At 47.7% G+C, this 274,263-nt stretch overlaps 3 protein-coding genes across 4 annotated transcripts; 1 reads left to right on the top strand and 2 right to left on the bottom strand.

Annotated features, from left to right (window-relative positions):
• The first annotated feature begins 48,403 nt into the window (after positions 1–48,403).
• Positions 48,404–57,195, top strand: RASD2 (RASD family member 2). 2 transcript variants are annotated; one of them, XM_013180811.3, is made up of 4 exons: positions 48,404–48,550; positions 48,661–49,136; positions 53,049–53,328; positions 54,876–57,195. In XM_013180811.3, the coding sequence occupies exons 3-4, from the start codon at positions 53,058–53,060 to the stop codon at positions 55,403–55,405; spliced, it is 801 nt and encodes a 266-aa protein (XP_013036265.1). In that variant the 5' UTR covers positions 48,404–48,550; positions 48,661–49,136; positions 53,049–53,057; the 3' UTR covers positions 55,406–57,195. The 2 variants fall into 2 exon arrangements, with proteins under 2 accessions (XP_013036265.1, XP_066852897.1); XM_066996796.1 differs by having other exon boundaries at positions 48,419–49,136.
• Positions 57,196–84,505: 27,310 nt separating this feature from the next.
• MB (myoglobin) lies at positions 84,506–90,058 on the bottom strand. Its single transcript, XM_013180849.3, has 3 exons — positions 89,874–90,058; positions 86,080–86,302; positions 84,506–85,381 (listed from the first exon to the last, which is right to left on the bottom strand). Exons 1-3 carry the CDS (start codon positions 89,966–89,968, stop codon positions 85,235–85,237), a joined length of 465 nt encoding a protein of 154 aa, XP_013036303.1. The 5' UTR covers positions 89,969–90,058; the 3' UTR covers positions 84,506–85,234.
• Positions 90,059–105,005: 14,947 nt separating this feature from the next.
• On the bottom strand, positions 105,006–273,408 carry RBFOX2 (RNA binding fox-1 homolog 2). The gene is given in 15 exon segments (XM_066996780.1): positions 105,006–110,896; positions 112,069–112,141; positions 113,093–113,181; positions 120,740–120,779; positions 126,183–126,315; positions 127,448–127,540; positions 127,683–127,736; positions 130,161–130,221; positions 132,976–133,068; positions 142,379–142,432; positions 154,932–155,078; positions 164,791–165,015; positions 238,535–238,585; positions 273,191–273,345; positions 273,348–273,408. Coding segments are annotated over 15 exon segments (1,359 nt in total). The 5' UTR covers positions 273,394–273,408; the 3' UTR covers positions 105,006–110,851.
• Between the last annotated feature and the right edge of the window lie 855 nt (positions 273,409–274,263).

Below are 274,263 nucleotides of genomic sequence, written 5' to 3'. Positions count from 1 at the left end.
GGGCTGCACCCTTCAGGGGCTTGACAGCAGCCTTGTGCTCTAGTGTGTGTGCTGGGAGAGGCACATTGTGTGCTCGGGATGGGGCCAGAGCTGGCTGTGGAGCCAGGTGTCCCTTCCAAGGCTGTAGTGGCCTTTGTGGGGCTGGCTGTGCCCTGGAGCAACAGTCTGCTGCTGCTCTCTGTCCTCTGTTTTTTCAGATGGGTCTGACTCTTGCAGGGGATGGGATGGGATGGGATGGGATGGGATGGGATGGGATGGGAGAGGAGAGTGTCCCAAAGGCTCCATGCAGTGATGGGCCTAGGGAAAGCTTATCCAGGCTGTCCCAATTCCTCGCTGTAGGGCCAAGGGGGGCACAATGCTCCCAGCCACCTATGTTTTACCTTGCTTTTGAATCCAAGCACAGCTCACGTGGAAGAAATCCTGAGCTTCAATCCCTCATGGAGGAGGGAGCTGGAAGTGGGAATAACGGCTGCATCCTCCCCTGGAGGGAGCTGGAAGTGGGAATAAGCATCCTCCCCTGGAGCCCAACGTTCCCCAAACTGCCACTGTCTAGTTGAAAGCGTTCTGCCTCCCTCACAAGCTCCCATGCCCTTTTTAAGCAATGTCTCCCCTCAAATAGCCAACGCAGCCCTAAAACAACGTAGTGTCATGGTTATTTTCCAGCTGTGTGCTCTATGTAGCCCATGCAGCACCGTAGCAGGTGTGTCCTACACATCCTGCAGCCCCTGCCACCCCTCCCCAGTACCACCACCACTTCGTTGGTGTTGGCAGGTGCGGAGGTTGATTATATATAAATCTTTTTTTTGGTTTTTTTTTTTTTGTTGTTTTCAGACATGATATGGAGCGGGAGAGTATTTCTGTGATGGGGATCAGAATGATTGATCTCTTCGTGCTACGAAATGTGTTGATTATATGGTACGAGGTTATGTAAGTGTACATACAGCTCGAAACAACACTATTTAGCAATTAATGTATGCAGCTCCATCACAAGAAGTGGAGCTGGGCTACGCACAACTTTGGCATTATCTTCAAACTCAGGATTGCTGATTAGTAAAGGCTTGTTTTGAATTCATGCTGCAGATGGAAATTTTGGGGGTGGGGGGGAGGAATACCAGTTCTCATTTAGGTAGAGTGGTAATTCTTGGGAGTATCTACCTTGATAAGGGATCGGTGGTCCCCCTGGTGAAGAAGACCAGACCTTTCCTCAACTGTTAGCTACTTGATAAAGGACTAGTCATGCTCCTGGTGAAAGTGATTCTTCTTGGTCATCCCTGATGTTCTGGTGCACCGAGACTTGGGACAAAGTCATTGGGTGTCCTTGGATGACCAAAATCCCTGTCCTCTACTCCAAGGCCAACAGAGCGAGTGAAACCAGACAAACTTAGCCACCTCATGTCTCAGCAGTGCAGCGTTCCTTCACCTAGCCTACAGAGCTGACTTTGTCCCCTCTGTCCCCCTCTTCGGGCCAGAGGAGCTGTGCCCTAGCAGCATGTTTCCTCTCTGCTGACTATGAGAGGAGGCCGGGGCAACCAGCTCGGGTGGGTGTTTCTGCATCATAGGCACCAAACAGGAGGTGTGCAGATCCTCCCTCTCCTGTGCTGCAATGCGGTATCAGAGGAGAAGGGCTTTGCTGAAGGCTTGCTTTGGGCTCCTGGCTCTGGGGCAGCCTCGCTAGGCTTGATTCCCTTTTGTCTTGCACTAAGCTAATCAGAACATTTCTGGGGAAATGGTTGAGCTCCACTACTGTAAAATCCAGCACAGCTGAGTCATCACATCTGCACCACTCAGATCTGCTCCATCTCCGCGTGAGATGAGAGCTGTTGCAATGCAGCCACGTAGCCTCTGAGCACGTTGTGAGTGTCACTTCCTCCACAAAATAAAACAAAACCCAACTGCAGAGTCCTAGGGGCCATTGCTCAGGGATGTGAGATAAACAGTGGCAAGCACAATATGCTGATATGGGCAACATGAGAAGCAACCTGACCTGGTCTACCAGGCACTGACCTCAGACAAGCAAAGACCCCATGGAAAGGCACAGGCGTGTTGTAGCTTGGGGTGCCTGCAATGAGGTCTGATGGGGAGTGTATCGTGCTAAGTCTCAGTCCCTTTTGGAGGTCTGAGTAAGTCTGTGATCCCCTAATGCTGGGCTGGGTTCCCTCAAAATCCCAAACCATTGTCCCACAGCCACAATGCACAAGTGCCTGCTACTGCGCTTCATCCCATTTTGCCTATCCATTTGCAACATTCCCCACTCCCTACTGCACACCTCTGCTCCGAGTCTCCCAGCAATGCCAGTTACTCCATTTTCTCCTCCTCCACCCCACCTCATGCCTCATGCTTGCTCCCACTTTTCTTCTCCATGGCCATCCCCCCATTCACCTTTCTGGCCATTGTAATCTGTCTCGGGCCACCTTGCAGAGCTCCCAGTGTGTCTCCTGCTTCTGTTTTCAGGTCTGCCAGCTTCAAAGGCAGGCAGGACACTGGGGTAATAATGTCCTGGATCAGCTCTCAGGGCGTTCTGGTAGAAATGGGACACCAAGGGACATGCATCAGAGAATGTCCCCTGGACCATCTGCTGCTTCTTGGCCATTGCTTTCCTCCTGCCCTTCAGCTTTCATCTGGCCAAACTGTTCCATGTCCTCTCCCTGGTCATGATCTTTACCTCACTTCACCAGCCCTATTTGCAAGTAATTTTTTTTTTCTTTTCTTTGACTGCTGCGTGGGAAATTTGGCAAGAAAGCGCACAAATCTCTGGGCAGAAAGGCCAGGAAATACCTGATTTATGTGCCTTTTGCACCACAATTTTGAGCTCTCAGAATTATCTGCCTGTCTTGATCAAAGTACCCGTGAAATACTTGCTCAGTGGAAAGCAGGTCTATCCACAGCTGGCCACATGCTGTGCGCTCATCAGCAACCAGTACCTCTGCGGTATAAATAGACACCTATAAATAGATGTGTAGGCATCTTTCCTGTCTGGAAACCTTCACCTGATGGAATCTGTCAAGTCTCAAGCTGCACCTGGTACTTTGTGGGCTTCAACTGATCTTGAAGTTGAACTTCATAGAATAAAGTTCTATTGACTAAAGAGTTCTCAGTCAATATTCTCTCTATTGACTCCTTAGTCAATAGAAATAAGCAGTTAAATGCACACTGCTCGAGATATTTTTCATTTTTTTAGAGCAACTGTTGATAGGTCATCTAGCATACAGGCAATATCACCATCCTAGACCGTCATGTCAGAATAAGGAGCACAATCAAGATTCAGTTACCACCTACTTGTGTTTCGTGTTGAGGAGGTGTCTGATGGTCTGACCAGGATGCCATACCCAAATGCAGTGCAAGAGGCTGTCACCAGTCTGGAGGTTTGCTTTGCCATCTGTATGGGCCCAGATGGCAAAGGGTGATGGGCTGGGGAGAAATGAAGGGTATGAAGGGGGAACAGCTTGCCCAGTGCCGCACAGCTCTCACAGACTGGTCTGTGGCAGAGTCCTGCATGCCAGACCTTTTGGCAGCAGAGCTGTTGTTACGGGGGAAACACAATGCCCGAATACCTGGCTTCTCCTGAATCAGGCAATTAAAATATCATGGTTTCCACAGCAACATTGCTACCGCCACGCTGCACCAACATTTTACTGCACTGTGTTCAGGTGCAGATGCAACTTACAGTAATAGGCGTATCACAGGGAAAGAGGGTGCAGCTTTCCCGGTACTGAGATGAACTGAAACTTGAGGTGTTGGGGGTAAAAAGCTTCTTTAGGCCCAGCTCACCTGACCTCCTGCAAGACACGGGCCCCAGAGGTCTGGCCAAGGAGTCCAGCAACTTCAGGGCACCCCATGGGCAAATGCAAATCCTCACTGGCTGCCTTCATCTAATGTACAGCCCTCTCAGTTTGCTTTCCAAGAGGGTGAAAAATAAAGACTCTGAAATGGCCAATAAAGGTTGATGACAACAGAGCTTGGAGTTTTTCCTGATGAACATCACCAGTTGGCAGGGAGGCGAAGTAGCAGAAGTCTGCCTATTTGTGGACAGGTCACCACAACACGGCCGTGTGTGGTCCTGCAGAATCAGACAAGGCAGATCCACATCTGTATTGCATGTGACCTGGCAGGCATGTTGCCACTGTGACTCTCCATGGCATGCTATCCAATCTCAGTGGGGAAACCAGGACGTCTGCTCTTTTGTCTTTTGCACTGGACAAAAGATTAGGTCAGAAGACCAGCTCAGAGGGAGAAGCCCAGCATTTAAGTCCCTGCTCTATGAGAGAAAAACAGAAAACCTATTTGTTTGTAGCTCTTGCTGCATGCCCCAAACCCAGAAACACATGATTTACAGTTGTGACCCCTTCACCTTTCTTGCTCCTCAGAGGATAAAATGGTTTCCTGTTTATTCCAATGGGCAGCTGTTGTATCCACAAGGGAGAGCAGCATTCATGGTTAACATGGCTTAGGTCCAGATACATTTTACAGAATTTGCTTTTTTTTTTTTTTTTCTGGGCCATCCAACAGCTGAAAGTCATGCCTTTGAGAGCAGGAGACTCCCAGGCAATTCTCAGATGCCTGAACATGGGAGAGGACTCGATCTCCCCATACTGGCATGGGCAAGCAGGGAAGAGGTCCTGAGGGTTTCCTCAGCCCCTGCAGCAAATGTCGTGTGCTACCGTGTGTCAGGAGCTATAGGGTCTCCCTCTCCTTCTGCACCTGGTGCAGCTGTGCTCCAGGGATGTTCTGCATCTCCCAGGGGAGAACACAGTGCACTGTCCCAGGATCTCGTAACCTTGTCCAAAGCTGCTAGTAATGAGCTGAGATGCCCAAAGCAGTGGGACATCCAGGACTGGTGAGGAAAACCTCCTGTAGTCAAGTTCTCTTGTGCCTGGGCAAAAGAAATCTGTGGACATAAGCAATCCCTGGAAATCATCAGAGAAATATTATCACCATGGGAGTCCCTCCGCAGGCTGCTTTTGCGGTCACTTGGAAGAAGAAAGTGTCCCAGGATGCAGAGGATACAGCCCCTGGGGAGATCCTTGCCAGACGTACGATTGCCATAGGCCATTTCTGGTCTTCTCCATCAACATGGAAGGGGCAATTAAATTTCAGTGCCCTTGGGCAAGCAGCATCAAAGACAAATGCAGGAGAAAGACAAAGCCTGCTGCCTCCTGCGTCCGTATGTTTCACTTTTGACATCAAGAGTACTTCTCATCTTTGCTTACCATTTTTGCTTCTGCCTGGCAGGGCTGTGTTGGCTGTTTGTATTTTTAAATGCTACAATGACCCAGATTTGAAACAGGCAGGTGGTGATCCAGGCAGCAGGTTTCTATTTGATTCTGCTCATGCAGTCAGCTATGAATTGCTGAAATGGATAGAAATCAAAACCTAATCTCCAGTGACCCATACACGGGCATCAGAGCCATCATTAGTCTGGAAATGGGGCACTGAGACATGGGCTGCAAAGTGGAGACATGGTGAGAGAGCCCAATGAATCAGCCATGCCCTCTGGAAAAGCCATAACCGCTACCAACCCTGACTGTACTCGCTGGCTTTGCTTTTCAGCAGCACCTACAGTGTGAATCTGCAGGTCAGGGAAGATGCTGGCTCACAGGCCATGAATGAACTGAGGGCCTGGGAGAAACCCTATTGAAGCGATAATTTGTTTTTAGCATGTAAGCCAGCTGCTGTTGAGTAAGAAAGGATGAAAAGGGTTCTGTTCTGGGCCCCACAGCAAGAGGTAGGTGAATTCTGTACGGCAAAGATTACTCGTAAGGTCTTCTCTCTTAAAGATGCTCTGAAGAGTTTTGCCTGGCTGATCTGCATTTGCTGTTGCTTCACTTATGTCTTCTGAGCAGCTTTAATGAAATTAAAGCTACTTCTCCTGCTTGTGCCATTGATACCGGTTTGTGACAGCGTGGTGTCCCAGGTCCCACTTTCAGTCCCTGTATCAGCCATGCACACCTCCCATGCTGTTCTCCTATTGCCATCTCTTGTCTGTTTTCATCACTTCTTGTACCCCGTATGCTGCCTCCATTCCCGTGGTACATGCATGGCCTTATCCTGTACATTTCCTCATCATTCACCTTGCCACCCCCTTTGGGGCCTCCTCCACTACTTGTTTTTCAGTTTCAGGAAGAGTGTGGATCAGGGCCCTGCTGCCTGGAAAGAAAGGAGTCCCTGCTTCGGTGCATTTCAGGCCAAATACGTTGACAAATAGCAGAGGTGAGGACTGTAATGTGTTAGCTAGAGAAAAAGTGATTGCAGTGCTTCTCTGCAGAAGGTAAATGGGTTTCTATTTAAGCGTAAGTTAAATATCAGAGGAATGATGATCTTACAAATGAAACACAACACCTCCAGGGGCTTATTCCTATATGAGCCACTAATTTACTGTGTGACCTTCAACAGTTCATCCAAACTCTCTCTGCCTCAGTCTCTTCTTGTGTCAAACCATCCCAGTGACAGATTCCTTCCTTGGGGAGGTCTCGTGAGGACTATGCATCTCCACAAGATCCTCGAGAGATACATCAGAGACAAAGCGTTACTTCACCAGGACCGCATTTAATATTCCCCCTGATGTAATGCGGCACATCAGCTCGCCTGTGCTAAGCCTGGAGCCTCCCACTCGGAGCCTGTCCCACCTGCTTTGTGCGAAGGCGTGTGTTGCCCCTCTGTAGCCACTTCTCAGCACTGTTACTTCCTCTCGCCCTGCTTTTCCTGGAATCTTTTTAGCCTCCCTAACACCTCCTCTCTTTCTGTAGCCTGCCGGTCTTCAAAGAACAGCCCTTGCCTTGGCACAGAGGGGCACAGCCTATCACTTCCCTTCAAAAAGAGATGTTGCCTCAGCAACCAAAGTTTTGAAGTCAGGCAAAGTTTTGGAAAAAAAAAATACACCAAAAAACAACAATTGCGATGGGAAATGACACTCAGGAACAAATGTACGACGTTGCCATGGCAGCCTGAATACTTGCATGGAACTTGGTGTTTTGAAAATATAAAAAGACTGTGCTTCAAGTGAGTCCAAGTAACTTAATGCCTTTGTCAGGTAGCTGCACAATGCCAAGTGTCTGGTGTTTATATTTTATACCTGGCGTGCGAATGACTCTATTGCTTCTGAAATGGGAGTGACTTCTGCTCTCAATTCGTTGGAGGACTATTTCAGACTGCAGGCTTTGCTGGGTTGCCTGGCCTGGTATTGATCTTTTGGGGTTATTTCTGTCGTTTGAAGTCCATCGGTTCTTGGTTGTCTTGGTTTCCATGTCTGTGTTTTATCTGTTATTTCATTTGATGCACTTATCCGACAACGTCTGGGCAAAAGAATCAGCAGGTGAATTGTTCAAAAACATGGATCTTTTTCCTAGTCCTGCAATAATCCATGCCTTGCCTCTGAGCCATGAGGTGCGTGAGAGGCTTTCAGGGGCCACAATCTGCTTCATCCAGCTCCTAGAGAAGAACCAGAAGTGATTTTTCTCTGTTGGATAGGTTTCTTCCCCTATCTGCAGGGAGGCAGAGGAGTAAGTAGCCTAGACTGTATTCCAGTGCCTGTTGGATGGACGGTCTTTGTAAACCCAAAGGGGGGAACCAAGGCCACCTGAAGTTCTGCAAGTCTGGAGGACCATCTGGATCTGGAGCTCATCACCTATCTCTAGATAGGCTTGAATCTTCTGGCATTTGACATCTATTTGGTAGGGCTCCCTGTGACCTGGGAAGAGCAGAAAGAGAGAGGGAAAATGTGTTTTAGTGATCTCTTGCTATTGTTCTTCACCATCTTAGGGAGGCAGCCCTCAGGTAAAAGCAGTGCAGGTAAGAAAAGGTCTGTGTGATGCAGAAAGCAGAACCAGAAAAGGGCTGATATTATGTGCACCAGCATCCAGCGCTGAAAAGTTTAAATCCTAAATGATCAACAGGAAAGGGAGGGGTTCTCAGCACCTAACTGAGAAACAACCTGGGACCCTGACACCTCAGTTTGCTCCTTGCTGGTAGACTTACTGAGAGTTGGGCATGGGGACAGATCTCCCAGCAGGACAGATGCCTGTGTCAGAGTCAACCCTCTGCTGTTGGCTGGAAAACAGCCCGGCTGAGGGCTCACCATGCTGCGGGTACCAAGAGGCCAGTGATGGACCACTGCGTGCCATCCCAGGTTGGGTACGTGCACAGAGAACCGTGCCATGGGGACTTCCCACTCCAGGCTGGACCACAGCTCAGAGGTCACATTCCACCATCATCAGTGAGGTCTTTTTGTTTTCTTTCTTGCCTACTGGAGAGTATGTTTCTATTGCCCAATCCGTCCTCGCCTTGCATCATCTCTGGTTCTGCTTTATCTGTGCTAGCCTCCTCCCCGTTGCCCTGGGTGGTCCGGTGTTGGCTGCTCTCACTTGCAGGCTGTGCAGGAGGGGTCTAATTTGGAGAGGCTGTGTAAGGAGCATCGGGAGGCCCATAAGAGAGCAGGGGTTTCTGTGCAACTTGGCAGGAGCTCAAGCCATGTGCCCAACGCCTGCATCTCCTGGGCTCTCTTCCCCAGGCCACCACGCTGAAATTCCCACTCCCCTGGTCCACACGCATATCTCACCCCGCGCTGCTCCTCTCCAATTAGAGCATTAAGGAGATAGTTTATGTCAAGCACTTTGGAGAGGACGTCTCTGTTCTTAACTTAATTATTTGGCGCTACAAAGGTTTCTAGTCTCTCTTTCCCCCTTGACAGTTTTATTATGGAAATATTTTTTACTCTGGGCTCTCTCCTTTTTGTTTCTCTATGGCGTTTACAATAGGGGCTTCTCAGTGCTTGTTTTCAAGTAGCTCAAATGAGAGATCGGTTTCAGACAAAACACGCAGCTGGCTCTGAGGAGAGGAACGGAGAAATGCCGACTGTTTCATAGAGACATGTTGTGCTCAGCTCCAGCACCCCAGCATTCAGTGCCCACACCTTCCTTTTCTTCTCTTGGCCCTGATGCCGGCAGCAGACTCAAGGGAAAGGACCAATCCTGCGCCCTGTGCCAGGTCTCTCTTCACAGCCGTGCCCTCCCCAGGCTATTTGGGACCGTGGGGCTATGAGCTTCATCCCTCGTGGGAATGCCCTGTGGCTATGAGTCTGGATCTGAGCCCTAAGGGCTTCTCCAGAGCCATACCCACCAGCACCGCAGTACGCTGAGCCTCCTCCTAGCAATGCCTGGCTGCTGGCAGGGAGGGCATGTCAGCTTGCAGAGCTGTGCTAATTTCTGCTTCTTACCTACTGTTTGTGCAGAGCCATGCAAATGGCCGGAAAGACATGGTAGTGAATGGGCAGATGAAGATGGGCTCCAGGCAAGGGTAGGAGGAGAAATGGAAAATGGGGTCACTTTAAATATTTACTTGAAATGGAGCCCTTGATCTGAGCTTGTTTGATGTCCGTGGCAGTTTTCCTGGAGATTAATTCCACAGTTATACCATAAAAACTGTATAAAATCCATAATCACCAGCACATTTGGGATTGTGCCACTTTACAAGAAGAGCACTCACTTATGCTCAGAGCCTACAGTAATTCCATTCAGGAGGCTTATTTTGTGCCATAAGGGTGAAATATGTTTCTGAGACCCATACTGTACAGATTTAGAGGGACAGAAACCACTTCTCAATCTACAGAAGAAAAAAGGAAAAACCTACTTTTGGCAAACATCATTTACTGAAATTAAAGTATCACCCTGCCCATGATTTTTCCCACTGATTTTTGTTATTTTACATACAACAGGTTTGTATAAGAGCATCACAGTTTGAAGGACAGTATGAAGGACAGGGCATTAAAAGTAGATGGTGTAGACCATGGCCTGAGTAGGTCACCCTGCCCCAGCAGTGGAAGCTTGCAGGGAGCAGAATTCATGCAGGGCTTTCAGATAAGGAGTGAAGGTCAATTTCATGTTGGTGTTTTTCCTGAGGTTGTAGTTTCTCTCTGGATTAAAAGGGATGTGTAAATCTGAATTGGTGGGAATGAAGCAGAAACGGTTTCCTAGAAAAGTCCCAGTGGATCCATGGTGGTTACTTTGCTAATATTTTATTGCTCAGAGTTGACTCATTCTGTCCAGAGTGGACCTGATCAGCAGTAGCAGAGTTTGCCTTGCAGGACAGAGCCTGGTGACGTGTTTTTTTTTCTGGGATGATGGAGATGGCCATGTGCCATTGCCTTCGACAGCTCCTCACAGGACCTGGAAGCAAGGCTTTTACAGGTAGGAGGTGTTGTGTTCCTAAGCAGTTGCCTGCAGTTTTGGTGCAATGTTTCATTGGCTGTGGTTTGATACATCTAGCATGTGCAAGAGTGCGTGCATGTGCATGCTTGCACTGATATTTAAGTCATAAATCACCATGCCCCTCAGCCAAAGGAAACTGTAACTCCTCGTTCCCAAATACCCCTGAGATCTGCCAGCTGAAAACACTACCAGCATAAATAACCATGACTTTCAGTTTCCCACATCCCAACATAGGAATATGGCTACAATTTCTCACCATCCTTAATTTTAATTTTAAATTTTATTTTTTTTTAAAGTGCCCATGGCTGAATGAAACCCTGCTTTCTGGTCTCAGCAGCTGGCACAAACCTTTATTTATAGTGTGTGTACAGATGTGCAGAACCAGCTGTCAGCCAGCCCACAGGCTCTTGCAACTCCTGGACTGCTGCTAAGCTGGAGCTGTAGAAATTAATTGTAAAGTCAGGGAAGGCAGAGAGGGAGGCTGAAGGTCACACCAGATTTTGGCACCTGTGGGACAGAGGGGAGAGTGGCATCGCTGATAATGCCAAAAAGAAGGAAGGGCAGATTCAAACATTAGGTGTTAGTGGTTGCCAAAAATTATGCAGGAGGAAATATGAGAAAGGTCATAAGAAACCTAAGTCAAGAAGGAAGATCAGGAAAAGGACATTGCAGAGATGTCAGAGCAAAAGGTGGTAGATAAGGGAACAAGACCAGGGTTGTAGTGGAGGAAGCAGCCAGTGCAGGTTTTGGATGAGGGGTGAGGCAGGTCCAGCAGACTAAGGCAGGGGTCATTACCATGTGCCAGTGGGCTACTGCAGGGTTATCCCAGCTGTGGACACTCCAGCAGTCCTAGGACAGATGTCAGGACATAGGGCCAGTGCAGGCAGACATATATTTGGAGCCACGAGTCACGGGCCGCCTTGGAGCAGCAGGAGGTATCTGGTAGGGCTTGGTGTCCAGGCTGGGGAGGTAGAACTAGAAGACAGAAACAGTGGCAGAGCAGTGTGAGCAGGGCTGGGTTGGGGCCAAACACAGCTTGCAACCATTATAAGAAATGCAGCTGCACACTCCACTAAACAGATGCCAATTTTGGCCAGCCGCATGGATGGCTGAGTTAGAAAAAATGCCAGCATGCACTATAATAAGCACACCACTGAACAGCATGCCTAGTCCCTGGCCTCCTCTACATCACTGGGTTCATTAGTCCTTAAACACAGGCACCCTCTGGCTGCCAGGATATATGGGATCCCACTGGACATTTGCTCTCCACCCAAAATGTATCTATGCTCCAGCAAGGCAGGATGCAATGCCATGAGGTAGTAGGGCTACATACAGAACAGCTCCTTGCATCTAGGGCACAGCCTTTATGGGTTGGACCAGATGATCTTGGAAGTCTTTTCCAGCCTTACTGATTCTATGATTTCTGCTGCTTGCTTATGTTCCTGAGGGCCTCTCATTTGGCACTGCACTGATCTGTGCTTCATTTGCAACCATGTGCTAAAGGCCAGTGTGAGATGCAGTGATTAAAGTGGGGTTTCCAGCAACCACTTCCTCAAGAGCTCTCATCCCAGAAGAGAGGTCAGCATCTCCTCTTGGGACTGGTTTGCATCCAACACTGAGCCCAAAAACACAGTGCAGAGATGGTGGCACCATAGCTCTCCACATCCAGGAGAACTTGCAGAACATGGCAGGAAAAGACCGAGGCGTGCTGATGAAGTTAACCCGCAGGAAGACCTGAAATCAGACAGGAGGAGGGAAGCATTATTGCTAAGTACCTGAGCCATCAGGATGGACCTGGAGTACAGCAGAGTGGAACAAGTTACGGCAGGTATACTAAAATAAATGACTCAGAAAAAGGTCAGTCATACTTGATTTGCCAGAGCCAATTTGTAGGCTGTGACACGCAGCAGTGACCACTTTCAGATGATTCGTTTTGAGGCAACTGTGAATTTATTGTCTTGGGAACCATTGCCCTGAGAGCCTTTCAGGCAGTGACGTCTAACTGTGAGGAGAGTGAATTTCAGTACAAATGGGGTGGAGGGAGCACAGGCAGAAGCCTTTGCCTTGTTGGTAGGTGACCCTGGTCAGCAAATGAAAAATTTCACTGAATGTAAAAAGAGTTTTTTTTTCCCCCAAACCTTCACATTCCTAATCTTCGCTTTGTAACAGAGAAGAGAAAAATGCTAGGACTTCAGAAAACAAAAGAAAACAAAACAAAACAAAAAACAACAACCCTTTGTAATTTTCAACATCACATTTTCCACCAAAACCAGGAATGAAAATTGGTGAAGATGGCTATCCATCTTGGCAGGAAGAAAACAGCTCATCTCTAAGCATTTTAAAGGAAAACTCAGGTGGCTTTTCACAACAGTGTTTTACCATGCCAAGTCCCAGGTCTCTCAGCTTGCACAAAGGGTCATTCTGTGAAGACCCACTTAGGACACCCTTTGGTAACAACATCCTCTCAGTAGGATCTTCCCAGGACAGCCCAGATAACAGAACAAAACATTTCTTCTAAAAACAGCTCTCAGACAGTCTCTGGGCACTCTCAGCCTGGTTATATAAGTGGCTTTTGAGTACAAAATGTGGTTTGGTCATTGCAAACTCCCATCCTTAAAAAAAAAAAAATTTACGTTGGTGCTTCATGGGGAGTGTTTACTCCTGCTTCCCTGAGTTCCAGCCGTCAAACAAATGGGTTTTGCTTAATGAAAAGCACTCCGCAGAACAGCTCCCTTAGCTGGGAGATGGGGGGTGAGGAAAGGAAATAAATAGAGAAAGAAGAGATGTATTTCTTCTTCTCTTTGAACTGCAGATTTGTAGCAGCATCCCCCATTCCGCAAATTTGTTATACATGGAGTTGTTTGACTGCAGAGTTAAAATCCATAAAACAAACTAATTCATTTTACGCTTCCCACATGGATCTCGAAAAGAACAAGATATTCCTTGTGCACTGCAGCACAATGGGGAGCCTTTTGTTATTTTTACTTATTTATTTATTTATTTATTTATTTATTCTTACCCTAGCTGTGTGGGATGCATTCTGAAGTTTACTGTACCCCTTTCTTGTCTGATCAGGACTGTTTCATTGTAGAGAGTAAGTCCAGTTGGGTGGATCTGGGACCTTTAGGGAAAAGGGTTGTGTTACCAGAGAGCAGAAAACCCAGACTTAGCAGAGGGATGGTTAACATCAGAACTGACCGTCTAAATGAACGTTCTCAAATATAAATATCAAAGATTTTAAAAAACACAGGTCTTGACTATTAAATGGAGTCAGACTGTTTAGGAACTGTTCTGAAGATTGATGCTGGTGTTGTAGCAGCCTCCAGACAATGGTTTCCAGCTATTTTTGCTGGTCCACTGTGTTTGCTCTGGCTCTATGAATGGTACGGCTCACGCAACAGTCTCAGCACAGCCATACTCACAGAACAGTGTTCTCCGAGATCCTACATACTGAAGACATGAGAGCAATTAATGATTAAAACTACATAAACTGATAAAGAGTGGTTGCATTCAAAGAAGTGAGCTTCAAGATGAAAAGAACACCTTTTAGCAGACCCATTCTTCTCTCTCTGTGCATCCGGTGTGGTGACAGAAGTCAGAGCTAGGATTTCCAAAGTAAGTTAATGTTATTTGTATTAGAAGAGTTGATGTGAATGTAAGATTGCACCAACATCTGTAGTGGTGCAAACCGAAGACCCAACTTTCCTTCGTCTTTACCATTGGGCAGTTTTACATGCACATTTACATCCTGAGCTGAGAGGTGCTTCTGGGTGGCCACATTTAATAATCACTGGAGAACCCTATAGCTTCCACAACACCTCAGCAAGAAGTTCCACTGTGAAATAGTGAGCATTTTTTGCCAAGACTCAGAAAATTCTTGCTGACGTCATTTTAACTATGATTTTATACTTGACAGTCTTGAAAACATTGTAAAACTATAGGAGAGCAAACTGGAAGCTGTTCTGCATGTGTTGGATTGTGAACTGAAATCAGGGTTCCAGCTTAGACACTTTATTGCTAGAGACAAAAATATGCCAGGCTGAATTGCCACCCAGAAGCCTGGTGATGAGCAAAAAAGCCTCCCAAACATCAAGGAAACAGAGAAAGCAAATAACTTCAAATCCTGTTATTGTTACTCATAAATTAGAATATTTTCTAAGATAGAAATAGAATATTAGAATATTTCTAAGAAAAAACATGCAAAGATATTTTCATAGGGTGGTTTTGCTTAGCACATCAGTCCTTAAGTTTGTTACCAAAAAAGGTGTTTCTTGGTGCTTCTGAAGTGCTTTTCCCAAATCCAGGTAACACAGGATTTTCAAGTGGTCATAAACATTTATTTGGCCAGTAAGTGCATGGGATGCCAGTGTTATGGAGCCATATGACATTCCTACAGCTTTGCCTGGTACTGAGCTTAGCCATGATTGCCCATGAAGGCAGCTGTGGAGCTTTCATCTTAGAAAATGTTCCTAGAGAGATGGAAAAAGGAGAGCTTTAAACAGTGTTGAGGAAAGAGGGTCATGTGGGAATGAACTGTTTCACACGATAAGCAAAATCAAAATAATAAACCAAACATTAGAAATGAACAAAGCAACAGAAAGAAAAACAAGAAATATTTTGAAACAAATAAGTGCATCCTCATGGAGATGCCCTTTATACAACATAGTGCCATTGGTTTTGCTCTTCGGTCACCATTTAAGGAGCTCTTTGCATTATCTGTGCATCATTGCAACGTTGATCCTAGTATGCAATGAGTAATTTTGTTTGCTTTCAGTGAAAACCTCCAGCCCCCTAGCTTGGTTACTACAGCCTTGTTCTTGTAACCACTCTTGAGATGGTGCCTGATATTGTTCCACTTATTCATTAATAACATGTGTTGTGGCTTCTTATGATGTAAACATTAGCAAAGCTTTCATGAAGTTTTTAATAAACTTATCCACCACTGCATGCATTAAAATGAAAAATTATCGATGACCCCTTTTGCAAGCCTTTAATGATGACATACAATTTGGCTGATGAATCACAAGTTTGCTGTAGATTTAGGCTATGTTTGTGTCCGTCTCAGTGGAGTCTGTCCCCTACTTCTCCATGGTAACTGTGCTGTCTTTGACATCACTAGCCAAAATAGAGCATGGAGGTTATAAAATCCTGAGGGGGTGTGGGAAGGGGAATGGTAGAGACAGAATGAAAATACAATTCAATAAAGGAAACTTCTTAACACTTAAGGCACTGGACAATGTCAGGCAAGGGATGTCTGAAATCTGAGAAATGGGGACATCAGCATTACAGAGCCAGAAGTTTGAGTATGGTTATTGAAACTAATGTGGAAAGCAAAACAATCTGTGACTCCATTTCAAGCAAGTCATGATGCATTCGATCCATATGATTTTCTTTTTTGGCATCAGAAATCCTCTCCATCACAATGAGGGTAGAGGGCCCCATGTTGGGAGTCAAGAAAGCTCTTTGGCAGCTCAAGAAAAGACAAGCTGAAAAATCTTAGAATAAGTGCCCTAAAGCAGATACCAGTACTGCTCGATCATTATCATGAATCTTGTGGTCTGGGATGCTGCTTTTCTAAAATTTATACCCCCAGAAACCAGGAGCTAGATGACCATCTCAACTTCAATTAAAAAAAAAATAAGAAAAACAGATTGTGTTAGATAGGAGAGACAAATCTGACAAAGACCAACTTACTTGGCAGTTCAAAGTCAGAAAGAGAAGAAAATGAACCCACAGTTGGTTTGGTTCACAGTTGGTACTGCAATTTGGATGCTGTTGGGCAGCAAACGAGCTTAGAAGGTGTAATGTGGGGTGGAGGAGACAGTGGGCATGGGAAAGGGCTGAGAGGATGGGAGGATGTTTAGGCTCATCTCTGTTCACTTTAACAAGGCTGTCAGTCTGGGGAGGGTTAAATGTTTCCAGGGGAATGGAAACTCAGCTCCAGCCTTGTCAGACCTCTGACGTGTCAACACATATAAAATAAACAGACATGGAGCGCTAAGATAATGCACATGCACCAGGTCTGTGCAATGTCGGGATCATTTTGGTTCACTTCACAAAACTATTATCCCTTTTTGACTTGCACAGTAAGCCAATTTTAAATGTCCTGTGGACTGTTTCATTTAGGAGAAAAAAAGCTGATAATTGAGCCCTGTATTTCCTTACTGCAGCCCTGCTTTATTTACAACGAAGGTACATGAAACCCTGTGTCCTTGGACAAGGCAGGAATGAAACAGCAGGAAACAACTCCTTTGTTCACAATTCTGAGTTAGCATTTAGTCCGAAATCTTTTTCTCTTATGTTCTTTCATTCTTGTGTTTTCCCTTAGCACTATCCGTTTTTTCATAAACCAGATAAAAGTAGAAGTTTTGTTTACTTTTACTTAAAAACAAAAACATCTTCCAGGAAATTTAGGAAGCAAGCTGTCCTATGAACAGCAGAAGGAATGTAATGAGAGTTCCTATAAATTTGTACCTACTGTCCCCGTAGTTTTTTCCACTCAGAGCCCAGACAACACAGACACTGAACATCCGCTCGCTGTTTGATGTGATGGTATACCAAACTGGAAAAAAATCTGTTAAATGCACACTGTGGCATTTTCCTCAGCAAGTTCCTAGCTTGGATGCCTTTGTTTGGTCACTGACTTTCATGAAACTTGGAAGAATTTGTTGTCTCTGTGACTTTCACTGTATAAAGTAGAGACTTCTGGACAGACAGCTTTGTCTCACGCGTTATTTCCTTAGGACAGCTAGATGAAAACAGATGAATAAAAAATAAAACCACCTTTCTTTTTTTATTATTACTATTTAAATTAGCTAAAGAAACAAAGAAACAATGGAGGGAGGAAGAGAGAAAGGGAGGCACAAATACAGGAAATGAAGGAAAAACTACATTTGATGCCAACATGAGAAGAGAGAAAAAATCAACTGAGGAGAAATTGAGATGAAGAATCAAAAATAATCTACAGATATAAATTAGGTAAAAGAATTTTACTCTGCTTATTTTATAAAATGAATTAAAGCTGCCTTGCAAATAGCGGTGCAATTAAATCACATTTTTCTGTTGAAGTCAAACATAAAAGAATAATAAAATTTAGTTGTGCCATCTGCAGAAACAGCTGTCAAATGTCTGCTATCTCTGTTTATTTTGGTAAAAATGAGCGAGTTGGGGCCATTGTCTGTAAGCACAGCATATATATAATCAGATTAAGAGGAAAGGTGTAATGATGCCATCCTTTCTGGAGCCTGTTTTTGCCAGGTGCTTAAATGTTCGTGTTCCAAAAGGGTTTTGGCTGAAAGGATGCATCTCTTGCTGTGGTCAAAGACCCAGTGTCAAGGTTTGCAGCAGGGCCCAGGGCACTGGCTTTGCCAGGAGCTGTCAGAGAGAGGCATCGGGTCCAGCACAGGTTCTCAGGTCAGCCCCAGCCTGATGGGCTGCGAGGCCAAGGGATCTCCAACCACCTCCATGGCCCATCTTACTTCTCCGAGACCAGGGCCTGCAAGGTCCTCCAGGGTATCTGCTGCCACAGGGCTTTGGATTCAAGAGAGGGAGTGCCACAGCTGCTCCGTGGGGTCACAGAAAGCAGCACCTAACAGAGTAAGTGGCACGCCAGTACCTGAAAACCAGGTAGACTTCTAGACCGATCATTGAATGTCGCTGCCCATCTCAAAGGAGAACAGAAGGCTTGTAGCTCATTGGGGTCAGATGTCTTGTTTCTCTTCAGTGTGGGCTTGACGTAAAGCTCTCTTGAAGACACCTGGTTTCTTGCTGATGTGGCTGGTGCACTCACTGCCCAGAGATCTGACCAGCTTCATCAGGTCCCCACGTCCCATAGCAGCCTGAGGAGAAGGAGCTTCCAACTGCTGCTGCCTAAAGTGGCAGAGTCCTCCTTGTCCTGGGTGAAGATGCAGTTATCTCAAGTGATGAACGTGGGTGTGCTCCTGTCATGTGATGGTGAATAAACCCTGGCTGTATGATTCACATCGCTCAGATGCCGTGCGATGAGCGCTGGGATGCAGGGGCTGCTGCGTAGGTCAGAAGAAAGTGGGAGAACCTGCAAACTGGTATCCTCCCTGTCAGGTCAGGACAAGGGTGCTGATTAAAAGACGGTTGGTTTCTCAAGCCCAGTGGCTTCTTCCCTTCTCACTGCCTGTGCCCCCAGGTTTGTGTTCTGCTTCATGAGACACGAGGTGATCCAGGTTTCACAGCATTATCACTCGATTTCGTCAGTGAGTGCCAGGCATGTCCTGGTGAGGAAGGTGTGGTGGGATTTGACCTAGTCCTACGTGAACAGCAGAGTTAGACATAAAAAAGGAAATGACAAAGAAGACAGTGAAATGATCTTAACTGCGGCGGTTACGGATTCCCTGGTGATTTTTGTCATCTGTGCTCAATATTCCCCTGAGGCAAAAGCCACATTTCTGAGCAAGGGGTAGAAACACTGCTGCTGCCTGGCTGGGAGGAAGGCTCTGCGGCTGCTGAGGGCCAGATGTTGCAACTTGGTTGTGGAGAAGGTGCTTTGGGAGGCAGGATGCCCACGAGCTGGTAGGCAGAGGATGTGATATAATAGCGTTGCTCTCCGCCATTGGACACAAGTTGTAGCAATTACTGAAGATAATTACAGGTGTTGCAATTTTATCAGTATGCTTCTTCCAGAACTGTATCTTAGCACATTTCAGAAGAAGCAAGCAACCCACAATCAGCATGCTAATTAGCAAGGAGTGCTGATAAGAAACACTGAAGAGAAGCTGCAGAAAAAAAAATGCTGCAAATATCTCACAGGACTGGGCATTGCTGTTCTCAGCCAAACCCAGGCACTGCGGTTGGTCTGCAGGCTTTGTGGGGTGAGGTTGCTAGCCTTCAAAGTAACATTTTCTCTTGACATCCTTGTGTGCTTGTGGATGCACCCATGCTGCAATCTCTGATGTGGCAGAAATGGCTGCAGATGGGCTCACACGAACCATACCTGTGGCAGAGCAGAGCAGAGCCTCGCAGTGCTGCTGTGGCTGTGCTGCTGGCCTTTCAGAGTAGCTTTGAGCAAGGATGTCCTTGGGCAAGCCAGGACAGGCACACACGACAGGTCCCCGTTGGAAACCTGGCTCCTGGGAATGCCAGGAAGCTCCTGGCTGGTGGACAGGGAACCTGGCTTTGGAAATGATTCACAATTCATGTTCCCATAAACCACACAAAACTTGCTCCTTCTTTTAATTTCTTCTGTTTTCTGGGCTCTCTCCCAAATGCTTCCTCAGAATTTCCATGAAAACTAACTCACAGCATAATGGAAACAGAAATTAAAAAGTACATTATATCTTTCACCTCTCCCCCCCTCAGAATCTAGAGGATTATTTTTTTTTTGCTCGCTGCATTTTTTAAGGTAAGGATGTCATGATGAATGAACGGGGAAGCTCATTTTCTTTTTAATATTAAACTGCAATGGAGTGGGGCTCCCACTTTTTTCTCTGAATGAGCCACCATTTGCTGAAAGCTGTTGTCTGTAGTTTTGCCTGTACTAAGAAGTGCATTGAACTAACTTCGAATCTATTCATGATATAACTAAACTTCTACCAATCTCTAAGTGTGCCTACTGGGTGGATTTGCAAAGTCTAATGTCAGACTAGCAAAGACAATCCCTCACAAAGAACTGCCCTTATAGCCAAAGGACAAAAGCTCTGTTTAAAATGGTGGAAATCAAGGCTCTGACAGAGACAGGGTGAAAGAACATCCTTCTTAGTGTACGCTTTCAGTGAGATAAGTGCTGACTTTTCACAGTATTAAGGAGGAGGAGAAGTAAAGAGAATTGTCCGGGCCAAACTGAAGGAGAAAGTTTTACATACATTTTTCTTAACAAACAAGATGTAGGAAGATTAAAAATGGTGTTTCAGATCATTCTGCAGACTTTCTGCTGAGCCCTGGAGGAAACACTTCACTTCTGTGTTGTGTCTCCTGAAACTCTTCCTTTCTTTTTTATTTCTTCTTCATTTTCTTTTTTTTTTTTTTTATTTATTTTTGTAATTGACAGAGAAGCAAGTCAACAATTCAATCAAAAACAGCTTTGAAATTCAATGGCTGGAATGCTGTTTGAATGTCTGAAGTCAGTCTGAAAAATGTTGATGCAATTTAGACTTTTCCAAAATGGAACATCTCATTTTTCACATATCTAAGTGACATCGCCTGACATTTTCAAAATTCCTCCTTCTCTTCACGCTTCTCCTTTCCCAGCCAAACTTATTTGCTGGATTTGACCCAAATTTGCAAGCAGTTCCATTTAGTATTTGCCAGAATTTTTCCAGATGATCTGGTTGTTCCGGGGACCAGAAGATGCCATGGGTTGGAACAACAAGGGCTGTGTGATAAAGGGTGAGCAGCCTGGGTGGTTGACCAAGGGTTGACCATTGCTAAGGGCCCTGGCCACCATCCTCACTGTGGGTGCTCAAGTTCAGCCAAAGGTGTGTCACAGCACGGACACCTCTTGGGGACAAAGAACTAGGAGGAGAACCTGGAGGGCAGAAGGTGCCTGGGGAAGAAATGAGGGAAAAGAGTGAGTTAACTGGGAACAACCAAAACAAACAGTGAGTGTATTCTCCAGTGACAGTAAAGCTGTGATAATTTGTCCCAGCTCAGCAAAGAACTGAATGCAGCAGAACTGATCTAAAGCAGACTCAGGGTCTATTAAGATGGTTCACACAAAGGGTTAGGCTCAGCCTGTGGAACAGTATCTTCACCTGAGCTAGCCCAAATGGGAAGGGGGACAGGGTGAAGTCAGAATTGCAGGCTCAGGGATGCTCAGGGATGCAGGCAATGAGAAAAGCTGTGCCCTCCTTGTGGTGCCAGAAGAAGGCATGCAGACGGCACCACTCAAATCTTCCTCCCCTCGGGTAACACCGTGCTTCCTGAAGGTAAAGTCCCTGTATTCAGAGACCAGCTGGGTTTCTTCTGACCCTGGGTCTTGGGCCAGCCTTCTGCAGTGAGGAGGCAGTGCCAGCCCCATGGCATGCAGCAGAGGAGGCTCGGGGAGGACAAGAACAGCTGTCTTCGATGGTGGTAAATGAAAGAGGGGCAGGACATCTGAAAAACATAAGGAGTAGAAAATCTAGTAAAGAGTTCCAGGAAAAGGTATCTTAAAAAACAGGCAATGAGTTTCACCCTCTTCCTTTTTTTCTGGCCACTCATCCATCTAAGCCTGCTGTCGAGCTGAAGGGTCAGGATGGGAGCATCTGCTGAGACTACATGGTGCTGGGATGTCACAGCAGCTAGAGACGGGTAAGTCCTCCAGGCCCTTGGGACCTGTCGTCCCTCCTCTTATTTATGCATTGGGCTGGCTTCCATGGTAAATGACCGAATCTGTTTCTCTTCACATCTGTGTTGTTCTGTGATATTTAAGCAGAAGAGATTTATCCATGGGAAAAAGGACTCAGCCACAGGGCAGGGGGAAGCCCACATATTTTAAGTATTCTTCAAGGATACAGAAGATATCCAGGGATAAAGAAAGCCTGGCAGCTTTGGATTTGTAAGAGAAGAGGTGGAGAAAAGCAGGTCACCGAAGTCCTGAAACCAACATAAAATTCACAGTTGCCTCACTTTCCCTTGCTGCAGGACAGGTATCCCATGTACCATGCATAGCTCATGACACTCTGACTTCTCCTTCATCACATCCCTCTTTGTGCCGGGTGGAGCTGGACATCCTGGGTTGCTTCTGGTCCATGGTGCTTAGGATGGGAGAGGCACTGCAGTGCAGCACTGCTGCAGGGAGTACAGCATCTTCACAGCCCCCTCCTCATCCTCCCCAACACACCGGATATGTGCCTAATCACGTAACGTGATCCATCAAGCATTACACAGGACGATGCTCGAGAGATCTGGGCAAGGAAGATAGAGCTTTTACTGAAAGGAGGGGAAAAATGCTATTTGTCTCTTCAGGGTTAATTGGAGAGCGTTTTTGCAAGCTACAGTTTCCTCTCTGTATAGAGGAATAATGGGGCAGATCCTCAGCTGGAGTGAATCAGCATTGCCACACAGCCAAATGAGCATCCCGCGCCATGTGCGGTGAGTTGTTTTCATGCAGAGCCTCCTCTGCCAGTAAACCCAAAGCACCCTTCTTGGTTCAACATACAATTAAATCTTTAAATCCCCAATGGTGCCATTGCTCCAGCTCCATATGGTATCCATATGTCCTATGTACAATGTCCTCATTTCCCTGGTCCTCACAGGTCACTTTTCATTATATGAAAGCCTTTCCAGTGAAAACAACAAAACAAGTAAACAAGGAGCTCTCGGGAATGCTCAGAAGGGAAGAATGACCCTATGGTGAGGGCTACAGTTTGGCCACACCACACTTAAGTTTCTGCTGTAAACTCCCCAGGCAAAGCTTTTATTCCAAGAAAATAACCTCCTGAAAAACAGCAGCTGGAAGCACAAAAGCCCAGTGCTATGGTACACTGGAGAGTCTCAGCATCTTCACTGAGTTGCCACCTCATCCTACAAGTATTTAAGTGCTGTTCTGCCCTGGCTGCATGGTGCTTCATGCACAGGTAAAAGCAGTGCACCTTTTGGAGACTCTCACCATCACCAGATGGAATAAGGAGCTAGGCTGTGCAGAGATTCATGTTGCACAATGCTCATCTCTTAAGGAGGAGACGCTTGGCCATATGCTTGGCTTAGGGTGAGCACAGAACACGATGGCCTCAGTAGGAGAAAGAGACGGTAGGGAGCCCAACCTGAACTACAATTGTCTGGAAATGTAGAATTGAAGAAAAACTAAATCATGCTGCATTCTGTATTTATGAGTAGGGAACACCAGGAAAAAAAATAATAAAAAGACTGGTAGAAGCATGTCAAGGTTAAAATGAAATATCTGAGTGATGTGTTTGTAAACAAAGTACAGAGATCTGGTAAAAAAAAGGTAGAAAAGTTTTGTTTCTGAAAAAGCAATGCTGAAATCCAAGCTAGCTAATTGCCTGGGCTAATCCCTTTGGTCAAATTCACAAAAGAGTTTTCTGTCATGACAGCAGCTACAGGCAGACAAGCCCAGCATTGTGGTGTGGTGTATGCTGGGAATGCCTTCCACTGAGGGGGAAGTCATGATCCTCTGCAGCCTGTCCCATACAGTTCTGGCATGCATTGAACTTCCTGGTTTGCTAATCTGACTCAATAAATTGGCAGAAAATTGTTTCAGCCACAAAATAAAAATGGTCAGTCTGCTGCTGAGGTTCCATACAGGACCTTCATCTGTATGAAGGACATATATTTAATGCTCCCTTCCCGTTCAGCACAAGACCACTGCTGTCCTTCACACATGCCTTCCTCCTCAGGCTGCAGTGCTTGACTTCATGCTATTCTGCTTGGCTTGGTCATGTCCCCTCCTTGTCATGCCCCCTCCTTGTCATGCTGGGGTTTTTTCTGCCAATAAGGTTACTGGCAAGCATTAAGCTCTATTCTCTCTGGCAGACTGGGAGGATTTTTCTGTCAGCCCCAAACTGCCCACGTGCAGTTGACTGGAGACCTTGACGTGGTGCTTCCCATTCATCCTGCTCGTGCATCTCCTTGACAGTCTCACTTTCCCTGGAGTAACAAAGAGGTGCTTCTCCCCCGCCTATTGCATAGAGACACCAGGACAAAGCTGCTCAAACAGAAATGCCCTTAGAGCAATTACACAAGCTTTTAAACCCAAGGACCACCTTTCCTTTCTGAAAGGGCTCCAAGGACATCTTATGCTGTGTGCCGCCAGTGGTTTTCAGTCACGATCCAGGAACAATCAAACCATTACAATTGCTTCTGTTAGCTTTGTTTAGTCCAGCTCTGTGTGTATTTTCCAGCTCCTACAGCGGGAGAATGGTGAGTGGGAGGAGGTTAAAAAGTAAGGTGTTTTGCAGTCATTTCCCTGGCTACAGTCTGGTCTTTCTCAAGTACTATCTGAGGATACCATTCTGTGTTTCTCCCTTTCTCTCCACCAACAGCTACCGTCTCCTCTCCCCTCCTTCCCAGTGGGACTGGGGCTCATCTGATCCTTCAGTATGCTGGATTAGAGACCAAAAGCTGTGAAGAACTAATATATATATATATATAATTATTTTTTTTTTCCAAAATGCTGAACTGCTAGTCTCGCCTGTTTGCCAGAAACTGCTGAGGTTCCCTGACATCTTTCTTCCCTCTCTATAGATATTCAGCAAAAATAGTCATATTAAAACTGAAGATCTGTCTTTTGAGAACAGTAATAATCAAACCCTCAACAATGCAAGAGATTACAGGTTTAAGAGATCCCTTACGAAAAAAAAAGGATTGAATTTGGAGACTGCTAATACTTTCCTCTGCCAGCCACTCCTTCAAACCCAGCCTTGGTCATTAGCAACTGGAACTGGTTCCTGTTTGAGGGATTTTTCATCGAGCTACATGAAAAGAGGTGGAATGGAGAGGATCCTTAGCCCGATGGCCAGATGCCAGCATCACAGCCCCTGATGCCGTTTTCAGCAAAGCTGAATAGATCAAATGGATTATGAACAACACCTTTTCCACTCGGTCTAAATATTTTCCTCCAGGGTCCTCTCCTGGTGGTGAGTAGCTTGCCTCACTGCTACTGCAGCTGTAGCTTTTTTTGTGGATAAATGGAGGATTTCACTCTTCTGGGCTGCCAATTAGGTGGTTTTCGCTAACAGCTAGAGCCAGAGGAATGCTTAAAATGAAGTGCAGCCTTTTGTCCTGTTCTTTGCAAAAGGAACAAGCAGCCGTTCAATGTGAGACTAGAGACTTCTCCCTCTTCCTGCAAACTGAACGACGGAATAGAATAACTTTCAAAATGTTAGAGATATATATTGATTTTTCACAATTCTTTTCTCCCATTTAAAGAAACTGCTTCTGTTTTTTGTATGACCTCTGGCATTTTTATTTGACTGTTTTCCCTTCTTCCTGTACCTCCACTCACAGTATTAGCACAGTTTTAGCCTAGTTCTAACCCACAAAACAGCCATTTCTTTTCCTGTTACTCATTGTAACTGTACAATTTTCTGTTCTCAGAAATGCAATGATATCTTAAATTGGAAACTGACGTACAGGTATCAAAAGACCTTCTAAATTCTGACCAAACAAAAAAAAAAAATAAAAAAAGTATTTATGGTCATTTACAAACAAAAAGCACTTTCTCAAAGAGTAGCTGCCTGCTCATATCCTGACCAGATCCCAGTCTGGTAAACTTGAATTACAGCTTGGGCTGGAATATTCTTTTTCACTCCCAACCCTAAAGCTTTCTGCAGGCTGTGAAGCAGATGCCACATTTCATACCAGATGTGAATTGCCTCAAGTAGTTCCTGCTGTATACAGAGAAGCTGAATCTAAAGCCTTTGAAGTAAATAGTAAGACCTGCTGTTGACTTTGGATCACATAACTATGGGCTGTAATAAGAAGACCACATAGATGCTGAACATTGCCACAGGCCTGTAGAAGAGTCTGTGATTCATTTAAAATAAGAATCTCCTGCCTGGTCTCTTCAATGGGAGATATATTTCAGACTAAATCTGGAGAGTACGTGTAGTTTTCCACCCTGAAAAGTTTTTGGAGTTGTGAATGTTCTTCTCCTGCGCTGATATAAATCAAAGGTGTTTCAAAAGCTTCTGAGGAGAACGTGTATGTCCCAATGTGAGGGACAGCCGAACAGGAGCCCCTTTGCCAACACGCAGGCTTTTCTGCCTTTCTTTTCCTGATAAATGTGGTGCCAGAGCCAGCAGGACATAGTGTCAACAACAAATATTCAGCGAGGTGCTGGACGACAGCTAACCGACCCCAAGGACAGTTTCATCCCAAACAGCATATTCCTGCAACAATTCCCTCATTTCGGTGAATGGACAAGGCAAGATAAAAAGACAAATGCTTTTTTGGAAAATTCCTGACCAGAAGTTTTGTTTACAGACAGTTCTGAGTAGAAGTGACTACTGAGAAGGAGACTCAGAGGTATTTGGCTCCTGCTAGGCATTGTTTCTCGGTTTGATTAAGCTCTTAATCTTGTATTTCCTCCGTGGGTATCAAGCTCCAGGAAACTGCCTTATGATAAAGGATTCAGATGCCTAAAGGGAAATAAAATTCAACTTCAAACAAACAATAATCACCACTCCATTTTTGATCGTAATCTGGGGGGAAATGTATCATGAAGCACTGCGGTTCAATACCTCCAAAAATCAACTTTGGGAGTCAGAATTTAAGAATCTGTCAAAGCTAATCACTTCAAATAATGCTGCAATAGAAAATCGGACTCGCCACAAGAAGCAATTGCAGCAGGAGATAAAAAGATTACATGCTGAATGATCTGATGTGAATAGGAAAGATGCTATTCTTAAAGCCCCGAGCTCCCATGATGCATTATTTCAGCTTTGGGCTGAAATGGTAAAGCTAAAGTAGAGCTGTGCACTGATAACGTCAGAGCAATCAGCCGCTGGGATGGGAGGAGAATTCCTACTTCGAAAGCATTTTTTGTTGAATTGGGATTATTAGTATTTAAAACACGGCAGCAACTGGAGTCACTGAATCCAAGCTACATTGTGCTAGGCTTTATTCCATACATTATAATGCACAGCAATCACCCCAAGGATGGATGTGTAAACAGAGAAAGCAGACATATGGTTGGAGGGGACACAGAGAAGAGATGATCTGCCTAATGCTTCATAACAAATCAGTGTCAGGGCCAAAAATGCAATACCGGGTCCTAGTGTTCCACCTGCTCCAGCCAAGCCTCTCCCAAAGCTGTCTCCCACCGAGCATTCACATTTTACATTAAAGAGATCTCGTCATGATGAGACTTAACCTTGGCAGAAAAGGGGAGGGAAATGGCAGCCACCGTGATAAGGTAAATCCCCTGGATTAATTACATGTGAGGCTTTCACCTCTGAAATGAAAAGCCTTTTGGAACAAAAGGCATTCCTAAGGGAATAGGGTTTGAGTCCAAGCCATCCTAGCATATATGTGGGCATCTCTTCAGGAAATTAAAATTGTGCTGCAGATGCTCAAACAGCTGAAGGACGGTGGGTATCAGCTGTGGTGAAACCGGAGCTGGCAGGCTGCATGCAACCCTAGTCAAGCCATGTTCAGGGAAGATGAATTCAACGTGTATAGAGAGGAGTTTTGGGGGAAGGTTAGGGAAATGGAAATCCTGTCATGTCAGAAGAGAGCAGAAGAGCCTATCTGCTTAGCCTGGCTCCAGCTAAACACAGCAGGAGGAAAGAACCGGGTTGGGAGAGCAGCTGTTAAAGCTGAAGGATAATGTTAACAAAGCAGCAAATGAGTAGAAGTTTTCCACTAATGAGTTTAACCTTATAGGCATACCCACTGATAGGACTAGTAGGGCCAAAGTTACTACTGCTTTTAAAAATGGAGCTAGGACAGCTTGTGAAATGGGTATTTGATGTGCTTTCTATGGAAAAGGAAATGGAGCTAGCTGGCCCTCCCAGGCTTTGTTTCTTAGAAGATGCTCCCTTTCTTCGAAAGGTGTGTCTGATATATCTGGGAGTATCTGATAAAGTCTTTGAGAGGCTCTTGTTATCATGAAGACAGTCTTTCTTTTTTTTTTCTTCAGCCAGACCTTTCACATTTTCAAGAGTTATACTTTTAAATCCTGAATCCTTTTGGCCAAAAAACACACCACCAACTTTTCCCCAAGTGCAGGAAGCTGAAAGAACAACTATCCCCAACTGAAAAGCAAGCCGGTGAACCACAGTTATCCCAGAGTTTGTAATAGACATATTTATAGCAATCTTTTGACCCCCCCTCAAGATGATTCATTTTTTTTTTGAGAAAGTTTGAAGCCTGCCTTTAAAGGATATTTTCACTACCGCATACACCCATATCTGTTGCCTCTCGAAGAAAAAAACACACCTCTATAATACAATGTGTTATATTGGTGTATTAATCACACGTATGTGATGATTATTCTTGATAATACAGCTCAACAATACAATGCAGCATTAAGGTAGGGGTCTGATTACTTGTCATTCAGCAAGGGCTGAGCCACTATATTTAGATGCTGACTAATTTGCGTGTATCTATGTTTCTGAGGGATTTCTGTAGCTCCCCTTTCTGAGGCATCTGAAGACTTGACGGTCTCCTGGGGGTTTCGCTCCCAGTGCTCCTGCACAGACGGGAGATGCTGACCTCCCCAGCCTCACACCTGCCTCCCAGGGCTCCCTGCCTCCACAGCTTGCAGGTATCACCCCTTTTCCTGACTTTCCCAGGGGTGACAAAGCCCTGGATGCTTTGCCCTCGCTCACAGGTGTCATCCGGATGCTGCTCTGAGGGCTGAACTGAACGGCACATCCAAGAAAGCTGTGTCTGTGATACTGCAGATCTGATTTCCCTGCTAGGGCATCGCCCAGAGGTATGCTTGTACCGTATCTTCTAAAATACTGGTTTGACTTAACTAAGTCTGATTCTCGGCACTTTACTTTTCTCCAGCAGCGTGTGTAGGAGGGGAGGACTAGAGAGCTCTTGCGTGGGTGTAAATGCTTCCATTTACATTCCCTTCACAGTGCCCCAAAGAGTATTTCCAGCCCAGGGCTCTGTGTCTATCAGCATGGCAGCTCTAAGGAGGCAACCTTACAGATCATGAGGTCCCCATGTCCACACTGCTGCTGAGATAGGTTTGCTGGGGGCTGCCAAAACCACTGGTCACATCTGAGATGAGGAGCCAGGGCTGCAAAGCCCTCGGGGACGGGAGAATTCAACTCAAGCAGTCGCTTCCTCAGCCTAAAATATCTCTGTGCTTGGGACAGGCCCAGGGACTTGTAGCCAAGGCCTTTTTAGGAGCCCGTGAGCTGACCATGCAGGCAGATCCATCAGCAGCCAAAGCTGGAGGAGGCAGCAAGAGGTCAGCAAGCAGGTTGACACGGAGAGGCTGTGGGAGGGGAGCTAGACCAGGAGAGCCAGGATCCGCTCATCACTCAGCCCAGAGCTATAGCAACGCGAAGAGACAAGACAATCAATCTTTCTAACTTACTTGGCTACACGATCGAGGAACATTAAGCACCACATCATAAGGTTGCTGTACTTGGAAAGGTATTTCAAGTCCACAGTGTACTGAGCAAGGCTGGGTGGGAGATTATTGAGTGCTTCTTACAGAGACGGCTACCTCTTCTGTGCAGCAAGAAAGGACCACACATAAAGATCACGCACACGACCTATGCAGCTCTTATATGCCCGTTTAATCATGCCCCAGGCAGTGAAACACATCTGAATTTCTCTGGCAAGAACGCAACACCACAGAGCCCAAAGACCGCTTGGTGCACACGAGGTTAGAGATGGCTGAGCCAGAGGACATGGGAACTCAATCTCGCTTCAGCACAAGGACATGTCTGTCCCTGCTTTGTAACAGGTGGAAGACCAAATAACAGGATCATATTTGACAGCTACCCACAGAAATGTCAGGTCGCCACTCACAAGGGCAACTGGGTGAAATGAACGTGATTTTCAAATCACCACCTTTAGCTGGGATTAAGGCTAGCAAACAAAAATATGTAATTTATTATTATTACTATTAGTCGTGGGGTTTTTTGCTTTTTTACTGTTAAATTGCTTCTCTGGAAAAAAAAAAGAAGTTCCTTCCCTTTGGCTACTAGACAGTCAGATTTGCAGCTCATTACAACCAGGAGAATAAACAAGATATTTACTTTTGCTAATCAAGAGAATAACCTGTATGCATGTTTAAACATGTTAATATATTGGAACTGCCATTCATAATTGTCTGAATAGTTACTTTTTTATTATTATTATTCATAATCTATATAAAGATCATTTTGGATACAGATTAAGAAACAGCTGAGAATCCAGAAAACAAACATTTAAATTGATATTATTAGCTAAGTCAAACGGCATTGCATGGACTACATAAAAGTCACTTATCAAAATATTTTACATTAAAACATACGGTTTGTTCTGCAAAGGAAACATGCTAATGAGAATCAGCTTCCTCTTGGGTTTCACCAGGGCTGTAGAGTTAGTAGATTGCAGTCTGGTTGTTGGTCCTAGCTTGGAAGAAAAAGCAAACTCCCTTTTTCTGATGTCTATTCTGTCTCTTACCTTCAAAAGCACTGACTGCTGGACTGAAGTAAACTGGAAACAAAATAGAGAAAATGTTAGTCAGCTGCAAAGGGGATCTCAGTTGTTAAAGTGATCCACCACTTTGGTAAATTCTCATTCCTGGCAGTTAGCCAGTTCAGCTTTTCTTTCCTTTTTTTTTTTTTTTTTTTAAAAGTTATTGCTGCTCATATCCCTTGACAACTACCATTTTTAAACCTTGGCCCTTCACCCCTCTTAGCCCCCAGAGGAAACAGCCCAGGTCTCCCAGGCCAACAGCAGCCTTCGCAGCCCATCCCATCTGCATCCCCCACGTATTGCTGGCACCTCTTGTGCATGCAGAGGGGAGGGGAAGGAGGCAGAAGATGCTATGGGTAGATGCTGTAGGAGAGGAGGGGACAGCTGCCCAGCTGGCCCACCCTGAGGGTGATTCCCAAGCAATTCATTGGGAGAATTAGGGTTTGCAACTGGTTTCCTCATACACTGAGCAAGATCGTGCCTGAACTAGCCCATACGTGCCTGAAAATTGAGGTACAGATAAATCCAACCCTTGTTAGATGCTTTGCTGACAAAGGGGCTGGTGAAAGACTGCAAAGATCAAGGTGCTCAAATACCACTGCAAGAAGCAGACGTGGCCTCACTGCATTCTAAAGCGTGTACGTAACCATGACTTATTTTTGTTCTGAAAGCAACTTATGTTCTTCCCATATGGGTGTTTTTGAACACAGCCCCAAAATAACAACCTCCAGTTGGTTGGAAGTGAGAGTATGAGCAGAACAAGCAGAGATGCAAACAGCCAAATTCTCCAGGAAAGTAAGTAGCAGTTAGGAGGTCCTACTCAGAGGCTACTTCAGGTCTTTACAGGCACTATTAAACTCCTACAGGAGGAAGTTTGGCTTGGGAACTCCCCATCTCTCTGATTTCCTCTGGCAAGTAAATCTTAAGTGCAAATTACATGGTGTCTCACTACCAAATGTCAGATGCTGGGAAAGCACTGACTGTCAGCTGCTGAGGACATTGGATCAAAAGCAGCTCCTGCAGATTTGGAAGATGGATAAAACTGCTATGGGGACTGGCAAGAGTGCCCAGGGATCACCCCCAGGCTCATAGCAAACGTTCAACTCTCTGGCCAGAGAAAGGGAGCTGCCCATATGAGAGTGGCCAGGCTGCATCTACATGGCATGGCGCTTGGCCTTGAGCATCCTCAGGCACCCATGTGCATTAAAGACTCATTTATTACTCCTCTTGTGTTCTTTGGAGTCTGAAATTATACAAGAGCTGTGCTGCGTCCCACCACAGTTTTTTCTTTTTTTTATAGATCCATGCTGGGTGCATATGTTGCATGCCTTGGAAATTAGGATAAGGGACATGTAAGCACGTAGCGCCTGTGGGGACAATGCCCTTGAGGAAGCCAAGTATGGTGCAGACTCCACCACGCTGCCTGAAGGGCAGAGCTAAATGTCCTTAGAAGGACACCCAGCTTTTGCCTCAGAAGCAGCTGGTTTATCCATTGCAAAAGAGAGGCCAGGAGCGAGCTAACGTACGTGCGGTGTGGAGGATCCCATGGCCAGGACTCTGAAGCAAAGCTGGGAGCTGAGTTACTGCCAGTGCAGACACGCTCTCTGATGTCCTGTCCTGCGGGGTGGAGGGACCTGACCCAGAATCACACCAGCCCTGTCCCACAGCTGCTCTGTGCTGCAAAAGGGTTGATGGCCAAAGCAGCAGACAGTTCCTCTGCTCAGATCTTGCAGCTTCCTGAAATGCAGCTTAATATTAAATCTTAAATCTTAATATTAAATCTCTCCCAGGAAAGCTGCACATTGAAGCACCCTCCGCACAACGCTGACTGGGAGATGCCGAGTCCTGTCTCCCCGCACACACACAGGCAGCGCTCAGAACCACGCCAGCGCCGAGCAGAGCTGTTCCATCCGTCAGCCCCATGTATTTATTTTCATCTGTCAAAAACCATATCCGAGCCTGAAGGCTCCCAGGAAGATCCTGGAATCCGGATCCAGGGTGTGATCAGAAGGAGTAGAACTCACAGGTATTTATATTAACATGCACAGTTTTGTGCATGTGGAAAACATTTTAAGGAAGCCAGAAGTATCAAACATCCAGCAGTTTTTTACTGTATCTTCAGTGTTTAACTCTGCATTTGTGTTCAAGTTCAGGCTATTTAATGTGCTTTGCTTTTTTTTTTTTTTTTTTGGTCCTGGTGTTAGAAAAGGCCCTTTCAGTAAAAAAAAAAAAAAAAAAAAAAAAAAAAAAAACAGTCCTGAAAGAATAGTCTGGTCTATTAGTGATGAGCACAGAGAGAAGGAATTACAGCTAACAGGCTTTACCAGTGAGGAAGAGATACAAACTGGGGAGGACTGCCTGATCCCCATGTCCTGTTTAGGACTGGTGGCAGGATTCAATCACCTCCAAATTCAAAGTGTAAAAGATAGCCTACCAGAAAGGACTATAAGAAGTGTTCCATGTATCCGTGATATGTCTCTTCCCGATAGCTTTTGCTTAAACCCTCCCTTTTGCAGAATATTGTATAGCATTTTCCTGGACTGTACCAATGCACAGACCACTTATGAGCCAGGCCCTGGCAGTGGTGCCAGGCTGCAAGGTTCATACAAGGCTTGGGTCATGGACATTGCTTGTCCTGATGGAAACCACAGCAATCTTTCACCAGTGGGTAGCTAATTCCCCACAGTATATTGGGATGTTTCACAGGTACTTTTGAGGTCAGAACTGGCTTCTGTACATAAACTGTGTCAGTCTGTCCATACGTCCTGCATCCTGACTCTAAGAGTAGAATGAAAGCCTCTTAGTCCTTTGCAATTAACATCTAGTGTAAACTGTGAATTACAAGACTGCATATGTCTTCCAGGGTAGATTAGCAGGCTCTGACTCTACCTTCTTCTAATTCAGATGGGGATTTGCAGCTGTGTAAATGAAATGAGAACTGCATCCATATCTGTGCCAAGAAAATGTGCTAAATATACAAATAGGCTGAATTGAATATGATTTAATCTTCAAAGCAGACACATTTTGAAGGATTTGATTTCCTTTCCTTTCTAAAAGTCAAACTCTTGCTCTGAGCCTGTATCTATAGAAAGAGGCTGTTTGCAGGCATCCATTAGCCCTTCCTTTAGCCCTTCCTTTGGCTTAGGGAGTACCACGACCCATACCAGCCAGAGAACAGAGCAGTCTCTGTCTCAAGGACCTAATAAAGAATGGGAGGATCTCAGAGGAGATTGTTGGGCAATTTTATTCCATATCTCACTAAATATCTACCCAGGACCAGGAGCATAAACCAGACTCGCCTCCAGCTAAGGAAAGACACTTAGCAGTAGCCTGTAATGATGTTCCCTCTTGCTGGTCATGACGGGAAAAACTATGGCATTGCAGTAGTACATGTGCTGTGTTAACAGATGAGCATGTACAGATTTATTTTTTAATAAAATTCAGCTGGCCCTATTGACCCCCTGTGGATCATAGAGGCAGTATTGGCCCATCAGCTGTCAGACAAACTCTCACAGAGAATGGAAGAACCAGCAGGAAGACTTCAAGACCCAGACCCTGGACCTGAGCTAGAGCTGGAGGTAAAAGGAATAATATTACTGGGTTGAGTATAATGCAGAGCAGACTGTGATTATTTAAAACACAGTTCTCCTTGGCCACAGACAGTGATGCCTCTCTACATTCTGTGGTGCCTCTATATGTCCAGTTTGGTTTTGTGCCTTGGTCCTTTAAAGGAGCAGAGAGAGAAAGTCTGTGAGACCTTATACAATGCCTGCATAAGTGGAACCTCCTTTTCTTTAGTGGATGTTACCCTGAAAACTGGTACCAGGAGCCCTGTGGTCATTCAGAGACCTGACATCTTCGAGCAGCTTGCAAAGGAGCAACCTACTCGGCTATGCTCTCCAGCCTGCTGTACCAGACAACCTGCCAGTGCCTACTCCAACAGTGATGGAGGAAAGTCAGAGGGAGATGGTATCAGAGGAGGAAAAGGAAGAGGCCTGAGACTGTTCATAAGAAGATGCATACCCAGGGGTAAATTGACAGCTGCCTGCTATCAAATACCAATCTGTGACTTTCCAGTAACATAAAAATCCACCTGGGTTGGATGAGAGACGAAAATCCTTTCAGCAGGTAGCAGAGTGCAAAGGGATGTTGCCAGTTCGGATGTGAACCTGTGACCCAAAGCTCGCAAGATATTATTTCTCAGATGAATCACACAGAGGGAGGCTTAGGACAGGCGTCGCATGCCTGGCCTGGATTAGCTCTGGTACAAGGATGCCTGTTTCTCTGTATTACGGTGTTTCACTTTCTAGAAGCCGAGGAGGCCGTGGCTCAGTCAGCCATGCTCTCATGCCCTTTCTAGAGACACATCGGAGCTGGGCTTGCGGTCATTCTGGCAGTGTTGGTGGCTTGAGTTAAATCTGCCTCTTTATTAAGGTGGCATTTGCCTAAACATCCTCCAGAGTTCTGCCACCCCTGTCTGCATGGGCGGTCTCTTAGCATTTCTTAATTTTTGCTAACAAAGATTTTTGTTTGAGGATGTCCGCGTTTGGTTGGAGAAGTGGATGGGTGGGCAGGAGAGGGCTGTCACCCACCCACCAAAGTGGATAGGAGGCATTTAGGGGAGCTTCTGCTGCGTCTGTGTTAACGCTGCTTATGCCTGATAAAGCTTTTAGCTGTGAAATGTCACATTTCTCAAAGCCCAATCAGCCAGTCATGCTCTAGGCTTTAACAGCTGTAACTCTAATTGGACCATGAAAATTAATTGATCCGCAGCACAAAAACACAAGACAGCAAAAAAAAAAAAAAAAAAAAAAAAAGAAAGAAAGAAAACAGACCAACCCTAACTGAGTTTGTATGGTGGGATGGTGAGTGCCATGTGGGTGCTGTCTGTCCCCACTTCATTGCCAGTGTGGCCTCGCCAGCCTCCCCAGCTGACAGCCCACTCTGCCTCCAAAATACTCCAGCCCCTGGGATGCAGCAGGAACACCAAGCTTCCCCATAAATATTTGCAGTTTGAATTGCTTCCATCAGCCAGCCAGTGAGCAGCAGGACAGCCAGCTTGGCCAGGATGATTCGCCTTCCTGCTGCTGGAAGGGCATGAGGTCAGTGTCATCGAGGGACACAAACGTTGGCTGACTCCTTCCCACCCTCACCTGGCTGCTGCCTCCTTCCCGGGCAGAAGGGCATGCACCCCTGTGTCCATGCTGACAGCTTCGCACGTCATCGCTCAGCAAAACTCATCCTCCTGCAATATTCACCTCATGACACCAACGAGAATAGCTCCAGACCTCAGAGCGGGGAAGGAGATGCACAGGGTCAGGTTTTAGAAGCAAAGAAAATTCTTTCAAGAGACAGTCAGATGGGCAGCCTTCCATTTTGAGCTGCACATTCCTTATTTATTTATCCTCGCCACCAGGGACCAAGCCTGGAAACCTGTACTGGAGATCCACCCGCAGTGCTGCGTCTGTGGGCTGAGGTGTGCTGCAGGCTGCCCTGGGAGATCTGCTGGGTCCCCATCGTGGGGCTGTCCATCAGAGGCAGAGCTGTGCACGCTCCCTGGTTGTTTAGGGGTCAGGAATGAGTTCATGGCGATGGCATGTTCTTTCAGAGTCCTAGAGATGGAAGAGGTGCTGAGATGGTAACTCCATGCCAGAAGAGGACTGTATGTCCCAGCATCTCAGTCAGTCAAGATGCAAAAGTGACAAAAAGCGATTTGTCTCTCGCCACTTCCTCTGGAGATTAGTCTGAAGCCAGCCAGCTCCCAGCTCCCAGAGACTGTCATAACATCAGACTAAATGTCCTGCTTTCAGATTCATGGCAAACAGTTCTCATTTTTCCCTGATGTCTGCATTCTTGGGGTGTTTTTGGACTGTGATTATATCCTCTATTAATCTGTTTCTCTCAGACACGTCCCATGTGTGAAGGTCTTGCCACTTACAAAGGGACAGATTTAGAGCTGTTATGTCTTTTTGAACCAAAGGGGCTGGTTAATCTGGCATCAGGCAAAGAAGTTGTTAATGTAGTCGAGGCCTTTTGACACAGTCCTGTATGTTTACCAACAAGGTATGAAATCCTGCTTCTACACCCACAGCAGGCATTATCAGATGGGTGAGGAGAGCTTCTTTCCTCCTGGGTCCAAAAAATCTTTTAAAGAGCATGTAACACAGGAGCCTCTTTCTCCAGGCTTTCTTCAGGGCCATTCTCCCCTCCATTTGTTTAGGCTAATGCCTTCAAATATTGCTGCCTGTTTTTCACTGGCACGCAGACTTGCACTAAACAGTAACAGTCAAAAGCCTCCCTGCTGGCATCTGTCTTTGATTTGGACAGAAGCACCTATCTGTATCTGAGGTAGTGGATGCTATTTTTTTAATTACTGACTTCATAAAGGAGCTTATCTACTATCTTATAGGCTTTATGGGTGCCTCATATATAAAGCTGCATAATTCCTTGATTTGCTGAGGTATCACAAAGACCTTCATTGGATCCACGTGAGCAGCTCAAGAGCTGGCCAGAGAGAAAAAGCAAAAGGAATTGTTCCAGGGTCTGCTGAAGAGCTGCACTGCTCTCAGCAGTACCAGATTTTTCAGAGGAGTAGCCTCAGCGGGACCTGGTGGTCTTCAACTCTTGAATTGTCAGGGATGTGAAAGTCAGGTCACAGTCAGAGGTTTGGGTTCAGTCCGTGCTCTAAACAGGGCAAAATGGGGATCTCAAATGGGGGTTTCTCCCTTTGCAGCTTCTTGTGGTGGATTCTGGCAGGGTGTAGCTGAGAGGACAAGGAGATGTGGCCCTCTGTGAGCAGAGGGTGATCTCAGCTGGGCTCCAGGCAAGGAGTCACAAGGCACTCCATCATTCCCCAGGACCTTTTTGGTAAGGGAAAGACCACACATGAGCTCATTTTTCCAACGGATGGCTGGCCAGAGTCATGTAAAGAGAAGGTATTGCCTTTCAAGGCCGTGACAGAAACCAATGTAGGCCAAATTGCTTGTGTTTTGTTTTCTGGCTGACATACATGGCCTGCATAGCCAAGATCAATTTGCTGCCCTTTATTTCTCTCAAGTGGCTCTTTAGCCACTGATGCCTTGCATTTCTCTCTCCCAGGGCTCATCTATGCTTTTTGCTGTTTCCAACAGCTAACATTTTACACAATGTGATCTTACTGTCCTCTCTTACACATACGTCCCCTCTCTAGGCTGCTGATGTAACCGTGGCTGATGCTTTCGAACCTGGATCAGTGTGCACATCTCGGGGCTACTTGTGACTGCAGGCTGGGCTTTGGAATCAAGTGCTTTGTTGGGGTCCTTTCTGAGAACTGGAGAAGGGCCAGGTGTGTCCACTTCACCGTGCAGCCATCCATCTCCCCGGAGTTTCATAATAATACCCATCTGTTCTTCAGCTTGCTTACAAGAAAGGATCGTGGGGTTACAGTGGTACCAATTAGCACATCTTGTTGAGACTGTGTTTAAAAATATTCGCTGCCCATCTGTGTGGAGACAAAAATCCATTTCTGTTAATGAGGTTGTTTTTCTTCTGACGCTTGCTGTCTGCAGTACCCAAGTTGGTACAATGAGTCTTGGGAGAAAAGGGGAGCCTTGCACCAAGCGAACCAGTGCCTGACTTTGAACGAGACTGGCCGGAGCCAGCTCTGGGGCATGAGAGGAAAGTTTAGGGAGAAGGAAAGTGGCAGAAGATCATGAATTAGGGCAAGTATTTGTAATTTTCCCACTCCTCACCCCCAAATCCCACAGGAGACAAACCTACAAAGGTACGGTGCTGTGCTCGGGGTGTACTATCAAACTGTTAAGTGCACGCTCACTCGCATCCCGCTGACAAAAGAGGGACCATGAAGAGTGGTTTAGTGGTTTTCCAGAACCCAAATGCTACACAGACCACGGATTAGGATCTGCTTGTCTTACAGAGGCCCTTAAAGTTCTCATGGCAAGAATGCCAGCCATTCCCCACATCCACTGACTCCAGCTCTGTTGTGCTTGGGCGCTGAATGTATGACCGTCTTTTACTCCCCCTGACAATGGCAGGCTACAGAAAGCAGCAGAGATGTGAAGGAATTTGGCCGTCCTCTCATCTGAGGGCAGCCTTGGCAATCAGGCTAGGCTCAAGAAAATGGCTGGCACGGAGTGCTTGTAAACCGCAGCGTGAGCAGAGAGGCCTCGGGGAGGCAGCTGGTGGGGAGCAGAACAATGCCTCCGGTGCCTTCCCCCCCTTCAGGAGCTATTCATCCCTTTTTTAGATATATCCACCGATGGCTTCTTCCTCAGGACTGGAGCTCTCTCCAGCAGCAATGAAGCACCGTGAAGGCACCGACAGGGCCTCCTGTAACTCCTCTGAATGCCTGGGATTTGGCTTCCTAGTCACAAACCAGGCTTGGCTGTGCGGTCCATGTCTGCCAGCCAGAAAACAAAATGTAAACTTGGCCTACGCTATGCATCAGTGCCTGTCACAGCCCCGTGAAAAGCCACACCTCCTCTTTACAAGAGTCTGTCCTGGATATCTTCATCGCCATACAGGTGATGTTCCAGTGGGACAGTTAGAGAATGCAAAATGTGTAGCTTAAGCAAGAGTTAAAAACTGGGTTGCTACATATTTCTTGGCTATTTATGACTTGTGTGATCTCAGGGGAGTTGGGAGTGACGTGCTTCAGCCTTCGGTCTGCTTAGCTTCCTTCAGCAACAAGCAGAGGGGAGGTGACAGTGCCTGCCATCTCACTCCTATGGCTATCCGCAGTTTTCATCTTTGTGTCGTAACACAGGCTTGATCGAAAAAGCGAGCTGAATGAAGCTTACAGACCCAAACTACTGAATCTGAGGACCTTTTGGTGCAGGCTGGCCTGCAGGAGCAGGTTGCCTCACCCAGATCCCTTTTTAGGAGTCCTGTGTGCCCCATGCAGGCTGGCCGTGAGACAGGAGATGGGCAGAGCATGTCCCAGGGCCTGGAGCATCTTGCTTTTGTGAGACAAGAGATTGGCTCCAGCCCATCGCAGCAACCTATTTGTGATAGTATTCCTTGCATTGCATCTCAAGAGCCTCTTCAGCTGAAATCTCTGCTGGATTCGTGGTCTGCATTTCTGACAGCTGTTAAAGGACATCCAAGGTAGCTTGTGTAACCGTTCCCCTTCCACAGGCTCATATGGATTTATACTGTCAGAATAGCTGGGATGAGCTTGCCGACTCCTTCTGTCACCTCTCCCTACTTCCTCCTCTCCAAAGGATGAGAAATGCCTAGACATACCACACAAAACAAGTGTATGCATTAGCTTTACACCACCGACTATATAACATATGCCCTGAAGCTCAGTGTCTGGAGTGCTAGAAAACTGCATGCTAGCTGCAGGTAATTTTCATAATGAAAAAAAGCTGTCCAGCCAGAGAGGAGGTAGAGAACAGGCTAAGCTTGGCCCAGCCAAACGCTCCTCATGCCCTCTGATGATCCACTGCTTAAAGAAGCTCATCTAGGTTCATTGCAAAACATAGCAGGGCATGTTTGGCAGGTGAAGGCACCGAGGGATAGCAAAACAGTACTATCTGAGCAGCCAAGTCTTTATGCTTATGCGGTGGCTACGTAGGAAGTCCTAGCACCTCTGACTAGGTGCTAATGGGACACGGAGGGTGTCTGCAGCCACGTTGGTACTGCCTTGCCAAGCATTTTGAAGCATGAGTCACCTCTCCCAGAATCACGAGACCGGCTTGCAAGTTATTAATATTTATTTTCCAGTTGAAAATTAGAAGAACCTATCTTTAATTCCAAATGTTCGAGTTTGTAGGGTTAACTTAAACGACACTTACAGAGTGATGTTTCTGTAAGCACGGAGACTTTGGTTTGTTGTCTTTCTGTTTCTTTTCCTGCTTTAAATGAAAGCTGAGATTTCTCTTTCTCATCACATGGACACAAATCTGGGAGGACTTGCATCCCATCAGCTGTTAGGAGATTTACCATAAAATCACAGGGATTTGCACTGGTTATTGAGCAGCCATATGCTAGGCTCAGAGCAGTGTCCTTTTGCACCTCTGGCCAAGCTGCCTATCCGTCCACTTTAAGCCTCTCCCTGCTGGCAAGGGTTTACACTAGTTCAGACAGAGAGAGGACATCAAATTTATTCTGCATGTGCCTTTTTCAGCATTCTCAAATAAGCATGATAGATACAGTTGCTAGTGGTGTCTGAAAAACTCATAACTGAGGATGCGATGAGCAAAGGCAGCTGATGAAAGAAGATCTCCAATCAACCCCAGGAACAGCTATATGATGGAAGAGCCACTCGGCAATTCATTCCACAAATAAAAGCCCTGGCTTCCTGCCACCTTTCGTACATGGGAGGAGAGAAAAGGTTTTTAGCTCTTCACCTGCAAATGCTTAGTGCCTAAAACCTCCATGCTTCCTAACGGCCACAGGAGCAAAAAGCTGTCATGCACACTCTTTGTCTTTGCACATACGCCCTTGGAGCTGCAAAATTGAATTTTTTGGGGGAAAATTGGACTGCTGGGATTTATAAGGGTGGGTGTGCCATGGCCCACCAAGTGCTGCAGCAGAGCAGTTGGGGTCCTGTCATAAATCCTATTTAGGAGTGCCCTGTGCATCTGAAGCACCCTCGGTGGGCTGCTGGAAGTGGGCAAGAACACAAAGCTGGTAACAAAGGTTTCCCAGGTCTGGCTGGACTCTGATGGGCGATAGATGGGCTGAAGGGGGCTTTGGAGGTTCCTGATGTTGCCCAAAGGCTTGTGAAGCCCCCAGAAGAAAACACACAGCAAGGGCAAGACTTTTGGGGAAGCACGAAGCCCTGGCAGGTTGCTGATACCCACTTAGCTGCCCAGGATGTGAAGCACTGGCTGATGAAGCTCACCTTCCCAACCTGCACGCGGTTGCATAAGGCTGAAACCACAGAGCCTGAGGTTGCCATGCCAACTGGCGTCCCGAATTCCTCCCATCCACCTCCCCACCTGAAGGAGCAGGTGCCCACCCTCGAACGATCCAGACACCTTGCCCCATCGGTGGGACAGGACCTGGGAGGTGTGTGTCCCTGTCGAGGCCAGCTGGCAGCAGTTCTGCTTCCTTATCCCAAGCGTCTCACCTGTGCTGCCGAACTGAGTTTGCCGTCCTCGCCGGCAGCACTGTGCTGTCGCTCACCAAAGGAATCACAAGCATGGCATGAATCTGTGTGCCTGGTTTCCTTTCTGCAGCATTAAAATAGTGTAAAGTGTCTATCAGAGACAACAAGGAGGGACTGCTATTTTGGGGTGCTTATGTAAACTGTCTTCAAGTGCGAAAATGAAAAAAAAAGCAAGCTCCTTATGTTCTTCCCATGCCCCCTCCCTTACAAGGGGAACTATACAGAATTTTACTGTATGTTAAAAGGGTCAAACCCTCAAGGCAGAACAAAAACGCAAGGTGGCTTAGGTCTGTACTGCACGGAAGAAGCTGGCAAATGAAGCAGCTCTGAGGTTTTGCATCTGATCCTAATTAGCAGTGATTTCCAGCAGTGAACGAATTCTTGTAGTTATCCCCTTCCCTTCCCTGCCTTTGTTCAACCTGCCACATAAATCACAAGCCATTTTCTTTGCACTCCGGCACGATCAGGAGTGGGAATCCTGATGGGTGAGTTTGCCAGTAATTAAATTTGTCCCTTCTGTTCGTTTCACAGATGTAGTTGCCCTCTGCTTTGAAGCAAAGTGCAGGTCAGAGCCAATGGGAGCCTTTAATAATCTGGTCGTCTCATCCGGTGCTGAAGGCGGAAAGTTTTCTTGCTAATTGGATTGTTGTGCGATTATGTGAGGAGGAACAAGCTCCTCTCGACAGAGGAAGGCTGGGAGCATACAGAGTTGTGGTGAAGGTAATGGGCATATTTATACTCCTGCACACGTCCTCGGAGCCCTCAGCCAGAACAAACACATAGAAAATGCCTTGGGCCTGATTTCCTATGCCTCAGCAGCTTGCTTAGTCATTTGCACCGGAGTAAAAGCGACTTTGATAGGCTTCCATGTCAAAAGGATAGCTTTTTACATCACTAAAAGTGGCGTGCCAGGCTCATATAGTCTGCAGCCTGAGCGTGCTTGCGGCAGGGCCAGGCTGGTGCCGCCCCACAGCACCCACGGGGCAGGGCATCGCCCTGGCCTCAAGACCCCCGTGAAAATACACAAGTTTAGTCCAAGCTCTGATTTTTTTAGTTAACAGGTAAGATACCGCTCCTTTCTGCTGCAGAGAAAAACCTGACCCTGCAGCACCCCGAGGGCTTCGTTCCTTTTTCTTATTTTGTTTTAATCTTGCAGTTTTTCAGTCCGTTTCCTGGCTTTGAGGACCTGATATCCATTCACGGCAAGATTGCAGCAGGCAACACCACCTTCTAAAAGCCATGCCAAAGCAGCTTTTGCTCTGGTTCCCTCCAAGGGCACGGACGAGGTTATCAACGTACCCATTAACTACACTTCCCGGGGAGGTTTTGGTGCTCCGCAGCCAGCGCTGGCTATGCACACGTCCATGTGTGCCATGCCACCTCCCAGCCCTCCCGCTGGTGCCCGGGAGGAGGAGATGAGGGCTCTATTTCTAGCCTGGAGGCTGTTATCTGCATGGCCCTTTGTAGACAGCTACAACTCATTCTGCTCATGCTCCGGGCTGGCCCAAAGCCATGCGGTCTCTCAGCAGAGCTGATTAGGCTCAGCAGCTCATTAACGGTGGCTGCTCCGTTTCCAGCTCGTTCGGAGTGTGGGCAGAGGGAGCTCACGTCTGGAGATGCTCACCTGGGTCACCTGGGACTCGTTGCTAAAATCCTGCGTGCACGTTCAGTTTTCTCATCTGTAAACTGCTGAAATATTTATGCTCCTGCTCCATGGGAGGGACAGAGCCTCGCTTCCTTGGTATTTGCAGAGTGTGCGGAGGTATTAGCAGAACTTACACCAAGAGTACATAGTATTAGCATTATTATTATTATAATGGATTTCACTTAGGATCTTGAGTACATGATTGCAGTCCTCTGAGAGAGGAAAACTGAACAAGAACAAAAAGAAATATAAAAGAACAACCTGTCATTCTCACCTGTTCTTCACTATGGAATTATTCTCATTCACTGGCTTCCTTTGATTATAAATAAAGGTGTATGATATCTCTTAGATCAAACGAATAAGACATTTTTCAATCCCCCAAACTTCCTTTTTTTTTTTTTTTTTTTTTTTTAATGAAAGCTGTAGTAAAAAAAGAACGACTACTGTAATTGCTCAGGCTCTAGCACAGGACTGGCCTGCTAGATAGAGGAGGGCAGAGCAACAATTAATCCTGTTCAGGGGACACAGTGCCCGAATTCATACTGGTCATAAGCAGGTTGCTGTTGTTCTTCTGAAAGTAACCCCAGTGAAGCCTAGAGCCAAACAAAACCTGCAGAGAAGATATAAAGCTGCTTCCACCATGAAGCTCCAGGGGAGGAGACTAAATAAGACGTCTTCGTACTTGCACAGTTCGGAAGCACATCCCTGTAGTTCCTCAAGGGGCAGGTGTAGATGGAGGGTATGGTACAATATGAAAAGAAGTGAGGAACCAGATCCTTAGAGAAATGATTTTTGCATGCCACAGATTGCAAAGCGAGGAGGGCTTCTGAATTGGAGTGTTTATATGGACCCAGTTGATCCCAGGTACAGGGGCCAGAGCCAGACTTGTAACTGCCATTTCTGAATGGAGACCAAAACAGAATAACTGGTGACAGGTAGCATCACGTGTGCTGCAGAGGGCTCAGGCTTGTCGGTCTCCATTTCATGCATTTTTCATGCATCTCCTCTTGTTCCTGTGCCATTTGTTTTGTCCTTGTTTTCAGCTGTATCTAATAAGCCTTCGCTGTGCTTCTGATCAGAGGGTTTGCTGTGAAGGCATGCAGGGCTCTCCTCCCCGGGCCTCTTCATCTTCCCCAACTCCTCCTCCCCCTCTGCTCTCTTTTGTATTTTGTATTCCCACCACAGGTAAAAGTCTTCTGGAGACAATCATCAACCCTGGTAAGAGGGTCAGGACAGACGAGGGAGAAATAAGGGTATTTCTCGGGGTGCCAAATAGCAGCAGTGAGGGCACAGCCATAGAAAAGTCCCCCAGAGGGTCCTTTCTCTATATATTTTGGAAGCACGGTGATGGTGTCATCCAGAGGAGAGCCTTGGGGTCCTGCTGAATGACCCCTTCCTACTAGCATCATTCAGCGGGAGAGACGTGAGCGGGCTGGCTCCCAGCTGTGCTGTTACCTGCCCGGACACAGGGTCCAGCAGCACCCGGTGAGACAGGGTGCTGAACGGGGACTGACATCGTGATTTCTCCCTACGCCCACTGCTTCCCAGAAGGCTGACACGGCACCCTGTAGTCATCGTCAGGTGAGTGCATGACTTGTCCTCCAGCACGGGCAGGTGTTGTGGGGTGGCTCTTCCTCCAGCTGGGCCTGGGAGACTGCACACCAACCCCCTTGGTACTTGCTGAGCATACAGAAATTAATTATTACACTCATCATTATTTTTCCCTGTGTTACAAGCAATACTGAATCTTGTTTTGTTGTTTGTTTTTGTTTTTTCCCACCCCTAATCTTGCTTTTTTAAAAGCACATTTCTTAAAGATGGGGAAAGTTTTAAAAAGTTTCAATGGCAGAATGAAATTGAAAGGGTGTGTGCATGTCTGGTGAGCAAATCTGGACGTGCTGGGTCCTTAGTGGCAAAAGGAAAGAAGGAAGCCCAGAAGTCTTTTCTGAAAAATATTTCATTAAAATGTAATTAAAAAAATGATTCATAGCAAATGCAGAAAATAAGAGGTGACTTGGATGTCACCAGCTAAGCAATGCTTTTCCATTTTGCAGGGATCTCCGTAAATATTATTAACCCATTTTGCACCCTGGGATGCTGAGAAACTACAGAGTCAAACACAGATGCTGTGAAGGGAACAATAATACTAGCCAGACCACCATTTTCTCAAATGCGTGCCTCCTCCAGCTGTATTCTCCTAAGTGTTACTGCTCTCACTCACAACTGATGATCATTACTTATTTTCCTTGTCCCCATAATTCCCCCGGAGAGCACTTCGCTGAGTTTAAATGCCCAGGGGGTACAGGTAATGCAGGGGCAGTAATATTTGTGTCTGCCCATCTACGTGCTGTTCAGAATATGACTTGGTACCTGCAGCTTACAGGCTCCTGAACACTAACTTTCCAGCATCTCTTGAAGGGAGGGGCACCACGCAGGAGAAATGAATGTGGGAGGGAGGGAGGGAAGGTGAGGGGGTGGAAAAATGAGCCTGCTTTACTGAATAATGAGCAGAGTGAAAATGAATGGGAAAAGAGAGAGAAAAGCTGGTTTAAATATTTAATCTCTGTTGCATTTGCTTTTGAAGAGGAGACAAAAGCCGGAGAACATCTTTTGTCTTGAACTAATTCTGACCAGAGCCGAACGGCATGTGATTGTCACTTCTGTCATTTTCCTTAAGGTGGAGAGAAACAGATTGGTCCTGCTGCATCAGCCCATCACAGCAATCTCCACCGCCAGCTGCGGCCAGCACCTGGAGCTGCAGAAGTTGTAAATGACTCTGGATGGTGACATCTCAGCCCCAGGAGCCGACGCTGCCCCAGATCCTGGTGCTGGGTGGTCAGCGTGTGTGCCCCCAGGAGCTCACTTCTCATCAGAGGGGAGGGAGCTGTAGCTGCACCAGCAAGGCCATTTGCTTTGAGTTATTTCTTGATATCCAGTTGACATAACTCATCTGCTACACTTTCTGCTTCTCTTGCCCATCACACAGATGGGAGGACCACACCACTGCCATGCCCCATGCCACCCACCCAGGCAGATGCAGCCCCCAGTAGTCGAGATGGTTCTCCACAGCCACAGCCTGCAACTCTCTGAGATGGCATTAGCCGCATAAAAAAACTCATCTAGGCTTTCTTTATGTACTGGAGGTGTAGGAGGGAGAAATGCCTCCAGAGCATAATTCATTGTGTGCCTGACTTTTAAATTGGTAAATATCTGTAAGCCCTAAGAAAGGCTGATGGTCCCTGACTAACCAGAGAAAACCGCTGAGATTGGGAAATTTTTCTCTTGTTTTGGCAATGGCTTTGACACTGATTCGTCTCCTTTACAACCCTAGAAGCAATGATTTGCTGCCATCCCTGCTTCTCCAGTGGGGGCAGGTACAGAGAATTAGCCTGACTTCTCCACCAGGGACCCTCAGGAAGTCATGGGAAAAGCGTGGATTTTTGAGCCCCAAAGGAAGTCCTGGCCTTTTGTCAGTTCCTGAGCACAGCAGGAAGAAAAAATACCCAACAAGAAAGCTACAGCAACATCTCAAGCCTCTGAAGGCTCATAGTAAGCAATTATCTTTCAAAGGCTTACTTCAAAAGTAATTTATTATTTTACTAGCCGATTGCTGAGAGATCAAATAAAGCCAAGGTGCCGAGGTAAGAATGTTCCCATTCTTTTTTGATACAATTTGAGGAAATCCATTGGCTAGTTTAAATGCTGGAGAAGACAGCTGAGTGGGCGTATGGGCTTGGTGAAGCCAGCTAGGCAAGAGTTTTGCATTTGGTTTACAAAAGAGCTTGAGTAGGCTGAGATTCCAGGCTGATGAGATGGTCTCTAGGATGACTACTCTTCTTTCTTTTTGGCAGAGAACTGATACATTTGTGTAAGCTATAGGGATGAAAGAGTTTATTTTCTGTAACACTATGGGATTTGACTTCTATGCTAATTTTGCCAGCAGCAATTCCTCCCATGGCAAAGATACCAGCATGCTGATCATTTTGTTTGGATCTAAGCTACACAAACTGTTGACCGGCCACCAGAGATGACAGCTTTTGGTCCAGGTTTGATGTGAACAAATGATTTAGGGATGAAAAGCATCATATTTTACTTTAAAAATTTTGTCTGAGCCATAAAAATTCTCCTCTACTTTGTGCCAAAAAGAAAAGACTCAGGAGCTGACTAAAGAGTCCTGGTGCTGTGGTCTAAAAGGAGCTGAGTTCAGGTCATGCCCCGTTACCAGTTCACTGGCTCTTGGAAGAAGCTGGCAGTATTTCAGCCATGCTGTGCCAAGAAGTGCTCTTCCTTCCCAAATTTAAAGCTGTCTATACAAGAAGGAAGCCAGGAGCTGCTGTTTCCCAGAAGTAAAGAATCTAAAGAATTCCACCAAAACTGCAGGAATTCTTGTGGTGGGGGGTCTTAAGAAAAAATAGACAATGTAGTTGGAGATTTTTTTTCTTCAAAGAGCAAATATGCTTAAAGAAAAAGTGAGAGCGAATTTTGAGAGACTTGAAACTATATTCAGGTTTGGGAGATCATGCATCCCTTCTGATTTTTTTTTTAATTGTCAAAATATCTCGAAAATCTTAGTGTGTTTTTCTTTTTTTTTTTTCTGATTAGGAGTTTTAAGTGGGCAATGCAAAACTACTTCATTTCAAATCTTTCTGAAATCTTTTGAAATAGACTTGTAGATCTAAACTATTACTTAAGCTCAAAAAAGGAGAAAAATTAGAGTCAATGAAAGATCAAATAAATTGCAAACACCATTTTTCACTGAGGGTAGAGCAAACTGCCTGAATTCAACCTATCTTCTCTTCGTTTCTCTTGTTTGTCTGCCTCAGTCCCCCACACTTTCAGTGTGCTTGACCTTTTTTTTTTTTTTACATTTTTATTAGCCATAGCTTATTTAAATATTAATGAAACAGCAGCAGTTGCACATTGTCCCTATTTCTTAATCAAACCAGCAATCCCAACACAACGTCATCAAGGTTGAGGGAAAAGGGGACTGTATTCCATACAGCAAAATAATTACAGGAATGCTGGACAGAAAGCCCCTACTTGGGAAATGAGTCAGTCCACTTCTGCCTAGCAGAAAATATCAGCTCTGGAGTACAGAAGCAGCCTTTAGAAACAGCTTATGAATTTACAGCTTGCAAAGTAACTGAAGTCTGTGCCTCTCGTACACGTACACTAACTTGCTCCCCACACATGCATACGTACAGGTCTCTGGTGGGAAGAAGGGGAATGTGCAGTCTGGAATGCATGCGAACTTTCTGCTGAAAGAAGGAAAAAAAAAAAACGATTTTTTCAATAGGCACAAAATCCCACCCCCTCAGCACCCCTCCTTCCCCTGTGTCTGACACTGACTTCAAGGGAGGAGTTGAGCCAATTATCTGTGAGTCCTACAGAAGGAAAATCTGCAATTTGCCAGTAGTTGCGAGAGCCAGGGAGAGAAAGGCAGGGAGGGAAGAGGGAAGACTTTAATTGGCAAACGTAAAGAAAAGCCCCTTCCATCCTGGCAAGAGAACGTTGTAAAACCGATCTCAGGTCAGAAGAAAAGAAGCTCCTGGGGGGGAGAGGGGTTGTGCCAGGCAAGACCTGGGGAAACGTAGGCTCGCCATAGACAACTTCCCTGTGCTCATTCATTTTCCCCATAGGGTCAGAGGTGGCACTGCAGCAGGGTGAGCCAGGTGGATGCCCCCACACCCCTGCACGACCAAGTGTCTCTCCAGAGAACCCCTGCCCCCAGCAGAGCCTGCGAAGCACACCTGGCCAGAAGAGCCGGTGGGAGAGGGAGAGACCCTGCCTTTCCTTTTCTTCAACTGAGGCTGGGAGGAGAAGAGCTCATCTCAGCAAGGGGAAAAGCTGCCACTGGTTTGGAGACTCTTCTTTAGTCCTCGTCGGTCGCCTGATCTAGTCATTGCCATCCATGGGGGGACGTCCTCTGGAGCCCTGCGGTCCCTCCCATTCCTGCTAAGTTCCTAGGAAATACTGGTGAAGAAGTGAGCTCTGAGCAAGAGACGTGGGATCCAGAGAACCGCAGCCTTTTTACAGCAGCAGCCGCCTCTGATTAAAACTATCAACTTCACTGGACTTCACCAAGACCCAGGACTGCTCCTCCAAGGAAAGAGAGGTAAGAAAGCAGCAAAGAGTTTGGGATGAAAGTAGGAAACAAACATCCCGCAGGAGTGATTTTGGTGTGCATGAGAACTGAGGGGGTACTAGCAGTGACTAAGAAGTGACAGGTCTGTTATGCACGATACAGCTTGCATCTGCCTGTGTTCTTTTTAGCTGGATGCAGTGAATTATATTTGGATGGCAAACAGAAACACAGACCGTAGCTAAAGACCGCGGAGTGCAAGAGAGGTACTTGGGAAGTCTGTTCATGGATGGGGAGTTGTAGGAAGGATAGCCAGATGTCATGCATCCCCTGATGGGAGGCTGGAGAGCTAAGGTGGAAAAGCTGTAGGCAGGTTGAACGAAGACTGTCTTCCTCAGATAGCCCTCTCCGGGTGCTCAGGACCAAATCTGTCAGCACCTCGCTGGAATTCAGACAAGCGCTCTTCTGAGCGTGCAAAAGCAGGTGCCTTGTCATTTGTTCCGATGTGTGCCCACGAAATAGGCAGCAGTGGTGAGCAGTTAGAAGAAGATATAGGGAATCCAAAGAAATGGGGTTTAATGCTGATATTGGACAGCTGTTTCAGCTCTCTATGGGCGTATGAGCCTTTCCCTTTATTAAGTGGAGATAACGCTGCCTGCATTTCTATGACGTTTTGAAATCCCTATGCTCTGTACCACTATAAAATACTAATGCAAAGTTTCTGCCATCGAGCCAGTGCATAAAGCAAAAGGTACCACTGGGAATTGATCTATGCTTAAGCATTTAATAAACTGGAAGGAAAAGATGTAGATTAAAGCCAGCTGGAGGTTGTTTGTCTCTTCATGCTCTTCTGATTGATTTTGCTTTATTTAGTACATGAACATGTGGTCCCTTTCTATTTCTTTTCTTGTGTCTTTAATCTTTTTTCAATGTATGAGTGCCTGTGCTGGGAGTGAGGGCTGAAGTTTCTTTCCTTTCCTGAGGAGGAAAGAAGAAAAATTGCACTGAACCAGGGTCAAAGTGGAGTGGGGGGATAAGAAGAGAGCACGAAACACAAACATAAGCTCCCGGCTCAACAGCATGCTCTGAGTCAGATTTGCAGCAGAGGGGCTGAGATGAGTAGAAACTCCAAGAATCAAAGTGTTGAAAAGCATCTTTAGACTCTTTGTCAAATAAAAGGCAGCCAGGAAAGCACAGGAGTCCTCTTGACCGAATGCCTTGACAGGCAGAGCGAGGACAGCATAGAGTGACTATTTAATCATTAAAATTTGCATGTTCTTACACCCCTTCCTCCTCCTCAGTGCATACACATCCTTGGGGCAGAGCGTCCTGAAATGAGAGTGTCTGCAGTTAGGGTTTTGCCTTTGATGTGGGAGGGAGGCAGTGTGATTTAGGGACCAGAGATGCCATGGTGACAATCCCTCCTCCAAGGCATTTGGGGTCCAGTGGCATTAGCTGAGGTCCAAGGCAGTAGCGTTCATTTCCAAGAGGCAGACAGAAGTGTCTTTTGCCCTCAAAGTGCCAAACCAGCCCTCCAAGTAGCTGCAGGGACCCAGTCCCGCTCCCTTGCTGCACGATGGGAGTTTCTCCGATTACCAGCAGCTCGGTGGTTACCTGTCAGACAGGAGGGATTCAGACAGGATCGGGTCCCCCGGCGTGCACGTCTGGATGTGGAAGGCACTTGCTTAAAAGGCAAGACCATGCTCACCCCTGATGCTGCCTCACAATGCCGGGCGAGACATCTCTCCAGCAGGTGCGACCCACCACAGCCTGCCTGCCCACCACACCAGTTCACCCCAGTCCAAGGAGCTGACTCCTAAGTCCTGAACCCGGGCTGTAGAGAGCTTTGTGGTTTTTCCCAAAAAATCCATCTCTTTGCTTTTCTCTGTCAGCTAAATATAGCCTGAGAGGGTGAAAGGGATTGCCCCAGGGCAGCTCTGTTTCCGTTTGTCTGGCCCATGGATGCAGGACAGCGTTGGAGTGCTATGGAGGAGAGGACAGAGCCACTCTATGTGGCACTGTTATTTCAGAGATGAAAATTGGCATTCCTGCAATATTGGAGATGGGTCCCGTTCTAAAGAAAAGTCTGGTCCAAAACAGTGTGCTCCTTGCTGTCACTCGTGCCACAGCGATCCCAACAGCACCGTACCTCTATGTGTGTGTATGTGTGCCCATCCAAAGTTATAATCTGACATTACTGTCTGCCTCTAACATTGTCCATCCCTGCCCTCTGTATATAATTCAGCCTAAGACACTCTGAGGAAAGCACTGTGTTTTCCTCCATGCTTTATATAGGGATGAATGTGCTGTTAGCGTGCAGCAAATGAGAGCAATAATAATAAATAGCCATGTTTTGCTGTTGCCTCGGGCTATAACACAGAGCTTGTAATGATGCTGGATCTGAATTCCAGAGACTTCTTTATTTAGCAGTGGCCGTATCTTCACTTCTGCTTTGGTGCTTAGTGCATGTTAAACAAAGTAAAAGATTTTAAGCTCTTGACTGAGATAAGTGTCAGCTGCATAAAAGCTTGGGAGATAAAATTCACTCAAGGGAAAGATAGGAATCCAGATCTGGACCCAGAAATGATCTTTCAGTGTACATAAAGTACTCGAATTTTAATATTAAATAAACAACACCTAAGTTAAATAAACGGCACAGTGGGAACTTGATTATTCTTTAATAAGATCCTAGTAACCAAAATAAACTCTGTCCAAAATGTGCTTTCTTTGTTTTAATGGCTAGCTTTCCCCACACTGGGGTTGTATTTTTCCTTTCAGCGCACAATGTATTTGAACCGGTACGTGTAAAATGTCTGTGCAACCCTCTTTTTTTTTTTTTTTTTTTTCCTATCAAAGTTTCTTGCATCTGGGTGCTATGTCAAAATGGGATCGCCAAGGTCTTAAGACTCATTTTACCTGTCAGGGGTTGGAAATCCTGTCAGATAGTTATTTAAGATGGCTGTCCTTCGTCCTTTTCCCAGCCTGTACTTACATCCTCAATGACTGTGATACCCATAACAGCTGTGTATGTGCAAAACTCCCACGAAATCTACATTTCTGCAACTCTGTCCATTGCTGGCCATGCTGCTGCAAGGCAGTGATAACTGCAATGCTGATAGCTTGTTGGTAGGGAGTTCACAAGCCACCAGTCCAACTAGCTAGAATAAATTCTGGTTTCTAAAAGGTCACCGAAGGCACAGATCTTAGAATTTATCACTACTCGATGCAATTTTGTAGCACAAACTCCCTGCATCAGCACTGTAGGCTGTATGGGACCAGCTATTTAAAATTACTGAGATGTCTACCTTCCACGGGTGTCAAGCACGGTTCCTATTTCTCTCTGACTTTCAGTTGATGTCAGAAAATGAATACTGTGAGATGCTCCTATTTAGGCAACCAAATGAAGTGGTCTAGATCCTAACTGGCAGCTGCAGTGGATACAGTATATTGGGAAATCTGATGGTAGCCTCAGTGGGTGCAGTATATTGGGAAATCTGACCCCTGATCTCTATGTTTATGCATCTGACAGAGAACCAAGCTCTGCTGAAAAATCTGGTAATGTGTAAGTGACGCAGATGGTGGGAAGGAACCTGGTGTCCAAGTTGAAGTACAGCTGACAAAATTAGCCCTTAATGTTTAAGTGAAATAGCAAATTACAGTTCTAAAATATGCTATCTGCAGTATAAATGCCTTCATTTTGATATGACTTTAAAAGAAAAAAATTAAATAAAAATCACTCCCTGGAAATGAGACTAAAGAAATGAAGCCATTTCCAGTGAGAAGATTTCTGTTAAGGCTGTTGATCTGCTAGCCAGGACCAGATATTCTGCTTTACATCACAGACTCATCCAGAGCACTCTGACCAACTTGTGGCACAGAGCTGTGCTTCAACGTCCTTCATCTAGTTTCTGGTCTTTCCTCCAACTTTGCCATTCCCTCCTCCAGGTCCAAGCAATGATGAAGACTATGTCCACTGGAAACTGCAACCTAAATGTGCCAGCCAAGAACTCGTACCGCATGGTAGTGCTGGGAGCCTCCAGGGTGGGGAAAAGCTCCATCGTCTCACGCTTTCTCAATGGCCGGTTTGAGGACCAGTACACTCCCACCATAGAGGATTTTCACCGCAAGGTCTACAACATCCGGGGAGATATGTACCAGCTGGACATCCTGGACACCTCAGGGAATCACCCTTTCCCTGCTATGAGGAGGCTTTCCATCCTGACAGGTGAGAAAGTGGGGGGGGGAAGTTTGCAGAGAGGGAACAGTGGATGAAAGACTATCATGACAGGCAGTAGCTTGAAAACGGTAGCCTGGATTTGACAGTTTCTTGGGGATAAGATGCATTTGGGAGGTAGCTAAATGGACTGCGGGGTTTTATTGCAAGATGCACTTCTCTAGGGAGATATTTCCTGGATGGTATGCTTCTTACGCTATAGGGAGTGCATTAGCCACAGAGGAGAAGTCCACTGGGTGAAGGTCTGAAATCAAGATTTCCCCCTAGTTTATTTCTCTCCTCTGCTACCTCCCCCTCCTACAACATATTTTCTTACTGCAGTCACAAATGAATGGTTGAATAAAACCTCGTGGGCAATAAAGAGCAGCAAGGGACAAAACAAGCGTGTCATTATAAGACACAAGCGGTGAAAAGCAAATGTAAAATGTATAGGCAGGGAATTCAAACCAAGAAAAGCTCTTTTTTTTTCCCCTAAAAGTTCCAACCTGATTTTCTTGATTTGATATTCCAGTAAAAAATCTCTCTTACCCTTTCTCCTAAGTCTATGGTTAATCAAATGAGTTAAAGAGAGAAAATGGTGGACTCATTTTATACGTCCTCATTGTCAAGCAGTTCCATTTGTGAGCTAAGATGTGTTCTTAACCTATGAAAGTGACAGTTCAGCCACAGCTCACAATAAACCTACCTCCTGGATCTGCTATCTCACCTTCTAGCTAGCCAGTGAAACATGATGTTCACATCAGACCATGTTAGCATTTGCATTCGCTGAGGTCCTAGGGCCAGTTTCAGGGGTGCAGATGTGAGCTTTTGTCCCTGAAATCTCTCTTAGCACTTTTGACATGACTGTCATTCAACAGGCAATGATTTGTGTTATTTTATATTTTGCAAAAGAAATTTTAAGTCAGGAAATATCAAAAGGAAATGCCAGGGGATCTGTGTCATTTATATATTTCCTTTTTTTCCATGGTCTATTTCTCTTGTGCAAATGAAATGGCAGTAGAGTAGTGAACATTGGGAAACTTCTCATTCCTCTCTTAGTCATTTGGGACTGAGTAGCTATAAGTCTTCTGTTCAGGTGTTGCTTCTGTATTGTATAATCAAAAGGCCAAGGTTGAGTGGTTACTAGTTCTCCACTCTTCCTGGTGTCAGAAAAGGCTGTGTTTTACACATATAGATGAAAGGAAGAAAAAGGAAAGCAATGCAGCAGAGTTGGATAGAAACTTGTTTACAAAAGAGAGTACAAATGGGCAATAACCTGCAAGTCCAGTGGAACCAAGGAGCACATAATCAGATATGGCTGAAGTAACATCAAAGCCATAAGCCTTTTCCATAGCACTACAGAAAGGAGTGGGGAGTTGGATTAGAAGAACTGGAACTGAAGTACAGCAGAGCGAACAGATTCAGAAGGACTGCACCAAAAAAAAAAAAAAAAAAATTCAGGGAGGAGATGGCAAATAAATCTACTGCTTTTTTAAAATTTTCTCCTCCAACACAGGTTGTGATGAACAAACATTTACATTTTCATTTTTCAATTGCAGGGGACGTTTTCATCCTGGTATTCAGCTTGGATAACAGGGAATCCTTTGATGAGGTCAAGAGACTCCAGAAACAGATCCTGGAGGTGAAATCCTGCCTGAAGAACAAGACTAAGGAATCAGCTGACCTCCCCATGGTGATCTGTGGCAACAAAAATGACCACAGTGAAATCTACCGCAAAGTGCGCTCGGATGAAGGCGAGAACCTTGTCTCCAGCGATGAAAACTGTGCTTACTTTGAAGTTTCAGCCAAGAAGAACACCAACGTGGATGAGATGTTCTATGTTCTCTTCAGCATGGCCAAGCTACCTCATGAGATGAGCCCTGCCCTGCACAGGAAAATCTCCATCCAGTATGGTGACACCTTCCAACAGAAGTCCTTCCGGATGCGACGAGTCAAGGACATGGATGCCTACGGTATGATCTCTCCTTTTGCTCGCCGGCCAAGTGTCAACAGCGATCTGAAGTACATCAAATCGAAAGTTCTCAGGGAAGGTCAGTCAAGGGAGAGGGAGAAATGCACTATCCAGTGAAGAAGGTTTGCCCCTTCTGGCAGAAGTCATCATCCGCATGCAGTGCCTTAAAGAAAATGGTCTGTGGAAGCACAGGATGGGCTCACGAGGCTCGTGGAGAACACCCAACACAGAACAAGGACAACTTTTCCTGTGGATTCTGCTGAGTCATGAATGTAAATAACATCGTCCTTGTAAACAACTGGGGAAAAAACATATGTCTGAGAGTGCATTTCTCTGTCTTTGTGAGGTAGTTCATCTGCATTCCCCTTTTTGTCTAAAGAACAGAGACTTGAAAAGTAAAGAAATTTCAACCTCATCTTCACAAAGGAAATAGGTCAAAAATGCACAGAAGGCATTAGCAGTTACCCCGTGTGCAGCACTTGCTAAGAGAAAGGAGGTTACGTCTGTGTGTGTGTGTTTTTGTGCGTGTGTCTGTGTGCATGCATGTGAGGAGCACTCCTTTAAAAAAATGGGACTTGCATTTCAAAGGGCAACAGTCTTACCGAGGTTTCCCAGATTGGGAGCAGACTCTATGTATGGACACTTGACTCTACCGTGCTTCTGAGGGGACCTGCATTAAGAGAGTCTTGATTTTACGTTTGCTGGGACAGCTACCATTTGACATTGACATGAATGTTGTTTTTGTATTATAGATTTTATTTGGGATTTGCTTTTTTTATTGTCTGGGGGTGGGTTCTTAGCAAAATCAGGTGGCAAGTGTGCTTGATATCAAAACAGTGTCTACTTTTTAAAGTGAAAGTTGTTTCCCATCTGTAAAGCTATGTAATCTGTACATTGATTGAAAGTGAAATTGTTCTGCAAAAAGCCAATACATTTGAATGCTTTGCAAGCCTGGTGTGATAGTTTCTCAAGGCAGCCACACCGACTCCGAATATCGTAGTACAGATGGCACCCTTTGCCTGCTGGCCACCAGAGCAATGGCTCCTTCCCTCTGCCTCTATCAGCCAAGAGTGACCAGATCCATACGTTGGCTTATACCACTTTAAAGGCAGGACTTGGTTTTCCTCCAGAATTAGGAACTGAATTGTAGGCTCTTGGTCTGGGACCAGCTCCATCACATTTCTTCTGTTAACATACCTCTAATCATTTTGTTCATTGTTTTTCCCTGTTGTCTGATAAAGGTTGCTTTGATGGAAACCTTTGCACTGCAGAAGTCCTCCAGAAGTGAAGCTTTGTGCTGGCTGTCCAAACAGAGCTGAACTGGATAAATCTGAGGCCATCATTCACTTCTTCCCTTCCTCAGCCCAGTCCAGGCTTCCATGTCTTCAGCTCTCTCCCTGTCCTGCTTCTGGCTTTGTTGTTTGACATGTTTCTGTATGCCCTCATAGCCACGTGTATTCCTTAGATGTAAGCCTGCCACTCTCTCTGACTGGAACAAGAGGTGTGCATGCATTACTGTGGGCAAACACGGCCCCAGGAGTGTACACAACAGCAGTGTATGTATGGTTTGTATACCTCAGAATCGCTTTCAGGTACCTTGTCGTTCCCTCCCCCTCAAATTCTGTTTTTGGCTGTGTCTGCCTTGCCGTGCCCTGGTCAGAGCTGTGAGCTAGTTCATGCTGTAATTTGACAGGAAACCAGGAATGATGGTTGTCTGTGAAAATTAGCCGCTGGGACTCAAAATCCCATATTCATTTATCAGCTCCACCCTTCACTGGTACTGTATATCAAGTGGTAAAATACACTGTTCTTTTATCCCCATTGCCAGGACAGCAACTTTCTGACCATGTCTCCCCTCCATCTCTAAATATGTACAATGTTTATGATTAAACCTGTTTTATTTATTAGTTGTGTCCAAGTCCATTTTTACTTTCACCAAGAACGAGGAAGGCCATATTCTTTTCTTGTGCAGGTGCAGCTGAGCAAGTGAGGAGTGGGTTGAGAGCCCTGATGAACTCCAGTAAGTTCTGGAGAAGCCTTTTACATCCTCCACCTCCACCACCAGGGGAATGACACTAGTCTGTCCGGAACAGATGTGTATCTATATCTATTTTCTTTTTTTATCTTCTTTCCTTCTTTCTCTTTCTTTCTTTCTTTCTTTCTTTCTTTCTTTCTTTCTTTCTTTCTTTCTTTCTTTCTTTCTTTCTTTCTTTCTTTCTTTCTTTCTTTTTCTTTTTCTTTCTTTCTTACTCTTTTTCTTTTCTTTCTTTCTTTTTCTTCTTTCTTCTTCTCTCTTCTCTATTCTCTCTTCTTTCTTTCTTCCTTCTCTTTCTCTCATTCTCACCAACACCTATACAGATATCCCCTCAAGCAAAAGCAGACAGTCTTCTCAGTGTAGCACTAGAGCACAAACACTCTTTTTCATGCATGGAGTTGGCATGCTCATCCCTGGTGTGATTTAATGTGGTCTCTGCAGAGACATCACCTTTTCTCCCAGCAGTTTCCCCATCTCACCATCTGCATCTCTGCACTGTATGAGTCTCAGGCCCCCTGAGCACTTGCCTGCCTCCCTACAGTCTCTCCACCCAAGGGCATGACTACTGAACATGCCAGTGATCAAGCTCTGGGACTGATGTGCTGCAGGGACATGGGGGAAGGGTTGAAGATGGAGTGAGAAAGGCATGAGCACTGGAAACTGTCTGGGACTCCAGGGAACTAGAGGAGAACTCATTGAACTATAGCCCATGTGCCGTGTTACTGAGCCTACGTCTGTTCTCCCTCACCTGCTGGATAAAGCTGAGTTTTGTAAGAGCCTTCATAATCATCGTCTCTATCCCTGTCTTACTATTACTTTCCTTACTGTCCTTCCACCTTCACAAAGACTCCTGCTTTTCTAACTCTTCCATGTCTTCCCATTCCTGTCTTTTCTGGCATATTTATGAAGCCACTGGGCATGAAAAAAAATTTGTGGGGACAGCAAAAGCACAAGAGTAAGGGAGGCAAAGGCCAAGGAGAGGCAACTGACAGAGATATGCTGGATCCCACAGGATGGCTAGTGAGCCCCAGCTTCAATGTCCAGCTCGGTCCACCAATGCTCAGAGTGAGAATCACCTCTGAAACTCATTGGGAATGAAGGTGAAACTGCATTACACTCACCAACAGAAACGAATGACAAAAATCAGGTAATCTCATTAAAGTAATCCCAGTCTTCCCTCTGCATTTTGTTACTGATGGTAATTGCTTTTGAAGTTAGATTATCATGCTCCTGAGGACATTTATTGTTTTGCTTTTATTATATCATTACAGTCATTCTATTAATATTCATATATTATTTGGGCTCTAGAAGTGCTTACTGCCCCTAAGACAGGCAGAATGTGTCTCAGTTGTTTATTCACAGTTAGCAGCCATTATGTTCTGTGAAAAGGGCTGGGGCTGGAAGCAGGGCTACCTGTGCACAGAGGGCACAAGTAAAGGACGAAGAGGAAAGGCAAATTGTTTCATCTGTGCTAGCTGTTTGTACCTGGCTGTAAGATACATATGGGGAGCTCTATTAAGTATGTGCAGAGACTGTGAGAGCCAGGAATTAGCAGAGAGCAGACCCACAGCCAGGCCGTGAAGGCATTTAAAAGACAGATGATTTTTTTCCCCCTTGGGATTCAGGAAACCTGCACAGAACTTAGAGTAACCCAAGAAGTCACCAAATGCACTGGACTAAGGGCAACTCTGGAGGAAGAGGTTCATCCTGCAAAGATGCTGCAAGCAGGTGGAGAAGTTTGTTCATAAACCATCTACCCTTAATTGGTCTCACCTAGCATAACTCAGTTGCTTTATTTCAATGCCTACCTTGTTCTACATTGCTGTCTATAAAAAACAGCATAAGTGATCCAAAGCCTCGCTGATAATTTTTTTCGTGTGCTCACTTTCAGGGCAGGGAGCAGGGACATATACCTGACTTAGGATCAGTCACAGCCCTAGAACGAGACAGGACTGAGATTTATTTTGTACATTGCTCTACACAGCAAGAAAGTCCTTGTCCTGAAGAAATTACAACGCAACACATTATAGGAGCTCCCATAAATAATGAGGAAAATCTAATTAAGCCACAGGGTCAGCACAAATCAGGAAGGAAATAGTGGCCATGGTGAATTAAGTAAAAAATAAATTGAGGGTTGGAAGGGCAGAGTGAAAGCCTGTTTTGACATCCAGAGGACTAAATTAGGCTTCTGTTCTGAAGGATCCCCAGGAGGACTGCTGCCACCAGGCCAGCCTGATGCTAGAGAAAGGCTTTCAGGGTGCAGTCTCACAAACAGCATAATGTTCTCGAGACCCCAGGATGGAAATAGGAGGTTGGGTAAGTAAGAAGAGAAAAGTTAGGCTGTATGCTACGAAATGTAGCTTTTACCCTTATTTCATCTTTCTCTGCACATAAATGAAATCTGAAGACATTTTACTTAGAGTTTTGTCCTTCAGTGTCATGTAGGACACACAGCCCCACCTCCCATCACACCTTTTGCTGCCTTAGGTTCATCCTCCTGCTATGTTCCATACCTCAGACAATCTTGCTAGCTCTGTTCCAGTGTCTTGGCTAGGGTAGAGGGTTATGGGCAGAAGTGTTTTTGAAATAAGTGATGATGATTGCATTTTATTTCATATCATTGCTACTGCTTTTAGGGTTTTTATTAGCATTATTGTTTCTGTAAAAATACACGGTGGCAGGCTCAGATTAAAGGGTCTCCTTGGAACAAGATATAAAACGTGATAAAATGTACATTTTCCCCACTGGTTTCTATAGCAACAGTCTTCTCTCTGCACTCAGAAAGATCAGAGAATTTGCAGGGGGGAGATGAGTAGCAGCGGAGCTGCCCTAGATCCTTCTCTCCTCCACCTCTGAGTCCCCACAGGAAGTTCTCCTCCCTTCAGTTTCTGTGATGTGGAGAAACAAAAACCACCAGCCAGACCCACACTGTAGGCCACTCGTCATGCCTGGTAAAGCTGGGGGATGGATATGCTACCACATTTAAGTAATTTCCATGATATTATTGCAAACTGGAGCATTGCTTACAGTACAGTACCTGACGTGGGGAATACACATCACAAACCGCTATAAACCCACCTTCTGCACTCAGGTTTGCTGACTATGAGCCTTGCTCAACTTTTCTCTTTCCTGTGTCTTTACAGACTGCCATCTGGTAGAATCAGAGCCTGAGACTTTCCAGAGAAATATTTCTTTTTGCTCTCACGACAACGTCAGCCAAAGACCTTTCCCTGCCCTGACCATCATCAGCCATCCTCAGCATGCAGAGCTGCCCTGAGTCCCAGGCACCACGTTCCTAGAAAGTTATCAACTGTTTGGCAGGAGGCCAAGGACCAGAAAGAAAAAGCGTTTTATGAGCCTAGGGGGATCGACTTGAGTAAGCCTTAAGGATAAGTCTGAAATTCTGTGCCACGTAGGTAAACAAAGTCTGAGAGAAGCTGGCTGGAGACCCGGAGATGTGCTGGAAAGGTGGAGATGGCAACTGAGACAGCACTATGTTTAGAGTTGGACAGTGGGATATCTCAGTGGGAACGAGAGTATTAAGTGGGAAGTCACAGGCGAAAGAGCAGGGCAGACTTTAGAGCAGAGGAATCTGTTGGCAAATTTTCTAAGGGATGTCATGGAAGTCCCATTAGGAAAACACTAGGAGAAAGAACACTGAAATCTACATAGCCAATGTGGGCAGCTCGGTGTTGTCAGTGGGGTGGACTGGCTGAGACAGGAGGCTATTTTGACCCCCCACAATTCACTTCTGTAATGGAGACAGATCCAAAGTCTCCTTCAAAGCAATTTCCCCAGCCTGCCCATCCTCACTGCACTCTCCCTACCCCCCAGGTGGAGGGTGGGTAGGTCGCTGGTCCCCGCCAGACAGACCACTGACAATAGACACAGGGCTTCTTACGTCAGACCCGGCTTTTTAGACCATTTCCACAAAGATCCCGAGCTGCTTGCAGCAAAGAGCTCCTTCGGCAAATTATCCCTGAACAGTTTCTCGTGCGCTTGTTTATTGTTCAGATGTGTTTGATGAATGATTTATGCAAACGTGTGCCGTGCTGTGGCTGGGATGGATAACTGAGATTAGTTCAGATTAAACACGGAAGCAAGGAGGAATGAGGTCACTGTGTTTCAGGACATTTTGTAGCAAAGTAAAAGAAAAAATGAAAAAAAAAATCCAACTGGAATATGTGTCCTCACATCACTTTGACCTAGAGGGAAGCAAGCTTCCTTTCTAACCCATTCTTCCTCCCTTTCAGGCTCTTGAAGGAGGGATTTCACATAGAGCATAATTATTCAAGAGTGTCCTCTCACACGCTTTTGACTTTCAGCAGTTAATATAAAACAGCTCACAGCTGAGAGCACTGAATATTTTAGATTGATTTCAGTAATATGTCAAGCCCATACTTTTATATTACATTAAAAAGGAAAGAAAAGAAAAAAAAAAGAAAGAAAAATAAGCTCTACAGTTGTGGTGAATAAAATGAAAAGAAAAAAAAAGAAGAAAAAAAAAAAAGGAAATTTCTGGCTCCAAGAAACAACTCCTTCACACACTGAGTGCTTATCTGGAATACCACACAATTGTATTGAACTGGGACTGGTGGTCTTTCTGGGTTAGACTAGGAACCAAAGCAACACAGAAAAATAAGATACACGCTCCCAGCAGTGCGGCCAGAGCTTGCATTTCAGATCCCATTACAGTCAGGGCTGTGACAGATCCCACCTAGTTCTTCAACGTCTTTGCAAAGCTCTCAAAAGCTCAAGTGTTAAATAAGCTCAAGTTGCTAAAATACCTGGGTGTTAGGTACCGAGGGTTTGTGTTCTGCTCTTTTGGCCAGAGACCTAACAGCCCAGGGGAACAGCCCTACCGATTTCCAATCTCTTTACACAGTTCAGCATCTTGGTTTCCCATCCCTGACACGGGGCCAACAGCACTCGTGGGAGAGCTGAGAGAGGATAAACACCTTCTAGATTGCGAGGCACTTGGGTACTGCAGTGGTGGATAAACACGTTAAAGGCTGAAGAGGCAGACCAGAAACAAATATCACCTCAATCAGGAGCTGAGCCGTGGCAGTGCCAGCTACACAGGGGAGCAATTACGTTTTGCATAATCCCTGATTTCTGCACTACCTACGGTCTTGTTCTACTCAGCATCCACTGAGCCGGTGAGTCCCGGGAGCCCCAGGATTAAAATCACACGCTGGCCACCCTCTGCTCTTCAATCACTTCCCACCTGTGTGCTAAACAGTAGCATGCTGCAGAAACACTTTGGCTGGGGGAGCCTCGGATGGATGCATGGCATAAGCTCCCCTTTCACCCTCTCGCTGCTGGAGAAATGAGTGCCTCAGGGACACGCAGCCTTGTTAAATACAGCCTGGGGGGTTAGAGGGCAGCACAGGGAAGATCAGTGGCATTGCTTTTGGCTGGTCCAGGGCAGAATGTCTCATCTTTTCTGCCACAAAACAGTTTGTTCCTTGCCGGGTGGCTTGCTGCCAAGGTAATAAATACAAGATTCTAAAAAGAAATAAAATAAAAAGGAAAAATAAACACAGAGCAACGACTTGTTCTGCAAATTGACAGGAGACCTGCCTGAGGCAATGGATAAGGGGTGACAGGGACGAACAGCTCTCTTGCGGAGCCTTATTAGAGAGCCGACCAGAGCTCTTCACAGATACTCTTTATGAGATGTTGCCATCTGGGAGAAATCCAGATTGGCAATTATCAGAGAGAACAATTCCAGCTGGTCACAACACTGCCAAAGCAGAAATTATCCCCTTACACAATGGCACTGACTCAGACTGCTTGCAACTTTCATCAAGTCTGGGGCAGTTACACAAGGTCTGTCATTAGTCATGGTGGTATTTATTGGTGTTACGGAGCCCTGCCCACAGGACAGGACCCAATTATGCCAGACAACATACAAACACACAACAAAAAGAAAGTCCTGATGTACACAAAAGCAAGGGCAGAATCTTAGTCATTACCTGCATCTGTCATATCCATCCCGTACTTCATAGCATCTGTCTTATCATGACTATCTACCTGCATCCTACCAGTAAGCCAAAGTGAAAAGGAGCTGCTGTATGGACTGCTAACCCATCACTTTCTTGATTACCATCTGAGAGCTAACTATCTCTGTAGAGACCTTGTAACTACTACTTTGTGGTAGTAGAAGCACCAAGACCTAGTATAAGTTAGCTGTGCTCTTCCTTCAGCTGGATGCCGTGAAACAAAAAGCAGATGTAAGGGTTATGCACCGTTTCCAAAATGTTCTTCAAGGGATGGGAACATTCTTCATTATTCTTGCACTAAGAGGTGATTCTTTGTCATCCCGGTGAGGAGAGATGTCTTAGGTAGAGGCAGATTCTTTGTGCCGTGTAGGTGGTCCTGTGGTTGTTCAAGCTCCAAGCCAGCCATGGCTCATGGGCAGTTGAGACCTGGCTCCAAGTTGTGTCCTGTGACAGTCAGTGGTGCTGCCTGAAACACTGCTGTAATGAAATTTGGATCTGGGCAGGGTGAGGTAGTGAGGTAGCTGTGCTGGCATTGCCAAGTCATGGCAAAGGCCTACTGAATGCCCTGTCCTTTAGTGACCAGGTGATGCTCCACAGAACTTCTGTTTCTCTCCTGTCTGTGAGCTACTGTAGGACTTCTGATAACTCTCAGAACAAATAAATGGGTCATATACTCCTAGGAGCAGGGTATCTACCCACCTCTGAAATACAAATTGATCTATATAGCCTGTAGAACAGGAGGCATTTTGCCACCCATGAGTTTTAAAGCTGAAAGCAATGAAAAAGCCTGGAGAGGATGGAGACTTTCCTCAGTGAGCCCTTTCTACTGCTGTAGCCCATGCAAGAACATTTACTTGCCCTTCATCTCTAAGAGAGCAATAACTCTGGCACAGGCTTTGGCAAAACATTTTGCAGTATCCTAAAACATCCTTTCCTCCCTCCGTAACATGGTGGCTGGAGAAAGATTTACTCTCAAAAGGATGGTAAAACCCTTCCAAAAGATACAAAGCCATGCTGATGCAGAGGACCCCCTGCTGTAGCAGGACACTTCACTGTACTAGACAGTGAGCAGATGAAAAGAAGTGAACACCCTTAATAGTGGGAACAGCCTTAAGGATGGTTTTATCCCTTCTTCATGGGACTGGAGACATCTTCCACACTGCATTTTCTCTTGTCAGACAAGAATTCTGCCAAAGAGGAAGATTTATGAAAGCACCTCATTAATTAAGGAGTCTTGAGTTTTGCTGAATTTTCATGAGACTTTAGACTCTGAATTGACTGTTAAAAAGGAGATAAGCTTAGGCTCACTTAAGCACTTTCTCAACTTTATCCAAATTGGTTGCCTGAAGAGGGATCATTTAAGGACTGAGATTTATCAGGAGGAAGCGTTGTTCTGAACCAAAATGCCACTGAAAGAAAACTGAAAAGATAAGTAATTTTGTATGAGAGGTGCTTGAATTGGGAAGGTTTCCTAAGTAAAACAAGAACTGTCTGAGAGGCCCTCCTGCTTTCCCACTAATTTGCATTAGAAAAAAGAGGAATTTGATGTTTCTTAAAAGAACTGAGAAAAGGAACATATTCCAGTGATGTACTGCCACATAGTGAAATGTTTTTGCAGTTTATTTCCCATACAGAATCACAGAATGGCTGAGGTCAGAAGGAACCTCTGGAGGCCACCTGGTCCAACCCACCTGCTCAAGCAGGGACACCCAGAGCAGGCTGTCCAAGTCCATGTTCAGGCGAATTTTGAAGATCTCCAAGGAGGGAGACTTCATATGCTCTTTGGGCAACCTGGGCCAGTGCTCAGTCACCTGCACAGTAAGAAAGTGTTCAAGTTTATGCCCTTTGCCTCTTGTCCTGGCACTGGGCACCAACAAGAAGAGCCTGGCTCTGTCCTCTCTGCATCCTCTGTCTTTTCCCTCACTGGCTAAATGCAATTTTGAAGCAAAAACAGATAAAAGAGCTGGTTTGTTTTAGGCTAAAGGCATGTGGTGGGCTCCAAGACTTCCAGGCAGTAGGAAGAACAGCATTACTAACTGGGTGGCAAAAATTGTCCAAGCTCTAAGTCTTTGGTCAGCTGCTATTCTCCTCTAGAAAAGGTCCTGTTGTCTTCTGCCCTCCTCCTGCCTTTCACAGAAAGTCCAAACAGGGAGAGAGAGCATCTGCTATTTCTAGCCCTCCAAAACTTCAGATGAAAACTTGCTGTTCCTTGCCTTTACCAAGAGTCACCAAAAAAAAAAAAAAACCTCTTTTGAGTTGTGTCAATACTGCCAGATATTCCCCATGTTGCACATCAGCCCTCATCCTCTGACTGTTGCCGAAACCTGCAAAAATGCAGTGCCACATTGGTGCCTTCTTGATGGCTTTTAGCACGTCTCGTTCAAGGCTTCTACCAGAGGCTGCATGGATGTAGTTTCCAGAGCCTATTCCCTTCTGGCACTTCTAGGGATGTGGCTGTGGTGACAAAGACTTTTTGTCTCCACAAGTAGGGCTCAGTGACTCCTATTGTCACTCTCGCTCTTCTCTGCAACCTATTGTGTCCCATCTCACAATGCCATCAAATGTCATTTCACTCCACGACAGCAACACACAGAATGACAAAAGATTGCCAGAACTGAGTTTCTTGCCCTGGTTTTCCTCCTTGTAAGTACCAGTGACTGGCAAAGCATTAGAAACTGTACTGTAAAGATGTAAATTGAGATTACAGGATTTTTTCTGAATTTCCATGCCAAGGTGCTTCTCCTATCCGTGTCCAATCTCCACATCAGGCATGTGCCAGTCATCCAAACTGTTTTGGTCTGCAGAGACAGCAGACCTATGAGAATACCCTAAAAGGGATTTGTAGTATGCTTCAAGGGATGCTTGCTGTGTCCAACAAGTGTGTTATGAGCCACAGCCACAGCCCATCCCATAAATACATGTACAACCATACAGAATGACCTCACTTTCAGAAACAAGAAGTCAAAATGAGAGCAACGTGGAAGCTTTGCGGTGCTATGCCAGGTCTGTTATGCAAGGCTCACTGAATAAATTGTGCCGCATTCAAACAGCTTGATCCCGGGGTACTTACAGAAAAGCCCATCTGAATCCAGAGGTTGGGGTCAGTAGCCTCAGAGACAACACAGCGTGTTGGCACCACGCTATGAAGCTAGCAAGGTGACTTTAAGGACACGCTGCTGTCTGCGTTGGCCCGCTGGAGGGAGACATCCAGTGACCTCGCACAGTCCCGTTCTTTGACATCACGCCAGCAAGCCAGCAACCTCAAAAAGGCCCGACGCTTGATAACCCGTCCAACAGATGTCTGCCGTGACAGGAGACATCGAAGTGGCCTATGGCTTGACATGACTCCAGCTGAACATGGGCACATGGCCAGAAGCTGCTCTGCAGTGGGACGCGCTGCTTGCCTGCTTGCCAGGAGGGCCAGAGGGGGAGCGGAGGATTATATTAAACAAGGTAAAGCCAAGGGATGGCAGGAGTCAGTCTCTAGGTTCCCCCAAAACACATAGAGTCCATATATATTCTGGAGCCTGGAAGGGGCAGAGAAGAGATATTTGAAGGAACAAGCAAAAACAAAAAAAGACAGAGCCGTCACTGGGTGAAGTCTGTCCTGTGGACAGGAAATGTTCCTTTGAGATTGTTTTAAAAGTTTCATTTTCTGCCTCTGCTCCAGAGGCCAGAGACAAGGAGCTTGACTATTTTTAAAGATAAGCCTGACGCACTAGGAAAGAGCTTGTGTGACATGATAGGCTGCTATAGTCAGGAAATGGACACCCTGACCCAGGGGAGGCATTCCAGTGCTGTGCTCCTGAGCTTGGACTCTAGCCGTCTGCAGGCTTCACTGCTTTTTTTCAGGAGGAAACAGGAAAAAAGAAAATAAAGCCTTTAGTTTCAACCCAGCCTCACTCCTGAGGAAACCAGGAGGCCTGGGGAAGCAAACCCAGATTAACAAAGTGTTAGAAGAGATGAGGATGTCAGACGTCTCCTTTAACAGACTGACTGGTATTGCTATTCCTGAGGCTTGGGAGTTGACACCCCGCCAGCAGTAGTAGTTGGGCACCCGTGACTTATGACTTGTTGGGTTGACATGAAAGCAACAGCCCATGCTAAGTATCACAGAAGCCTGTGCCTCCAAACTAACTGTAAGAACATGTTGACAAGGTGAGCCCATACTAGCATGTAATATGATGCAAGCCCAAAAAGCTGGAGGTAGATCTTTGAGTGTCAGCCAAAAACACTGGAAACTAACACTCCAAAGAATAGCTCTTGTATATCTGATCAAAAATTAAAATAAAATAAATAAAAATTAAAAAATAAAGGGAGTAATGGTTAAAGTGACACATTAACTGTTTGAAGTACAGGTCTCAGCATTGGCTAGATATATTGACTTCTCCCCTTAGCCTGGAGAGCACAGCTTCCCAGCTCCTACCTCCCCACAGAAACAGTAAATGCCCCTTCACACAGGAGGAGACTAAGAAAGAGAAGCCACAAAGAAAGCTGGAGAGGTTCCCACATGGGCAGTTGCAGTCTCTTGAGTGTCCTCCTGCAAGGAGGTGAAGCAACACAAGCCTCAGACTGGCAGACAGAGACAGACTGTTTGGGAAACTCCTGGCTGCTGATGGTTTTTGCTGCCCTCCAGCAGGGCATATCCTACCTCTATCTTCCTTCTTCCCTGGTCCACTGTCACCTCTCACCCCAACACAGGGCTTTGAGGTAGAGATTGTGTTAGAGGGTTTACAAAATCAAATGCTCAAAGGCAAGAGGCATCTTGGACATGACTATATTAATAAATTAAATGGTTCCTAGGTTCTGGAACTGAATCACCCATTCTGTTAAACTGCAAATTCACTGTCACAGTTTTGGCCCACACCAAGAGGGTTCCCCCAGACAATTCCCTCAAGCCATCTGGAGTTTAGCCCAGGCAAGGAACAATTCTTTATAAGGAGCTTACAGGCAGCCACCCACTTCTGGAGGGTAATGAGGTTTAATAGAGAGTCTGCAGACCTTCCCATTCCACTTGGTTTCACTGCCAGAGAAAGAGCAAGTCTGTAAATAACTCTGCTTTAATCTGCTCATCATGTGAAACACCATCTTCCTTCACACCTCTTCAACAAACAGAGCTGTGGATGCTTTCTTCAGCTCTACCTCTCTTTACAAAATGGTCCACTGGCAAATTCACAGGAAAAAAAAAAAGACAAAAACAAAAACAACGGAAAAGAAAAAAAACATACTAGAATAGGCATGAAACTCATACTTTTGGAAGGGACTGCGGAGAAACAGCAAGTACATTTCTACATCTAGCTCTCTTGACTGGGAAAAGAAAAGTGGTAGGGAGGACGGAAGGAAGAATGCTTAAAAAGAAAACGAGGAGTGAAGGACTAGGCTGCTGACTCTAACCATGCTTCAAGGGTCTCATGCCAACTCACATTACCCTGCTGACGCTACCCAAGAAGACTAAATGTAGTTGAACAAGTCAAGTTACAAACTTTCAGCTCCATTCATCTTTTGCCTCAGAAGTACTTGAAGCACAACAGCAATAAATTAGTGCCAGCCCTCCTGCTGAGATAATTCAAAGTATCTTTCCCTGCCCAGCAGGGCCTGATATTTCATGTCGATTACATATTGTTAATAATACAGAGGCATTTGCTTGGGGGGGGGGGGGGAGCTGACACAACTAAAACCCTCACCAAATAGGGCTTTGGGGGAAAATTTTTCCTTGTTTACTCCTCTCCACTCAGTGAACCACTAATTTCAATGAAGAACTGCAGCCAGCAATAGGCAGTGATACAAAGAGATTGATAGAACCACTTTATTTCACCCTCACATACCTATTGGGGTACGTGTAAATTCTGAGTGAGGCTTGTCAATCCCCTCAGTGCTTGATATTGTCCCTACCTCCCACACCGCTGATTAGTGTCACTCACCAAATGAGCAGGAAGGGCGCGGAGGCAGATTCTGCCAGCAGCAAGAAACTTGCTTCAAATCAAGTCTGCGAAATACAGCCTGAGAATTCGTGCCATGTAGGTGGAGGTGGGGGCAGGAGACGAAAACATCTTAGACTCATAGCTGCTTATAGTGCTTGTAAAAAAGAAATGGTCTAATTTACTAAAGGGAAAGAGAGAACATAGGATGACTTTAGGAGCGCTGTGTGATGTCTTGGCAATGAAATAGTTCGGGGTCAGGGGGTGGGGATATATACTGGGAAATTATGTTACTTGGGGGGGGTCCCTGTGAAGGCAGGTGATCAATATCAGTGTGGCAGAGAGAGCTTGATTGTCTTTATGGGATTAGCTCCACGTGGAAGGAGTCCAAGAGACTCTGCAGTAGAACAGTGAGGCAGGGAAGGAAGGAGAAGGGAGGGGGGAGGCTGATTTTCATGTCTGCGTGTTGACAGCCAACATCTCGGAAACTCAATGCAAGAGAATTTTGCTGAAAGTTGGTCTAAGGAGAGGTGACATCCCATGGCTAGAAACGGTGCTGAGCTGCAAAGATCTGAACTAGAATCTCTCCAAAGCTTGAGTATGCCTGGGAATAGGAGCTGTGGTCACCATCCTGTGAAAGGGCTTATTTAGTTATTGTAGAGGTGGGCTGTGGGGAGCTCCAAAAGAAACCTGGTTGAAGACAAAAAACAGAATTTTATGCCTCAGACTGGGGTGTGTCAGAAACGTCTGTGTTGCTTAGTGGTTATTCAGTGTACTTGAGACAGGACGTTTGCAGCAAGAATGGGAACGTCCTGTCTGCAACGGGACAGAGATCAATTGTATGGTATGAGTTCCATCTTCTGCAAAACTAGGCTATTAATATTGCTGAGATAGTCACTGGAAGGCTTAGAAATGTTTACAAAAGGGTACAGGGGACCCCAAACACCAGCCCCAAGAGATACCTAGATGTCAGACAACAGGGGTTATGCCTGGTGTTAAGAACCCTAGTGTTTGTGTTGGCCATGACTTTTAAAAGATCCCTGTCACTTGAGCCTCCTGAACTTTGTCATCTGTGGGATGGGGAGCCTGGACAGGTCAATTTCACTGTGGAAAGGGAAGAGTTAAGGAGAGAGGCTGTGAAATGAGAAGGAAGGTTGGGAGAGAGAGCTCTTAAGGGTCGGGGTAGATGCTCCTGCAGTCAGTCAGGGAAAAAAAAAAAAAAAAAAGAAAGAAAGAAAAACAAAAGCAGTAGGGGCAGGAGCTGCTCTTCCTACCATTAGTCATCACCCCCCACACCAAACTCTGGGGGAGCCCCAGCCAGCCTCACCCTCACGGTCAGCAGCAGAGGTGGTGCTGCCTGACATCTCTCCATCAGACTGCTGCTCAAGGCAGCTCTGTTATGCCTGTACCCAGATCCACCTCAGCTTGACTTTCCTGTAACACCTGTAAAAACAACAGATCCTCTGCTATAGATCCCTTTGCAGCACCTAGCACATGGGAGTCCAGCCTCTCCTTGGGGCTCTCACTACAACCCACAAAACCTCTGCTACCATTAAAAGGCTATTATCTGATGATATAAAATTAAGCATTACAACAGAGATTATATCTTCACATTCTGAAATTGCTGACAAAGCCTTGCTAGGGCAGGAGTCCTTTTCAAAGCTGTGATGAGGCTCTCCCACGTGAGATTCACACTTCGAGGAACTGATCATTTCACTGTCAAACAAAAGCCATACGGCTGGATTCTGTACATAAATGATTCCATGCAGAAATAGATGTCCAATTAAGGGAAAATATGTTTCCAAAATCATTTTGTCTCCTGCAGTTTATAAACTTTTTATTATTATTATTCTATTGACTTCTTCTGTCAGTCAATTGTTTTATTCTTAACTGAGTTAGTAAACTCCTATACACCAAAGCCTCTACTTAGAAAGAGCAGTCTCCACTATTTGGTTTTGTAGCTTTTAGTAACAGAAAAGGTACCATTTTTTTTCTACTCTCCTCTTGCCCAAAAGCCTTTCATGCTATTGTAATTCAGTGGACGTGAGATCTATTTTTAAGGAAACCTGCAGAGGTTCAGAAAACCTCAAAAGCAGGCCCTGCAAGCTTTCCAGTGCTGTTAAGGATGCTAAAGATAAGCCAAAAGATGAGATAAGCAAAAATTTTAAGATAGGAGGAGATAGTGCAATGATGTCATTTATACCACTTAGAAAGTACAGTCCCTGCATCAAATTTAAATGACTTCTAATGAGGAAAAAAAGCTGAGTTCGCAAAGCAGATCTTTTTTCCCAGCAGAGATACCCGTATACCTCACACATGAGCATTACTTGGAGGTGGTAAAGGCAACAGGATGCACGGAGAGAGAAAGGCAAAGGTGCTGGGAGCAGATGTGTGCTGGGCAGGTCTGGATGGCTGGGGTGTTCAGGTGTCACATCTTTCTTCTGGGCTTGTCCATCCCAAATACCTGCGTTACTATTCTGCAGTGAGTGCTGAAGTGATGATCCCCATCCTTTCTAGCCCTCGAGCATGACATGCCACATTTAGGCAGCTGCAGCTGACTAGGGTGAGAGGGGCACGGACTTTAGCTCATTTTCTTCCAAACACCATGTCCTGTTGCACAAGGAAATGTGACATTATTTCACTACATGACATCACACAGTCGAGACAGCTTTACACTGCACAGAAGCACCACCAGTGCTGCAAAAGACCAGGAAGAGACCCAGCCACAGGGCAAGTGTGTGGCAGGACGGGAGATTCAGCGCAGCTTCACCAAGCCGAATATCGGCGTAGCGGCTCAGATGACATCTCTCACAATCTGCCTCTGGAAAAAAATAAAAAAAAAGTAATAAATAAAATAAAATAAAAAATGTGATGACAGGCCGTGAAGCCCGCTGGGTGCTGCGGGTCGAGGTCTTGCCTGGGCCTGCTGCAGGCCCCCCCGAGGCTGCCATGGCTCCCCCCCCTCAGCGGCTGAGGCCGTGGCGGGCGGCGAGGCGGCAGGACGCCATCTTGCGGCGCCTCCCCACCTCGGGCGGCGGGCGGGCTCTGTCCGTCTCGTCCCTCTCTCTCCTCGTGAAAATGAACTCTCAGGCTTTGTTCTAAACAGTCCTGAAGTGCAGGAGCAGAACTGAAAGATAGGTCCAGTACATTCATTTCTGAATGAATTGTTCTTGACGATCTTAGCCACTGGACTCGGCGCAATGAATCAAGGCTGAGAGTGGGACTGCCTGTGTTTGAAAGTTTTTCTTCCTAGGGAGTGGTTTAATTCTGTTTGACTTCTCTAGAAATGTGGCAGTTCAACCCATCGTATCTACTGAGTGGAAGCAAGTCAACCATGATGGTATCAACCAAAAACGCTATGTATGAGTAAGCAGCCATGCCCTGGCACCTTTGGTGTACCTTACAAGTGAAGGTGTCTTCTTTGGATTTCCTTCCTAGTCTTTTTCTTCAAAGATGCCAATGTAGTTAAGCCAGATTTGGCAAACAAATTTATTGTGACTCCGAAATGAACATGAGAGGGGTAATGACCTACGGAAAATAAACTCTTGCATTCAGTTTTCTTTCCTCTGTTCTCCTTAGAAGTTTGTTTCAAATTCTTAAGGGAAGGCAAATTCCCTCCTGTCCATATGTTCCTCAGGTGGTGCTGCTGTTTCTGTCAAAGAAAATACTACCTTGTACTGGAAAGCAGCTTGCTATCAAACCAGCATGCAAGTCTGGGTTTCCATCAGTGCAAATATATCCTGGACAAATCTTGGTAGGATCTTTTATACAAACGCTTGTGCTTTGTGCTGCATGGTGGACATACATGCACATTCTGGCATAGCTAGGTATGAACTTCATGTCTTAGTATATCGCATCTCTTTGGACATGTTTCTTTTCCTGCATCTCACATCTCATAGTCACATTTTCATGTTTTGAAAACATAAGGAGCTGCTCCACATATCCCACTTTGTCTAAATCCGATGCTTTGTCCCCTTTAGGATAACTCAAATGCCAGTCACTGTAAGTGCTATAGTGGCACTTCGTGTCTTAAACTAGAACAAACAGGTTGTTTTGTTTTGGTTTGCTTTCTTTAGAAAGCAGTAGAGATCATCTGTAAAGTCTGAGGTCATCTTGTCTGTCCTTCAGTACAGTGTGGCTAAAGAATTTTCCTCCACAAACCTTGAGTTGAGCCCTTAATAAACTAATGTTCAATGTGCTATGCTTTCCTTTTTTTGTTTGTTTGGTTGGTTTTTTTCTTTTTATCAGCAACTGAATAACTGAATTCAGTATTATTGCAATCTTCACCTCCCTTCTTTGGCTGCTTCTTCTAACCACTTCAGGCTGCCTCTTCTGACACCTTCTACCTAGCTGAATCAGTCTTTGAAGTCCTTTGTGTTATAGTGCCTATTCCTACAGATAATGTTGTCTTTTATGACCACTCAAGGGAGTTGCATGAAGGACAGGCAGATCCGTTTGAGTGCATTTTGTGTCTGAATGGTGTTGCTTCTGTACAGTTTAAAGCAATGATGAGTATATGTGGTAATGTAATGAAATAAAGTCACATTACCTTGAGCAACAGGACATAGCATTTGGAAGCAAATGAGCCAAAGTCTGTCTGTCGCTGAAGTGAATGGCCTTTCCTGGAGCACATTACACCTACAAGAGAAATGGTGGAAACCAACACCTGCCTTTCAGGCAGTCTGTGCTTACACCCAGCTTTCTTAAGGAACATTAGAAGGTGCTTTTCAAAACTGCACATGGCCTTCTGCAGCAGTTTTGTCCATGCAAAAGTGAATGCCCAGCAGAAAGCAGAAGGATAGCTTAGGGAATGACAGTCATGCTCATCTCATTTAATTTTACCTTTTTTCTCATTTGTGTGGAGTGAAGCCCCTGGAACATTACTAGCAGATTACTCTTACCTCATTGGGAAAAGGTCATGGTGCGGGCCTCACTGGCAAGAACAAGCTGGCTCAACAAAGTTGTCTTGGTCTCTGTGGAGCAGGGACTGTTTATCCTTTGTGTCTTGTACCTTGTCCAAACACGCTGTCAGCCCTCCACTAATTGTATATAATAAAAGCAATTCTTCAAACAAATCAAAGGCTCTTCATTGAGGAGGGATGATGTTTCTTTCCTTGACAGACAAATGATGCCTTGTGGGAGGCTAGAAAAGATGCTGTATAATGAAATTATGCAGCCAGTCATCTGAACGCGGACCTGCATAGCCCTCTGCTATGTCTGTGGTCAAGGAGCAGGTTGAAACGGAAGATCCAAACTTCCTTCCCCTCACTCCGCTTCTCATTCCAGTGTAAGTTCTGGTTTGATGGTTTTGTGCTAGCAGCTGTCTTGGGACGTTGGACAGTAACAGTGGGAGCAAGAATATGAGCCAGAAGTCCCATCTTAATAGCTGTCTTGGTTTGAAAAGGACTTTGGGATTTACCTGGGGGGTCGGGAGGAAGAGGTCCCTTGTACTTAGGCCAAACAGTATCTCCTCCAGTAATGCAGCTGACAACATCCCAAAGAAACAAAGAGAAGAAAGGAGATTTCACTGCCAGAGTTCTTTCTATTTTCATTTATCCTTGCTTAGTGTCCCAGAGGACTGCTTCTTGAGTCAGCTGTGCTGTGGTGCCAGGTGTGACTCAAACTGCTACTTGACTAATGTTTGGTACATCATTCATAAGCTTCCTCTGAAACTTGGGTGGGCAAATATGTTTCCCATTCCTGTCTCTGTCATAGGCCAAATCCCAATTATTCAGATATATTCTGGGGGAGAAGGGGGAGAAAACAAACAAACAAACAAACAAAAAACAACAACAAACAAGTGATGCCATGACAACTAGTTCAGGCTGTACTGAGGCTTTGTATTAATTACTCAGTAAAAAGGAATTTTCTTAGGAGACAACAGTCTGCAACTCAAGAAGTGGAACAACACTGGGCATTGTGTGACCTCAGCCTCCCCTCTGAGCACCCCATGATGTTAACCTATTGTTTGGGAACTGCATGGTCCCCTCTAACACCATGGTGGGCATCATATCCAACAACGTGGCTGCAACAGGACAGCTGGCCCAGGGTGGCACTTCAGTCTGGTTGCATCATACTAACAGGAGCTCATATCTCCAGGCATTAGCCTGATAAAGCTTGGTAAAAGACTGCAGAAGCCCCTTTGGACTAGCAAAACCCAGATACAGAATATACCCTGGGAGGAAAATAGCTATGCTTCTTCCCTGTCGCCTACACCTCTCCCAAACAAAAATACCCTGCTGTTGCTATGGGCTTAAATAGTTGATTCTCAGCCACGTTTTTTTTTCCCTTTGAAAATGTAAAAAGGTCTTCATGGGGTGGATATGCCTTTCAGGAACCTTTTCTTAGCGAGCATAAATTTTGTTTGTTTTTATAACAGCCATGTCACTATGTGGTCTACAGGAACAAGACTGCAGATGTGATGCGGTGGTACTTTGTAGTAGTGTGTATGGTGCTTTAATTCTTTATTTCTTGTTTCCTGTTTGAGAGTGAGATCATTTCATTCATACAGGCCCTGGTAAGATGGGCAAAGTAGAAAAGCAGAGTGACAAGACAGTGGGGAGAGGAGACACGGTAAGGACAAACCACTGAAGACACCACTCTGCCTTCACAGAGCACATGCCTAGTGCCACCTTTGCTCTTTCCTCCATTTGCTCCATTCCCACCCCAATGAGAAAAGCTTAGCAGGCAACAATTCTGATGAACATGAGCCTTGGTTTAAATAGGAATTCGTAGCCAAGCCTTTACTATCCAGAGTTCTTAATAGCTCTCCATGGTATTCTGCCAGGCTATTGTCCAAGCAGAGAAACCCTGCACTTGGCAAGCTCTGACACCGATCAGTCTAGTGCAGAGGACCAAAGTTAACAAAATGGTTGGTAAAGAAAAAAACAATGAAACGTCTCAGCAGTTTCTCCTATAAAAGGATCTGTCTGAGGCCCTTGGTTTCCTGCAGTATTTACCCACCCGTGCAGCTTTAAAGTTCATGCTTAAGGACCAACTGCTGAGCTGAGAATGAGTTTGCTGGTGTTAACTTAGGGCTGAGGCTGGCAGTCATGCCACGTGGATTTAGCCATGACGTCTCCGAGGATGCAGAGATAGGTCACAAGACCAGAAGCGTCTCCTTCTCCTTGAATGCCCTCTAAGGGGGGGAAATGAAAGAGAGTGAATGAATATGAAGCAGGGAATATAAATTGCAGCATAAGTTCCCCAAGAAACCTTCCCTCCCTCCAAGCCCCAAACCACTGAAGAAGGAACCAAAACCCATCTTCAAGTGCCAGGAGCTGGGCGACTGTCAGTGACTGCGATGGAGCCTGGCCTTTGAGCAGCAAGACGACGAGTTCATTTTGCCTCTCTTCCATTGGTATCTGCTTCTACTACATCTGCTGCAGGGAATTGCAGTGTGAAGGCTTAGCACTTTAAATAGATCACTGCTATCGCCACAAAAGGCAGTAATAAAAGGGGTTCATACTGCAGCTGATGAATAGATGCAGAGCCGGTTTCCAGCTTTCTACTGCATCATGAGCAGAATGAAATGAGTGGTCCCAAGCCTGTGGCAAAGAATTTGCTGTTAGCATCCTGGTCTCTGAAAGGTCTCACACCCACTGAAATTAATGAATGTTGAGAGGCTGTGTACCTTTGGGGCTGCAGAACAAAACATTTAGTTCTGTGTACTAACTATAGGCTTTGTGCCGTACATACATACACACACCCCCACACGCACTCTCTCATCACAGAATTAATTGTAAGCTAAGCACTCCCAACAGGAATAAAATCAAATGTCCGAAGAAAGATAATACTTTAAATTTATTTCTAAGATGCTCTGCCCTCAAGATACAAGAGATGTATGCTCGCTCTCTCTCTCTTAATATATACTCTCAAGTAAATATTATCTCTTATCTCACCAACTCCAGTGCTTGAAAGGATGATGTACTCTGCAGCATTCACTTACTCTGTTTTGGTCTATTTCTAATGTTGAGAGGCTCTAATGCACTTTTTTTCCCCCACAGAAGTAATTAACCCCTTTACTGCTGAGATGGCTGCAGTATCGAGACAAAAGGTTTGTCTATCTCCAAGCTTACTGTAGGTGGAAAAGAAAAAAGCATTACTTCCATTTCCATCTGTTTTTCCCTCCTGCATGCTGCCAGCAGGATTGGTACTGAAACTGTCTCTGTTCTGAGCCACTGTGTGAATGAACGTGGGCATGGTGATGTTATGAGAGGAAATGTTTCTTGACCATTGTGCATGAGATCTGTGACTTCCTTCCAGGCAGGCACAGCTGCAAGCAAGGCTCCGAACAAAGCAGTAAAGAAAGAAAATGCTCTTCTCCTGCTGCTCTCTTCCATAGAGAACTGTGAGTGCGGGTAGATCCAGATGTTACCGTCAATGAGGTAGGAGGAGAAGTTGCAAGCGTAGCTCAAACAAACAAACAAACAAAACCTCTCCGAAGTCTACTCCCTCAGAGCCCAAGCATCCCTGGGCTGGAATTCATCACCCATACCTGCTCTCCCAAAGACAAGCCCTTTCCAACATCGACTGTAAGGCACAGCTCATTCTTAAAAGACCAGAGCTGGCAGAGTGCTCTGTGTGATGGAAGACACACACCTCAGCCTTCTTCACTGACCACACTGCTGGCTGGGAGTGGCTGGAACAGCGTTTTTTTGGAGGTCAGATGTAGGCAAAGTATGACTGGATTCTGCTAGATTAGGCAGAGGAAGGTCGCATCTGAGGATCATAAATGAATTTAGGCAGAGGAACACTGGCTTAGCCCCACCCAAGCTGGTAGAAGATCAGGACATAGCAGAAGCAGAATGTCAAAAACCAACAGGGTTTTTACTGATGAAAATGTAAGCATGTAAAGAATTATGTGGGAGGATTTAAGGTTCATACACTTGGATTTAGGGGCCTCATTTCTGCCAGTAACCTGTTTCAGATATTTAATTCCTTTATGATCTTGGTCCAGGGCCTTTTGCTGTGGAAGTGAGAAGATTAGCAGTGCCCCAAGTGATACCATAGTGCGTTAATCTCCAGAGCACTTCATTCCAAGTTCAGCCCAAAGGACTTTACACTGTTTTGCTTTGTATACAGCATCTGTAATCTATCTGGGTGTTTGCACCACACCACCGTTTCAGCTGAACGTCTACATACAGGGTGTCCTTTGTCAACTGTTGAAAAGACACCACATCAAAGCAAGAACTGCTTTCTGGCATATGGCACAACTTCACATCTCTTCCTACACAAGAAGCTCACCAACATCCTGTCTTGTAGTCTGCAGCCTGGCCTAAAGGACAGCTGAATGACCAAAGCATGAAATAGGGGATGTGCTGGTGCCCAGCTCTGCCTCAGTTTGCCCTCTGTAAGTCGGGAATAATTGCACAGCACCGCAGATGGAAAGCACAAGTGGGTCTCTATCTAAAGTCTAGCGTGAAGTCAGTATAGAAAATAACACCGACATGTTGTTAGAAGAGTGTTCTTTCATACAGGACATTTTATAGAGTGATAGTTTTAAATTGGATGAAACAGTTCTTAATTAGCATTGAACATCAGAACAGAGTTTGTCCCGGATGACACTCGCAAACAGCCAACAAGTTTCTGATCAAAAACAGACAAGGAAGATAAAGGATGGCTGAACTAGAAAAAAAAACATAGGAGGAAATATGTTGAAGATTATTTTCTAATCATTCATGTTGTTATGAGCTTGCAATTTGTGACTGTTACAAAGAACTCCATTATGGGAGAGAGGATTTCAACTGGAAAGGAATGGTTTTATGCACTGAGGGATCATTTCAGCTGTAGAGGGAACATGCCAGAAGACACAGGGACAAAAGCTTAAACGTGACATGCTGAAATTAGCTGGGGGATTAGCTGGGTTAGCAATACGTGCCATTATCAAGGCAAAAACAAAGTGCTCAATAAGTTTTTTCCCCGTGATTTATGGGCCAGCTCTGAGAAAGCATCCTGTGCTAGCACCATGAGAAAACTGTGAGCCCCTCTTTCTTCTCATACAAAAACACACAATTACCAGCTCGTGTTAGGAAACTCCCTCCATCCCACTACAGCAAAGCAGTTGTCAGAATGATGCTATTACTCTTCGGAAGGCACTGACGGCCATAAGCAGCCTTGGGGATTAGGTGTCTGGGCAGGGGGTTGTGCCTCCATCTTCCCACCTGCGTTTTGTTTGCCATTCCTCCTCGCAGACCCCGCAGACCCATCTGCCCGCAGAGAGGAGTGGCACATGGCGCACGCTGCCTGCTTTGCCTCTGTCGCTGCACAGCTTGCCTGAGCGTGTCTGGCACAAGCCCTTAGCTCAGTGCAGGCTCTCCCACAGACTCTGCAGGGACACTGGACGGCTGGTTTGTTTTTGTTTTTTTTTTTTCCTCCTTTCTCCCCAACCAACTCACAGTTAATCCATGACACACTACATCCCTCAAAGGGCACCAGACTATTCCTGTATGTGTGTATCCAGCTGAGAGGCGAGTGAGAAGATGCAGACCCGCTTTGACACCATATCAGTTATCTCTCCAGATAACCCCAAAGCTCACCAAGAGTCAAGAGGACAAGACTGCTGTCATGCAAGCCCTGGGCAGAGCAATGCCAGATCTTAGTGAGGGTATCAGCTCCAGGAATTTTCCACCCTTTTGGTGAGGGTTTGGGTGCTGGAATTTAGCTTGAAGACAGAAACAGATGGACATGTTAGGGGAAGACAGAAAAACTTCATTGAATTAAAGCACCATTACTTACACACACTGAAAAGCCACAGGAGATCCACAAGTTAAGCATGGAGATACAGACAATTAAAAGCTAGTAATCTAGAAGCTCTTCCAGCCAAAGCTATTCTATCACTGGAACATTTGAATCTGCTGTAAGGAGAATCTAAAATAGGATCAGGCACTCAGAGGCTGCATTCATACCGAGCTTTCCTCACAGAAGAGGAACAGGCTTCATTTTCTTTATGCTGTTCTCCAGACATAAGGCTGCAGCTATGATATACATGCCAGGATCGGCTTTAAAGGAGCTGTCTTGGATACTAATAACAGCATAGCTATGTGGTCACAGCCCCCTTCTCAGCCCTACAGCCTGGGTAAATTCACAAATTCTTAGACAAGGCTGTCTATGTTGTGCTCATTTTTAATACCTGAGGTCATTACTGTAAAACTGGGTTGGGGCCGTGTCTGCTGCTGGGTCGCAGGGCAGCGGTACCAGCAATAGCCTCCTCTCACCAAATTCAGCAGGCCAGCCCCACAGCCCCACGGCACTTACCCGAGCCAGGGCCTCAGATGAAGTGGAATAGCTTTGCACCTAGGCTGGCCCCACTGACCTCGCAGCAATTGTGCTTGCATTTGGGCAGGCATAACCCAAGTGACCCTGCAGGCAGCTCGGGGCCACTGAACTGCTGCTTGTCTCAGCACGAGGTGCTTTTCTGGGGGCATGGCAGAAGGGACAGATACTCCAATACCCTCCTCATCCCAAATACACTTTGCCTTGTCCATCCAGCTTCCAGCCACACCGGTATGCCCTGGAGCAGGGTCTTCCTTGCCCAAGAGAGCCCCCAAGGTGCCCCTGTCTGCCACAGCTTGGCCTCTGCGTGGCTGGGGGTAAGGCGGAGGCTGTCTCTTCTGTCTGTTTGTTTACAGGGGATGGAAGCCAAGCTGGGAAAGGATCTCGGTACAGTGCAGCCAAGTGACTATAAAATAGCGCTTTAAAAAGCCACAAGGTCACCTTTACTGACATTTGGATAAGGATTTTGTAGAAGTCACAGGACTGGAGATGGACTTGTCGTGCCTCTGATCACAGGGGAGGGAGAGATCTGTGTGTTGGCTGAGGAGGTTGCATTGTTGTGACTGTCATGTTCATTAATGCTCATTTATTAGTTTCTTGTATATAAGGGGCTGATTGGGATTTCTCTTCTCTTTTACTTAGTTCCAGCTGGCTTCCCTGACTTTGCCAGCACACCTGCATGAAATTTAACAGCCCTCCCACTTACCTGTACTCTCCAGGTGCCGTGCCCTTGCACAGTCTGTTTTCTCACTTTTCTTGCTCAGACCTTAGCAAACCTTGGTCTTGCTGCCATATTTCATTTAAGCACAAGGTGAGAGCTAACATATATCATCCTCTTAAATGAAGAATCAGTGCACAAGCACGCAGGCATCTGAAGGATTTGGCCAGAGGAGCTTTGCTGACGGTGTGTGTTGTGAGCCTGGTGCTCGTTGTATAGATGTGTGTGTGTGTCTGTGTGCATGTGTGTGCTCAGTACGAAAAGAAGCACAGACGGTGAGCACTGAGCCCTGCACAGCCCAAACGATCAAGGATGCACCCTTGAGCAAAACTGAAAACAATGAGTCCAGGAAGGAGGAGGACATGCTCGGATCCCATGCACCTTCAGGAAAAAGACATTATAAGGCAGGCAAGTCCACATCAAAGAAACACTGGCTCCACTGCTTTCTGTTCCTCATAACCTACAGGACAGGTTTTGGTTAGCCAGCAGAATAAATGGGACTCGTGACAAAAATACCCCTGGTCTGAAAGCATGTGGTGTGACTATTTGAGTCTCCTTATTAAGCTACAGTGCCAGACAGACATTACATACTTAAGACGCTGTCTGTGCTTCAGCCAGTCCCCAGAAAGCAGAGATACCTGTTCCGTGACCATGACAGGACTGGAAACTTCCCGTCTCCTTCCTCACATTATCCCCACAGGGAGATGCGAGCATGAAGAGTGCCACAAACTTCATGCGAATGTGCTGAATATTCAACACAATTTGCTGCTGGAGCCCAATCGCTTTCTCCCACCGAGGTGACCTAGAGACAGACCACAGGATTAATTGCGTGGTCCCCGGCACTTGCTCCTTGATGCCATGTGGAGCCAGGCAGGATCGGCAGCAGCAGTAAAGACAATGGGGACAGGCAGCGCAGCCTCAGTGTTGCTGCAGTGCATTTGGGGCAGGCTGACCTGTTTGTGAGGTCCTGCTCCCTGCGTCTGAAGCCCTGTTGTGTCTCCGGTGTCTGACACCACGGCCCGAGATAGCTCAGGTCACTGGCTGGGTGCCACGGGGAGCTGTGTCTGGCGATGGAAACGCACTGGGAGAAGAATAGCTTGTCGAGTGCAAAGCAACAGGGATCTTTTTCAACCCAGGGTGGGTGTGTAGCCCGTTTGCCACCAGAAACAGCTTTATTAGCATAAAAGAAATCATGGGAGTGCATGGAAAGCGTAGGACAGCCACCAGGCCGACCTGGCTGCAGTTGATGTGTACGTGCCGGGGCAAGGAGGCTGGCAGCCGCACAATCTGCGTCCCATCCTGTGACCAGGAATGCGTATGTGACACCAGAGGGTGCTAACGGGGAGGGGGCTGGGCACGAGCCCCTGGGACCCATCCTCCTCGTGTGAAGCTATTCCTGGAAAGGAGGCAGGAGAGTTTCTGAGCTTACGCTGATATGGTTTATCTCCACTGAGGGGCTTTGTCCCACACACGGACCAGAAAAGCTACATTTCCTAGTAGCACCATGGAGAGGGTGACTCCAGCGCAGACGCTCAATCAATACAGCATGGAGCCAAAAGATCTCCATCAACCCCTTTCCTCTAGGAAACTTCCCCTGCCCCTAAAGCAGGGGCTGTCACAGGAGCTTTGCAGACTCGCTGTATACATATACAAACATCTCTGCGTGATGCCGGGACTGCAGCCAAGGGCATGCTCAGGACCCCGAGCAGCAAAGCTGCAGGTGCCTGGATTTCACTGCAAGCATCCCAACCTACGGAGCCTGCCAGAGGTAGGCTGGGCTTGTTCAGCCAACATGCAAGTTTGCACTGATTTTAGACCCACGTTTACTGTTATCTGAACTTGCTGGTTTATCTTTACGGGGCCATAGGCACAAGACATCAGGCCCCATGTCTGACCAGCACAAGTTTTAGGATGGTCCCTAGCAGATTGGCAGAGTGGATGAGGCAGACTGAGCAAAGGGCCAGTGCTCCCAAAGGCCCAACAAACATTCCGGGTACCAAATAACCAGTAGCTAGGCACAACATGTGTGCAAACCCTCCCTCCTCCACCATGCTGCCCTACATAAAAATATCTAGAGATGACTACAGTCCCGCTTGGACTGACAGAGGCAGCTGCCATAGCAGAGCTTTTAATCCCAAAGCAGAGCCTGTTGTCACTGGCAGGAAATCTTATTGTGTTGGACAGGCAATCCTAGACCTTAATTAAATAGGTTGCCCTTCCTGCGAAGCCAGACAGGCTAGACTGGAGTCAGAAGGAGCAAGCTGCTTAAGCCAGGGACCACCTGGCTGTAACTTCATCTATGTGACACCGTATGCTTTTGTGACCCGCTCTGAAAGGTTGAAACCCCAAGCAAGCTCCCAGAGGTAAAGTGAGGATTTATAAAGAGCAAGAAATCAGAGATGCTCTGTTCTGGGAAGGAATTCATTCCTTCTCCTTTCAGAGACTGAAATTTTGTGGCCTTTGCCCTGACCAAAGACCCAGCGGATCATGCTGGTTCAGGATTGATTTTTAAGGGAGCTGGCGGCTCCTGCTCTGTCTCCAATGCACGCAGTCCAGCGGGGAATGCTTTGAACCAGACCCTGCTGGTAGCTCCTCATTTTGTGCACCTCATTTTTCTTTCTCATGCTTGCCCTCACGCTGTCTCTGTGAGATAAACCACATTACTTTCTCCATAGCAGAGAAGACCAGCAGTGTCGACCCCACGCATTTCCCCCTAGCCAGGACCCAGCTGCTCACCTCTGTAGCATCCCATAATAGTGTGGAGACCTAAGGTTGGGTCTTAAGGGCACCCACTGCTGTGGGCAGCTTCCTCCCAGGCTAAGCAACTCTATTGCTTCTTATCTCCTGGAGAGAGCAATGCAGAGTGCTGTGGCTGGGATCTGAGGCTGCTTGTGTGTGCAACCTCCCCGTCATTAGCAGGACGCAGCAACTGGCTCCCTCCTGCACACAGAGAAAGGCAGAGCACACAGGTGGCCAAGGCCATCCCCTCCACATCCCCGCCGCTCAGCAGCAGCCACGGCGTTGAGTCAGGGAGCGCTTCTCGTGCAGAACGAAGGATGCTGTTTTGGCATCTTGAAGTCCAGTAGCCAGGTCGTGACCCCGCGGTGACACACGAGTGCCCAGGTCCCCCCATGCCACTCAAGTTGTGGGCTGGCACCGCAGCATCAGCGCCGGTGGCCGGGTATGTACACAAAACACCTCCTCCACTTCCTCCATCTCCCCCACTTCTCGCTGGGGCTCCTACGGAGCAAGGAGCGAACACACGACGCCAGTGCGGGAATTTTTTATTTTCTGAGAAACGCATACTTTACTTCCCAGTGCAACACAACTTCACATGCATAGCAGCAGCTGCCAGAAACCTACGGATCACAGGGTGTACTACTCTTTATAGTTTTGCTAATGTGAGTTCAGCGAGTTGCCAAGCTGGCAGACCCCGGAGACTGACATGCTCCCACCCCCACGAAACAAGGTAACATCAGTGACGGCGCTGAAAGCTCTCCACCGCAACCTGCTAACAGTCTCACCTGGGGGAGGAAAGGAAAGTGGTGTCCCCACTTCCCACCCTGACATCCCTTTTGCACCACTTGAATCATTCCTTCACCCTCCTGTTCACTGCACTCCTCAATACACCCCTTGTTCCTCCACATCCCTTCATGTCCTGCCATGACATTCTCCTCTCGGATGAGACTGGGTTTTGGGGAGGGGGGAAGAAAAAGGGCATAGGGATAGGCAGAAGCTGACAGATAACCCCTTATATTATTTTTCCTAAGAAAACAGATTATTTCTCTTGTATACGTGAAGCCAGGAAAGGACAACGGTTTATCATGGACATCACTCTGAGTGCCTCTGCTCTGCCTGTGGTGACTCTCGGCCTCTTGTCAAAGCATTCCCACACGTCTTGGATGGCCAATCATGAGATGTCTAAAACAGTGCTGGGGAAGCTTCTCTAAGATGCATGGCCAGGCCTCCGTCGTGGTGTCCCTCTGTGCGTATACGCTAACCCTGGAAACCGAATTCCTTGTACTTGCTGGCCATGTCATTTCGGAACAGCTCCAGGGCCTTCTTCATTGCAGCCTGGGAATCAGCCCCAAAGTCTGCAGAGTGCTTTTCAGCAATGACCTTGATAATGACTTCAGAAATGAACTGTGAGGAAGGAGAGAGAGAGAGAAAAAAATAATAAAAATAAAACAGAAGGGACGCTCAAGGTTTATTTTCAGAAAATCCAGATTAAGAAATAGGTTGCAGAGCCTGGAAATATCTCCGAGCTAATTCAGTAGCCCTTCCCACAGTCTCTGGAGAGACACTGTGGTCTAGCATGCAAGGAGCCTGGGCTGGGCAGAAGAACTGGGCTCTGTTCCTAGCTCGGACACTGATCTGCTTTGTGACCTTGAGTAGACCATGGCCCTTCCCACTCTTTGCCTGCCTTGTCCATTGAGGCCCAAATTCATGCCTGTGTTTGTGCAACACTTAGTTTTGTGGGTCTTGGTCCCCAGTGGATTCTCCAGGGCTTACTCTAAAATTGTACGTCCCTCGTGTCCAGCCACTGACAGTTCTTATGTCATGTAGTTTCCCAGGCATGCAGGGGCTGCATGGGCTGGTTTATTATTGTCAAGAGTGTCTCAGACTGCATATGGTGTTTGGAATGGGAAATCTAAACTTGGAGATTCACATACCATGAGCTGAGCCCTTTCTGTGCCTCTTGCCTGTACACAGAGGCCTTGGGCTTGAGAGTTCACTAAAAAACAACTAAACATCACTAACTAAAAGTGCAGCTCTTGCGTAGCTGTCCTGCACACGTTCATTACATATCAGACAACAAGATTCCCTGTCCTTTTGCATACCTCCAGATATTTGACAGGGATTTTGTGCTTTGTGGCATGGGTTTGAGCCAGGGGCTTCAACTCTGCTTCATGATTACCCTTCTGCTTCAGGATTTTGCCCAGCTGGGTGAGGACGGTAACTCCGTGTTTCTTCAGATCTTCAGAGCCTTTCATCTGATCAGGGGTCTTCAGGCCTTTGAACTTTTCAAAGCGATCCAAAGTCTCAGGGTGGTCCTGAAAGAGTCTGTGGACAGAAGCAGAGGGACTTGTGAGACTTGACAGAGCTATCATCCAGAACAGAGCTGAGGTCCAGCTGCTCCAGGTGTATATGGACAGGAAAATGTATGATAACCTGCTTCCCCCCAAAGAGAAAGCTCTTAGCTAGTCCCTGCTGGAAGCGGGTGCTTTCACCTGGCAATTGTGATGCTTTAGACCCTTTCCAAATTGTCACCATTCACAGTCATTCCATTTAGCGTGTATGGAAAGCCAGAAAAGCAGTTGACCCTATTCTAAATCTGTGTAGGTTGTTCTTCCTCTGGTAGGTTGTTCCACAGCCAGATGACATTCTGTGTGCAGAAGTTTCTTCTACCATCTGTTTTACCCAGGCTGTTTTTTATCATTAGCAAACGATAAAATGCCTCTTGTCTTTGGAGGGCAGAAGGTCCTGATGTACCTCTCTTTGAATATTGGATCTACTTTAATCCCATCCTTTTACACATGTCCTAAGGTGATCACCCCATCTCTTTTCCATTCCCTCTGGCTGAGACAGAGACACTACCCTAACCACGTACAATTGGTATCCAAAAAAAAAAAAATCCCTTTTTAAGTTATTATTATGTTTTATTTTTATAGCTGTTCTAACTCTTTGGCACCAGTCCCTGGGCTATATCAACTGCATTAGGACAGAGACAAGGGCCGAGGCTGGTCATGGCAATGAGAGCTGTGTTCTTGCATTCATCTGAAGGCAAAACAAAACCAAACAAAAACACCTGTCCTCCCTGGTTCACTTTCTCACCGAGGAGCTAGCCTGTATTTCCCCCAGCCTGTCTCCCTGCGAGGTACTGTAGACCCCAGACTCTCACCAGGACCCTCTTCCGAGCCCATCTCTGCAATGACCAGAAAAGAGGCCCCAGCCTCACGTCCCTCACTTTCAAGCTTGGGTGTGTTTGAACATCAGCTCAGTGGGAGACGTTACGGTGCCCCCACCCTGTGAACACAGACAGAGGGTTTGAGTTTCTGCCCTTTTCTTGCATGCTCCAGCTCAGCATGGTGCTGGCAGTGTGGCTCCTCCATCTGGAACCATGGCACCTCTGAGAGTCCTTGGGAGCAAGTGGGTAAGAAGAGCACGGGGCATCAGGCTTGCGGTGCCCTGCCATTCAGTGCTATACATAGGCGCTCTGATCCCAAAATGGAAATGAAATCAGGAAGGCAGATAGGTGGCTAAAAGCCAGGCTAGCGCTGTCCCCCACTTCCTCCCTGCCGCATTTCCCAGGAGACAGGATGCTGACACCACTGGCAACCAAACTGGTAGGAAAGTTCATTCTTTTCCCTGCCAGAGTCCTAGAGTCAGGGTGAAAGGGGGACGCTGGCTGTCCTGGTTATTAGGAGCAGTCTAATAATGAGGTCTTGAGAGACATCGGCTCCCTTGCACAAGTTTATTTTCAGGTATTATGCGCTCTGATGGGCATAACCCAACCAGCTGAAGCACCAGAAGGGCAGTGGCTCGCATCCATGAAGTAGCTCACTCAGGCTGCCCACTTCAGGGTCTGGACCCTTGGCCCAGGGCTTGCAGCCACCAAACCAGCCTCCTCTCGCAGGACCGTGGTTACTCATTTGCTCTGCCCTTGGGAAGCTGCTGGTCCTGTGATTTCCTAGGGATTGGTCCCATCTGGAACCAAACATGCCTCCTATTAAGTGGCCATTTGGGTGAGGGCCAGACTCTCTGACATATCATGTAAGCATAGGTTAGGCTACATTAACAAATACCTCAGCCATATGCAAAACAGAAGCTGTCCTGCAGCAAAAAGCTTCTATAAATGAGTGACCAGTCTTTGCCAACATTTCCCTTCAAACATCTTCTAAGGACTTCTGTACTATACCAAGTGCTGAGCACAACACACGCCTTCTCTTTTTTTTCCTGTATCTTTCTATGACAAGGGTTGTCTCTCACCCAGGGAGATGAGGTTGCCCTATGCAATGGGATGGAGTTATTTCTAAAAGCCTCCCTCCATCGTGTCTGGCTATGGCTGAATCATGTTTGCCAAAGGCAAGATACTCCCGAGACCCTTGAATATTCTTCCAAGGAATGTTTTATTTGTTTGTTTGTTTGTTTCAGAAAACATCCACTTGGATCGGTATTTTCTAAACATATTCCAGGATATGTCATCTACCTAAGAAGACTTTAACAAGGCAAAAGCAGGCACATTTCTAAACTAAGAGAAGCCTGCTGGGCTTCCCCTGCCTCTCCCCTCCCTCAGAAACCCCCTGAAGGAGCAAGAAATGACCTGCTAGTGTGCTGGCGAGCACCAAGTCACACGGGAGAGGGGTATCACCTTTAATGCCATGGATTAGCATTTGATGCCAATGCTCGGCCTTCAATACCTGGAGGAAAAGCAGTATTACCTATGCAGTTTGGGAACTGCTTTTGTTGTCTTGTGGCAGTTTCAGAGCCACCTCACAAAGGTGGTCAAGTGGGGAGGGCTCAGCCTTCTGCTGCCCACCACCCCAGTATACCTGCTCTGGATCATCTCAGCTGAACTGTTCAGAATAAATAAAACAGCCCCCTGGTTTGGCTCACTTTTGGAAAAGCTTTGAATGGACTGTGGATTTGACCATTGGTGTGGGGTCCTCCCTTTAGCTGTGCTTGAGATAGGAAACCCCCTGTGTGAGAGCCACATCCCCACTGCTGTCCACAGCGTCCGTACCCTCCTAGCATATGGTGCTGAGCACAAGCTGAGGGGACATCTGGAGAGGGTCTCCTTGACATCTCCAACCCTTCTGGTCTTTAAGGACAGGGTAGGATACGATGCTGTTTCCCCCTCCACAGCCCTCAGACCCCTTGCAGGCTGCATTTCTGTGATTTGCTTGTTTCCCAGGGTGTTCGTCTCTCAGGGTTCAGGAGTGCAAGGACAGTGTAGGGACAGGGGTCCTCTCATATGGGGACATCACGAGCATGCCTTCTCTGACCTTGGAAGGAGGGAAGCACAGGGAAGGATATGCCTCATTTGACACCCAGACCCCAAATTCATCAGCAGGGAATGGACAAGTTTTACTGCCTGGATTTCTGGGGGGTCTGGCCAAAAAGCAGGATGGGCAGGACTCTGCCAAGTGACATCAGGGTGGAGAGAGGGAAACACTCAGGTAATTTATAGTCAATTTTACTGAAATCAGAGATTTCAAGACAATTGCCAGAGCTGATTTTCTTCCCGTCTCCATCCCTTCCTCCCCACACCGTTGCTGCACAGCACCTGAAGGCCCAGGACACACAGTTTGCTCCAGCATTCCTCACCACAGTGCCTGGGCAGTGAGCATCCAAAGCAGAGCTTCGCCTGCAGGTCAGGTAGAGGGAGCAACAAAGTGCCTCCATCCTTTGAAAGCAGCGCAGGCCTCCTCCTGCACTCACAGACGGAAAGACAGAATCACAGCCCCTTCACACAGTGAGCAATTTTTTAGCCAGAAACCATAGCCATGGAATGCCACCGCCCTACATTAAAAGAAAACAGCCTGCTGAAATGCACGCTGCAGAACACGAGTCCCCGTACGCAGCGTTCCTCAGTCTCTCAGCTTTGCTCTTAGGACCAACACTTCTTGCCTACCTCATCAAAACCGCATGCCCATGGCCGGCGAGGTCGGCCTCCACTTTCCCCCAGATGGTGAGGACGTGCTGCCATTCCTGGTCGCTGAGCCCCATGGTTCACTGGAGGCAGGGGAAGATGGGGGCAGACGGGTCCTGAGCGCTGCCTGCAGCAGTTGCCTTTCCCCAAAAGGGTGGCTGGAGAGCTCACCCGCGGGATTTATAGTCCCTCCTCACAGACCTACACCTGTTAATCGTCAGCTGGACATCTTGCTCTCTTTCAGGCTTGTCTAACCTAATCAGCCTCTCTTTTTTTCTAGGAAGCTATTTCGGGTCGGGTGGTATTGTGGGTGCTACTGATGGCACCATTTCTGCTTTTCGTATTGGACTGGCACACGTCCCACTCTCCACAGAAAGGGCACTGCCCAAACGCACTGCCAGGAGCCTGTCCCGGCTTCCCAAGGACAGGCGTCTAAAGACATGGTGTCAAACTGTGCAGCGGGAGATTCCTGAAGAGCACTGTCATCCGCAAGGCCAGCCCGCCTCCCACGCCCCTGCCTGCCAAAGGCAGGGAGAAGCCAGGCCGGGATGGCTGGTAGCATTGCTCCTCCCCTCCAGAGGCCTCTCCTTTCCCCTGCGGGGGTTGAGGTCTCTCATGCCAAGTATCAGCATCAGGAGGAAAAGCCACCACGAGCCACCGTGGATATGATTTTGGACACCTCCCAGGCTATCTCCTCAGCCTCCCTCAGGACCGATAGCAGCCAGGCATGCCAGCGGGATGATTTATCCCTTCCAAGGGGTGAGTGCAGGCAGAGCACAGCCCGATAGCGAAGCCCAGCCAGCAGCACTGCCCAGACGTGCAGCACCCTGCGGCCTTTCCTAAGGGTAGGAAGGGTGGCCAGAGGCAGGCGGAGGTGTCGGCTGGCCTCCAAGCCCAGAGGCAGGAGAATTTCTCCCGCTGTGCTTAGCAAGCGCCTGTCAGCCAAGCCACCCTGCAGTCCTCTGCTTCTCTCCTCTATGCACCAGTTTGCCTCACATCCAAAAACCTGCCTCCTAAACTCTTCCAGGCCAAGATTTCATCCTGATTTCCTCGTGCAAACACCAGGGCACTATCAGTTACCCAAACTAGGCTGAAGTGATGGAGGAGCGCTTGGGAGCCCTCCAGCAGAGATCACATCCCCGCAGCCTCGCTCCTCAAGTCCTTATCACACTAAACAAGCATTTGCGCCGCCCCATGCTCAGCCTTGGGTAGGATCCTGAATGCTGACCTTACAGGCTTACATGCACTTCAGACGCGAGAGAAATGTGTGCTCCTCGTACACGAGAGGCAGCTGCTTATGCACCGAGCTCTGTTGTATTCCCCGTGCTGAAACCGCTCAGTCGCCATAATAACCTCATTTGAGTTTGGTTGACTCTTGTCGCTCTGTAGCTTCCCCAGGGCCGTGAAGCCAACAATCTCCGTACAGACATTAACAGTGAATGGACAGAGGCCTTAAAAAGGGCAGGGGAGCCCATATTGGTTTTTCCACAAGTGAAACGGCAATGAAATGAAATCGTAAGCTCTTCCCTGCGGAGCATAAATAAATACAGCCTGCAAAATGACTACAAGCCTTACAGCAGCCGCGCGGACGCAGCGCGTGCCTCAGCCCTCTGCTCATCCCCTAGGGCAAGGCCTACAGCTGGCACCACCATCTGGGCAAACACCAAGTGCCGGGAGCCGACATGTCGGCCGTCACCTTCACGTGGGCAATCGGGTGGCCTTTTCATATGGCCACACCACACCTGCGCGCCCGTGTTCGTACATAACGAGCATTAAATCGTTAATATTTTGGGGCGCGGTGAAGCGAAGCAACAGCAGCCGACGTGCCACCATCACCAGGGGTCTCGCAATGGTCTGGCTGCGCTGTGAGGTCCGCCAAGGGGACGATGGCCATGACCAGGCCCAGACCCCAAAACCCCCGGTGCTGCTGGGGGAGCCCCCGGTCGCCTTGCAGCAGCCCGGAGCTGTCGGCCAGGGCTTGCTACCATCTAGTGGCCACGGGCGACAGAGCCACGCGGAGGGGAGGCCACATCCCTGTCCCCATGCAGGATCCGCAGGCTGGAGGGGGCCTCTGGCCTTTCCTAGGGGCTGCAGGGGCTGGTGTCTATCCAGACGGTGCTTAGCAAAGGATCCCCCCTCCCTAAAGGGCAGGGGAAGAGTCTTTTCTGGCAAAACAGCTCCTTCCTTGACGGACGGCAAACCTTGCCGTAGGTATCAGTGAATTTAGACCGTGCAGCATCCCTGCAAAGGGAAAAGCTGCTTATTTCCCCTTTTGTGAGCAATCAGAGAGGTTCAGCCCCTGGGATAGCCAGGGGAAGAACGAGGTCTGGCTGCAGGGCACGGCGCTAGGAGCAGCAGCCGGTGCCAGTTCCTAACACAGGGCACAGGGAGGGCTGGAGTACCCCGGTGGGAATTGCACGCTGGCAGCAGGGAGGCACCAGTTCCCAGTCTTTTTGGCCAAATTCAGTTTTTCTTAGAGTACCACTGTTGCAGAGAGAGAGAGAAAGCCAGCCGCGGCCTGTAAAACAAATGCCAGAGAGCCCAGTAGTCCCTGACCCTGCCTTGGCAGGTAATGTAGCAATGCTGCAATAATTTCCAGCTCTGTCTTCTCTGCAGCCAGGGCTGCTGCAAGGAGGGAAATGCATGCCTGAGAGACAGGCACTGGTAAGAATCATAGTGACGGTTATTTTCATTTCAAATACGTTTATGAAATGCACTTTCCAGCAGGAGGGAGAGAAGGATGCTCCAAAACCATTCAATTTTAACACCCCAGACCATCTGTGTTTGCACAGCAAAACAACTCAGAGAGGTGAACAGGGTTTTTTTTTGACAGCCCCCCCCCCCCCTTTTTTTTTTTCCTTTTCAATGAACCTTTTCCCCATGACATAATTAAAAATAAAAACCCCACCTGGGAGCAGGGGACGGCTTGGGATGACGGCCGCAGCCCTGGCTGTGCCATGCCCCCGCGCTGCACAACGCGCAGCCTGATGCCAGCCTGGCACGTGCTGCTCTGCCAGGGGAGAGGTCGGGGGGAGGCCGGCACGCCGAAGAAGCCGGGTGCGTTATGTAACTCCCAATTACATAATTAGCTATTGCATAATGCTGGGGAAAAGGCCCTCTGCAGCCCAGCTTCGGTTTCTATGGCATTTTGCTGATACATGGCTTCTTCCAGGACGGTGCGCCTGCGCTTTGCTTTCGGAGCCTGCGGCGCAGGCTGTGCAGACAGACGGACGGACAGACAGGTGGGATACTGCACTCCCAGCAGCACTAGCCAGAGAGAGAAGAGCAACAGCAAATCCTATAGCCATAGCAAGGCAAGAGCATTGTTTGTTTTATTTTCAGGATCAGAAGGCTGTCAAAGAAGGGCGCTGCATGCATTGCATGTCCTCTGCCTCTTGCAGGAGACCTGGTGGGGGCTGACTGGTGCTGGCAGCAGCCAAATCCCTTCCAGGATCTCTCCTCTCTCCCCCTCGCCCTTAAGCCCTATTCTTAGCAGTGCCTCCAGGCAGGGCTCCTGCACACTGATGGATTTCAGCAGCTGGGAGGTGACCCAGCACCTGCTTGAAAGGAAGAGGAATGATTAGGAGGAGATGGCAGCGCAGGGGCACGGTTTGGGCTGTAGGTTTGCAGAGCTGTGCTGCGCATGGAGCATCTCAATATGGGGTCAGGTCCTGTACCACCAAGTCAGAGGGCGCTTTACCTTCACTTCAGTACACACAGAATCTGATCTCTGGTGACTATCAGATAGGCAACTGCATGACACAGTCATTTTCTGTCCTCAGAGGGAGCGCAGGGTGGCACAGAGCCATGGCACGACTGATCCACAGCTCCCATGCCCTCACCTGGGCAGCTGGGCAGTGCCTGGATGGACCATTGAGCTGGGCTAAGTGGGGTGCTCATTGCAGGCTGGCACTGGGATCTGGTGGAGGAGCGAGCACGAAAGCAGCAGGGCAGTCCAGGACCAGAATATTTGGGCTGCAAAGTAGGAGCCAACAGGGGAAGCGACTTCTGCTCCTGTGGAGCTGCAAGGCTCTCCTTTGGGGCTAGGATACCAGAGTCCAAAGGGGTTGAGGATGTATGTGGGTAAATGCAGGTGCCATTAAAGGAAGGAGGAGGAGGATTAGAAGGCAACAAGCAGCTTGTAAAGCATTGCCTGTTCCGGGAGCAAAGGGAAGAAATGTTTTTTTAGGTAAGAGCATGGGTTATACCAGCAGGAGCCAGGAGACCTCTAGGAATCAGGTGGATTAAAACTCATAACACCATAGTGACACCCAGGGATTTCTGCACTATGTACAGAAATAATAAAGCAAGAGGGGAATTCCTGCCTCGCTCCTCTCTACCGACACTCAACACCATACTGGCAGCTACAGCCTGCTGAGGGACAGCTGGAAAGGGCAAGGGCCAGAAAACATGTGCGAGGGCACCTTGCAGGGTGCCTCACCTTGCAAGAGGGCTCAGGCACCTGCCAATGAGTGAAATGGTGAAAACTTCCAGCGCCAGAGCTGCCTCTTGAGGTAGGGGAACTAACCAGGATACAGCATAGATTGTGGGAGGAATCAGACCCACTTATTCATTCCCCTTGCCTCTAATCCCCTGAGCACGGGGCTTCTGCAAGATGAGAGCCCACGGGGAGGTCCAGATGCACGTTTTTGTGCTGATGCTTGCACCTGCCTTTTAATGAGCCCTTGCTTCCAGCTGCCCTTGGCCACTTCCAAAGTTTGTGCCCCATTCTGCATTATCATTCCCACACGAGGAGAGCGATCACAAGATCTTTTTTCCTTCTTGGGAAGAGCACCGATGTAAGCAGTCCCTAATCCAGCAGTGCTTTCTGCGATCCAGTACTCTTACAGAGGGGAACCGCTCCCTCTGCAGAAAATCCTGGGCAAAAAAGTTAAATGTTCTCTTCAAGCAGATCAACACCTGGTGGCAGTGAACACCCTGAGCACAGCACTGGTGGCCTGGCTGCAGGAGCAGGGCATTTATCACTGGATTTGGGATGGGCTTTGTTCTGCATCTTCTTCCTGTTACTGTCATTCTTGCAGTTTCACCTGTCTTCATTTCCTGCAGATCTTTTGATTTTTAGTGTCCACAGAGGGGCTTGGTGCTGACCACAAGCCTTGCCCAACCAACCAAGCAGTGAAGCATCTCACCCGTGCTGAGCAGCCTGGTCCCGTGGTCGTGGTGTAACACAGCATCCCTGCGAAATGCTCAGTCTGCTGAGACAGCTCGGCTCTTTGGGGTCACAGGTGGGTGTCCCAGGCTTTTGGAAAGCCCACCTGTAAGCATCTTACACACACAGGATCAGTGGATAGCTAGAAGCTCATCTTGCCTCTTCCCCCAACAGCATCCAGAGGCAGAGTGTAAGGAGCAGGAACAGCCCTACTCCATCACGGCAACCCGAGACTAAGGGACTTCCCAAGGCTGTATTTGCATCCCTGTGTTCAACAGCCTTAGGCAGAATTCTCCATGGGTTTATAATTTTTTAATCCTCTTATATGTGCTCCCCCAAAACGTATTTCAGACATGGTTGCAGCCCTACTGGGAGAAGATGTTAAAAAACCACCAGAGACTTGGTGACTCTGCAACAGATTAGCCAATGCGTAAACCCCAAAATTTGCTACTCGCTTTCCAACCCTTCACAAACAGCTTCAAGGCATGCCCATTTCAAAAGGAATAATGAAAATGGAAAGAGAAAAAAAGAAAAAAGAAAGAAAAAGAAAAGAAAGAGAAAAAGAAAAGGAAAGAGAAAAAGGAAAAGAAAGAGAAAAAGAAAGAGAGAGAACAGTACCAGGCAAAGTTCCCCATCTTTCCCCATCTTTCCCATCTTTTGTGCCTTTTTAATTGCAGGTTCCCCAGGCACCAGGCTTTTGTTTTTCATCATTCTCCTTCATCCACATGCCCTGGTGCTGGTGACTCAGCTGATCGGATCCAGCTGGTCTGCAGCAGGATCTGCCTGGAAATTGCCTATCGAAGCCTGGGTCCTTTTCATTCCTTCCCCGTTGGGTGCAGCAGAGGTCTCACCAGACGCGGCAGCTCTCTGCTCCAAGGCAATCCATGCTCCTCTGGGTTTGGCACTGGCATCTTCCAGGGCTTTCTGGTGAATCCAGGAGTTCTGGAGAGCCAGCACATCCCACCAGCCCACCGCAGCCTGCAGTAAAGCCATCGGGGGCTGAGGGCTGCTCACCATGCAGGGGAATGTCCACAAGAGGGAGAGTTGGTGCCAGCCTCGGCCCTGACATCACGGAATCGGCACTTGGCCTCCTGATCGTAGGAGAGCCATTCCTCGTGCTTCATTTCCCCAAGCAGAAGTACTTCCTTCCCCTGACAATTAGACTTTCCACACCGTTTTCCCTCCTCCTCTCTCTCCAGCTGAACAGTATTTTGTCTTGCTTGCGTGGGACGTGCCGCAGGGCCATGACACGCCGGCACTAGACGGTGTTATTGGAAAGGCGCTGTGATTGCGGGGGTTCCTCTGCCCTCACTGCTGCTCTGCTCCTCTTCCCGTTCCTAGCAGCCATCCCTGCTGGGATCTGCGCTCGCCAGTCCTCAGATGCCACCAGGACATGGGATTTTCAGTCCATTTTCCAAAAATAGTTGATGGCTACCAGCAACAAGGGCCTAGAGGTCTTGGGACTTCTGCAGGACAAAGCATACAAGGAGGAAGCCCCAGAAGACACTAGTGGTGCGGCAATGATGCAGGAGGGACGGAGCAGGAGGGGTGAAGCCAAGACACCCAGTGGCCAGAAGCTGTTCCCGCATACACACTGATTTGTCTTCCTGGATCCAGGCCCGTGTATGCAGCCACATCCAAAGAGAGAGGGAGCAAGCACCCAGATCACAAGAAATTCACAGTAATGTGAAATTTATTGTACAGCAGGTTATTTTCCAGGGGGAAAAAAAAAAAAAAAAGGGCAAGAAAACCAGCAGGGAGCTGATGTGGGAAACTCCAGAGTCCTGGAAGCCACTGTATGGTTTGGGGCTGGTGGGATTTTTTTTTTTATCAGGTTCCCCTGTGGTCCATAAACATTTCAGAAGGCAGCATCAGCTTTATCTAAAAGGAGCCCAAGCAGCAAGTGATCCCTTTTTGGAGCTGTTCTTATCTTCTCTTCATTCATTTTTTTCCAAAAGCTTTCCTGGTCAAACATCCATGTTTAGGAATATTTTGTGGTCTCAACCTCAGATCAAGTAGAACAGTCATTTTCTCTCTCCCCTCGTTGCTCCTCCACGTGTGTTTTTCTCCTGTTTTCGTTGCCTTGCCCTTTTGATCTTTTCTCCCCATCTCTCCGGTAACGACTGGAGCTCTGAGTAAGAGTCAGAGCACAGTGAAGCACCCCCACAAACCAACAGCGAGGACGTGGACTGGTGGCCGACCACGTGCGGTAGGGATGCGCTCCTCTCCCCTGCACTGTGCAGCCCATCCCGGGGTGAACCTCCAGCCTGAAGGGTCAGTCCCCCCGTCCAACCCTTCCTTTTTTTCCCTGCTCCATCCAGCAGAAGGTTCGTGAGACCTTTTCCCCACTGCAGCCTCCGCAGTTGGTGGTCTCCTTAGTGCTGGCGCAGCACAAGCACCAGCAAGCCCATCCCAACAACTCCACGAACAGTGTCCCTAAGCCACCCGCTCCGAAACCTTTCAAGATATGTTTCAAGGAGTTTGGCTAGGGGCTTAGCAGAAACATCTAACGCAGCTTCCAGCATTCCTGGGGCTCCTAACCTGCAAGTTTGGAAAACGTGTCCAGAGAGACGTCAGACAGGACCAAGTAGATCCATAAGACCCACGTGGCCAGCACCACCACGAAGCCCCCAAGCGTGGCTCCCAGCCCTTTGCTTGTTGCGACGTGGTGGCAGCAGCCACCGGTGCTTCCGCAAGCACATGGGAGAAAATCAGCTCCCGAGGAGAAAGGGACAAAGCAGGGGAGCTGCTGGCAGAGAGGCAATGCCAAGCAGAGCTGGCTGGGTCTCTGGGGAGAGCCTGAGGAGCAAAGCTGTGGGTGCACCCAACGCACTCCTTGGCATGGCTGAGGCAGGAAAGCGAGCTTATTTACAAAACAGCCGGTGGATGTGTGCCTAGCATGCAGAGGATAAGAAAAATGAAAGCACCTGCTGCTAAGACAAAGTTATCGTATGTTGAGTGGCATGGCTTCATATTATACACTTACTTCATACAGATTAGGGTAGAAATAATTTAAAAAAGGTTGTGCTCTGAGGCGGAGCTCCCCTGGCACCACATTGAGGTCCATGTGGAAGCTCGCACTCACAGAGGCTCCCAAAACCAAATCCCCAAACTTCAGAACATTTTCCCTAGCAGCTCAGCTACCCACCATGCCCTTTGAAGTAAAATTTTAATTTAAATCCTTATCCTCCTTTCTTACCTTTAGTGTCTCTCCCATTATCCACACAGCCACAAGTTCCACGACTGCTCACCCTGTCGGTTTGTGACCACCCCTGCTCCGTCTCTCCCCGCACACCGCCGAGTGCCCAGTTTCACCAGTTGCCATCCCAGTGCCTCTCCCACCCAGCTGGGGGCAAAGGGACCCCCCCGCCCCGAGTTGTGCCACCAGGATGCTGGCTGGTGGCTTGCTGCCTGCCCACACCTCTCATTTAGGGAGCAGCCAAAGCGGTCAGGGGGGTTTGGGCTTGCCAGGAGCCAAAAAGAAATATTTTCAGGCTGAATGAGATTGACACCAATGTTTTATTTTGCTCTCTCTATTTTTTTTTCCACCTATGAACTCACAAGCAAACCAGAAGCCGTGGTTTTTGCCATGTCTGCTCAGGAGTGAAATTACAACAGCAGCAAATGCTTTTCAAGTGCCTCAGTGAAGTATGAAACTTGCTCCTTCCTTTCTATCTTTGCCCACGCGTGCATGTATCAGCCTCCCCCCATCTCTGCCAGAGCATGACTTCAGGCGCCCTGGCGGCAGAAAAGCATTAACCCACATTTGCCCCAGACCTTCATCATTTTCCACAGCTGCCTGGACCAGGGCTCTGCCACAGGGATGCTCTGGCTGTGTCCCAGGTGTACCCGTGTCGGGGGGACCTGGATGGGGATCGACGGCTCCGCGTGGCCGGACAGCACACGGGGTGTGCGGGGCGAGGACCAGCCGGGGACACAGCGCTGAGCAGCCCGGCCACGTGGGGCTGAAGCCTTTTCCCTCGCCTCCGTGCACACAGCTGTGATATCCCAGCACATCCTGGCTTAGAAACTGATGGAGATGATTGTCACAGCGCGGGACCCAGGAAAGGAAAGAAGAGAGGGCATTTTGTGAAGGCTAGCTACCCACACCAGCTCCGCAGACGTGGTTTGCTCGCCACCCGTGTAGTCACACCATGCTTAGGCAGCCAAATACTGACTTCTTCTTCATAAATAATAAATAAATAAATAAATAAATAAATAACATTTGAAACAATCTAATTACAGAAAAAATATTTAGCTTGAAACGAGCAGACAGACATTCAAAACCACTTTCTGACATGACAGATGATCTGAGAGGAGCCGCGCCGCGGGCATTGTACGCTCCTCAAACCTGATTTAAAAATACACGGCGTGGCAGCAAAAATAGACACGACCCTCAGCGCAAACATCGCCGCTCAGACAAACATCTCCTGTAAAACACCGTCGGGGATTTGGGTGGCAGCCAGCCCCAGGGACAGCGTCCCCAGCTCCGTGATGGACCCATGCGAATGGCACCGCAACAACACCCGCTGGCGGGGCTGGGGAATTCAATAACTGAGCAACGCAGCATCTCCTAAGGTCATCCTGATGTTGAACGACCCCCACGTTTTGATATCAGAAATAGGTAAAACCACAGCGATGGCAATGAAAACGTGAATGTGAATGGCTCCTCGCAGAAGTGATTGATCTCTGGAGCACAAATATTGCTGAAGCTGACTTCCAGCGTGAGGTACTAGCCGTGATTTTCAGATGGAGGTGAGGAGCAGGAGGCACCGTGCAGGGCTGTGGGCAGGAGGTGGTGTCCCCAAACGGAGCCCACAGCCGGTCACCCATCAGCCCTTCCAGCAGAGGGGACCCAGGTGCCTCCCCAGTGCCACCCTGCCATGCTACACCATCCCTGCATCTTTCAGTCACCTTTCGACTCTACTTTCAGTGTTAGGACCATGCTGGCAGTCCTTCAGACCTCCAGATGTCCCACCTGAGGGCTTGTTCTGTTTGCACGAAGCAGCTGTGACCAGGCCACCAGCAGCCGGGTCTTACCCCTGTTCCTCAGGTCCTGGGCTTGCCGCTCTTCGCTGGTCGGTGACTCTTGCCAGGCTGAAGAGGAGAAGCAGGTCCTGTTCCCAGTATCACCACAGGCCCGCAGTGATGCGGCACAGCTCTGGCTCTGGAAATGGCCATCCTGCACCTGGAGAGCCAGGAGATCCTGGGATACCGCAGCCCCAGGCACCTTACCATGGTGTGGAGCGATGAGGACTGATAATACCAAGCTCTGGGACCTTTCCAAACCGTTTGCAGGAATGCTGTTTAAAGAAGAGACTATTCAAAAACCACCAAAATCTCCTGCCTTTCTGCTGCTCCTACCTCAGATCACCAGGTCTTCCCAAGCCCCGTCATTCCAATGGGTCATTCCTTTGGGCACACTCTCAGTGTGCACTTTCTCTGGCTTGGACTGTGAAATAACCTTTAAAAGCACATCTGGAGGGAAGTCAGGGCCAGAATGAAGCTGATGGAAACACTGCTGATGGCTCTGGGCATGACAGGACTGTGTCCCGTGGGGACAGCCTGGCTGCTGGAGGGTGCACGTGAAGGTTTGGCAAGGACAACTCCCCCTCTGCAGCCCCAAGCAGTCAGGGCAACGTAGCAGAGCTCCGTGCTTGGGAAATGTCCGTGGGCAGTGCACAAGAGAGGAGATTCGCCCCTTGCCTCTGCTGTCCCCACGGCAAATGTCCTTGTATTTTGGGCAGGGGTGCTCAGAGCGGGGTAATTGAGAACTACATGGCCCCAGGGAAGCTGTGCAGCTGTAGCTGCAGGGAGGCGAGGGGGTGGCTGCACGTGGGCATCAATCCGAGAGGAGCCCAGGCACACCATGGGCACGCAGCCCGTTGGCCCTGGTGGTGTCTGTAAGGGTGCTGGCACCCTGCTTCCTCCCTACCTTTGGGGCCTCTCAGGATCCCTGCTAAAAGCACAGGGGCACACAAAGCCGCAGGAATCCACACAAGGGCACTGCGTGGACAATAAGCATCTCTCCTCTTCTGAAGGAAACCCAAGTGCAGGCCCACCATGCACCTGCCCACCTTCAAGTCCCTGCTGCCTCACAGGGACAACCTGGCTCTGCACCGTGGCTGCTTAGGACCGTCCCCAAGTGCCATCAGTGGGGAGAGACCTGCAGGCAGGAACAGCCAAAATCCCAGCAGGGTGGGAAGTGAATCATCAAAACCTCTCCCACAGCTCTTCTCCTCGATGGGAGGCAGCGAAGAGGACGTGGGGATGCTCCGTGAAAAGCCTCCATCAGGGGCTTGCAAGCAGGACGTGGAGGCACACACACCCCGCTCACCAAGAGCGGGAAAGGTTCCAGAGCGTTCATTTATTTTTCTAAAAGTGGCTTTGTTGCCTACTTGGTGGGGAAGGGGGTTGATTATCTTTTTTTGCCGTTAAGGGAGCCCGGGGGAGGCCTGCCTGTGGCCCCAGCCGCAACGAAAACCTTCCAAATGTTTCCCCCCTGAAACGAGAAACATTGAGAAGTGTGGGCACAGAATGAAAAACAGCGAAGAAAGCTCTCTGTGTGCCAAGGCGTGATTCACCACTGTTGGGAGAAACCCTCCCCCTCCCCGCTGCAGGGGCATGTCCCCCTGAGACCCCCCCCCCTGCCCCGGGGGCTGGTGGTGATGCACAGGGAGCGCTGCCTGGGGAAGGCTCCCCTGGCTCTCTGTGTGGGGTTTGTGTCCCACGTGGCACAAAGACACCCAGGAGAGCTTCCCCCAGCCCCACAGCACTCGGGCAGTGAGGACTGGCAGGACAGTTCCCCAGGCTGGGGGTGGTGGTGGGTCCAAACCCCAGGACCTGCACCAGGGCTGCGCATCGCTCGGTTTGGCCCCCTGGACACCTCCAGGCTCCTCTCCCCAGCACCACTCGTGCCACGGCATTAACAGCACGGTGCCTCCCACCTCCTGAAGGAATAGGGATGGGATCAAGCCAGGTTTTCCCTTTCCTCCCCCGGGGCAAGCAGAAAGCCCCCAGCCCCAAGCGCTGCAGCAGCCCTTCGCTCTCACCAACATGAGCCTGGCCAAAACCACGAGTTATTTCTGGAGAGCGCCGTCCCCGCCAGCAGCGGCAGCACAAAGGGGGTGCACCGAAGGGGAAAAGCAAAGCCCTGGTGTTTGCACCACGCGGCGAGGTTTCCCAGCCTGCGGGCTGGGGAGGACGGGGGCACCCTTGGCAAACAACGGAGGAGGGCAGCGCTCCGCGGCACGAGGGCTCCGGCTGAGCACGAAGGCTATTTTAGCAGCGATGGAAACACGCAGGGGCTGCTGCTGCTGCTGCTGCTGCTGCTGCTGCAGGGCTCCGTGAAATCGGTGATTTCTGAGCCGAGTTCAGCTGGAGAGCGCTGCTGCTATAAAAAGCAAAGTGACTTTGCGCTTCGACGCTTCCTCCCGACACACACACACACACAAAAAAAAGTGATTTGTGATTCAAAAGACGAGGAATTTATCATCAAAAAGAGCCGGGGCAGAGCTCGGTGTTTACACATGGAAGAACAAGACAGGCACCGAGAGCAGATGTATTTATATCCATCCATTAATAAAGAAAAAAAAAAAAAAGCCAAGTCAACCATACCTTTGTGCTAAAGTTAGAGCACGGCACTCGGCATGTCCTTAAAAAGGCAAGAAAGTTTCCGCAAAGTGGGACAGCTGCTCCGGGTGCTGGCCCCGCAGGGCTCCTCGCCCGCCCGCAGGCTGCAGCGAGGGAGCCGAGCACCGAGGGGCTTCTTCCCTCTGCTGCAAGGAACCAGGCGAGGGCTCGCTGGGTGCAGCACGCCGAGGCCAGGCTGCAAAGGAGGGCTCGGTTTGTGGGGCTGCCTCCACCAAGCAGCAGAAAAAGGGCCGGCAGCGCTCCAGGGTTGGGGGCTGGAGGGTCGCTGCGAGCCCAGGGCGAAGGCCTGGAGCCGGAGCCAGGACCGCGGGTGGTTCACCCGCAGTGAAGGTCGAGGGCTGGCCAGCCTGAGTCACTGGAGCTCCCGGAGCAGGATGACATTTAGGAATTCTCCAGCAATAACTCATCGCAGCAAGTCCCTCAGTCCACGCACGGGGCTGGAGTTTTTCTCGCCTCGAGTCCCGAACGCCAGGGTGTGTTACAACCCCAGGAAAGTCAGATCTTGCGCCTTGTAAGGTGCTTCCAGAGAGCAGTTAATTATCCTTCTTTTTGGGGAATAAACAGATAGCTCTTTTTATAAGGACAGAAAGGAAGCGTGCAAGTAACCCTCCCTCCCACAGCAGCTGCTAAGGTCTCCCATCAGAGGGATGCTCGGGCTCTCAACCCCGAGGCAGTGCAGGCAACAGGAGGCCAGCAGCAAACCCCCGAGCACAGGTCGGCCCTGCCGCTGGCCTGGGGATCAGGGCTCCTCCCTGGGCATTAGGATTTGGGGCTTAAATCTTTTCACTGAGCAACCTTGTGACCGCCGGGACCGCGGTACCTCCAGCCTTTGCAGACGCTGCCCACGCACGTGAAAACGCGCACTGCGGCTTGCGCTCAGCCACAACTGCCTCGTGAATCATCTATTATTTATTGTTATTTACACTTGCAGAAGGGAAACGCTTTAAACGGGCAGCGCTCCTTTCCTCAGCCAACCTGCAGTCTGTTCAAAGAACCGGTGTCAGCCTCCTTGGGCGAGCTCCGTTCCCGATAAGCCCGCCTTGAGCGATGCGACACCTTTAAGGACTTGTTAGTCGATTCCAGGATCAGCCATTTTATTGCTTTGCCTTGAAATGAAGGTACGCTGAGACCTGCAATGCCTTTACTTCACTTTTTAAGATCCCCCCTGCCTTATACCCTTGTCCCAGCACAGAGGGGCTTCGTTCCGAGACGTCTCCCAGCTCCCGCGACGCAGAGTCCCTGAACCAGCTCCTTCACGACAATTACCCGGCCCTGACTTCCAGGCGTCTAATTTTAGCAGTTACTGTTGAACATCCTCTCGAGTTATTGTTAGAACGAAATGAGCATCATCTGACAGGAACACATTGCAGCTCCTCGGCACACACCGAGGAGGAATGCTTCAGGAGCGTGCGCCTCCCCGCAGCGTTACCCACAGTCCTGCCACCCGGGGGCACGCGTTGTCCCCTTCCCTTTGCGCCTGGTGTCTCGCATCTCCAAAAAATGAAAAATAAAAAAATAATAGTCCTGCGCTGCCCTCAACTGTATTCGGCCTATTCCGCTGTATCATTTCACTCGGCTGTGTTTCCATAATTACTTGCAAATTGCCCAGAGGGATTTATTATTTGTTATTTTTAGGATCGTTTCAGCGGAAAAGGCATCTGATTATTTGTATATATATTTGCACGACATCTCTCACTTGAGGATCTCTGAGCACTCCACGGAATATGAATGAAGCTCCGCTCATCTGCCGCGATGCTCCTTTTTCAGGCAGGACAACGGGAGCGGTGATTAAAAGCCACGTCCGAGCTCCCGGAGGAGATTTCTGCCCAACACAGGAACGGCGGCTTCCAGCCGTGCGCGTTAACTATTAAACCCGTGCTAACGCCAACAGCGGGAGCCCGGCTACACAGGCATGAAAGAAAACACTGATGCTGCCATTTGAAACGGCCGTGTGTCCTTCCAAGCTAACGGGTTCAAACACAGATTAGGCTTGGGGGGGTGGAGAAAAAAAAAGGCTCCCTATCACATGGCAAACACACGGCGCTTTCTGCTAACGGGCAGCAGGGATAAGAGTGGGGTTACTGAGAGCTGGGGGCACAAATGCACCAGGCTGAGATTTTGCTGGTGTAGCTTGCCAAGGCTTCACCCTTTCTTGCTGCTACATCATCTCTGGGCTCGCTCCTCAAACCAGCTCCCCCCTTTCTTCGCGTGGTGGCCGGCAGGGAGATGGATGCACCAGCGAAACTCACCTGGGGCACAGCAAAACAGACAAGAGGCAGGAGGCGGCAGAGTGGTGTTTCTCTCTTTTATTTAAAAACAGTGCTTCATTACCATTTGCAAAGGGTTAGGAAGGGTTTCCCCCCTTGCTTAGAGTTTATAAAAGCCAGCAACATGATCAATAATTTATACACATGGATAGTAATACAAAAAAAAGGAATAAAAGCTAAAGATCTAACTACTCCGACCTTCACAATTCCAGCTACTTGATAATAATAGGAATAACCCAATGAATACTGTATGGTCTGAAAGCTACTATACAATATGATACTTAACGAGGGAGGGCGGGAAGTTAGAGGCTGTCACAAAGCCCTGGGATGCAGATACTGCTTCTCCAGAGTCGGCAGGGAAATGGGACCCTGGGCAAGCGGCTCGGGCGTCCTAGGAAATGATCCAGGGGAAGGGAACGCGTCCCGCGGGGGGACACGTCCTGCTCCCCGGCGGTACCTGGCAATGGGAGGTGCTGGGGAGACCGCGTGAAGGGGCAAGTCTGTCACTGCCTTTGGAGGTGCTGCGGCATCTCAGCCTCGCACGGAAAATCTCCAAGTCTCAAGTAGATCAGCCTGTGAGGTCAGTAAAATGCTCCGCCAGCTCCACGTCGCTCTACAGCCCTGGTTCTCGTTCGCTGTCAGCCCCAGGTTTTAGCTCCAGCTATTTACAAGCAGGATTTATCATACTTAAAAAAAAAAAAAAAAAAAAAAAGGAAGAAAAAAAAAACCAACCAAAAGAAACCAAAACAAATCATATCCCCTGGGGTAAGAGAGGATTATTTCGTCACTTGATAACGCAGCCGAACCAAGCTGCCAAAACTACAACATGCGCGCACACACAAAATACTGTGAACAGAAAAATAGAAAAACATGACCAAACCGAGACGGCTCCTGTGGGAGGCCTGATTTCTGACTTCTGTAAGGAATTCGCTCCTCGGGGAAACAACAAGCCCCTCCACCAGCAGAGAGCTGGCAATCTGGCAAGAGACTTATTATTGACCCACTTCAGGGAAGGAAAAAAAAAATTAAAATTAAAAAAAATCAAGATTAACTGGCATTTTGCTGACTGCCAGCCAAATGACTACTGGGGTGGACGGCTTCAGACACCAGCAATCTCCTGGTGAAATCAGGCGAGGCTCTTGGCTGGCGTGCCCTTGTTCCACCAGGCGCCAAGAGGCGGCGGGGGACGCGGGTCTGCGCTGCCGGTCCCTGCAGGCGCTCGGCCCAGCGCCCAGAGGACCATCGCTGCCAGAGCTTTCTGACACCACGAAAAATTGCCTTCCAGGGTCAGCAGCAGCAACGGAGACGGGAGTTGGGTGTCCCCGGTCCCGCTGAGTCTGCCGCTGATGCGTGTGCTGCAGAGGGACGGGGGCTGTCCTGCAAACTCCTGGCTAGAGGAACGCGTACCAGGGAGAAACCCCAGAGCCTGCTTGGAAAGGGCCCCATTTCGCACTCTGGCCGTCAGACTCCTGCTTGCCTCGGTGACTGGAGTTTTCCTTGCAGAAGAGAAGTTGTACTGGGGTTGGAGGGTGGAGAGGGCAACCAGTAAGGTGGGGGTGGAGGGAAGAGGCTTTTCAGACATTAACATCACCAAAAATAGTGTTTTATGCAACAAAGAATCAAGTCTCACTGGTGTATACTACAAAATGTTTGACATTTTCCAAGAGCATGACAAAATAAAAACACAAAGAAGTCTACATTGGATGTTCATCGCGTTCACTAGGTTGGGTTGCTGTTTGTTTTTTCCCCCCCTCCTATATTAAAACAGTGCAAACAGGTACACACATCACCCCTCTGCACCGAGGACAGCATCCCCAGACCCTGCCAGGCCGGCAGCTGCCTGCGGGCTTCCTTCCCCTTTGGAGCCAGACCCAGAGCTCACCCAGCTCACCCTCGGTTTTCCCTTTATACAATTTCTAAGTGCTCCTCCAGATGTGATCTCCTCTGCTCTACTCCTTCAGGGCCAGGTCAGGGTGATGTGGACGGGGACGGGCTGGGGACGAACGGGGCAGGGGCTGGGAAGCTCTGCTTTGCGCTCCCCTATGCCAGACAACCTTCCTCAGCTCTCGCCGCGCACTTCACACTCAGAAGAGGCAAGGGCAGGAGACAAACGACTGCCTCTCACTTTAGGGATGGGGAAACAAGCCTGAAGGAGTGACCCGACTGCTCCCACATCGTCCTTGAGGATCACCGACATAGCCCTGAGCACCCCACGGCTCTCCAGCTCCTGAGCAAGCCCTCGCCGGGCAAAGCCTGCGGCTCTCAGGCATTTCAGCAGCTGAGCAGCGGCTGCTTGAAAACGTGGCTTTGCCTACCTGAGCTCACCTCACGGGATCTGCACAACGGCTTTGCCTGGGAGCAGAGGGCTGCAGGAGGCTCGGCCTGGGCTCCCTGGTGTCCCCAGGTCCCGGACCCCTCGGGGCACCCTGCCCAGCGCGGGGACGGTCACAACGGGGTGCAGGGGCGCTGGGCGCTGCTGTAACGCGTTCCTAGCAGAGGACGTGCTACGCCAGTAGAGTTCACCTTTGTACCAGCACAACTATATCCACAAGGAAAGACGGACCAGCATATTAAAAAGAAAAATAAAAAATTAGCACTTCAATCCAAAATTATACCGGTATAATACGGTGTGCTGGCCAGACCTACTGCAAGACAGTACAGACAGCAACACTTAGAGGAACATCTTTTCCTCCACATCAAGAGGAATCCCGGTGCCACCAGACAAGGTCACAAGCAGCAAGCTATTTGCCAGCCCGCCTGTGCAGTTTTTCCCTTTGAAAGCCAAGCCCTGGGGACTCGCGCCTGCAGATCCATCTCCGGGACAAGCACTAGCTGCTGTCTGGGCCCAGGTTAACTCATGAAGAGTCAATCATTTTGCATAGGGAGATATAGGCTTTGTCCTCGCTTCTCCAGAAGACAGGTATATAACCAAGGCTTGGCTGCTCTGAACCCATCTCAAGCCAGTTCGCTACGCGTCTGAGTGAACCCAGAGCTGCTGTCTGCCAAGAAGAAAGCACGGCGCTGCCGCCGTGGCACAGCATCTCCTCCAGAAACCTCGCTGCAAAGCCTCGGCTGGCGGGCAAGCTTTTGGGAGGCACCGCGCCCCGCAGAGCGAGCCGCCTCCAGCGCCCGTGCAAGCAGCCCGGCTTCGGCACCACGAGCGGGTGGCCGGGGACGTGGTGGCATCAACTGCGGGGCACGGCGGGAGCTGGCCGGGCTCTGGGAGGCCCCAGGCTGGACGGTGTGGAGCAGGTACCACTCGGAGATGCTACAGCAGAGGACTGACTGACTGCGGCCCCCCAAAGGGTGGGCGCTTCCGCACGCAAGCCCTCCGACTCTCAGTAGCCGCGGGTGGGCTGAAGCTGCCGTGCATAGACTCGGCTGGGAGGCAGGGAGGGGGCCGGCCGCCCTGCGCCCGAAGGAGGCAGAGCTGGGGAGGGGGACGATTGCACCGCCAGGGCAAGGGAGGGCACGCGGGGAGGGCGAGCCCAGCTTTTTGGGGAGCCGCAGTCAGAACCAGCTGAACTGAACCGCAGGACGGGGGCAGAGAGGGCGAGCGTGACCGTTTCTACCACAGATCCTCCCTCCCCTCCCTCAGCTCAGCAAAAGCCCCCGCGTGCCCCGATTTCCCCGCATTTCCTAGATTTTGTGAAAGCCCCAACACCCTGTTCCCCCCTCCCCGTTTTCAATCTAACTAAAATATTTATATACAAACAACAAAAAAATTGTCATAACAGCAACAAACCAAACTTTGGCTTGGAAAAAAAAATAAAAACCAACAACAAAACCAGAAAAAAAAAAAAAAAAACAACAAAAGGCGGCCAACAGGCTGGCAGTTTGGTGTCCCCTTTTTCTAGCTATTCCTCCAGAGAATCAATAGCTTTAGGGTCTCTAGCTTAACTCATGGCTTCCCCATCCTTCTCATTTAGGTGCCTCCTCTCCGCTGCGCCCAGAGAGGCTATGTGTTTCGCTGGGGAAGAGCAAAAAATGGGTGGTTGTGCATGGCTGGGCCAGGACACCTCCTCGGGGAGCTCTGCCTGCTGACACCGCTTAGTGTTAAATGCAGGAGGTTTCCTATTCTGGTATCAGCAATGGGCGGAGGAGAAGGTGTACGGCAGGAGTTGGGAGAGGCTCCACCAACGAACCCGTGCTCCAAGCAGCCCTTCTGGGGGTGAAAAGCTCACCCCAGTACCAATTGAGAGAGTTGAGGCAGAGAAGTGCGGTTTTGTTAGGCTAACGCAGGGTTAGAGATAGCACAAGAGCACCTGCCTCTGAGCATCGGGGTTGCTGGGAGCACTCGGGGCCAGCGGCTGAGCGGGGAGGGCTGGAGAGCAGCAGCTCCCTGCCGCAGCACTGCTCCTGCAGTCAGCTGAAAAAGCCAGCTCCGTCACCCAGCCAGATCGCTGCTGGTGAGAGCAGAAAGGGGGACGGTCTCGGGAGTCGTGGAGTCCTCCCCTGAACAGTCTCCCCACTTCCAAATCTTATCATATGTAGTGTCAATACGGCCCCAGCAGCCCAGGTGCGTTAGCTTTCTATGGCAGGCTGGGCAAAACGGCCCCAGGTCTCCAACGTGGCTCTGTAAGGGCCTCAGATACAGCTTGTGGTGGGAAGTTCCTATGAATTCAGAGCTTGTACAAGCCGCTTCTGCCTCCCCTCAAACTCCTGACCTAAACGAAACTACTTCAGGATCACGTTTGGATATAAAGAACACTCTTCCCCCCCACGAACCCACATGCGTGACCCTCACCGCAGCAGCTTATACATGACTCGTTTGTCTCACTCGTGTTATTTGGAACAGATTACTTGCAGTAGTGCCTAAGCAGCTCAGGATGAGCAGGAGGAGAGAGACCTTGCAGGCTGGACCTCGGCGTGCCCGAGCGCGGCTCTGATGGTTGAGTCTTCAGCCACAGCTTTCTTCGTCATCAAGGCTTCACCGCCGCAATTGTAACCGCTTGCTGTCCGCAACAGAGGTACTCTGTGTGATGGTGCATTGCATCTGCCGCTCCTCGAGGAAGAGAGGGAGGAAAGGGACAGCAAGGGAGAAAGATCTCGAAAAGGAGGATGTGAAACTAAGGTAATTACAGCCACCAGCAATGGACAACAATCAGCTAGAATAAGTTGTGTGTAGGGGGAAGATCATCCTCCTCAAAAACTCCTTTCAAAGTCTTGTCCCCTGTACAGCGGGTAACAGCCAAAGTCTTTGGGCAGGTTGAGGAAATCTTCTCTTGCCGAGTCTAAAGTCCTGACACTGCTGAAACTGTCCCAAACCTGTGCGCGTCAGATGGTGATAAAAAACGAGGAAAGTCTCTGCATTTCCCCCTTTTCCACACGTAAATGACTATTTCCCACCAGCATTTAGGTCCCAGCCACAGCCAGAGAGTGCTTCCTTCTGCAGACCAGAAACACAGCAGGTGGAGACTTCTCCCTCACGTCCTCCTGTCTCCCAGGCACCAAGCACCAGACCCAGGGAAGTAACTCTGTCTGTGTTCCTGATTAATTGCATGATATTCGGTTTCTAACAGCTTTCCTTAACGCTAATCGCCTTTTCCGTGATTGGTAGGATAAGCTATGCACCAACATACAGACACGGAAATGCATTATTTTTACCACAGTTAAAAAAAAAAAAAGAAAACAAAAAAATAAAACAACCAAAAAAGCACAATCTTTGGAACAAAAGAATTAAAGGCAGAAATTTAAAGGAAAAAAAATACATATTCAAAGAACATAGTGAGGTATAAAAAAGTATTTTCTCTTTTGTTTTTTGTTTTTCCTCCTCATCTTGCTATAGAGTTCCTCTACTAGTAAATATTGCAATAGCCAGGCCTCATGAACTGGGGGGGCTGTCCCACTTGCAGGGGGCTCACGTCACTTCAGTAGGGGGCAAATCGGCTGTAGCCACCTCGGTATAAACTCGCCTGTAGAAATTAAAGGAGAAGAGAAGAGGTTGTTAGGAAGCGAACCTGGAAGAAACTTTCAGGGACAGTGCCCAAATGCTCTCAGGATTAATGGATGTGTCCTGGCACTGACCCGCGACCATCAGTCCCTCTAAGAAGTAAGAGAGGAGAACCTTGCCTGCAAAAAACAAAAAATGTAGCTCAGGAGGACATGTTCACAGCTGGAAATGAACTCTGGCAAGCCCAAGTCACAAAGAGTTCAGTACCAGAGGTGGGACTCACAAGTCTCAACCTCTGGGCCAGCTGTCTAGACTGACTTTTTGGATAGCAGACGCGTACTTCCAGGATGCTCTTCACCTCACCTTAAGGTGGAGATCTAAAATAGACACGATGACCTGGTATCCTTGAAATACCTGTTTTTCCTCCACTGACCCTAAAGGGAATCCGCGTGATGCGCTGAGGCTCAAAGGGAGGTGCTCCACTGCAGCCATCTATATTTAGGTGTCTTTTCCTCTGCGCACATTTGCGTTGCAGCCTTTGCAGCAACACAAATACTGCACTGGCTGGAAGCAGATGGGCAAGCATGTGTTTTCAGCAAGCTGTGCCGCTCCCGTTCAATGCCAATATACCTCATCCCTGCCCTTGTGTAACTCCTGCTGGCAGGCAGGACGCCGCATCCTTCCGCTGGTGGAAGAGGGAACCAAGTGGAGCAGCTTTGCTGCAAGATGTCACAAGAACAACTTATTCCCTCACTTTTCCTAGGGCTGATTTGTCATCGTGCAACAGAGCTCTAAAGGGCTCTTAATTAAGTTAATGAAAAAAGCAAGAAAGGATGTCCTGCATCTCCAGCCATTGCCGGTTCTTGCTCTATCCATCTCCTTGATACGGTTATACTGATTCAGCAACAACATTCTGGCTCCTGATGTTTCTGGTCATCCTTCAACCACCTCTTTTGTACAGGGAGATGTACAAGAGTGAGTGATAACTGGTCTTCTGCAACCTGGCTCCCTTCCTAGAGCACACAGACAGACACAGGAATGCGGAATGGCTGGGGAGCCAGCACTGCAGCTAAGGACCTCCTCCCTCCGTGGAAAGGTATTTCTGGATAAAGTTTCAGTACCTGATACACACAGTGAACAGCTGATGCCCGTGCTAGGAATGAGAAACAGCACAAGGAAGAAAATCTCACTTACCACAGCGCCAACTCCGTAGCTAGCGGCAGGGGCAAGGGCATGGTAAGGATCTGCTGTGTACACCCTGCCATAACTGAAGAGAGGGAGAAAACATGAAAAAAAAAAAAAAGTCACTTTGGAGGGGCAGAGAAACAGCCTTCTGACCACAGGCGATGGAAGAAGCAACATGCCCTCCTACACACATGTATGCATACATGCACACACATGCACACAGGCAGCCCCTCTCCGCAGAGAGCCTATGGGCATGCTGCCATGCACCGTATGAGATGGGCGAGGGACCGGCCTGCGAGGAGGAACGTGGCAGAAGCCATGAGCTCAACCTGTAGGAAAGAGGTCAGCGCCTTGACGAGACAGTTAGTGCATCCCTTACCTCGAGTGATGCAATTTGGGAGGAGAGTGGCTGCTGGTGCTAGTGCTACTGGCACGGTAGCAGCTGCTAAGTGGAAAGCAGCAAGGGGTTCTCCAGAATGAGGAGGGAGTATGAACTTTAATGCTCTGACATGCGCTAAGATTAAAACACAGCCTTACTGCACAGGAGATAAAAAAACCTTAAGGCAAGCACTCTGATGATGATAACCCTTTGCATTTACGCAGAACCGCATGTTAAAGCGCCCGAGAGTACTGTACGAGCTGAACCATTCTTACTTTATGGATGGGGAGAGAAATGCACCCAGCGATGGAACAACCTGCTCAGAGTCACAGAGCAAGGAGCCAGCAATGCAAACCAGGTCTCTCAGCTCTGAGGCCATAAGCACACTGCCTCCTTTGCCCACAGAACCACCAGGATAAGGAAGAGGCCAGGATTTGTGCCAGCCCACACACACCGGAGGGCAATACTGCCCCAGGAGCAGGGAGACAAGTCGTGCACTCGAATCTTTCATGTTGGGTTGTGCATGCAAGTGTGCACGTGCGAGTGCAAGTAAGACAAAGAAACGGGGAAAGTATAAGTACTGTAATGGATCAATGCTCCTCGAATCTCCAAGCACAGCAAGCTAGCCCCCGGGGATGCCTCCCCCTTACATACCCATCGCTGTAAGCTGCTGCAGCGGCTGCAGCGGCCGTGGCTGCTGTTGCAGTAGCAGGCTGTGCATATCTGTAGGCTGCGTATCCACCCTGCAGGAGAGAAGAGAACTGACTTTACAGATACCTGTCCACCCACGCAGAGCCAAAAAAAAAAAAGAAAAAGAAAAAAAAGGAAGAAAAAAAGGAATCACACACATCACAAGGAGAGGAAGTGTTTCAAACTGCATCAGCTCCCATGTCTTATCTAGCACAAGCATTGCCCATTAACTCCTACCTTTTTTTGCTCAGAAGGACTAGGGAGACTCTTCCATTTCCCAGTTTAGAATAAACTGAAGTGAGCCTGAGCATGGTGATATCCCTGTAGGAAACTAAATTTGGCATGGAGGAACGGAAAATCAGAAGAGAGCTGAAATACTGTATGCAATGTAATTTCTATGTCCCCTTCCTTTTACACTGGGGAAATCAGAGGTGGGCACTTTCTGTGAAGCATGTATTTTAGAAAGGGCATCATTCAGAGGAGCTCCTGTTTTTTTTTTCTCCTTTGTCTCTTTTCTAAGCCTGGGAGACCCCAAAGGCTAGAATTTCTTTTGGTTCAGATGCATAAAAGCATCAATAGCCAGAGAAGCCAAAAAGCAATCAGTAAAAGAAGGTCAGAGAAGTCAATCTCTGGTGGTCTAAAGGGCTGCCAACAAGCAAATTGACACAGATACCAACCAGAGCATTCTCCTCTCCCTCAGAGTAAGAAAGAAACAGGTTTGGGGAAATTACATCTGAACAGACTGTACTGCTGCTGCATTTACACCTATGTTACACATCTGTAGTAAAGATCTTTAAAATGCTTACAGTGGTAAGAGGTAGATCCTAAATATGTAGTTACAGCTGAGCTGGCAAAACATAAATCCTGGCCCAGAGGAAGACTTGCAAGTGTCCTACCAGAATTCCCACCAACAGCTCTTGGGGCAGAGGAAGCCCGGGCTCAGCCCCACTGCCCCGCGCACCTCGCAGTAACGAGGGACGGATGCCTGCCACCTCTCAGACCCCGAGCTAAGGCTGTGTGGCAGTCACGAAAGAGCTCTGAAGCCCAGGTTAGATCTTTTCTGACTGTATGCTTCTGAACACGTTTCTGTAAACTCTATGGGGGAGCAATGGTAAATGAACCGTGGCTTTGATTTGCCAGAAACACAATGAGCCATAAATAACATCAGAAAACTCCAGATTGCTTCTGGCTTTTTTTTTTTTCCTTTTAAGTGACATTTCAGAGTTGGAAGGACCAGAAGGCAGACTTATGCTCTTTACCTCCAGAATCAGCTCAAAATATCTCTAACGCTTTTTCCCCTATAAATCTTATGGCTGTATGTAACTTAAGAGTACAAGATCAGCTCTACTGCAGGACACACTCTGTCTTTGCTCAGCAGTGCTGTTTTGGTCTAGACATCCTTTAAAATAGAAGTCATGATTTTAACTTCATTCTGGTTGCCCTTGTGGAACTGCCCCCACGATGGCTTGCGTGCTACCCCAAACATTCCTGGGGATGGTCTCTTACTCTGGAGGAGAGAGACTTGCAGACCCTTTAATCTTCTAGTTAATAGAAGAGAGTAATGCAAATAATCACCTGTGAAACATCACCACGCTGCTTGAACGAAACGTTGTCATGGTTTTGTCCCTCTTACCTAGTGGTTTCAATCCCTGCACTTCAGATTGATGGTCTGGGGAGGTTTGGCTTCTTTCTGGCATGCTATCGTTGCGCCACCACTACCTCCACCTCCAGAACATGACAGAGACAAGGGGAAGGGGCAATCCAAATGAAACCTTTACCAACCTCACCAAATTAGGAGCTTGTGGCATTTCCTTAAGCTTGTGACCTTCCTGAACTCTTGGCGTGGTCTGTCACTTGGGCATGGCGTGGAAGACATTTCCACTTGGCACTGTCCTTCGGCAGGGCAGGCTGCTGCAGCCCACCCCGATTCCCACCCTCCCTCCCACCTACCAGCCACATTTCACATCCAAAGCCATTTCAAATGTGACTGGCACATGCTCTACACATGGCAGCAAGATGCAGTTTGAAACCAGAAAAGGGTTATCATGTAATTCTCTTTTAACTCACATCTCTTGTAAAGGAAAACGAAACCAAACCGAAAACAAAAAAAAAAAAAAAGAAAAAAAGAAAAGAAGGGTTGGAATCAGGTGTGGGAAGGGGGGGAGGGATGGCGTAACATTTATTAATCAAAATTAAAAACTAAGCATGCTGACATCTGGAGCTAGAACAACCAGCAAAGTCACCACGTTCAGACTCATATTGGCTAGTTCTATCCATCCCAGCATTCTCTTGGGACAGCAGTTCGCCCTAGGCTCTACCACAAGCTCAGTGAAGTACACAGCCTCAAGTACTAGAGCGTGCAGCCACAACAACCTGCTATTACGGAAACAGTCAGTCACCACTGGAGTTAACATTCCAACCTCGACGACTCCCCGCAGCCTCCCGCCCTCGCCCCCCGGAATGGCTCCCACCCTAGCCCTGTCCCACACCACGATGTTAATAATTATAACAAGCAATAACCCATCTGTTATATCAGAGAAGGGAACAGAGACTCCACTGAGAGATTTAGAGCGGGATGTTAACATTTCTTCAGTCGACTGCACAACAAACAAAAAAACAAAAAAACAAAAAACAAAAAAACAGGAGAAATAATTCATTGGAGAAATGAAGTTAAGAAATAGCTGACATGTGTATTGCTTTTTTAACCATGCACTGATGCAAAATTGAAGCTACTGTTAATTGTAAAAAATGTCACAGGATACAGGTACACACTCCCGGGCAGGACTGCTCAGCTCGAAGCGGTCTGCAAAGTCTACTGGTGTGTACTTCAAATAAAACCAAAAATGGGGATTATAATGGCCATGGTACGTTCCTGTCATAGGAGCAATGAGTGTGGACAGCTGGGGGATTTCTGACACGGGAATGTGTTTAGCATGACCAGCAGGTCCACCGAAACAGGGTGAAGGCAAGAGGAGGAAAGTTGCAGCTAGTACTCCTTCTGATTTCACAAACGCTTTTGCCGAGCTCTGGGAGCGGTACAGAACGAAGGAGATGCTGTGCAGGTCACCTCACCCAGCTGACGCTCCTGTTCTCCTTAACCCGGGACCCACATGGACTTCCTTCAATGCATCTAAAGCCCTACTCAGCTTGTCCAATGCACCAGGTGTTTTCTCCTTCCCTTCCTGCTCACACAAAACTGTAACTTGTATGCAAAGCTCGCCCGTAACCTCAGCTACAAGGTCCTACCGTCCCTAGTGATTTCTGATGCCACTCACTTCAGGTACTCTCATAAGTATAAACTGTATCAGAGTAGAGCATCTTCACCAAACGTGAGCAATCGTGTTTCCCAATAAAAGAAGAAATCATTTTTAAAAGGCCCTTGGCTAGCTGCACCACACTCCTCCAGACTGCAACAGAAGACACCATCGAGTGGCATTGTGCATGAAACCCGGGACAGCTACGCAACCTCCCCACTCCATCTATTTAAGTGAAGCCATCCCACAGGGACAGGTTTACCCGTCTAGGCTCAGTCTAAAATCTTTAGCCTTGTCTCAAAGGAGATGGATGTGTCTGAGCTTCTTGTGAAGACATTAGCTCAGAGACATTTCTGTCAATGGGACAGTTTAAAAACAGCCTTGACTATGGAACAGGCTTATGCATTTTTACTGGGCCAGTCAACAACCAAAAGGACTGTCTAAATAAAGACTGACTTTCTGGTACAGTCTTTTGGATTGTATGGGGAGCACATGAGAGAGGTGAACATAATTCTAAATGCTGCTTATCTTAACTCAAGTTCTCTTTCTCTTGTTATCCTGCCAGTGTTGCTGGGGCTGTGCTGAACCCCTTTTCCCATGAGAACGTGTAGAGAGCCTGAGCCTATAGATCTCAATTGGCAAACAACCGGATTTTCTCAGGTGTTCACAAGAGCCCAAATTTCAAATGACTCTTCTGTGATATTATCATCCTTGGCTCATCAGTGAAGCAAGAAAACATTTTTTTAATCCCTTCTATAACATTAGATGATAGCATTCTCAATATTGTGTTATTTCAGGGCGTATGAAACAAACCTGGGAAAACAAGATACAGGAAGCTGCAATCCCAATTTAGAGCAGCATTCCAATTACTGAACGTGTTAATGCAAATAAATGAGCATGTAAAGGCTATACAGTTCAGCACAAAACAAGTCTCATCTTCTCTTCCACTCTTTGGGTCCATATTAGCTGACAACGCAATGGGAACATGAGGAAATCCAAACCTACAGCTTACTATGTCGGTGTATCCTATGATCATAAGCCTTCCTTTTCTTCTTTCCTTGCTGCCTTAGGCAGGTGCACAAAGCGTGTTGCTGGCACTCTTTACTCGATGCCACGAGCAACCCCATACCCTCAGAGAAATGTGCAACTCATGGTACCAGTTGGACACATTTGACCACCTGCCAGTTTAAATGGAGAGCCCAGTTTGGGGATCTTTCATTTGTCGTAACTTGAGTGTGTCTTCTCCACCCCCAAAGTGCCCTAGAGCAGAAGTTAAGAAGCAGAAAGGGCCAGAACCGTTTCCAGTATTTTTGTATTAGAAGGGTGGCATACGTGCACCAGGAATGAGCATGAATGAATTAAAAGAGGTGACAGGACAACAGCGTCCATTGCAGCAGGTGCTTCTACATGGTAATGGGACAAGCATGACCTTGTTAACCCTTCCGTTGAATTTACACATATATAGTTTTCGAATGAAATGCCACTCGGTGTGAAATCTGGACGCACGCCGCCCTGCTACAGCGGGGGCTTGGATCACACGGGAGTCTGCGCTGCCCTAAAAAAGCCTCTGTTCCCATCTCTAATGTGGTGCTGGAATGGTTAGTATAATTCAGTTTTTTCCACTGCAATCCACAATCTGATTGGTTGGCAGGTCACACTGGCACTCCTACCTGAGGTATTTTAGCGCTAATGATTGGTTCCTGTAAGACTATTCTATAACAGAACACAGGAAGAGCAGTTCAAAAAAACACAGCTGTGGAAAGAAACAATCATACAAACAGCCCGCGGCGGGGCTCACCAGCCTTTTCTTTCCGGTGGATGCAAGCACGCTTTTCACAGGCAGGAGTGGTCTTCACACAGGTGGGGTGGTTTGCGTTTGTTTTGGTTTTTTGGTTGTTTTTTTTCTCCCCCTCCCCCCCCCCCCAGATTGACCCCATCGTAGAGGAATGATAACCTTTCTTAGGATCCGAAATGAAGCCCTCTGCAGCCTGGGGCTGGTTGTTTTATGGATTCAGGTGTCCTGCCAGAGTGGGATGCATCCAAAAAGAGATGGAATGCCTTCTTCAGAGAAGGCATGGCTAGCAGGATGGTTGCCCCAGGAAAGAAAAAAGGAGTGAGGAAGAGGAGAAGGAGGAAAACGAGAAATCGGTGCGTAGTACTTATGCAGAAAAAGCAGCCCAAACTCGGGACATTTCCCCTTCGTCTTGCCTACTGCTAGCTACTCCTTCCTAGCTCAGGGTCCTTTCCACCCTGCCTTGACTCAGAAGCCCTAGGGGAACCTCAGTTTAATTTTCCCCCTAATCCGGCCAGGAAGGGCTAAACCTAACAGAAGACCCCTCTGCCTTCCCTTCCACACGTCCAACCAGACGGACGTAAGCACTCCAGGGATCAGCACTGCACATCAGTGGGGCACGGGGATGCTGCACTCATTCTACGTGTGCCCATTAGCAAATTGCTTGGAAGGGTAACTTCACATCAGGATTACAATTTTTGTTTTTCTGAGCTCTGTTGGAGGGCAGCAACAAAACAGGAAAACACAGCACCACCTCCCTGGATGAGCACCCTGTTCTGCCGTACTGCTTTCTCACAGTGAGACCTAAGCACTGGAAGCAAAGTTGCCAGAAGTTCACCAAGCGGTCCCAAGCTGACTTGGAGGTTTGGTTCTGCGTTATGTGATGCTACCACACTGCAGCACCAAGTTTTATGGTGGATTATGGGGCTTCTTCATTGCTGAAGTCTCTGTCCTTAAAACATGCTAGATAAGCATCTCCTCCCCATCAGCAATGGAAGCTCTGAAGGAGCTTTCTGAAAAGGAACAGGGAGTAACACCCCAGCCAGTTTTCCATTTCAACATGACAACCTCTTATACACCATACTCCGAGGGAAGAGACACTAAGGAGAAGGTATTGCTCGTTTGCTTGCCTGCTGTAGAAAATTCAGTGGGCTGTTGAGCTAGCGTTCTAGCAGTGAGATGAGAAAACCCAGAACTCTTGTGCAGTCCTTGACACCATTTAATAAAGGAACACTTGATTATGCAGACCAAATTTTGAGGGATGTGTAGACACTAACATACGTAAGAATGAAGAAATACACCCAAGATCTCTGTGCTTAAAGAGTATGTTTCTGACTGCTGTAAACTACGCTGGGCAAAGTGCCTTTATAAGACCTGACCCTCCATATAAGCCAAGAAAATCCAAAAGCTAATTCCATCCATTATCTTCAGTCTAACCCCTCAGGGTCCTCTTCATAAATGCCAGTAGTAGCAACTTCAAAGGAGCAGGGACGTGAAATCCATGCTGACAACCATGCCACTACCAATACAAAAGCATCCCCAGCTCCAGAGAGCTATTACCTATAACTTTGGGAGCTTTGCCAGAGCCAGACAAGGCCACAGGTTGTGATGGCAGTAGTGGACCTGAATATTTTGGCTATGAAGGGCACGCTCCTATCACAGCTGCTCTGCAACAGCTCTCCATTGGAGAGGAAACTGCTTTTCTTACTGGCCAGAGCCCCTTGATCCACGACAGCCACAACCCAGCTGCATATACAGATGCCCTGGAGATCTGCAATACCGACTGGCTGGGTAGGACAAAGGTAATGACAGACAACGTCTCCTGGGGTATCAGAGCTAATTCCCGAACAGGAGGAGGCTGCTGACTTCTCTAACCGAACATCTCCATGTATTTGTACTTTACAATTCCCTGAAGAGGTAAAGAGAATCTAGCCTATTTAGGTACCATTTTGACTAGCAAAATGAGATGTCAGTTTTCACTCTAGCATCTCGGTCTCCATTTTTAATCAGTCCCAGTGTCTTCCCCAAAGGGATAATCTCCACGTCCCAGTGGCACATGAACATTTTTAAACATACAGCTTGCACTGTTTAGTGTGGGCTGCACAAATCAAACCTGAAAGGGCCCCAAGAGGGGAGAGAAAGGGGAGGGTGGAGGGGGAGAAGGAAAGGGAAGGTCTGAGGCTAAACCAGTCCTGTTATTTTTATATCCGAATTATGTAAACGAGAGAAGTGTTGAGAGAAATTTTAATTCGCTAATCATCTCTCAGGTTGATTAGTAGCAGTGTGCATGTGGGGGAGAGGACACCCAGTAAACTGACCCTGGCAATGATCAGGAAACCCAAAGGCTTAGGTCTTGCACCCAGGGGCAAGCGCAGTGACAGAGAAGCATGCTTGCATTCCTAAATATATAAATATATATATCCACAAGGAAGAAGAAAATTAAAGTAAATGATATTTAAAAAAAAAAAAACAAACCAAACCAAACCAAACAAACAAACCAAAAAAAAAAAAAAAGGCTGGCTTGTCAGGGGTTGGGGATGAGAAGGCTCCGGTGTGTGTACTTACATAGAGGTCAGCACCGTAAAATCCGTCCTGGTAAACCACACTGCAGAAAATCCACACAAAAACAAAAAAACAAAAAACAAAAAACAAAAGAACAGAAAACACATTCCGGTTATTGAGGACGGCAGCATGCACATGCGTTTTACACAGGCAGGTGATGTATGAATCCACAACCTGGGCTTTTGGCAGGAGCAAATCAGCAAGAGAATGTGTGTGCGCACGCACGCTAGACGGCTCCAAGTCATCTTCCATGGCATGCAAAGGGGAAGGGGCGGGCAGAGGGGGAGACAGTATGCGAAGGAGAGAGGGAGGGGAACAACCATGTTGTACAATAAAAATAGACTCAAAAAGATCTGATGTCCTGAAGAAGAGAAACAAGGGTTTAGAAACCTCCACTCTGTTTTTTTTGTTTTGTTTTGTTTTCTTTCTCCTGGAATTAAGTTACCCCCTATACACATGGAGACATTGGCTTCATGAAGTGGGCTTGGAAATCGAGAAGCCCCTCAGAAGGCATCCCACAGGGGCCGGAATCACCTATATCAGAAGCACGTTTCAGAGAGTTGTGTACAACGATTTATTTGAGCTCCACGGGGCTGCTTGACTTTGTTTCTGACATCCATACATCACCTGCTTTTACCCTGCACATTAGACATGCGATAAGATTTGGCTGATCACACAAGCATGCAAAGTATTATTATTCAGCATCTTAAAGAACCGATGCAACACCTCAGGAAAACAAGTCAATCAATTCTGATCAAAGTAAACACAGAGAAATGTAATTGAAAAGAAAAAACCAAAAATACCCACAATGCATTGCTTTCACAAGCAGAGATAATGAGCTAAAAAGGTTAGGTGACTGGTCCAAGGTCCGAGAATTGGAAGGTGCAGTGGGAGTCCCTGCTAGTAACGACATATTCCAGAGCAGAGAGGAGCAACTGGGAGGGTTTCCATGGGATGGTGCCTTTTCTGTTTTAAGCCATTTGTTTTTCTTTCTCTCAGAACTTCAAGCATAAAAATCGATAAACCAGAGCCTGGGGTTCCCAGAGAGCCACCCTTACCAGAGCATTTGCTGGCGTAGGACTACGCAGCTTGCTTTGGGGACAGGGGTTGGGGAAGGATGAGGAAGGAAGACAGGGTATGCCCCCCACCCGTGTGCGTTCAAGCGTGTCCTTCGTACTGAGGAATTTCCTCTTGCTTTGTCCTCTGAACAGCTCCGCACAAACTCACTCAAGGCTTTAAAAAGCGTTAGCCCCGCCATCTGCAATATTCGTGGATCTAATGTGCATGACTTACCAGTAGCATTAAGGAAAAAGAAGGCATGGAGTGCTAGCTTCTCTTTTAATTATTATTTTTTACTCATCAGATGGAATGTGAAATACTGCCAAGAGCCTGCCACCCTCAGACATCCACCTATTGTAAGGCACGCACACACAAAAAAAGCCCAGCATATCTTGCCAAAATTCTGCATGCTATTACTAAAAAGAGTAAAACTTAAAAAAAAAAAAAAAATATGTTGCAGAGTTAGCTACTGCTTGAATAATTTAGTCTCACTGTCTTCTCCAGGAAAAGTACACTCCATTCCCAATGGACAGAGTTACTGTTGTCTCCAAGAGCGCTGGGAGCAGATATAAAGATAGAGACCCTTGTTAGAGGAAGAGGGGAGCCACTTCAGCAGGGAGAAGCAGGCCATAAGATCATGTTTGTTGAAGCTAAATTTTTACAACCACATAACAAAGAATTTGGCTCCTGGGGCAGTGACTTACATTGCTGGGTTCTCTATCTAGGATCTGGAGTGTTTTAGCAGTGATACTCCACCTGCTCCTGCAGGAAAGGCAAATGCATGACAGAGGAAGTGACTTGGTTTATGAACAGGTTAGCAGTTTTAACAGTTATTCCAAATACAACCAGTTGGATTAATAAAAGCATTACCACGTTGGATCAGGCCACTGTTCGTGTAACTTAGAATCCTGTCAGCAGGAGATGCTAGCATCAGCTCTCCAGAGAAAACTGCAAGGAACACTAGTAACATGTAAGAGTAAGACTTCCTAAGTTCAAGCAACCAAGCACACATGCATCCTCTCTCTCCTGCAGTTAGGACCTAACTGATACCGACTGCCAGCACTGAAATTTAGCGAGGTTTATTTACATGCTAAAACATACACATCTGTGATTCTTAACGTTGGCAAAAGCTTCGCTTGAGAACCACAGAGACCATTCTGGTTATGTAGACTGACCAGAAGCGTAAAGCAGCCCCAACAAATCTCAGTGGCATCTGTGAAAAGCCCAACAGATGAGCTAAAATATATCCACGAGAACCAGGCATATGCTGATTTTGTAAAGCAGCCATCATATCATTAATCTAGCTGTACCAACAGTTGACTGTGTTGTAAAATGAACCAAAACCAACCAACCAAAGCAAAAAACAAAAACAAAAAAAAACCACAAAGATCACTACTGCCTTATGTCTAGTCTGACTTTTATCTACTTCTTTGAGTCAGAGAATCTTCTACGTATTTACACTCCTAGACTAAATTACACTTTACTATAACAGGCCTGCTCTTCATAGATGTACCTAATGAACATGAACAAGCCAATGCCTAACCTATGGCTTGAGAAATAAAATTGATTGAGTTGGAAGAATTTTACAGTAGGCATGTTTGGTTTGGTTCTTTTTTTTAGGCTTTGATTTAATTCTTACAGCTTTTGGTCTGAAGTGCAATTTGTCAGCTTTCATTTAGAAAGCATGGCCACTGCAAATCAGGGCAATATTCCAGCACTGGCTTTAGTCACGCTATAGACTAAAGGTTATAAAGCCTCCATACTAGTACTGAATGCTGCCTCAGTTATACACTGAAGGTTGCATTTTGTGTTCTGAGGTCAGGCTTGGGTAACTATCTAAATGGTCTGAGCAATTGCTTTCTACCGTATGAATAACCTACCGTGGATAAACATCCATGTCTGTACATAACTGTACGTACCTTTCACATATGTATTAGTAAATCTTAGCTTTAGATCCTGAAAAAAAGTGTGTATTAAGAATGATACCATCTCTTGCACCTTCCTCTGGAGCATCTAGCACTACAGATGCTATCAAATATCACACTAACCTGAACAGCCCTCAGGTCTGATCCAGCATGGCAATTCCAACAAGCTTTTATTATTCTACATTCTATATTTTTTTTTGGAATTCTGCTAAGCTCACACATTCAGTGATACTGTTACATTTTAAAATGTATTAAAGTATTAAGATATATTTTAAAAGTTTTGTGAAAATCAGTTCCCTCTACCAGGTTTGACTTAACTTGCAGCTTACTTTACTGTCTTCTTCCACAATACTCTAAACCTCGATCATTCATGTGCTGCTGACTGATCTTACGGTGTCAGCTTCCCACTGGCCAGGAAGAAAGCAACTGATGCAGGATAAGGTGTCAGGAATGTGTGACTGCCCTGACTCGGCAGAGGTCAGCAGTGCCCACACAGAGCTGTGGCTGTCCTACAGGTTACTGCGACACAGAACTGAATAGCACAACTTATATCATTCCATAAGGAATCTAATTCCATCTACAAAATAGCACGTAGAGACTCAGACTATGATGACAATAAACACCAGAATTAGTTAACTGCATACCAGTGTTTGGGATGAGGGGCAGCTCTGGGCCATTTCTGAAGGCAATGTGTTTACTGCTGTCCCGCAAATATTTACTGGATAGCACACTGCCCATGAAGACATGAAATCAGTCAGCAGCGTCAGACAAACCCAACATAATGTAAGTAAACAGAGTCACAAGACAGTATTTGGAAGGGACAATCATTGGATCCTGGCCCATATTCCAAACAGAAATAAACCCTTTACGGGGGACCCAGGCTGGTTTTAAATCAAAGACAGGGCTTGAGTCCCTCCTGGTGCAGCCCTGGTGACAGCCTCTCCTAGGAATGATCTAGCTGTTATGCCCCGAGTGAAGCATGCGACCCCCCTCCCCGGTGCAAGTGCTGCATGTCCTCCTAGACGGCAGCACTTAGCTCAGCTTTGCTTCTCTGTTTCACTGTGGAGCATTTCCCAATCAAACAGGGCTGGGTCATTTTTAGAGCAACAGACAGACAAGCTGCAGGTCAGAGGCTATGGTTAGAGGATGTACAATATGAACTAAGAGCAGCGGCAAAGAGAGGTGGATCTACAAGTCCAGAAGAACTGCTCCATTCAGAAGGCCTGTGTGTTCAGGCAGGAGGTTTCATTTTAAGTCTTTGGGTGAATTAAATACAAACATTGCCAGATTTGTCTGAGAGCAAAGCTAGACAGATACGTGACCACTGCAGCTTGCTTCCTTCAGCTCCACTTTAAATATCAAATGGGACTCTAACAAGAAAGGGCTGCAGAAGCTCTCCCCACTTCATCTGCTACAGAAGGCACTGCAAGCTTATCCGGCATACATCAGGCCAGATCCTTACATCGTGTGTGGCTTCCTCCTCTCTTTTTAATAAAAGATTTATCATTTATTTTCTTCCCTTTTGGGGCTAGTCTAAGAGGGGGGAAATAAAAGGGTCAGTCCATCTTTCTGTGTTGGAGGATTCATCCCTACTCCTATTCTTTCTGAGAAACTTGCCTGGAAAATATGGCAAACAAAATTCCGGAGACAGGCAATATGAATAAACCATCAAAATCAGAAACAAAAAAAAGGAAGGGATTTGCCGATTTATCTGTCATTCCATCACGCTTAAACAAACAAACAAAAAACCCCAAACAAGACCCACATACAAACCTGGTTCCCTGTACTCTGAAGAGCAGAATACTCTTCTATAACAGAATCTATTCCACTGCATTACTAGTGAAAAGTCAGAGGGCAGAGAAGTGTTCTGAGGCCACGCATTCACCATCGCTTCATACAACAGTTAGAAGAATGCTGCACTTTCATTCTCCCTGTATCCCAAACACTCCCAACTTCAAATTAATGGACTTGATTAATCTTTGTTTTAAACCTTTTTAAACTGTCTCCAACAAAGAAAGCAAATCCATTGTGGGTAACTGGCTCTTCTGTATCCTACTGTCAGATGGTGAGGCATGAAGGTAATGGATAATATTCCTCATTCCTGGGTAAGAAAACCACAAGGGAGCGCAGAGAGTACAAACTTTTCAGAAATCTTAGACCTCTCTTTGCATCCTTCTCAGCAGCACTACAACGTATTGGGTCAATCGATGACAAATACCAGGCAGACAAATTGAGAAATTATGAGAAGGAGTACATCAGCACTTTAGGCTGCTGCAAGAACTGAAAATCGTTTCAGGCAAAATTTAGATTTGCCCCCATTGGATGCCATCGTGTGCAGAACGCTCTTGCACTTGCAATATCCTGCCTCTCACCATCCGGACAATTTTAGTTACGTTTTTGTTAGCCAATCAGCTATTTGACACGGTTGTGCAGAGCACTCTGCTCTTGTGACCAGTGCTTACCCTGGGTAGGCAGGGATGGCTGTGGGAGGTACTGCCCGGACTGCCCCATAAACCGTCCTTCCTCGGCCCCTCAGGTGGGCTCCCCGAAACGCGGCTGCTGTGGTGGCTGCAGTTGGATAGGGGAAGCCTGGAACTGTAAAGACAGACAAGGTGGAGGGTGAAAAGGATCCGAGCTCCTGCCCAGGGAACAACCGCCTGCTTCAAACAAAGTGACACAATAGCTCCACAGCGGTGGGACGTTTTGCATCAATCCTGCAGAGGGGCATGCTTCTATCCCAGCAAGCATCGGATACATACGTCCTGCTACACCATGGCCTTCAGGGGAAGAGGGGTTGCAGAGAGGTTTGGCATGCAAGAGGTTAATGCTTTGGCATGCCTTGCCCACCACAAACAGGGTACAAATCCCCCCCTTCTGACACCGCCATGCAGTCTGGTTAGAGTCCGAGAAGCGCAGAGAGTTACTATCAATACAGCAGGCGGCTCTTCCAAAACTGCAGAGGCTCTTTAAAATAATTTGTCAAGAGGCCCTTAAAGTCAATCAACTTACATCAGTCTCTTCCCTCCTTTCCCCTCCCACTCTTTGCCACCCAATCCTCTGTATGTTCATTTTAAAGCCTGAAAGACAAGATAGCCCATATAACAGCAGCAGAAACTTCCCATAAAGTGCCAGCTTTCTGGGAGCCCCTCTTCACTTAAAAAGTGTGACCAGGACCCGGCCCCACGCCTAGCGGGGCCTGCTTTATTATGCTTTACGCTGGCGTTAACTGGCTCATGATGAAACGATGTAAAGCCCTAGAGGCATCTGCAAATACTGTAAAGAGCAGATGCCCAGAAGGGAGCGAGTCGCCAGGCACGAACCCAACCCAGCGCGCGTCCAGGTGCATGCCACCGGGGGCCCTGCAGACTCGTGGTTTAACAGCGTGTATAATATGTACTTTGTAGGGATTTGTCCATTTGGTTTCTTTCATTTCAAAGGGGCCAGGGTTGGGGGGGGGGGGTAAAATCAAGGGAATGGCCTATTCCTCGCACACACCCTCCCCTTGTTCTGCAGCCTCCTCATCGCTCAGAGACCCATTCACCGGCACAGAAACACACTGCAGATGAACAAGTTACGGCCACTGCACGGTAGACTTGGGCTAGAGGTAAACTCCTTCCCAGTGAGACCCATCCTTTCAAGTATATATTATACAGACTGGAGAGAAGGGAAACAGGTCATAGTTAACTCAAGCACAGCAACAATACAGGGGCCAATGGGGGCTACTTACTGATTAAAGGAATGTAAGTGTTAATACCCCCCCTTCCTGACAGGGGCACTGCGGCGTCATTGCCCAGCGAGACATCTGCTTGAAAGCTGGACGCTAATTTAATTTTAGAAAGAATAAAAAAAAAAAAAAAAAAAAAAAGAACGTAAAAAGGTTATAAAGAAACAGCAAATTGAGAACATAAACAAACACCACTGCAGTTAAATGGCAGAAGTGGAAGTGTCTACTTAAGCTCTACCTGCATATAACTCAGGGCCGTACACCGCTCCAACCACAGGACTCAACTTCCAACCTGCAACAACAAAGACTGCAGTGAATGCCAAAATCTACACCAAGAGAAGGAGCAGGCAGCATGGGTACGGGGAACAGTCTCTTGCATGCGCCCCAGCAGCTTCACATGCAGCAGCAGCTCTTTCCCAATTTCGGCTTCACCTCAATCCCCCTTGGTGTAGATGGAGGCCGACTGCCTTTTTCTAATGTCAAGTTCTAGGTACGGGTCGCTGTACTGGAGGGAACAGCCAAACGTCAGCTGATCCTCAGCAGGGCATGCACGCCGTTGAGGGAATGCCAACTACCTTATATGCATGTTTGCCACGAGCACCGTGCGACCCTGAATTCTCGGCGTGACCCTTGCTGTCAGCTCCTCCACGCATTCAGGGGAACGCTGTGGATCTAAAACCTCTCTAAAAGCCAGCGGCCCAGCCTCTCATCCCAGGGAGGTCAATTTACACCCTTAAATCCTCAAATCACCGTTCCGTCACGTTTGCTAGAGATCTAAAAAAGCGCCGGTGATTGAGATTTCCTCGCTAACTGAATTACACAACTATATCGCACAGAAGCAATTCACTCTATTCGTTTCACGTTTGTTCCTCTCCGTGTTATTTTAGTGTTTCCTGCCTTCTTTATGCTTCTTTTCAGATGAAAGCCTTCCCAGAGAACTGGTTTTAATATCGTCTGGATAACTGGCAAGAACTGAAAATCATCAACACAAAAAATACAAGAGAGAACCCTTCAGGTTATTGCTGGCCTGCCACTGTCGAAGGGGTCTGAGGAGAAATATGTTCCCCAGTCAGATCTAGAGACCTGTCATCTCCCCCACCTTTCTCTCTGGGGAGAGAAGATGGATGTAAAGCTAACAACTTGATCTGGGCTGGCCTCCACAGAGCATGGAAAGGGACGGAGAGACCTTATCTGTTCAGCTAGCCATCACACAGGCATTTCTACTGAAATAAATCCATACCCGTCCTCTCTGTCTTGATTAAGGAGTCCTGACACACTCGCTGCACTTTTACCACCCCTACCCAGCCCAGAAACCACAAGAAAAACTTTGTGGGCTGCAACCCATCAGCACCACCCCTTCACCTGCTGGCAGAGCATCACCGAGAGATGCAACATGCTCCTCCGCAAGACTGGGCACGCTGCCCTGTACTGCCACCTCGATGGCAAAATACTGATGCAGTGGTGGCAACGACAGGACTGGGATCAGCCCCTGAATTTAACAGCTCCTGTACCACTGCTTATCAGTGTGCTTTAAGCCTGGCCTAATACCGAGCGCCTTTACATAGTTTTAAAGCAGACACTGCTGGTTGATAAAGCAAAATACTCCTGCCCGTTATCATGTTTCACAAGTCATTTGTTGATACCAATAATTTGTACACGTTTTCTGTCCTTGCTTTCAAGACAATGTAATATGGCTGTGTTGCCTTTTACTGCAAAATTTCCTAACTCCGCTCAAACACTAAAACTCAGAATCCCAGTCTTTCTGCCTGTCCCTACCCCTAATTCCCCAGTTCTGTAACTACAAAACGATTATATGATTTGCCAAGAGCCTCACAAGTCAGCAGCAGAGCTACAAATAAAATTTGTATCTTCTGACTTCTGAGTCTTATGTGGAATCAGAACAGATTCTTGCACTAGCAACTACCTATGCTTAGCTTCCTGTGTTGCTGTAGCTGTTCAGGAACATTTTCAGGCCAAGAAGAATTTTTCCTGCCTAGTTCGGGACAAAGACTCAAATTCAGAATGTGTATCAAAGCAGCATTCAGTTCTGTCAGGAGAAGAATGATTTTTTTATGCTATATGTGTCTATGCCATAAAATTACTGCACAGACAGAAGAACCTAGATATCCCAATGAAACAGGATTCTTCATTAACCAAACAACTTGGTCTTTCTCTATTCAGGTTCACTGGAAAATGGCTGAATACCAGACACAGCCTGTAACAACAAGTGAACGCATAAACAGTCCAATGCCTCTGCTTTCACAGCTGCTTGGGGACAGTCGAACTTTTACTGCTAGAACCTAAACTGAGATATATCCAGCTCCTTGGATTATACTCCATTTGTATTTAGGTATTTAGGTGATGGCCATCCCTCTGCAGACTGGTGCAGCATCACCTTGCAGCGGTGGCAGGTCACACATCAGACCTTGGGCTCTTTTTCTAGCTTGGCCACACTGGGCACGTCACTACTCCTCTCTGCCCCAACTTCTCCACCTGAAAAATGGTGTTCCTCCATAAAATTTTAGAGTTATATTGAAGCATAATGCCATAGATTAGGGCTTGGGAGGTTTTTTTTGATTTTGGTGGGGGCTTTTTGTTTTGTTTTTTCTTCCCCCGAGGAGGTCCTGATGAAATACTACGACATTCCCTTCACCGGGAAGCTTTCGTCTTCCTTCTAACCTTTCAGCACAACACTAGTCCAAACAGTCTCTCTTACCATTTGCGTATGGTGTGACCATCTTCTTGTTGGTCATCACTCGCGCCGTGGCATTGTTAACCTAAAAGCAAGAAAGGGGAAGGGGAGGAGAGGGGAGGAAGCAAAGGACATTAGGGAAAATGATGGAAAACTCTCAGCTGTCTCACACACACACACACACACACTATACTTCTCTGAGCAAAAAAAATTAAATAACTAATTTTACAAAAATGCAGTTATTTAAATTACTTTTAACAATTGCCATTTAGTTTTAAACATTACAGCTAAACATGGCATTTAAAAATTATGCATTAAACAAAAGGCCAACAAGAGTAACGTGCAGATTCTCAGACACCCTGCCACCCCTTGGCGCGTGTGGTTATTCCCAGCTCACCGACCTCAAGGGCAAAACCTTGGTGATTCTGTCCAGGCTCTGTTTGAGTGGCAGCGACCACATCTGCAGCCCAGGACAGGGAAACTGAAGCAGGTGCTGCACGAGCTGACCTGTTCCTCAAGCTCACCACTGGACTGGGGCTCACAGGTCGCAGGCAGGTTGGCTGCTTAGACAGGAAACCTGGAGTCCATCAGCTTTAGATTTGAACTGCCAAGGTTTGAGGAGGTTTTAGGAATGCCACCAAGTGTTTGGACAGTCCTTGTTCACCAATTTCTTCCCCATCACTCTCAAATCTCTTTGAAATTATTTTATCCCCCGCCTCCGAGACACAAATCTCTCGGAGCAAAGAGAAGAAATGCATAGTGGAAGAGCTGAGTCTTTTGTTGTTGTTGTTTTATGGTGCCCTCCACCCTCTTTACAGAGCTCTGCATCGTTCCAAGCGGTTTGATTGCTCAAGCAAGTGGGGTGTTACCACAGAGATGGTGCTGATAAAGAAAAGATGGACCAGTTCGGAAGCCAAGTTACTGCAGCCCCGTGTCAGACAGCCTCAAAGTTCTTGCAAGGAGGGTGAAGTTTTATCCAACATCAGTAATTTATCAAAGCACATGCCAAATGGGAACTCAGGCTAGGGTTAAGACGAAAAAAATAATAATTACTATAAAAATAAAAGTTGCTCTAGGCCCTTGAGACTTATGGAAAGGTGAGTGTACGCGGGGTGGGGAATCTGGAACTACATTTACTCTTGCTTCAGCCCCAAAACAATAGAAACATTACACATTTAAAAAAGAAAGAATGGGAAACAACAATGATGAGACTGAGAGCATGCAGTTAAACACACACAGATAAAAGAAAGAAAAAAAAAACACAATTGATTCAGGGGGTGGGGAGGGAGGAGGGAGGAGATAGGGTCTCACAGACAATCATTAAGATGGAGCGAGTGCCTGAAATCAGCTGCTACAGCAAAGTGCAACACAAGCACTTAAAGGAAAAATTGCCAGAACCGATCAGAAACCACCAGTCAGCAAAGAGACCAACAGCTGCATTTAACCGAGTAAAGAAATAAACCGGGGAGGGGAGGGAGAGAGAAAGAAAGAACGGAAAGGAGCGGTAACAGCTACAAACAGGTCTCAGAAAGAGAGAGCGGCAGAAAGAAGGGGCAGGAGAGAGAGAAGAGGAAATGGGTGCATTAATAAAAACCAGCCAAACTGGAGTTCAGTAACTCTGAGTAAGATGTGCAAGGGGAAATCACCATGAAGTCAGTAATCAAACAGCTCAGACTGCTACAAAACGATATGTACATCCAAAGTCCAGGCGGCATTACTCAACAGCATTGAAAATAAAAGGGGGAGAGGGAGGAAGGAGGCGGGTGGGGACAACAAGTCAAATCACATTTTGTAGTGTTAATGTGAGATGGCAGATGGATTTTTTCTTTCTTATTTAATTTCGTTCTTTTTTTTTGTAATTTTAAGAAAAATTAAAAAAGAAAAAATAAAAAAAAGCTTCTTCTCTAGCGCTTTCGTTTCACTTACCGCCAACTCGTACCATCGCCAGCATTGTGTATAGTTACCATGGAAAGAGTGAGTCAAGTGGAGGGCCCTAAACCCTAAACCATCGAAAAGGGAAATAAAAAAAACAAAACAAAAAAAAAAGCAAAATATGCAGACATCTTACTCAAAACGGCGGCTTTTTTTTTTTCGTAATTTTCATATTCGTTCAATATTTGCACTTTTTTTTTTTTTTGTTCGTTTGTTTCAAGAGAGAGGGGAGAGAGGGAAGGGCCAGTTAGCCTTCACCACAGTGGAACACCAAACTGGCCAGCGCCAGGCGTGCCCCGTGGCCAACGCCACCCCTTTAGGACCAAAGCGAGAGCTAGAAACGTTTAAGGACCAGCTCCCACCGTGACCGGAGCGGGGTGCGCAGCGCAGCCCACCCCGCGCCTCCTGCCCCGCCGCCCTCCCCGCCCGCCGCGGGCATCGTCTCACACTTGCGTGGAGGAGAACTGGCCTCGGAGGAAAGAGAGGAGACTGGCTGGCCCCCTGCTTTCTGTGCGGACACAGAGTTAGAAGTCGGACAGTACTCTTTCGGTTAGTGTCGTTCAGGCCTGATAACAGGAGATCGGAGCCTCGCAAACTGAAGCAAAGGAAAAAATCAAGACAGCAGAAGGGCAAAAATTTGGAGTGGGTGGGAAAAAAACAAAAACAAAACCAAAAACAACTCAATAAAAGGAAACGGAAAAGAAAAAAATACCCAAAACAACAATAAAAATATTTCGTAAGGGGGGTAAACTTTTATACATTTCAGTGCGGGGAGGTGAAGGACACAGACACAAACACACACGCACACACGAGACTGGGATCCAAATGTGAAATAAGTGAGGCAAGACACAAAAAGAAATCAAAAGAATAAATATAAAGAAGAAATTGAATTACTGAAGACATGCACCTCGATTTTACGGCCCTCTACCACGGTGCCGTGTAATTTCTCCCTGGCCCTGTCTGCATCAGCACTATTCTCGAAAGTTACGAACCCGAATCCCTGCATGCAGCGGGAGAAGGGGGGAAAACATGCACATCGTTATATATTGAAATACTGATCTCTAGGTAAATAGAGAAAAAATATCACAGTATGAAATCGACATCAGCACAACTCAGCAATAACCTCCTAGAGTCACATTGTTGGTTCATGCATGTTTCGTAAATGAAGGAAATTAAAATTCAATAAAATAAAGGAACTGTAATCATAATAAGAATAATAAGAGTAATTAAAAAAAGAAAACATAAAAGCAATTGAGGCCAGACCAAAAAAGAAGTACAAAGTTACTCGAGACAATTTTTTTTTAAAGTTTTTTTTTTCTTTCTTTTTTTTTTTCTCTTTCAAGCTGGTTCGGCCCACGCGGGGCTCCTGCCCTCTCTCTCCCTGACCATGAAGACGCACGCGGTGCCGCCCCCCCCGCCCCCATAAACACGGTACAGGACATCGGCACTGAGCAGCACTTCGTCCTCTTGAGCAACCGCTGCGAGAGAGAGCAGCGAGCTGAGTTCAGGCCTGGCACCAGGAATTCTGCGAAGCTTTGGGCAAATCAAAGACTGAACCTTGCTTTTCCCACCTGTAAAACGGAGACAATAATAATTACCTACCTTGGAGAACGGCTGAGAGGAAGGGCTGTTTGTAAAGCATCCCTTGCAAGCTCTTCAGGGAACAGTTCATGGCTACTTCTACGCCTGTAACCTCCCTAATAACACGTGGGGCCCTGACAGTAAGGACTTCTAGGTAGCACCAGGAGATGAACATCACTCAACGTGAAGATTTACAATATTATGTATTGTTCTGGTTTCAAATTTTTCCTACCTTTAAGCACCATGCTGGTCTTGAGGGTTAATCTGAACACCTAAATATGGATCTATTGGTAAATGACGTTTTTTTTCTGGCGTTTCTGCCCTACTGCTGCTTCCCTCTGAGCCTGCCACCCATCTCGCTTGGCTTTGTTCTGAGATGGCAACCTACGTGCTGTGGATGACAAATCTCTGCCTAGAAACACTATGAAGTCTGAAAAAAAATAATGTGCCCTGCTTGGCGCAGCCACAAAAGCTTGGGTACTACCAAAACATCCCTTTATTAGAGGGATTTAGGTTTACTGAGCCCATGACGGCACATGCAATGCTCCCGTCCCACATGCTCATACTGCCATCAATCCACGCGGTCGCATACGAGAGCAGGGGAAGAGATCATGCTCACTTCCACGGAGGTGAGAGCACTGATGGTCAAGCAGAGCCAACAAGACTAAGGGAACCAGGAATTAGCTGGTAACAAATGCTATTTTACTATAGACAGCCATGAGGAGGTATTCTTCATGCCACTGCAGAGAGTGGAGCCAACCAAAAAACTCAGCTACAGTCTGTTTTTAGGGTACCTTAAGAACAGGAGGAAGACAAATGGCTCCTGTGGCATGCTACAAGGCAAATACCACTTTAATGCACGGACAGCAATCTCCGTTGGCTCAGGAGGAAGGGGAACAAAGCCTGCATTTGATGCAATGGAAACTCCTGATGTTAAGCAGAGCACTAGGTAAGGTGAGCGACCCAAAGCACTGGCATGCTAGCCTGGCAGCCCCCTCCATGCAGCTCAGGGTCGGCATGCGTGGACCCCCCAAAAACCAGCACCTGGATTTCTAGGCACCGTTAGCAACAAGACACAAGCACGCTGTCGTTCTTTAAGTGCTTTTTTTAAAATCTGTAAAATAGTAATCTTGAAAAGCCCCTTTGTGCATGCTGGCCTTTATCACCCACAGCTAGGTTTCCAGCACAAAACTATTACATATTTGCAAAATGTAGTGTTTTTTCTTTTAATTATTATTTTATTTATTTTTTTCTTCAGGAGCAGCAATAACAAAAACTCCTTAGCTAACCTTACTGTCATGTTGAAATCAACAAGAACTCTCCTTTGGGCACCAGCCCCCTAATCTAAAACTTGGGATAATTTCATTTTGTCAGCTTAAAAAATAAAGGCTATATAAATAACAAACGATTGCCTTTTCTGAACAACATATATGTTTTCTGCAGAAATCAATTAAAATTGGTGCTACAAGAGATCAGGTCTAATAAATCAGTCCAACCACATGCAACTGTCAAACAGGTTGCACGGAACTGACAGGGGGGAGTGTAATAGCAAAGCTGATTATGAAGGGACAGTGTATTTTATCTGCTTCAAAGAACACCTACAGAGAAAGGGAAGACTGAGAAATAGAGTAACACGTTTCCCTCTGTTCGATATAATGGGGAAAAAGCATCTTTAAAAAGGTTTGGGGAGGAGGGGAGGTGAAGACTGCAGCAGCAATCTCTATTTCCCTCTTCTCTTTTGACATTAAAATTTTTGTTTGTTCTAGACAATCCTGTAGAGCCTGAATGAGATTTATGTCTTCTGTGATGCTGTGAACTGAAAGCTGGAGAGCAGAGGGAAGGTAATTTTTTAGACATTAGCCTGTGCAGACTAGAACCAAACTAAGACTATTTTAATTCACATTTGTTTGCAATTAATGAAGTCTGTATGGGATTTTAAAAACAGATTATCGTCAAACACCTTGAAACTGATTTTGAATTTTCAGTATTTTTAATAAGTTAAATCATGAAAGGGCACAATCCACACGCAGACTATACAGGAATAATTAACAATGTGAACTAAAACAGAGTTAACTTGATTCCGAACAACTTAACTAATTAACCAGAAGTTTTGTTTTACTGACAGATCAGTCCTTGGCTTATGCAACGCTTTGTTGAAAACCATTTAATGTCAACGCTGAATTAACACTTCACATAGCTGACTATGATAGGAGTCAATATTTGTGTCCACTTGGTTAGTCTTCTTAATGCGACCCTTAGACATTCAAATTTTCAATCAGGAAAAATAGGTGAACCATGCTTGACATTTCTATTATTACTAAGCTTAAAAACTAGCAATTAAATACACATATTTTTGATGTGGGAGAGAAAACAACACATACATATATTTTTAATTCCTTCTCATAGATGACCTGCAAAGAATAGGGATTAATTTGTACCCAAATACATATACAACAAACAATTCTCAGTTTTCCCTCCCAAGGTTGTCTTGCCCTTAAAGAAAAAAAAATTAAAAAGGAGGCAGATAAACAGTATTTGCTAGCTCAGCTCTATAGCAAGTACTGGTTTGCCCCACAGTACTAGGTATGGAGCCAGAGGAAGGGAAGATGCAATCCTGGGTTAAAAAAAAAGACTTAACGTTTCTAGAGTTTAGTTTACACAAATAACTCCCGTTTAATAAGGCTGTTATGATAACAAGGCTGAATTTTTCAACATTTCCCCCTCCACCAACTGCCAGGAACTTCTCCCAGGCAGAAAATAAATTTAAACCTCAACATACCCCACAAACACTAAATAAACCCTGCAAAAAAATTTAGGACTTATGAGTAATTTGCAGGGCCAGACTAACCCCCTTTTTACCCAAAGGTTTATTCAAAGGGCCTGAAGAGACCGAGTAACTGTCACCCTTTTAGTCTGGCCTCAGACTCTGCAATAAATAACAAGCAACATGATGAGCAGTGTAAAAAAAAATAAATAAATGTATATAGAGAGAGTATTTGAACGTTTCCATCTCTGAAGAATGAGAAAGAAAATTTACCATGTAACCGTAAAGGGAGAAATCAAAAGCAGACGGTTCTCCTGGGTGTGGCCAGAACACAGAAATTAAACAAAAAAAACAACAAAAATATAAAATAAAACAAAACAAAAAAAAAAGAAAATAAAAACAAAGGAAACTAAACAGAGCCCCTTGAAATCCATGCATTGTTAACCCTTTGTTTGTCATGGAGTTTAGACAGTCACCTCAGCAGCAGCGTTTTTGCCTTGTACCCCTAGAGCACGCAGCCAGCAATGGGCTTTGCCTTCCTCTGCTGCTGTGCTCTTTAGTTGTTGGGTCGTGGTTGTTTTTTTTTTTTTGTTTTTTTTTTTTTTTCCTCCATTTTTTCCCCCCACCTTTGTTTACAAATAAACTTTCAGGAGCCTGAAAAATATGGCCAAGGGGCAGAAGTTTAGGCTACCTGTTTCCAAGGCATTTGGGAGAGGAGGAGGGTTTCAGCTATAATCCACCTGAGATGAGCAGGTCTGGGTGCACCGACGGGAACACTGCCCGAAATTCAGAAGCACATGTTATCAGTCACACGCACTCACTTCAAACTGGTGAAGGAACCAGTGTAAACCGAGGCTGCCATCACTTCAGCAGCCCTTCCAGCTCCCCTGTGCTGCTCTGGGGCATTAGGCGCGGATGGACAAAGCATCCACCCAGCTGCCTACCTGTGCGGTCTAGTGAAACAGATGCAGGAATTACTCTGGCTAAAGAAATCCAAATAAATAAATAAATACATCTTTTTTAAAAAAAACAACACACGCCAAAGAGAAAACTCAACAGCGGGGCTATTTTTAAGCTGGATCACTTCCCCGATCCAGCTTGTTGCGTCGCTCCACTGCCAATCCCTCCTACAAAACCGAGAAGGGGGCAGAGGACAGGGCTGAATGGTGGGATTGCAGCCAGGGCTGCAAGCGCTGGCAGCTCTGGATCAGCTCCAGCCAACTCGGAGCAGAGGTCGCGCGGCCCCACAATTTGCCGGTTGTGCGCTCCTCCTCCTCCCCCCTTCATCTGACATGGAGTTCACCTTGCTGTGTGGTCAGCGAGTTTGACACGCTAGACCAGCAGAAGATGAGCTCTCGCTTCTCCTTCTCTCCCCCTGCTGGATTTTTTCTTTTTCTCCCTTTTTTTCCTTTTTTATTTTTTTTCTTTTTGCTAATTCGGCACCCTAAATTCAAGTCCCTGCACGATGACATGAGCACCACTAGGAAGGTGCCCCTCCCCACAAGGAGCAGCAAATCAGCTTACACTATCATTCCATCAGCTTCAGCCTTAATTATTCAAATTCAAATAAACCAGTTCACAGTGTATGGACAAATTTAACTCATTAACTTATTAGTATTACAGGGTTGAAGGTGACCTAGGCAATTCACCGTTCTTGACTAAACTAGGATAAAAGGTCACGTCTCTTGCAAACCATGAGCATTATAAAGGGATTTGGTGACCTGAGAAAGCGACACTGCTTTATACTTAATTTGTCATTAAGGCTCTTTGTGTTAATAACTTTATCTGAATTTCTGGCTCAACTGATGACATCTGAACAAAAATTATAAAAATAGAATTAAAGTGAAAACAAGCCCTCTGTAACACGGGAAGGTACCTGTTTCCCTGAGTGGAAACTAAGTTCACGACAGCGTGGCTCACTCAAAGCACCTAGTCCACTCCAAGAAGAAATAAACGCACATGACAAGCACGCAGTCTTTTAGGTAGAGTTATTCAAACCTAAACGAGTATTATTAACCTGTGGTTAACTGTAAACATGAAGACTTCAGTGCTTCCATACAGCTTTCTGCACAAGTTTTTTACTTACTTTGCGTTTCTTTATGGACCTCCACTCACTAACGATGGAACTTCCTTGTGAAGACTACACATAAGCCGCTATATAACCAATTTTTCAAGCAAATATGAAGCACTTCTAGACACTTCAGTCCTATACAAAAACCTGGAGACCAACCTCCTTTTTAAGGATCTGGGCTTCCCAAGCGGAAAGCAGAGGGGAAAAACTTACGCTGACCTGAAACCTCAAGCTTGTAATCTGCACTAGTATGAACTCCTACCATTTAGAAATCTACAACGTGCTCCTTCCTCAGCCACGGTTTTGCTGTGTGCTTACTCTTTCTTGGTCTCTGAATGTCACCAAGGGCACATCTCAGAATGCCACCTGGCACGCGGCCGGCGAGCAGAGTGCTTGTATTTCCTTCCCCTGCAGCTTTATGAATGTCACAGGCTTCTTGTTTAAAGTGCTACATGGGCAGACTGCAGTAATTCTGCAAATGTGTCTACCCGGTCAGTTCAGCACAACAGTGACAAAATATGCATCTGCAGGATGCTTCTCCGCTGACGAGAGGAGCAGGAATCCTATCCCTCGACTTCCTCTGGAGGTGTTTTATTCAGGGTTCAGCAAAGTGCATGGTGAGTTGCAGCCGTGAGCAGGATGTTATTTAAAGGCATTTATTTACATGGGTCAGAACTCAAATTGTTACGGTAAACAGCACAACTGCAGCAAACAGCTAGCTTCCAGGAAGCAAGCAAAAAATAATAAATAAATCAGGGGAAGACAGATGTCGTTCTGTCATACAAGCTAAAGAATAAAACAAAATGAAATCCAAGGGATGTTTAAAGTTTGTACCTTGTTTTTCATAGGTAGCAAAGCAGTATCAGCGTGAAGTCTACCAAGGCCCACATAATCCTACTAAACAGACTGAATCTAGGCAGAAATCGAGTTAGGAAACAAGAACTCACATTGCTTTCAGAGGAGTACCAGCAAAACTCATTATTAGCTGCCTCCTCCTCTGCTGTGACACAGAAAGCCAGCAAATACCACTTCCTAAGCCAAACACAAGAACCTGAGGCGCGAGGCGGCCGCGACGTACGTGCGCTGCTCTTCCTTTGGCCACCAAACTTCCTAAACGCATGGAGATCCCAAACACGTAGCCTGTCCTCTACAGTTCCCTCGGGTGCAGCGTCAGGGCCTGGTCATCTCAGGTGGATTCAAAAGGAAGAATGCAAACCGCAGGTTTCCTCCAGGCCCTCCCGCCCGCCAGCGCTGGGGCGCTTCCAACAGAAGCTCCTGCCCCAGCCGGGCAGGGACAAAGCGCTGCTCAACCCCATCGTACGCTGGGTGGGGGCAGGCCCAGGGCGGCGTGGGATTCACCACCGTAACCTTTTAAATGTTTCCAAAACATACAGACAAAACTCTACACCCTTAGGAACCCAGGGGAGGGAAGGGAGCATTGAGAACACAGCACAAGGCAGGCAGCAGGAGCATCTGCTTTCGGATTCCCAAAAGAGAGGAGGAGGAGAAGAAGAGAGAGAGGTTTCATATCATTAGATTAGAATGGAAACCACAGGGCAGGAAAATGCATTCAGATTTTTTTTTTTTCCTAAGGTGGAGGAAGAACCCAAGAGTGAGTGAGTGGCCTCCAGAAAGATCCGTTTCCTTTGCTTCACCATCAGATCACCAAACTGTTGTTTTTCCATTGTTACGTGAATACCAGGTGCTTCGTGCAGCTACACCCCACTCAAACACTGGGGCCTCCCATTTTCATGCTAAGCAGGAATAATCTTGCATTCTTTTTTAAACGTTAATTATTTGGGGTAGAGAAGGATGCAAGGATACCACAAAATTATTCGCTGGGCGTTTTCTCATTCTGTTCAGATTCTGCCCCATCCCTCACATCGGCTACCAGTTCTGCAACTGCTTTTTGCTCTAAGATGACAAAAAAGCAGCAGAAAACTGCATGGTCAAGGACTCGAAGAACATCACTTTGGATTGCTTTTGTTTTTCGTACGTTTATTAAGGGTTCAGGACGAGATTGATCAAGGAACTCTTCAGCAACAATTCCTGTTTTAACTGAAAACCAGAAGCCTTGGGCTTTAACAATTGCAGAAGAAAATAGTTTTCATAGTCATAAACCAAGTCTTCACAGAAAGTCTCCAATGTTAGTGTTGCCTAGAAGGAAAAGGGCAGCCGTGGGCGTTTAATATGGGGCTGTATGGATGGAAGAGTGAGGGTGAAGTTCGTGTACACTGTGCTGGAAAGCACAAGCAGAGGGAGATGGAGGATAGAGCTCACCACTTTGTCAGGACAGTTATTTTTGTTCTTTCTTTTGCAATTACATCCAAAAAAGTAGAGATCTGATAGAGGCCAGAGGCTATTCCCAAAGCCAAATAGAAATGACTAAAATCGGGTCTAATTCGCAGACAGCTCTGGCCTATAAATATCAGAAGACCAGCAGAGAGCAGAATAAATATTTACAAACTCAGCATAGCTGATTGTTCTGGTAAAGCGTATAGATTTTTATCCACAAAGGGAAGTACAGCTCTCTAAGCCACATAGTCATTTACTCGTTCAGACTGTTTTATTAAAAAACAAAACAAAACAAGAAAAACCATGGTAGTAAACCCAAACTAAGGATGGGGAAAGGGCTAAATCTCATTTGTTTTGTACGCAGATCAGCTGCTTTCTGGTTTCCAGATAACACAGAGACTGAAGAAGTTCCGAATGCATCTTGGTGAACACATGTTGAAATTTGCGGAGGGCTCTGAACATGAACAGACCCCAGAAGATATGTTGAAGCAAAGAGGCCACCTTAAGGTTGTGAACCTCAAATTCAGGAGAAAGACATATAGACTCTACACAGAAACTGCTTAGCTGAATTGCAACTTCAAAATCTCTTGTGTGCATGCACACATGTGCACACACGTGTGTGGGGGGAGTAGGGAAATTTTGTTTTAATTGAAAATGGGAATCTTAGCATTGATTAAGTCAAGCAGAGTATAGACATGCACTGTGCAAGCTTCCCCCATAGAGCTTTGGCAATGCACCTCGCTCCTGACCTGCAAAACTCCCTGCTATTCCAGTGCTGAACCTCCTGGGCAGAGAGAGAATCACATCAATTTGTCATTGTGGTGATACTGGGTACGTGATGAGAACCAATTGCCAATTAGGACAAAGATCACTGAATCTCTCTGCAACTGACCTAAGCAACATCTGAAATCTTATCTCCAGAGAAATAAATTACCATTAGCTCTCAACGAAACCTCCCTCTTAACACTTTTTCAAGACAAAGATAGGTGTGCGAATGCAAATTCAGTGGGGGGAGGTCCACAGGGGCAGGGCAAGGGGAATGAGGATGCTTTTACGAAGCATCAGATATCTCAAATGTGAAAGGTCAGAATCTCAGAAATACCAGGCAAGTCTGCAAAAGAGAGTAAACAAAATCCTTCCACATTTGAGATATTACTCTTTTTTCTCTGGAAGTATTTTAATGCAATGAAGATGTGATTGGGGCAGGGGGGAGGGCCATTAGGCTTCGTTTTTACCAGCTCCCGTCACATGAAGTTGTTTTTACCTTATTCTGCCCTCCCCACAGGGCACCCATTGCTAGTGCAATGAGAAGGGGTTGGTATGAAGGCTCAACTGACTCCCTGTTTGCTCAAAAGGCTGGGGAACCTGATCCCATGTTACAGACAGGAGCGTCTAGGAGCATTCGTACATGCTGCCCAGAAATGACCATGCTCAGAGTCTGGAGTCAGAGGGAACAGGAGACAGTCCTCAAAATAGGTTTTCCCTTCCCCCATCACGCTAATTCCTGCTGATCTCTACAGAGTATATTCTCTAGGCAATGAACTGCCTTTTACTCTGTGCAATCAAAACAAGAGAAGCGGGTACAGAAACAGGACTTACCTTGGAGCCGCGCTCATTAAAGATTATCTCTACATCAAGGATTTTGCCGAATTGCTGCAGAGACAACGGGAAAGAAAAAAAAAAAGATTTATTTTTGGCAATCAATTTTTCGTACCTTTTAGGTGCTGGCTTAACACAAGAAGGGAGGTGAGAATACTTCCATTTCTAGCATACAGGCAAAAGCATAAAATCCCGGTGACATGACCCAGTTCTCTCAGGTTAGGACACACAAAACCTCTTGGTCACAGACCCCAGGTTTTCTCATGAAAGTCTGAAGGAAGAAAAACAATCTCCAGAAGAGTTTTAGGGATTTGAGCTGGTTTCCCCCTGCTGGCTTCCCCCTCGCCTCTTTTAATCTAAACAGTTCTTTCTTTCCTCATTCTGCTATTTTATCTAAGACATGGTTATATGATTTCATCTAAGACCTCTAACAACAGTTCTCAAATGTAATTCAGCATTTCATCTTCCTCCTGAAGTGGCTATCACAAAGAAACTGAACAGTGAGGATGTTTCTCTGGAGGGGATAGTCACAAAAGACTCCCAGCCCTTGAAATTCCAAACTCTAAATCTCCTTGTTTTTCCCCTTTACTTTTGGAAACTCAGCCTTCAAAAGAATTAATGGAAGATTCAGAAACTGTGAACATGGCCAAATCACAACAGGTCTTTGGTTTTTTGTTTTTTTTTTTCTAAAAAGGATCGTTCACTTCAACCTGTGACATACAGGAAGCTGCTGAAAATCCATGTAACTTTGTCGTGTATGATGATCCTGATTTCTGCTTTAGCCTGGAGACCCCAGGGGAGAACAGTGCCCCACTGCTCTGTGCTGTTTCAACAACTGGTTCCAAAGATCTCACCACTTAGCACAGAACAAAAAGTGGGAAATGAGGGCTACAAGCTAGAAAGGCAATTTGCCACACCATGGAACCATATATTGATCACATCCCTTGCCTGGGAACATATTTTAGTATTTATATTGATCTGGCCAGATTCAAACCAGTATTCTATACATAGAAGTATTAGCACTTCAACAGAGCCCCACAATATTCTGTCAGCTACAAATATCAGTGTTGTATTTATTTCCAAATTGGAGGTTTGCTCTCCAGAAAGACAGCTCCAAGATCTCATTCTCAGGGACTCACATATATGGAGCCTTCATTCCAGAAATGTCTATTGCTTTCATATAAAATATGTATCCGAGCGTGCCTCATACCCTATTCTTTACAAAAGCTTTCATCAACATGGTTTTCATCTTACAGCCTGCAGAAGTTTTAAAGGAGGTAGGAAATGAAGGAAGAGGCAACAGGAGAAGAGTGGTTTCACACTTAGAAAAGATGGCGAACGCCACCTCTGGGCATTGGAATTCTACTTTGCCACGGTGCTCTTAATATGACATTTGCCAATTTTTTTAAATCAACATTTCCATATGTAGTCAAGTAGGTATAATGCTTATTTTCTGGATGCTCTGCTTGAAAGACTTGTCTCCAGATTTGCAAACGTGGAATATTTGCAACAGTAAGCTATGATGACTGCAGAGAAGCTTTGAATATGTAAAGCAGTAAAAAGCTATTAAGTCCCTTCAATCGTCTTTATGCAAACAAAATACTTCCCACAATTTTAGCCATAGTTTCTGTCTGCTCCCATCTTCCATTCTTAAAAAGGAGATAGTTGTATTCTTTTACAAATGCTGGATCACAGATGTTGTTTTTACTGTTCTATTGTTTAAGGACAATACTTGATCTTCTATTCATCTCAAAACAATTGAATTCACAATATCCTACGTTACCCAAAGTTTGAATAATGCTAATGTAAACGTGAACAGTGATTGCATCTTCCTTGAAACCTCAACATCTCAACAGCTTAGGTTTGATCCATGCTGGATCCTCTTTTGACCACTGCTGTGCCAATCACAGCTAAAATACATTTTCTATTTCTATCCCACGCTTGGTGTGGGCTTGTCTATAAAGGAGATTAGCCGTTGATTGCTTTTTGTTGTCTTTGTTGTTTGGGCACTGCCGTGAAAGAAATCAGTCATGATTGCCTTCTTGGTAGACTATTTCAGTGTAGTTACACGACAGGGGCTGAACCAATTTAACAGCTCATGGCTGCCAAAGGGCTGTCCCTGCTCCTTCGTCCTTCCCGCCTGGGCTCCCCAGCTTCCTAAAGCTGGTCCCCATTCTCATTCTCACCCGCAGATAAACTGATACAGCTCGTCAATCCCACCAAAAAAAAATAGCCCAACAAATGGAATAAGTAATACATTCTTGACGCTTTATTGATCTGAACTGGTTCAAAGGGTCAGGAGAGTGTTAGGGCTCTGGGAAGCAAAGGAGAACGGAAAGCTGCACACTCAGCCCAAGAACAGGATCTGTCCCTGCCAGATCAGCTCAGCTGTCTAGCCTTGCCACACGCGCTGAAACAGCCGGGCTCTTGATAAATGCAAATGCCAAAATTATTTTCAGAATCTTCAGAGCCATCAAAAATCACCGGTTTCTTCTTCATTAGAATCATCTTAAAAGAGAACAAACTGTGCAGCTTCTGGTGCACAATTATGCCTTGCCATCTTCCCCTTTCTCCACACCCAGCTGGGCCTGGATACTCGGGTATTACTGCCAGAGCTGTTTGCCAGCCTCATTCGGCCAAGCTCACTGCTCAGGGTTTCCACACCAACAGGAAATCCTGCCTTGTGTGTTTAATTCCTCAGGAGCAGTAAAAAGCTGGTGGTAATGCTGAATGCAAGCGGTCTGACCCAGCTCTGAGACAGGTGGTAGGGCTGTCTCTGTGCCTCGAAGATGAAGGCAATATCTAAGTTGTTTCCTCGACGATAATTAAGATCATCAAATCCTACTGCTGCAGCAAGCACCATTTGAAGCCTGCTGCAATGGGCTACAGCCACCTGTGCAATCTGCCCCATCTCTTTTCCACCTAAAAGTTGTGAGGCAGGAGAGAAGAAACTTTTTGGGACAGAAGGGACAACAGCAGCTAACTGCTGAACTAAGGTTTGCTGGGGAGGGGTTTCCTGCTCCATGAAATTCCCTGGAAGAAAGCAGGGTGGCTGCAAGGCAGGAGGACGAGTGCTGGACTCTTCAAGACTCTGCCGCGGCTGCTGCCACAGCTGCTCTGGCAGCTCCAAACATCACAGCTCTTGGCCTTACTGCTGCAACGGTTACAGCAGGTCCAGGACTGGAGGCACTTTTTTATTTTTTATTTTTTGGTAGCAGGCCAGAATTTTCCTGAAGAACAAAAGCAGGGGAAAAAAAGAACTAGTTCATTTTAGCAGTTTATATCTCCTTCAAAGCTGAATCTAATTTAGTGGAACATAAAAAGGCACTTTGTTCTCCGATGGTGCTTCCCCTACCAAATGTCAACAGCTTACTGCAAACAATGGAAGTTTTAAGGGCTCCTTTGCAAGAGGTTACAAATTTTGTATGGAAAACGCTAAGCCGTGTAAATAAAAGGGTCAACACCAAATGCCCTCCTAGTAATTTTTTTAAATCATGTATACAGGCATGTTTGTGTTTTACAGCAGACAGAGGGTCTGGCCAAATAAAACAAGATCCATGCTTAGGTCATCCATGATGGGGTCTAACCCTCTAATCTCTAACCTTGAAGACATGAATCACTGTGCTCACAGACCTGACTCTTTCACTCGATGATTACCATGAACATCTATTTACAACGCAGCACAGCAGCAGTGGAAAAAAATCCCAACCAGAGTTCACAGCCTCTGAAGAAAGCATTGTGGAGCTACACATCTCAAATGCTCCCCACCGTGACTTCAACAGCTTACTGTGTGACCAAGGAGCCAGCACGTCCCACTACACATCAGGTTGTGCAAGAAGCCTCCTCCATGAATTGGTTGTGCACCAGAACCATATCAATCATATGGCAGGTGGGTATGTACGTGTGTTTTTTTGCTGTTTTGTTTTGTTTTTTTTCTGTCAAGCAGGTAAATGAGAATCATCTCCTATATGATAGCAGCAGGGGCTGCTGGAAATAACAGTTTTAAGGGGCATAAAGGTATTAAGAGACATCAGCTATGAACAGAACCCAATTTTCTTGCTTGAACATGACGTACCTTATAATAGATGCAAGGGCATTGTGCAAGGAAGAGCATGCACGCTGTGTGTTTCTTTCTACCCAGATGACACGAAGGCAGCAGGTTTTTCCAGTAGAGGCCATAACTGCATTACATATAATAAATTTGAGAGATCTGGCACCAGAGAGCTTTTGCCTTCCAAGGCATTGACAGTTTCATAGGGCCCCTCCTGTCTGCTCTGTTCCAGCTGGCCCTACCTCCTCTCTGTCTAGAGCTTTCAAAAATCAGCTCTAAAACGTGCCAGACAAATAACTTAACCCTAAAGATACCAGTAACAGGAATACAAGGTGAATTCTCTAGAAATTATGGAACAACAAAAGGTAACGTAAGCCACCATCTGACAACCTCACATCCCTACAACAGAACTTTGTATGCCCAAGCAGCTTTGCAATGGCCCTACACAATTCACTTAGAGGCGAGTGCAGTGAACTCTCTAAACCTAGAAGATATATAACAGTCCATTTTCAAAGAGGGTCTAAATTCCACTAGAAATTCAGGATTGCCAAGAAATGAATTGCCTATGCAAGAAATAATTTCAGGATCTCAGGCTTGAGGTGCACGAGCAACAGTGCTTTGCCTGCAGGATAGGTCCCTGCTGCAGGGTGCCCTTACCACCCCAGCTCCCTGCTCCATGGGGATGTCTTTCATCTGAGAACAGCTGTCTCCATCATAGGACTTATTAGTCAGTGCTTAGTTATGACAGTCTGGGGTCTGCCAGAGCTAAACTGCTATCAAGACATGAACTTCCTCACCTACAGCTGGGTCACTGCTCTTCAAAACAGTGGGGCCAAGCCTGCCGTGCCTTCAGCCAAGCTGCACCAGTATGCTTTGCTGACAGGACGATAAAAGCAACAAAGATTTGTAAACCAAAGCTCTACCACAGTTTAGCAGCTGAATAGGCAGTAAACAAGCACCACCAAGCCCTTATTAGGATTGACCTGTTGCCCAACACACGTTTTCTAAGAAACCAGCCTTTAAAAGGAAGCCACACAAAGAGCACAGATTTCTAACAGGATTTACAGACTGCAGCCATTGCGGCAAACAAAGTGACAAGGAGCATGGTTTCCTCAGTCATTCATTTCTATCTGACTCACAAAAGATTTTCACACAAAACAGTGAGATGCAGGTAAACAGTACCACAGGGTACCGCTCCAGAGATCTTGGCGGGCTGGCTTCCAGCGTACATTTCCAGCTACTTCTCCCTGCCTTGTGCCATCCCTGGAGATGTGCCTGCACCTCAGCCTGGCGCTGCTGCCACGTGAGAGGTGCTTGGAACCATGCCCACAGACATGGCATAAACTCAAAGCTCGGTTTGGGAGGACAACCCTCACAAGACAGAGGGTCCAACAGCTGGTGACAGCTGAAGTGACACACGTACCTTTGCAGAGAAATACCACGGTCCCCAGCTATTCAGACAAAGCAAGGCTGCTCAAGCAGCACTGAGCGCACCGTTCAGTCACAGAAGGTGAAACATCTGGAAAAACAGCACTGCCTCTTCTGACACCACTCGACAGCATCAGCAGGAACAAAGTCCTGCCCTGCCACAGGGCCGGAGCTCTCCCTTACCACAGGAAGAGCGAGGAAAGAGGAGTCCTCACAAAGAGCACACACACCTCGTGTCACAAGTTTTGTTCCCCAATTTGTTCCTCAATTTTTGTTCCCTACACAATGCTGTGTAGGACTGGCTACAAGTGATCGGTGGTCAATACTAGTCAAAGACTAAAGAAGCTAAAACACGTCCTGACATACCGAAGAGAGATTTCCTCCTTCAGATGTCCAATCCAATCGAAGAGCAGACTCCCTTTCCACAACTTTCCTACTATTCTTGGCCTATCGTGTTATTTGCCTGTTTACTTACACACCTAACGAATAGTTTTCTGACACTTCCAATAGTTGTGTATCATAAATTACTTGTGGATTTACATTCATTTATTGGCAAATATAGGCTTAAAATCCTACCAAAATCTTGGCAGGAAGAGCTGCAGTCTAGTTTGCTATTGCTTCAGCCTCAAAGTGTAGGCCTCACAGAGGTGTTTGGTACTCTCGACACCAGAATGAAATTAGATGAGAAATTATATCCACTGATATATTTTAGGAAATGCAATGTACCAAATTGTTTCCCCAGAATCCAAGACCTTCAGGTTACGAGACCTTCCAAGAATATCCATTATAGAGCTCCCAGAGCTGAGTTGTTTGGATCATGCAAAGCAGCGGTCTACCACAAACATGAAGAGTCTTGCAGCAGAGATATGAATTATGCTCAGAGAAGGAAAATGATAACATTGCCTTCCTTAAAATCATATATTAAAAAAACAATAGTCACTGCTCTGTCACCTTTAATAGGTAAAATTATTAATAACTTAATTAACTAAAGTTAAAAGTGACATAATGGTCACTTTTATACAAAACAGCTACGCATTATTGCCGCTGTAGCTGATAACCCACAAAACTCCTTTATCATCGGGGCTGATGATGCTCCTCATCAGAAGCAATTAACAGCCTAAAGGTAGTAGCCATGAAATGATCTACGTGAAATGTTGCTAAAAAAACATGAAATAAATTTGTAAACCAAATTCTTCTGGCCTCCTTTTGAAGCCAGAGCCTGAGAAGTTTCCCACCCTCTATACTGCTATCCCACCTTCATCTACAATCTTCATCAATGTATTCCTTGTTTTTATCTTATACTTTCACCTGTTTTAAAAATAAGAGAAGATTTGTAAGCACTCGAGAGTGTTTCACCAAGGTGAATTCTGAGAAAAATCAATTCTGACTACTTGTGCTGTTGCTCTCACAACAGATAAGTAGGATTTAGTACACCGTTGTCCATATGAACCACCAAAGCAAAACTTTGATTGTTTTTGTGGAGGTAATTCATGATTCTGCCTGCAAATAGACAGATTTTCCTTTTGCAGGCAGTCCAACCCAGCCTCCATCTTTCTCAGGAGACTCTGAAGGCCATCAGAACTGACCATATTAACTCAGCCAGTTTTATAGTGGGAGGCAAATTGCTTCCTGAGGCCTAAGAGTGAAGGCATCAGTCATGAGATACAACCACAGACACTATTACAGCACAAAGCTGAAAAGATTGAGAACACACTGAGGAGAATGAGCTTTTCTCCTCCATACACAGTCCATTAAGGAAGGAAGGCAGCCTACCAGCAGTTAAGGAGAAGACTGCTACCATCATGTGAGAGACCTTACACAGGTTGTAGAACATCCCTCAAAAACTGGGTAAGATTTTGAAAAGATGGGCTAACTCGTTTTTAACTCTGAGAGCACTCTTTCACTCCCCCGTAAGATCCTCCATTGTTTAAAATTAGCCTAAATTACTATGACTTTTACCTTTTATTTCAAAGTTAATTGCAAAAATTCTCAGTTTCCAACTGGAAAATCTTGTTGTGAGTGTAAACAAGATTTAAAACCCTATTAGAAAAAAACCCTTATCATCCATGCATAAGCACATGGACAGCACAGACTAGTCATCTCCCAACCTCTCTTTGAGAAGCTGAATAAATGAACCCAACACCTTACACACCTAAAAAGCCACTCATCTTCAAAGCTGTAGATTATTTGTATGGTCCTAAATTGAACTCAGAACTGAACAAAACTATGCAATCTTTCCAACTTTGAGCGTAAGACACATCTCTCTCTTTCAATCCAATATTGCCCTTTGCATTGCTGAAGCAACTATCTTCAGTGATCACCAGTACTCTCCCAAATCAGTGTTTTCCAAATAAAATCTTCTATCCTACAAGCACAGCTTGTTCCCAAATTCACACTATTCTGCACTTACCTGTATCAAACACAGTTTTGTTGGTGAACTGATGATAAATCCAATCATCTCAAGTCATTCTCTAACACTAACCTAATCTTCCTCCTCAAGCAGTTTTTTTTCCTTTTTTTTTTTTTTTTTTTTTTTTTTTTGACTGCAAACCTTACTGGCAAGATTTTAATAGCACTGTTTCCATGGGTTGATGTAGATAGATACTGAGACTGAAACAGATCCCTGGGGAAATCTACACTAGAAGCAGTCTTGATCACTAATGTCTCACCAATAAATACTGCTTTTCATGATCCATCATTAAAGAGGTATTTAATAAAATAATAGGGGTTTTTCTAAAAAAAACAAAACTCAAACAGAACACATTAATCAGAATTGGTCACACAAACTAACTCAATTGGCTAAGGAACGTTGAACTTTCCCAATACTGCTTTGTACAATCTTGTCAAAATAGACAAAATGTCTTTGAAAGATGTATTAACTTACACAAAATCATACTGAATGCCACTGAACTCTTTCTTCAGATTCTGATGTTTTTTAAAACTTTCCAAAATTATTTTTATCTTGGATCAACTTATGGATAATTACTTTGTGGCTCTTTGGGTCATTCCCCACCACCACCAATACTGAATCCTGATGAGCAGCATTCCAGTCTTCTCCAATTCCCATAGCTTACATAAATTGGCTAAAAATTAACATTAATGAATAAAAAAGCTCCTTAGTTTGGCTGTTATCCTTGGGCATATCTTATCTAGATCCGCTGGTTGTTTGTTTTTTGTTTTAATATTAGCAAGCACTGCCTCATCCTCCTTTGTTATAAATTATATGCAAAACCATATGGTACAAATACCTTCTGTTACATCAGAAACACAGCAAGTACTAAACAAATATTTGAGGTTTGCTTATTTTTTGGGCTTTGTTTTTTCAATGCAATTTTGAACACTATTTTATATTGGACCTAAGCCTATATAGGACCTTTTTATCTTTGCATGTAAATAATTGACACCTTCTTCCTCTGGATTTTCATCGTCAATATCTCAGTGATTTAGTACATTTCCTTTCTCACCTGCTTCTTTGTTTAAGTTTGTAATTACATCCACTGCCATTTACTTCATCCTCCCTGCCTGGTGTGCAGATTGCTTTGTGTTTTATTAACACACTTTCTGTGACTGTGGAATCATGCCTTTTGGGCCATTGGTATGATTTTGTCGAATACTTCAGAGCTTCCATTAACACTTCCCCTTCTAAATGTACCTTCCTGGTTGGTCACCCTTCCAATTGTTTAAACTTGAAGAAACAGACTCTTCTAAAGCTCCTTGCGTTACCGACTGATGCCATATTCTGTTTGCACAAAGTAAATACGGACAAATAACAATCACTGGTACCTAGGCAACCGTGGGATTTCAGGTCAGCTATTAACTCTTCTTTATCTGCTAGAACAAGGTCAACTATTGATTTATTCCACGGTGGGTGCAGAACTGTGTGCATTAAAAAATGACCTATTCCTTCTAGAAGCTTTCTTGAAGTCTTTTTATTGGCATCATGAAATGTCAGGTAAATATTACATGTTTTAAGCAGCCTATTTTATTTGCCACCCTATAAGAAGCATATACATAAGGAAATGTTTGTTCCATTGCTGAGGATATTTCAGGGACCTGTCAGAAACACGTGACAGGTGAGAGATGACTTGAAACCCGAATAACTTCAATTCATCAGGAAATCCTTACGTCTGCAGCTCTCCTGGATGGCAATGGTTTGAAAAGCGTTATGTAATTTCCACTTAATCACACACACAACAACACATCTGTAGTCCACCTCTATTCAATACAGGATGAAAGCATCAGCTAATGTTCTGCGCCCCAGGACGGGGCTGACCTCTCGCATGCTGTTGAGTCCTCAAGGGACTTCTTTACTCCCTCCCTACCATCACATTTATTTCTTCCTCCTCTGCTGCTTTGCTGTCTACCCAATTTCTCTCATTGTACAGTAGTTTGGGAAAATCACTCCAGGCAAGGATTTTGAGTCTCTCAGATATGACGTTGAGGAGATGTGACCTGACACACAGAAGGGAAAGGGAGACGATGGGGGTTACAGGCCAGCCACAGCTGAAGACTCAGACAACCACGAGTCCCCTGTAGGAGAAAGGGTTGGTTTCAGTGCGTCACCCAAGGGGAAGCATCCTGATCCTGAAAGAGAAATAGGAGCAAGGGGGATTCGGATAGAAATGCTCTCTTGCTTGAGACTCTGAACATGCTGAGAGAAGGAGCACAGAGAAAAACAGAGATCTGCAAGAACTACTGATTTTTTTCCTTGGCAAAGCAACAAAGTTTTCCCTTACAGGAAAATGGCATTCTTTTTTTTAATGCCCCAAAAGATGAATGATCTTCTGGTATGCGTACTTCTCAGCAAAGACACTGCTAGGTGAACTAGCGAAAGGTTTTACAGGGAACATACCATTTACCTAAGTTAAAATCACATCACTGTGGCGGAACTCAAGATGATGATTAGACTAAAAGTAAAGCTACAACAGATAACTTGGGCAACGATGGTAACCCACTCATTTAGTGTATAGATGGGGATGGGAAAATGCATAAGTGGCAATGTTTGGGTCACAAAAAAGGGTGGGAAACCTTAATGCAAGCAGTTAGGCTGTATTTTCTACATATCCCATCTCAGGACGGGAGTTCATTCATAATGTCTGGGTCTCTCCATCTGCAAAGCAGACATAAAATTCACCAGGAGAGGGATGTTCTTGCAATTTCCATCTCATTCCTGTCCCCACACCAGGAGCACAGGGAAGACCAGTGTCGATATGAATGAGTGTGAAAGGGTCCAGTTGTCAAGCACCGGTCCCAAGGGAAGGGGCAGCAGCAATGTGGAACAGTTTATGTAAGTGATGCGCTCCCAGGAGAGGGGAGCAGCAGCAGCAAAGAGCAGGGTGTGCTAAATACAGACTGTAGCAGGTGGTCCAAGAACTGGCTGTGATTTCAGCAACCGGTTTATCCAAACCGGACGGAACTGCCTACCGCACGGCCCTGCAACAGCAAAAAGCAAGCTGAAAAACACAAGCGGAACAGGCGACTGACGATTCAGCAATCACAGATTGCCAGGAGATGAGTTTCACCCTGAAAACATTCCCACAGATGTCAAAAGTGCAGCAATCTAATGCATGAACAACAAGAAATGCAAACCCAGGCCTCCAGCAACAGAATCACAGAATCCTAATTTTGGCTGGGACCTATTTCCAGAGGTCATTTAGTTCAACACCTGCTCAGAGCAGGTCTAATGAGATCAGTTTGGCTGGGATGTATGCAGTCAAGTGTTAAACACCTCCAAAGATGGAGGTGTCTGAACACCTGCTAAGGTCCCTCCGAACATCAGCCCTGCCCTCTGGTATTTTGACAGCTTCTCAGTTTGGTCTCATCCACAGAGTATCTTCTTATGGACAAAAACAAACAACCAAAAAAAATTTTCAAGAACAAGAAGTAAAGACATCTCTCAATATATACAATTTAGACTCTTCCTGAAGACCATTAGTGAAAGTTTTAACATCTCCGCACATTTTTTTCACTTCATATTGTTCAAGTAATGAATAGATAATCCCAATTCTTCTCCTTTCATTTTAAGTTTAATCTTGAAGTCCATGAATTTGACACATTTACAGCACCATAACACTACTCCCCACATGCGCAGGTGCATGCATAGACACACACAAATGCCTAAAGAGATGCAACAGTTGAAACTACAAAATAGTGCAGAATCTGAGGGAGCAGATGGCTATGCATGTAGGACCAAGGTATACATCGATCCAAAGCAGCATGGTTAAAGGAAACTTTACTTTGGTCTTTCCTGACCGGATTGCTCTGCACTGTATCTCAAACAGGCAGCAACATTTTAAGTCGTTTATACAGAAGAAATATTTATAAAGGCTATAAAACACATCATCTGCCAAGGACGCTAGCATCATACCAACAAGCCACAGACTCCTGACAATGATACACAGCCAACTTCACCTGAAGGTTAGGTCATGAAGTACCCAGCTCATCTCTGTGTCCATATGGAACAAGTCACCATCTATACTCATGTGAACCAACTCTTCGGGGAAGAGTTTATAAATTGAGGAGCATACGAAGGTTACTATTAGGGGAGACAAACTATTCAGTCAAAAGAAACAAAATACATATCATACACGATGCAAAATGCCATCTGACTTGCACCAGCTTTTCCATATGCAATTACTAGTTGGCCAATTCCTTGCAGCAATTTTTCATCACAAAAGTGGATCATGAGGATCAAGACATAAATATTTCAACACGTTTCTAAGCAACTGAAAAACAGTGCTTTGCAAGGGATATATTAAGTCACTGTTTAATCCTAGTCTTCACTGGGAAATAAGGTGAAGTTTTGTTTTGTTTCGTTTTTTTTCCAAGCCAATCGTTAGCTTACCCCAACATCTTGATATGACCAACACAATTACAGTTTTCATGTGTATTTACCAACTGAGGTAAACACTACTAATTGCCTTACTTCTGCAAATATTTTACAGTGTGCTGAGTAAATCAGGGCAGGGGCAAAAGAAGGAGAAGGGCTTTTCCTCCACAGGAATACACCAGCACCACACGTTCCTACTGTGGTGAAGGAGAGCTGCCATGCCTTGAATGGCTCCAGTAACTTACCCCAAACATCTGTCGAAGGTCCGGATCTCGAAAGCGGAAGGGAATGTTGGACACATGAAGCCGTTTTGGAGTGGATTTGCTCTCGGTGTTCTCACTGCTCTGTGTCTGTGATTGCTGTCCATCTGTCTGTGCCCCTCCTTCTGTCTGCTGGAATCAGAAAGGCAAAATTGTGTTTGTGAATAGAAACCATTCAAATTCCTTTTGCAGGCTTTGCCCATCTCTCTTCATGTATTAGCACTACATTTGTGATTGCAGTATCTGAACACCTGACAATTACTTTGATAAAGCCGGTAACGCTTAACAATCGATCTGTTGTTCTTCCCCTCTCTTTCCATGAGTAAACACTAACAAGATCTCAGCTTCCCTCCCCTCATATCACCTTTTAGCTTAGTAGATTTGCCTTTGGTTTTCTTAAATTGTTCTCTTTTCCCCTGCTCTTCCTCACTTCAGCTGCCACCATATGAAAGCTCTAATGAAGAGGCGGATCTTCCGCATCCTGAAGCTGGGAGGTAGTACCGCCACTCTAATCTCATGTGGCAGGATGTTCATGCAATCATCAAAATCCCACAGCTGAAGTGGCAGCTCTTCACCGGGCCAATACCAGAAATGCATCCCCAGGCAAAACGGCATCTGCTCTGTCAAGTTCCCTTCAGAGAAACACCACCCCAGAAGGTCTATAATTAAATGGGAAAAATCCACATAGCAACAGCTTACGGATGTCTTTGATTAACTTTTCTAGTACACTTAAAAGTCAGCCCAGGGACAGGAAACAATCATTACCACTGCTGGGTTTATAAAATCTCCAAGTGCTACTTTCTGCTACCAGCTCCACAACCAAAATGAGGGAATTCATTCTGGCGTTCCTAAACACTGACTGGCACAGCAAAGCCAGGGCAAGGTGTGGGCTTGGGGCACTTGTGCACAGCAAACATACAGCAGGAAGGTGTGTCAGTGGGCCAGAACAGAGAAAATGGGCAGGGAAGAAGAAAGGAAGAGAGCCTCAGCCACCCATGCTGGGCTTAGAGTAAGAAGTGGCAATACCGGAGGCAAGGCACTAAACTTAAAGGCAAGCCACAGCCTGTTTGCAAAATGCCTTGATGAGAAAATGATTGTGTTTTTTTTTTTGTACTTTAGTCCAAAAAAATGCCCTCAAGCACTCAGAGCTACAGACTAATCTGGTCAGTTTTAATGCTCTGTCCCTTTCCAAGAGCAAGCAGACAGGTGAAGGCATTCAAAGAGCACCCACCCACCCACCTCCATCTCCCGTTGCTTGCCCCAGCCTCGCAGGACTAATGCTCTGACACTTGTAAGATGCACTTTGAAGCATCATTTCATTTCTTTAGATGCCAACCTGACTTCTTCCCTAACCCACTGAGTGAAAAGAAGTTCTATGAGAAGGCAAGGACTGCACAACTGCTAGTCAGCTTTTCAAGGCACCTTCAAGAACATATGCAGGCCTTAAAACTTACGATTGAAGAGTAGGGGGGCTGATTTGGTTTGGGGGTGCTCTTTTTATTTTTTATATACATAAATTGTCTACCAAAGACAGGAAGAAGTCTCAGGGGAGTTGCCCACGCTGACTCCCCAGCCACCGGCTGGGCATGGCAGGCTGCTCTGCACCTCATTTGATATACAACGCTTCGTGAATGTTTGGAAAGAAACCTCCCTCCACAGATAAACCGAACTGGCAACATCAAGAGCTTCTTCTGGCCAGAAACATCCCTCTCAGATATGACCTTGAACTTGCACGCTGCTTATAAAGGACTCACAAGAGCCAGCTAACAGTAAGCACCGGGGCCTTGTCGTGCTGAGCAAAGCAGCGGCAGCTTTCCATTTTATTTTAGTAGGGCAGTGCAGGCAGCACAAAACATGTTTGATCTGATTAATATAAATTAAGCTGTGATAGGAAGAACAGAGATATTGCCCTGCAATTATCTCTACTCCCCAGAGCCACTCAAGTCTCGAGAGAAGCATAGCAGGATGAAGATTTTTTTATTTGGCTAAGATTCATCCCCCCCCGATATCAAATTTTCAAGAACCACCTCACAAACTTCCCTTTGATCATATCAAAAAAGTTGCCCCCCCTCCCTAAATTCCCTGTCTTCTAGCCTCACCCCGATGACAAAATGCATCTCCAAACACACAGAGTGCACCCTAGGGGAAGAATCGATGCAGCTGGCTTGTGATTAAATCACACCATGCTATTTGGTGGTTTTATTTTTATTACTCCATCAGAGTCCTTTGCTCCTCAGGGCAAATCCGTCCAAGCAGGACAAAACACAGGGGTAGCCCATCCATCACTGCACACAATGCCTGTTTTGGAGTGAGTGCTCCAAAACAACTCCCCAAAATCATCAACTCTCCTGCTCAAAGGGAACTCGCCCCATCCCATTTTCAGGCACATTCTGGAGCTTTGCGAGAGCCGGTTTGCCAAATCCTGTGTTTCCTTATGGCTGTGGCATGGAATTGGCAAGTGGGCAAATGCCCACAGGTGCATCCTTAAGCAAACACACCAGCACGTCTCCTGCTGGAATTAGGAAAGGCAGAGATTCTGAACTGTGACGACAAAAACATGTTAGTCCCTGAATTCAAATATTGGCTGCCCGGGACTGGATCTGCTGCTTCCACAGGAGACAAAGGCTTGCGCTCCTCTCCCAGCCATTTGTTCACGAGCAGAGGGCAGAGCTCCTTTCTTTCCAAGGGTGCAATATATCATGTACAGTGGCCTGCCCAAAAACGCTCACAGCTGTTCCTGCATATGGCAGCGTGCTGCCGCCACACGGGAGTCAGTTTTCCAGCATGTGAGACGTGTACAATAAGACAAAGGCTTCAAACTGGAGAAGTAAAAGAAAGAACGGGGGGGGCTCAGCCCAATCTTACCTTTCTGACTACGCTAACACTCCCTGGATGTTGTGCTGCCTTCCACATTTCCTGATTTTTCAGCAGTAGTTGAACATTAAATGCCTTCTCTCTCCCTGGATGCTGCAGCTCCCTCATTTCCAGCATCCAGGGCCCTACGGTAAGCTCTGAACTTTCAGCTACTATAACATGAGCTCAATACGTTTGTCCACTGCCACATGTTCAGCTACAACATAAATGAAAGAAATAGTCTCTTCAGGTATTGCTGCCCTTTTTTTTTTTTTCCCCTCTTCCTTTTATAGTTATTCCTTGTCTCAACTCATTAGGAAGGAGATGAAAGGAAGGGCCTGGAGCCTGTTCTCCGGCAGCACATAATGGAGACTGGCAAAGCGCTGCCCTGCCCGAGCCCGATGATAAAAGCCCGCGATTCACCGCGCGCCTGCTCCTCACCCCGACCCCATCTCCTCTCCATGCCAGTTCCAGCTCCTTTTTTCTGGCCTCACGTCAGCACCTCGCAGCTCAGGGCCGACCTCCTCCCTTCGCTATGACAGCGCCGAAGGGAGCTGACGGCTGTCCCCTGGGTCTCGGTGCTTGCGACCGGGGCAAAGACCCCGCGTCTGAAAACAGCATCGGATCCCCGCTACCTCCTCGCCGTAGTCCAGGTAACACACACTTACGCAGCGATAATGCCATTCACGCCTGCACACACAAGCTCTGAGCTGTTCAAGGTCACCGGGAAATGGATCGGAGCTCAGCACACGCACGGTATTTGCTTCACTCAACCACTTGCTCGCTGTGCCCCTGTGCCACTTCCTTGCACCCGCCAGCAGCGAAGAAAACGCCACGCAACGACAGGCAGCTGCAAAGGGAGGCGTGCACGTGTACCTGCGCGCACGAAAAACTACAACAAAACACACAATAAACCAACCCCCTTGTCCTCTTCCCCCACGAACCAGGTGGTCCATAAGGCTGTGAATCATAGCGAGGAGGTTAAGATCCGTAAGCCACTGCAAAAAAAGAAATATTTACAAACTGTAACTAACAGCTATATTTAAAAGGGGACCTGGGCAGTTCATAGCATCTGGGAGACAGACTCACTGCTTCTAGACCAGTGTCAGGTCCATAAAAAAAGGTAAAAACAACCTTGATTTGATCAAGACCTTGACGATCTGTGTGGAGACGAGGACTGAAAACTGGGGCTGGCAGAAGGCAACCTGCCCACTGCCAAGGAGTGCAGTGATAATAGAAGATCTCTGCACTTGCCAGTGAAAAGCCCGTGTCAAAACAACCAGTCATCCATCAATAGATACCCACTAAGCAGGTTTGGTGGAAAAATGAGTGAAGAATTGGATTTGGGGCACAAAACCCCTCTCCTGCCTCACCACGCACCCCACCAGAGTAGCACGGATCCATACACCTGAGAGCAAAGGGCACAGGAGCTTGTGCTGCTTACACTACGCTTGCTTATCACACAGCACAACACAGGGATAACGATCACCTTTCAACAGCTGCAAATTTTATTTTAGTGTTGTATCCATGCACTTGATTTTTCAGAGATGCCAAGCATGGTTACATAAAAAAACTGGGCTACGGTACAGGCACAACTAACAATGTGCCCAAGTGCTTTGTATGCCAAAAGCTTCACAAAAAATGGCTAAGGATGTACCAAACCACTTCTCTGGGCTTTTAACTGTTTCCAATAGCTAGATTAGTTTAGGGCATATTTCTTCTGACTGTTAGGTACCTGTTTTCAGACACGCTAAAACTTAGTCTTTTTGTCCCCTTTCCTTATTAAAGGCAAAGACCACCTGGCCACACAGGGCAAACGCTCAGTGATGTTCCTCCAGCCTCCCAGCCTCCAGAAAATTGAGCCGGTTCATGTCCTCTTCCGAGCTGCTCGCTGGCAATGAACCTATTGCCCGTGAAACGTTTAGTGAGTTTTATGAGCCTGTTTATACTCTCAACTTCCAAAGCATCCTGTGTACAAGATTTCCACAGTTAAAATCTTCATTATATGGAGGGGAAAAAAAAAAACAACAACAAAATGGTTTTCTGGTTTTGTGTTTTGGGGTTGCGTTTTTTTGGTTTTGTTTTGATGCATGCCACTTATTCCATGTTTGCATCCTAGTAAGTGAAAATGGGAAAGTTCCCTATTTTGTTTCCCATACCTCTCAATATTCCATATACATCATATTCCTTCACTTATCTGTCAGCTCTTCTCCTCTGAAGATTTCATTTCTTCTCATAAAGAACCTGCTACATCCTTTTCATCATCACTATTATCCTTCTCCGTACTACTTCAAGATCTGCTCTAACCTTTGAGAGAAATGCAGAACTACCACAGCTGTATCCTCTAACACAATGGTATTTTCTGATTTATTCCCTATTTCTCTTTTGAAATCATTTTTAAACCTGCCTCACTAGACATGAGTCTGGAAGTGCCGACAAGCAAAATAATCCGCCTCATCCTCAAAGCAAATTTCTGATGTTAGATGTCAGAGTTTGCTACCCCAAGACAGTGATTTCCAAGCTGCTGTATCTAAACAATCAGCAGCTACGTACTTCTTTGGAGCTGGTTCCTCCTCACATCTACCTGCTCAGCAGTATCAAAAGATAAGCAAGGATATTCATTAAACATATTCCTCACCTGAAATACCTTACATGAGCAAATGCTTTAATTACCGAAGTGATGAAAAATAATTACAGAGGAAAATTCTGCTATCTCAGACTAGGCAAAGAAATACCCAAGGGAAAGTCATCCTTTTAACATCATCCACGCATTGCAAAAGTAAGTTGAGGAAGCCCTGTGGTGCTGTTGGCTCCCTTCCTTCTAAACCCTTATTAGATGCCTGGGCCACAGCCAGATGACCGAGCAGCTTCCCCCTCCTGCTTCTGAACGTGATAAGCAGGGGTCCCCCACCACAGATGTGTCTTCTTTAAGGAATCTGGAAGTCTGTAGCCCTTTATGGTGCAGCAGATGAGTTAAATATGCTTCGGTATGGCACGTCAAAATGCCTAGAGACACGCTGCTCTGTAATTAAATAATGCTTTATATTGGTTCACGACAACATAACACCAAGGCGACAGCACCTGCCATTTTCGTGCAAAGTAATTTACATAAACTTACTCCTCTACTTCCATAGCTCCAGCTGCATTCGGTAATTTATATAGACACACAAATTCTTCCCTCTGACATTAACAAGAGAAACGAGTTGAATAATCAGCTCACAGTATTAAGTGCATTGCATTTACTATCAAGCAAGCTTTTTTAGTTCAGCGGATGATTAATCTCCCCTCTGTGGGTAGAGTACCGGGAGCTGCAGCGAGCTGACAATTGCTCTCGGCTCCTGGCCACGCGCTCCGTGCGCTCACCTTGGGACAACAGCATTTGCTGGAGTCCTCCAAGAGCCCCTCTAATTCATTAACCCAGCAAAAGAATCAGACAGCTTTCTGCCAGGTCAGTGAATTAAAGTGGCTCACGTAAGGAACGCCAGAGCCAGAAAATAGGAGTGCTCGGAGCCAGATCTCTCCTTTCTGACAGCGGTGCACCTTCAGATCAGATCAGCTGCCAGAGGAACCGCAGCCTCATCGGCATCTCCCCTTGGAGCTGTCTGCGCCGGGCGTCTCCATCGGGGAGAAAGAAGCACACTAATGTAAACCAAGAAGGGGGAAGAAGCCAGGCGACCCGGCACTATAAAAAGTGAAATGCAGAGCATCAACAGTTTAAGAGACGGGCCGCAACGGGCAGAGCGAGTAGGCCAAATATGGTCCGCTACACCTCAGTCTATTTTTAAGGCAGGTCTTTCAGCTGTGCTTTGGGACAGTATCAAGAGAAAGGACAGATGCTCCGAGATGACGACCGGGAGACCCACATGCCAGACGAGAAACAAAGCCCCACGGATGAGGCCTGATCCTAAAATAAAAAGATTCCAAAATATTAAGCTGTTTGTATTACGCCACCTATGTGCCCGTTCCTTTTCCATACCCCAGCCCCGAGAGCTCGGAATGCTTTCCACCACACTCAGGGCTCCAGAACCGAGCTCACCCTCAGCTGACGACACCAACCAGCCATTCCCCTTCGCCTGGGGGTTTTACACAGCCCAGGGGAGCACTGAGGAAGGCACGGACTTTGACTCCCAAGGTTTATTTGGGACTCAGCCTTCCAGATCACTGTGTATTAACTCGGCAGACACCGTTGCTAATCTCAAGCCATTCAGTCTGACTTTTCCATGGGATCCAGCCAAGTTCCTATGAAAAGGTGCTCCCACCCTGTGTTACGGGCCCCACTGCAGACCCCATCACACCGCTGCATAACCTGATACCAACCAGATGAAATTCCCCTTTCCATGAGGGATTTTTAAGCTACCTCATGTTCTGTTACTTTTGCATTCCCCCTAAACGCTACCAGCCTGAAAAGGCAGAAACCCACGCCATCTGAGCACAGCTTTTGCTATCCCACTCTCTCCTGCCAGCCGGGCAGCAGCAGAGGCCTTGTTCTTAAATGCGAGGAGGGACCTAATCCGCCTGGCCAAAGGAATTTCTGAGTTATCCCATGGGAGCACAGGCCTCAAGTCAGCAGCTAAAAAATCCACCAGCTATTCAGTCTGGGGTATCGCCTTCGCGCACATGACAGCAGCTGCGCTTGTCAGTCGCAATAACGGGAGGGGAGGATCATGTATCACCTGCAACGAGCTTTTACTATGTTAAAGTTAGCGCTGTCATTTAAGCGAGACAACAAAATGGTGAAGGGAAAAGGCGCCTTAAAGCACAGCAGCCTAGCTCGTGTGGATTGGATGTGTGTGTCAAGCAAGCGATAACCAGCATACGGGATAGCCGAGATGCTTGACGTTGATGTTCGAGATGAAACAGCCATCCTGTGCTGCTGTATTTTAACAGCATGCTTCAGCTTGAGCAACTGCTGAGCCTTCTTCCTTCCCCTAGTTACTACATCATTAATCAGCGTACTGAGAAAGAAAAGTTGCGAGCAATTACATCCCAAGGCACCCCACAGAATCAAAGTAACTCGATACAGTAGGATTCCTGTACAGAACAGATAAAGGGACCCAGAAGATCCAAAACGCGATGCGTGTAAAGTGTGGGAATGCCCATGCGAGGCGCCTTGCCTCTCCCCCTGGACGTCTTCACGTGCCACCATCTGGGATGCTCTCAGTCCCAGCCGTAGCAGCAAGAGCCAGGCTGCACCCTTACCCTTTCCTGGCCAGCTGCGGTCTGCGAGCCCGCCTTTGCACGCTCGTCCTGCGCATCCTTAACCGCGTTAAACGCTCGGACCAGACGTGCCCACCCGCTCCCGGCAGCCAGCACGACGGCTGCGCGCCTCCCCTGCCTGTTTCTCGCATAACCTCTCCCAGTCACGCTCCCTCCCGGCAACACCACCTTCTCCCTGCAGTCTCCCAGCAACACTCCCTCCCACACACACGGGCTGCTCTTCTCCCTTCCCCGGCTGGCGAGCTGAGCCGTGCCGTGATGCGCCGCGACGCACCGCACTGCGCCGTGCCACCCTGCCCTGCACTGCCCTGGCAGCGCGCACACGCGGCGGGCTCCACGGAGCCGGCGCACGCTGACGAAAGGCAGAGCTCGGCCCTGCAGCGCCCTGGGGATGGCTCCTAATATGGAAGAGCAGAGGGAGGTTTGGCAAGAGCTTACGGCCGGGGTCAGGGCTCACAGCGCTGCCGTTAGAAAGAAACGCTTCTCAAGCTCTGGGCAAAGATGGGAGCAGCAAAAATACAGGGGGGGAAAGACGCCGCCGCGTTTTGCCCCCCGTTTCCGTCCTTCTGGTCAACCTAGCTGCTGGGTGGAGACGGGCAGCCCAGATCTTACGGGCTGGAAGGACGTAAGGCTGTCTGGTACTGAAATGATGACTTTCATTTCTGCACGCTGCATCAGCCTTCAGTTTTATTTCCAGCCTGATCTCTCCCTCTCTACATTTACGCTTGCCTTAGGCTGAAGTTACTTTTATGCACTGCCAACGTGCTTTCCCGGGCTTGTACTCTTTTCTTCTCCGAGACATCGAAGTTGTGGCGTTGCCAGGATGAACTCAAAGGGACCTTATCAAAGTCAAAACCTGCGTTGTCAACCGTGCAGCCACTGTCCAGTGCAGAAAGGGCAGAGCCACACGCTGGGAACCGTGCACACTTGAGCTGGCACTATCGGTTCTTCCCATCATTGGCACTAAATTCACTCTGTACTTACAGGGGGAAAAATAATCTCTGTGAGCCAAACACCCAACTACAAGCAAAACTGAAAGCATTAACAGATTAAATCCGCCCCTGAGCACCGAAGGCTCTCACCATAAGGCTCTTTATTAGGAAGTTAAGTCTTAACAAGTGGCTTAAGGGGTGGATAAAGCTTTTCCTGGGATAATCTGCCAGCATGTTGCCCAGTGCCAGTTCCAGGCCATGGGAAGAAGAAAGCAAAAAAAACTAAGAAGGTGAAAATCTTCATTTGGTAAATGGAAGCCTAGTAGCTGAGAGGTCCTCTCCTATCTTTGCCCCTGAAGCTTCCTGCCATCTTGAGAAAGTCAAAGAAAAGTGTTTTTCTACTCTGTTAGCTTCCTGAAAGCAGAAATATACTGGGATTACACCTACAATACATGTGCTCTCTCTAATCCTCTGTACTGTCAACCTTCCAGAATTTGCCACCATCACGTTCATTTGAACCACTTGCCAACTGACTCCACGTAACTAATCCTTTTAGAAAGGACCGTCTTTGGACAACGCCACCATGGTGAAACACCACGATTCTCAGGTATGACTCCTCTTTGCAGAGACCTATTTATAAGAAGAAGAACATGAACAAGGGGAAAGACAAGAAGATAGCAACGGATCATCAGAACCTCCGGCCTTTTGCGATTGTCTCCTTTCCAAGCCCACCACTGACGTGCTGCGTGCTTCAGAAGCAGTCAGCCACCTACTCCGCGGCTGCCTCTTCCAGAAGCACCACCCTGGCCGGAGAGTCCTGCGACCCTGCCCCAGGCACTTACTGCGAGAGATCCGTTCTGCGTGCTGGCCGTGGTCGTGCTCTGCTCTCCATGCGGCTGCGTGCTTCCGTAGAGCGTCAGATTGTGCTCGCTGGTCTGGCCTGCATAGTCCTGAGTGTGTGGCACCCCGTACTCTGTGGGAATCCCGTTCTGTGGGGGTGGCGGAAATGGGATTGTGGTGAATGGCTGCACCATTGCATCAGGAGTTGCTGCTGGCTCCTGGTTACCCTGGAGAAAGGGGAAAGCAGAAGGCGGCTTTACTACACCATGAAAGACAGATGGAAACATCACCCTGAGAAGTTATCCACAAACACGCTCCGCACAGTCCATGTAAACATCCCACCCACTGCCGCTGTAATACTGCACCGTCTCCTATTATCTTCTCTATCAAAAAGAGCACGCCTTGCTCCTCCGAACTACGACACCGGTTTTTAATCTCTTTTGGGCAACTTTCTCGCTGCTGGGTGACATATGGAGAACGCTATCGGGCTTGCAATTTGCACGCCCCTGTAATCTCACAAAATGTTTTGCGCACAGTAAGGCATTACTCGCTAAGGAAAACACAGATACCGATTGCTAAGGACACAGAGGCGCTAACTTTTAATATCCCTTAAAAGCACCATATCTGAGTCCATCTCCTCCAGCCTGACCTTCGCAGCCCTGCACTCGAGCACAGGGTGTGCCCGAGGGCACACTCTCCTCCCTTGTGTTGCAGTGAGAGTAAAGAAGCACGCATCTGGGCACCCATCTGTGCAGCAGCCTCTTCCCTCGCTCTCACTCTGGGTACAGAGCACGGGTCCAGCTTTTAGCGCTGCCCTGCATCCCCAAGAGGCAGCGGATGTCCCACCCTACCTTGTCTTAAGCGTGCCTGCAAGCCCACCAGGAGCAAAGGCCAAAGCCTGCAGGTTGCAGCCACCACAGGGTTCTCGCGGAGGGCAGAGGGGGGAGCTGGGGCGACCTTCCCGAGCCCCCTGGGGTGAAGGAGAACAGCCTTGGCACTGAAACCCAACCCTAGGAGGCCCAGCCTGCCGCACCGCTCCTAACGCTTTCACCGCCACAGCAGCGAAATCCACGGAGAAGATTTATGATAGCGTGGCTGTTTGATTTATGTGCGTGTCAACAGACTAATCCTGATTTTAAATTTTGGCTGCTGTTCCAGCCCCAGGTCCTCCCCCACAAAGCCCAGAGGTACTTGAGCCTATTCTGACACCAGCAAGCTTCAATCAATGGAGGAAAAGGGGAAAGGAGCTTGTCCTGCAGACGGGAGAGGCAGAGGGGGAATTACCGAGCAGCCTTCAGCAGAGAGTGTGCCGGGACTGCGGGGCCTCCGCTGCAGCTGGACAAACCTCCCAGTCCCTTTATCAGGCTACCTGGGACTTTCCCTTCCTGGCAAAGGGCACGATGACGGCATGCCTCTGGCCAGCACCAGCTCATTCAGATGTTGTCCGAGTCCCAAATCTGCTCGGACATCGGCGTACCCGGCCTGCCGCCCCAGGGCCTCACGGTAGCCTGGCTTTGTCTCCCTCAGATTAGGCTGCAGAGCGCTGCCTTCACGCAGGCAGCGAGCCTCTGGGTGGCTGGGCTCAAGTTAATGAAACCACCCCTTGTTCGGTGTGGGCCAAGGCTCCGCGTTGGCCCCGAGCGCCCTGCCCTCTCCTCCTCCCCAGCACGCACGTGGTGGCTTCTCACACAGGGAGCGTGTTTTCCAAAGGAGTGGGTTTTTGCCCCAAAACGAGGACTGCTCCCTCTGCTTGTGCTCACTCTGCCGTCATTCCGAGTTTTAGTGGTGTGGGGCTGCTGAGAGCCTCAACCCCGCTGGAGATCTGCAGGGCGAGCTCCAGCTCCACGTTGCCGTCTCTCTAAGCTCTCTGCTCACCACGTTTCGTTACATCCAGCCTCCTGCCTGTTTCCATACAGCTCACGTTGTCAGCCCATTTCTTTTGTTTAACAGTGGAGCTAAACATGAAACTGATTTTTTTTTTTTAATTTCAAAAATTGGTAAGATAACCCCAGGAAAGATGCTGTAGCAGAAACTATTACTAATTTTCTTCGAACAAACCAGATTCACAATCTGGTGGTATCCCTGATAGGAGGAAGAGAATGCTAATTAGCCACCAACAAAACCTATTATGCCATCTTCTCAACAGTGCAGAGTTGCTCCCTGAAGGACATACTCTAGCGTTTTGTTTAATCTCACTCCTAGGCTACTTAAAATGCCAGCCCATAAACCTTGTATCGTCTTATTCTCAACATTTCCACCCCCCACCACCCCCCCCCCCCGTTAATACTGCTCCTTCTGGTTTAAATGCATTTCAACCTTTTAAATATTTTCTCTCCCTTCTTCAATTATCTACAAATGTTTGAAGGATGAAAAATGCTATCTCTCTCTCCTGCTTCTCATGGTGTTTTGATAATACATATTTATTTGGAGCTTAATCACATCTCACAAGCCAAAATAACCTGGCAACTTTATTTATTACTTCTCTCTGACCTTCCTAAGATTTTTATATAAGGAATTTTTGGTACAGAATGCAATGTTTTAATACCATTGTCACTTCGGTTTTTAGTAATCTTACTAACATGCAGAAATCATATTTTTTATTACAAATGTATCTTTAATTTAATGTCTCAGGTTATCTGTAGATCTATCACTATTATGCTTGTCCAGGTTTCATCATCCGAAGGAGTATCTGGATCTCAAATTATTTTCTCTTGATATGATTACGTACACATTTCCCGTCTAATTTTTTTTTATTTTAATTTCCTTCAGTGCTTTAAAATTACTTGTCCTGTCTCCACTACTGTCTACAAAGAAGAACTCCTGAGGTGTTCTCTGCAGGTTTCATGGCATACTGATATCCTCCTCTTCTGTTACTCTACCTAATTTCAACATTTACCCAACACTTCATATTTTCAAGAACTAACAAAAAAAAAAATCCCATTTATCTTCAAACACAGAACCTGAACTCCTTTCCCTACCACCAACCCTCAAGGGAAAGTCCTGCAGTCAGATGCGTTGCTTTTCCCACTTCCCAGGAGGTCTAACGAGCAGCGAGAAAACCCTTGGTGAAGGTATGCAGGGGGGGAGAAGCAACCAGAAGAGCTGAGCTGAAAGTATTTGGTCTGTCCTGTCTCGACAACATACCTCACTGCATCGCCACTCCTGCCCGGTTTAACTCATGAAGTTCCCCACGTCGCGACTCAACACGGACAGACCGAGATGGCTATGCCAAAGAGCGGTCACCGTTCCCAAACGCATGCACAGATGCCATCGCAGGATGGAGAAAGCCCAGCAACATTCCCCCATCAACTACAGCTACTAGCGACTTGTGTGATAGGATGAAATGAACCTAATTGTTCAGGAGCAGACAGACCCTTCCTTCAGCTGCAAGGTAGATGGCAGCCTCAGCTCCCCTGCTCCCACAGAAAGCACTTATCTGCAGGGTTCAGAGCAGCTCCCGGGGGCCGAGCTCTGACACCTGCCCCATCAGCTCACACCACGCAGGGCACCAAAGGGACGGAGGATACAGACATCAGCCCGGGTTCCCAGCTCAGGGCCCTGCGCTCAGCCCCACAGAGCTAAGGCCTTGTCCTCGAGGTGCCAGCTTCCCTCCTTCGCGTGGGGGTTTGGCCTACACAGCTCAGCCCGCGTTTTGTTTGAAAACCAATTTAGCTAAGGCAGTTAACCCCCCCCCCGCGAACGGGGACGCAACTCCAAGAGGTGATGTGGCGTTAACTTAATTAACGAACAGCTAGGCAGACGAGCAGTAAGCAAGCACGCGTGGCGGCACCTCACAGAGGGGGGGGAAGCCCCAACCAGAAGCGACGTGGCTCTGCAACCGGGATTTAGGGTGAGTTCTGTCAGCAGACAGCAGGTGGTGATCCAAGATCGCGGCGCCGAGCACGAGTACCACAACCACACACACAAAGGCCTCCTGCTTCCATAAAACTGTCAGCTAACAAAGGTCGGTTTATTTTGCGAGGGGCCGGTTTTGTTCTGCCTGCTAGAGAAACGGGAGTAAGAGGGATGTGAAAGGAGCCTCAGAGTAAGGCAACCGTCTAACCCTTCTGTAGCGGTATGTCAATATTTGCTTAGATAGCGAAGTGTAACTAAATAAAATTGTAATTCTGCTAAAACTGACCTGGCACAATTTCTATAGACAGCTCCCCGTGAAGTACCACAATTTGTGTGTTGCCCAGTAGCTTATGAAGAGCCATGAGCTTCATGGAAAGGTGCAAGGAAACGTTACAGCACATAAACATGAACCTCTTCAAAGTACCTTTCACTGCTGGTAAACCCCAAAACATTGGGATAGACATGAGCATATGCCTGCTCGGGGCACGGGGAGGGCCAGCCCGTTGTTGATGGGTAAGCCTTTGCCGTGCCTGTGTTACTAAGGCTGGAAGTAGCTGCCTCCCGGCTAGCTGAAGGCAATTAAGGTGTTTGTGACGACTGGTGTGTTCCCGGCTACGGCTGTTTGCTCTCTACGCCAGCCTAATCCCTTTCGTAAACAGCAAAAGCGTTCGTAGCTCGGATCTGCAGAGCCCAACGCGACAGCTCAGCCTGCCCCGTGCTGCCCCACAGGAGGGATGGATGTGAAGATGGGGAGGAGGGAACGGCGCTGTCCCCCCTCTGACCAGGTCACAGGGGCCCTTGGGGAGGCAAACGTGCCACGTGGCTCCCGCCGAAGAGGCCATGCATGGCTCCTCGTGGAGCAGAGGAAGGCCCACCATACAACCCTGCTGTAGCAGACCAAGAGAGCAGTGACAGGGAACGCAGACTGCTTTTTCCCCTTCTTGTCACGAATGCGAATTAAGCTTGCTGCAGCAGGCTCACCTTCCCGGCCCTCCCAAAACAGCCTCCTGGGGCTCCGTGGGTGCTAAGGCTCCAGCTGGAGCTGCTGCCCCCTTACATCCAGCTGCACACCCTGCCCCGACTCCATCCACCGTGCTGAGCCGTGTCAGCACGGCTGAGCTTCTTTTCCCAGAAAGAAAGGGGAAAAAAAAATAAGAAAGACTTTTTATTATCAGGTTAGTTTTGTTCCCAGTTAAGAGCGCTGAAACGGCTTGGCAGAGAGCGAGAGAATGGGAGCCAGATGGGGGGGGGGGAGAAAGGGCTGGGGCACCCGCAGTGGGATGAGCTGGGGCGAGCCGCAGCCTGCAGCACACGTTAACCCTCTCCCAGGCCATCCCAGATTTGCCCGCTGATGATAACGAACGTATCAGGGAGCAATGTTTTGTGAACGGGAATGGGTACAATGCAGCGTGAGGGATGCTGCAAGACCCAGCGGGAATGTGCGTGTGATCCCTTCCAGAAAACCAGGGGCAGGGCTGTCACACCAGGAGCAACCCCAACCTATAGCAGTGGCCCTCACGGCACGTGGAACCACTGCCTTGATTTTCTAAACTGTGCCTTGCTCTTCTAAACTGTGCCTTGCTCTTTAGGGTCAGTTTGTGTTGAAGACAGTCAAACACGCACCAAAGTGATGCATGGGACGGTGCAGTGATGTGGTTCCAGCTCCCTAGCCCTGCTGAAACTCAGCCACATGAACCCTTCAGGTGTTTGGAAACATAAAAGCTCTTTACCCCAAAACACGGTAATTAACTTTTTCCATGTCATGGCCATTTCATTATTGACCAGCTTCTGAACGGGAAAAGCTTTGGAACTTAGAACTTTTATCCTAAATCAGTCCTTTAGCACCCGACCCCATAGGTACAAAGCCTATGGAAAGAAAGGTTAGGAATGAAAAGAATATACAAAGCTAAAAGGAAGGGAAAAGACATAAGGAAAGGAAAACAAAAAGAGAAAAATGCAAAAATACACGTGGCCTACAAGGCCAACATGCCTTCCCAGCAAGCGTTATTGATTACAAGACCTAGGACAGCACAAGGTAACTTCTGAGTGCCGTTACTACGTCACCAGCTCCTGGCATTCTTCACCTCTGCCCAAAGCTTCCCTGGACTGGGCTGGGTGCTTGACCCCAACCTGACACCCACACCTGCAGCCTGCGCTACAAAGGCATTTCTGAGACTCCAGAGAGCGAGGCCAGCACGTCTGTCTGTTTGGCGACCCAGACTGATAAAATCAACAATTTTTTTCCTTGATGTGGGTCGATCATAAAAGCACCTTGAGGAACATCACAAAAATAAGGGGGCTGGGATTTCAGCTCCATGCCTGGAGCGTGCTTTTCATTAGATTTACGATGCAGTGGGGATTTTGACTCTACTACCACAGGCACAACAGCAATGCCTCCTAAACCCCTGAAAAGTTTTGCAAGAATTTGGAGTTTTATACCAGATTTGTTAAGGGAAAGTTTAGAGGCACACTTTTTTTTTATTGTTACTTATATTGGATGTAATCATTTGAGGACACGCTTTTTCAATTGGCTTAGCTTAAGCCTAAATAAGCTACCCTGCCCACCAAAATAGATGTCCAAGCACAGACCCGCACCTAGCTCACCATTTAAAGGCATGTTTTCTTCAACTTCCCGGTGCAACCTTGCACTAGATTATCTAATCTTGTCCTTCCTTCTCCTAGATATGTAAAGCAAGGGAAGAACAAGTTATCTTCCAATATGCGCACTATCACTCCAGGCCACCGAAAACTGTTTGGTAAAAGAAAACAGCTGGCTTTTTTTTCTTTTTCTTTTTCTTTTTTTTAAACAGAAGTTCAAGCCCCTCTTTTGTAGGAAAGGAAGAAAGAAAATTATAGTCTTATCTTACCCCTATGCACAGGAAGCACTCACTCATCCCCACACTGTCATTATTTCCAGTACTGACCAACGTTTGCTCCATCCCTACGTGCAGATGCGGGCTCTCGGCGCTGAGCATGCCCTCCCGTAATTAAGAAGCCCCTGGGCAACCTGCAGAGAGGCTCCCCGCTGGATACAGCCAAAGCCTGAGAGTAGCACAACATTAGTAAGGCCCAGAGCCACAGCCTGAAATGTACCTGCCCACTTTCAGATTTTAAGAACACGGATTTCCTCCGCCTGAAATCTACATTATTCCCCTTTCAAAAAAAAAAAAAAAAAGCAGAAGTTAAATGTTACTGGCAATTAAGGCGTCCCAACAAATGCTTTCAATCAATTCACGCTCTCTGGGGTTGATTAGAAGGAGAATTGTGCTTCACAAGACTCCATCAAGGCTTCAACATCTGTTTCTATTTCGTATTAGGAATGAAACTACTTCTGAAAATTATTGGGGAGAAAGGGGGTTGGGAATAAAGGAAAAAGTCCCCAGGATGGGTGCTTCCTAAGCAAAAAAAGCCAGCACGAATGAAAGGCCAGGCTCAAATTTCTGTTCGAAACCAATCTTTAGCACCTACCCTGGCGGTGTTCTCAGCTCTGCAATACTCCACGTGAATATTTTCCACTTTGCATTCATAGTCAAATGTTCTTGGGAGAGAGATTTCCATAAGACAGCTAGCTTTTACCAGATTGGTATGAAAATAAAGCCTCAAAATACAGTGAATCTAGTCGCACACTAATTCAACAGGCACCCGGAGTGGCAGAAGCATCCCCCGTACGAGTGAGATTACTTCGCTGTTGGGCGAAGAGGGTTAAGTTTCTTCTTCTGGACCAGAATTCAAATGAATCACAGCTAAGACTCAGTGCACTGCAGATGTGTCACGTATGTTTAATCCAAGCTAACCACGATTAGCTCTTCGGCGGATTAGCAAACCGATCACACTCACAGTCGCACGAGCGCGGATTCCCATGCAGGGAGGCAGCAGGAACCAGAGGCCAGCAGCGGGGAAGGAGCAGGGTGATGGCTCATCTGGGAGCAGCCCGTGGCTGCATCAGATCGAGCGCACCCTCGTACCTGGGTGCTCACGTACACGACTGCAAGGCGGTGCAGAGGACCTGCCAGCACCGCTTTTCTGCCTGACTCAACCACTAACCTGCAGATCCCTGGTGCTGCTCTGTACGAGAAGAGCCGCACAACACAGGGAAGTAACAGGGAAGAAAATCCCTCCCGTCCCACGGCAGCTCTCTAGCGGGATGGCAGGGTATTGGCACGGCTACCGCCACCTCAGCCAGGTCTGCAGCCAGATTGCTCACTTCAGCCGGCTTTGTTTCAAGGAAGATGGCAGCTTTCCAGGTGATGCTGTATTTCTAAAAAAAAAAAAAAACCAGCATCTGCCTCTTCAAACCCAGTCAGGTACCTCAGCGGGACCGAGAAGCGGTTCTTCATCCCACATCCCTGCTCTGAGAACGGGCTGTCTCCTCGTACCTGCAAGAACATCACCGAGCCACACCGTGGGGCGGGTTATCCCTGCAGCCCCAGGAATTCACGCTTCTTTCCTGAGGGTTAAACCCTCCGGATGCTCATTCAGCCCCTTAGAAAGATTCAAATCTACTTTAGTCACAGGAATTTCTCGAAGCCCTTACTGCGTGACATACCTATACGTGACAGACGCCTCCAGATCTCTCTCTATATCTGGTGCTCTCCTAGGAAGGATTTTGAAGATGACTTTTGGCACCTGGCTTCCCTGCACCCCTCTTCCCCTGCTGCCAGCAGCATGAGCTGCACAGAGGTGCTGCTCTGAGCTGCTTGGCTCCTAGATGAAGCACAACTAGTGAGAAAAATAAAACCTCAAAGCCCAGACAGCTTCATTTATATTGTACTCACGGAGGCCCCTTTGATCCCCCTGATCTCCCCGGCCAGCAAGAAGCCCTCCCTCCTGCCCGTACTGATTCCAGCACCTCACACGGAAAAGCAGCCCTGCCTCCGCTGCCAGCTGAGGAGGAGGAAGGGAGAAAACGCCGGGAAGGCAAGCACATCTGGAATCAATTGGGAAGGCTCTGAATGCCTCGGAAAGAACTGCAGAGCTGGCAGAAAGCAAAGCGAGGAGCTGTGCCTTCAGACGTGACTACGGAGCAAAGGTGGGGGACGAGATGGATGCAGCATACCGAAACACAGCACCAGAGCTCCTCCTGAGGTTCTCTTTTGTGCTGTTGGCTGTTTTTTTTTGTGTGTGTGTGTTTTGTTTTTTAAATGCAGGCAGTTAAATCTCTCAGCCCTGTCACATTCTCACCGTGGGTACGGCCACAATGCAGCGCCGAACAGACAGGCTCAGATGCACGCAGCCCCAGCCAAGGCAAACGAGACTCATCTGTGACTCAAGTGCCAGGACTCGATAACAAAGCAACAATATTATAATCAAGCTGCTCTCGGGGTGCGGGGTGGAGGAAATCTGTGACTTGGCATATGCTTGAGAACAGAATTTTGACAGTTTAAAAACGTAGATTTCTTCCCACAATGACTTTCCATTCCAGTAATGCATTCTCCTATCTCGTTATTCATTTGTTCCAAGATGAGTTTTCCATTTTCAAGAAAGCCTTCGTTATGTATCCTGGAAAGCAGGGATGCTGGAAAGGAATAGAGGGCCACAGAGAAGCAACGCACCAGAGCAACAGCCTGGTAAAAAGCACGGGTAAAATCATTTGGATATATTACCAACGAAAAGAAAATGAGAGCAATATTACTTCAGTGTGTGGCCTTGGCCAGATGAAAAATAAGATACGCGCTTTCACATATGCATTTTAAAAAGGGAATTAACTCAAAAGGGAACAGGAAAGAGCCACAAAAGTGACCACAAGACTGGGGGGGGGGGAGACACAAAACATGGCTGTATACTGAAAAACTTGAAAACCCCAACCTATTTTGCTTATCATTAAAAAAATTAAGTGCCAACTCATTATTTTGTGAAAGTACATTAATGGTTAGGAAAAAGAACACTGGGCACTAATAGTATTTAATCAAATGAGCAAAAGCATCAAGAAAACCAATAGCCAGGAGCTGAGTCTGATGAATTCAGCTCTGGTAAGACACACCATTTTATTTTGTTTACTGATTTTTCTAAATGACAGTCATTAAGTCAGCTACTGGGAAGGATTCGGTCCTTTCCATCTCTTCGTGCCTTTACGCTGCAAACATTACACAATTCAGAAGAGAGGTGTCAGGGTGAGATGTAATGGCCTACAATGCCCATACCACGGAAAGGCGGATCTATAGGACAATATTCTAGAAAGCTATGAGAAGCTGGTGGTAGTCAATGAACATAAAGGAAAGCAGATTACACCAAGCATTTATAAGCGAAATGACCTAATCTTATCGAGAGAAACAAGTTATTGAGGAGCATGGGTGCAGTTACGCGGACCAGCTAACGCGATAAACCACCAACCGGCCTCGGCAGAAGCGATTCTGCTTCCTCCCCTGGCTGTTGCGAGATCTCGTTATGCCACGGCCACAGCCAGAAAATTAATCCAAACAATACTCTTCTGTTCGGTCCCAAACTGAGCCGTCTCGCCTGCTATCTGCCCAAGCAGGGCGCCCAGGCTGCGGCATATGGCCAGGGCAGGCAGGCGAGGGCAGCCATTCTCCTCGCAGCAGCCCGCGGTCGCGCTAGATTAAGCGCAACGTGAAAACGCACCTGAAAGCGGCTTTATCCCCGAACAAGAGGCTACGTGGACGTTTAACATATGCTATTGCCACCACCCTGCTTCGCTTGTGCCTAACTTTTCGAGTGTCCCCGCGTAAGCTAGCATAATAGTGGTTTACACACTGTGAATGCCAGGTATCTCAGGAAAGGCTTCCCCTTTGTTATTAAATGCTCACAAATCCGCTTGCCCCCAGGCCTTTCAGCTAAGGTATATTTACCGAATTCCTGCTGCAACCGGGAACCAGAGCAGACTTCTCCCCTCCGCGGGCCACCTGCACCGCTCGCAGGTGGAGCCCGAGGTCAGCAGCGCGTCTGACGGCCGCAAACCCCGGGCTGGGTGGCATCCGTGCGGGTGCTGAAGCCTCCAGCACCTCCCTCCAAGCGCCTGGAAGCAAGCTGCTCGCCCGCCTCGCCGTCACTGAACACGCGCCTCAGTTTAACAGCAGCGCTGTAACAAATATTCTCATTAAACTCTTGCTGATGACTGGTAGTCAGACTTTTAAACTGCTCTGTTTTACCGGAGCGGAATCGATAAACCTGAAAAGCTAAATTGATAGAAGAGCAGCTGATTTCAGCACCTGCAGCCCCATCAGCGTGCTGCTACGCGAGCTCCTGCGATATTCACCCCTCTGACCGTCACCTGGCACATCAGAAGGCGAGCAGGTCCGAGCAGGACCCTTCTCCCTCTGGGCCCCCCTATGGGCCCCGCTGTTCTCCTTTCACCTCCAGGAAGAGGAGAGAAGCAGCTATGCAGGACTTGAAGCCTTCCTGCCCGCTTCCCCTCCTGCTCATCACTTTTTGGGCTCACGGCGCCAGGCTAAACAAAGCCGCTTGCCCCAGGACACGGGTCTGGAAAAAAAGTGTTAGCATCTGGCAACCAAGAGTAGCACCCCGGCCTACGAGTTGAGGAGAAAGCACGAGGCCCTGGCACGGAGAGGAAACACCGAGATGCACGCCTGGCCGCTCCTGTCAATCCCACAGTGGGGGAATGCCCGATTATTATTTTTTTTTCCACGTATATATATTTATCGTATTACTGAGAGGAAATGCCAAGGACTGCTGCAGCCCCTGTCCCTTGAGGCTCTGCTGCTGCCATCCGGCTGTGCTGCCTTTGCAGCGATGAATATTTAAAGAGGGCAATAAATATTTCAGAGCACAGTCATCCCGACGAGAAGTCTATTAGAATACAAGAGGAGACACAAACACGCAGGGCCGCGGCCGCTCCCTGCTCTGCCCCTCCTGCCCCGACCACCTCCCATCCCTCCAGCCCTCAACAGGCACCTGAGCACCTCAAATATTCATGAGCACAGCTCCAGTTACCATCCAAACAGGCAAAAACACTGCAAAAAGGTAAAAAGGTGCTCTACTTTCCAGAGAGGTGTGCTTTACCCCTTCTGGGGCCGCTGGCTTTGGGGCGTAGTGACGAGGGGATGAGAATTTGCTTTAAGCCCCCGCAGAAATGAGGCCACTTAATAGCAAACCTTGAAAGAGCAACAAAACCAAAACCACCAAACCCAAAAGCTCCCTGCCTGGTCGAGCAAGACAACGTGAAAGCCCATCTTTTTCCCCTGCAGCTCCTCTCCTTAATTTAAGCGGTACATTCACGCTGGTGCTTCTCCGTCACTAGCAGCTCTGCTTGGCTCTCCCTGGGATGCTAACAGATGCACAGAACTTTGCCATCACTGGCATGGAGAAAATTGGCTAGAAAACCGGTTTGGGACATAACAGAAAATGCTTTCATTTAATCAGCTGTCATTTGCATGCCATTCATGTTAAGGGGGGCTATTTTGACTACCACACTGCTAAAAGCTTGCTTTTCTTTTTCTCCTCTTAATTGCACCTATAAAGGAACTTTTAAAAAAAAAACTTGAGGGAGGAACAAAAATTTTGCAGTGGATTTTGAAGGAAATCAAGCTCCCTCAAGGCACTTGTTCAAGATCATACTTACAAGGCCATAAAATCCACGGCCATGCTCAGAACTGGACTCCCGTGCCAGCCTCCACCACTTACCTCACCAGACTCAAAGGACATAAAACATTCACTGGTCACACAAGGCAGGGAAGCCTTCAGAAAACCCTTCAGAAAACCCAGCTAAGGCTGCCCTGCGCAGAGGGAAGCCAAGAGCACTGGCACAGGCTGCCCAGAGAAGCCGTGGGTGCCCCATCCCTGGCGGTGTTCAAGGCCAGGCTGGATGGGGCCTTGGGCAACGTGGGGCTGGTGGAAGGTGCCCTGCCCATGGCAGGGGGTCGGAACCAGATGGTGTTTAAGGTCCTTTCCAACCCAAACCATTCTGTGATTCTGTGAAGAAGAGACCCTCACAAGGAGAAGCTAAAGGGTTCCCCTAAGTGAGAGACGAGCTGGGCTGCCGCGGCTGACCAGTGACCTGCACCAAGCCCTCTCCTTTCCAGGGACAAGAAAAGAGCATCTCTGCCATCCCTGGTGCCCAGATGTTAAAAGATAATAGCAACTAAACCACCATCTTCCACGTCACGTGCTCAGGAAGACGCCTACAGATGGCACAAGGAGCAGAAACTCCTCAAATCTGGATTCTGGCCCAGGACAAGCTGGGCACCAAAGAATTCAGCCCCATCAGCAGGGTATGTGCAAGGTTATGCGACTGCTCAACGCCGTCTGTAGATGTGCAGTCTTGGGTTTAACTGCTGCATTCCCCCGCAGCCTCACTGCGGCCCCTTTTAGGCCTTGGAAGGGGATGGTTGGGTCCTACCTACACAAAGAAAGGGCCTTGAGATATCAGGAATAATACAAGCAAGCCGGAGCTCACACTGTTTCACGTGGTTCTTTCCCCTTGACCAAGGCAGCACCCAACCACTGCACAGCCTGCTTGGGACAGCCAGGTTCGTATTATTGAACTTCTCTCTCATTCCTCTGCTCTACAGCAGGAACTGGCTCCAAAGTATTGAGCTGTCAAATGGCAAAACCTCTCTCTGGATAGTATTTCAAGGAAGAGGAGCTGCCTTACAAACGGTGAGATCAATCGCTCGCTACCTCCCTCCATGCCTCCTGGAAGACCAGCAGCAGCACCACCAAAAAGACACAGTTTATATTAAAAATATAAAATAGCAATCACAGCAGCCTAGTTCAGACAGCGACACAATCCTGCTGCTCTGCAAGCAGCGAGTGCCGGGATTTTCCATCCCCGCTCCCAACCACCACAACCGTCCTTCACATCGCTGAAGCTAAAGAAGGATCCGCTCAGAAGTCAGACTCAGCCTGGCCCCAAAAAACCACCTTGTGCTTTTTCTATCCTATTAAGAGACCTCCTGCACAGCGCAAGCAAAATATACTGGAAGACAAGCAATTACCTCACCAAGTAATTTAGAGCAGGAGCCACCATTTTGCAGCAGACATCAAAATAATGAGTGCTCCTCCGCTGACAGTGCAGCTGCCGATTATTCCCATGATGGGCCCTATACCCACCAGCACACTAATGTGGAAAAAAAAGGCATCTGATCCCAGGCAAGAAAAGGAAAGATAAAGTTCGTTAGAATACAAAAGGAAAAGTGTTAGGAAGGAAAACAACATTTAATCTCATGGCTCCCGCAGACCTCTCATGACTCAGAAAATAAATGTAAACAGATGAAGAAGTTAATTTGGATCATATCAGCCCTAATGGCACGCAAATGGCAGAGCAGGCACCCTGGGGAGAGGGAGGGAGGGATTTGCCACAGATCGGGTTACTATCACTGACAGCTGACCTAAAACACCACAAGATTTCATCTGCCTCTGCCAGTTTTTCCAATTTTCAGAGGTGCAACCACCATCTTTAAGAGACGCGACGTGTGAAACGCATAACACTGTGACTGTGGACAGGGAAGGAGGAGATCCTGGAGCACGAGTGGTCAAGATGTCGATCCTCTTTGCTTTAGAAGCAGCACAATTAGCTGAAAGCAAGAAATACACTGGTTTGAATTGTTTCTTTGAAGATGGAGAAGTTTTGAGACAAAGCAACAAGGACATAAAGAACTTGGATTGCTTCTCGTTGGTCTGAAAGCACTGCATGCAATAGAGATGGGCGGTTGATCTGTCTCACGAGCGTGTTCCTTCAAAAAAAGACGTCTCTGCTTGCTGGATGGGCTCCACACAGTCGTCCCCCAGATGGACCAGCACGGCCCACAGCCATGCTTCATCGCTGCCAAGCCTGAGAAACATCCTGCAGTTTCTTCAGCGCAAGCCCTCGGCGCTTGGTTTTAACTTTATCTCACCTGAGCTGCCCTGCTTTGCTGGAAGCGACAGGGTAGGCAATGCTGAGATCTCCCAGGGCTAGCCAGGCGCTCAACAGATCCACGGAAGATCCGCTGAACAGATCATACCCAAATACGAGCCCAGGAGGCTCAGCACAGCCCTGCACGTCTATCTAACGTGGGTCTTTCCCCCCCACCAACTTCTTTTTGCTGAGATTTACTCCAGAGAGCATCTCAGAAAAATTGTATGGCAACGCACCGGGCCTCACAGCTAACCTAGAGCCCCAGTAGGATTTTGAAAACACCAAGGTCCTCTGCAAATGCTCTCCCCTATATGGCTTATCTTCCTTTATGCTCCCCTGAAATATTAAGAAATTCCTATTACTCGGCTCTATCTGTTCCTCTTCCCTTCCGTGTGACATACCAAGTAGCTCAGAGTTTCCTACCCACCCTCCAGCCTTCTGGATACTTCTGCTTTCAGCGGAGGACCGGCTGGGAGATGCATTACTGGCCGTGCGGTTCCACGCCAGGCGGGGAGGCTTCGGGCCGACAGAGAGGGAACGGGGCCGGCACGGACCTTCCCAGGCGAGCTGGAGCCCGCAGCCTCCGGCGCAGCTTTCTCCTTACCTCTGCACCACGCTCGCTGCAACTCCCGCAGCTCGTTGTCAGAACTAATTAAGAGCATTGCTAACAGCAAAAAAAAAAAAGTCCTAAGAAATCACGTTTGAGCCACAAGCCAAGAGGGACGGTAACGTCACCGCCTCTGCTACCTCCGCACAGAGGGGCTGATTTCAGGAGCCTCTCCGTTTTGGCCTAAGTTGCCATCAGGCTGCCTAAAGCTACGAGTTCAGAACTGCTTAAAAACAAAGCTCAGGGACCCTTAATCTGATTTAACCTGCTTTATTTAGATTCGTCTCATTGAACGAGACAAAGCGCACAGAAGCCCCGCTTTCTGACGGAGCACCAAGACCTCAGCAGTAATTTTTTTCCTACCTTTCTGAGGTTCGCGTTACCAGATAAAACGCGTTCTCACACCCCTCACAGTATTTTAACCAACAACAGCTTTGAAGACTTAAGAGACCCTCCAAAAATTACCTCTTAGGATACGGATTCACAGCTGGCTTCGGATGACCAGAGAGTTCTTTCTGCCACCAAGAGGGTCGGCCAGTCCCCCCAGTATCGTACCACAAGAGCAGCAATCTAGCTGAGAACTAACCCAACCACAACCAAACTACAAAGTCTGTTAGCTGAGCAGCACCACCACATGGGAATGGGCCACAGCGAGCACGGACAGCGCCACTTTCAGCAACGTTTAATGTCAACTTGAGCTAATCCTGAAATTGCTTTTTTTTTTTTTTTTTAATTCCCGAAGATGGGACCCGACGCTGAACGCAGCACCAAGCACGCTCTTAAAACACCTCTTCATCACTTTTACCATACACTTGTTGTTCACAATCTCTTACCCAGGTCCCAGCGAAGGGCACCTGGAGCACAGACGTCTCCCGAGGTCCCACCACAGCCTCCAGCCACAACCTTCATCGCTCCCAGTTCTCTCCATGCTACGCCCTTTAACTCAGATGGGCTCCATCGTGCAGGTCTAAACTAAGCCAGCCCCACCACCAAAACACAATCCTCAAAACCAAACGTAAGAGGGATTCCTAGAAGTACTTTTCCTCCCTTTTGTGATGCTTTGAAACAGCTTCATCCTGCAACGAGGTCAGGGGCTGATCAGGGAATGGTTTAGCATACTAATATTGTAACCAAATTTAACAGTTCCTTCATGCACACAAAGGAAAGCAAGGACAAAGTTAAAGCAAACTAACGTGCGTTAAATATTTGAGCACCAAGCTAACACACCACAATGCCTTACAGTCCAACCAACAGTTAACAAATTGGCTAATTCGCTAATTCCACCAAATTGCCCTGCTCTTTTCTCCTCTGCCTCCCGATTCAGGCTGGAAGGATCCTTTGCAGGATAACACAGATTTAAAACTCTGCCTATTGAAATTCTCAAGTCCTTTCCCCTGCTGCCCTATTTATCTAAATGACGTTTCACAAAGCTGGAAGGGACACAGGCTGGAAAACAAAAGCCTTTCTTACTCCTGCTCCCTAATATTCCAAAGCCCTTTGCATAATCGTTGAGTTTTGATAACCTTCCTTTCTGTGCCACACTGAACAGCAGCAAAAAATAAGAAAAGCTACAAAGAACAACAAATTAAATGAAGGGTTTCTCTATCCATCGAGAGTACATGTGACAAAGGAGGACTAACACTATCCAAGAAATCAAACCTCCTCTCCGGGGCGTTTTTACATCTGTCTTTTTAAGGAATTTAAAGCAGATTTTGCTCTGAGGACTGGAGGGAGAAGGAAGCCTCCACATAAGGGGCCTCGGTAAGACCCCAAGAGGTGAACGACGGGCTGTACGCCGCATAGGTCAACCTCTGATTATCTAAATCTTGGTGAATCAGAAGCGATTATGTGAAAGTCAAATATGCCCTCCGAGTCAGATAGCTCGGTGAGACCAGGACTTATAAAGCACGCAGAAACCCTGCACTCCCCAGGACCACAACTGCAGAGCCCACGAATTTTAAGCAGGATAACTGGGAGGACAGTTCAGAGGGTTTTAACCGTCCTCAAGCCTCCCACCCCGAGGGCAGTCTTCAGAGGCAGCTAGATGATTACCCTCGCAATTACTCGGACATTTCTGGTGTCTCCTTGCACCCTCAGATTACAGGCTACTTAGAGTGCAATTCCACTTAGGTATTTAGAGCCTGACTGCTCAGGGAGAGAGTCTCCATTACAGGCAGGGCCAGTAGTGCCACCTATTATTAAGGCTGGCCGATACTTCCCACTGTAAGACCCTGTTTTCAGTCGTTTACCATCCCGAAAAAACATCCAAACTCTTTTATTTGTGCTATCTGCATTTTATTTGGCAGTTGGTAATTTTCATTGCTGTTGTTAGTTTCAGCCACATCAATCCAACCTGAGAAAGAAGTAGGGAGAATATTCTGTCTCATGATTGGGTGGAAAAAAAGAAAAAAAGAACAAGCTTACTTGAAAACCCTACTAGGACTTCATATTTCGCAGAAAAATCTTCATTTCAGGGATCTGCATTGAGCAATAATACTGAAAAGCTACCAAAATCTGACCAATGTTATAACAAAACTACGGAAAACTGCATTTTATTAAGTGAATTTGCTAGCTAAGCTATATTTGATGGTCCAAAAAAGTCTAGAAACAATAAAAAAATCCACTATGTAAAAACAGTCTGAAAAGGAAGAACAAATCTGTTCTTCTTGTTTATCATGGAAAGAACAAAGAGGGACAACGAGTTTTACATTAAGCATTAGGAAAGACTTAGTAATGCACAGAAAGCAAAGGACTTGGATGGTCAAGGCAGGCAGTGGCACCATGAGTGTTTTTAAGGCAGGTCACCCGAGACCTCCACCAGAAATGGTTCAGACACAGCTGACTGTGCCAGGAAACAGAGACACTCTTGAGGACTGCTGGCAGTGCCACTCACGTCCCATTATCTGCGATTTCTTGTTCTAGTTCAGGGCTCATCCACAGCTTCACAGGAGACACAGGCCATGCCAGATCCACGTCTGGAGATAACAGCAGGAGGACGACACATGTCCTGTACTTTCAGCTATCCCCTTTGTAGGGATACAGTAACAGGGCACAGCAGTTACCCATCGCAAAGGCAAAAAGTAAAAGTAAAATAACCAAGAAACCAACCTGTAGGTGTAGTAGGGGTAAAGTAAATTGGGACAAGCAGCCTGAAAGCCAAGAGGACAAGGTTACTGGGGGAGAAAGGGATAGATCAGACAAGTTTGACTGCAATAGGGGCAGAAAAAGGCAGGTGGGAAAGTTAAAACATACGACAAGGAGACTGCAGAGAAGAGGAAGAGGAGAGCAGAGGAAGAATAAGCAGACCTTACAGTCAGGTGAGAAAGAACTGAAGCTATCAAGGCAAAGAAGTAGCATGCCAAACTCGGATGTCGTGCTAATGCAAAGGAAAGGAGACAGGGACAACACAGACAAGGACTTGGATGGGACGAACTACTGACTGGACATCACGAGGAGGAGGAGGAGATCTGTCTCACCTCCGCCACCCACGCTGGGCGGATGGGAGAGGTCAGGCGGGGACGGAAGAGAAGGGAAAACGTGCCCATTAGCATACACTCCCAAAACCTAAAACTGAACCTAACGTTGCAAAAAGTCACCACTCGTCTGCTGTCAGCAAATATATAAAACCAACTGGCAAACACAGATCGAGCTGGTCTGCACAGAAAACGACAGCTAATTACACATTCAGCGCGAGTGGCAGAGGTCTGTGGGATGCAGCGGGGACGGCCAGCCCTGCTACCGATACTTGCAGAGGTCATCGTGGTGCCACATGGACCGGAGTCGATGGGGATGGGAGGAGGGCTGTCTGGTTTTCCCTTCCTTTTTTTGTGGAAAAAAAAAAAAAAGCAGGCAATCGTGTGATTAAAGGCTATCATAGAAATACAGAGAACAAGACGAGGTTTCCTTCCCAACTTAAAACGTGGAAGTGCCCCAGAACTGAAGTGCATTAGCATCTTGATACTCTCGGTTCAGTTCATGAATAACGTTGCTGAATTGTATCGATGGGCAGTATTGCAAAGCCATATAAATAAATCAGTCTGATATTTCAAACAAATCACACCGTTGAACAGGCCCAGCATTTGTCCTGTTTTCTTTTCCATATGCAAAGCACGCTTTTTTTTTTTTACTGTTTTTTTTACTGTTATTTTTGAAAAAGCTTTCAATTGAGAATTGCTCTAGCTTCTGCGAACCCTACAACAGCAGCCTACCCATCTCCAGCCTCCGCTGGTCACAGCACAACCACCTCGAGCAGCCCCACAAAAACCATCCTGCACAGCACAGGATCACACATGGCTCTGCCGGAGCAAACCAGAATTTGGTAGGAAAACTAACATTTCTCTACTCAGATTCCAGGGAACACGTCAAACAGGGAGAGTACCTGACTACATCCTTTCAAATCACATTTGAAACCATACCGAGGCAAATTGACCACTTCCTCTGACTCCTTGGAGGGATACCCTTTAGTGAATCCTGGGATTTTGCAGCTAGGAGGCAAACGGGTCAAGCATTTTACCTGAACACAGCAAGAAGGTCAATAAGACCTGACCCGGGTCTTAAAAGAAATAATTAAATCCCCTCTCACCCCCGCTCCCCTTTGCACTGGCGTTCATTTTATAGTAAAAGGCTGGTCAATACTAATTAAATGCAACGGAGCCATCATAACTGAGTAACTTGCAGGGAAAGACATTACTGGTATTAAGGGCTCCCCATCCTTCTCAGCCTCCAGCTGACAGTATTTTTGGTAGCTCACTACAACCCTTTGCACTAATCTGGATACTTCACAAATTAATAGCTCTTAAAATAGCAACGGAACAGTATTTTTACATTTACATAGCTTTTTCATCTGAGTATGACAGCGTGAACTCTGGCATCCTCATTTCTCGGTTCCCAGGTACCTGGGATTCGTTACCTAGTCACCTGCAGAAGAAAGGCACCGGGGAGCAGCGAGGTTATTTCTAGGACAGGGACTTAAGGAAATGGCACTGCTGTATCAGGTTCCCTCTTACATTGCCATCCTGCCTAGGCAACGGCAAACGCAGCTTCTGCCATCCCAAGGCCGCCCTGCAAGTTTGCTTCTACTCCAAGGCATCTGAAAGTGCTCAGGAGAGGTGGTAAAGAGAAAAAAAAAGCACATTTAAGAGGAAAAAAAAAAAAAACACACTCACTGGGCTCTGACAGGCCCCATTGATTTTTAAGCCCTTAAGAATAAGCCCTTCTCAACCAGCGGTTAAATCCCTGGGTATCATAACAGTTACAGACACAATCCATAGGCCCACATCAAACAAACATGTCCTTACATCAGGGCAAGCGAGCTGCAGATCCATCCTTCAATCTCCGGGGGAGATTCTCCTGGAAAAGGGCCTGGCCAGGACTCCTCTCACACAAACCTCTGCTGCTGACATGGTGCCTGCAGCCCTAAAACGAAGTCCTACGACAAACAGCAGAAGGGAAGCAAGAACTAGGGGATACACAGAGGCAGAAAGTCAAGTAACGCGTAAACGAGCACCACTTTCGGAGCGGCAAAGAAAGGAAAAAGAGCACGAGGCCGTGGATGGAGAAAAGAGCAATCCCCCTCAGACAGCTCATGCAAGTTTGCAGGGTGACACCAAACCACAGAGCCAACAGCAAGGACGCCTGGCCAAAAGGAAAGGGAGCTGCAATCCTCTAAGCAAGGGAAGGGGACGGGGAATAGCGGTAGCTCCAGAGAGAATCCCTCAATGCACAAAAAAAAAAAGCTTCTTTTTTTGGGGAGGGGATGGTAGGGGGAAGGTGGAGGAGATCCTGGAGCACCCAGGGGAGGGGAAGAGATCCTAAAGCAGACCTACGGGACGGGAGGAGGAGGCTGTCCTGGCACTCGGGCTCCCTTGCAGGCAGTTCAAACAAAGGAGGACGCTCTCGTACAGCAGGATACGTTGTACATCTTTAGCTAGCACAAGGTGGCCGCTGTGACGGGGCTCCCCCTCTCCTGTCCCCCCAGGTCCCCAAATATACAGCCCCCTCCTGGTCCCACGGTGGGGGGCAGACAAAGGTCCATTACTATCACTGGGTATGAAGAAAGATAAGGGAAGAGATTGAGGCAGAGGAAAGAAACGGAGACAGAGAGGCCTTTAATGAGTCAGCTGCTGCTCTGATTTAAATACGATCTCCATTTAAGGAGCTCTGCGTATTTTCTTTAGTTTTTTTTTTTGTAATTTGTTTTTTTTCTTTTTTTTTTTTTTTAAACCACTGCCTGAGCGAGCGGCAACTTTGGGCTGCACACGGTTGTCTCCCAGCTGCACGCTGGCTCCGGCAGGGAAAGGGTTATGGAAGGGGGAAGGGGAAGGGAAGAAAACCTCTGGAAAAAATGAGGCTGCTCGCTGGTTCGTTTTAACAAGGACATAAATTAGTCTCAAAGCCACAAACGCCATCACCTCCCCGAGCCCTGGGCAGAGCGTAGCGAGGCAAACACGTGCCAAGATAAACGGTGCTGGCTGCAGCCTCCGGGGGTGCTGGGGGGCCGAGAGGGGGCACGCTGGCAGGCAGGGCGGCCAAGGCGCCTCGGATGGTGCCGCAAAATGGAGCCCGGTGAGCCCACGACCGCACAAAAGGGGACCTTCAGATGTTCCTGCCTACACCCACATCAAAAGGCAGCGAGCGAAGGCAGAGAAAGAGGGAAAGCGGGGTGCTGCAGCCTGAAAATAGCAGCTCTCCCTGGTCTGGCTTTCATTACCGCCAGCAGCCCTTCCTCCTCCTCCTCCTCCTCCTCCTCTCCCCGTCTTGGAAGAAGGCCCGCGAGCAGGCAGCAGCCCAGGTGAAAGGCTCCATCGGCGGCAGCAGGGAGGGGAGCAGACAATGGCGGGGTGATTCATTACAAAGGCATACGTACATCCACACACAGGCACACACACAGGCTCCAGCGCTGCTGCTGCCGCTGCCGGCTGCCACATGGGCTGGCGGGACTCCTTAAGGAGGCAGCGGCTCCCTTCCCACTCTCCGAGATGCTCGACACCTTCCCCCTCTCCCAGCCCTGATGGGAAACAGATTCGGAGGAAAACGCCAGCAAGGCACTGGGCTGTCCAAGAAAGGGAGGGCTTTGTGCTCCACGCAAGCCAGCAACCTCCCCGTGCACCGCGCAGAGAAAAAAAAAAAGCCTTTTACCGTATAATTCCCATCCACCCAAGACTTTCTCTTTTATCTGCAATTAGCACATGATGTACCGGGCCCCGTTTAACGCTCATTTTCCCTGATTTAGGATTAAGGGGGATCAGAGCAGGGTACTTTCTGTTAATGAATCTGAGCTATTGCTCTCATTAGCAATTTTGGTTTCCTATTTTAAAGCACGTTTCTCCCTTCCAGCACCTCCCGTCTCTCTCCCCATCGCTATTTCTAGTCTTCCTCCCATCTATTTTGTTTTACCAGCCCTCAGGTCCATACGGCAGCTAACCTCCCAGATTCCCAAAGAGAACGGGTGAGCTCACTCCCTAAAACGCCACAGAACCCAGCCAAGACAGACAACGGCACCCGGAGCTCGAAGCAAACAGAGCAAGATCCTGCCGACAGCATCCCGCTCTGTTTGGTTCAGCGATGCTGAATCCGTTCAGCAGCAGTTACCAGCTGAAGAGACCAGCAACGTCCACTTTTCCTAAACAAAACGGAGCCCCCGAGAAGCAGGTCTGCAGGCGCTGAGCAAGGCCACGGCGCTGCCTCCAGCAGCACTGCAGAGCGCCGCGGCCGGGGGCACGGTCCTGGACGCGCCTCTCCCCCCAGAGACCCACACGCTCCCCCTGCGAGAAGCAGCGCTGCGGCGGTGCTCACCGTCACCGTCTTCCTCGTCTCCCACCGCGGGGGCATCAGCCACTCACCCCGAGACCCCCGGCCGAGGGCAACCTGAGCTCTCCTCCCCTACTGCTCTATATGCAGCTTCTTCAACATCGGCACGTAAATACACAGCGCAAACCCCCAAAACCTATCCTGGGCAGCACGCGCTTTTACGACAGTAATAACTCAAGGTCAACCAACACTAATAACGCGTGCTCCTACGAGGGTATCCCCAACCTTTACGCGAGCTTGTGCCCTCCTGCGTTTCACCCAGCGCCCCAGCAGCTGGGCACCCCATCCTTCCCGGCTCTACACGGCCCCAGAGCAGCTCGGGCTTTGGGGTGCTGGGTGCTGGGCACGCACCAGCTACGCGCCCCCGTGCGCCGAGGGCTCGGGCTCCCTTCTGCACCGCACAGGCAGGGATTATGCGCAGAGCGGCCGTGGCAGGGAGCTTCCAGCATACAAAGCTGCGTGGAGAAACTCCGAAACGTGCACGCGCCAAGCCGCAGCTCGGGGGCATACACCTCCATCTAACCGGGCGCATCCCGAGCGAGGCAGCACTAGACAAATGGACCCCGCCTGCAAAGCCACGGCTTTTCAGCATCACTCACGGAACTAAATATAGGTATTGAGCGCCTCGGGAGGTTTCTGCAGAGCTCTTCTGTCTCAAAACAGAAAGCCTCGGTCCGGGTGAAAAGGAATCGGTAATGGAAGGGACTAAATAGCAGGAGCAGAAGGTGGGGCTTGGGAGCAGGGGAAGATACCTCGCAGTGGACAGAGACCTATTTTTCAGCCACTGACAATCAATGCGGGATGAGAGACGGCACGGGTCAAAGCGGGTGTCACTTCTCGCAGCAGATCCGTGGGGAGCCAGGCGGTAGTGGCAGCACGGCCCCTGGCAGCGGGACATGCAGCACCTCAGCGCGGGCAGGCGAACGGGGGCTCGGCGAGGGATAAGGGAAGCCAAGGCTCGCGTGTGTGCACCCATTTGAAAAATGATGCAAAGCTCCGCAGAAGGGGAAAGGGGGGGGGGGGGGGGAGGTGGGGGAAGAGCTTGTAAAACCCAGATTTGAAGAAAAGTTCCTTCCGAGCGCCCTTCCCTCCACCCGCCTTGGGAATACCCCCCGAAGGCTCCCAGCTCCGCAAGGCGCTGCAGGGCGTTATATAATGCCCCGCTCCCGAGGCTTCCAGCCCGGCGATGCCGCTCTCCCTCCTCCTCCCTTGCAGATGCCAAACCCAGGAAAAACCCCACCGAAGGAAAAAAAAAAAAAAACAACAGAAAAACCCCAAAACCGTGCAGAGACCTTAATAAAGCTACCGCTGCCCGACCTCCACCGGGCTAACCACCCCCCCCGGGTCTGCCGGCCCCGCCGGGCGGCCGCTTACCTTTGTGCGGGGCCGGGGCCGGGCAGCCCGGCACGGGAAGGGGCCGCCCGCTGCCCTCCTCTCCCTAGAGGGCACTGCGAGGCCGCCCCGAGCCCCGACCCCTTCCCTCCCCGGCTCCTCCCGGCCCAGGTGAGCGGCGCCGAGCCGGGGGGAGGCTGCGGGGCGGCCCCGGCTCGGCTCGGCTCGGTTCCCCCCCCCCCCCGCCCCCAGCCCCCGGAGCTCCCCCGCCCAGACAAAGCAGCCTTACCTGAGTTACCATTTTCTTTTTCTCCATAAACCAAAATGGGGGAAAGCCCGGCCGCGGGGAGGGGGGGGGTGAAAAAAAAAATAAAAAAAATAAAATAAAATAGCGAAGATTTTTTTTGTTTAAAAAAAAAAAAAAAGAAAAACCCCCGCGGCTCCGAGGAGGCGGGTGCCTGCGCTGCGCTGCCTCGCCGGCGCGGTGCCCCCCGAGCCCTTAATTTTTTTTATTTATTTATTTATATATATATTTTTTTCCTCCCTTTCTTCTCCCGTGTTCCTCCCTTTCTTCCCCCTTCCTCCCGCCGCCGCCGCCCCCCCCGGCTCGGCCAGATGGCTGCGGGAAGCGCCGCCCCGCCCGGCCGCGGTAATTAATGCGAGCCGGGACCGCCTCCCCCGGCCCGCCCCGCCCGGCTCGGCCGAGACCACCACCCCCCCGGCTCCCCTTCAACCTCCCAAAAAAAAAAGCGGTGCCCCCCCTTCCCCCCCCCCCCCCCCGCACCCACCATTCCGCGGCCGCCCGGGGCCGGGGCTGCCCCGCGCCGGAGCCCCGTGAGGGAGCGGCGCGGCGGGGAGCTGCGGGCCGGCCTCCTCCTGCCACAAAGGGGAGCGGGCTGCACGGCTCCATTCGCTGAACCGGAAGCACTCGGAGCGCCAGGAGCTGCGGCTCTTTCATAACGGGGAGCGCGGAGAGCCGGGAGCCTCCCCTGCTTGATGGGATTTTTCCCCAAAAAATAAATAGGGGGGGGGGGGGGGCAGCACCTGAGCGGCGCCGGGTCCGCCGGGGAGCTCGTAAAATGGCCGGCCGCTGAGCCGCTTGGCGGAGGGGGGACGAGGGGTGCACGTTTTCCCGGCGTCGCGCCCACGAAGCCCGCTGAGGGCTGTGGTGATGCTGCGGGGCCCTGACACGAGGATGAAACCAGCGAAGGCCAGCTGCCCCTCCGACACCTCTTCTTGGCGCCTGGGGCTCCGGAGACCCACCAGGCTTCTGTGGCGGAAGAGCCAAGTTACACCGCAGCAACAGCTCTCGTCCACATGCACTCTCCTTTGCACCCATATCCCCGGCTATAATTTACACTAAAAAGATACGATACTATACCAGGCAGCCTGTGCTGGCCCCCACTGCTCCCCAGTTTCACTGCAAACTGAGCTCTGCCTCCCGCCCTCCGGTCTCTACCAATTCAGCCGGAGGGCAGCAGGAGCACACATCACAGCCCTCTTTGCTCCTCCAGTATGAAAAGCCCAAGATGCCAGCAAGCCATGATGTCCCAACGGAGCAGAGCCCACGTTTTCCCAAGTTACTGCATCCTCTCCACTAACTTGCTTCTTATGACACTACACAGGTCTGCCGGTGGTATTGCACAACCAGGGAAAGAATTGGAATTGTTTCCCCTATTACAAACCTGCGATTCTGGAGCACAATTCTGGGTCAAGTGTGAGTTCCATTTCAAAGCGGCAGAAAACACGGTGACCTCCTTATACCTTTGCCACGGCAAAGCACCAGGCTGTAGCTACGTGCATCTCATTCACCAGACCTCTGCAAATCACTCAGCGTAATTCAGCTTAAGTTAATGGAGATTAACTGTTGCATTCGCCCAGGCTGTACGGCATAAGGTGGCAATTTCTTGTCCCTGATCAAAGGACATAGCGCAGACCTTTAGGGTACAGAAATGGCCAGCCACATTCATCCCACCACTGCTCACCCAGTGTTATTTTCTAACCCGCTCTGGCCTTCACCTCAGGAACCTCTAGAAATACTGGCCACCAAGGAGCCCTCTAAGGAGAGAGAGGAAGGTGTAAGTACCTACCCATCTGCACCACCCTGCTGCTACAACTGCTTTGCTTGTGTGCCAGAAGAGTGGGAATTCCCATCGGTATGATCTCCTGCTGGTCTCCCTCTTTCATCTGCATTGTAGGGTGGAAGTATCTCCTCCCTCTTGCTTGGAATTCACCCACCTTTGCTCCTGCTTAGCCAAAGAAACCCCCCAGTTTCTAACAGATGCGCTCAGGCAACAAGAAACACGGGTCTGCAGGAGCTCTGATCGCCCTGAACACATCTGACATGAAGAACACCCGATATAGAGATTCAAAAGCTTCAAGAATACCATGGAGAACAAGATCAGACTTGATAGCACACCTCGTCTTGGGCTCCACTGGAGCCAACAAAGCAACACCTGATGATGTACGAGACCGATAAAATTAACCAGCTGATCTGCACGACTCACCTTTCCCCCTGAGGACTGGGGGAATTGTCCGACGGTCAAGTGAAATAAGCTTGGTGGGCCTCCACCTAGTGTCACCTGTGTGCCAGTCACGGAACCGCCGCACAATTTACCATCATGGCTTGCCACCCTCCACCCAGGAGAGCCAAAGCCTCAAACTGCAGAGCAGACTGCTGAACGCGACAGGGACGCACAAGCAGAGCCGAGCACGGGAAGCCTGAAGAACACACAGCTCAGAGCCATGAGATCATCGCTTCCTACTTACTGCGTTTGTTCAAATAGCGACATATTCAGAACAGATCTAGATGCCAGGACTTAGGAGTTGCCATGATTTTTTGTGCATCACAGGCACATGTGCAGTGAAACTTCCTTCCCGTGCTGTGGAAGCAGCACTAGGAAATAACCCGGGGCAAATTAACCTCGCCTGCCTCCGCAGAGCTCATCACCCTTACCAAGCCAGGTAAGGCTTGTTGCTCACACCTGAGCACTTCGGCACCTCCGCTACATTCTCTCCTGTGCTCACCCAGACACACACGATGGCGTTTGTTAGTTCCTGCCATTCGTATCCTACTGGAAAACAAGCTGGAGAAGGCTCTTCAAGCAGCAGGTGATGGGGCAAGGCCGCTGAAATCACACCGGTGAGAGCACAACTGAAAAACTAACCTGTAGTTGGACTAAGTGGTCTACACTTCCAAATGCTTCGGTTAGTTCAACGCTCATAAGGCTGGTAGAAATGAAGAGAGAAGAGAAAGCCACAAACACTCTGCTTTAAGCAAGTTTCAGGACTTTAGCTTTTTCTTTCGCCATGCCTATAATTCCCCTGTGCTGCTAGGGCAAAAGAAAGGCCAGCCTTCGATTTTAACATCCCATTACCTGCATTTCTGTGCTGGCTCAAGTTGAGATGGAGCAAACCTGCCAGCTGGATCAAGGCCAGAGGGAGGGAAAAAAAAAAAAAAAAGGTTCAAGTGCAAAGAACCAATTTATCAGGAACAAATCTTAACAACCAAAAGACACACTTCTGGTGGTGGAGTCTATTCATGTACGTAATAAAAAACCCGGTACAAGGTAACCTAACAAAATACTCTTTAGTGGCTATCTGAAGCATCTCAGGGTAGATAATCCTCAACTGTTAGTCTGCCTTTCACGTTTTCTGGATGAATTTGGTGCCTGTGAGGACAAGGAATGCTGACACTGAATAGTCAAGGATTGCGCAGAGAACATCATCTTTCACTTGGCTCCGAAAGTATTTGAGCCTGACCCAGAGCCCCTGGCTTCTCCAAGGCCACACGACAGGCCAGGAAAGCTCACGTGTGCTCCAAATATAGCCCCCTCCCCAGCAAGGGCTGCAACACGCCCTGCCTTGAGCAAAGCCCTCTGAAACCCACCCTTTCCCGTCGCCCTACTGGATCTCCAAGAGCAAAAAGGTGACGAGGGAGACTTTTAGAGGCGTTGTCGCTGGTTTCAGAGGAGGGAGGAGGAAAACGGGCGAGGAGCCGCTCCCGGTGGCTCGCCATCCCTGAGGGACAAGCCGCAGTCACACTTACAAGTCACATGCCCCGAGCAAAGCAGCAAGGCACTCGACAACACAGCAGTTTGCAGAGCGCGGCATTGCTGTCAACTCAACCCCCCTAAAAAAAAAATAAATTAAAAAATAAAAAGCCAGAAATGCAAATGCACACGGGTCTCAAACAAGGCAGTCCGGGGAGCTAAAGCGTCAGACAGGACCACTCGCATGCAGGGAGGCTCAAAGCCCTCGGCAGAGCCTCTGGGGAGCCGAGGCCTGGCACGCGCCGAGCGTAGTGGCAGCAGTGTCCTACAGGACCAGCACACAGGCTCCAGCCCGCCTGAGGAGCGCACGGAGCAACCAGCACGCCTCTGTCGAGTTGCCGCTCTCCTCTCGCTTACCTGGACGACTGGGTATTGATAATCCATACAATACACACCATACATAGCCAAAGATCCTCCAGGTAGAGGCCAAGAGGACGCAGGACTGGAGGCTTCAGACCCGAGCCTCCGTCTTTCAGCCTGGTGGGAAGGACTCTGGCAGCCCTGCGCAGTGCTTGGCTCAGGCCTCTGGGGCCACTCAGGTTGACACTGGCTCAGCTGAAAATAAAAAGGAGCTGCCTGGCTCGGCTCGGCTCAGCCCCTCTCTTCTGGGATCCGGCGAGGCAGCGCTCGACCATACGCAGCAGAGGCTCCTAAAATTAGAAATCCCGTCCGGAGAGCGGCCCTGGAAGCCTCGAGTGCCGCGCGTCCTGCAACGCCCGAGCGGCGAGCGGCGCGGCTGCCAGGGAGCGGGGACGGCAGGATCCTCGCCGCAGCCGCCGGGGATGGGAGGAAGCAAACAGCATTTCGGATCTGAAGGGAGCATATGTTCTGGGCTCTAGGTGCGTCAGAGGGAACGCTCCCAATCCAGGACAGCGAAAAACATATGGGACCGCTCCTCCCCCACCCCCATACCCTTCTTGCCGTCCTAGGCAGGGACAGGTGCTGGGATTAGCGTCGCAAAAACCCTTTGGTGCTGTGGAGGGGGGGGGCGGGGGGCCGAGGCGAGCAGCCATGTCGATGCCTCGAGCCGAAGGGATCTCTTTCGGGACGGGGTATGCGGCCGTATCGGCTGACGCCTCGCCCTCCCTCCGCAGCGGGCCGGGGCAGCTGCCAGGGGGAGCCGGGCCTGGGGACCCCCAGGCCAGCAGGTCGCCTGCTCTCAGCTGTCCCACGCCACCCGGGGGGGATTAACGCTGCCCCCAAGGCCGGGGGGCAGTGGGGTGAGGGGGGCAGAGCCAGTTGTTCTTCCCCTTTTGGGAAGCGGCCCCCTCCCCGGCACCTTCTCCTTTGGCCCAGGCGCGTTCCCAGGGAGGAATAACCGACGGGGACAGATGCCGGGCTGCTCTGACAAAGGGCGGCAGGTTCACCCGGCCCGGCCCCGCGTGCCGGACGTGTTCCCGAAACCCGAGAGCCCACGGGTGATTCTTAGAAGACAAAACACGGCCGGGGGGCGACCGCCCACGGCAAGGCGCGTGAGCTCGCAGCCGCTGCTGGGCCAAACCCCGTCGGGTCCCCGCTGGCCTAGGCCTGGCCTCTCAAATGGCGAATGGCCCCAAACTGCAAATAGTTCTGGCTGACCCCCAGGCACATGAAATGCCGTCCTCCAGAGGGAGAGGCCTGTGACAGCCCTCCCTCTGGGGCTTCAAAAGTGAGACCGCTACGCTGATCAAAACCAAGGCATGCTACCCAAATCCCCCCTACTGCTTCAAATGCATCTTGGGGGGGGGGGGGCACTGCTTTGTTTCTTCTTCTTTGAACATTTCTGATCTTTAGTTTCTGCGTAGTGTGGCTGGGCACTGCTAACCCGCTCCGGGGTGGGCGGCTGGAGCCATTTCTGTACGATGGACCTTCGCAGGTTACCAGCATCAGCACGAGAAAGCTGTTTTCCCTTTTCCTATTCTTTGCCCCCTTATGTTTTCTTGTGGCACCTCCATTTTCCTTCAGACACCAAAATAAAAAACTGAAAACCATCAGCTTTGCATTTGGCACGCAGATTAGGTCCCTTCAAAAAAGAATTAAGTTTACTTTTTCATTCTCCCCCAAAGGTTAAATGCGTGGATCATTTCTCTCGCACCCTTTACATGGCACTCCACAGTTCAGGGAAGGGGAACCCACAGCCTCTGACCTATCCACATGGCAGGTCAGCTCTTGGCTTCTCCTCTGCTCCGACCGCCCCTTCTTGCTGAGCTGCCTCGGAAAAGGACAGCTACGAGCTGGGTGAGCAGCGACGGCAGCTGCCACCCACTCTCATCATCTTTCCTAGGGCCACTCCTGCCTGACAAAAGGAGCCTGGCCAATTTGGGGAGTATAAAGCATGCCATTTTCTACTTCTTAAACAAGAACAGCAAAAAACGTTTCTATAGCCATTGTTTCTGCGTGAAGATTGGCGCAGACAACAGAGAAGCTAATTGCCCATAAATGGGAAAGCAGCTATGCCTCTAAACCTCTTTGCCACGGAAAAAAAGGATGATTCCCAAAATAAACTTCCATCTTCTTCTGCCTTTGTCCAGTTGACTTCACCCCAGACTCAGCCCGGCTTTCTGGAGCTCAAGCCATGCCTCTTCCCCACCTCCAGAAGATTGCGTGGCTTCCCCTCCTCACTCTCCCTGCAAGCCCCGCCGTAGGGCGCTGATTGTATCTGGTTTCCTCCGAACAGACAACAATGCTTATTTATTTATTTTTCCCCTTTCTGCAACTACACGTTCAATAGGTGTCTGCCCTTCATGCTTTTGCATAGCTCGTTATTATGCACTCGGGCAATTTAGTATCTCCAATAACATCTGTTTATGAAAAGGCATTAATTTATAAAAACCTGAAGTCTTTTCCACTGCTTGTTTTTGCTACTTCATATTACTGCCCCAGGTTTTAAAACCAAATCCCTAACTAAGTTAAAAACCTCACATTTATTTCACAATCCAATTTTTTTGTTATTTTCAACCAGGCCTCCAGGGAATAAAGCATTTCCAAATCCTCGTGCAGATATCTTACTATCTATAAATAACTGTCAAACGGGCAAAACAAAACAAGGAGGGGGAGCAGGGAGGATCACCCAACCTCTCCGTTGCTTTAGCTACAGCGGATAGATCCGGATAGAACCATGATGTTGTAAAGTTTTTGATGCAGATTTAAGTACTTTGCCTTAACCAGCGTTGGGATACCCGGGTGACACTTCGGTAAGGAAGCATCACACCTCCCGTGCCCCGCAGGGAGTTTAATTACACAAACTACTTGTAAACTCGCGTGTGCCAAGATGGACACAGCAGGACTCAACGTACTTCATTGACCAGTAAATCAACGACTGAACTGTCTACAGTGAAAATTCACTGTTATAGGGGCGATAGTGCCTGGTCTACTACTGCATGTTGACTTGCAACGAATATTAGTCAAATATAAGAAGGCTGCGCTCCATAATTTTATTTGGAGATAAATGCCCGATTACATTACCATATAACCTGCTCTGCACATGCATTTCCAGTAACACAAGTTGGGTAACTGTTATAAAACCATAGCCTTGATCCTGCAAATGCTCACACATACAAATAATTTTAAAATTACAGCAATATTAAGTCTCAATCTGATTCTTTGTGTCGGAGAGTCTCTTCAACTGCTATCGTACAACGCAATCTGACCTTTTCAGAAATTTTACCTAGCTACACCTCAGAACCAGGTTCTGCAGCTACGCTCCCCTGGCCCAGAGCCTGCTCTAGAACAGCGCCCGCCAGCAACTAGGAGCTCTGCACGTCTCCAGCTTCACCTTATTCCTGAGCAATTTCTGCTTGTTCTTTGCTCTTGTGCCAGTGCTGTCCTCTGGCTTAAACGTTTTTTCTCTTTCCCTAACAATTAACCTCCCTGATGTATGCCCCCTCTACCCCTTTAAACAAGCAGCTGTTCCAGTCTTTTCTCACGACAGGCTTCCTAGTTCCCAGTCTCCAGAAGACCTTTCTTCCACCTGATCTAGCCTGTGTTCGTCTTTTCTAAATAAAAAAAAAATAAAATTTAAATATATATATAGCAGCCAGAACAAGACGGTTGCTCCCAATCCGTTTCACAGTTCCAGCACTAAACTGCATCTTCTCCAGCCTCATTTGCACTTTCCTCTGCAGCGTCACATCAGATGCTGTAGGACCTGTGCTACAGTAAGGCATGTCAACCTGTTAAGAAAAATGCACGTTGGCAAGTTAAGAAAAAAAGAAAATCGTTAAAGACAGATAGGCTGACCTGACACAATGCTATTCTGATGAATTTGCGTTGCGTTTTATCCCATTTTTCGTTTGTGTCCAAGCCTTTAATTGCTGTTTTCATCTCAGATTTTGCACCCAACTGAGGCTGGCCCAACAGGTCTGTACTTAGGTCACGCCCCATCATCGAGAGAGCTATGATGCTTCCTGTTCTCCAAGCAAACCATACCACTCCTGATCTGATAGATTTATCAGAACTTGCATTAGATCTGCAGTTTCATGAGGCAGTTCTTTTGCTTTCAGAAACAGAAACATCATTCCCCAGGCAACCCGCTTCCCAGCCCAGCCTGCACACACTGTGGTATTTGAAACGTCTAACTTGGTTGCTTCCACAGTAATTTCATGCCCGTTACCATCCTGCCTTTACCCCCATTATCAACTCTACTTACAACAACAACAACAAGGATTTGTTCAATTCTGCCACCACAACGGGAGCATCCTCGTTAACTATCCTATCCCCAACACTGTGTGGCCCCACATCCTTCCTTCTCTGCAATTGTATTCTGAGAAACTGTTGCCCATTTTCTTAGTAACATTTGCAAGGTTTAACTCAGCCTGTTTTTTGGCAGGTCCCCATTTGTCCCCACATTTCCTGACCGTAAAGGCACAGCAGTCTCTGCTCATTCCTTATTCTGTCCCTTGTAAATCCTCTTTTTGCACCTAGCACCCTTTATAAGGTGATTATGCCTCTACTTCGGAGGATGTTTTTGCTTACAAGCTTTTTCCCTTTCATTTGCATCATCAGAAATCTGCACCCAAAGCATCTCTGACAAAAAAAAAAAAAAAAAGGGAAAGGAAAGAAAAAACCCACCACACACACCCCAGCGTCCGAGCTTTCAATCCAGTTCACTGCCTTCACTAAATACATTGCTTCTTGTATCAAAGGTTGTATCACCATCATCACCCAGCACAAAGCTGAGGACATGGAGGCTTCTGAGCAGCTTGTTTTCCTGCACTAGTCATATCGGCTGCGATACGTGCACTGTCTCAACAATACATGATGCTACAGTGAAGAAGTCTTTTGGCCCTATTATTATTAGCAGCATTTGGTCTCCCAGCTGTATCTGAGAAATTAAAGTTTCTCATACTAATATTTATCTCTATAATGGTGCTGGGAATAATATCATTTTGGAGACTCAAGTTTGTATCTGAATCCAATCCTCTGAGAGATTACAGCAGACTCACGGAGCTCCCTCTGGGACCTCTTTTACCATTCCTCCCCACAGCAAATTTGACCAGAAATAGATCCTGTGTTATCGGTATTGCTCTTTTTTTCTTCTTTACAGTCTACTGCATACAATACAGCCTATCTCCTTTCACATCTACCCTATCTGAACCACACATAATCTTGAATACATGTTAAAGTCAAGATTACTATTCTTGCAGATTGATATTAGCCCTATAATACCCAGTTTCATGTTCTGCACCACTAGCTCTGGTTCCTCTACTTGCTATTTCTAATGCCAGGAGCCCAAGAAAAAAAAAAAAAAGCAAGCAGTATGTTTGCATATTTACCGATCACACAGCACACAGCTCCCTCAACTAACGGTATCACCCATCTAGTTACTGCTGGATTTTATTATTCTTCCTATAACATTGAATTTTATTATTTTCCATCTCCTACCAACCCATCACTTTGCCTGGAGACACTGTTTTACATGCCACTCTCACAGCATTTACCTAATTTTCCTCTTTCTGTGCACAGAGCAAGGCACGGCGATTACACAAGTTTTTTTCCCAACGTTCTCCAAACCCAGAATTTTACTTCACATGCACAGCTCTCTTTGATGTCTGCAGACTGAGGAGCACTTTTGGAAAACGCAAGACCACAGCCCTGGGCTTTGCTTTGCCTGCTTTCTTCGGGCTGCTTAGAGGAAGCGTGCTAAGTCACAATTACAAGTACAGCTATATGAGCAGAAGCTAGCTACAGTCTCCCCACGCTTGAAGTGCATCCATGGTAGCTGCAGACATTTTCCAAGGGCATTTTTTTTTCTTTTAAATTGATAGAAAACGTAGTACTGTGGGGCTACAGCCATATAGCATGGAGCCTGAGATATCTCCGTGCTGCACAGTTGTTATACCACACTGATCTTTACTAAGGAAATTACACCAACAGTTTCATTTTATAAACTGAATTTATAAAATCTTTAGCATAATTCTCTGTTCTCTAGACAAATTAATCCAAGCCTTATCTAGTTACTCCCACTAAAGAGCTCTTACCTCCGCTGATTCTAACTCTTCATCTCTAGAAGCCTGGCTGATGCTCTTCCTCTCACCCACCAAAAATGGCATCTTTAACAATTAGCCAATCACTACATCTGCTAAACTGGGTCATCAGGGATCTGATGAGCAGCTTACAATATGTCTCTGCTTTTTAAAGACTGATGTAAATGTAGGAAACACGCCAGCAAGCAAGGATGCATTTTCTGGCTGGGTATGTACTGATTTCCATAGCAGCTAAATAGATCAAGCAGCTCAGCCAGCTCGTACCGGTGTTAGACAAACAGCACACGGTACCAAGATTACATCTTTGAAGCTGCAAGAGATTCTCGTTTTGCACCAAAGCAAGTCCCGCATCTTGAGCGCAAAGGTGCCTTTTGCTCACTCCAGGTGAGAATTATTTTGGAAAGCCATCACTCCTATGCAGGGCTACATTTTCCAGCCTGTATCTTTTTATTTGTCTGGTGTGAAGAGGTATAACTTTTTTTCAAAAAGCTGCGCAATTTTTTTCTTCCAGTTTTTAATATAACCAATAACTAGAACAAAGAGCTGATGACGGATCAGCTATTCGGGAGAGTGAGCAGCTCAGCACCAAGCCACTGTGGGCTGTTTTTTTTTTTGCCAGTGAAACACGTTAAGCATGCTAATGCTGGAGATCAGGATGGAGATGCAGTAAGCGGGAACGCAACCAGCAGGTCTGGGGGATGAGGGGTGGCAGCAGAAGCAAAGAGGAGTGTGCTGGATTAGCGTAATGAGGGCATCACAGGCAGGAATTTGAATGCGCTGGTAAAGCCATAGGAACCACTGCTTCCCTGAACCTGGTCTGATTAGTTAGTGCTACTGATTCCTCACATTCATTAGGATTAATGTTCCTAAACCACATTAGCACAAATGAAATTACCAAAAATACACTTTGAATCCAAGGAAATTAAGATCCCTCTGTCAGAAGAGCTAAGAAGCCCAAAGCTAAAGAAAGAGGCGAATATCAAGTTACTGGTAGCAGAGAAGACAGCCCCATCACACACGCTGCTTCTGCCAAGGAAAGATCTCAGGCAGACAATGGGACCTCAGTCACTACCTCCTCCAGCTTTCATGGACACAATTCAAGATTTCAAGAGAATGTAAAAGAGAAAAATACCAAAGACCTTATTTAATAAAATGGAAGCTCTGAAGTAGTTCCTGTTCATTTCCTTTCCCCTCAAAGCACTGGAGATTTCCCTTTTCAATCATCTTCTGCTACACATTCTCCATTCACAAGGCAACACGCCTGAGAAAGTGTTATGTTCAACTTTCGGCTTCCCTCACAATACCAACTTTAATATCTGTGCCTAGTTTTTAAAACTAATAAAAACCCACTTTCCCTATAACCTCAAACTGCGGGCACTTAAAAGAAAAAAGATGGGAAAAGCATTTACAGGAAGAAACCAGAACCCAGACCAACGTTGCCAGCACTGACTGCTGAACTGTCGACGCCTAATATCAAACCATTTGCAGGCATCTGTGCAGTCAGTGCAAGCAACCAACCTTCCTGAAGGCGTTGTGCCACCACCGAGCTCCGCGGGCCGTTGTGGACACGTTCAGCAGCCGTCCTCTCCCCAGCTGGAAGCAACTTGCTGCTGGCTACCTCTGTAAAATCATCTTCTGAATTGCTCAGACGTCCTCATTTCTACCATTACACGGGAGGCGAGGTGGGGAGAGCACAAATTCTGCTCCTACAGCCGGTGCAGCATCTTTCCTCGTGCCATGGCATCTGCACGCAGGTCAGACAGCTGAGGAGACTCGGGTGTCTTACGAGGCCAAGAAACTACTGGACAGATTCAAGCCAAGGTTTGATGGACAGTAAGAGACATTTACTTACACGTGATGGAGTTTGTTTGCCTCTGCTACTCTAAACACTCCCAAACAAAGCTTTGTGGTCCTGAAACTGATCTAAAGGAGCTTAACAGCTAGGCAAGGTGCACACCCTGAACTGTGGTCATAAGATAGCTGCATCCTGTTACTGCCCTCTGCTCTTCCCTTCATCAGCTACGCTTAGCTATTAAATATTAATGGTTTGTCTAGACTGGAAAACTAGCACAGTTCTAAAACACAATTACAAATACACAGCACGAAAGGATAGGTCAGAATTGAAAATTATTTCTTAAGTACCACTTCTTTTCAAAGCCTAAACAAACTCTGCTTTGGGGAAGGACATGGAAAATGGAGGCAGAGCCAGGATACCGTGTGGGTCTGCTAAAGCAGCTTATTGCGAGACCTCTGCCTACTGGACAACTGGCTTGTTTGTTCTGGAGAGCTTTCTCGCAGCCAGCCAGTGGAACAGTAGCATGAGCAAACTCCAGAAACCTACAAACTAAAACAGGACTCACGAAAACGCTTGGATCTTTCTCAGTCAGAAACCAGGATTTCTGCATACCCAATCTACGCAGTTATGGTTGTCAAGACAGACAAAGCTCTTGGTGAAGTTGCAGAGAGTGAAGTCTCTTGATCCTGAAGTTAGATCCGTGTAGGCAGAATCTTCCTAAGTTGGTGAGACCCCATCCAAGTACAGATCCTGCCCACACAACCTCAGGTGCCAAACAGGGACCCAGAGTCTATTCAGGCAAAATTCAGATTGCCCAAAGTCCGCCTCTGAAATTACTACAAAGGAAAAATGTAAGGCAGTGATGAATGCCCAGGTGAAGTTTGAAAAATCCTCTGCCAGAAGACTGTGCTCCCAAAACTTACATTTTATGCATCACGCTAGCTAACGGAGCCAGCTACCAAGGAAGGCAGCTTCAACAGAACAATAACTCACAAAAATATAATTAGTGATTAAATTGCAAAATAAAGCTGACAGCAGTCTGGATATACCAGCAGCATACATAAGGCAACTTCGACTTTCATTCCTACCCCAACCCGCTGCTTTACGCACATTACAAAACAGTTTTTAATTATGCTATCTTGAGAAAACACCGGCACATCTGAGCATGACACGCGACAAGCCCTGAAGGAGCTTCTAAAACCAGGCGGACTCCATCACCTTAGTTATTACCAGAGGCACAGTATAAAGGGGAAAAAAGAAAATATACACATATTTTCCAGAAAAAAAAAAAATACCCGCGTGTTGGGCCCGGGCCTCCTTTCAAGGAGAACTCTAAGTGCTTGGCATTGCTTCAGGAAGAAAATAAGTGTACTTTTGGGCTAAGCCATTTGGCAAAGAAGGTGATCATAGCACAGCTTTCTTTAGGGACCACTTGTGTGTGCACTGATCTTGGTAACGCTAGATGTCCGTCAAAATGCTTTTTTGCCTGTTACATGAGAAACAAAAGGCTTCCAGATGCAGGATTTCAACATCAAAGAAGGGAAGGAGTTTTCTCCTGATAGTTTAGACATTACAGGACAGCTACGCTGCCTTTCTATATTCCTTGGGGTGGGGGAAAAAAGGGGAAACAGAGAAAGAATAGAGCAAAGAGGTTTTCATCGCTGTAGAGGCGTATTAAATCTACTGGCTAGCTCCAGATCTTCAAACAGAGAACAGCTTTGCCCATTTGGAGTGCGGATTTGCCAAAAAATCCATACCCCCACTTGGATTCTCCCTTAGCAGGCAGCAGCAGTTCAGTTCGATCATCCTTCAAGGGACAACGTTTACCTATACAGTAACTGGGAGATCTAGAAGAGAAAGACCTCGCTCTTCTACAAAAGGAGCCAGCTTAAGCCTGAGTGTTCCTCCAGATCTATGCTAAGCCTACAGAAATTAAGGTTAATTCCTTAATTAAAGAACTATCTTCCTAAGAATAAATATTATTAAAAGTCACCAGATGGTAATATCGGAGATACTCTCGCCGAGCATTTTTAATTGAATGAATCACAAACTAGGTCTGGGCTACGCTGGAGGTTCCTCAGGCGCTGCCCCTTTTCCCGGTCCTCGCAAACGCTCGCCGGTGGCACGCCGGCTCGACCTCCGCCTTTCGCGGCGGGCTGGAGCCAACACGTCCCACCCCGCCTGTGCCTGGGGCGAAGGCAGCACATGATCGGTTATCGCTGAGCGCTTCAGTACGCGGCGGTGTCTCACTCGTATCGCCCTAACGGAGAGGGGTTTTGGTACGGGCGGTCCTCCCCCGGTCGCCTCCCGGCTTATCAAGTTGCTCCCACGTGACAAACTAAAATAGAAGAAGGCGCTTGTGTCAAAAACAAAGAGCGTCCGCACCAGAAATCGCACTGGTGTTGGCTTAGATCAGCACGGCTTCCCTACCGCGCGCACCAAGCCAGAATTTGGGGGAAAGGTTTTCCCAGGCAGTACTTTGTTCTTTTTCTGGAGGAGCAAAGGCATTCCGTACCCAAATTGGTTCAACCAGAATAGAAGAGCAGCTGCCCACACGCTGTAACCACGCAAGCAAAAGACAAAACATGTCAAAAATATTATTTAAGCTCAGCTCTTAATTGAGTGGAAGTAGAAGAGAAATAAAAAACAGGCAGCACGGTCTCCGTGAGATACTGGGGGGAGCTGAGGAATCGGAGAGCACCGCGCAGGCAGGTCCTTCAGCTGCTGAAACAGCAGGTCCCGAGTAAATCTCAGAAAATCGTTTGGAAACGGTTCCAGCATGGCAGCATATAGAATATGACACCTTCAGCGTAATCTGCAAAGACAATTTCATGAGAGAGGAATTACATCCGTCCATTAATTTCTGACAGCCCCTATTTAAAATCTTGCTCGACGGCTAAGCTCCCGATGAATCCTGCTTTTTCTCCATTCCGATTTAAAAAAGCGCAAAAACCCCAACCTCTTCAAACTTGCAGCCAGCTTAGGAGAGATTCGAGAGCAAAATACCAGAAGTGCTGCAGTTAAGAGTTCGGTGCATTTGCTGAGTGCACAGAAAGGATCCAGAAATAGCACGCAGAGCCGAGGTTTGGCAAGAACGACGCAGTTTACCCTGAAAGAGGAAAGTCAGACTTGCTAAATGAATGGTGACAGCAGCAAGCCATGCCTTAATGCAGGGAGTCACCCCAGGGACTGCTCTTCTCGGGCAGAGGTGCTAGTTACTGCTGTGGATGTTGTGTCCCCGCTCTGGTGGTTTTACTCGAGAAGCAGAAAGCTGCGGCGAGCAGAAGAGGTATGCTGAGGCCACGGCAGCACACCGGCAAGGAGCAGTCTTCACATCACCTTCTGCCTCAAAGACAAAAATAGCAGAAGGCAGCGAGGCCTAGATTTTGTTTGTTTGTTTTGGAAACCTACTTATTCCTGAGAAAGCAGGAACGATCAAAACCCAAAATTCTGGATATCTTCTTTTCTCAAAACGACCCAAGACATGGGCTCAGCAGTCTTCTATTGGCATGTAAGGCGGCGGCTCCACATGCTTCTCCCCAAATAGCCAAGAGGACAGAAGGCAGCCTGATGCCCCTCAGCCCAAAACGCTTCCCCACAGGCTGGCTCTGCCTCCCAGCCAGCTCTGAAACAAGCCAAAGCACCTGAAGTCCCCGCACAACCACCACCGAGGGCCTTCTCTGGTTGTACCACCTAGACACAGCCTCCTCAGCAGCTCCCCGTGACCTGTACAACCATTCTCACACGTTCACTCACCCTGATTTACCACCATCTGCAACCACTCCCCCAAAAGCCGGATGGCGCAGGGATGGTCTCCTGGCTCGCATGAAAACCCTCACCTCTGTTTTCTGTCACTATCGAGAAATCTTCACCAAAGACTTGGCTCGTGCCCTCCGCACGCCTCTCCAGTTACGCCGCAGCGGGGCTGCTCGTGCCTCGCAGTAACTGGACTGCCGCCGCAGAAATTCACTGCAGCCCCACTGGGTTATCAGCTTGGGTATCGGCAGCGCTCAGGCTGCAGCCTTACGGGTCTCTTAGCTCGAATTTAAGAGAAGCACTTATCTCGAGCTAGAGATTTGTGCGTGGGCCAGAGTCAAACTAGGGCAACACTTAAGCTGCATCTCAAGCTCACACTGTAATGAAGCGAAAGCTGCAACTTCAGGCTCTTAAGGGGCACAGCAGGCACACCTCCTGCAACTGCTCAGAGTCAGATAGCTTCGGAGAAACGTATGTGAATCTTCAAAATCTAATACAGCTCAACTGCCTGCGACTGAACGGCTCTAGCAGGCAGGTCGAGCTGCAGCGTCCTTTTCCGTATACATTACCCGGTCCTCAGTGCAGCCCTGCGAACAAGACCCTTTTCCGCAGAAGAGGGGCGTGGGGGATGCAGAAACCCTAAAGGAAGCAAATTTCAGAATGGATGAATGCCAAAGGCATCTCTGGACAAAAGGAAGGCAAAACGACACTGCCACCCGACTGCCCCAGGGTACCTGGAACAGAACAGGAAAATGCATGGCCACCCTAAGATGCAAAGAAAATGATGGTTAAATGAAAAAATTTTAAAAAAAAAACATACTATGTGCATGTTCTGTTCCCGACCTACCTTCCCTACAATCACAGGGCAGATCCAATAACAGCCCCTAAAAATCCAGCTGTCGCACCGTGATAGTTCAGGCGATGCCCACAGAGATCCAGTTACCTCGGCCGGTCCGTGTGTGCCCGAAAGCTGGCGCGGGCAGGGCCGTTCCTCAGCCTCGGCCCGCCAGAGGTCTGGAGAGCGGAGGCGAGGGCGACGCCACGACGCTCAGATGGGGCTTGGAGCTGCGTGACAAGGTCACAGCGTAGGGACGAGGCGGCGGCAAACATCTGCTCCAGAGCTCGAGACAACAGGATGCTTAGAAACCTCGAAAAATAATTAAACCAACTAATGAGCCATAGCTGGCAAAGGAGCCATGGGTCAAGGAAGATACAAGTCCTCGGTGGGGGGAGAGGCTCTCCCATTTCGAGGCAGAAGGGGACCCAGTTACGAGCTCCACAGCGGAGCTGTGACAAGGGGAGGGAGACAGGGACACGCCGAGAGGATTTATTCTGGAGCTTCAGGGCTGGAACAGGAGGCAGAGGACGAACAAAAGGGAACGGCTGTGGTGGATCCGAACAGGGGCCGGGGGTGGGACAGCAAAGGCAGCGGGTTTGTTTTGTTATTGTTTCGCTTTGTTTGTTTTAGAAGGAAGTTAATAGGAAAACGGCGGCAGCTTCAGAGGCTCGAAGCGCCCAGCTCCTCCTAGATTACGGCAAGGAGAAGGGCTGCTGGGGATCCTACAGCCCTCCTACCCTCGCCCGCGGCCGGGGGCGAGGGGGTTCCCGTATCAGCGCCTCGGCAGCACGGAGCTCCCTGCACCGGCACCAGCCGCCCGCCCAATTCAGCCCTGTAATCTCCCTCGACTTTGATTTAATGCGGCAATTACTGGTAATGTGGTTTGAAGGAGATAAATGCCCAGTACAGGGCTGGCTGGCACTGACGCTCATTCCGCTCATGATGCGAGAACAGTTTTAATTAAAATCCCCTTTATGATAAAGGAGCTGCTTGACTGGATGTTTCTGTGCAGCCCTGATACGGAGCCTCCTCCAAAGCGGATTAGAAATCAAAGTTTCCCCCTTCTCGCTACTGGCAACCCGCAAAAATATGGAGCACAGTCACCGTGTCACCCTCCTGCAATTCCCTTAACCCTACAGCTGCTGGGAAAACGCCCGCGTTTGCTTAAAGACAACTGCCACCTCTTGTCACGGCCCTAAGTGTTTTCCAAAAACCAAGCACTGGGGGAGAGAGCTCATCCCCCGCGATCCCAAATCTGTTTCCCTCTCTCCAGTTTGGAAGGGATTTAGCTCGGCTGCTCGTGCCGCAGACCTGCCACTGCTTTGGCGAGATGGGAGGAAGCCAGGGGCTGGCCGAAAGGGTGGAAAAGCAGGAGATTTTGCTGCGCGAGGCAGAGCAGGGCTGCGAGATAAAGGAAGAAAATCTGGCAGGGTGGTCACGATCCCAGCGCGGGCATGTCCCGGCGATGATCTGTCAGCTCTCGATCGAGTTACAACAAATGCAGGTGCAATTTGGGGTTGGTTTTCTTCTTTGCAGCATAGGAAATACCAGCGATGAATACATTACGCGCAGCTAGTTTCTATTATTGCGAGTGCCAAGAGCAGATTGTCACAGTGAGAAATTGGCCTTGTGCATTACACAGAAAAGGCAGCGCCGGGTTTGGAGGCCTGCAGACGGTGCGAGGGGAAGATAAAGAGCCTCGGGTCTGAAGGCACATCATCTTGCTCCTTAAGCCACTGAACCCGCGTACGGATAAAAAGGCCGATTTAAGCAGCTGAATTCCTCTTTGACCCTCGGAATAGATCTGGAGGCCGTGAGACCGCCTTGTCCCAAGACAGCCCCCCCAGAGCCTTTGCCTCATCCCCCCAGGATTGCTCTATATTCCCGAAATTCCCTTCTCCCCAAAGCCCTCGGTGCCAGTTAATGGTATTCCATTTAGAGAAACCTTTCCCTTTCCATTTTTTAGAGGTTAAAGTGGCTCTGGTGTTCCACAACTGCCCCCCTCTTTCAGACAGCACAATATCAAAAACAGATGGGGCCAAAAAAAAATAATAAATCCTGATGGAAACCAGGAAGGATTCGGCGCAACACAGTGAGCACCTCACTTTGTGGGAGCCCGAAGCAGCAAGCAGCAGCCCACAACGCGATGATGTGGCACAGCTGTAACGGCGAAATCAGCCATCAGCTCCTCAACGGGACTGGCAAAGGGTAAAAACCCCCGGGTCAGAGACGGCAACGTGGAGTACAATGCGGTTTTGCTGGTCCACATGGGGAAAAAAAATGAAACCAAAGAAGGCCTGGTGTAATTAACAAGATTAAAGGGGGATTTAGGATCAGGACAGAAAAGCAACGGGCCAGATTGATCCTTACAGGATTAAAGCTGGAATCCTACTAAGAGTCCAGTGGTTGAGAGATCAACGTAATGTAATGGGATTAAATCAGCATCGGCTTTTGTTTTTGCACAACTCAGCCCCAGCGCCCGCACTTTCACCGCTGCGGATAAGGAGCAGAAGGGCTGACCAGGATCCCCCGGCCGTCAGCGTGCCGCTCGGCCGGGCACCTCCCTGCTCCAGCCCTGCCACCCAGAGCAGCATCACCACTCCGAGAAATAAAGGGTGAGAACCTCGGTGTGCCACGAATGGCCCAAATGGGCAAGAAAGCTGAGGATTTACCAAGGCAGGGCTCCGGCCAGCTCTCCACGAACTGGTATGGAGTGCAAGGGGATCACCCGGTGACTGGCGGAGGGGAAAGCCAGGAGGACGGTCCCAGCTGCACCCAGACACGCCGCAGACGGGCAATTGGATTTTGATATTGTCTCTTGCCGAAGAGGAACAAAGGAAGCAGTATACTCCGCGGGACGTATCAGCAAACACATTTAAAGACAAATTGTCGCACGTCCCCATTGCACAACAATATCCAAGAATTACAAAAGTGAGAAAAGCCTCTTTCAGAACGCAGCATTTGCATTACAGCTGGTGCAACACATGCGGGCCAGCTGCACCTCGATTCCACCGCCCCGAAGTTTCCAAAGCTTGCCGGTAATTTGAGTTGGTAGCGGGGGGGAGGGAAGGAGGGAGACAGGACAAGGCACTCGCGTCTTTCTAGACACGTGTACTATTTTTGAAGTCCTTCTTCTTGTAGGAGAGGAAAAACACGTATGTTTAAATTAGGCGGTATCCATCACCACCCTGCTCCGCTGAAGAGGGAAGGAGTGTTTATCACACACCTGTTCCCAACAGCTGCATTGGAGAGCCATGCTCCACATGCAAGGAAAAAGCATTAAAGCATCTCATATTTCTACAGCGCTTCTGAGGCCTAAGGATGTTTAAAACCAGTAGTTATACACACACCATAAACGTTCCAGCAAAGTCTGTCCGCTTTGCGCTGGACACTGTGCTCCATCTGAAGAGAAATTTCTCCAACACCAAGACTTTAAGACCTCGATACCATTCATTTCTTAAGAGATGCCACAATCAATAGCCTCATCTATGCTGAACGTGCTGCTCCTTTTCAGCTGGTTCAACAAAAACAGTAATCATCATTCACTGCTCCTCAAAATCCCAGTGTAATGAAGTGGGGAGCATTACTGAGACGGTCCTGATGGAGCTACGCACCCAACCTGGGCTGCCAAAGAGGCTTTGCCACCTTCCCAAGAGAAGCTTTGCCTTTACTCAGAAGTGCTCTCAGCCCAGAAGGTATGGCACCGATGCAAGCAGACATCATCGCAGTGACTGAGGACGGGACTAGAAAGCAGGCTGTCGTGACAGAAATTAAAAGTTAAAAAACAGCAGCAGTCAGATCACACTGCACACATTTTCTACTTTCGAGCCACGTATACATATTTGAACTTCAGCATTTTTATGCATTTAAACTCTGTTTCAACACTAGATGATTTATAAATCATAAAAAAACAAAAAAGTACAGAGGAGTGTTCCAGTATCATCCAATGCCAGCTCCTTAAATCACGATGAATAATAATACCCAAGAATATCTAAAAAATAATTGTCATCTGGTCAAAATATTTTCACATCATCGTTGCCTTAATGTCCAAGACTCAATTAGAGCATTGTGTGGGGGACAGCATGTTTCACTCGGGTAGGAGAAAAACTAACTGCCTTTGCCCTGGATTCAGCTACAGACCCAAGAACCATCTGGTAAAAAATCATCAACAGCATTGTGCAGGCAGCATATTAGTCATGAGACGTAGGACTCTGAGAACAATGAAACCTAAATTTGAGGGACAGACAAGGGAAACTTAATTACTTGCTTAAGCTTCTTCACAGCTTTGAGGAATCCTTAACACTTTCAGCAGAAGAATTTAGCACCAGAGGACACAATGCAAATGCTCAAGTGATTTCTTAATTTTTGGCAAACCTGTTTTCACTTCCAGCGTGGAACTATCTGCACCGGTCCGTCCACACAGCCAGCCTCCCCGGTGAACAGCTGCAGGGTGTACTCGTACTGCATCTTGTACTAGGTACAGGGGCACCACTCAGAGCCGCCCTGCTGCACACAGACTGCAGATCCTCCTCCAAACAGACAGCTCCCTAAAGAAAATATTTCGCCCGGCCCTACAACCTGACTCAGACCCCTGCTGCACCAAGAAGCCCTCACTGAAGGAGTGTGATATCTCCTCCAGCTAACCACGCAAGTCATCTTTTGGGGAAGCACACACACACATGCAGCTGATACCCAAATGGACTGCTTGGGGCTTTGCAAAAACGTCATCCAAATCTAGATCCACTCAAAGACCTTCACCGTAACCTTGACAGTTTAGGACAGGAGTGAAGTTCTGGTGCTGCAAGAATTAAGATTTGCAAGTAAGCACCATGGGAAGTGCAAGAAACACAGATGTTCAGTCTCAAGTCGCTATTATCTGTGCTTTTCCTCAGGCCTTCAGCTGGGAACTAGAAGGCTGAGGTTTATTCTCTTAAGGTTTCCTCTCTTCCTTCCAAGATAAACAGGCTGTTTGTGGAAAACTAACTCACACAGAACTCAGTCCCTGTCAGTCTCACAAGACCTGGGCAGTTTTACAGCAGAGTCCCCCGTGCTCACCGCTGTTTGGACAGGAGGGAATAGAGCAGACAGGCAGAAGAGCTGCAGGGGAAATTCATACCAGCTCAACCAGCCTACATCCCTGCGATTCTTTTGGTTAGACTCATCAAGGAAGTAAATTCCTGAATGCGATGGCAATGTGACATTTTTACCTGGTTTTAATATTAATCAGGTGTAGTGTACAGAACACATCATCATGATTCCCAATCTCCCTTCTCTGAAGCCGGTAGCTTAATGTGAAATGCCTTCTCTCTCTGAGCTGCGCTGGGCTTTCTTGTCCCAGTAGTGACCTTGGCATCTTCTGGGATTACAGGCCTGCAGGAACACTGAACTGGAAAAGATCGCCTGGATTATCAACTCTAGTCCCCTAATAACACTGTATAATGTGACCGCCTGTCTCTTTCCTACAGTCTTCTTTCTCCGTTTCTCAGATCCCCGAAGCCTGCATAAAATCCTAGATGCAAACAGACGCAAGTTGCTTTGTCACACCACCTCCCAGGGGAACGCAGTGCGGACGTCCCCAAAGAAGCCGTGCACAAGAGCAGCTCGGGTCTGGAAGCAGTACGGGTGTGTTCACGAGGTGCTGCACCAAAGCTAATAAACCTTATCGAGCAGCAGAACTCATTATCTCAGTTGCAGTGCTGGACAAACACAACTGTATTACTCCTGGATTCAAGCTGCTCCATATGCATGCCACAGTATGGCACCGCGGGGACTTGCAGGCTGGGGAATCGGCTTACCAGCTACTAGCTCGGGGATCTTTGCATGAGCTCCAATATATTGTTTTCCAGGGCTTCCCTGCTCTGGAGCTAGAATCTAAAACTGGCGTTTGTATGAAAAAGAAGTGCTTGTTGCCACCTTCACAGCAATCCACCCAGATTTGACCCCTGAAGAGCGCAGTACGCAGGGAAACCTCCGTGCAGCCTCCTAGAGGCCACCACATCTTAACCTCTTCGCCCTGACCACACTGCACGTTCTCCATCCCTTCCTGGCTTCGGTTTACAGCTGGAGCATTTGTTTGCCATTCCTACCAAACAGGTTCCAGCCAAAGACCTACAGGCACAGCCAGACTTCCCTCGTAATAGCTGCCCCAGGCTTGGCACCAGAACAGAGCAGGCAGGACATTTTCCCAGATAGCCACTTGCTCTGCTGCTATCAAACGCATGCTTTGAAAGCCACGGCATAATGACCTGACTTCTCACCGGCAGCCTCTAGCTCGCATGAAACAAAAAATAATAATAATAATAATAATAACAGAAGGACGTGGCGTGAGGAAGAGCACGTTGCTAAGACCCAGGTTTGGCAGCAAGGTTGGGTTTCCAGTCCCTTGGTGGTAAGGCTGATGAGCTCGGGGCCTAGAGGGAAAATTTATTCCAGTGACTGCAAAGGGAGGCTTTTAAGTGACAAAACGGCAAGTAAAAGGCAGGTCAAGAAGAAAACCAACAAAAATAATTCGAAATGAGCTTGGCGAGGTTACTAGCCCTATTCTTGCTTGTACAGTAGATAATTAGTAGGTCTAGGTAAGACCTTCACTTTCACAGGGCTCTGGAGAAAGAAATCATTTCTAGTTGCAATAGGCAGGCAGCCCTCTCACGAGTACTCAGCATGTACTCTGTACATGGCTGTGAGAAACGAGGAAATTATCCATACCCACTATAATCTGAGATCAGAGGGACGACTCCAGCGCTTTCCTATCAGAAGCCTAGCAACAGCATGGACCTCCCCTACCTTGGTCCCTCCTGGCTTTGATGGTTTCAGCAGCCTTTGAGCACGGGAGAAGGATGGTTGATAAATTGCTTGCTAGGGCCGCTGCCCCTTCCTTTTAACCTTTCTTGTAACAACAGACCTCCAGCAAGGCAACATTCAAACATGCAACTCTCAGAACACATCATGCTCTTTAGAAAACACTTGGAATGAAATGACTCTAGATTGTATCTCATGACTCACAGTACACAAAGATTCATCTGCTCACAAATGAAAAAAAAAAAAAAAAAAGAGGGCTTTCTTATCCACGGAAGGGCTGAATGCTTTTCCCACACCCAAACCAGCCTGCTCCTGGCTGCTGCCAGCAGAACGCCTGCCCCTGCCTCACCAGGACACCTCCTGCCCAGCGAGGACCCTCTCGCCTTCCCATCCCCAATTACCCCACAGCCCGTCCACACAACCGATGAGCAGGAGCCTTTCTGAGCAACTCAGGAGCCCAGACAGCTGCAGACGAGGGGAAGCAGAGACACTGGTAGATTTAGGTGGTCCCCTACAAACAAAACACTCTGCAAAACCAGAGCTGCCATATGCAAGAAGTTCCCACCCTGAGCTTCAACACGGATGACCGAATGTACACACTTGAACAGTTTGCAACATCAGAAAGAGACTCTCATACCGTCTCTGCCTCAGAAAGGCTTCGTACAACCGCATCCTACACGACAAACGTGTTAAGATAAATAGTCTCTCTTGATATTTAATGGCACAGCTAGTCTGCCGCCTTCACTTCCCGCACAATGCCAAGCATTAGGTCACCGCAACAGATATTTTTAAAGTTTCCCACTCTCCAGGTCTGCACAGCCCACGATCCCCTGCAGCCTCCAAGGCCCTCATTTAGAGGATCCTGCAACGAGTTTCACTCGAGGGAATACAGTTCAGCAAGCAGGAATGTCAGCCTGAGCACAGGATGCAAAGCTGCTTCATTTTAGAGAACGAGCGTTATAATTAAGGGGCTCCGATGTTGCAGGCAGTCTGTACTTTTAGGTCGAGTACCCACAACGTGCTACAGCTGCAAAGAAAGGTGCATTCTCCTTTTTATTGTAGTCTTTGTCAAACGTGACAGCCTTCAGTATCGCACGGTCTCTTCAAGGAAGATAATTCTGTAACTTGCACCCCTAAGGGGGGGAGAAGCAGTACGGTTGCTGTGGGAACCTTAATTCTGGATTTCAGGACTTGCATATTTAAAACCTCAAATTTAACATTGCATTAATGTAGCTTCATGCACTGAATTAAGGAATGACTCAGTACAAATCTCCATGCATCTACCGAAGTCCTGACGTCCCAAGGGCAAGAGGCTCGGAGCAGGAACACCGCAGCACGGGGAGCACGAAGGGGAACCTGTGAGCATGGAAGCAAGAAAGCAGCACAGCCGAGGCACGGCGAACCCCGCACCAGACCAGATACGCCGCTCCGGGCTCCTTGTTCTCACCACGAAAGGTTACATGGCCCATCAGGACAAAAAGAGCTTAAAGCAGAGACACAAACGGGCACAGAGGAAAAGGTTCCTGAAAAGAGCCAGGAGAGGAAGATTCCCCGAAAGTAGCAGGATAACTTGTGCTGGGAAGAGAAAGATCTTACCCAGATAGCACGGATTTACTAATTTTTTTTAATTATCATGGCACAGTGCCCAGATGATGCCCTTAAAACCCGTTCAGCTATTCTGGTATTTAACACTTATTTTCCCCACTCCCCTGGAAGTTTAACTGCAACGCGAGCAAGGCAGAAGCGCTGCCCAAAGTCTAGGGTGCAGGGGGTAGCAGGGGGCTACCCTCCTTTACTCAATGGAAAGTGCTCCAAAACCCGATTTAAGAATCAGGACAGCACTTCATCTTTTGCACTGAAGAGGGTCTCTGCTGGCTGACACCTCTGCTTCACAGCAGGGCTCTCACGCACCCCTTGCCAGCAGCAGGAGGAAGGACACCCGGCCGGCATCCTCCGCTTCTCAGCCCGGTGAGGAACATCTCTGCTTATCTCAAATCAGCAACAGCGTGGCTGAACTACTCCTCTTCTTACCCCACCCACCGCAGTAAGCACAAATCTTAGCCCAGCCACAGGGGCCTGCCCAGCCAGCCCCGATAAAAACCCAAATCCAAACCCGGGGTCCTGCCTGCGAGGCTGCGGGGGGGGGGAGTCGAAGAGGCGACGTGCCTGCCAGCAGGGCTGCTGTACACGAACAAGCAACTGTGCATACCCCGGCGCAGAGTCAAGTTACCCTGCAACAAAGATAGAGTGTGTGCACGCAAAGGAGGGAAGTAAAAATCCCTCTGCCTGCGCTCCAAGGGCTCGTTTTGTTGTTAAAATAAATCCCTGTTTGTTCCTGGGAGGGGAGGCTCTGTGAGCAACAGCTAGCAGAGCCCCCAGCTTGGGAGTTATGGACAGGTGAAAAAAAAAGCAAAAACTTTGGAACTGATTACTCGTAACCCCGTGTATCTAGGTGAGGAGCCCAAGGGCAAACTTCTGATCTCAAGGGTGCCCAGAAGCAGACAAAGCTAGGCGCAGGAGACTGACTGAGCAGCCTAACAGCTGGCTGCTCCAGAGGAAATTCCAGTCCTTGCTCAAAGGCTGAAAATACATATGCTCCTATGTATGCTTTTACTTTGCTTGCTGGATCTATATAACATTTTACACATGTTTTTCCTGACATTATTTTCCATATTCCACCAGAAACTCGAGCAAACGTGCCACTTCTGGAAAAACAACCTTGCGTCCAACTTTTGTCAAAACAGCTTCTCCCTCCGCCCCCGGGCCCCCAGCTCACAAAAGTATCCGTGCCCCGCTCCTCTCCTCGCACCCGGCGATCCCAGGGCCCCTTCAGCAGGGCTCTTCCTCTACCTGGGATGTCTCTCAGCAACACCAAAAGCCCAGAAAGCAGAGGCACATGGGTGCAGTCTCATGCATGGGGGGGGAAAAAAAAAAAAAAAATACATACAGGTCTCGGATGGTAGCCAGTGAGCAGCATTATACAGAAAATTTTGTCTGTGGGGCACCTGCCCAAAGCTGTTCTCTCCAGAGGAGCTTACTGCAGGAGAAGCCTGCTCAATACCCGGTTAACAGTACACACTATTTATTTTTTATTTTTTTTTAAAGGGGAAACTAAAGCCCGCTGTGTGTAGAGGCTGGGGAGAGCTAAGCTGAAGAGAGAAGGCCGCTCGTGTTAGCGCGGAGCCCTTCAGCTTTCCATTCCTTATATGTGCAAAGTGTGCAAGCCCGCACACACAGCTCTCTACTCACCCAGAGGTACATCATGTTAGCCTGGGTCGCTCAAACCCAGCAGTGAGATGATCCGGGAACGCGAGAGGCACTTCAGGAAAATTGTCGAGACTGAGATTTAGAAAAAAAAAAAAAAAAAATCCGAACGGCTCAGTTTGAGGCTTAGAAAGCGTCTCGCCTCCTCCTCCCCCCTCCTCCAGCTCTGGCTGCTCTGCGCTGCGCTCTCGCGCTTAATCTCTCCCTGGGAGTTCCCAGCCCGTGTGTCTGCACTGGCGTGCACAGCACACACTCTGCATTTGCCTCCAGGGAATTTCTCTCTGTCATTCTACTTCTGAAAACACGATCTCGGCCTCGCAAGATTCTTGCAAGAGGCAGGGATGGGTGGGGTTAGCAATAAATGCAGCCCAGCTCCCGGCGCCCAAGCGCGCTTCCCTTAGGAAAGGGCTCTCTAAGCGTCAAGGAGGCAGAAAGCCGTCCTCTGAGGCTGGGGGACGGACCCCGTCCCCACGCTCACGCTTCTCCGAGCCCCGTCCCCGCAGCCGGGCGCCACGTGCAGCACGGTACGGGGCTTCTGCACGTCTTCACCTGCACCGGCAGCCACCACCCAGCGCTCCGTCACGGCTCGGTAGCCGCACTTAATCACCAGCCCCTGGCAGGGAGCGAGGCGCTCCTGGCGCTGAGGGGAAGGCTGAGGCGCGCCGCTCGCCCCCGAGCTGCCACGGGCGAGGCGAACGCCGTCGCGGGGCGAGCTCGGAGGGAGAAGCGGCTTTCAGATACAGGGGTTAACCTGCTTCTGCAGGTGGCTCTGCCTGCAAGAGTTTTACAGGCTCCGTACCGCCGGGGGGAAAGCAGCAGCTGGCTCCGGTCCCCCCAAGCATATCGGGTGTTGGTGGCCGGGCGAGCTCCCCCGAGGCAGCACCCCTTCACCGCGCCGCGCTCCCACCCTTCTCCTTCCCACCCCTGTTCCCCTTTGGGCTCTGCCAGGTGCTGGCAGCCGGAGGAGCTCCTGCCCCAGGCCAACAAGGCCCGACATGCCCAGCCCTGCACCCGTGAGCCCTCGGCCCAGCACCGAGGGACAAGCGTCGCCTCTCGTCCCCTTCGTCAGCCACACACACGGCTCTGCCGCACTCAGGGAACGGGTTTCGTGACCCCTTCCCTCCCTGCCTCAAAATGAAGAATCGACTTGCCTCGCTGGGCTCTGAATGCTAAGTTAAAATTGGCCTCTCCTCAAGTGGGGAGAGAAAAAGAAAAAAAAAATATCGTGTTTTCATTGAGGCACTGGTCTCCTTGGAAATGAACGCTGAAGCAATATTTTTATCTCCGGCAAAGAGAGAGAAAGGGTGCTCTTTCACGTCTCACCTCCGCTCCTTTTGCTCCCAGATTACGTGATGGCAGCGGGCTGCGAGCAGAGGGGGCAGCAACGCGGCCTGCCCCGCTCCAGTGGGCTCCACTGGGACACAAGCAGGCGATGCCGGCATCTCCCAGGCCTCCCCCATCTGCTCTCACCTCTCAGCACGGCAGCTCGGGTCGGGAAAAGGTGAAAAGCAATGTTCCCAAAAATCACTTACTGCACCAAAGCTGATGCACGGTCTCCAAAGAGCGACGCATGTGGCCCACGTGTCTTTTCTTAAATGCTCCGAAAGGAGCGAAACAGCAGCAGGGCTGACGTTTACGCCACGACTAGACGCTTCAGTTAACGTTTCAGCAGCAAGCTCTCACGCCAGTGGTAGCTCCTAGTTCAAGCCACCTGCAGACTCAGGCAGGCACTTCTGCACCCAATAGACTCGAAGAGATTTTCAAGATTTTCTTCTGATCCAGGATCCTGATTCAAAAACGATCTTACTATCATTTTAATGAAAGCTGAGATTCCTTGTGTGCAGAGAAGAAAGTGAGAAGACACGTGGACTAGGCAAGCAAACCCAAATTAATCTTACTTCATGGGTATTTCCATAAAAGACTTGAAAAAGACGAGTGCTTAAAACTGAGCTGAAGAGTGGGCAACAAGCTCCCTAGCACACACACACAGTCCTCCCCCTTTCTCTCATCCTTTAGGCTCTTCCAAGGGAGAGAAAAGAGAAAGAACAGCCTTACTCTGAAAGTTTAGTTTCAGCTTCAGGGACCGGTTAGAAGTCATCCCAGCTGCTCCACAGCTGGACAGGTTGCACTCGGGCTCCAAAGTGAAGCAAGGGTTATGAACTCTCCTCGAATCATCCAAATACCGGCTTGGAACTCACCTGCCACCACCGCTGGTGAGCCATCACCTCTCCATGGAAGCTACAGGAGAAGATTACTGAGAGCAGCAGACTTCTGGTGATGAAATACCCCGGACCTGGGGCACTTTTGGATGAACTGCAGGAGCGGGTTTCTCAACGCTCATTACGCTCAAGCAATGAGAGGGTAGCGACCAGTCGGGAAACAAAGCTGCAGGATGCCTCCAGCAGCACCGCTGCTCTGATTCAGCCGAGCGCTGCCCAGATGCTCAAAGCAATGCCTAAGAACACGGAGGGTGCTCCCAAGGCTGTCCACAGCTGCAGACAGCATTGGTGGCAGCTGGGCAGCCACGCTAGCTTCAGATTATAAGCAAAATAAAGCATTATTTGGCTGAGAGTGGGGGGAGCGGGTGAACTAATAGGCCAAACTTAAGCTTTTTTTTTTTTTTTTCCCAGAGTATACTGAATTTCAGCTATATTAGCTGGTCTGTAAGAGACATCTGCGGAAAACTTTTTTTTTTTTGGCTGGAAAATTTATACTAAGACACAAAATATTCTGTAAGTAGCAAGAGGACAACACGATGTTAATGAGTCTAATTCCAGAAAAACACAAAGCAAGACATCACTAAGACAGGCTTCTGAAACAGGTAGCTAGGATCCTTGGCAAATGCTTTGTCTTAATCCTAACGACAGCGCTTTACAGGATGTATATGCCAGGGAACTTGGAAGGCTGCTGTCTGTGGAAATACACATGATCTCTTGGGGATCTTTCCTGTCTCAGAAAGGATTAAAAAGAGAAGGAAAAACATTTTAAAATTAATATAGACTGAGCTAAGAGAAAAATGTCCAGAGAGCTTTAGCCTAATGAAACATGTGCCCATCTCCGAAGGAAGGCTGTTGTGTAAATCAAAGTGAAAGGGGAAAACACAGCCTGCAAAGGCACTAATGCTTGCTAGAGAGGTATCACAGTATCACAGATTTCTAGGTTGGAAGAGACCTCAAGATCATCGAGTCCAACCTTCGACCTAACACTAAGTACTCCACTAAACCATATCGCTAAGCTCTACATCTAAACGTCTTTTAAAGACCTCCAGGGATGGTGACTCCACCACCTCCCTGGGCAGCCTGTTCCAATGCTTAATAACCCTTTCGGTAAAGAAGTACTTCCTAACATCCAACCTAAAACTCCCGTCGCAACTTTCGCCCATTCCCCCTCGTCCTGTCACCAGGCACGTGGGAGAACAGACCAACCCCCACCTCGCTACAGCCTCCTTTAAGGTAACTGTAGAGAGCGATAAGGTCGCCCCTGAGCCTCCTCTTCTCCAGGCTGAACAAGCCCAGCTCCCTCAGCCGCTCCTCGTAAGCCTTGTTCTCCAGACCCCTCACCAGCTTGGTCGCCCTTCTCTGGACTCGCTCGAGCACGTCCATGTCCTTCCTGTAGCGAGGGGCCCAAAACTGAACACAGTACTCGAGGTGCGGCCTAAGGTAAGGAAGGTGTTAGCAAATAACAAAAGGGGAGAGAGAAAGAAAGGGAGCAAGTAACCAGACATTTAATATTATAGTATTTGGCAAAATAAGAGGCACTGGTAAAACAACAACAAAAAAAATCTACCTCCTTCTGTATCAAGAGTCCTGAGTATATAGAAGAGTTGTGGTTGCTCAATTATGTGCATACGTTCAACCCCAAAATACTGCTGGTAGAGAAGTTTCAAATAAGCCAAATGTTAAAAAAAATAATAATTTTAATAAGTTCTAACCTATTCAGGAACAATCTGAGTGGGCCAACGGGGAGCAGGTATGGCACCATTTCAAAATGACATTATCTGTTTCTAGCTGATTGTGTCTCAGAGGCATACGATTTCAAATGCTTGTGGATTAACATTCTAGCAGATAAAGCTCGAGACAGGGTATGAGCTAGTGTGTCTGCTACACACTACTGAAATCACATTAGATAGCAAGCAGGATGAGTGGCTAGCTAAGCGCCTCTTCATAACGGAGGAAAAAAACCCATACGATCACCAAGAATTTCAAATGGAATGACACACGCAGGAGGCATCATGGAGCTAATGCCAAAGAACACCCTTGAAATTTCTAAATTATAGAAAACAATTTCTTAGTTCAAGAAGTGTTACATTCAAAATGAGCAATTTCGCATTAGATTTCATCTTGACAGAAAAGAGCAATCAATTGTAAAAATAGAAATTAGTGGCAGCTTAGGTAAAAATGATTGTGACAATCACATTTTGATATATGGAAGGAGAATAGAGACCAAGCCAGTGCATCTACTTACATACTTGGCATTCGAGTGGGACCAGAGATACATTGGCGTGTTTTTTCCTGGACAAACAGATCACTTATTGGGCTTCCCAGTCACATCCCCACACTTGACCACTGCTACATATTTTAACAAGTGAAAAAAAAGAAAAGCTGAGACAAGGAAATAGAAAGGAAACTAGGAAGGGCAAGAAAAAAAAATTGACAAGGGAGCCCTAAAGACAGGAGGAGAAATTCACAGCCAGAGCTGAAGGACAATAACAAGATTGTCAAGGGTTCTCAGGAACAGCAACCCCAGCAATCAGCTTGACGTGCTGCTATGGGAAAAAGGTAGAAACATCACCAATACTGAAGGAAGAGCTAAAGCGTTCAATACGTATTTCTGTTCTATATTTGGAAGGAAAGTCAGCTGTTGCGGCCCTGTGATAACAGAATGCTTTCCATTCCAGCAGTAACTACGGAAGATGTTCCAACAGCTTCCCAACAAACGGCGCCGTTGTCCTCTTATCTAGCTAGAGCTTACAAACAGGAGGAGTGTAACCAGATAACAAGTGGGTTTTAACCAAACTACAGCTGTGAACATTTTCAGGTGTGGACGCTTCAAAAGGCCTGCAGTCTGCGTCTAATTGCTTGGTCTGCATTCCCAGCACTAACAAGCCCTAACCCTGGTACTAACGTTGATCTTGCTGTAAGGCCAAAAGCACAACCATGATGCAATGACATCCCCAAACGCAGGTGTTTGTTGGAACCTGCATTGTGAAAGCCCTGCTGCAGTTAGCTGAGCCTGGCCAAAAGATTACTCCTCTCTCAACTCCAGAATACTGCATCAGGGAAGCAGTGCTACCGATGAAGTCACCAATACAAATTTTCACAGCATCTGAATTTTCCTAGAAGCATCCAGTCGGGAACTCTTCCTCTAATGAGATCTCAAATAACATCCAAGTGCAGAGCAAAGCAAAAAATACACCAATGTGGGGTCTGATAGCAGGAGTTTCACGGAACAAAGATGCAGGCTGAAGGCCTGTGCACCTGAACACATCTAGGAGAGCGTTCGGATACATGAATGAAGAATACTGATCATAAAAATATCTACTCCTGAAGTTTAATGTGTCTTCTGGCAACCTGTCCTATAAAACAGAACTGTAAAAGAGCTTTTTAAAACAGCCTGAACTCTAAGATAAGATGAAGTTCTTTTATGATCGATCAGTGCTACTGAATGCATGTGTTCCTCTTCACTGTGCAGCTCTCCTTGGCTAAAAAGGGGGAGGGGAGGTATTCTGAGGTTGGGACAGGCTGAAGAAGGAAATTTCATTTCAAACCAAAGGAAAACAGTTGTTTTCAGCCAAAAGGCAAACTGGGCATTCACGTTGTATGCAGAACGTGAATTCAGACTGAGGATGAAGACTCGCTCACTGTCCCACCACGGTAAAAACTTCAAGGGCTACCCACAAAGGTCTGACTAGAGATGGGATGGGAGATGTGCTCTGCGATGCTCAAAGGCAGATTTCTCTGACTAAATGGCTGTGTTCCACCGCTTATCTGACCCTGGCAGAATGTCCCGGCAAGAGAATCTGGGAATCTGACTCCCGCTATTTGTGGGGTTTGGGCATGCCTCGTGTTTTGGTTCTTTATTTGTTTGTTTTATACAAGATTAGAGATGGGGCTGGGAACTACCCGGGGAGAGGCACAGAAGGCTGCTCTGGGCACACTTGCAGTTCCTATGGAGATAAGAGGATCTTCTTTGAGGTTGGTTTACTCCTTTGGGTGCTGCTGGAGACTACCCTTGTGACAGACTACTGCTCGTTTTTGTGAAGGTTCCCTCCACTCAAGATCCTGGCATTATCTTTGATTATCAGAATTGCTGAACCGCAACATAGATCTCCTCTCAAAATCCAAAAGGACTCCAGGAAGCCTCTTCCTCCATTATCCTGTTTGTGAAAGGAAGTAACACAAATACAAAATGCATACAATAAATCACCCAGAAAAACACCACAATCCCTTTTAGATGTTTTGCCAAGCAAATGAGCCCAACACTGGCATATTACAAGAAAAAAAAAAAAGCCATTTTGTCACAGAGCAACTCACTCATTTACTGGAAAACTGGATTCCCTATTCCATCTCCAGCAGGTATGGTTTGGCTATGCTCAAAGAGGCTCCTGAAAAGAGATTACTTATTTAAAAGCAAACGATCAAGGGTTAGTTTATCTTCCACACACAAAAAAAAAAAAAAACGATAAAAAAAATAAGCAGAAAGCCTGAAGCAGTAAAACACCTTGACATGCAAACAAAACCAGCGATTCTCAGGGACTGTCCTGCTGCTGACTTCACATAGTAATTAAATTTAAGTCATTAAACAAACTTCAGAAGGTCTTAATTCACAGGCAAGTACGTAGCAGAGAAAAAGGAAATGGATACCAAGGAAAGCTTTTTAGACTTTGTTTGGGATTTTCCTCTTCTCACAAGTATGTTCAAGAGCACTATTCTGGAAGGCACTGTCAGTCCTTCAAGAGAAGCCCTATGAGCTCAGTAACTATAAAAAGTATTTTGCTAAGAATGTGTTCCCACACAAAAATATGCTTTTAAATTAAAATAAAGAACACCCACATCAACAAAACTAAACCAAGAAGCCAGAGAATTCAAAGTTAAACGTTCAAGACCATGCAAACTCTCAGATATCAGAAAGCTGTGGTATACTGGTTTGGACATTCATCGGCAGAAATGAAGTCGCGATGCAACTGCTCCCAGGATACAGCAAACATGAGTTTGGGCAGCCACCTGGGAACTTCCATGAATTACACCCGTCGGTCTTACCATGGAGGAGCAGGATCAAAATTTGCAATCCTCCACCACCTTCTGAAGAAAAACTAGCAAGCTTAAGGTCTGCATCTCTAAAGCCAAGGGTAACACAGCTGTACTTTCAAGCCACATCTTTACCCTTCTCTCATTCCTGGGTATAGTCTGAGGTCCATACTGAATTGGCATACGGCAAATATATTTAGGCAATCTTAAGAAGGAATCAAAATAAGCTCCAATACTTACTTAATCTTAAGTTTAGTCAAGTAAAGTTTAACCCTAATGTTTAATATCTTCACTAGCAATGTTCAGAAATCAAAGATTCCTATCCCTTCAGTCTTTCCAGCCGCTATGAAATAGCACAAAGTATTAAACAGTATCAAACTCTGAAAAAGTCATTTTTTAGTATCAAAGCGGGAGTACAACATCCCATTGAACTGATAAAGAGCAGAAAGATTCTTTGTGCCCCAGACTTATGTCAGTGCTAAGTAGGATACCTATTGGTTGTGGGTTCTGAAGAGGAAGCCATAATTAAAAGCCTGAACTCAGCTCCTGCCTCAACGCAGTTCACAGTGGTAGTTACACCAAAGGATGAGCTGATGGCATCCAAGTGTTATCCTATTCAAAGTATAAGGCTCCAAGTAACAAGAAAAACTGCTTCAAGTATCTCATCAATAGAGCTGCAGCACTGTTACGCCATTTTTTGTCTCCGTGCTTACCATGTCAAGTGGCTGTACCGCGTGAGCGATCCACCAGCACTGCAACAATCCAGCAAATTGAGAAACAATACGAAGGTGAGAGTATTGCAACAGTGGGAAAAGGAGAAGACGGGGCATAGCTCCCTTCCCTAGACCACACAGGGGCTCATTAATATGGTGAAACTTTGGGTTAGGCTTGCTGCTGATAATGGGAAATGCAAACCAAGGACAAAACCCTGCAGTCCCTCGCAGAAAGGGACTCCTTTTGGCTTGTTGTGCAAAGGAAGGTTAACAATATTAGCGAGTTATTCAGGAAGTAATGGATACTCTCTTGCCCTGAGCAAATTCCTTTTCAATAACAGTAGTAATTTCCTAGACAATACAACTATATCAAGGTATAATGGCTACTATATTTATCTACATAGGCCCTGTACTGCTGGGATCTAATTTACTACAGCTTAGAAAGCAGTTTACAAATCCTAGGATAGTAAAATTGCTAGAGACCTGAAGAATGAAATTCTCTCTTGTATCACTTGGTTTGAAGACAAGATTTTAACATCCCTTTTTTTTCCTGAAGAGTATAAAATGCATTCTCTCCAACTCAGAAAGACTGAAAGACTAATAAACCCCACAAGGAGACTGCAAATACACCGATGAGAGCGAAGGAATCAGCTTAACAAATTATACATCGTGCAATTTTTTTTTTAATCTTGTCATCATAGGAGCTTTATTTCTTCTTTTATTCAAATAACATTATTCCAGTTGACACTGTGAGAAGAAAAATAATCCTTAACATTACATAGGAGCCTTATGCACCTAATGAAGATAAAATATCTTAAATTTATGATGTTTTTGTTAGCTGAATGCCTGAAGTACGGTCTCAGTACGAGAAATGACACGAGCATATCATCAGCAAAGAAGAGAGGAATGACTCCAGCTAATGAAGAGGTAACACTGATAAACACTGAAAGACATCTCCTGAGAAACAACAAAACTGAATTGCTAAAAGACTTTGATGGAACACAGCATCAGCAAGATAAATAAGGGTGGGTGAAAAGAGACCAAACACACGTGTCAGGGGACTGCAGATACTTCCATTACATAACGGCAGTAAGAAAATCCAGGCGAAATCGCCATTAACAGGACTAAAAGCAAAATATTTCAGCGGGAGTATTGGCAGTTGTCAAACCACATAAAGGAACAGCAGGCTGTTCAAATGTAAAAGGCATTAATAAGGCCTAAGACAAAAGGCATAAACAGATATAAAATACAGAGGAAGATTTCTACAGGACAGAAATGCTACTGGAAAAAAAAAATGTTATAGAATAGAATATCCCAAACTTCAATTCAGAATGATCAGAAAAGGTCAGTTGTCAGAAAAGCAATTCTGCTTCTGATCTCATCCTGAGCAAAGCAGTCCTTAACAATACCTCTGCCACCACCATCGAGCCGGATTATTCTAATGGCTGCAGAAAGCAGCTCCTGCCATCCGCCTGGCTCCTCGCTGTATGATGAGCATAAGAAGATTTAGAAATCTGTGTGTGTATGTATAACGGCTAACTACGTTACTTGTTTTCTGATAGACCCACAAAAGATACTCCACTGGTCAAAGTCTTTTTAGTGTATATATTTAATATGGGAGACTTCCAAAAAGACACTTGGCCAGGCATCTACCTGTATCTTTTAAGAGGACATTGTGCCATTCTGCAGATTTCACAGACACTGGGTACTTGAAACACCCAGAACTGGTAACACAGGATATTCCATGGGATATTCAAATATATAGTTGACACAGATGCCAAGAAAATGTACTTGCATCAGGAAGCTTTTGGCTCTTGTATGAGCAGACTGATCTGGTCTTCAGCATCGTTGCAGTCTGCCGGGTACAAACATACTGGGGCTCTCAAACACTTCCAGCTGAACTCATATTAAGGTTGTTCCACTTTCCCTTTTTCCCCACTCCCTACCATTACAAAAAAAAAAAAGCACTGTAAATTCCATTCTGCTGCCTTTTCTGACAAAATCCTGGCAAAATTAGGCTCTTCCATTACAGATTGATTACAACTTCCTTACTCTTCTAATCCCTTTTTAAGGCAGACAAATTGCAAGAGCAGCAGCTCCCTCACATTCAGTTCAGATGAGATGAATGGTGTGAAGTGACTATGACCAGTCAACGCATGGAATTATTGTGCCAAAGGTCCTACACAATAGATTCTCAACTTCTCTTAATCCAAATTTAAGCTTTGAAGTGTAGACATACCCTCTGACAACTCCTGTACCATTCACAGAAACTATTTGCTTTGTTATCAAAGCCACCAGCAACAACAGAATACGAAATTCCTCTCTGCTCCCAAATTCCCAGCGAGCAACAGTGACCAGAACAATCTTTTTTTCATCCTTGTGTGACCTGAAGAATGCATGTTTCCTCTCAGATAAAGGCCTCGCTATGGTTATCTAATGCTAATGTCACTACAAACTGGATTAGAGACGCCCAGAAACCTCGAAATATGTACATGGATAGTCGGCTGTATCCTAATTCTAAGTCTGAAGGAAATCAAATGCTCCAAATTGTGCCTAATGTAGTTAACTTTGCCCTTTAGGTAGGATAGACCAGTAAGAACATATTACACAGTGATTAGATTAATTCTTGAGTGAAATTCAGAGGGCTGGCTCTATCTGTCTATCGTGCCAGTATATTTCAAATTATTTCAGAGACTAGCACTCTTCCCCTGCTCTGCTCCACAGCAACAGCTGCTCAAGAAATACAGCAGTTCTCTGTCTGGGGTGAAGTTGGCAGCAACTGGGGACAACGCTGCTGTCAAGAGTTCAGCTCCCAGTTCTGAAATGCCATTCTACTGGAAATACCAGAGAGCCTAAATCCGGCTACATATACCGCGGGACGTAAAATATCTCTATCTCAGCTTTCAGCAGAAAGCTCCGGAGTCTCATGACATTTACTCCTTTGGCCCCGTCAGTCTTTCTGCAGACCCTGCAGAGGATTGGAGCTAGTTGCCATAAATGGTTGGAAAACAACATGTTCTCCAAGCACTTGAAATTGAGGAGCACTGTTTTAGCTTAGGGAAACAGTGGCGAGGAGCCAGGGTGACAGGTGCCCCAGAAATGGAGATGATGATGAAGCTGTTGCCAACATTAGCCACTGCTGTCCTGTTGACCTGTGAGAAAGGGCAGCCTGTGCTCCCCAGGTGTATCAGGGAAATGACGGACCAGAAAAGGACAGGATGTGTTTGCTGGCAGTAATTCAAGTCTCTCCTCATTAAAACCCAGCCGTGAAGGAATTTAATGGGTCTCATCAGAAACAATCCTACCAGTAAAACTTTATTAGGCATTGCGGAAAGCGCAGCTCGGAGCTGCCGTGACATCGCAGAGCGGCTCGTCGCAATCCGCAGGCACCAGAAGAGTTAAAAACGCAGATTCCTGCTAAAACTGCCAAGAGCTACAAACCTTCTCCTGTGTGGGCGGCAGCAGCAACTAAATCCACTCCCCAACAATTGGCTGGCCTGCGGAAAGAGAGGCGGGGAAGAGACGGGTCATGGGGGAGTCCCCCCACCCCCCCCAAGTAAATAGCAGCACAGCATCCGCTCAGGTTTTCAGCTGAAATCTGTCAGTCGGGTCCCTTCATTTCACCACCAGCCTCTGGAGACAGCAGCCTCTGACCTTTATCAGGAAGAGCACCCTTGTCCTCTAATCACAGACTTCCTGGAAAATGCAATCTAGCCAGCAATTAATACAAAATGAAAAAAAAAAAAAAAAAGGCTCCGTATCATCGTATTAGCACTGCAACATTTTTAAATACACCCCCCACCAAAATGGCAGAAGAATTCAAGCATGTTCTCACAAGCCATCTCACTCCCACTAGCATTACCTAACAGTACTCATTAAAAACACTTTCTCTCACCTTTCCCCCCACCGACAAGCCTGCCCTTCCCGCAAAGCCTTCTCGTGCAGATGTCGCCTGCAGCAGCACAGCTCCTTGCTGTGCAAGTTTCAACACAGGTGTGCAGAGCGTGACCTGGGCAGAATTACGTGTGCCATTTCCACTGGGAAATCTAGGAGACTTATTAAGCCAGGACAGTGCCGATTAATCTACTAATGGAATGAATCAAAAGTGTGTTCCTGGCCCTTCTCCTTTCACATCCCAAAGCCTCCGGGGAGCTGAAACCATCTGGCAAATGCCTGCTCCAAGCAACGTTATGCTACTGCTGGAAACACCTCTCCCTTAACGTTGAGGAGAACGAAACCATCTTCCCTCCACCAGCTATTCCGGGGAGTATCTGCTTAGCTTGCTGAGGAAGCCTGCTTGCCTGCAGCATCCTTCAGCAGCAAATGCAGAGCTGCTCACTCACCATGCAGGAGAAGTCGGCAGAAGAGCGAGCGATCCCATTCATTGACTCGGGGTCCCGCTGAAGCGGTCAGCACGAGCCGGGCAGCGAAGCAGTTAACGCACAGGCTGCCCTCCCACTGCACTTCCCGACAGCAGGGAGGCTCCTGCCCAATTCTCTCGGTCCTCTTTTAGTGCAGCGGGAGCTGCAGGTAGGGTAGCAAGAAGGTGTTTATGTAAAGAAAACAGGAAATCTCTAAGCACCAGAGAAGGAGATCTGGCCAGAGAACTTAAAGAGAAATCAAGATAGCAAACAGCTCCGAGGCTCATACACGATACCTGTTATTACAGCGAGGCAGAGGGAAGGACTGACTCAGAGATGCTGAACATCCTGCACCCTTTGAGTAATAAGCAAGATGAGGAAGAAACAGAGCTATGAGGCAGATGTCACAGAGAAAGGACCTCTGGCACTTGTAAGATCATACAGCAGCACAGAAGACTCCTTATTTTACAATTTAGACCTCCCTACAAAAAAGAGAAAGAGAAAGGTCCAATATATCAGCAGTCATACAGCTGTGGAATTATGCATGTGGTAACAACTGTTGTGTTTTTTTTTACTGTCACAGAATAATATGAGTACAGGGCAGGGGAGACGAGAGGTCCTCCGTGCTCAGAGGCAACGCAGAGCATGTTTAGACAAGCATCCATCAGGAATTGCCTAACTTGTTATTACAGACTCTGAGAAGCAGGAACTCTGGTCCCCTAAAATTACCCTGTTTCAGTGCTTCACTACACTCAGAACAGAAAATGTTTCACCCCGTAATATACAATTTAGGTCTTCTTTAATGCAAACTATGCTGTCTTTAATGGACACAGTAAATAATCAGTCCCCATCCTCCACACTTCTCTGTTCTTTCTTCTTTTATTTTTTTTCCCTGCTTTTAAAAAATGTTTTCCTCATATATCATGCTATCGAAGCCTCCTTTTTTTGTTTCCCTGGACTTTTTCCAAATTCTGCCTGCATCTTTCCTGAAGCACCTATAACTGGGTACAGTGCTCCACTCACCGTGCTGAGCTCTGAAGAATAATTACCTTCCGTAGTTACTTGACACACCTGGAAATACATTCCAAATTCTTAAGACCACAAAAAACAGCACCGCGTATTCAGTTTGTTATCTCCTGTTACCCCAGATGTTTCCTTCAATATTACTGCTTAGCCAGCTACTCTCCATTTTACATTGTGAATTCAGTTCCCTTCATTAATACAGCTTGCTTTTGTTGAAATTCAAACCACTTCTTCAATTTACCGTGATCTTTTTCACACCTACTGCTGCCTTCCAAAGGCTGCCAGACCTCCACACACGCATGCACGTGTAAGTATACACACATATATATTCGGTCACTGAATCACCCTGATGTTCGATGAGAAGCACAGAAGAGCACAGCAGCCAGGACAGACCATGTTAAGACTCCAGATACCACACACACAGAAAAGTATGACATAATTACTCCAGACATAGTTTTCCAATGAGGTGCTCAGCCGCTTCTTAATTTCACCTTTCATTTGCCTAGTTTATGTAAAGGTCAGGCCGGACTAGACCCAAAGCCAGTAGCTTTCTCCATCTGCCAGGCCTGCTGCCATGTCAAAGGAGAAAATTAAATTCATCTGACATGATTGGTCCTTAAAAATTAGCAATCTATGTCTGCTGTTGCCTTAATTTCCTTTGGTAAAGCATCTGACTGTAAGCATCCGATCTTTTTCAACATCTTCCTAGGTTCTGTAACTACACTGACTGGTTTTATTCCTTGGGGTCTCTACACTCCCTTTAAAAAAATAAAAGACAGAAAAAAGGAAGGAGAAATAATGTTTATGTATTTATACATCCCTCATTTCCCTGAAGGCTCTGAGATTGAACAGCTTGCCCAGAGAGGCTGTGGACTCTCCTTGCTTGGAGACCTCCAAAAGCCACCCGGACGTGGCCCTGGGCAGCCTGCTCATGGCGGCCCTGCTGGAGCAGGCCGTGGAGCAGGGGGCCTCCAGGTCCCTTCCCACCCCAGCCATCCCGTGGTTCTGTCAGATTTCCTGCTCTGCAGAACAGAAACCGGAGACAAGCTGCACTCCTCGTCAAATATCCCTCCGTTATTTCCCCCGGGTGAGATTTTTGGAATGGAAGGAAGACTCGCACTATGAAGCCCCTCTCCCCTGTGCCTCCTCAGCGGGACGCCGAGCAGAAGCCGAGCACTGGGCGAGCATCACGATGGGACACAGGGCTGGTCGCAGCGCTCAGCCACACGTTCACTCCCCGGCCCTCCCAAGGGATCCCTGCTGGCCGAGGACGACAGCCTCCAGGGAACACGGAGAGGCCAAAACCAAGCTGGACACAGGGCGCCGAATTGCCCTCCCCTGCTCTCCCCAAAGCACGAGGTGTTCCTGCTTCACGGCAAGGGTTGGAAACCGCTGCCAGGAGATAACCCCAAAGACTCGCTCTGGAAAACGAGCGGAGGCAGGAGAAAGGCGCTGGCTGAGCGCTGGGTGCCCTCTTCTGGCAGCCCACAGCCCGAGCCGCAGGGCCAGCCCCGACCCGGGCACCCAGAGGCCCTGGGCCCGGCCAGGCTGCCCAGGTACCGGGGCACCCTCCCTGCTCCTCCTGGGCCCTCCACGGAGCCCCAGATCCCATCGCTCACCGCCACACCACACCAGGATGCTTCAGAAACCTGGCCTGTCCTTCATCAGCACGTACACCTGCCTGGGGGGACCTGGGAGCCGCTTCTGCAAAGGCAGTGCAGCCTTTCAGGAAGAAAAAGGTGTTAAATACACACAAACTATTCACATTTTCTTTCTGCTCTCTGTTGCGATTTTTTTCCCCCAGTTAAGAAGAAAACCCTAATCCATAGGTGTCAGTGCAGCTGTGTATGCAGTAGGAACTGAGGCCTTGAGCCCGCAGGTTGTTCCACTCCCTCCCCTGACAGCTCCCCAAACGATTCAGTTTTAAATTAGCTGTGCACAGAAGGACTTTTTCCCCCCCCTCCTCATAAAACATACCTAAAGTGCAGGACTCGTTGCCACAGGATGTTGTGGATGCCAAAGACAGCCTCAGAAATCATTTAAACAAGTTCAATAAAGAAAAATCTATCACAGGTGACCTTAAAAAAAAAAAAAAAGGAATCTATGGCCAGGAAATCCCAAAGCTACCAGACTGCTTAAAGAGTATATAGCAGGGGAAGTATCACCGAATCTTGGCGCTGCTCCCTGTGCTTTAAGTACTTGCCATTAGACACTGTCAAAGACACGATGCTGGAACGCAGAGACCTTCTGCCCGACCCAGAATAGCCGTGCTTATGCTCTTCAGTATGATCTAATACCCACAAACTAGCTGTTTTCTCTACACCATTTGGTTTTACCGTGCAGTCCTCCAACCGATCATTTTACTGACTGCTTCTAATACACACGCCATAGGCTCTAGCACCCCTGTAACCGTTCGGAGAGGGAAATCTAAAAAAATACTGCCCCTCTAGCCCAAATACCTCAGGGGGTTGGGAGTCTCCAAGACTTGCAGGCATTGGGTAACACTTCAATGGTCAAAAAGTACATCAGAGAACGAAAAAGTGGTCTCCTGGTCCTCTCCCAAGAAGGATGACTCATATCTCCTCTCTTTAACCCCGAGAAGAGATGAGAAATCGCTTGAATCGGACAACTCAAACATGAAAGGAATTTATATTACATCATCCAGCCCATTTCCTGCCAACGCCTTACAGCCCCAGAATTTGGCCGGACTATTCATCAGCAAGGTAATCGTTACTTCCCTTGAGAGACTGCTTATAGGGCTAAAGGATCTTATTGTCAGGAAGTCTTCCCATGTATTCGAATTAGATGCACTCTCTTTTCTAATTTCATCTTCTCATGTAACTTTTCTCCTTTCTTTGTTGCTGTTTTTGTTTCGCTATTGAGTAACAGTGAGGCACACATTGATATGGAGCTTGCTGAAGGAGTTTGTGAAAGATATTCAATGTTCTACAAGAAGACGATTCCCTGCCTTGTATTCAGAGGCTAGGAAAGCAACAGACATGATGGAAAAGAGAAATAAACATACAGTCAGAGTGATCCGTTTACAGGACTTGTGTCAAGTGCATGACAGTATGCTTCATGTACTACTTAAACCTTTGGATGGGTTTTGATAGTAAGAGATCAGCTATACAGAAAGGAGAGATCTAGGGAATGTGGCCATCATGACTCAGTTCAGAATATAATTTTAGAAAGCAGTTTTTTAACAAGCTCAGTACTTGGCGGTGTACACGCTACAACTTTTTCTAATCCCAACTCCTGTAACTTTCCTGAAGTTTCTTATAGGGATATAGTTGGACCTTGAGAAAGAACCACTTCTTATCACTTCAAATGACCAGACAAGTGTCTTTCCGAGACGGTTCTGAATTCGGAGGACAAAGGTTACTAGAGTGGTCTTGGAGCTCATCTTTCCTCTTCCAACTCATACATGACTGGATCTGCTTGAACTTCAGTCTGTAACCAACTCCTCCTTCAACTTTGCTTCCACTCTGCTTTCTTTTTTCCTACCCAAGTATCTCAATTTACGTTACTTTTCACTAAATTCTTTCCATCATCAACATTTTCCCCTCTGAACACTGACAGAGTTGGATGCAATTCTGTAAAAGATGTCTCTGCAAGTCCTCCGCGGCTGCAGTGGTAACCACCTTCCCATAGCACACCTTAAACTATCCCCACACTGCTTACTGCCTAGGTGCTAAACAGTAACCCCCAGCAGTTACCCCAGTACACGCCACCAGATCCCTCCGTGTGCAACTGCTTCACAGATACTTCCCATCTCTTGATTATCTTAGATTTTTGCTCAGACTGCATTCTTTAAAATGACGCTTGTTATTTTTTATGGGACATTGCAGTTAGGCCAATAACAGAACATCCCATCGGTCCCGTCTAGCACAGAGTGGAAATATTTCACTGCTTGCCTGAGGAGAGGTTGTGGAAGCCAGGAAGCAGAAGATTTGGCAGTCTTACCCTTAATTCACCCAATCTTAGACATAAGGAAGATGTTTAGACAAGTCCCTCCTCGTTAGCTTGGTTCCATCCCAAGCCTTGGGTTGTTTACTTTCAGGCAAAGAAATACTCCCCCAAAGCACCAGGAATACCAAGCCTTCTCCATTTTATACAGAGGACTTCAGACACTTCCTGATCTTTGTCCTGGCTCTTCGCTCAAAGAGAACGGTTTTAAAATTGTATTGAAGGCCTTTCTCCCTCTCTCTGTCACTCAGTTTAAGGATTTGCATTTAATATACTTCATTCAAACCAAAAGTGCAAATAAGGTGGCAAACAAACCAAAAACCCACAAACATTAACCCTCCCTTCCAGCTCCCTAATAACAACACTTCTGCTGCCACACACTTACCATTTACCCAGCAAGTTAGCATACTCACTAGAGGGTGTATTTCCATGGCCAGTTACAAGGAGGGAAACAAATTAAAAACCAAAATGCTTTTCAGGAATACTACCTAAAAATTTAAACTCTTGAGACAAGAAGTCTTTATAACTGGAGAGACCACGGCTGGTGCAACCATGGTACAAGTAAGAGCAGAGAAGTAACCGAGCCATTTTCCTCCAGAAGGTTACTATTTTATGACAAGGGCAGCTTGATATGTTAACACTGCACTAAACCAAGAGATTTTTGTGGATACCCTAATCCATGCTGAAACTCCAAGCTGCTAACAAAGTTGAGGCAACATCCCCAAATTCATGCTTCATCCATGTGATGGAGAGGAGGGAGACAGACAAAGGAGACCCAGACCACCCAGAGGAGGGGACGGAGGTTTCCCTGTGTGAGCTCCCTGCCAAAAGCCTGCTGCTCGGGGCAGACAGCACCAAGGGAGGGGAGCAGCGGTGCCTGCCTGCAGCCAGCTGCAAGAGGAAGCCTCTTGCCCACCATCCTGCCTCCCGCGGGGGCTCACACACACCCCTCACATCTTGGGATGAAGGGCTTCCTCGCCGAGCTCCCCACGCAAGGAAAATAAACAGAAAGAAAGCAAGAGGGGAGGCTTCCTGTTGTCACAGCCTGCCGGCACCGCTCACCCAGAGCAGCCCCACAGCCGCAGTGAGGGAGCGCATGCAGCCTGCTGCTTCCCGCGATGCTCCACCAGATAGGCCAAAGCAGCAAGAGAGCAGCAGCCCAGGGGAACAGGCTGACAATTGGAGAGGATTTAACAGCATTTCACCTCAAGCCTGAACTCGAACTGAGGGGCTAGTGATAAAGCTGTTCCTAGTAGTTGCCATGGGCACTCAGGCTACCCAGGGCTGCAGGCTCATCTACATAGATGAGAACAGCAGGTCAGGCCCGGTGAGTGCTCGGATGGCAAACCAGCCACCGAAATTACACCGCTGAAGGAAGTGTCATTTGTGACAGGTAATGACATTTCCACCACATTAGTACCGAGCCAATGGCCCAGTTTAATTTAAGAATGGCACTCACAGAAGCGTAAGCTTTAAAAAGAGGCTTCAAACCAACATCCTAACCTGTTATGATAGCTGCGGATCACTTTCCATAACAGAAGAGGTGTAACAGCTCTAACATCCTGACCCAGTTCTGGTGTGTGCAATTACCTCCTGCTTGCATAAACTCTCTCTCCTCCTCTCATCCCTTCAGTGGGAGCCGAACAAGGTGTTCTTGCTCATTTCGTTTCCTGTTGGAGAACATATTTATTTTGTGCAGCTGCCAAACGCTGCCACAGAAGTGCCAGTATTCAGCAGCAATTCAAATGAATTTTAGATATCACTTCTAATACACATGAAAAGCACTAGAGCAATTCGACATAGACCTTGGCTATATATAAAACAAGCTGGCATAGTTAGCACGGAATAACTTTCCAGAGCCAGAGTATTTATTCTTGACGAGTTTGTATATAAAAGTTGTGTCAGTATAGCTGTACTGGCCATTTTCCACACGGAGACAAACTCCTAGGATCTCAGAGCTGTTTGTCACAGCTTGGGAAATGAAGCAAAGAAGTCTTGGTTCACTGCATTTCAGGCAGGCACTCATGTTACAAAAAAAGAAACACCATTTTGCTAGCAGGCCCGACAGAGGGATACAGCACCGAATAGCCTCCAGAGAAAAAGCTCTCCTCACCAAAAGACTCAGTTCTCATCTCAGTTAACAGCCTTACGTTAACGCTTCCCGCATTCTCCCTTTATGGAGGCCTTCATTTGTGCTGTCATCCTAGCACTGCAGAAATGCAGGGGCATCCTGCTGTGCCTGCATGGGCATTATGGATCCACAGAGCAAACCTCGAATTCTTGAGAACAGTCCCAGGGAGCTCTGCAGCTCCTCATACAGCTGTACCAGCCCCAGGAGCGCCGCACTAACAGCGGCAGAAAGCTCTCTCGTTTTAGGCAAACTGTTACCATACTGATTTAGCACACATGCTCCTCGAGCCCTGCCACCACAAAAAGCCCAGCAGGACAGCACCCTGGCAGGACAGGCAAGGAGCAGGGGGGCTGTGCTGTGCGTTATCATAAAGCAATCATGCAACACCAAATGAAGAGAAATACAGCCTCGACATGAACTCATCTCCCTTGCCTCAGTGCTGCTGCCCATGCGTGATGATGACAGAACACTTAAATATTTGGGAGAGCACACAAGATAAACTTTGGACTGTAGACCTAAGCGCTCCCAAACGGCCAAAGCAAGGACTCAAACCAATCACATATCCCCGCTAGCAGAAAGAAAACTGTAATAATCTGGAACATCTGGGTACGCTTTAACCACTAGAGGGTGTAAAAACAGCATAGTGAAAGGTTTGCAGCCAGCAATTAGTGGCAGAGAGCTGGAAGGAGCGAGAAGGACTTACAAATAAGTGAAGGAGTAGGATGCTAAGTAAGGTGAAAGAAAGGGTAGGTTATATCCAGAGAATTTCTAGTAGGACTGCTGTGGTCAAACGATGAGGTGCCTGAAAATAAACCTCCGCTCTGCTACTTCTGCTAAGGAAAACATTGCGGTAAAAAGCACAGTACAGGGATTTGCAATAAATAAGTGCAATGGCAAAGAGCAAGATACACAGATTTACGCTCTCCAACTCAAATCCAGCTCCTAATCTGATGAAATGGAGAAATCTGACACAATTGCTCCTGCATCTCGTAATTAACTTTGTTACAGGGTCAGGATTACTGCACACAATCCCACACCACTTCCTTCCTCCCTCCCCAGTGCAGAAAAGCAGGTGATGCATCAAGCAGGACTCTCTCTCCCACACCAGCCCATCTGTAGCAACAGAGGGCTTCTTTCTGCTGCTGTCGTGTTAGAGGTTCCCAATCAGATTAGCTAAAAGCCTTGAAACCTCATTAGTGAAAACCAGACCTGAATTTAATCCGTTTCAGGGCCAAAAGCAAGAAGGAAGGAAAAAACCTTTACCACAGATCAAAATGTCACCAAGAAGAGATTTAATTATTTATTTTGAACAACTATTTGCTAAAATGAAAACACCAAAGTGTTGCTGATGCTGTTTGCCCACTGGGAAATCTCTGTGAAGCTATGTTCCACCTGAAATACATAAGGACACCGGCTAACATACATCCATCCCTTCCTGCTCAGCCATACAGAGCCCTCTGGAGATGCCCAGTCCATAGCACAGCTTCCCGAGCCCATCGCCGCTGCTCTGGTGACCCGTCAGCAACAGCAGCTCTGGACTTTCACATCAGAAGAGTTATTAAGGGATGAAAAAGAGGAAACTTGTGAAGCAGGACATCAAAACGAAACACCAAGACAACCCCAAACCAGCCCTAAATGGGAACAGTGAAACACAAAATACGGTGCAGACGGTGCTACCAGAATGGAAAAACTGAAAGCAGATAGGAATATTTCTAAGGACCTGGGACTGGCTCTGACTCTCAAAAGTTGTGTTTCTTACTTAGCCTGGACAGAGTAGGAACCCAACTCCCATAGCACTGCAGCACATATTATCCATTTCTGCTGGTTAACAGTTTAGTATATCCCAATGCACATTCTGAGCAACTCCCTCCTATACAGAAATTCATACACACATTGCAAGCACCAGAGGCTTAAGCTCTTCAACTGCTGATGCTGCAGTATGCTGCCCTACCTTCATAAAAACATCTCCCTTTGAGCTGTTGCTACACACACACAGGCCTCACCCAGACGGAATGAAAATCCCTTTCTTTAGACAGGAGTACCTGAGAGTATTAAAGAATTTGATTTTAGCTTTGCTGTTTGTTCATTACTGAAACGTGACGCATTATTGATTTTCTTTGCATATTAATCTCATGTTACACTGGCTCATACTCTGCTTCTTAGTAGCAGTGCATAACACTGAAAAAAAAAAAACCTCCATTCCAAGAAGGGAGATTTAATGTGTGACAGTTGTATCTTGTAATCCATTAAATTTCATTTGTTCCAAAGCACCTCCTCCTTCCTTTGCACAAATCCATCAACTGGGATTTCTCTGTCTTCTGTTAGGACGCGAGAGAATGCTTACAGATGCAATGCACTAAACAGTGTAATTTTTTACTGCTGTAGAATGAGAACATCCTGAACAAGAGCAAGGGGCAGGGGCCCTGAAGGACTTGAAAGGAAGGCAAGAGAAGTTCACAGACACTAGAAACAACCCAATGGGGCACGTCATTCCCCACCACACTGGCAAAGCTAGCAAAGCAGGCTCTCACAAAAAGTAAACGTTGTTTTGCTCCCCAGATGCTAGAATTACCGCAATAAAACAGGGCCGAGCATGCACTGGCACTGAACATCTACATTCATTAACGCTGAGGAGATATAGTGGGAGCTTAGGATAGGGATTTTATGTTACAAGATTTTTTAAGAATAAAGAATTTCCTGAGCCGTTGGTAATGTGGAACATTTTTAACCCCTTACTAGGCACATTGCCACATAGTGCTGGAGGCCATAAAAAAACATTCCGCTCACCATATATATCTCCACAAGCATTGCACAACAGAACAAAATTTCCACTCCTCAACAAGATGGTCAGGAAGCTATCGGACAAAACATCCCTAAGTGTACAGATTCACGCAGACACATTTACTGCAATCAGACTCTTACTTGATTGTCTCTTGCTGGGTATCCATGATAACCTGAAGTCAGAGGTTCGTTCTGCAAGACAAGAAAACAAAGATTGAATGTAGTGGTTACAAGGAATGGAAAGCAAGGAATTATAGGTCTGTCTTAACTCAGCCAAAAAGAAGAACCTGCATGAAATGGGGGAAGAAAGAGCCAAGATTAAAGCATTCTGCTAACTTCCTATTATCCATGTAAGCCAATACACCTAAGATTCATTTTCACCTTCGTATGCCAAGTTGTGCAGAAGGAAAAGAAAAAAAGAAATCAAAGCCATACAATAAGTATAAAGTAATCCTACCTCACCCCCTATAATTTCAGTTGTGTATAATTCTTGTAATTTTCCAAAGAATCTTTTATATGCAAACATCATTTACCATCATGAAAACTGAACAAAATAGAACAAGAAATTACAGAAGTTGCTGCCCACCTCGCCCAGTCCTGACGAAATGTTTCCCTAAACATTAGCCATAAAAGTGTTAATTTTCCCCTTTTCAAAACTAGACTAATTGTTTAACGTGAACTTAAAAAGCAGTCAGCGTAACTTCAATTACCCTGGCAAGCCTGAACAATACCTCACACGATAGGAAACCAATCCTTTAGATTTTCTTCCTTCACCCCAGAAGGGACCCTAAGCCTACGCTCCTTGTGTTACTGGCAGCCCTGTCACCCTGCTCTTTGGAGCACGTGAACCTCCAGCACTTCTGGAATTTCTCCACGAAATCTCCAGATCCTCCTCTATTTTAGCAATGCGTTGGGGATTAAGATAGCACAGCTCATAATAATTTCTAAACATTCATTTCTGTTTATTTCTATGTCTTAATTTCTTCTCCGTTTCTCCCCCTCCAACGCTCGCTATTCAAAACAGGGAAAGGGCACTCAGGTGCCCCATGCATCCTCCTCCCCGGGTAGAGACTAAACTAAACCAGACAAAGCCTATTTCAATTCCGCCCTGGTACCCCTCCTCACCCGCGAGCAGCTCCCTGCAGAGGGCTAGGAGGAAAGGAGGCCAGCAGTCCTCCGCAATCAGTTTTTAAGCCCGTTCCTATCTCTTGTTATGGCTGACAAGGAGGAACTCCTAAGCCAGCCCTGCGCTTTCTCCAGCAGCTCTTGCAGAGGGGAGAGACCCTGACAAAACACAGCAAAACAATCCCAAATGGTCAAAAGCAAAGATACGCTGGGCCTGCAGCTGACAGCCATCATGTATCCCAGCTACCTTCAGACCTTACGACGGGTTTTGGTTGAGATGATTCGGGTCCTGCTTTTAGTGTTGCTGGGTTATTCAGCTCAAAGTGGCCAGCTCCTACCAGAGGGAAGTCTTCTGCAGGGCATGCGACCGTGGGGATCATTTCAGTTTACACACGAACACCTAAGTGCAACTTCTTCTAAAAAGCAAGACGCAAATAATCCAATACAGGGCCTAGCAATGCTATTTTAAATTTGTATTTGTCCTCCCCTCTCTTCCTTTTTACCTCAGACCTGCCCAGGGGATTCTCCGCGGAAACTTGCCAGGAAACATCAGACTTCATCTCCAGGCTCTCACGCAAAGCTCGGGTAGCGCAGGCGGTATGAGAGCTTCAAGGACAGCACAACTCCTGGCAGCGGTTTGGGGGATTAACAGTCATTAAGTTGACCACCCTGCGAGTACATTCTTCTCAAGCACTGACAGCCAACAAGCAGGTAAAGCACAAAACTCCACAAACACAGAAACAGCAGAAAGCACACTCAGGCTGGAAGAAGCAAGCGGAGACTGACAGCTGCGGTACTACAGTGTAACCTAGCTGCTGAGTTTTACCCGTGAACCTAATTAAAAACCAAGCAACATCACGATGGAAATGCGCAGCTATTACTCCCCCTGCATCCTCAGTGTAAGTACACATTGTAAGAAAACACTTTGATTGCTGTTCCTCCCACACACAACAGTTTACCAACCTAAATGAGTGCAATAAATGTCCACCTCCTATTTCTCTTCTCCTGCTAGATCATTCCAGGTCTGGTTTGAACGGCACATTGTACACGTGTATGCAAGGTCTGTACCTTAAACATGCTCGTGTGCCAGCAATCTCTTTCAACAACACCTTGGAAACCAGGAAGGTTTCCACACGGTGAATAAGGAATAAACGGAGAAGGTACCACCACAGATGCTGAAGATATGGACGGTGAACATAAGCAGAAAGTAATAATGAAGAAAGGAAAAAAGAAATCATTATTTTGAGGATGATGGTCTTCAACACCCCAGGGACTAAGGAAAGGACCTGTCACCACAAAGCAGTGGCAGAAAAGAGACAAAACTAAAAACTTTGTGGGTTTCCTGAAATCAAAGACCCTGGATGCACAGAAATCACCTCCAGAAACAGAACGGTTTTATAAGCAGAAGCAAATCACAAGAGTGTGAAAAGGAAGAGAAAGATGACTAGAGAGATGTACAGACATTCTGTAAGATGTCTGAAAGAAACAAGAAAAAAAAAATAAGTGGAAGAAAGAAAACACAGCTGGCAAACCCCACTTTGCTTTTTGGAGGACAAAACCCACAAATCGCAACTAAAAATGTTTGAGGGATACCGTTTCAGCAGAAGGTAAAGGGAGAGGTGAAAGAGGGTTACTTCTGGAAGCAAGAGGTTGGAAAAAGCGGAGGTTAGAAAGAGGGTAGCAGCTGGAGCAGTCAGGTCACACAAGGGCCAAAGATATCTCTGCCTTCCATACAGCAACGCTGCCACGAAGTACTGGGCTATTTGCAAAATCCCCGCTGTGCATATCATTGCTCTAATTGAACTTCGCTCTCCAAGAGAAGGCAGCGAGCGCCTAGGGAAACCGTCTCCCGCCAATAATCTCCAGTGCTGCCAATTTTACAGGTCACTAATGGTGAATCCGGGGCCTGCTGCACGATTATTCCATACGGGGCGTGCTTTTGTTGAAATCTAAACAGAGCACGAAGTGAAGGAGTTAAACTCACGACTGGAACAGGACAGTCCGACACATCCAGAGAGAAAGGGGATCTGAGGCAGCTGAGACTGGGGATACAGCAGCATCTCCTCCACCTGCACGCACACAAAACTAATCTCACAAAATGGAAGTGAAAAGAGAAGGGGGGAATATTTATCACAGATAAATACCCTGCCCTCAAGCACGCAGGGACTCCCCCTTCCCCTAATGGCCTGGTGGGAGAGGGAAGCCCCAGCTAACTCCATTTCTCCCGGCAACTACTTTTCTCTTTAGCTACCAACATGCAACCAGACGTTCATAAAGAAATTGAGTTAGGCAGCGCTAGCCTGCCAAATCAAATCAAGCTGCCACCGGGATGTTTCATTACTTTGTTTACCACTGAAAGGCATTTCTCAGGTACTTGCAATTTGCTTTAGAGCGAGGAGAGAAAAATAGATGATAATACAGCAGATCAGATTTCTGCAGCTCACGCTGTGATTTTATTCAAACCGTACTGACAACCTCACACGTGCTTCCACACTTCCACAGGACATGTGAGCATTGCTGCTGTACTCTGGTAACAGTCTCTGGGCTGGCCAAGGGGATTTAACAGAAATAAAAGTCACAACTCAGACAAGTCCACTAAGCCTTAAATGCTCTCTTCACTTCACATATTCCCCAACTTTGAATATCCCAGCGTCATTAACACAAGTTCAATTCCACTGGCATTTGCAATAGTAGGGTCTGCCACAAAGTGCAAGCCCCTGGGTCATGAAGTAAGATCAGCACGGCCGACTGCCGATCACTCAAGAGCAAAGGAGATGATCCTGCACTGCAGAGCACCCGGCCTTTGACGCTGTTAGGGTTTGGCTTTTGTTGTGGGTGGGTTTTGTTTTGCCTTTTTTTTTTTTTTGGGGGGGGGGGGGGGGGGGGGTGGACAATGTCTGTTTTTTTCTCTCAACTTGAGAAATTTTAGAAATCACTGAATTGAACAAAACTTGAAAACAGATGGAGTTTTCCATCAGCCAGGACAGCAGTAAGAAATGACTGGCTCTGCACGTTCTGCTGGCTTATGAAAGGCCACAGAGGACCGGAGCATAGTCAATCATCTAGAAGAAATGTCATAGCTGCAATGGATAATGAGAGGTCTAAAAGTCTCCTCACCCTTTCCTTAAAAGTAAAGCTAAAATTTAGCTTAAAGAGGAAATAATTCTCTTTGACCTAACTTGACCCCAGAACAAATTAATTTTACATCTCAGAGTCATTTTGCTAGACTCAATCAGAGAAGCCTGATTAGCAATTGTTTCTTGACTGCCAAACTAAGCCTAAAGCCTGCAGGTTAAAATTGCACTACTAGGAACCATTAGCTCAGTAAATTCATCCATATTTCTCCAGCCAGAGAATCAATTCCTGTTGAATCCAAAGTTCAACTTGAAGCACTGAGTGAGCCCTTTTGGTTGCAAAGACAGCCTCAGAAATGAGACCAAGTGATCTCTCTTCACTGGGTTTGCAGGATGCCTGGCTTCATGACAGTGCTGGGAAAAACTTCAGAGTGAAGTTAATGCAATTTTTTTTCAAGTTTCACAACCCCCTCCCAGGGTCTGGGCGATGACAGCAGTAGATGAGAACAGCTCATTACCCTCTGCTCTGGCTGCCCCCAGGAGTTACCACCAGCACAGCAGCCTGGTGTCTTGGACAGACACGGAGAGGGAGAGCTCCGGGAAGCCAGAAACCTTGGAGCTACACAGAGCAGCGAAATAAAGGTGACAAAAAGTTACTTGTTCCTCCTGAAAGCAAAATGGGATTTTGAAGTGGTGAGATAGCACAAGCTACACATTTATCAGAGACTTGAGCTAGACAAACAGAAGCCACTTTTCCAGAACACTGAGAATAAGATGTTTACAAAAAGAGGCTGCAAAAAAACTGGCAACTAAGCTATTAATCTGAAAGTGACAGCTGCGAAAAAGTAAAGCTTGTGAGCCAGGCAGAAATCCCAGCACTCCTCTCCGCAGCTCAGTGGTTTCACTGTCCTTTTTGCTATACATCTTGCATAGCACAAAAGACAGCAAATCTGGGCTTCGAGGGGGGCGAGCTCTAAAAAGGCATTTTAGTACTTCACCTGTGGCAGTGCACTAGTAAAACTGTAAATACCTTGACCTTATTACCAGCTCCTGGGAAAACAGGTATGTCTTCATTAGACCCTTCCCTGTACAGATCACTGCATATAAGCAAACAGAAAATAGCTGTTTCTTTGCCCAAGTGCATCTGATGCAATCGGTTTGCCTTCGATTGTTTGTGCCGTCTCCCTACCTCAAATTATCTGTGGATAAAATTAATGGGAAAAGCAGCATCTACGTCTGAACTACCGATTATTAATGAAAAAAACTGAACTAAAGTAGTTTTTAAATGGATCTTAATGTCACCCTTCTCCCTTGATACTTACCCTAATTTGATATATAGCTCTCGCTAATCACTCTGCAGTTCCAATAACTGCATCTATAGTGTGGGACACTTCCCTTCAGCTGTCTTCACTTTCAATTAAATTTGGTTCTCGGCTTTGGCCGGGCTCCAACCACGCAGACGTCATCCAGCAGAGGACTTCCATTTATCCACTTCCTCGTTAGCGTCCCGACATCAACAACCCGTGCTGACGGGGACGCGAGTAACAGGACTTAAGTCTTTACTCCTTGCTCGTCCTCTTTTATTACGGAGCGTATTTGGGGGGCTCAAAGCAATTTTGACAAAAGATTTTGATAAAAGGCACCACGCCAAGTAGGCTGCGCGCTGCTGTCCTTGTGATCGCTCGGAAAACTCGTGCTGGTTGGCATGGCCCCATCTTTCCACGCCCAAATTACCGAGGCCGTGCCTCTAGGGACAGACGGACCTCCAGGGGCACCGCCACCAGCGCCACGCTCCAGCCGCGAGGGCCCGGAGGCTGGCCTTGCGTCCCCAGGGCCTGGAGGCCGGAGGCCCATCCGGGCCCTCTTCCTTCCTGGAATTCTGGCCCCGTTGCCATGGCAACAGCAGCCTCCGGCTGGGCCCCCCCTGCAAGGTTTCCCCCCCTTTTCCTAAAAATATGGCATTTTCAGGAGGAGCCAGAGAGGGTGGGAAGGGAGAGCAGGCAGCGAGGCTGCCCCTTGTGGGAGGAGGCTGCAGCAGGTCTCCTGCCTCCTCACAGCGCCATGGCTCCCTCGGGGAGCAGCACTGGGGTCTTCCACCTGGGACAGGCGTTTTTCGAGATTCCCAAAACAGCCTGAAAAGGTATTTGGCCTTCCCTCTCGTCCCCGGGCACTTGGTTGGGAAGCGGCGCCATGAGGGCTGTGCATTTCCCCCGCGTGGCGGCCGTCTCGCCACACGCTTCCCATCGGGACGCAACTCAAGGCATGCTGAAGGTGGTAGGCTGAGACATGCTGCCAGGAAAAATAGAGAAAATAAAATAAAAAGAGGCAGCCCCAGCCACTCACCTCCCCCTCTTGGTTCCCTTGTGCCAGTACAAGCACTCACTTTCCCTGCGCGCTGAGCTGGGTCAGGCAACTGAGGCAGATAATAAAGAAAAAAATAATAACCATAAAGTTTTCTGCCTGTGTGCTTTCAGCTGAATCTGCTCCTTATCCTGGCTGACTGTATGGCCATGGGGACAGCCGGGGGATGCAGACAGAGGCACGAGGAGGAGACAGTCCCTGCTGCAGACCCACATGGTGCAGAGGCTTTAGCAGCCTACAAGCCCATCGCCCGCCCCTGTGATCACCGTACAACAACCCGGAGTCCCCTGTAGCCCGTAACTCGCCACAGAGCTCCCAGACTCCCTTCTCGGCCATAATCAGCAGGCAGGACATGAGTCGGGGCCAGCAGAAGGGAGCCCAGTCCCGCCAGGGCTCCCCGAGCAGGAAGCAGGCTGTGAAACAGCACGCCAAGAGACACACACTCTCCGAGGCAGAGACCCAGCCCGAGGTTGTTTTGCTACCCAGTGACATAGCGTAGACAAGAAAAGAAGGTGATGTCAGATTAATAAAAATAGCCTTCTGCCCTGATCAGAATTTGAATAGTTTGGAGGAATTAGCCAGGCAAGCCTATGAGGTAGACAGTAAGACAAAACAGGGTGAGTTTCAGGGGAGCACAATGAACAAAGCAATGGTGAAATCACCCGAAATTGGTGTGATTTTCTGGCCAGAAGGAGGCATTACCACATCTTTGCTATTCCTTGCTTTACCACGGCATTTCCTCCTGTCTTCCTAGCTTCCCTTACCAAATCCTACAGCTACAGGTGGATCCCAAATAAAAGTAAAAGCTTAACTCCCCCACCTCTTCCCCCCCCCCCCCCAAAAAAAAAAAAACAGCCCCATGATTTCTGCTTCTTAAAGTCATGTTTTTAATCATACTCATTCAAAATATATATCTTCTTAGCTCCAACCTTGGGGCACTTCTGATTGGAGAAATCCTGCATATACTAAGGAACAGCAATTAGCTGGTAGAGCAGAAGCTGCAGAACTGAATGCACACACATATGTTTGACCAAACCACACAAAGACAGCATTTAAACTTTTGAGTCTTAAAAACGTAGTATTCAAGAAGTTTACAAATACACATGCGGGTTTTAAGCTGACAGCATCTATACGACATTATAATACAGACATCTGTAATTTTGCAGAATGGAGACTTTCATACACAGAAAGCACTTCCACAGCTAAAATGGAAGAGCTAAAATCGAAGCATATTACTGAGATTTATAACAATGCAGATTCTCCTCTGACTTTTCTTTTTTTCTTTTTGAATAATCGAAGTGGCTTTCCAAAGGTTAGAATCCGCTTTCCACCAACCAGGTTTTCATTTTCCAGATCAGCCAAGGGGTGTTTTCAGCTTCTCAAAGAGATGAGATTTCATTAATTTAATGTAATTTAAAGTAATTTAAATGTTGAAAGTGTACACTTTTTTTGGATGACATAAGGCAGCATCTTCATACTGCTCCGGGCATAAAGGAAATACAGCCTGCCTCTGCTGCTCCATGACCTACGCTGGCAACAATAGATCCAGCGCAAGTTAAAGCCCCTGGGAATACTGTGCACAGCGTGACGTCTATGATCCAGCGAATACAAGGACAATCTGCATGCACAGAAGTCAATAGCACAGAATATTGATTTCCCTCTTTTAGTAGGCAGAAGCATTTTAAAATGGCAGCTCATCTTCCCTTCCACTCTTACTCAACAGGAACCGAACAGGGCTCCTAGTAAGCCTTTAAAATCCAGCAGTGGGGGCACCTTTGCATGCCACAATTACCACACGCAGCTGAGGAAGCATTTCACACATGCTAAGCCACTCATTAGAGGGCAACACGCCCATGGCATGAAAATCCAGCTTGCTCTAACACGACAGCTGTAAGCTTTTGCAAGGTAAAGAGAACGAAAGAGTTCTGCCTTAGCAGACAGCTTCACTGCCTATGCTTTCTCAGAAACACAGGATGGAAAATATGGAAGTGAACAGAGCAAGGGAGAAGACAAATCTCAGACGCAGAAGGGAAGCCAGTGGATCACAAACCTGTTGGTTGATTTTGCAGATATTCAGAGATTGTTGCTCAGAGGCTAAAAGGAAAGAAGTCTACTCTTACTTTGCAGAAATAAACTATAGTTGTTATATTACCTTCAGAAGAGAAGATAAACTAATTTTTTGGTTGGCTGTGAAGAGGCTGCAACATAAAATTAAATCTGCCTTACTTCTAGGGAAATTGGCACGAAGAAGAGTGGCACAACAGCACATGATTCGGCCAAAATCATGCTGTATACCAAAAGTCCTGGAGGCAAATAGGTGCAAGATAAGTTTTCTGTGCCCTGGACATCCTGACCTGATTGCATAAGCTGCCCTAGATAGCTACAGAAATGATTTTCCCAGGTTTGCTTTACAAACCGGCTTTCCTTCCCCGCACACATCATTGCTAGGATTGCCCAGGCAATCACAGCTCCATCTCCCGGATACCAGTGCCTGCAGCCGCTGGTCAGCCCAGGAGAAGGGCATAAGCCAGAAGGGCCAGAGCTGGAATGTCGAGGGGTTAAAAAAAAAAAAAGCCCAGGGGATGCAGGCAGCGGGACTCAGGGTGAAGAAAAGGCGGGCTTCATCCGAGCCCCGCGGCCACGGCTGGTTCTGATTAAGCCTGCACGATTGTGGAGCTGCACAGGAAGCGCTGGGGGTGGGGGGGTCTCAGTCATCGCCATCCCAAACACACTGGTAATCTTTGTGTTCCAGCAGCACCATCTGGAAACAGTTAGAGAGAAACAACTCCCAGGCCTTCCCTCAAAAAAAAAAAAAAAAAAGAATAAAGAAAAAAAAATCACTCTTAAGACCATTAAGCCTGGCCCCTTCATCCCCCTCCTGGAAAGCTCCTCTCCCTGCAACAGCAGTGAACAAAAGGGCATCCATAACGGAGAAGGAAACCCACACACATGCAGCAGCTCTCCCTGCTCACTGTAGGTGTCCCAAGGTGCCATCGCAAGGGGCATGGGAAGATCCAACCCCCCCAGCATCCGGGCAGCACAATGTTTCATGAGCAGCACTGTGAAAGAGTACCCAGGGCACTAATCACGCCTAACGAGACTGGCTTGGGCACCCAGTCCCTCTGCAGCTAGAATATCCCCCAACAGGAGGGATGCCGACAAATACTTGAGGGGCATGCATGAGCTTTAATCCCCTCTGAAGAGGACGGGAAGACACCAGTGCAGAGCACACCCTTAGGGAGATGCTCCCCCTCTGCCTCGGGGGTACCAGGAATCGTGGGGGCCCCCGGACAGAAGGAGCAGCTTCCACCCCGAAGGGCTGCCACAGCCCTCCCCGGCCTCAGCACATGCTCTGGAGACAAGAGGTTGTCTGTCGCCTAAATGACACGTGCTGGTATTTTAAAAGGGAAAAGGAGAGGTCAGGACTGTTGAATTTTACCAGAGTAAATCACCCAGGAACGGTTTATTACAGAGGTACGCCCCTGCACACAGCTTGTAGCGGCTGCCACCTCCACAACCAAGTAAAGCCCGCAGGGCTCCTACCCTTCCTTCCTTGCCTTTACCTTTATTCGCCTCTCTCCCACACATCAGCATTTTTCAGGGTTTTTCCTCTAATTAGACACCCAAGTGCTACACGCTTGCCTACAAAAACGTAGAAACATATCAAAACAAAATCAAAGCTAACCTTTCAACATCCCAATTAAGCAATTACATACGAAGGGTAACATGACTGATTCCTGCTACAACACAATGCCGTTGCACTACAGAAAACACGCCTTTGCTTTTCGTCTCACATCCACCCTATAACCCAGTGCCACCTCTTTATGGGCCGCAGGCAGGCTGGACGAGATGTGGCCACACGCCAAGGCCCTCTATAATCAGAGGACAATTCATAAAAATAAAAAAAGTCTTAAAATAACAGGTTTTCGCAACCGCTAACCGAGGACTCCTTGGAATCCACTTCTTTTATACAAACCTCCTCGCTGCTCCTGCAAAGCTAACTAACACAGCTAAACACAGCTGCCCTGAGACGCCAGCACGGTAGATGTGGCCATGCCTCTCTGCCAAATACATGAAAGAGAGAAATCCTGCCTAAGTCACCAGAAACACCCATCCTAGACAAGCTGCCCAGTGCGGCAGACTGTAGCCAATGCCCCAGCCCAGCTCGTCCTTGCTTTAAGGGAAGAACCAAGCGTCACGGTGCAGACAATGATCAGAGGGAGAAAGGGGTTAAAATGAGGAGGAAGGGCGCATTAAGCCACGAGCCTCCTTCCCTCCCAGAAGGACACCTCCTCTAGGCTAGTTCTGAGAGGAGTTTCAGATGCTCTGTTTCGAAACTTCAAGAGAAAGGAAGAAAGACCTGCCCTTCACTGGGAGGCCGCATCCAAAAAGTTTGGAGAGCACTCTGCAAAGAAAGGAAGATGAAAAACAAAACAAAACCCAGCCCTGCTAGAGGGACAAAACGAGGGAGTTACAGTAAGTTGTTGTTCCCATTTTGTTGCAGGCAGACACGAGGCAAGCCGTTCTGAAGGCGTTCCTAAGAAAGATCGTGTTACTGCGGAGAGCAGTTATCCAGCGAGGTGTCTGTAAGTGGTGTGAATTCTTACGTTTGGCCCAGATCAGAGCACGAGTCCTGCTTATAAGGGAAAAGCTGCTGCTGCTCGTATTCCACCCCGAAAGGCCAAGAACCTTATGTATTAATGGAAGAATGAAGTGAGAGACTGCCAGCAGTCTCAGGCACTGGATATTCTTATACCATTATTGTACAGCCCGAGTTTAAACGCAGCCATCAACCACAAAAATAAGACTGCAATTAAACAAGAGGTCACAGGAATAAATCAAGCCCTGGAAAGATCAAGGCAGGTGTCAGAGGCCTTTGTGGCCATGGCAGCGCTGAAACACCAGGCTGCTGCACCCTGCGAGGCCTATGTCTGCTGACCAGGCAGGACACGGACACAGCTCTTGCCTGCAGCACCCCGCAATCCTGCAGTGCGTTTCTCTCTCATTTTAACAGCTTAAAGGTCCGTTAGAGCCCAGGAAGTCCTCAGAAACAGCAGACAGCCTCCTCAGAGAGCCTCAGCTCCACCCTATTGCCTCCACAGATCGCCTAAAGCCACTGGAAAGAGACACGCACCCCGCACCCCCCAGAGGTCTCAACGCCCTGGAACCGCACATTCCTGCGAGCACCACACAAAGGCATCAAAGCCCCATCCACTCCCCGCCTGCGAGACAATGCCATAAACCAGCTGCTTGTCCAGCAAAGGAGCTAACCCAAACTAGTTCCTCACAGACCCGTGCCCTCGGACTAGCCAGGCCTCCTGCAGCACTAACCACAGCCCCCAGCAAGTCTCATGCAGGAGCCGGACCAGGAGCATAACCCCTGATCCCAACCGCCTTTCCCTCAAGGTCTCCCCGACCCCGTCTCCATTTTTTCCACAAAGCTTTTAGGAGTGCGGCAGCATTGCAATTCTACCAACTTGCAAATGCGATGGAAATTACCACTTGGTTCGCGAGCGTGCACGCGTGGGAAGGGATTATCACAGCACATTCACGTAAATCTTGTTTCCTTCACAATTTTGTCTAAAAACCTCTTCCGTGTGCAGTCCCGGGAGACTTATTTGCATTAAGAAGTTCCATCTCCCTCCCCAAGTCTAGAGATGAAATGCAGAACAGCAGAGATCTGAAAACACTCAGCTCCCGAAATCACCACATCACATTTCTTCCTATGCGGCACATCCATGTGAAGGAAACAAAAAAGGGAGCTACCCTCCCACCACACGCAAACATCTTAAATTAGGTAGAGAAAGTGTCAGTGCAGGAGTCTCCTGAACCAGAGCAGACCAAAGGAACCACGACAAGAAGCAGACAGGAGGGCTAGTCAAAGTTTCAAACCGTGCCAAAGCACCATTGCCTTTTTTGTTTTGTTCTTTCAAGGTTTCTTTGGAAACACAGCCAACGTCTGTATTCAGCGCTCTCGTTGCAGCCCCATGAATTCAGCTCTACTTGTTCCTTCCTGCTGCACACTTGGTAACAACTGCTCAGCCCAGGTGTAAAGAGATTAAGCCTTGGCCCTCTTGAGCTACAGAGTGATATGAAACATCTTCTTCTAAGAGCACGGTTTTTAGAGCCAGATTAAGCCAACGTCAAGATGATACTGCCAGGAAAAGGGATCGCCCTGTTTTTCTCCTCCTGCTCTCAAGCGTGCATCCGCACTTCACCTCTTGCATGTGTGATACGGACCACATCAGAATACAGCAGATCAGATCAGCTTGCACGTCCTCCTGGACTCTAATCCCTCAAAAAGGAAAAGGATTAGCTTCATGTACAAAGGTGGTCGCTAAAGGCCACGTAATCCCTCAGAGTGGACACAGAAGGTTGTAGGTCCACATGGTTGGAGACAGGGAGAAGGCTGGGCTCTTCTTTCAGTGAAAGAAGCATAGTCTTGTGCCAGGTTAAGCCAATAATGAAACTGCAACAAAGTGATCTGCCTCCTTACAAACTATCCAACCTGACCTCCAAGCATTTCAGTCTCACACACAGGCATCTTTAACAGCCCTTTAAGACTCAGAGGTTTTATGCTAATGAAGAGCTGACCACGAGCAACATCAAGCACTCATCCCAGGCAGCAGCAGAAAGTCTTGTTTCTGGTCACATTTCACGGCTTCTCTTCCAGATGCCAAAACATCCCCGGTACCGTACAACCTAACTAGATAACAACTATCTAACTACATAGATAAATGGTGATGTTTGCTCACTCACACTCTTCTCCTGTCTTCATCCCTCAAGAGGCAGCAACTCCAGTCTGCTGCCATTCTACCAACGAGTGGAGGCATTTAAGTGACTTTTCCATGAGCAAAGGGGTGCTACATAGATAGTAGCAACAGGTATGAAAAGCCAAGCCATCGTGCTCATTCCAGTAGTTATTGGCAAAGCAGGGAGAATCCAGGAGAAAAAAGGCATTTCTATCAACTAAATCCAGCCCCACTTGGAAGCTAGTTTTCAGATCAGTAATTACTAAGGACATATAGAAACAGATGCTAATTTTTTTCCCCACATTGTATTTAGAAAAACGTGCATAAGCCCCTTTATTTTTTTAAGGGCTTCTATTTGTGACTTTCAGACAAAAGTCATTGCTCTTCACAGCAGGACCACACACTACTGTCACAAAGAGGTGTCAAGGATTTGACGAGCCCAATTGCAGAAGCATTGGCTGACACTGATTCTGGGGAGGATGGTAAGATGAGGCATGTTGCAGATTTCACTATTAAGCACTCTAAAAGTACACATCTCCAGTCACCAGAGCTATCCTTATAAGTATTCCCACATCTCTTTCTGATGCCACAGCCTCCAACAACAAGATCTGTGACATCCAAGAGCCGCACACATCCTAAAGCTGAGAGACTTAACCTCAACACGGAATATGACCCAGCTTCAATTATTAATGCTTTCATTACCTCCCAGCAGGACTACATACAGTGTGGTGACACAGTGACAGCACAAGGCTTCAGCTTTTAGGAAACTCCAAATCTCAAAGGAACCGGAGCTGACAACTTCATCCCCTGGCACACTGCGGTTCTCCATGCAAATGGCTGAGCACATCTCAGTGTGAGCTTTCACACAGTTCGTGGTGCAAAACATGCTGCTCTTGAAGCCCAGGAGCATCGCAACCTTCATCACTTTCCAGGAGTGGTAGTCACCTACAGATTTCACATCCTCTAACAAAAACATGTAGTGAAACCTTGAGTTCACATCTTAAAAAGTGAACAAAAGTTCTTCAAAAAACAAATCTTGAAGGAACAAATACTGCTTTTCCTAGAGAGGAGAGGAAAACACAAACACCTTCTCATGGTAATAGCCACATCGCTTAATGCATTACAAGAAAATACCCAAACTATGACTGCAGAAGACAATGTTTGTGTATATTAAATACACATGTGCATACCCATATTGAACATATCTGCAAATAAACGTGGCCAAAACTGAAACATAACAGATCCATGAACCTCCTGGGCAACATCCAACACCAGTGGGGATTTGCAGCTAAAGCTGTCACAGAAAAGAAGAAAGGCCTAGAAAAGCTGCCCGATTTACAGAGCATCTTCCCAGTGCCAAAAATCGAGTACTGAAGCACCAACACTACCACTTGCAGCATATAAATGTTTGTGTCAAAATGAAGCTTGTAATCCTCCCGGGTGAAACACCAAACCTCCCAAATCCCAACCAACACGAAGACAGCATTGCATCAGTCTGAGTCTATTGAAAGACAGCGCTGGTGCCTGGAGGATTACTTGCAGCCTTAAAGCAGTGGCAGCGAAAAAAAATTAGAAGATGCTGGAATGTCACACAGATGCTGCTGCATGGGAAAGCTGTTGTCAGCTGCAGAAAAAGGCACTATACATATTTGGGACAGAAGGGTTCAACACATGCAAATCACAGATTGACTGAGCTTGCTTTTCACTCCCATTGCTCTTCAGTCAGATCAGGAGCACAAGGGAAGGGGCTGGAAATCTGCTGCTTTCTGCAAACAGTCAAAAATCTCCTGGGGAGAAAAAAAAAGAGGGAAGGAAGAAGAAAAGGTCTGTTTCTCTCACTGCTGTTATCAAAGTCAAAAATGGATATAAATGAGAAGTTCCAAAACTTTAAATATCTACTAACAGGAAGATAATATAAAAGTGTCTGGACCCAAATGGGGGATGGCAAATTCCAGCTCTCTCCTGCAGCCTGGGAGCCAAATGTTACAACAAGACTTAGCTTCTCAACCCACTATATCTAGGCCTTGCCATCCAAGAGCCCCAGTCCACCCCCTCTTGTGTTTGCCTCTGGATGGACTGAATGCTTTTGGCCTCAGCAAAACCACACTTCCATGCTCTGCGTGCTGACGGCAAAGCACAGCCCCACATCACCTCCTGTCAGCTGCTGCACAGCCACCACCACAGGCTTCACAGAGCCTTTGCAGCTTGCTGTCTCCCTTCCACTCGCCCAGCGTTGTAAGTATTTGTAGGAAGCTTGCTTCAGACATTTCCCTCTCCTCTTGCTCTTCTCTGTCGGCAGGGAACACATCTCCTCTCTGGCTGCATGAAGGACATAAAGGGCATCACCACCCTCTGCTCCCTTGCTTCCAGCCTTTCTGATTCGATCACCGGTCAATGTTCACCGAAACACGCGATGATCCAGGCTTTCCCGGGGTTTGTGATTTGCTTCTCGCTCCACGGAACCACACTGAGTCCCCTCTGCCACTTGCTGCAGAGAAGTCACAGCAGGGGCGCTGCGACCATCTCTTCAGCATGCCCCACGGCTCAGAGGGGGGAAGGAGGAACAGCACGTCCTTCCTGGGCTCATCCACCGCAGCCACGTACCATGAGCTGAAGCTGGGGAGATAAGCAGTGACTAGGGAAGACCTCACCTTTAGCTGTGTGGAGCATTTTTGGCAGGGAAGGATTTCCCCCTGCCCACAGAAAGGCTCCCTGCAAGCACCCAGCATCTGCGCTGGTGTGAAAGGAGCGGGTTTCTCCCTGGGAGGGAGCTCCACTTTCCCTAGCATCTGTCAGGCCCAAGGGACCTCAAGGCACTTTATAAAACACTAAAATCCCAGCAGACTGTAACAGCACAGGATTTAAAAAACAAAATGCATTTGCCATCATTTATCACCTCTACTACATAAGTCAGTTTTTGAGGGACATTATTGGCTACAACTCTATATACTCCTATTTTGCTCTCATCGGATACAGTAGTTTTTAAATATCAACAGAAGTAATAGGGAAAACAAGAAAGGATGCTGATTTATTCAACAAAATCACCAGAAGGAGATTCTGGACAAAGAGGAAGAGATAAAGAAAGGGCTGATTTACATGATCCAATTAGAGGCGAAAAAACATTGCTCTGTGCAGCCAGGAGGATGACCTGAAACTCCATCCCAGCACCATCAGCCAGGACCAAGGAGCACTCTGGTCACAGAAAGCTTCCCCAGGGACCGGCCACCTGCTGTAATTGTAAGGGGAAAAAAAAAAAAAAAAGGAAAAAAAAAAGAAAAGACCAATGCAGGGCTGGGATAAACGCACTGAAGATGGTGGTAACAAATAAGCATCCATCCAGGAGTTCTTACAGAAGTATGAAATACTCCTCCAAAAGTATAAAGCACTCTTTATGAGCTCTTAGGAGCTGAGATAACATGAGCACTACAGATTTTTTAAACATTTAATAATAAAATTATTCAGATTAGTAAGACTAGTATCTTAGGCAGATGGGAAACGGTTTCCATTAGGACAATAAAGGAAATGTTTCCCCTCAAAAAAAAAAAAAAGAGGTGATTGCTTTTTAGCACCAACAGCCCTGAAAATGCAGCATATGCAAACGAAGAGTGGCTTAATTTGGATGTAAAAAAATAAGGACGTGGTTTACAGTGAAACCCATGCCACACAGACAAAATATAGGCAGGACAGCAAATGCCACATGCAGAGAGAGGTCAAAAAATGATTACAGCGTGGGAATCCATGCAGGCTCCAGAAGGAAGGGAGCATGAAGGTGGATGGAAACCGAAGCAGACCTGCTGACAGCTGTTTAAACAGCAAAAAGGCCACAGACGGACAGGCCGCAGGGCAACCTGCTTTCATGGACTCAAAGCCACAAGGCTCGCAGATGCCCCAGGGCACCCACAGCCCTAGGGAACTCGATACCCACAGCAGTGAATAATTCAGGCCCCGATCACTTACACGGAGCTAAGGAAAGGCAAAGCCACCCCGCGGGTGCCACCAGCGGAGCGGGAGCCACACAGGGTCGCTTGTTCCCGCACACAGCTCCCTGTGTGCCGCTGCACGGGGACCGGCGCCGGGACCATCATGTGCTCGCCAGCAGCCCGGCCCCCAGGCTGAAGCTGACGAGGATACGGGCAGATCCCCGGCAGCCTCGTCTTCTGTAGGAGCGGCCAGCAGTGGATTATCAGAAATGGGAAAAGCTGGGGAGGAGGAGGGGGAAAAGGATAACAAAAGACAATACAAAAGTGTTTGGGGACATGAAAAATGTTAACCTTCAAAGAGACACGGCTGTTGACTCATGACGTTGTGTCATGCATCAGAGGAAACAGCTTTTGGAAAAAGTCCTCTGTGCTGGTCAGCAACATCTACAGATGACCAGAGACACGCAGACAGCAGGGCCAGCCCTCCGTCTTCTCCACCCAGGCTGAGAAAAGACACTGATAAAAACTCAGCACGCCCCAGAAGCACATTCACTCTCACCACCACTAGGAACGGAAAGACCTCAAGAATCTCATCAGGCTCCCCCAGCCCCAAAAAAACACACCTAATGTCGAAACCGCTGGGCTAGGCTGTGATCCTCAAGGCTAGAGAAGTCCTGGCAGACCCACCCGGTGAGCTGGGTGCTCCTGATTTTAAGGCATGCCTCCCGCAGCACAGGCTGCAACATGACAAAGACGCCTCGGGCACACCACCAGAGCTCCCTCCTACCCCAGCCCCGCGGCCAGATGTGCCCTGACAACGGGTACCCCACATTACCACGCCAACTGAACAAAAGCACGCCGAATCAGCCGGGGCACGAGCAGACGGCAGTTGCAGCAGCCGACGGCAAGAAGCAGAGCCTCAGCACATCCCGGGCAGCTGATAACAGCTCTGAGTCAGCCAGCACCCAGCGCGGTTCCTTCCACCACCACCACTCGTGCTCCCAAGGACTTCCCATCTGTCTGAGCCAGGGCTGGGCGCTGAAACCGCAGTGGCAGCATCCCCGTCTCCGTGAGATGGGCCTCTCGGGCCCCCCATGCTGCTGCTGCTGGCTCTGGTCCACGCTGTGGTACTGCATGAGTTCTGCTGGACAGGCACATGGAAGCGTATAGACCAGGGGGGTGAGTGGAAAAAGAAATAAAAAAAGATATCTCACTCACTAGCACTCTTTTTGCTGCAGGGGCAGACAGACAGGGCAAGGCATCTTATGCACAGATGTCTGTCCCGTTACGGATCTCCCTGGGGCCCGCGAGGGCTCAGACTGCAGCTCAGCAGACAAAGAATCCCAAACCCAACACGAAGCCGCGAGGAAATCCCTGCAAGCCGGGGCTCCAGCAGCAGCTTCATTATCCTCACTGCTTTTCTTATTGTAATTTTTGCACTCTGCTGACTGTTGCAAGCGTAACGTTTGAAATGTACAAATCCATGCAAAAAAAAAAAAAACATGCAGGGGGAAATCATTAACTGTATTTTAGCTGAATAAAACTTGGTTCAGGGCGTATTTAGATCAAGCCTTTTGACATTTCAGATGGCACTGCACCAACATACGTGCGCCAGTGGCTCTTCCTTTGTAAAAAGGTGGGAAGAGAGAGAGGGGAGAAGAATACACAGCCTCAGCCTCAATCACACGTCCTTTTTAACAAGCAAGAATTACTGCATCACTAGATTTGGCGGCAGTACTTAAAAACAAATCGGATTTGGTGAGAGGAAAACAAAACGATTGACTCCTGACATTTGCAACCTGGAGTATATTAGACCGGCTCCTCCATTTATATTTAGTACAACAGCAAAGATAGCAGCGGCCCCCAATTAAACAGAGGCAGAATAATCTTTACCGAGGGATCAAACACACCGGTGCCTGGGCTCCCCGGGACGCCAGGCTCCCGCGCGCTGCGGAAGCCACCGGGTGAGTCACCGCCGCCGCCGTCCCAGCGGGGCACGATCCCGGGGCAGCTGGAAACAGCTGCTGAGATCAACCCAAAGGGGCAGAGGTGTTCGGACGAGATCCTGACGCTGAGCACCCAGACAGCTGGTTTACCCCTCTCACTTCGGCAGGACCGTACACCTCCCGGCACCCCCAGCACCGCCTCCCCATCAAAGGGGACCGAAGGGCACGTTTGAGCTCTGCTGGTGGTTCCCAAAGCTGGGAGAAGCTGAAGCAATGTGCTCGTGCTGGATGGGGAGGCCCTGGGATGAGCTGCCCCACAGCCAGGTCTCAGGCCACATCCCAGGAAAGGAAAGACACACAGACTGGAAGGGACAAAGGGATGCCATCTGGGCACTCACACTTTGGTATCCCTGAGTTTTAACATACGCAGGGGACTTAGAGCTCTCACCAGGCTCCTGACTGAAACCTTTCAAGGAATTTATTGATTTCCTACCAGCTCTTCACTATATAATTTTCCCCACGCTTGCATTGTGTTTGCATTGTGCTGTTTGCACTGGTTGTACTTTAGCACACGCTACCTGATTGAGCGAAAAAAGATAAAGGATGCAGCTCTCCTTTAGCTTCAGATGCACCGTGAAAAGCACAAGAAACCAGCATCTGCTGCCTTCATTACACCCCAACACCTGCAGAGCCACAGAGGTCTGCACACAAGGCAGCAACCGTAAGGTTTTGGCCTTCTGCTAGCGCCACAGCAAAGAAGAAGAATTAGGTGAGCGTCCTGATGCAGAGCTAGCCTCCGTTTCCATAACCAACCCTCTTCGCTCCAAGAAAATAGGAGTTATTTTACACCGCGACCTTCAGCCTGCAGGAAATGGCAAGGTAAGAGTGGAGAAGGAATATTTACAGAGAGGAAACAGCTGGCAAGGGGCCAGAGGAGTTTCTTCAACGTGGAGGAAGTTCTCCAGCTCCCAGTTTCGGTTTCTGGGACAGCTCAGAGCCACCACGCGGATCTCCGCTGCCTTCAGCTGCGAACATCAATCTAAAATGAGACACCTCCCCGGACAATAAAAGGAAGGGTGTGAATCCCCCGGCGAGCCTGCCCAGGAGGTGGAAACACAGCGTGCTTGGCCAAACTTTATTACAAGCCATCTCTGGCCTCTCTCCCCCCACACCCCTTGGCCACGGCGAGTAATTGCCTTTCCCCTTCGCCCGCGGCGCCATCGGCTGCCATGGCAACCGGGGACGATTTTCCTAAATTCGGTCCATTTTCAAGGGCGGCACGCGCGTGCCGATGCACAGCGAGGGGGCGACTTCAAAACTCGGCTCGTCGGGGCGGGCGAACACGCATCCCCCTCCTCGCCTCCTCACAGCCCCTCTCCTCCCGCCTGCTGGCAGGGGACCTGCCCGGCCACACGGCATCCCCGGGGACGTGGCAGCTCCCCAGGCCCGCGCTGTCACCTCACAGCTCCCCACACAGAGCCCAGCCCTCCCACACCCAGCACAGCACATCCCCCGGCACTCTGCTGGGAGGCATCACGGCTTCTCCATTTCAGGTCTGCTTAAGCTGTGTGTGGGGAAAGCTTCACGTTACAGACAAACTAGCCCAACACCTAGGAGGAGCCAGAAGGCATGGTCCTACAACCTTCCCCAAACAAACCGCAGGTTCGTGAGCCACCCCCTCTTTTTACAGGTGACCCAGCAAGCAGGCAGCCACAAGATCCACCCCAGCAGAGTCAGCTGGATTTGAAGGCAAATTCATCTTCATAGAATCATGTCTTGGGTTGGAAGGGGCCTTGAAGAGCACCTAGTCCCATAGGCAGGGATGCCACCCACTAGGTAAGGTTGCCCAGGGCCTCATCTAACCTGGCCTTGAACACCTCCAGGGATGGGGCATCCACAGCTTCTCTGGGCAGCCTGTTCCAGTGCCTCACCACCTCACCAGGAGTAAAGAATTTCCTCCTAACCTCTAATCTAAATCTCCCCTCTTTTAGTTGAAAACCATTCCCCCTCATCCTGTCATTATCTGACGCAGCAAAGAGTCGCTCTCCATCTTTTTTATAAGCCCCCTTTAAGTACTGAAAGGCTGCAATGAGGTCTCCCTGGAACCTTCTCTTCTCCAGGATGAACATCCCCAGCTCTCTCAGCTTTTCTTCATAGGAGAGGTGCTCCAGCCATCTGATCATCCTTGTGGCCCTCCTCTGGACCTCTTCTACCAGCTCCACATCCTCCTTGTGCTGGGGGCCCGGAGCTGGCCACAGTGCTCCAGGTGGGGCCTCACACCATCTCTGAGATCACACCAGAGTGGGAGCTCACAATGGACACAAGCCCTGACTCGTGGGAGAAGGCATTTAAAAAATGAGAAATCTCTACAACCTTTTCCACTGTACCACTTATTTTACACAAGAAATCATGAAGTCTAACAACAGGATGCAGACCCCTACCTGTGTTTCAGTGAGCTCCGGGGCTAGGGAAGGATGGTGCAGTTGAAATGCTGCCGAGCGTCCCTCCTGTTAAGGCACCGGGCTGCTGCAGCACGAGTTGGTGGCAGCAAGCAGCTCATCTGGCATTCCCAAAACACCCTCTGAGGATTATCCTCTTCGACGAGATAGGGGGCAATTAAGCAAGGAGGCCATCTAGTTCAAACCAGAGGAAGGAGGGCCCACTGAACCTGTGCTCTAAGATCTCTGCTCCTCTGCAAACGGCCCAGCGGAGTTGTTTTGTCCCTCTGTGCGTGATCTCTCACCATAATTTCTCTTCCTAGCATCGGTGTTATGTGATTACATGCACAAGGACTTAGGAAGGGCTCAATTCTATGATAACGGAGGCTAGGCTAAAGAATACAGTGATGTTTAACTGCTAAAAACAAAGGATTAAATCTATGGACAGGAACCAAGAGATCTGCTTTGATTCCTGTAAAGCTATCTGCCTTGAATAAACTCTGTGGATACATTAGTCTCCGTCTAGCAATACATGACAAAAACAACTCGGGCCACCTACTGTCTGACCACCCTAGAAGCGGTGGAGGAAAAGGAGCTGTTGGAAATGTCCTCTGTTCCCTTTTCCCTGACATCCCAGCTGTGACTGAACCTCTCCCTCAAGCAACAACACTGCTTCATTTTGCTGTACATCCTCCCTTTCCGAGCAGCACGTGAAAATGATGCTGCATCCTTGCCAGATTCATTGCTGCCCAGGGGGTTAAATACAGCAACAATGAATTGACCAGTCCTGTTAATTTAATTCAGCTACATGGGAAATCTGTAAACAGAAGCAGAAGCCATGACAATACTATCAGAGGGCTCTGAACACACCATTGTATAATTTGCTTTTGGTTACTGCTGCCAACCGCGCAAGGAAGAGGAAATTTTCCTGCCGGATGTTTTACTTTTTTTACTGTTTAAGCTCCTCCAGGTGAGAGGAAAGTATCCCACAGGCACATCGGGTGCTCTACCCAGCCAACTATATTCACATGTAAGACGCTGAATTAGCATTCGACAAGATGACTTCCAGCGACTCCTGACCCAGGCATAATTCAATCGAGGGGGAAGTCGCCGTTGAGGCCCCCGGGGAAGCAGCACCTCTTCTGCTGGAACGGAGATCAGAGGTGCCTCATCCCATCCTTGCTTCCCAGTGCAGCCTTATTTCCACACAGCAGCTGTTCGAATGCGGCCTGTATGAAAATCACTGCATTTTCCGGCAGTAACTTGGTGCAGAGTTGCCTCCGACAACGAGCACTACGCAGTAACTACATAGAAACAGACCTTCCCGAGGGGGAAGCTGCTCACCCAACAGCCTCTGCACCCCAGGAGCACCCTTACGAGACAGAACAATACTTACCTAGGAATTAAAGTTGAGCAGTGGCCTATTAGAAAGTTCTCCACTACTTAGTGTGACCGTATTCATCATCAAAATCCTGCCCAGGAAGTCAGAGCCAGAGCGAGCCTTACAATGGTAGGAATTCACCCATAGCAGGGGAACAATGCCACATGTTTACTCTTGCTCAAAGGGCCCAGAGATTCAGGGACGGTCTTTAAAATCCCATTCTGGGAACAAAAGTAAAAATTGCTAATCCCGGAACGAAGCAGACAGATCACACAACCCCTCAATCTTCATTGCAAAATCTCAGAGACCAGGAATCAAACTGGCAACCTGCAATAAGAAACTGCTCAGTAGGATGGCCACAAGAACTGCATTTCAGACAAACCCTGACGATCAAGTAAAGCACACAAACCAAATAAAAACACTTGACACCACTGTGCCATCAAGGCTGGTCAATTCCTCCACTGTACTACATCTTTTTCAGAGTTTTTGCACCATGTCCTTACCAAGCATCAAATCCAAGAGAAGAAACCCCACGTGCTACGTCACAATAGGATCCCAAGCATAGAGATTTTCCGTTTATTTAGAGACAGACACACTACAGAGATCACAGAAGAGCTTGCTAAGACCTCGTCAGCGACAACGATGAAAAGGCAGACATTTGGCATCCTGGAAAAACTGAGCGCACGCCAGAGCTGAGAGCCCCGAAAGCACACACCTCGTGTAACGCCTGCTCCCGGGGACCGGTGCTGCTTCAAGCAGCGGGTTGTCACCACGTCCACTGCACCACCAGAGGATCCTCGCTCTGCGGGGACAGGACCACCGCCACCCGACTGCAACACCCACACCGACAGCTACTGAAAGCTGACAGAAACAAGAGCTTTTTTACCATAGGATGATAAAAAAGACCTGGCGAAGCGCTGCGCATTCCCCACCCACGTGTTAAAATATGGGCTGGCTAGTCTTTTCCTTTTACATCAATTTTCGGATGCCAGCGTGAAAAGGAAAGAGAACCGGATGACCAAAGGTGAAAAATAGCAGCTGGTGCAGGAAGGATGAGCAGACACACTACAGAAAGCTGCACTGCAAAGCAAGCCAATCCCCCTACCAAACTCCATGAAAGCTGCCAAACCCTGTCCCATGAGGCTACCAAGACTGGAAGTTACTTCTTCTATGGTAAGTGCCTGCAGTAATCACAAATTCCAAAAATGAAACAAACGCCAAGCTCAAAAAAAAAAAAAAAAGGCAAAAACTATCTTCCTGTTTTCACTGGAAAGGTCATGCCTATTTAAGGAAACCTTCCCAAGCAACATGGACATGCTCCATCGACATCCATCAACTAACAGCCCAGAGTTAACTGCAGTCACTCATCAAAAAATTCACGGTCCTTAAAACAGTCGTGGTCCGAGCTATGAATCCAACCCGTGCTCCTCCTGGCAAGCAAAGCAGTCAGGAATAACTGATACTACTCAACATCAACACGGCAATTCACTGACCGGTAGAGGAGGAGGAATCTCTACTTACCCCTTCAGCCCCGAGTAATAGGAGGAAAAAAAAAAAGAAAAACACAGAAAAAGCCTCACAGTGCCTCCATCTATTCTAGTCAACGCCTTCCCCATGGAGAACACCCATCCCTGAGAGCATCTGCACATCAGTCAAGAAGTCTGATTTAAAGAAAGCTCAGATATGTTCCCAAGCCAACAGAGAGAGAGATTTCAGGCCAAAACATAAAGCACCAACAATTTTTAGTAATGTAACTTTGTGATTTATCAACAGATAGAGTTATTCTTCCAAATCTGCAATATTTAGCACGACCACATGACACCCCTGTTAAACTTGAAAAAAAGACGGAAGAGATGGGAAGATGGTGGTGAAAGGCAAGAATTCCCTCCTGGAAATATGCAGTCAGCAGATAGTGACACACCGACAACACAGACCTAATTATATGCATTATTTCAACTTCCTGGCATGTTCCTCACACACACACGTCTCATAAATGGATAACTGGAACACACACTCAAATGTTAGCCTCGGTCTCGTTCACCACATCCAAGTCCATCACAACAGCCCAGTTCTCGGACAAGACTAACTTGTGGGTCAGAAGTGGGAAGTGGAAGGACGGATGGAGAGATGGGAACGTTAAGACAAGTTAAGTCACGCTATAACCTTCTTCATTTAAAAAAAAAAAAACAATCAAAACTGACTTTTTTTCCTCTCCCTCTCCTCTTTTATGAAGTTTCCTCTGATCCACAATGGATGTTTAACCACGACGTGGCCAGCACTATTCACGAACGCTGCCGTCAACTCCTGCTGAATCCATCCCACCCTGGCAAACGATGGTCTTGCCTCTGTGACTGGTGGCTGTGACCTCTCAACCCACAACATGAGGTACTTGGCTTGAAGGCCATTACTCTTAGGGGACTTGAACTAGCCCAGAGAGTCAGAAGTCTCCAAGAAGTGCTTAGGTATAAAGGGGATGGGGAGAAAAAGCTGTTAGACTCCCCTGGTGACATTAGCAGGTGCCAGATCTTCGCTCACTGGCTACACATGAGCACTGGGAGGCCTCCTGCCTCATCTTCTCCTCTTCTCTTCACGGCAACAGGAGTTCCTGAGACACATGTTGATGCACAAGGAAGGCACTGCCAGGTTGGTCTTTACCTCCTCCTGGGAAAAGGCAGTGGGATGGGGTGGTTTTTCTTCCCTTGCAGCTTTATACTACTTTCGGTGCTGTAGTCTGACAATCCAGGCCACAAGAGCAGGCATCCAGTCCAAAATCCTCACCCTGTTCTCCAGGGCTCTCTGCAGACGGCAGAGTCCCAGCCGCACGGCACATTTCTATACCCCATTTTCTCAGTACCATCCTCAGGTAACAAGAAGAAGAGAACAGAACCAAACGCTCGCGCAGAGCAGCAAAAAGCAGGCACTGATGGGATGCGCCAGCAAGGAGGGAGATATCAAGTCCATGATCACTCAAGTACTCCTCACCCAAGACATCCAAATCCCAAGTAGTAGAATTGTTCTGCTGTCTGAACGTGCTTCAGATCGCTCCCGTCTCCTCCTGCTAGCCCCACAGCACCCACGCCAGGACCTGGGTCCCCACGGAAGAAGCACCCATTGCTGGCACCCGTCATGGCCAGCTCAGAGTGCCCTGAAGACCAGAGGTGCCGGTCCTGGTCCTCCTCGCAGCCAGGATGGGGAGCTGGTCCCCATCCCTCCTGTCTGCACAGCAGCTTGCTGCTCATTAAAAGAGCAAAAAATATTTATTTATTTATTTGGTTTACTTAAAAGGCAAGGTAGCTACATTCTCTGCTAGAATAGCATTTCAATTGCGAAAGTCGAGAGCTCCGCATTTAAAAACACCAGTTACAGCTATCCGTGTAACTCCATTTGGTTTCCTATAAGCAAATAAGATTATATGTAATTTTTCCTGACTCACATCTGATTCAAGCCCAGCTCTGAGAAGAAACAATGGCTGTGTAACATGCTTCTCCATCACTGCAGAAACTGAGAGCCTCAGGGGTTTGGAGCTAAAGGCCAGCAACATCCCTTCTACTTAGAAAGTTTCATTTCAAACCTCACTCATCCTATAAGGTCAGTTTCTTTACAATGCTGACCAAGTAACTTAGTTCAAGCTTTTCCACTTTTTTTTTTTTCAGATGAAGACTACATCACTTTTTATTTGCCCAACATGACACGTTTAGAGATCAGCCTGTGGCAATGGTGGAAGCTGTAGAGAGCTGTAGATCAAGTGTTTAAACATCAAAAGAAACCCATCAGCTACAGTAAAAACAAATAAAAATAGTAATGAAAAAAATCAGGTTGCAGGTGTCAGTAGGATTTTTGCAAAACTGGCTGCATTACCAGTACCTCAGCTCCTCATTTCCTACAATAAAAGATAATATACCTTTCCTACCTCTGAGGAAAACAGCAAAAATAAGATCATTAGTATCTCTGAAGCACCCACGCTACCGTGGTGAGTACCACAGAAAAGACCATTAAAAATTAATAGTTTTGTATTCAGCTCATGGTTTAGATTATCTGCAGTAAATACGGTTTGGGGTCATGCATTAGATGAAAAGAAGAAATGAAATATTGAACAGCTCTCAATCCAAAGCCTGAACTCACACCCATTTTAAGCGATAACAAAACTCCTGCTAGATTTAATAGCACTTCGGTGAGTGCTATCCATTTGAAGCCCTTAGAGATGAAGTCATCTACAAAAACCTAAAGCGTGCGACCGCAAGATTCAGACCCCACACGGTGCCTTCTTGTCACATCACAAGAGACATTCAGATCTTGACAGAACAGCAGAAGCGAGGTCCATGTTTCACTGCCTCAGTTTCCCCCATGATCTGGACCAACATCACAGAAGCTCCTGCTTCCTCTCCTATGTCCCACCAGCCCCAGGACAACGTCTGCCACACTGTGCAGCCACCTTCCACCTCCTTTGGGACGCCCCATGGTTGAATCAGGCCCTGCTGTGACCACAGCACGACCCAATGCTCCTTCCCCAGCCGAGCCTTTTGGATTCCTACGTGTTACCCCAGGTTGCGTGCCTGGTCCCACTCACGGGACCAAGAGAAGCATCACTTGAAAGTTGTCTTTGATCCCAGAAGCTACCACAGCTCCCTCAAAAGCTGAGCTTCCCCAAGTGCCTAGAACCCAACGACAAGGCGAAGCACCTACAAATGTACTCCATCCCCACCCAGCTTCACTCCAAGGCTACGCAGGGCTTTGGACTGGAAGCAAACACAGGAAAGGGGCCTCTTGGAAAGAATTTGAGTCTGGGATAGAAGAAAAAGAAAGGAAATGGAGAAGTCCTTTAACGCACGCTCTTCCCTTCATTTCTTCTTCCCATGAGAAGGATGCAAAGCCACAAAAGAGAACAAAAAAAAAAATCAAAGCGGGGCAGGAACTGCTCAGAAGCACCCTCCCATGCGCTGCCGTCCAAGAGCAGCATCCCATCTGCCTACACCGCCTACAAAACCCAGGGCTGGAAGGAGAAGGCGCCCAGCAGAGCCCGGCTCTCCCAGCGCCTCGCCAGCCCGCCGTGGGCAGCAGAGACTCTCGTAAAACCGACATTTCCCACCCCACCGCCAGCGCGGAAACGGCAACCTCCAGCAGCAAATTATAGGCCCGGGATCGCAGCTCCAGCCCCTTCCCAGCCCACGCGGCACTAAATCGGGCCTTGCACGCGAAGCCTTGGCGGGGTTTCACTCCCGGGCATCGCACCCCACGGCGAGGGCCGCCCCGGGTGCCCGCGAGGATCCCCCCTCCGGCAGCAGCAGGGGCAGAGCTCTGCGGAAAGCCGCGGCGAAAAGGAGCGCGCTGCAAGAAACCTGAGCTGCATCCAGATCCCAGGGCCTCAAAGCCTCAAGGGAGAATATTTTGATATTTGCAACACGCAGGAACGCCACATAAGGTTGCTTCTTTAGCCTCGCTATTAAAGGAAATTTAGCTACATACAGCCACAGGGTAAAAAGCGCCGCCGCTTTTTTTTTTTTCCCCCCTTCCCCTCCCCTTAAATGGCGCGTGTTTTTCCCCATTTCTATGCTAAGTAATACTTAGCATTATTGCCGAGGTAATTACGAGCAGATAAAACCCAAGAAAGTCATAAAGAAAAAAAAGCAACAACCGCTTCTAGCCCACACTCTTTGAAGCGAGCATCCAATTTTCCTGCACAGCGAACTCTCCTAGACAAAGGCGGCGACAAGCAACGGCAACGGGAAGGCGCAGCCACTTTACCAACATCCCACTGTCCTACACAAGAGATGCGAGCGCGAGATCTCACGGCCTCTTTTCTAATTGCTATGAATCACAGGCCCGCCTTGCCCACGCTCCGAAGGTTAGTAGGTGGCAGTGGTAGAGCTGATTGAACACCAATGCCTCGCCGGGTGAGCTAGCGGAAACGGCACTGCTCTACCCAAACAGACGCTGGATCGGGCTCAAATTCAGCTGCTGTCCCTCATTAAACAACGGGACTTTTGTATACAACCTTTCCTACTTTGCAGCTACTTCAATGCATCACATCGCAGAGTCCCGTTTCCCTCGGTCCAACCTCCGAGCTGCTGCGGGTGGTTTCAACACATGCCATACGTACGCATGACGAGCCAAATGGGAATGGCTCACAAGCGTCTTCCTAAACATCCCGGGCATCATCCAGAAGCGAGAACTCATCCTGGAAATGTCAAGATGCAACGGCCCCTTCTCAGAGAAACCAGGGACACGGTCCCAGAGGCACCCCAGCAGGATTTTGCAGCACAGCACAGCGGCAGCATGACAAGGGGCACTGCGGGCCAGGATGGCCATACAGTCCAAACCCCGCAAGGACCAAGGCCTGGCGTGTTGCAGCCTTTCCAAAACGTCCTGCAGGAACAGAGGCTTGCTCGTGAAAGAGAAACAAGGGCAGGGGGGAGCATCCTGAGGAAGAATAGCTCGTATTCTCGAAGAATATCACGTATCTCTCAAAATAGCACTTTCCCGAGTTTAGAAAAGATTGCAGGCAAAATTAAATTTACTGGAGAGCAAAGGCAGCTACAGGCCCAAAACGCGGTCAAGCAGCTCTAATCCCTAAACATCGGGATTATCTCATGACAGCTACACTCCAGCCTCCATTCAATAGCACTGTAAAATGTAGATCAACAGGATGCTTCAATGAACTGGAACTCGTTACCTCTAATTGCTTCTCTCACTTCACTTCTGGACGTCCCTCTGATCCCTTAGCCACATCGTTTCAAAAGCACACACAGAGAGGTCAAGTAATATGCAAGACGGGCAAATCAAATAACAGGTTTCCCGTCGGCCAAAACACCGGCCCTTCTCTTTTACTTTGTATGAAAGTTTGGGTTTGCCCCGCGTCACGAGACGAGCCAGCAGCACACAGCGACGGGTTTTAGAGCACTTCCAACCGATGTGACCCCAAACGCCCTCCCGAGGGGCAGAGGTCCCTGCGCAGCAGCCCAGCAGCTGCTAGCGATAGGCTTATTTTGCAAGCTACCAGCGACCCGTCCTCCGGCTGCGGTCTCTGGGGGGCCTGGACCACACGCAAAGCCCAGCCCAGTATCACTTCCACACGTCTCCCACCACTGCCCAACCTGGCTCTGGCTTCCCTCCCGCTAATGCGAATGAAGCAGTTAATTTTTTCTTTTATTTTATTTCTATTACCGCTGCCTCCTTTGCCTCTCCTGTGCCCTGGTCTTCCTGCTGCCACCACGCTCCCTGCAAGGAGAGCGGCTGGCAGCCCTCGGTGCAGCCACCACGTAGCACCCAGCTGACCCCCTGAAAGCAGAGGTGTGAACCCCAAATGACAAAGGACGAGGTGGGAGCCCCACTGGCGAGGTCGCTGGGTGGAAAAGAGGACGGAGAGTACTTCATGGGACGTGCCCCGGAGAGCGGCACGCCGGTCTGAGCTCAGCTGCGACAGCGAGGTGGGCAGCCCCAGCAAAAAGGGCAGGGAGAGCCCAGGCTCCCTGCAAAATGCCAGCACGCTCGTGTTTCTCAATGGGAACTCTGAAAAGGACAAATTAACCAGCATATGTGTACAGCTGGTACACGCACTCAGAAGGAAACCATCTCCTGTAGAGCCAGACCTCTGTTCGGCTTCCAGCCTCTCAACTCTGGCCATCACCTTTGAACACAAACCTCTGAAACCCAAAGAGAAATACCAACAGAGCCTGTAGGGGTACTAAAGTATCCTGAATACTTTACTCGAGCTTTCCATTTTCCTGAGCGTGGCAGGAAAAGAGCCAACTTTAAAGTGCTCTCAGCATCTCTGTAATCCCAACTCCAAGCCTGCGCGCCAAAAGTTTTCTTTGAACTGGAGATTTTCTAAGTCCTCCCAGACTGTGTCAGGTAACTCCTAACACTCAAATATTTAGGTAAAAAAAAATAAGACAAAAGCAAACAGAGAAGCAACAACAAGCTAGAAGGTGATTGATTCATTATGCCTCAGCACCCTGGCAATAGTCTGTCCAAACAGCATCCCAGGAAACCTCATCCTGGATCCGAGGCAGGGGTCAGCTTTTAAAGACTGGAACTGCATTTCTTTTCTGAAACGTGGCTCCACATGTCTTTATGAAAATGGCCACACTGTGAATAATAAGAGGGAGGAAAAACTAACCTGACTGCACAGCGTTTCCGTGATTTACTGGAACTCGACGTTCTCCTCCGTGAGATTTAAACATACAGATTTCCACAGGGTCACTCGCAGTGCAAAAGCTGTTATTCACAGACCCCTTCTGCTTTATGGTCCCCGTCAGCCCTCTTACTTATAAAACCCAAACCCATCTTTGGAAACTATTAGCGGATTTGTTTCTTGCCCTCCTCTGAAGCACCATTAAAGGGCCATAGCTTGAACTGGGACAACAAGTGGAGCATGCTGGTGCTCTTGCTTGTATTGATATCCTTCCTGGGCATGTAGCTAGTGTGCTTTGCTTGAGGTTAAGCAGACAGCTAGATTTCAGACCAAACAGGAATTTTCTCCCCAGTCAAATTGGCAATAGCTGCTGGATCCCTGCCCTCTCCCGCTGCAGGAGCCTTCGCTCTCATCCTGGGATCAACCAGGAATCTCCATCTCCCCAACCTCCCACCACAGCACCAGTAATGCCCCTGATCCTCCCTTCAGTCCAAGGTTTCCCACCTTCATCCTAGAGAGATTCGAGCTGGTAGGGGGTGTTAAAGAGCATCTTCTGGCTCACAGCAGGAGGAGAAACAGCATGGATTTTCTTGCAGAGTGAAGACTTATGGTCTATTACATCATTATTTACAGTCGCTGGGGACTGATCTCAGCAACACCAGTCATTTTTATGAACCCCACGCAGACCTGCCTGAATGGCAACACAAAGTCACTCGTCACTGCCTTTAGAAGTTGACAGGGACTAGGTAAGGTACAGACCTGAAGCTGCACTAACAGCCTTCCCTGACCAGTCACGTTTACCACTGCAGAAGAGCAATTTCCCCCCCAGGTACTCAAGGGTACCAAACACAAGTCGTTCTTGGAAGAGGAACAAGGATCAGCTCACACTTTGCATCTCAGCCCTACCACGCTGCTCTCAGACACAACTTTAATTCACCAACCAGACTAGATCTCATAACAAAGCCAAATCAAAATTCACCTTGGGTACTGAATGGTCAGTTGATCAACTCGTTCAGCCTTGTGCGATGCAACCAGAAAATAATTCAATAATAACTTCCTAGAGCAGCGTAAGCTGGCTGGTATGCTTCCAGCACCCTGATGGGGAAGGTGAACACTGCACCGAGGCATGACACCCTCATCTGCAGCTCCAAAGAGAAAGAAGGGACCCGTTCCAGCTAACCACAACATTTCTTTCCTCCTCTAAGTCTCCTCCTCTAAGAGACTTTCAAAGACGAGATCCTCGCAAGGGTACTTCCATCTGTGCAGCAGTTGACCTCTTCCAAAAAGCAGCAAACACAGCTGCATCAACAACTGCACTTGGGTGCAGTGACTTAAGCCAATATAACTTTTTTCCCCTCTGTTAGGGTCTATTTTTACCCAGACCAGCAAGCTGATCCAAATGATTCAACTCACCCAAGCCAGCAGACAGAGCCAGCTCCTAGCTAGTATCTAAACAGTTAAGAAGCAGCAGTACCTTTGGGGCTGTTCTTTTCCAAAGCTTACAAACACATCCAAATACTTCCAGGAGACATTCCTGGCTGGTGGTATTCGATTTTTGCCACTTACGGACCTCAGGGAGCTAAAAAGCAGCAGCTTGCGCTGGACCTATTCCTCCCACGCCGCGATTAACTAAAGTATGTCCCAGGAGCAGATAGCAGCCATGATCCGATTTGTCCCAATCCCAACTCAAGCAGCTTTACACCACCCTCCTAACAAGATCAGCACTGGCCAAGCACCGTTTATCCAGCCTGATCAGAGATGGATTAGATAATGAAACCCTAACTGCATAAGCTGTCTGAGCACGCTCGCCTGAGACAGCAGAAAACAAGCAGCCCAAAAAATTTAAGGGATACTTCAAGCTTAAAAGCATGCTTTGCTCCAAGATCTTAGTAACCAGCTACTATCTTGTCCTCCTGCGGGCTAGGTTTGATATTTCATGTTAACAGACCAAAAAAACACCACTATTAGTCTTACGGTTGCATCACTAATTGCTATAGCTAAACTATTTCTTTCAGCAATAGAAGCTGTACACATGTCCTGAGCCATCAGTATGTACGAGTTATGCACGGAAGGAACCGTAGCAAGCACGGCACCCCGGGATTCCTCCCAGTCAGCCTCGAAACACGAGGTCACGGAGTTTACACAGCAGCAGCCTGTGGCTCTGGAGCAGGAAGTAGAAAATTGACAGGATCTGCAGGAAAAACAAGGTACAACAGTTGCTGGTGTTATTTCCAGCTTCCAGAAAGCCTCTAGTACATATGAAAAAAAAAAAAAAAAGAATAGGCTCTTTATTCCTCTCGTAAGCATTACGTACAGTTAAACATAGAGAATTTGCTAAAAAGGAACCCGTTATTTTCAAATGAAGTATTTCTAAAGTCAACACTATCTGAACAGAAATCCTCATGAAAGGCCACCTTATGTTACGCTTTAAGGTACAAAGATATAGGATTTCAAAACATTAGAGAACACATCTTCCTGGCGCAGAAATCGTTTGTACGACTGGCTTCGACTTCGGTGTTTTGTGCTTACAACCAGGACGAGATTCTCCAAACAAACCACCACTCTCCTTAGCCCTAAAAAACGTCAAGTGAAACTTCTGGCCAAAATAGAGCGCATGGGTGCTCCATTGCCTATGTACACATACAGATCAGATGTTCATCCTTTATGTTCAAAAGACTGAAGAATCTTTTCATGTGCATACATACAGAAAGATGACAATTACACCAATTACACCAAGAACATCAAGTAACTACAGTATGGGGATCCTGGTCTGAAGACCGGTTATATTGACCATAGACGTTTCATTTTAAACCTGGACTTTATTCATTGCGTTTCTCTGCATAATTTCTCTGCTGTTTGCCAGCGTTTGACATGGAAACCCAGCCTGATGTTCTGCTCGGAGCCACAATTAACCCCTGCTACTGCTAACAGGGCTGCACACTGCTGCGTGTGCCTGCTGTGGGAGTCCCACGTCTGAACGCTGCGATCTTACTACCGCGTAGCATTCGCTGAGCAGAGAGCAAAACGCTTTCCTTCGTTTCAGTACTGAGCAGAGCCTTTGCTGGGTATAGAAATTGTGCCAGCTTTTGTGGAAAAAAAAAATAATAATTTTAAGACCAGTTGAAGTCCCTTTGTAGGGATCTCCAGCAGATGAACCGGCCTGTGTCGATACCAGAGGTTTTAGCACCAGTTGCAATAAATGGGTGCATCTCCGCAGGTCAATGGGCGCATCTCCTGCGGGATGCGTGCCCCCAGAGCTGGGCAGACCTCACACCACCGTGCTCGCGCCCATCGTAATTCCCAGCTGCACAAGGTGTGGGTGCTCCCTGGGCTCCTTCTGGGAAGCGGGGTGTCGGAGAAGCCGTGGCTCCAGGGACGTCGGAGCCGGGCGAGCCCCACGCGGGGTGCGAGGCCAAGGCGGGACGCGGCGATGCCACGGGGACACCCACCCTGCTGGCACCTCCAGCGGGAGGTCCTTTGGGGGGCACCTGGCCTCGACCTGACCCAGAGGGGTGCAAGGAGCCGGGATGGGCGAACCGCGCCGCGTCCCTGCGGGCGAAGCACCCCAGAAGCGGACAAAGGGGACACCCACGAGGGGGTGCCCGGGGGGGGGGGGGGGGGCTGAGTCTCCGCTGCCCGGCCCGATTCTCCCCCCGTACCCCCGGCTACCTGCATGCCGCCGCCCTCGGCCTCCGCCTCGGTCCGCAGCCTCTTGCTGTGGCCGCCCTCGGCGCCGTCCCCGCCGGGCATGGGCTGCTCCGGCTCCGGCTCCCGCTTCACGCCGCGGGCGGCCCCGCCGTTACCGCCGGCGGCCAGGAGCTGCGCTGCTGCTGCTGCTGCTGCTGCTGCGGGGGCTGGCCGCCCTCCGCCATCCGCGCCGCCGGAGCCCCGGCCGCCCCCCGCCGCGGTGGCCCCGCTGTCAGCACGGCGCCCGGCCCCGCCGGAGGACGACGACGACGACGACGAGGAGGAGGAGGAGGAGGAGGAGGATCGGGGAAGGGGACGGGGAGGGGGGGGGGGGGGGCGCCGCGGCCCCGGAGGCGGCGCGGGCGCGGCGGGCTCGGAGCCACCGGAGCGGCTCGGGCACGGGGAGGGGCCGAAGCCCCTCGGCAATCTCCGGAAGCGCCCGCCCGGGGAGCCGAAGCCGCGCGACCCCCGCTCGGCAACCTTCGGAGGAGGCGGAGGCGGGCGGGGCGAGAGGGGCGGGGCCGTGGGGGAAGGGGGCGTGGCTATACGAACTATAGGAAGGGGGCGGGGCCGCCGCGGGGAGCGGGGCGGCCGGGAGCGAGGCCGCGAAAATGGCCGCCGGGGGCCGGCTGCGGGCGCGGCGCGGGGAGGGGGCGGGCGGCGGCTTGAAGTGTGGTGTTTGTCATTAAAAGGCGCTTAAAGTGGGGCGTTCCTGTCACGGGGTGACAGAAAACAGAGGCTCGTCTCCTCCAGTGGCAGGGGAATGTCTTACTCGTGCCGCTCGTTCCGGGAAAGGCATTCCCATCCTCATCCTCGTGGGGGGCGGAGGTTGCAGGGGACCCCCCAGGGACCCCCAGAAACTTCGGCTGATCTCTCTGGGGAGCCGGCCTGGACCAAAGCCAGCAGTAGACGGCTCGGAGGCACCACCCAGGGGCGCTCCTCTCGCCCCGTGATGCCCGATGCTCCCGTCGAGGACCGCTGGAGGAAGGCATTTCCCCCTGTCCTCTGCTCCCACCTCCGCCAGCCCCGGTGGGCGCCCAGAGCACGCGGGTCCC

This window comes from Anser cygnoides, chromosome 1 (genome assembly GCF_040182565.1).
Source record: "Anser cygnoides isolate HZ-2024a breed goose chromosome 1, Taihu_goose_T2T_genome, whole genome shotgun sequence".
In the NCBI taxonomy this organism is placed as follows: domain Eukaryota; kingdom Metazoa; phylum Chordata; class Aves; order Anseriformes; family Anatidae; genus Anser; species Anser cygnoides.
This window is presented reverse-complemented; position numbering and strand designations above follow the sequence as displayed.

What these genes read in the sequence shown, in the direction of transcription:
- RASD2 (XM_013180811.3), top strand. Translation starts at nt 53,058, where the DNA reads ATGATGAAGACTATGTCCACTGGAAACTGCAACCTAAATGTGCCAGCC. An exon ending in GAGGCTTTCCATCCTGACAG is followed by an intron (nt 53,329 to 54,875) that starts GTGAGAAAGTGG and finishes TTTCAATTGCAG; the next exon opens with GGGACGTTTTCATCCTGGTA.
- MB (XM_013180849.3), bottom strand. Translation starts at nt 89,968, where the DNA reads ATGGGGCTCAGCGACCAGGAATGGCAGCACGTCCTCACCATCTGGGGG. An exon ending in GGGCATGCGGTTTTGATGAG is followed by an intron (nt 86,303 to 89,873) that starts GTAGGCAAGAAG and finishes TTCTGTCCACAG; the next exon opens with ACTCTTTCAGGACCACCCTG. An exon ending in TCCCTGTCAAATATCTGGAG is followed by an intron (nt 85,382 to 86,079) that starts GTATGCAAAAGG and finishes CCTTCCTCACAG; the next exon opens with TTCATTTCTGAAGTCATTAT.